This window comes from Rhinoderma darwinii, chromosome 4, assembly GCF_050947455.1.
Source record: "Rhinoderma darwinii isolate aRhiDar2 chromosome 4, aRhiDar2.hap1, whole genome shotgun sequence".
NCBI lineage: Eukaryota > Metazoa > Chordata > Amphibia > Anura > Rhinodermatidae > Rhinoderma > Rhinoderma darwinii.
Genome location: NC_134690.1, coordinates 331400789 through 331629642, shown reverse-complemented (window position 1 = coordinate 331629642; position 228854 = coordinate 331400789). Strand labels below are relative to the sequence as shown.

At 41.8% G+C, this 228854-nt stretch overlaps 1 long non-coding RNA gene across 2 annotated transcripts; it reads left to right on the top strand.

The window, feature by feature from the left end:
* The first annotated feature begins 59032 nt into the window (after positions 1–59032).
* LOC142761247 (uncharacterized) lies at positions 59033–172339 on the top strand. 2 transcript variants are annotated; one of them, XR_012883578.1, is made up of 4 exons: positions 59033–59145; positions 60221–60370; positions 63006–63112; positions 171776–172339. It is a non-coding gene; the product is annotated as an uncharacterized LOC142761247 (long non-coding RNA). The 2 variants fall into 2 exon arrangements; XR_012883579.1 differs by lacking the exon at positions 171776–172339 and adding an exon at positions 170551–170934.
* The last annotated feature ends 56515 nt before the right edge of the window (positions 172340–228854 follow it).

Here is a 228854-nt window from a genome sequence, read left to right as displayed (position 1 = left end):
AAAAGTTACTATAGTAACTGGGGCCTATGTAATATACTAAACCTGTTACTATAGTAACTGACAGTACTTACCCTCCTCGTTCCGATGTGCAGCAAATGTCCTGACGTTACAACGCTGTACGCAGTGCATGACATCACAACGCTATGCGCCGCTCACAACATCCCGACCCTGGATGGAGTCAGGACCTCCGCTGCAGCCGGAGAGGTGGGTAAGTTTAATATCATTGTCTGCTGGAGCTGATAGATCGGAGTCCGACTCCCGGGACCCCCGCCGATCAGCTGTTTTGAAGGGGCCGCAGCGCTCGTACGAGCGCTACTTCCCCTTCGTTTCGGTCACTTGCCCACAATGTGAATCCCCGACACGGACCTGTTGGCGATTCACAGTGAGCAAGTAAGGGAAATGAAGGGGAAGTACGAGCGCTGCACCCCGTTCAAAACAGCCAATTGGCGGGGGTCCCAGGAGTCGGACCCCAACCCATCAGCTATTAATGGCCTATCCTGAGGATAGACCATCAATGTTTAAGGACTGGACAACCCCTTTAAGCCTACTATGTGGTAGGCTTAGATACAGGGCCCATGAGACAGGATCACACAGTGTCTGATCCTGTCTGCTGAGCCCTGTATCTAAGACAACCACATGGTAGGCTTAGATACAGGGCCCATGTGTGATCCTGTCTGATGAGCCCTGTATTTAAGCCTACCACATGGGAGTGGCCCTTCCCATCCTGGTAATGCTAGCCTGCTGCTATGTTGTATCTGGCTGGTTATAAAAAATCGGGGGAGCCCACGTCAGTATTTTAAAAAGAAAAAAATTATTGGAAAGAACGATGTGGGGTTCCCCCATTTTTCATAACCAGCCAGATACAACACAGCTACAGCAGGCTAGCATTACCAGGGTGGGAAGGGCCACTGTTTCTGGCCTTTCCCAGCCTAATAATATTAGCATGCGCCACCCCAGGGCCTGAACATCCCTACAGATGGTCGGGTACTGGGTCCTACCCGGCACTTTCCCACACCCCTGTGGCAGTGGGTACCGGGGTAATAATGGGGGTTAGTGTTAGCCTCTTCACCGGCTAACATTAAGCCCCGCCTTAGTCATGGACGATGTCAATCAGCCAGCGGCCATTACTAAGGAGGTAGTAATAAAGTTTAAAAAAACAATACAACGACATAGAATTTTTTTTTTATTGAAATTAAAAAAAACACAACCATTTTATTGAGAATAAAAAAACACTGTCATCGAAGTAGTCCCCGAATCTGATGTAGTCCAACAACTGAGCCTATAAAAAAATACAAACACACAAAAATAATTAGTAACACATAAAAAAGCAAAACAATTATTATTCTTACCTGTCCCGGTCCAGCGCTGGACCCGCAATGTCAGCGAGCTGGAACCTATATCTAAACACGTCATATGTGATACTGTCTGCTGAGCCACTGTATCTAATCCTATCCATAGCTATGGGGTCGTAGATCTATAGATATGCTGTCTCATATATATTCACACTCACACGTATACATACACATATACAAACATGCACACACTTTTTTGGGGGGGACGTATGTTTTGGGGCTATTTCCCCTGACGTTTTAAGACCTTAGTGACGCTCCTGGCTGCTAGTGCTGCATTGTTGGGTTACTTAGGAGACCCAGTGATGCAGCTGAAAAATGCGGGCCATCGACCAGGAGAACATTGGGGGGGGGGGGCCCAAGAAGAACTTTTGCATCGGGGCCCATGAGCCTTTAGCTACGTCCCTGGTTGTGTGGCACTATCTACAAAGGCGGGAGTGTGGCGCTATCTACAAATGGGGAGTTTAGCAATATCTACAAAGCGGGAAGTGTGGCACTATCTATAAAGGGGGTTTGTGAAACTACATTTATATTGCTGATGATACAAATTGGCACATGTGATAACCCTGTGGACATGTTATATTCAGGTTTTTGCACTTAATGATTAATCATTAATTGGTTATAGAACATGGTCTCAAACTCGGCCGGGTAAGTGGGCCACATATAACATATAGAAAAAATTTGAAGTTGACGGACCACATTACTTCACAAATTTGATACAAAATTATCTTTAATCAATTAGTTATTTGAACTATAATAACAATACTACATTACTATAATAATAATAATAATAATACCGCTATGTTTAAACTTAACGGAAATTTGCCTGGTTTCTCCACGTGCTTATTTTAATATTCCAGTTTTGCCGTTTAAGTGTCCCTAAATGCAGTCCGGCGGCTCAGTTGGCAGACACATGAATGTCAAGATTGGGCAGCCCTCTGTAGATAATGTCACAGTGCCCTCTGTAGATAATGCCACCCCCTAAATAATGCCACAGTGCCATCTGTGGATGCCACCCCCCAAGGTAATGCCACAGTGCCCTCTGTAGATAATGCCACAGTGCCCTCTGTAGATACTGCCACACTGCTCTCTGTACATACTGCCACAGTGACCTCTGTAGATAATGCCACACACAATCCTTGTAGATAGTGCCACACACGCCAATAGATAGCTCCATTGGGGCTCCCTCTAGGAGGGGAATCCCCAGTCAGAACGTTGCCGAAGCATTGACGGAGGATTCCTCTGCTGCTGGAGCCCCTGACGTCACTGTCCATAGACAGATAGATAGACTGTCCTCCTGGACTGGATTGTGATGTCTGGGGCAACCCCAGAGCCGGTGTCCCAGAGCAGAGCAGGCTCTGCTCTGGAACTCTGGAGAAGTCACTGACATCAGTGTCCATATATGGACAGTGATATCAGGGGCTTGCCCAGAGCTGGAGTCCCAGAGCAGAGCCACTTCGAGCACTTTGCCTGGGATTCCAGCTCTGTTCCTGACATCACTGTTCATATATGGACAGAGATGTCAGGAGCAACCCCAGAGCTGGAGTTCCGGGTAGAGCACTAGTAGCGCTCTTCCTGGGTCTCCAGCTCTGCTCCTGACATCACTGTCCAAATATGGACAGTTATGTCAAGGCAACCCCAGAGCCGGAGTTCCAGGCAGAGCGCTACTAGCGCTACTCCAGCTCTGCTCTTGACAACACTGTCCATATGTGAACAGCCCAAACAAGAAGGCTGTTTACTGCACTGATGGGAGAATAAATCCACTTTTCTGACGACATCTGTTTGGAGTGCTACCTCTCCTATGAACTTAGATGTGATCGGCAACAGCTTGATCCTGCGTTTTACATGCGTTGGGGGCCCACTGGGTTGTGGCCCACTCAGATATGTTTTGCCCCGCCCCCCCCCCCCCTGTGCTAAACCCCTAGCTACACCTCTGTGCTGCAGATTTGTTTTTAATTTGCTTCGGAACGTGTGGACTTTAACACGAATTTGGATAGGCAAATCTGTTAGTCTGAATAAAAGGTCATCTCCCAGTCATAAAATAGCTAGGCCTAATGCACATGACCATAGTGATTTTGCGGTCCGCAAACCCCGGATCCGTTGTAGTCCATTTATCTTCAAAAAACCTTCAGTAGTGCAACCTTCAAAAAATGCAGGGATGTCATGAACGATGAGCGAGTCCATGCCACAAATACGGATAGTAAAATTACTTGAGTTTTCGCGGCCCATATTTGCAGTCCCCATATCGGTTCTGTGAACATCACAGTCGTGTGCATGGGGCCTGGCCATATAAATGAACAGTCGTGTGCATTATGCTTTAAGCAAAAAATAAATTTGGTTGAAGCACTCTGATATTCTGGTGGTATCCTTTTCAAGGTGACATAAAAAGCAGACAGCTTGTAGTCATGTTTTGGGTTACGATGCCCCCATTTAAAATATATTGTTACTGCTCTAGGCATTTCATTACCATGAATCTGTGAATTTGTGCAGACACACCATATGTTCTACTGTGCAGTTCAACAGGCCCAGTAGGTAAGGGTGCACACTGCCCCCTTAGGGTATGTTCACACGTGCACGTCTGTTACGGCAGAAATTACGGAGCTGTTTTCAGGCGAAAACAGCTCCTGAATTTCAGACGTAATGGCATGTGCAGGCGTTTTTCGCAGCGTCCATTACGGACGTAATTGGAGCGGTTTTTCTATGGAGTCAATGGAAAACGGCTCCAATTATGTCCCAAGAAGTGATATGCACTTCTCTGATGCGGGCGTCTTTTTTACGCGCCGTCTTTTGACAGCGGCGCGTAAATAAAATGACCGTCTGCACAGTACATCGTAAAACCCATTCAAATGAATGGGCAGATGTTTGCAGACGCTTTCAAGCCGTATTTTTGGGCGTAATTCCAGGCGTAAAACGCCTGAATTACGTCCGTAAATAGTGCGTGTGAACATACCCTAAAGGGTATGTTCACACGCAGTGACCAGAAACGTCTAAAAATACGGAGCTGTTTTCAGGCGAAAACAACTCCTGATTTTCAGAAGTTTTTTTAACAACTCACGTTTTTCGCGGAGTTGTTTACGACCGTTTTTGGAGCTGTTTTTCAATGGAGTCAATGAAAAACGCCTCCAAAAACGTCCCAAGAAGTGTCCTGCACTTCTTTTGATGAGCCGTCATTTTACGCGCTGTATTTTGACAGCAATGCGTAAAATAAAGGCTCGTGGGAACAGAACATCGTAATTCCCATTGAAAGCAATGGGCAGATGTTTGTAGGAGTATTAGGAGCGTTTTTTCAGACGTAATTCGAGGTGTAAAACGCCTGAATTACGTCTGAAACCACTGCGTGTGAACATACCCTAAGGCTATGTTCACACGGAGTATTTTGGGGGAGGAATATCTGCCTCAAAATTCCGTTTGGAACTTTGAGGTAGATTTTCCTCTCCCTGCACGCCGATTTTCGCGGTGATTTTCGCGCCGTTTTTCGCCCGCGGCCATTGAGCGCCGCGGGCATAAAACAGCGCGAAATACGCTTTCTCTGCCTCCCATTGAAGTCAATGGGAGGTCAGAGGCGGAAGCGCCCGAAGATAGGGCATGTCGCTTGTTTTTCCCGCGAGGCAGTTTTACTGCTCGCGGGAAAAAGACGCCGACGCCTCCCATTGAAATCAATGGGAGGCGTTCTCGGGCCGTTCTTGTCGAGTTTTGCGACGCGGTTTCCGCGTCAAAAAACTCGGCAAAATACCCCGTGTGAACATAGCCTAAGGCTGATTTCCCATGTAGCGAAACCGATGCAAAAAATCTGTGTGGAAAATTAGCAGCATTTACAGTAGCAACAAAGTGGATGAGATTTTAACAAATTTCATTTGCACTCTCCAGAAAAAATCTGCTGCAAAAATGTTCATAAATTGACCTGCGGTGTATTTTTTTTTTAATGTCAATATATGCTGCGGAATCATTGCTCTTTTGTTGCGGGTTTTCCCCATTTAATTCATTGAGAGGTAAAACCTACAACAAAAAGCAAATGTTGCGATTTGCAGCAGAAACGCTGTGATTCCGCCGCAAGAATCGCAAATATGAAAAAAACTTTTTAGTTTTTAATTAATGAAAAAAGTCCATATATACGCTGCTGGCGTTTTCATAGTGACACGTAGTTTTTTTTCCCAGGTGTTTTCTATACAACCTGATGACGTTACATCCCATGTGACTGCTGCAACCAATCACAGGCTGTAGTGCTTACATGGACTGCAACGTCATCACAGGATGTTGTAATGCACCTAGAACACAGGGACTCATTGCTATGGTAACGCCCGTGGGTAAATATTGGCTTTTTTTTCAAACTCTAAGAATGTGTTCACACACTTAGCAAAAAATGACAGAAAATACGGAACTGTTTTCAAGGAAAAACAGCTCATGATTTTCAGCTGTTTTTTAATTAACTAGCCTTTTTCATGGCATCTTTTACGCCGTTTTTGGAGCTGTTTTTCTATAGCGTCAATGAAAAACTACTCCAAAAACAGGTCAAGAAGTGACATTCACTTCTTTTTCTCGGGCGTTGTTTTACGCGGCCATTTTTAAAAACAGTAGCGTAAAAATACGCCCCATCGGAACAGAACGCTGTAGATATCTGCCATACAGCCCCCTGTAGATAACGTCTTACAGCCCCCTGTAGATAACGACTTACAGCCCCAAATCCCCCTGTAGATAACGCCATACAGCCCCCCTGTAGATAACGCCATACAGCCCCCCTGTAGATAATGGCATACAGCCCCCCTGTAGATAACGTCTTACAGCCCCAAATCCCCCTGTAGATAACACCATACAGCCCCCCTGTAGATAACGCATATACAGCCCCCCTGTAGATAACGCCATACAGACCCCCCTGTAGATAATGCCATACAGCCCCCCTGTAGATAACGCCATACAGCCCCCCTGTAGATAACGCCATACAGCCCCCCCTGTAGATAACGCCATACAGACACCCCCCTCTAGATAACACCATACAGACCCCCTGTAGATAACGCCATACAGACACCCCCCTATAGATAACACAATAGAGACCCCACCTGTAGATAATGCCATACAGAGTCCCCCTGTAGATAACACAATACAGACCCCCTTGTAGATAACGCCATATAGACCCCCCTGTAGATAACGCCATACAGACCCCCCTGTAGATAGTGCAATACAGACCCCCTGTAGATAACGCCATACAGACCCCCTGTAGATAACGCCATACAGACCCCCTGTAGATAACGCCATACAGAGTCCCCCCCAGTAGATAACGCCATACAGACCCCCCTGTAGATAACGCCATATAGCCCCCCACAAAAAAAAACGGCCTATAGTTTGTCCTACAAAAGACATGCATCCCTTATCCACAGGACAGGGGATACATGTGTGATCGCTGGGACGCCCAGCGATAAGGAGAACGGGGAACCGAAAGTCCCCCGAAGTTCTCCATGACAAACCTCGGACTTCCGGCGTCTGCGCAGTTCAATAAAAATGAAAGGAGCACTGGTCACGCATGCGCATAAGCGCGACCGGTGCACAAGTCATTTCTATGGAGCTGCAGACAGACCCCGTTCTCCTTATCGCTGGGCGTCCCAGCGATCACACATGTATCCCCTGTACTGTGGATAGGGGATGCATGTCTTTTGTAGGAACAACCCCTTCAGTGGCGTCGCACTGTAGCAGCCATAGGACCTGCTAGCAGAGCCTCCGGCCATGGAGGGAGCCGGTGCCGGCGGGTTGCATGCGGGCCCCATAGCAGCCGGTAGGGCTGCTATAGCGGTAGTTATACCAATGCATAGTGTTATACTGGGGTGATACTCCCCCCTATTCTGGAATTGCGAGAAAAAGCTAAATTCCCTGAAGGGGGTGTGGAAACTTCTGGAGAAACTGCCTTTCCAAAAGTTGATTTGTTGACAGAAATGCATGCTATTGATAACAATTTTCCATTCCAGGTCTTAGCTGGAGAGGAGGATGAACCTCCTGCTGATCAAAAAGTACTTGATCTAGAGGTGTCCCGAGATAATTTTGGAACTGCAAAATTGAGAGACACTGTTCTTATAAATGCTCGGCAAGATATTACAATCATAAATCGTTTGTCACAGGAACCGGATGCTGACTTCACCATTTTGCAACGAACAATGATCTCTTGTATAGAGTTACCAGTAAAATCTTTGAACAGCTTCTGGAACCTAAGGCCCCATGCACATGAACGTGCTTTTGCGGCCGCAATTCCCCCGAAAATACACGGGAGCATTTCGGCCCCATTCATTCCTATGGGGCCATGCACATGACCAAGGTTTTCACGGTCCGTGCATGGCCCCGGAGCCCGCACCACAGAAAGAACGGACATGTCTTATTACGGCCGTGTTCTGCGGTCTGGGCTCATTGAAAATAATGGCCGCGGCCATGTGCACAGCCCGCGATTTGCGTGCGGCTCGCAGCTGTCACTCCGTGGCCAGCCGACCCGGAAATCACGGCCGTGCACATGGCTACGGTCGTGTGCATGAGGCCTTAGTCATACAGATGTATGGTATTTGACATGACTCATAATCATGTACTTGGGGAACATTTGGGGACTTACAAAACACAGGAGAGAATTCTCCAGAAGGTTTTTCTGGCCAGGGGTATATAACGAAGTAAAGAAATCCTGTGAGTCGTGAACCCCATGTCAAATAAGTGCCCCAACGTCACACTTTTGGAACTCTTTGGTTCCGCTGTCAATTATTGAGGTACCATTTGAGAGGATTGCTCTAGATTTGGTGGGTCCCATTGTCAAGTAAGTCGGAGGACACCAATATATTTTGGTCATGGTGGCTTGTGCAACTTACTATCCTGAAGCCGTGCCCTTAAAAACACCACCTCTAAAAGTATTGCACAGGAATTGTTTTACATATTTTCTCAGACTGGGATCTCTAAAGAAATCCTCACTGACCAGGGCACCTTCTCTAAGGCAGACAACACCTGTAAAGAGGATGGCAGCACTGTGATAAAGAAGGAACGATCATGGATGAAGGAGTTTCCTTACTAGAAACTCCAAATTAAATCAAGGTAAGGCTGTATTCACACGAGCACATTACGTCCGTAATGGACGGACGTATTTCGGCCGGAAGTCCCGGACTGGACACACTGCAGGGAGCCGGGCTCCTAGCATCATAGTTATGTACGATGCTAGGAGTCCCTGCCTCTCCGTGGAACTACTGTCCCGTACTGAAAACATGATTACAGTACGGGACAGTTGTCTGGCAGCGAGGCAGGGACTCCTAGCATCGTACATAACTATGATGCTAGGAGCCCGGCTCCCTGCAGTGTGTTCGGTCCGGGACTTCCGGCCGAAATACGTCCGTCCATACGTGTGAATCCAGCCTTAGCATTTTGTGGCGTAGTCAAACTCCTCCAATGCATCAAAAGTCCTCTGCCGCATGAAAGGTCCTCTGGCGCATCAAATATGGCACTGAACATGGAAGTATACTCTTGTTTTATGGAATCTTCTTTTATGGATTCTTAATGTCATAAACAGATGTATTTATGACATCTGCACCTTTGTCATTACTACAGGAGTTTATTATCGATGCATACCATTACTGATTCATTCATTCATTATGAAGTCATCCACAGTGTTCTGAGGAAGCCAACTTATCTAGATACCTTAAAGTAACACTTCAGGCAAGGCTGATACAGTGGGGGAAATTGACTAAACAAAATACAGCAGAATTCTGGCATAATGTGTGCCAAAAAAAAGTGCAATGCATGACGTGCACAAAATGTGTTTTAAACTCTTTCTTGCACTTTCATAGACATTTTTGAAAACTGTCTAAAAAAAAGTGATGTGGCTGAAGGAAGTTGTAAAATGCACCAAATATATTAACGGCGCACAAAATATTGGTGTAAAGTATGCCATCCATGAGATGGTTTAAGGAAGAGGAAACTATCTAGCATGCCTAATAAGTTTTGACAAATCATCATATCATTCCGTCTGCACCATTATCATACATTTGGCGCAATTTGTGCAATTTTCACCGTTAAAGTGATGAATTGTACACCACTATTGATAATGATCACCCATCATACTTTGCTAGTTCAGTGCCTGACTTTTCTCTTTTGAATCCCTGTGTCATGCACCGCCTCGTAAGGCCGTGCAATAGCCATAACACATTTGGGCAGATGTACTAAAACTATCTAAGGGTCTGTTCACACAGAGTTTTTTGGAGCTCATTGTGACGCAGAATTGGCATCCGAATCAGAGTCAATAAATGGTTGAAATCGCCCCGCATTGATTACAATGGGAGGCAGAGGCGTTTCTTGGGCAGCTTTTGGACGCTTGTGGGAAAAAAAAGTGGAATGTTTTTTCTTGCCAAGGTTGCTGCCTCTGATCTGCCAATAAAATCAATGAGAGGTAGAAAATACCTGCGGCACTTGTTTCTGAGCGTTTTTCGCTGTGTTTTTTGTCCGCAGTCCTTGCATTATATTCAATGGCCGCAGGCAAAATAAGCAGAAACAATGCAGGCAATTCCTGAAGGAATTTTGAGGCAGATTTTTTCTCCCTACAAAAACACTCTGTGTGAACAGAGCCTAAGTTTTAGATAGTGATAAATTTGGCGCATTTTCTGCCTGGTCTAAGTTTACAAAGTGGTACATGCTGTTTGATAAATTTGGTGCATCCTGCTAGACCTGTTAGACATTTTTCTCTTCTTATACCACCTCTTGGTTGGCTTAGTTTACACCTATATTTTGCCCCCAAATTTTTAACACACTGTTTCACATTTTAAGTCATGTACCTTTCTGCTAGACCATGCCCCGTTTTCCACTAAGTCATACCCCCTTATAGAGCGTGTTGAAAAATGCTAATAAATGTGGCGCACAGAAATTCATTTTGAATCGTAAATCTGCCCCAGCACATCAGTTCTGCATGGAGTGTTTATTTATCCCATTAGTGACCACTGATATGCCTTTTCACGGCGGTCACTAATGGACCTTAGGCTAGGTAGCCGTCTTGTCATGGCTTGCTATTTTATGACCTGCACGGGTGTCCCGAGCAGGCTGGAGAGGATGCTCGGCTGTCTCATGACAGCCGGGCTCCTGCTCTAATAGTTGCGATCAAAGTTTCCTTTGATTGCGACTGTGTAACTGCGGTCAATAGCGACCACGGCATCTAAAGGATTTACAGGGGGAGGGGGCGCCCTCTGTCACCGATCGGCAGTTCGCAAATGCGACCGCGAGACACCAATGGCTTGCTATGGCTGCCGGGGACCTAACAAAGGCTCCCAGGCCTGCCTGGCTATATGCCTATTAGTTCATGCCAGAGGCATGGCCTAATAGATGCCTGTCAGTTTTACTAAGTATACCAAACCATTATATAAGTGATCAAAAGATCGCTTAGTGAAGTCGCTAGTGGGACAAAAAAAGAATTAATTAATGTGAAATAAAAATTAATAAAGGTGCAGAGAAAAAAAACAAAAAAACATTTTTTTCCATAAAAAGTGGTTTTATTTATTAAAAAAAATAAAAATACACATATATGATATAGTTGCGGTAATGACTCAAAAAATAAAGTTCCCTTATGTCCTACAGCAGCTCAATAATGGGGTATTTTTGCCCCTGTGAACTAGTAGGACAGATGGAATTTTTAATTTAATCAAACTAATTAACTAGAGCCCCTCCCTACATAACTAGCGCCTCCTACCATGTGGTTTTTTTCTGTCCTGTGGACTTGGACAAGAGGGGTTTGCACTGCTTGTTTGCATTGCATTACTGTTTTTATTTGTTATGCTAAACTTCCTAAATTCCTGGGAGGTGTTCTTAGGGTGTTTTTACCCTATACAATCTGGGGATTGCTGCTGCTGCAGCCTGCTATTAATGTTTTACCAGTTTTCAAGGTGGAATGGGTCAAAAGAAGAGAATGCCCCATTTTTGTTGAGATCAGGGCAGCCTTTCTTGACAGAGGAAAAAAAAGAATGGTTGGAATCACCAATCTCCTTGGAGGATTTGGAAAAGGCCTTGGCTGCATCTGGAGTTTGGACTCACTCCCATTTGAGATTTATAAAAAATATCGGGAAATCTTGTTGCCGGAACTATTAGTTATATATGAGGAAGTATTTGAGGTTGGTCTTTTACCTGAGTCCATGAAGTAAGCGATGAAAATACTCATTCTAAAAGAGAGAAAGGATCCATTATCTTTGGACGCATATAGACCAATCTCGTTAATGAATACAGATGCTAAGATCTCGGCTACGGTTCTGGCAACAAGGTTAAAAGAAGTAGTGGGTATCTAATCCACAGTGATCAGGTTGTTTTTTTAATGGCTAGATCTACAATAGATAACCTATCCAGACTATACTGGAATATTCAGCTAATGCCGGACAATCCAGGGGAAAAAGTAATATTGTCGCTGGAGGCAGCCAAGGCCTTTGATTCTATTGAGTGGGATTTTATGTGGGATGTGTTGAGGTATATGGGAATAGGTCCAAAATTCTTAAAGTGGATACAATTTTCATATACTGGAACAATGGTAAGGATATCTATGAATGGGACAATATAGGATCCATTTAAGGTTGACAGAGGAACTAGACCTCGCTGTCCCCTATCCCCCTTGCTCTTTGACCTAGTAATTGAGCCATTGGCAAGTTATATAAGAAAAAGCCCAGAAATGGTGGGTTATAGGTATGTAAGGGAGAAAGAGAAAATAGCATTGTTCACGGGCAATGTTTTATTGTTTTTGGGTACACATGATTCCATTGGAATTATCTTTAATTTATTTGATGAATTTGATAGAATTTCAGGTGTGTGTATTAACTGAGGAAAATCTTCTATCTTACCGATTGATGAAAAGGAACATATTCTGTGAGGGCAGTTCAAAAGAATAGCAAAAAAAGATTACTTTGAATATCTGGAGATTAATGTCTCTAGTGATATAAAGGAGTACGAAAAGTTAAATATAGCCCCACACTTGAAATATATAAGAGAGGAGGTTCAGATATGGAAAAAACGGGATATAGGGTTGGCTGCAAAGGTGGCGCTGATTAAATTGATATTATTATACAAAAATGTTATATGTTTTGATGAATAGTCCAATTTGGTTGGCAGAAGCGATATTCAAAACTTTTGATAGTTTGTATTCAGAGTTGGTTTGGAGGGGGAAACGTCCTAGAAACTTTAACAGCTGAGAAAACCGGTCGATAGGGGTGGTTGGCAATTCCAGCAATGAGAGACTATTTGTTAGCTGCGCAAGTTAATAAGATTATTAATACAAAAATTTATAGTGTTTGGGTTAGGGCCCTATGATCTAGATTCCCAATCTGGCAGAATTATAACATGCTTGAAATTATGGAATCTGGAATGGGGAGAAGATACAGGATTGAGTTTCCCTCTTTGTATATGTACACTATGGTGTGGAAAGTAGTAGCTAAGAGACTGGAAGCGGATGGTTGCTATAGTAGCACACCTACAGTATATGGGGGAATACAAATATGGGAGATGATTATTTTATTGATGAGTATACATTTATTTTGTAAGCAGAAGGGAATGTATTAATTAAAACAGATCCTTAACCCCTTAAGGACGCAGCCTAGTTTGGGCCTTAAGGCTCAGAGCCCGTTTTTGAAATCTGACATATTTCACTTTATGTGGTAATAACGTCGGAATGCTTAAACCTATCCAAGCGATTCTGAGATTGTTTTCTCATGACACATTGGGCTTTATGTTAGTGGTAAAATTTGGACGATATATTCAGTGTTTAGTGGTGAAAAATTGCAAAATTTAGAGAAAATGTATAAAAAAATTGAATTTTTCTGAATTTAAATGCATCTGCTTGTAAAACAGATGGTTATACCACCCAAAATAGTTACTAGTTCACATTTCCCATATGTCTACTTTAGATTGGCATTGTTTTTTGAATTTTTTTTTATTTTTCTTGGACATTACAAGGCTTAGAACAGAAACAGCAATTTCTCCGATTTATAAGAAAATTTCAAAAGCCTTTTTTTAAGGTACCTGTTTGTTTCCAAAGTGGCTTTGAGGGTCCTATGTATTAGAAACCCCCATAAAACACCCCATTTTGAAAACTAGACCCCTCAAAGTATTCAAAGGAGCATTTGGAAAGATTATTTAACCCTCACAGGAATTAAAGCAAAGTGGAGGTGAAATTTGCAAATTTCATTTTTCTTGCTGAATTTCAATTGTATTAATTTTTTTTTCTGTAACACAGAAGGTTTTACCAGAGAAACACTACTAAATATGTATTGTCCAGATTCTGCAGTTTTTATAAATGTCCCACATGTGTCTCTAGTGTGCTCGAGGACTAAAACACAAGCCTCAGGGGGGCGTGGCCAGGCACGGATGTGAGCGGTCGCACTGAACCTTAGCTCCGTCTGCTGAACCCTGTATTTCATCCTGTGGAGAAAGTATTTCAGCCAAAATTCCTTACCTGTTGAGAAAGAAGGGTAGGAAACCCACTCGGCACAATATGGGACCCTCCAAGACATCGGGAGCGGTGGAAAAACTGAAAGAGTTCGCCAGGAACTCGGGACAAGATCGCGCCCGGGGGGAGCAGTCCTCGTCGGCACATGTTCAGGAGAGACGGCCTGCTGCACTCGCTGAGGCAGGGGAAGCGGTGCCCCCCGAGTTAACGCTGAAGCAGGTGACAGAGACGCTCCTGGCGGAGATTCTGGAGACACGTACCTCGGTAACAACGAAGGTGGAGGAGGTGAAGGTGGATGTTGGTCTGATGCGGCAGGACCTCCATAATCTGAGAGACTGGGTAACTCAGGTTGAGACAAGGGTTTCGGACCTGGAAGATGTAACGGCAGCAGTACCGCGCACGCTGAGAGACCTGTCGGGGAAAGTGGAGTTGTGGCGCCAAAAAGCAGCTGATCTCGAGAATCGACCTAGAAGAAATAATCTGAGGATAATAGGCCTCCCTGAAAGGTCGGAGGGGCCCAGACCAGATGAATTTGTGGAGAAGTGGCTGAAAGACCTATTTCCGGATACAGTATTTTCAATGGCCTTTGCAGTTGAAAGGGCGCACAGAGTGCCAGCGAAACCACCACCACCCGGGGCGAATCCCAGACCATTGCTGGCGAGATTGCTAAATTGCAAGGACCGAGATTTGGTGCTGCAGGCGGCAAGGCGCAAAGGAGAGATCAGAGTGGAGAACACGACGGTGTCCATTTTCCCGGATTTTTCCCCGGAGCTACAACGACAGAGGGCCTCATACATGCACGTCAAGAGACGACTTCGGGAGCGTCAGATCCCATATTCTATGGCGTACCCTGCGCGACTGAGAGTTGTGGATGGAGAGAGATCCGTGTTTTTCACTGCCCCTGAGGCGGCAGATGAGTGGCTCACCAGACATGGACGATCTTCTCGACGCTGACTTGAGGACCATGTGTTATATGAAGGGGACAGTGAGTTTACATGATTGCAATATGCATTTTATGAGGGGTCCCTATGCAGTGGATGTTTGATCTCGCACACACATGGGTTATATACATGGAAGTGTTCTTGATGTACTGAGTATATGTATGTACTAAACCTTGAAGAAGAGAAGGGGAGAGGGGCAGATATATTGAGGCGGCATAGGAGTAAAATGTTATAGTTTAAATAACTGGATTAATTACCCTGATGTTTATTTAAGTTATAAGGAAGGAAACATGGAATCTTATATGGCTGAAATACAGCTTAACAAAGGGTGAAGCCATTGAAAAGGTACTATTGCTTATCTTGATTCCTCTGTGTTACTAACCTAAGCAGTGGAAACTTCCCCCGTTTTTATGCACTTTGCATTTTTTATGCCTTGTAGGCTTAAGCAGCTCCTGATGAGCTTAATTGTTCAAAGTTATTGGTTTAAGGTTCAAATCGGTTTTGCATGCCTGCTACATGATGACATGGGAACAGGGTCCCATTATCACTGCTCGCTGATTGTGGGGGGATGGTGCCTTCACATAGAGATATGGTATAGAGTGGAATATGGCGACACTTAAATTTATGTCCTGGAATGTGAGGGGGATGGGAACGCCGGGTAAGAGAAATGTGATCTTTTCTATACTACGGAGGCACATGCCACATATTATATGCCTTCAGGAAACGCATCTTACGGCAGATAAGGTGCATATGCTGAGTAAATCTTGGATTCAATGGTGGCGGCATGCTACTAGATCCTCAGCATCACGGGGAGTATCACTGCTAGTACATAGGAATTTACGCTGGGAAGCGTTACATACAAGAATAGATACTGATGGTAGATATGTGCTGGTTCATGCTAATGTAAACTCTGTCCCTTATGTCATAATTGGTATATACAACCCACCACAGGGCTCAATGAGTATACTCAGAGAGGCCATCACATTCGCATCCACTTATCAGGAGGCACGAGTTATACTAATGGGGGACCTGAACCTCACCATAGACCCTCTGTTGGATCGCTTTACTGTTAGGTTGGGCTCCCGGGACCCCACGAGCCCCACTCCGCTAGCATCTATGATAGAGGAGATAGGATGGTTGGATCTATGGAGAGTGAGCCACCCGGGAATAAGGGAATACACGTGCCATACTCCGCAGTTTAACGCTCTGTCTCGCATTGACTACGTGTTGGGATCTCCCGCCATTTTCTCAAGCATGGCTTCTATAGAGCACTTGCCCAGAGGGGTGTCGGATCATAGCCCGATTCTTTTACAGTTACATCAACGGGCAGAGGGAAGGAGGGGAGCTCTTAAGATACACCCATTTTGGTTGCAATTGTTTACGGGAACTGACAGAATACCTGACCAACTAGATGCCTTTTTAGAAGCGCATTCACAAGAACAAAATAGTGCACTGGTGTGGGATACATTAAAAGCGTATTTGAGAGGGTGCTTGAGATCCTCTATTTCCTATGTTAAACGCTCCTCAGCCAGACAAGAAATGGATTTAGCACAACAATGCAGAGGTTTAGAGGATACTTTCGTACGGGACCCATCCCAGGGTAACAGAGAAGCGTGGCTGGCAGCGGGCAGACAATACTTGCTTCTAGTCAAGGAAAAGGCAGCAAGAAGGATATTCTTCTCTAAACAATCCTTTTTTGAGCACGGTAATCAGTCGAGTAAGCTGCTTGCACAAATAGCGAAACAGAATACCATGTCCCCTCCAGTGCTACGTATATCCCAACCAAACCAGGGTACGGCTACTACGCCATTAGACATACTGAATAGATTTGCAGATTTTTATGGGGAACTCTACACTTCGCAGGCACAGTATTCGATGGAGGAATTGAACTCCTATTTAGATAGGGCAAACTTCCCAGGGTTGTCAGAGGAGAATAGAATCAAGTTAGAGGCCCCTTTCTCGGTACAGGAGATAGAAGAATGCTTATCCTCCATGACAAAAGGGAAGGCGTCAGGTCCGGATGGTCTCCCTCTAGAGGTGTATATTAAATATGCAGATACTCTAAATCCCCAGTTATTAACTGTATTTGAGGACGCCTTTCAGAAGGGTGAATTACCAGTCTCGATGAAAGATGCCACTATAGTTGTCATTTTGAAACCAGGAAAAAATTCAGAGGAATGTGAGTCGTACCGCCCGATATCCCTACTCAATGTGGATTATAAAATCCTAACCAAACTTTTAGCTAATAGACTTAGTGGCGCTATCACAGATATTATTCATCCGGACCAATCCGGTTTTATCCCAGGCAAATCAACATCGGATAATATCCGTAGAGCTCAGGTGGTGACCCAGATAGGGTGGTGGGAGCAGCAGGACTGGGCATTGGCCTCGTTGGACGCGGCTAAGGCCTTTGATTCAGTAGAGTGGTCTTATTTGTTTGGGGTCCTTCGCAGATTTGGTTTTGGAGAGAGATTCCTTAAATGGATTAACATCCTATACAAAGATCCGAAAGCATCGGTGTTGGTCAATGGGATTTTGTCTCCCTCCTTTTGTCTCCATAGAGGCACGAGGCAGGGATGCCCCCTGTCCCCTCTTCTGTTTGCAGTGGCCATTGAGCCCCTGGCTATCCGCATCCGTCTAGATGCGGCTTTTCAGGGTATCCGCATAGGACCACGGGAGGATCGGATCGGACTTTATGCCGATGACATGATTTTGTATATGGCTAATCCAAACGCCTCCTTACCAAGAGCAATGACAATACTGGAAGAGTTTGGACGGTTCTCAGGCCTATATATCAATTGGAGTAAGTCATTTCTTATGCCCCTTAGACCCGATAACTGTGGGTGGGATATGGAATTCCAGGGCCTGCAGGTGGTTTCCTGTTTTAAATACTTAGGGGTCTATATAGTTAGGGATAGTGGCGCTTCATATGATCTAAATATATATCCCCTGTTGACATATCTGAGAGATAAATTTGCTGTCTGGAAGGCGCTCCCTATATCGACAGCAGGAAGAATAAATTTAATTAAGATGATAGTGCTGCCCAAAATGTTATACCTCCTAGAACACGCAGACACCCTGGTCCCTAAGCGATTTTTCAACCTGGTAAGCTCCTTATTTTCCTCATTTTTATGGGGGGAGAGTCGCCCCAAGCTTAAACTTAGCACGCTACAACGCCCCAAGGAACAGGCGGGGGCTGCTCTTCCTGACGTGTTCTTGTATTACTTGGCAGGCCAATTAAGATATATTAAGGCATGGGTGGCTGAGGAACCAATGCCTAATGCAGATCTCCACTTGGCCCATTTTCTTAGGATCCCCTCTTTGTGGCCCATACTTGAGCCGCATGGATATAGCCCTAGGCATTCCTTGCCAATAATTAAACTAGCCAGGCAGGTCTGGTCACATGTTAAGAAAGTTCTGGAATGGGAGGACATAGTTGCAGAGCTGCCACTTTGGTCTCATCAGGGTCTTTCTCATTTTAGGGGGATGCAGGATTCTGATTTTTGGATTGAAGTAGGTATAACGCAGGTGCAAAACCTGGTAGATGACGAGGGACATATGATATCAGCCAGAGAGATACAGGATACATTCCGGGTCCCTGAGAGAGATGCATTCCGCTGTGTACAGATTAGGCATGCTTTACAATCCCAGTTCAGGGAAGATCAGAGATCCATTTCTTCACTTCCACTCATTGGTATTCTGAGAACACAGGGACAAGGGGGATGGTATCTGCCCTTTATACTTACCTCCTGTCGCAGAGGGTCGCTCACGCTGAGATGTCGGTTGAGGTTGGATGGAGGGGTCTTATTCCCACACTATCCAGTGAGGACTGGGGGGAGGCCATGGGATCACATCTCTTGGTCTCGCCTGCAGCGAACAATAAATTGACGCAATTGTACATCATACACAGATGTTATATTACCCCCATCAGATTATATCGGATGGGAAGGGCACCTAGCACACGATGTCCTAGATGCTCTCAAGATCAGGCTGGCTTTGATCACATGATGTGGTTATGCCCAGTCATAGCCAATTTCTGGAAAGAAGTGACGCAAATACTGTTCTCAATTATGACCAACCCGATTCCATGTGAACCAGGTCTATGCTTATTGGGGCTGTTGGGAGAGAGGACCCGGACACACTATGAGGGTATCTTCCTGCGAGAAGCCCTGTTCTTAGCCAGAAAAGTGATAGCCATCCGATGGATGGGGGACACTTTTCCGGATACATCACAATGGAAAAGCTTGGTCAATGCCATTCTCCCATATGAAAATATAGTATATAAACATAGAGGATGTCAATATAAATTCTTGAAAATCTGGGGAGAGTGGTGCTCCTCACCTCTTGCCTCCTTCAGCGTGGGCGACCTTAGAGAATCCTTACCACTTCAAGTAGGAGGGATCTGAGATCTATTTGACCAGGTATTTAATGCCCTAGGTGTGAGAATGGAGCTTGGATCTGGTAAATAACTGCGACCTGTATGTCTACAGAATCACAAATAAGTGAGACACTGACCTGCCTGCGTGCAGTGAATATTTGGAGTCTCCTGTGACTCGCCTTCATGTATAAATGTAAATTGCAATCTCTTGTTTCTAATGTGTATTCATGGTATGCAGGAACGTTAATGTTAATGTCATTATTTTGTTTCCATTTGATGATGATTTTTGTATGTACTTTTACAATAAACCGAGTTTAAAAAAAACAAAACACAAGCCTCAGAAGCAAAGAAGGACCTAGTACATTTTGAGGCCTCTTTTTTATTAGAATATATTTTAGGCAGCATGCCAGGTTTGAAGAGGTGTTGAAGTGCCAAAACAGTAGGAATCCCCCAAAAGTGACCCCATTTTGGAAACTACACCCCTCAAGGAATTCATTTATGGTTGTTGTTTCCATTTTGACCCCACAGTTTTTACACAGCACGTATTTGAATTGAGCTGTGAAATTAAAAAAATTAAATTTTTTCCAATAAGATGTCATTTTTCATCAAAATTTCTAATTTTCACAGAGAAGAAAATTTGTTGCCCAATTTCTCCTGAGTGCGGCAATACCCCATTTGTGGCGATAAACTGCCGTTTGGGTCCATGGGAGGCCTCAGAAGGGAAGGAGCGCTGTGTGTTCTTTGGAGTGCAGATTTTGCTGGATTGGTTTTCGGGTGCCATGTCGCATTTGCAGAGCCCCAGAGGTATCAAAGCAATGGAAACCTACAAGAAGTGACCCCATTTTGGAAACTACACCCCTCAAGAAATTCATTTATTGGTAATGTGATCATTTAGACCCCATAGTTTCTTCACAGAATTTATTTGAATTGGGCTGGGAATTAAAAAAAAAAATAATTTCTTCCAATAATATGTAGTTTTAGCTCAAAATTTCTTATTTTCACAAGAAATAAAATACTCCCTTTTGTTGCCCAATTTGTCCTGAGTGCAGCAATACCCCATTTGTGGTGATAAACTGCCGTTTGGGCCCATGAGAGGGCTCAGAAGAAAGTGAGCGCTGTGTGTTCTTTGGAGTGCAGATTTTGCTGGATTGGTTTTCGGGTGCCATGTCGCATTTGCAGAGCCCCAGAGGTATCAAAGCAATGGATACCCACCAGAAATTACCCCATTTTGGAAATACACCCCTCAAGGAATTCATTTTTGGTTAATGTGATCATTTAGACCCCATAGTTTCTTCACAGAATGTATTTGAATTGGGCTGGGAATTAATAAAATAATTATTTCTTCCAATAATATGTAGTTTTAGCTCAAAATTTCTTATTTTCACAAGAAATAAAATACTCCATTTTGTTGCCTAATTTGTCCTGAGTGCAGCCATACCCCATTTGTAGTGATAAACTGCCGTTTGGGCCCATGAGAGGGCTCAGAAGGAAAGGAGCGCTATTTGTTCTTTGGAGTCCAGATTTTGCTGGATTGGTTTTCGGGTGCCATGTCGCATGTGCTGAGCCCCAGAGGTATGAAAGCAATGGAAACCCACCAGAAGTGACCTCATTTTGGAAACTACATCCCTCAAGGAATTCATTTATGGGTGTTGTGACCATTTTGACCCCATAGTTTTTTCACAGAACTTATTTGAATTGGGCTGGGAATTAAAACAAAATAAATATTTTCCAATAATATGTAGTTTTGGCTGAAAATTTCTTATTTTCACAAGAAATAAAATACCCCATTTTGTTGCCCAATTTGTCCTGAGTGTGCCAATACCCCATTTGTGGGGATAAACTGCCGTTTGGGCCCATGGGAGGGCTCAGAAGGAAAGGACCACCATTTGGCCTACTGGGGATTTTCTGGTGCGGTCATGTATACAGAAGCCCCTCATGTACCAGTACAGTTGAAACCCCCGAGAAGTGACCCCGTTTTAAAACTGTACCCCTTAAGACATTCATCTAGAGGTGTAGTGAGCATTTTGACCAGAGACATACACCCCATAAACTGTAATGTGGGTTCTCTCGGGTATGGCGATACCCTACATGTGGCTGTTAACAGCTGCCTGGGCACGCATCAGGGCTCAGCTTTGCGGAGTGCATCAAGGGATGTATGATAAATTTTAAAATACTCTTTCATACAGAGCCTTCATTTTTCGGGACACGTGTCACATTGATATATTGTGTCCTTCCTTATCCCCCTCTTATAGCAGACTTTGCACCTCTTTTGACTATTGCACTTCTTGCCAGTTTTGGAAACTTCTCCTGGAAAGTGTTGCCCTAGTAGGATGCATGTGGCCTTGCTTCCAGAAGTACTGGGTGCCCCCCCCCCCCCTCCTTGGTCCCTAAAAATTAGTTTCTTGATAACCACCTCTTGAAATTCCAGGAAAGTTCCCGTCTGGCTTGCACATCGACGTAGCACGTACGCATTGTACAATGCCATCTGTATGATGTACACGGCGAGCTTCTTATACCACACCGCATGGCGATGTAGGGCTTCAGGACTTGATCTGACAAGTCCACCCCTCACATGTACCTATTGTAGTCCAGGCTGCAGTCTTGTTTGGGGGTCTCTGTACTGGTACCTCGTACAGGTACATGGGTACTGGTGTGGGCATGTATTGTTGTCAATACAAGCATATCTCTCTTGTCTTGTACTTGACACACAATATATTGCTGCTAGATTGTGCCCTGCTCTCACCCCTTCTGAGTGTTTGCCCAAGCAGAGTCTTATGGAGGCCTCTCAGATTTCTTCTAGCAGTGCCGCATGCCGCAGTACTTCTGGAAGCGAGGCACTTGAAGAATGGGACGCTGGTATAAAAATTATCCAGGTAGAGGTGGTAACCCTGGTCCAGCAGTGGGTGCACCAAATCCCGCACAATTTTTGCATTAGCTCCCAGTAAAGGGGGCATTCTGGAGGCTGAATACTGGTGTCCTTTGCTTCATATATCCTAAATTTGCAGGTTTACCCTGATGCACTCTCGCACAGCTTATACATGTTGAAATTTACATTTTTATTTTTTTTGGTCAGAAAATCCTTTTTAGACCATTTTTTTCTATAACACAAAAGGTTTTACCAGAGAAACGCAACTCAATATTTATTGCCCAGATTCTGCGGTTTTGAGAAATATCCCACATGTGGCCCTAGTACGGTAATGGACTGAAGCAACGGCCTCCGAAGCAAAGGAGCACCTAGTGGATTTTGAGGCCGCCTTTTTATTTGTCACCATGTCCAGTTTGAAGAGGGCTTGTGGTGCCGAAACAGTGGAAACCCTCAAAAAGTGACCCCTTGCCTAACCTGATGGCGGAGCTGGGTGAATACTCGAAACTGTCCAGTTTCAAGATCAACTATTCGAAGTCAGAGGCGCTTAACATATCGTTGCCGTAGACTCTTGTGGCCGATCTGTCGGAGTCATTTTCCTTTAAATGAGCTAGGGATTCGCTTAAGTATCTGGGGGTCAGGCTTCCGAGTGCCCTGTCTCTCCTTTATGTGGTGAACTACACTTCACTCCTTCAACGGGTAAAGAGCGATTTGGACTCTTGTACGTCGGATACCTTTACCTGGTTTGGTAGATGTGCTATATTTAAAATGAACATTTTACCATGGATCTTATACGTTTTTCAGGCGCTGCCGATACATATCCCACGCCCCTTCTTTCAGTCTCTGTTGTCCATGCTTCATAAGTTCATATGGGCGGGGAAACCTGCGCGTATTGCCCGATCTATGCTCTTTCGTGCGAAGTGTGAAGGCGGTGTTGGTCTTCCGGATTTTGTGTCTTATCATCAGGCCTCCCACTTGGCACACATTTTGGATTGGTTCAGACACACTGAGAATAAAGAATGAGTGTCCATGGAACAGGTCTTTATGGAAGTTCCTCTGCAGGCCTTACCATGGTTGGGCAATCACGTCCCTCCGACGATTGGGCCCACTCTGGCGACTGCGGCACGGATCTTTCCTCGGAAAGAGATCTCTCCCTCCCCGATGTTCCCGGTTTTGGGCAATCCTGCATTTCCACCGGGGCGGGAAGGAGGTCCCTTCGACCACTGGTTGAAGGCAGGTAAAGGACGGGCGGCCCATTTTTTACAGGATGAGGTGTGGATGAGTAGCACTCAGCTGGAGTCCGTGTCGGATCCGGTCTCTTTTTCTTTTTGGCAGGTTACCCAATTGAGACACTTCCTCGCGTCCTTAGCTGATCCAGCAGCGTACTCGCGAGATAACTCCCCTTTTGAACGCTTATGCACGGGCACGGGCACAATTCGTCACGCATTGTCTAGACTGTATGCTCTTCTGATCTCTCCCTCCACCCTGTCCACACCTTCATACTTGCTTAGTTGGGAACGGGACTTAGGTCTAACATTTACCTTGGAGCATAAGGATCGCCTGTTCCACATGACACATAAATCATCTCTGGCTAGCAGATCTCAAGAGGCAGGGTATAAGATTTTGTCTCGTTGGTATAGGGTGCCTTCCAGATTGCATGTGATGTTACCGGCGGTTTTGCCGTTGTGTTGGAGATGTGGCGACCATGTGGGTACTCTCTTACATATTTTTTGCAACTGCCCCATACTGACAGACTTTTAGTCTGAGGTGTGGCGCATTTCCTCGAAATTTACGGATTTCCCCCTCCCAAGATCACCGGGCCTCTTCCTGCTCCATCTGTGTGAGGTGCCTTTATCTACTTACCGAAGGTCAGTGGTGCGCCATTTAGTGAATGCAGCCAGGGCATGTGTTCCCACGTTGTGGAGACAATCCTGTCCCCCGACTGTGGGAATGTGGTTTGGTAAAATCCAGGAGATCATGAGAATGGAGGACCTCACGGCATCAATGAAAGGCTCCCATGCCGCCTTCCTCAAAACGTGGCGTGAATGGATTCGCTTTCAATCCTCAGAGGAATACAAGACCGTCATGGCTTCTTGAATTTACCCGGTGGGTCCTTCGGGTCAGGTCAGTTCTTTCCCCCCTTTTCTCTCTTTCTTCTGCCTTCTGCCCTCTTTCGTTGCTCTGCAACGATTTACTGCTCTTCCTTATGGGTATATATGCATGGCTGCGGGTTCAGGGTGCATACCAGAGCTTCTCTAGCCTCAATGTTCTCAGCGTTTTTTGTTCTCTTTCTGTGTGATTATGATGCCCCTGTATTACCAATTGTTGGCCTGCGAGCCGATGTTGGTGCAGCTTTGATCTACACCGTAACACAATTGTTCTTATGAAAACGGAAAATAAAAGAATTAAAAAAAAAAAAAAGTGACCCCATTTTGGAAACTAGACACCTTGAGGAATTCATTGTAGTTTTCATTGGGTGCATGCGATTTTTTGATCAGTTTTTATTCTATTTTTAACCCCTTAATGACCGGGCTATTTTGCACGTTAATGACCAAGGATTATTTTTTGTTTTTTCACGGTCGCATTCCAAGAGTCGTAACTCTTTTTTTATTCCGTCGACATAGCCGTATAAGGGCTTGTTTTTTGCGGGACGAGTTGTATTTTGTAATTGTACCATTTTTAGATGCTTATAACATATTGATTAACTTTTATTAACTTTATTTTAGGAGAGAATTGAAAATAAGCAGCTATTCCAGCATTGATTTTCACGTTATAAATTTACGCCGTTTACTATGCAGCGTAAATAACATGTTCAGTTTATTCTATGGGTCCGCACGATTAAGGGGATACCAAATATGTAAAGGTTTTATATGTTTTTCCTACGTTTGCACAATAAAAACCCTTTTAGAAAAAAATTACTTGTTTTTGCATTGCCGCATTCCAAGAGCCGTAACGTTTTTATTTTTCCGTCGATGTGGCCGTATGTGGGCTTGATTTTTGCGGGCCAATGTGTAGTTTTTATTAGTACTATTTTGGGGTACATAGGACTTATAGATTAACTTTTATTTTATTTTTTATGGAGGGAATGGGAGAAAAGAGAGAATTTTGACGTTGTTTTTTGCGTTTTCTTTGGACGCCGTTCATCCGGCGGTTTAATTAATATGTTCATTTTATTGGTCAAGTTGTTACGAACGCGGGGATACCATATATGTGTATGTGTGATTTGTTTTGACCGTTTTACTAAATAAAACCACTTTTTGGGCCAAAAAAGTAGTTTTATTTGACTTTGACTGTAATTATTTTAATTTTTTTTTCACAAACTTTATTTAACTGTTTTACATTTTTTTTTTTAGTCCCACCAGGGGACTTCACTATACAATGTGCCGATCGCATATATAATGCTTTGGTATACTTCGTATACCAAAGCATTATTGCCTGTCAGTGTAAAACTGACAGGCAACCTGTTAGGTCATGCCTCTGGCATCGCCTAACAGGCAGATGCTGAAGGCAGACCTGGGGGTCTTTGTTAGACCCCCGGCTATCATGGAAACCCGACGGCGACCCGCGATTTGTTTGCGGGGGCGCCGATCGGGTGACAGAGGGAGCTCCCCCCTCTGTCAAACACATTAAATGCCGCTGTCACTATTGACAGTGGCATTTAATGGGTTAAACTGCCGGAATCGGCGCGCGCTTCGATTCCGGCAGTTGCAGCAGGAGCCCGGCTGTGTATAACAGCCGTGCTCCTGCCGCTGATCGCGTGGGTACAGTGTCAGTACCCGCGCCATCACAGGACGGATATATCCGTCCTCCTGCGCGAACTAGCAGCTGCTGAGGACGGATATATCCGTCCTTCGGCGTTAAGGAGTTAAGGGGCGTGGTGACTAAAAAACAGCAATTCTACTATAGTTTTTTATTCTATTTTTTTTACAGCGTAAATGACATATTCGCTTTATTCTGCGTGGCGATACGATTACGGCGATACCATATGTTTATAGTTTTTTTTTATGTCTTCTGGCGTTTGCACAATAAAATACTTTTTGTAAAAAATAATTTACTTTTTGTGTTGCCTTATTCTAAGAGCCATAACTTTTTTATTTTTCCATCAAGAAAGCCGTGCGAGGACTTGTTTTTTGCGTAACGAACTGTAGTTTTGATCAGAACCATTTTTAGGTAGATGCGAGTTTTTGATCTCTTTTTATTCCATTTTTATGATTCTGGTACGGTTTATTATTATTTTCTTTTACGGCGTTCACCGCGCGGGATAAATAACAAAATAGTTTTGTAGTTCAGGCCGTTACGGACGTGGCGATACCATTTATGTATAGTTTATTTGTTTGTTTATATATTTTTATTAATAATAAAGGACTGATTAGGGAAAAAGGCGGATTTTTACTTTTATTAATTTTAACCTGTTAACGCCGAAGGACGGATATATCCGTCCTCTGCAGCTGGTACCTTAGGGTTTTGCAAATACAACATGGCACCCAAACCAAGCCAGCAAAATCTGCATGCCAAATAGCGCTCCTGCCTTTCTGAGCCCAGCTGTGTGTCCAAACAGCAATTTCTTACCACATATGGGGTATTGCCGTGCTCGGGAGAAATTGCTTTATAAATGTTGGGGTGCTTTTTCCTCTTTATCCCTTGTGAAAATGAAAAAAACCAACTTTTTAGTGGAAAAAACGCTGATATTCATTTTTACAGACTAATTCCAATAAATTTAGCAAAAGACCAGTGGGGTCTAAATGCTTACTATACCCGTAGATAGATTGCTTAAGGAGAGTAGTTTCCAAAATGGGGTCACTATTTGGGGGTTCCTACTATTTTGGTCCCGCAGGCACTTAGCAAATGTGACATGGCACCCGAAAACCATTCCAGCTAAATTTTAGCTCCAAATGGTTCTCCTTCCCTTTTGACCCCTGCCGTGTGTCCAAGCAGCAATTTATGACCACTTATGGGGTATTGCCATAATTGGGAATAATTGCCTTTCTAATGTTGGGGGCTTTTTCTACTTTATGCCTTGTAAAAATAAAAAATGTCAACATTTTATTAGAAAAAATGTAGATTTTAATTTTCACGGCCTAATTCCACTAAAGTCAGCAAAAAACTTGTAGGGTCAAAATGCTCACTATACCCCTAGGAAAATTCCTTGAGGAGTGTAGTTAACAAAATGGGGTCACTTTTTGGTGGTTTCCACTGTTTTGGTCCCTCCAGGATGTTGCAAACGCGACATGGCATTCCAGCAAAATCTGCGCTCCAAAATCCAAATGATGTTAGTAAATTTCACATCTATATTGCTTTAATTCCTGTGAAACGCCTAAAGGGTTAAGAAACTTTTTGAATGCTGTTTTGAATACCTTGAGGGTGTATTTTTTAAAATGGTGTGATTTATGGGGATTTTCTAATATATAAGACCCTCAAAGCCACTTCAAAACTGAACTGGACCTGTAAAAATCGCCTTTTGAAATTTTCTTGAAAATGTGAGAAATTGTGGCTAAAGTTCTAAGCCTTGTAACGTCCTAAAAAAATAAAAGGATGTTAAAGAAAACGATGCCAATCTAAAGTAGCCATATGGGGGATGTTAACTAGTAAGTATTTTGTGTGGTATTACTATCTGTCTTACAAGCAAATACATTTAAATTAAGAAAAATGCAAATTTTTACAAATTTTCTCAAAATTTTGGTGTTTTTCACAAATAAATACTGAATTTATCGACCATATATTTTTACTAACATCAAGTACAATATGTGTATAGGTTCAGACAGCACCAGATATGTGGAAGGGTGAGGTTTTGCACAGATAGGGGCCCAACCCAAACATAAATATAAAAGAGTATCCGGCACACCAATTTTGAAATAAAGGTATTTTTTATTTTGTTTTTAATGCCAGTGGCAGAGTGCGACGTTTCGGTCTAAGTGACCTTCATCAGGCACTGAGCCGTGCTGGGAAACTGAATAGACGAACGCTAGTGGTGCTGATAGCGGCTGGCCGCTGTATCATGGCGCTTTATTTAAAAATTGGTGTGCCGGATACTCTTTTATATCAAGTACAATATGTCACGATAAAACAATCTCAGAATCGCCTGGCTAGGTGAAAGCATTCCCATGTTATTACCACATAAAGTAACACATGTCAGATTTGAAAAAATTGGCTGCGTCCTGAAGGCCAAAACAGGTTGTGTCCTTAAGGGGTTAATATCATGCTAATAAAGAAAAACTATATTTAAAAAAAAAAATGTTTTAGCTGTTTGTTGCAAAAATGCACCTAATTAAAATTAACATTTTTGAGAAGAAGAGTATGAAGAGATAGCCTCTTCTTATGTTCATGCATGCATTTAGTCTGAACATATTGCTGCACTGCCTCATTGATCACAGCTATCAATTGGTTTTATATTTATTGTTTTCTTGGTATAGATTTGTAATTAATCTATTTCTTAGATGTCTTCAGCAGGTCTGGCGACAGAGATTGGAGGAAGCTCCTCAGCAGAAACAGTTGCCTGCTAGAGAAGGAACAATATACTCTAGACATATTGGAGGATGTCTGCTGTGTAACAAGGGCCTGTGTGCAGCCTCAGCTGTGGGTTTTAAAAGGAAAACAACCTCCAATTGAGAACACAGTACCTGCAGGGATTGTGATATCCCCCTACCTGTAGCTAGGAACTTTTAGGTGCCAAGATTGTCACCCTTGCATCCTTTCTGGTGAATCGTCTCTATGAGTTGATGTACATGGCTATTTTAAACTACTGTGCCTGCCCTTGTCAGATTGCAGAAGCTATACAGCTTAGGGCCTGACAAGCACCTATATGGGAGACTGTTGATTTAAGGACTGTTTAAAGATCCATGATGAGACGGAAGAATTATCATGACCTGCCTAAGTAGAGTCGTGTGTTAGTGAACCTTCCCTTATCTCTTCCTCCCCCTCAACCCCCCCTTTAGAAAAGACACGTGACACCGAGGTTGGATGTGAAATGGCCACAGCAGCCGTTTATTAATTTCACAGTTTTATAAAAACAATTTAAATCCGAAACGTTCGGATAACTAATTAGGAATCCACCAGAGAATTCCTCCTAATAATTCACATGACCCAACATGGGTCAGAATCATAGATAACAATTTAACGTTAACATTAATCCGAGCAGGGGAAGTCCTTGAAGCCATTTTAGATATTCCTTTTTGACACACCCCGAGTTAGCCATCTGCAACCACCACCAACCAATGACCTCCAGCCGTAAACCAGCTCAGAGGCACCGCTCACCTCTGCAGATGGCTCCAACCACCAGAAGACCACTTCAAAGGGATAACACCCGATGAAGTCTTCAACCATGTACCTTTTTTGGGGGACGCATACCCCCGATGCGACCCCCCCACCATTTTGTACTGACTGACCTCAAGGACTCCCCCCGCCACAGCGAAACAGGCCTTGACCACCTTAAGCCTGTGAGTTCCGCCACACCAACACCGCCCTTTCAATTCCCTCTGCTATTGCCAAGCTCCACAGATCAATACCAACCTCGGTCAAATGAACCCCATCACTCCTCCAGTAGTTCCCCTCCCCTGACTCCAAATCCCTGTGCCGCACGCAAATGCCCCCGTTCTTGGCTACAAAACGGGACACCGCACGATTAACTTTAATGCGAGCCTTATTGACTCTTTCCACTGACCTGGCCAGCCGCCAATGTTTCCTTGGGACAATGTCCGACCACACTATCACCAGCCTGGGATAAGAAACCCACAAACACAACATATCGTGTTTAATATCCCGCACCAACTCTCGAAAGGGGCGGACTCCCAAGTCATTTCCACCCACGTGCAATACCAAGACCTCTGGGACCCTATCAAGCCGGGCATATGTCTGGAATTCTGCTAACACCCTGCTCCATGACATACCTCTAAATCCCAGCCAATGCAAAACCGCATCCTGTCGCGGAATGCGCAACTGGAGACCGTCCAGGCGGACGTCCGCCCTCAAAGCCCCCCAATGCACGTAAGAGTGGCCCAGCAACCACACCAAACACGGAGGCGGATCTGAAACGGAAAAGAAAGTTAGATACCACCACACAAACATTTATGTAAGCGCTAACAACAAGACTCATAACAGATGAGGGCGGACATAAGATCTAAATCTGTTGGACTCCCAACGACCGATGCGCCGCACCCCTTCATCATCCAACCCCCAGCGCCCTGCTTCTGTTGCTGCGCCAATCCTGAAGGAATGAGATGAATACGAGCCCGCCGCGACACCGACCGCCGCCAAACATTTCTTAAATACAGCTCCAAATTGAAATCTGGACAAAAACGACCCGTCCTCGTGACGTAGCAATGGCCACTCTGGAGACCCCACATGTGGCTTAAAACCCCGCATGCACGCTACCGGGCACATAGCCGAACCAGGGAGGGCGAACAAAACTATCAGCTTCCCCTTCCCTAATTGGTCAGTTTTTGACCAACGCAACCATACCTCAAGCCGATCTGCATATAGGCTCACCTCCCCCAGTCTCAACCCCCCTGCCTGCTTGGTACTTGGCGACACCAACTCGCCAATTCTAAATGCCCCAAAGAACGCTAAAGAAAAAGCTAACCGAAACAACTCCATCTCTGCCGAAGAACGACAGACCGATGCTAATGAACCGCCCAAAGAGTTAAGCAGAGAAAACGACACAGGCCTTCTACGATCCGCCTCGACCCTACCTCGGCGCAAACGCCTTCAAAGCCTGTCCCACTAAAAATTCCTTAGATACATCCCGAAAGCCTCGCAACTTAAAACCAAACGCCACCGCAGACATGAACCGGTTAACCTTTGCCAATGAAAACCCCGCCTCCCAGGCGTCCCCTAACCAGTACAAAAGTGCTACCAACCTGTCTCTATCCGTGTTGACGTCACCCAACTCTCTTACCCACTCCTCCCACTGCCTCCAACAAGCAGCATAAGCACTCCACGTCGTGCGCGCCAAAGACCTTTCCACCAATCGTTCTACGGGACCGAGACCAGATCCCAAAGATGTTCCGGACAAGCCAAACCGAGACGTTCCGCTCCCGGTGCCAATTGCCGAAACCGGTAACACTGCGAGCGAGAAAGAGCATCAGCGATACAATTCCGTACCCCCGGCACATGCACCGCCACCACCCACGCGTTCAACGACAAGCACACCAACACCAAATGTCGCAACAACTGAACTACCGGAGGAGAGGACGCCGTGATGTTATTAATGGCCAGCACCACCCCCATGTTGTCGCAGTAAAAACGAACCTTCTTATCCCTGAGCCTGTCCCCACAGATGGTCGCCGCAACCACGATGGGGAACAGCTCGAGCAGGGCCAGATTCCGCGTGAGTCCACTGGACACCCAGCTAGCCGGCCATTGACCTGCGCACCACGAACCCCCCCCCCGTAAGCTCCAAAACCGCCCGCCCCAGCTGCATCCGTAAAAATATTTAAATCACTCGTATCCTGCGCTGGAGCCATGCATAGCGAGCGACCGTTATACTGGCCCAAGAAGTCATCCCATACCTGCAGATCAGCCCGATGCTCCTCCTTGAGCCACACAAAATGATGTGGTGCACGCACTCCCGCCGTTGCCGAAGCCAACCGTCTACCAAACACCCTCCCCATTGGCATAATCCGGCAAGCGAAATTCAACTTCCCCAGCAACGACTGAAGCTCACGCAGCGTAATTTTTTTTAACCTACAAGCCCGACGTACCTCCTGACTCAAAGCCCCCAACTTATCCGCAGGAAGCCGACACTCCATTGCCACCGAATCTATCTCAATTCCCAAAAAACAAATCGTCAATACCGGGCCCTCAGTCTTTTCTGGCGCCAAAGGGATCCCAAAATCCCTCGCAACCTTCTGCAGTGCATGAAGCAGATTACCGCAAACCGGCGAACCCCCCGGGCCGACGCACAAGAAATCGTCTAAATAATGTATCAACGAGTCGACCCCGGCTACTCCCTTCGTCACCCACTCCACGAAGCTACTAAATGCCTCGAAGTATGCGCAAGAAAGGGAACACCCCATCGGAAGGCACCGATCCACGTAAAAAGCCCCATTCCAAAAACAACCCAACAGCCGTTGGCTTTCTGGATGAACTGGCAACAACCTGAACGCTGCCTCGATGTCGGTCTTTGCTAGCAGCGCACCTGGACCCACAGCACGAACTAATCCCACCGCCTTATCGAATGAGGTATACACTACGGAGCACAACTCGTGATCAATCCCGTCATTTACCGACGAACCCTTGGGAAACGATAAATGCTGAATCAAACGAAATTTCCGGGGCTTGCGCTTTGGAACAATACCCAATGGGGACACCACTAAATCTTTTATTGGCGGATCAACAAAAGGCCCCGCCATGCGACCCAACGAAACTTCTTTAAACAATTTTTTCCGACACAACCTCGGCATGCAAGTAGGCCGATTTAAGGTTCCTCCGCGTAACCGGGACCTCATAAGGAGGCGGAGGAATAATAAAACCAACACAAAACCCCTCGTAAAGTAACTTGGCCGCCGCCCTATCCGGATACTCATTTAGATAAGGGGCCATCCTTTCCACCCTCACCGGTGACAACCCCTTGACCAGCCGAGGAGGACTGGTTCCCTGACCTCTTTTTTCGCATACATTTTGCCGCCCCGTGGGATGCACCATTACACTCTGAACACACGTGCTTGAACTTGCACGTGGCCCCGAACTTACACTGGCCATCGATAAATTGCCAGCCAAATCCCAACTTTGCCCCGCCGCCTTGTCCGACCTGACTGGACTGGCCCCCCTGGCCGACGCTCCCGGGAAAGGACTGCCTAACCGGAGCCGTAACCCTTAACCAGAGAGCAATATCCTTCTGGTCCCACCGAATCGCCGTCCGAACCGCTTTACGCTGACAGAATTGCTCATCGTACCTTAGCCACGCCTGCCCCCCGTACGCCCTATGAGCCTCTCCAATGGCGTCAAAATAGCAAAACAACGCCGAACAATTTTCCGGCGCCTTTTCTCCTATTACACTGGCTAATATGGCGAACGCCTGCGACCAATTAACGAACGTCTGCGGGATAAGCCTATACCGCCGACGTTCCTCCTCGTCCTTCTTACTCTCGTCCCGCTTGCTCTTATCCAAATTGAAATTAGCAAGCGGCAAGAGAGAAAAAATCTCGACGTATTCGTCCTTCCAGATACGCTCACGCACCTCCGGTTTTAAGTGCGCCCCCAACGGGCCTTCGAAGCAAACATACACCTCCCCACGAGCACGATCATCAATACGCACCCGATCGCCTTCTTTTTGTGCCTCGGTCTGTACCGACACCGCGACCGCCTCCATAGCCGCCATCCTGGGCCGCGCCTGTAACGATCCCACTTCCCTGGGGCCTTCCCAAACTACCTCCGGGGACACCTCCGTAACTACCGGCGCCGCCGCCCTATCTAGACGCCCGACCAGCTCCCGCAAGCAACCCACTAAGTCCGCTAGACCCGCGCTGTCGCGCCCGCCCGCACCACTACCGGCCACCGATGCGACGCTAGCAGCCCCCCCACCGACACCCGACATAAAAATCGCTGGATACGACAAAGATGGAGTTATGCACTCACCGGGCTGCACAGGCGGTGTGTTCCCGACAGCCGGACCATCCTGACCTCGCTGATACACGTCCAGTTCACCTTCCTCCAGCTCCTCTCTTGCAGACGACTGGCCATCCCACCGACATCTCCGAAACGGGGATGATGACGCGCTGACAGATGGGCCGGAACCTGCCGCCCGACCGCCGGGACCCAGACCTCCGACCGGACCTGTTGCCTCGACGTCGCTGCAGGTCTAGGCGTCCGTCTCGACGATCTCGATGAAGCCTGCCCCCCGGCCGGAACATCACCAGGTGGGGCGGCCGTAGCTTGTCCTCCAAATCTTGCATTTGATGGGGGAGGGGTGACAGGGAGCCCGGCCTGCGACTCCCTGATAACCGCCGGACCCCGTCGCGGCTGGGGATTCCTGCCAGGACGCAGGGCCTGGGAAGAGGCGGCCCTCCCAGCTGCCTGGCCTGCAGCGTCCATTGTAGGGCTCCCCCTGCGACGCCGTGTCCGCGGGACCACCTCAGGGCTGAAGCGTTCTGGAGGTCGGGACCGCCGGGAGCGACGGGTGGACCCGGCCTGAGTCACCGTCACCCCTGGCGACGCTCTCTGCCTCCTCTGAGCAGGAGCGGGTGTTGCTGACTCCCCCCCCCCCCGCCGCCATATTACTGCCAAGAAGGGGGCCGGGGGAGGGGAGCCTGTCCCCGACATCAACAGACCTCGTATGCCGAGCCTGACGTGGCGATTCGGCGTCAGGGATCACGATAAGTGCCACCACGGTCTCCTCCAGCCATCCGGGACCGTGGTGCACAGCAGCGGCGCGCAGCCGCGCAAGTATAACGGCCTCGGACATCACACACAGAGCGGGGCAGCGGGGAGCTTGCTCAAGTGTGTGTTACTCCTCCCGCTGCTTCCGGCTCAGTGCCGAAAACAGCGGGAAGCTCCGTAACGGCCCCTAACTCCTCCCTGTCCCTCCTCCACCTCCTCCTAACTCTCCCTCAATACTTAACCCTTTCCCTCCTAGGTCTGTCATGGAGGCTTCCCTCCTAAGCCCTGCAGGCTGCGTCCAGCCTCTTCTTTCTAAGGGTATGTGCACACGATAACTGTAAATTACGGAGCTGTTTTCTGAAAAACAGCCTCTGAATTTGAGGCGTATTTCAGAGCCTTTTCATGTTGAGGCGTATTTTGGAGCGTTTTTTCACACGTAAATGGGTTGGTATCCAAGCCGTTTAAGGCTGTGTTCACACGGAGTTTTTTGCAGGAGGAAAATTCCTCCTGCAAAAACTGCTCCAGACGGTTTTTGCACAGTGGTTTGACAAAAACTCGTCAAAACACTTGTCGAGGCGTTTTTTTCCACTTTCTGATTGATTGAAATGGGGTTTTGGAGGCGGAAACCGCCTCAAGATGGGTCATGACGCTTCTTTTTACCGCGACGCGTTTTTTTTTACTCGCGGTAAAAGAACTCGTCCAACTACCATTGAAATCAATGGGAGGCATTTTCGGGCGGTTTTTGAGGAGTTTTGCGGCGCGGTTTCCACGTCAAAAAACTCTTCAAAATACTCTGTGTGAACAGGGCCTTACAGACGTTTTTACAGACGTTTTTCGAGGCATTAACAGGCGTCATTTGGGGCGTTAAGAGGCGTTTCAAGAACCAGCCCACTAGGGGCTGTCTTTCTGGCCCAGGAGTACAAAAAGCCTGGGCGAAACCTGCAATTTCCCTTTTGGAGATAGCACTAGTTACTGAGGCAATTCTTCATTGGAAATGAGTTCGGACAGTACAGCAGGCCCATCCCAGCAGGAGCAGCATGGACAACATGTGGTGCAAAGGTGCATAAAAGTTCGGCGACGCCACATGGCCGCCCTGATGCAAATCGTCCACAATGTCATTCGACGTAAAAGAATTTGTGAGGTAAGTGGCTACATTTATAGAGTATGTTGTCAATGTTTGTATTTGTTGCCATGATCCTTATAATGGACATTTGCTCCAACTTTATGTTTCACAGGCACATGAACGTGCCCGCGAGTATTGGGTGCACCCCATAAATGTTCTGCGAAATTAAAGGGGTCACATTGGCCACCTTTATCTTAAGATGGTGAGTTTTTGTGTGGATGCTTGAAGCTAATGTACCTTCGTGATATTTCCTCTAGTTTTAATGTGTACTTTAGCAGGTATTGTGGCAATTTCTCCCGCACTGTGTTGCATCTGCCTACAAATGTTGCATCACACAGTGTGTTTTAGTTTCTCCTGTGAAATGTGTAACAAATTAGCGTTAATTTGTTGACTTACAACTGTGTTGATTGTAACCTCTGGTTTTATGTGAGTAACCTAAATTTACACAATGCAACTTTACATTCTGAATACATATTGGCGTTAGAAATTGGGGTTGCATTGTGTTCATTTGGGAAGCATTCATGTATGTATGTTGCACATGCTATGTTTGTCCATGTGGCTTTGTCTCTACAGGTTTCCCCACAAATTTTATGATTTTTGTCGGATGAGAATACCTGCATTTGACGCTTTGGAGGAGATTCTATCGGTCCATCTCAGGAGGCAGGATACGGTTATGCGCATGGCCATTAGTCCTGTGGAGAGGCTGCTGATCACGTTGTGGTGAGTTCGGAATTATTTAAACGCTTTTGTAAAACATTTTCCAGTATGGTGGATGTAAATCTAATGCTAAGTCATTTATGGTTTTCCTATCTGAATGTCCAAGTTATGCTGGTGTTCCATTATGATTACTTGTTCCTAATCCTTGTTTTCTTTTCTTTACAGATTTCTTGCAACAGGGGAGAGTTATTCTTCCCTGCACCTGCAATTCCGGGTTGGGAAATCAACTATTTCTAGAATTGTCAGGTGCACATGCCAGGTGATCTGGCAGTATTTGCAGCCCATCTTGATGCCCAGTCCGACTTGGGAGATTTGGTTGCAGGTGGCAGCAGGCTTTCAATCTGTGGCCAATTTCCCAAATTGCATAGGCGCCGTCGATGGTAAGCACGTACGTGTGCAGCAGCCACCGCGGTCAGGATCACATTACTTCAAATACAAGAAGTATTTTTCTGTGGTCCTGATAGCCGTGGCTGATGCCTCGTACAAGTTTGTTGCTATTGACGTCGGCGCATATGGAAGCACTGGTGACTCCCAGGCGCTACTGACTTCGGTTTTAGGGAAGCAAACCCTGCTAGATCAGGTAACTCTACCTCCACCCCAACCTCTTCCGGGTACCACGCATGCAGTCCCCTTCGTGATGGTATCGGACGAGGCTTTTCCACTGATGCCCAACCTGCTGCGCCCATACCCACGGAGGAGACTAGATGCCCGGAGGAGGGTCTTCAATGAGAGGCTGAGTTGGGCACGACGCTTCGTGGAGTGCACCTTTGGAATCATGGTTAGTAAGTGGAGAGTGTTCACCTGTGCCCTTCAGTTGGATGCCTCCACAGTTGATGGGGTCATTAAAGCTGCCTGTGTTTTCCACAACTATGTTAGGGATCACGAGCGAGGTGAAGTTGAGGTGGAGACACAGACAGCTTTCCGTGACACCCACATCAACTGGGGCTTAGGAAGACCATCCAACCGTGGAGTACAGGTGAGAGATGCCTTCACAGACTACTTCATGAGTCCCGAAGGTGCCGTGCCCCGGCAGGATTCCAGCCACAGTGTTCAGCAGGCGATCCCGGACTAGGCCCAAGTCTAATTTTTGTTTGCCGTATCAAATTGTGGCTATGAAGCCAAATGTACATCCTTCCTCCCTTTGTGTGCACTATGTGTGTTATATACTTTGACATGTCTTGTGTTGGTGTGGAAAAAAAAAGTGTTTTTTCTCGTCACTTTGTACAGTTCGACCACAAACTAAAAATAACATTCACACCCCAAAATGTATGTTTTGTCTCAATTGTTCCTTGGACGTTACTCTCTAGTGTTTCTTCTTGGGTCCCTTTTTTGATAACAAAACACATGTGACATGTTTCATACGGTAAAATAGTTTTACTCTGTACTTCACATAAAGTAAATGCCAAATAAGAAAGGTAACACTTTACCACAGACACCATCTCCTTTTTGAAATGCAGGGATGTTCAGTGTCAATATCAAAAACAGTCTTCAAACACATAGTAACATAACCTCCACCCAGAGAAAAGGACTATCACATGAGGGTAAATCGGGGAGGAGAATCATAGGTTGAGGCAGGGGGAAAAGTTGGGGGGTAACTTTGCTGATAAGCAGTTGTGGTGTATTGGGAGGGTGGGTAAGTGTAGAAGGATTGGGCAAAGTGTGAACCAGCAGAGGAAATGGAAAGGGAGGGCGGGGGGTTTGGGGGCTCGGTCTGGGTGGAGGCATTTTGACATCTTGGGCTGTGGGGCATATGTGAGCGCCCCTCCCCACGGCCTGCGGACCTATTGAGGTTCCCAATTAATTCCACAACCTGGGGCATGTTGACAGCAAACTCGAAGACTGCCACCGCCGCCTGAAAATAGGTGATTACGTCCTGGGCTACTTCGGGTGGCAGCCGACGGCAACGAGAGGCTATGCCATAGCCCAAAAAAATTAAACTCATCGTCGACCCTCCGGATAAAGGACATGGCGTCTGACTCGACCTCGAGTTGCCTGTCCATTGTCTGGAGGGTTCTTCGAGTTCGCTGTCGGGTGGAAGGTGTCCGGGTGGGGGGAGCCGGACATGTTGCGGTTGCCACTCGCAAAGGGGCAGCAGCAGGTGTTTCCAATGTGTCGTCGGACCCCTCTGCTGCTGTGCCCACCCATGAAGGACCAGCCTCATCCTCTGAGTGCCCCTCCGCTTCTCCAGTTGGCTGATGGGAGGTAGATAGAGTGGGTTCCCTCTCCCTCTACTGCTGTTCCTCGTGTTCAGCAGGGTGCCCTTCCATTGGACCTGCTACGTTTCCAGCGAATCTAGGGTAAAGCAAAAAAAAGTATAATGGCTGTTGTGACCGCAACTAACATGTGTATTTGCGTGGAAACTATTTGCCAACAACATATACAAAAATCACAAATTGGACATGAAACACATTCCTTAAACAAACACCAAGGGGAGAAGTACCTGCTAATTCTACTTTGCTAGCATGACAACTTGCATGACGCATGTAGTGGTCCAAGAAATATTGGCAATGCTTAGCAACCCGAAATCCTCCGCTCCTTCATGACACTGCCAGGGTTGTGGTACAATGTAAAAACAGGGGGAACCGGTGTTTTTTGGAATCACGTCAATGCGTAGGTTACAGTGAGCATGCCATTTAGGGGTTTAGGGGGACATGAACATGTATGCTCTCTAAAATGTAGCAACATATCTGGACATCTCCACACACACCCACATTGCATGTTAGGAAGACGCAGTTCCAACGTCCCCATCATGAAGAAACCATAAAATGACAAACAACAGTTGTCTTTATGATTAGAAAGTCCACATTCCAAAATGGGCTGGGATGAATTAACATGACCAAAATTACAACAATATGTATTCTGTAAAGGCATGCCTACAAATGACCAGCAGTAAGGAAATGTACACAAACTTACTGGCGTAGTGCCCTGTTGGGCAGGAGGAACAGCAGCTGCTGATGGTATGGACACTGCGAGCCTTGTGAGGGAGAGGACCCACTCCTCTCAGCCTTGCGAATCTGCCTCTGGAACCGGTCCCGGACACTCTTCCACCGATTCTGAAGGTCTTTTACTGTGAAATAATATAAAAACAAACAGTCAATACCAAAACATGATAGTATACCTTTCTGGAAGTGGCACTTGATTTGGGTATTTGTGTGGAAACACAAATGTGCCTGAAAAACTATACTGCTAAGATGCGTCTGTATGCATGTACATTTTGGTTGCTCCTCAGAGGCGTCCCAGACTGTCATCACTAAAACATTGTTCCGTACATACACACCATATGCCGTTCAAACGCCACAACCTCATTAATGTCTAATAACCTATGTGTAGATATTATGAACACTCACCAATAACCCCCTGCTCGTTGTTTGTGCGAGCCTTCCAGTCCGGGTACAGCGCTCGACAAATTTTCTCCCAGGAATCATGTCGGAGGCCTCTGTTGCTGTACCCGGAAGAGCTTTTGTCCCATATATTGGGTCGCACCTGCACCTTTAAGAAAAAAGCAGAGATAAATTAGCAGAACTATTAGCAAACTAATTGAGTAATCACAAACAAGTGTAAGCAAAGGCCCGTTTTGCCTCCTCAGGTTTTCTTGACTGTACTTACAGAAACCCCAAACACAAACATGCTAAGCTAGTGATTTTGAATCCTTACACCACAAACACTTTAAGAACATGTACCTACTAAGGTTAGTTCGTGTTGTAAAGTGCGTAATGGTATCCGCGAGGGTTGGACATGCAAGGAATGAGCAATTGTGTGGGGTTTACATGATGCTGTGCTCCAAACACAGAACAAACGAATGCACGTCCTCACTTTAAATAATCACAACCAGAGAGTGGACATTTGTGACACACTTTAACACACCATAAAGTAGTCCCAAATATGCAGGCAAAAGTCCATGTACAATTTACATACACAGTTAACAAAAGGCAATACAGGTATAGAGTGTTTAAATACATACAATCACCACATGAAAACACACAGTGTCAGGTTAATAACTGCTGCACATACGCCGTGAACAGTGGCGGATTATCATTAGGGCGGTTCGGGCGGCCGCCCGGGGCCCGAGGCTCCCAGGAGGCCCATAGCCACCCGAACCCCCTCATGCCCAGTGGCGTCGCTAGCACCGGAGGGAGCCCCGGTGCCAGGACTGCACCTGTCATGACTCATGAGACGAGGGGAGCTTCGCTCCTACTTAGCAGCCGTGGTTTCTGCTGCTTTAGAAGCTCCCCCTCCAGCCCCCCTTCCCTGCTCTAAACTTCTCTCCTCCTGTTGCTAGCTGTCGGGACATGGGGGAGGGGAGACTGTCGGCGGGCTTTGTGTCGGGCTGTGAGCAGGAGAAGAGCTGCAGTGAAGACTCACAAATATCCTACATAAAAGGTAAGTGCATGTGTGTTTACAATGTGTACTTTATATGCGTATAATGTGCATACACGTGTGTGTACTTTATATGTGTATAATGTCCATACTTGTGTGTGTCTGTGATGTGTATAATGTGCATACTCGTGTGTGTACTTCATATGTGTATAATGTGCATACTCGTGTGTGTACTTTATATGTGTATAATGTGCATACTCGTGTGTGTACCTTATATGTGTATAATGTGCATACTCGTGTGTGTCTGTGATGTGTATAATGTGCATACTCGTGTGTGTATGTATATAAATATATATATATATATATATATATATATATGTATATATATATATATATAGTGTGTATGTATGTGTGTGTATATATATACATAGTGTGTATGTATGTGTATATATATATATATATATATATATATATATATATATATATATAGTGTGTATGTATGTGTATATATATAGTGTGTGTGTGTGTGTGTATATATAGAGTTCGTGTTTGTATATATAGTGTGTGTGTATGTGTGTATATAGTGTGTGTGTGTGTGTGTGTGTGTGTGTGTGTATATATAGTGTGTGTGTGTATGTATATATATATATATATATATATATTTCTGCAGCAATTCCGCAGAAACTAGCAGAAATTTTGCTGCAGAAAAAAAGCACCAATGCCTGCATTTTTGCTGCAGAAAATGGTGCGTATTTTGCTGCGTTTTTCTCAATGTTGGGAGATGGTGACGTCTCCTCTGAAAAAAATGCAGCAATTCTGTCCACTTTCCGCAGCAGGAATTGAAATGCTGCAGTACGAGAAATACGCACCGCAGGACAAAATGTCTGGTCGGAAATTTTACTCAGCGTGTGGATGAGATTTGGTAAATCTCACTCACTTTGCCACTACTGTATTCTGGGTATTTTCCGGGCGGAAAATACGCAGCAATTCCGTTAAGTGTGGACAAGCCCTAATACAGAAGCAGCAGAGTAGATTAGATGTGAACAATTCTCATCTACACGCTGCGTAAATGATAAGTCGGGGAAAAACAAAGCTCAGAAATTGACCTGCGGTGCGTTTTTTTATTCCGCAGCATGTCAATTGTATTTGCGTAAACGCTGCTTATTTGTTTCGGGTTTTCCCCATTTAATTCAATAGGGAGGTAAAACCCACAACAAATAGCAGATGTTATGTAAAAATGCAATTTAGAAAAAAATAAAATCTTATATTTGCCCAGAGTTCGGTTTCTTCGTCCGGGCCGGCCTCCTGGGATGACGTTTCACCCCATGTGACTGCTGCAGCCAAACACAGGCCAATCACAGGCTGCAGCAGTTATATGGGATAAAATGTCATCCCAGGGCTGCAGTGTAGCGACGCTGTGTAGCACTATATACAAGGGGGGAGCGCTGAGTGGCACTATATATAAGGGGGAGTGCTGTGTGATGCTATCTACAGGGGGTGTGTGTGTGGCTCTATCTACAGGGGGGTGTGTGTGTGGCTCTATCTACAGGGGGGTGTGTGTCGCACGGACCTATGCAAGTCTATGGGGCAGTGCAGAGTGTCCGTGATTTTTGCGCAGCGTGAGTCCGCTGCGTAAAACTCATGACAGGTTCTATATTTCTGCGTTTTTCGCGCATCATGCACCCATTGAAGTCAATGGGTGCGTGAAAATCATGCGCGCCACACGGAAGCACTTCCATGGGACGCGCGTTATTCGCGCAACAACAGTAAAAGAATGAATCTAAACAGAAAAGCACCACATGCTACAAACATCCAAACGGAGTGTCATAATGATGGCGGCTGCGTGAAAAGCACGCAGCCGCGCACCATATGAACATGACACACGGAGCTGTAAAGTGCCTTTTGCGCACGTAAAACACAGCGTTTTTTGCGTGCGCAAAACGCACACGCTCGTGTAAATCCGCCCTTACGGCGCGGCAGGGTGGCGGTGGAGAAGGGGGGCCCAAGTTTGGGTAACAGCCCAGGGCCCATGGTCTTCTTAATTCGCCACTGGCCGTGAGGTGTGAGTGTGCAAAATGGCATCTGTAGATATTGCAAACACCATGCATGCTTCCAAAGCGTAGCAAATATTGGATACATTGCATAGTGGCAGGTAAATTGCAATAACATATGGGAATACACGCACATGTAAGGAACACATTACCTAACATTAATAAAACTGTCTAGACACATGTTTGCTCTGGCATACTGTCTGCAGCTTTACCCAAACCGTTTTAGCCCTAAAAACATGGATACCCAAAAACAAACATCATTTTTGCTTTCATCTGGTCCTTACCTCGCTTATCAGGGCATCCACATCGATGTGCATCCTGTTGTAGGCTCTGGGTGGCATGTTGAACGTCCTGCTTCTTCCTTTTTTAAATACCTTGCTTCAACCATAAACTCGCCTTTCAAAATGGCCGGTTAGGCAACACCCCTTGGGGGAGTGTTGCCCATGTTTCATGCGTATTTCGAGGCGTATTTTGAGGCGTAAACGCCTCAAAATACGCTCCAAATGCGTGTCAAACGCCTGGACACTGTTTTTTCAAACTTCCATTGACTTCAATGGGCTTGCGCTCCGTCAAGTACGCCTGAAGAAGTGCCCTGCACTTCTTTTTACGAGGCGTAATTTTACGTGCCGTAATTGAAGAACGACGCGTAAAATTACGCCTCGTGGGAACAGTACAGCGTAAAACCCATTGAAACTAATGGGCAGATGTTTGCCGACATATTGGAGGCTTTTTTTCAGACGTATTTAGAGGCGTAAAACGCCTCCAATAAGTCTGAAAATAGGTTGTGTGAACCCAGCCTAATGAAAATATTGGAAGTCCCTCCGGTCAAGGGACCAGGATGTTGACCAGGGGGAAGCTCTCGTCTCCACCTCTAGGGGGCCTTGGGCCTTCAAAGTGGATGAAGCTTTGGAAAAAAGATATGGTGGCAGAAGAGTAAATATCCTGAATATGGTCCATGTTTCCTATGGATGAGCTACACTTAAACAGTGAGGTCCTCCTCCAAGATTATATGGCTATTGCCAAGGCTGTCCAGGCTTACTATTGTACCTACTAAGTTCAGGTCAAATCTCCAAGTGTGTGCCTGAAGGGCCTACTCCGCTGAGCAGCGCCAGTGGTGCAATTTATTATGGACCGCAGAAGTGCACAGTAACCTTTGGCACTCCAGCTGTTGTGAAACTACAACTTCCAGCATTTCCTGATAGCCAAGGACTTTATTTTTATTTTTTTAATATAAAATAAAAAAGACCTTATCCTACAGCTAAGCTAAATATGGCAGGCTAGGCTGTAGGTGTCTGCTCTCATCAGATCACAGAAGTTACTCAGCTTGAATCCTCGCAAGTACCAGCGTGGGGGAGCTGGCTTGGAATCTATGCCTAGTTCCATTGACTTCTGGAAATCTCCAAGGCTCACCAAAAATGGATTCTAACAGATCCAAGGTAATAGATGCCGAGTTACATGTGATGATATCATCAATTTGACCCCTGACTACCTGGGTGATACTATCCCAATAGGTAAGACTGCCAGACAGGACTATGGCCCTATCTACCACTGGTAGACACTCTCTGTAGCTTAAACTCTGAGTCACAGATTATGCTTCCAAGTGCAGCCTGTGAGAGTTAAAGTATGAGTTAAAAGACTATTTGGATCCAAGCTGATTAAAAGTATAAAGAGCTTCTCTAACAAGAAGGGATAATCATTACCGTAGTCATTTGAGGTACTTCAACGTGGAAACTTCCTCTGACGTTACAGAAGTCAATACCGAGGCAGACCAAGGTTCCCTAGAAGGGGATTAAGAGGCTCCATAGCCCTTAACAAAGTCAATCAGGATGACCGAGCTGTCTAGGGCTCTGCGCTAAGTCGCAGTTCCCCCTGGAGGCTGTGATTCTGATTCCATTTCTAACACCAGAAGGACTAAACTCTGACACCAGCTCCCTTTCTGTAGGGGGCGCCTCCAATCTGTTTTCTGAAGCTGGCAAAGTATAAACTTTCCTACTGTTGAAGATCATGCAGTACGGCTATTCAATAGATTTTAATTCTATTCCTCTGGAAAGATTTCCGGTACTGCTCCTTTACATCAGGTCATCCTGGATGTCTCCTTTCCACAGTTCCTAGGAAGGAACATCCTAGAGGAGGTCCCTACTTCTGGGAGAGGAACTGGAGTGTATTCTCCTAAGCCTTTGGGCAAATGAAGGAAAGGTACCGACCACCGATTATTCAGGAAGAAGAAAAATCAAATAGCAGACAATCACATCCATGGAAATGAGATTTCATGGCCTCCATGGTCCTGAAAGATGCATACCTTTATATTGCCATTTTTTTCTGCCTCTTCAGAAAATATCTAAGAACAGCTGTGTAAATAAGAGGTAGTGTCAAGCACCCTGCAATTCACAGCTCATCTGTCCAGGATTTCTTCGGCTCATCATACCTTTTCTAAGGTAGTGACCACTATAGCTGCCTGTAAGAACACAGGGAATACCTGTGGTACCATACCTGGACGATTCATCTGATACTCCATCTTCAAACTACTGTCCAGTAATTCCAACGCTGTTTGTTAATAAATTGAGAAAGTCACATAGTTCCAGCAAGTACAAACTTGTTCTTAGGCTTTGTCATAAATTCCCTGGAGATATTCTCTCCCTTCCTCCTGCCTAGCAGGTAAGAATCTTGGCAGAAGAAGGTTTTATGTTCATGTCAGTAGCTGCAAAAGCAGTTCTTTGGGCCTTAGGGCACTTGCGACCCCGCCAGAGAGAGATCCAGTACCTAAGATATGCAACCCGGTGTGGTTGAATAATAGGGGCACCCTGTCATTTCAAACTCATGAATCCGTCAGATGTGGAAACATCTTAGAAACGGGAGGTCCCTGATCCAGGATTTGGATCCTGTTGACTACAGATGCATCTCAACTATGTTGGTGGTACACCTGCAGTGGTATAGAGTCCAGGCCTCAGAGTCCCCTCTAGAGCTCTATGTCCTTGATACTAAAGGAACTCAAAGCCATATTATATACTCTGCAAGTCCAGTGGGAAGCAGTCCGTGTAAAGTCGGACATCATAACATGAGGCAGGGTGGCACCCGATCAGAACCCCTTCTCAGGGAGGTGGGAAAGATCTTGAAATTCTGAAAAATGCTATTTTTAATAAATGATCTCTAAATTTTGCATTTTTTAACTAATAAACACTGAATATATCGTCCAAATTTCACCACTAACATAAAGCCCATTGTCTCACGAGAGAACAATCTCAGAACCGCTTGGATAGGTTTAAGCATTCCGACGTTATTACTACATAAAGTGTAATGTTAGATTTGAAAAATGGGCTCTGAGCCTTAAGGCCAAAACTAGGCTGCGTCCTTAAGGGGTTAAAGAGGCTCTGTCACCACATTATAAGTGCCCTATATCCTACATAAGGAGATGGGCGCTATAATGTAGGTATTCTATAGGTTAAACAAGATGTTGGGGAGGGTGTAATTTCTGGGGTGTGGATGGGGAATTGAGTGCGATGTTTTGAATGTAGAAATTGTGTCATTAGTCAGAAAAAAGTAGATCAAATCTTTAAGTCCTGGGGCAACCAAGTACCTGTGGGCAATCAGAGCTCTATGGGAAATGGTGGCTCCTGTAGGTGAAAGCAACGGATGTGTGTAAATTACTATATTCAATAGAGCGCAGCATCTGATGGGTTTTAATCTGACCGGCAACCTGAAGCCAAATAATGGCGTCCGAGTCTGCCTTGTACGGAGCCTGCGGCGTGTCCTCATAGGCTTGCTGTCAGTGAATAACTAACAGCGCTAATACACTGCACTACGTATGTAGTGCAGTGTATTAGAATAGCGATCGGGGCATGAGGCCCTCATGTCCCCTAGTGGGACAAGTCAAAAAAGTTAAAAAAAGTTAATAAAAATGTCGTAAAACATAAAAAACACAAGTTTCAAGTTAAAAAAAAAAGCTAAACTGCCTTTTTTCCCATAGTAAGTCTTTTATTATGGGAAAAAAAGTTAAAAATTAAAAAAAAACTACAAGGTGGCGTTTGTAACGACCCAAACTACAAAACTTGTATGTAAATTATCCCGCACGGTGAACGGCGTAAAAAAAAAACCATGAAAAACAACGCCAGAATCTTTGTTTTTAGGTCACATCTCCTCCCAAAAAATGCTATAAAAAATGATCAAAAAGTCACATTTACTCCAAAATAGTACCAATAAAAACGACAATCCGTGCCGCAAAAAATAATCCCTGACACAACTTTGTCTACGCAAAAATAAAAAAGTTATGGGTCTTAGAATATGGCGACACAGAAAACAAATTATTTTATAAAAAAGGTGATTTTATTGTGCAAAAGCTGCAATACATAAAAAAAACTATATAAATTTGGTATCGCCGTAATCGTATCGACCCGCAGAATAAAGCTAACTTGTAACTTAGGGTGCACTGTGGATGCAAAAAAAAAAAACAATAAAAAACTATTCCAGAATTGCTTGTTTTTGATCATTTCCTTTACCCAAAAATGAAATAAAAAGTGATCAAAAAGTCGTATGTGTTCTAAAATGGTACCAATAAAATCTACAGCCCGTCTCGCAAAAAACAAGCCCGCACACCGCTCAATCAACTGAAAAATAAAAAAGTAATGGCACTAGTAATACGGTGATGAAAAAACATCTCAATGCGCAGGCCATAGGCGAACATTCCTTCAGTTTCAGGGCCCTAGTATTTAGGAACTAGGAAAGGGAAGGGACATAGCACATCCGCTGGAAGCAAGGGCGCCCGTATTATACCAGCGCAAAACTTTCCCAGCAATATTTCCCAAACTACGAAGGAGAAAAAGTCCCCAAAAGGTGCAGAGTGTTATAAAAGGGGGATAAGAAAGAAAACCGTTTATCAGTGTGACACCGGCCTGCGCATAACGGATCGCTTCACATCGTAACACACACTATTATACCCTCTTATTATGCCCCGATGCACTCCGCACAGATTACATATGCCACCACATTATAAAATAAAATACCAGCAAAACTCAAACAAAACTACCACGCAAAATCCATGCTCAAAATGGCGGTCTTTCCCTTCTTAGCCCTACAGTGTGCCCAAACAGCAATTTATGGCCACAAGTAAGGCATTACCGTACCCGGGAGAACCCGCTTAACAATTTATAAGGGTAAGATTCTCTAGGGGCACAAAATATTGTGCGTTGAATAGGCAGATCAGTGAAAAAATTGCACTTTTCACTTTGCACCATCCACTGCGTATTCATTTCTGAAAAACACCTGTGGAGTCTAAATTCTCACTACACCCCTTGATAAATGCCTTTAGGGGTGTAGTTTCTAAAACGGGGTCACTTTTGTTTGGTACCCCAGTGGTTTTGCAAATGCAACATGGCGTCTGCAAACCATTCCAGCAAAATCTACGCTCCAAAAGATAAATACCGCTCCTTTTCTTCTGAATGCTCCCATATATGTAAACAGCTGATTATAACCACATATGGGGTGTTACCGTACTCGGGAGAAATTTCTTTACAAATGTTGGCGTGCTTTTTCTTCTCTATTCCTTGTAAAAATGAAAAATGTTGATCTAAAACTACATCTTGTTGGAAAAAATTTTTTTTTTTCATTTTCATGGCTTAATTCTAATTAATTCAGCAAAAAACCTTTGGGATCCAAATTTTCACTATACCCCTAGATGATTCCTCAGGGGGTGCAGTTTCCCAAATGTAGTCACTTTTGGGGTGTTTACACTGTATTAGTACTAAAGGGGCTTAGCAAATGTGACATGGCGCCCAGAAACCATTCCAAAATCCAAATGGTGCTTCTTCCATTCTGAGCCCTACCGTGTGTCCAAACAGCCATCTATTACCACATGTGGGGTATTGTTTTACTCGGGAGAAAAAAAATAATGAACTTTGTAAATTTCACCTCTACTTTGCCTTAATTCCTGCGCAATGTCTAAAGGGTTAAGAAACGTTCTAAATGCTGTTTTGAATACTTTGAGGGGTTCAGTTTTTAAAATGGGGTGACTTATTGGGGGTTTTTAATATCTAAGGACCTCAAAGCCACTTCACAACTGAACTGCCCCCTGTAAAAATAGCATTTTTACATTTTCTTGAAAATGTGAGAAATTGCTGCTAAAGTTTTAAGCCTTGTAACCAGGGGTGAACCTAGCCCCTCTGCTGCCTGAGGCGAACTATAAAAAGGCGACACCCCCCCCCCCCCCCCCAATCTATCAGAGTTTTCTCATTACTGGCTTTACACATCAAACACGCAATATATACTTTTTTTTAAAATAGGAAAACATTTGTTGTTTATTTGTAAAGTGCTGTTTAATGTATAGAAAAGATTTAAAGAACTCAATTTACTATATTACTTTAGTATCATAGATCAGCAACGCAGCATTAACACTGAAAATGGTTTAACATCTTCTATGCCCCCTTTTTATTACCTAATTGACTTATGATTTTTAACCAAGTTCAGTAGCCCGGCGTGGACGGCATGATGCAGTGACATCATCGTGCCGGGCAGTTGACGTTATAAGCATGCTCCCGATCTCTTGTAGGCCTCAGGCCTAAACCAGGCTGTGGCCTACAAGAGCAAACGGCGGAGCAGGGGTTTCTATTGTGGCAAATTATTATTTTTTTTACATTTTATATTGCTAACTTTTTTTTGGTGGGTTCCGCTGGACCGTTTGGACTACGTCGTAGATTCATTGAACTACTTCAATGATCTACTTTAAAAAAAAAAAAATTGTGAAAGAGGATTGCATGGGGGATTTTTGATTTCAATAAAAAAAAATTCTTATGTCTGTTTTTTTTAAATACTTTATTATGACCTTAGTAATGGCAGCTGTCTGATTGACAGCGTTCAATTACTAAGGCTGGGGCTTAGCATTAGCCAGTAAAAAGGCTATCACTAACCCCTATTATTACCCCGGTTCCCACTGCCGCCAGGGATACCGGGAAGAGTCGAGTACGATTCAGTACCTGGCCATCTGAAACAACGGTTAGGCCGCAGGCTGGTATTATCAGGCCTTTCCCACCCTGGGGATGCTAGGCTGCAGCTGCTTTATTGTATCTGGCTGGTTATGAAAAATTGGGGAAACCCTCGTCATTTTTTTTAAAAAAATTGAAAAAAACATTACGTGAGATCCCCTCCATTTTTCATAGCCAGCCAGATACAATAAAGCAGCAGCAGCAGCCGAGCATCACCTTATGGCCTTATTACTGGCTAACACTAAGCCCCTTCTTAGTAATGGACGCTCTCAATCAGACAGCAGCCATTACTAAGGCGGTAATGAAGTATTAAAAAACAGAGACATAAAGAAATTTATTTTATTGAAATGACAACTCTTCCACACAATCCACTTTAACCATTTTATTTAAAAAAAAAGAAGAAAAAAAGCTTACATCAGCGAAGTAGTCCACCGAATCTACAACGTAGTCCAAATGGTCCAGCGGAACCTGCAAAACAAAAATTAGCAGTATGAAAAAAAAAAATAAAGTTGGCTGCCCCCACAGACATATGAATAAATAGCTACCTTCGGGAACATATTAAAATAATTACAAAAATTAGGCCCATAAAATAAAACATATCAAATAAAAAAAAAAAAATTATAAGACCTTTCTTTTAAAGAGAACCTTTCACCTCCCCATACATGTACAGCTGAGTGCAGCATGTAATGGGGAGGGCCGCACAAACTCTGGGGCACTTTACATTTTTTTCCTAGCCTCCTTCGTTATTTAGATATCGGTGCTGTAATATTTGGCGCCCGATATTTAAATAACCCCCTGAACTGTCAATGGGGAGGTAATTGGCAAGGGGGCGTGTAACATCGCTGTGACACTGTGCAATCACTACAGACAGTTTCAGAGCAAGAGCTGGACAGAGAGCGCGTGCGCGCGAGCGTGCAGCTCCGCCACCACTAAGGAACAGAAGAAGAGTGTGAATTCTTCTTCTTCTGTTTCATGGCATCGGAGCTGTGCGAGCACGCATGCTCTCACTCTTTAGCTCTCGGCAGACAAGGACGACAAGACTGATCTCTCACCTGAGATCACAGTCTTGTACTTGCCTGCCGAGAGCTGAAGAGTGAGAGCGTGTGCACGCGCACATGCTCTCCTCTCTCCAGCTCTTGCTGTTGACATTGTCCGTAGCTGATTGGACAGTGTGACAGCGATGTTACACGCCCCCTTGCCAATTACCGCCCCATTGGCAGTTCATGGGATTATTTAAATATCGGTGCCAAACATTACGGCACCGATATCTAAGTAAGGAAAGAGGGTAGGAAAAAAAATGTAAAGTGCCCCAGAGTTTGTGCAGCCCTCCCCATTACATGCTGCACTCAAATGCAAATCTGTGGGCAGGTGAAAGATTCTCTTTAAAGTGTAACAACTTTTTTAAAAACTTTTGACATGTCAGAAGTTTTGATCAGTGGGGTCCGAACACTGAGACCCCCCACTAGTCGCTAAAACGAAGCAGCAGAAGTGCTCGGGTGAGCGGTGTGCCGCTTCAATTCTGTTTGGCTTTCCTTGGAGCAGTGTACGGGCTCAATAGAAAGTCTAGGAGTCCGTACACCTCTCACTCGGCTGAAAGTCGATCATAAATGAAGCGGCACAGCGCTCACCCGAGCACTTCTGCTGCTTCGTTTTAGCGATCTGTGGGGGCCTCAGTGCTCGGTCCCCCACCGATGAAAACTTTGGACATGTCACTATGATATATAAAGATATCTATTAATGCGAATGGTGCAAGTTTTAATTACTTTTTATTGAAAATGATTTGTACTTTTTGAGATGCAGCTGCTTTGTATCCTGTATACAGAGCAGCTGTATATAGCGCTGAGACCTGAATGCATTAGGTCGCCTATTACCGATCACATCTAAGTTATGAACTTAGATGTGATTGGTAACAGCTCGATCCTGCAGGACCCGCTGACCTGACGGATACAGGATACAGCGCTACATACATTATATAATATATTTATTTTAATTAGCGGGGGCAGGTTTATGTGGAAGGATTAGGGCCTGTTCACATCAGCGTTGGCTTTCCGTTTCGGGGTTCCATGTGAGGTTTCCGTCATGTGAACCCCGCAACGGAAAGTCAAACTGAAACTACAGCTTCCGTTTCAGTCACCATTGAAATCAATGGTGACGGAAACTTTGATAATGGTTTCCGTTCGTCACCATTCCGGCAGGTTTCCGTTTTTGTGACGGAATCAATAGCGCAGTCGACTGCGCTAATGGTGACGGAAACGGAAGCTGTGGTTTCAGTTTGACTTTCCGTTGCGGGGTTACCTCCGACGGAACCCCAGAACGGAAAGCCAACGCTGATGTGAACAGGCCCTAAGGCTTCTTTCACACTAGCATTAATATACGTTTGCTGCTCTTCCGTCAGAGGAAGAGAGGATCAATACGTTAAACGGAAAGCAACGGCTCCATTAGAATTACCATTGCTTTCAATGGTAATTCTTTTGTATCAGTTGCTTTCCGTTTGTCTCCGTTCGCTAAGTTTCCATTTTTTTTAAAAGAAACAAAAGTGAAGTCTGCAGAACTTTTATTTCCGTTCAAAAGAACGGAAACCTAGCGAACGGAGACAAAAGGAAAGCAACTGATACAAAAGAATTACCATTGAAAGCAATGGTAATTCTAATGGAGCCGTTGCTTTCCGTTTAACGTATCGTTCCTCTCTTCCTCTGACATAAGAGAGGTAAACGTATATTAATGCTAGTGTGAACAAAGCCCAATACAAGTAAGATGTTAATAAATAAAAAATAAAAAAACCCAGCTGGGCTTTGAACCAGCAACCTCCATATGTAAGGCAGACAAGCTAACCACTACACTATAGAAAGCTTCATAGTCAATGCCTGTGAAACTGTACTAGTTGAGGGTTTATTCAACGACAGGCACTATTAGTCTCTCCTGTCTGCTGCGTGTGGGTGGTGACTGGTAAGAGACTCACAGTCAGACTGGCTGCCGCATGCAGTGTGCACTGGGAGTGACTGTGAGGCTCACCAGTCACAGCTCTGCTTGTAGCTTTCCCACGCTAATTAAGCACAGGAAAGCTACAAAGCCAGGAGTATACTGCAAGGGGGGGGGGGGATCTGGGCGTTTTACTGACAGCAGAGGGCTCTATAGGGGGGAATTATCCCCCCACCATAGAGCCCTGACTAGTTACTATACTGAAAGGTTAGTTGGTTAAAACTAGCTAACTGGTTTTACGGAATATTACATGTAGCTTTGCAGGTATTTATTGTAAGAATACTGATTTATCTGATTGTCAAACACATTTTTATACTGATGACAAAGTCTTGTAATTGTTAGAAAAACCCAACACAGATTACAGTTCTATGTGTAGAAAAAGGAGTAACATTGGGACATGAAATAACTTCTACATCCTTGCTCCCAGTAGCAGTTCCCATGCCTCGATGGATATGCGTCTACTGTGATGAATGGAACCCCTCTCAAGTTGACATATGCGTCCATTGTGGTTGTCAGGAAGGAATAAGATAATTAGGGATAGATTTGTGTGGCCAGGAACACCCCACTCTTAGGTAAATGTTTTATAGATGATCTGTGGGAAAGGATCTCAAGGCAAGTTTGATGATCCCACTGTTTATATGGCTACCCGTATAATCCGTGATATACCACAGTTTCGGCTGTAACTCATGATAGGTAGATTCCCCAATCTAATGGCCACTATACTAGTTTAGGAAGGGATAGGAGGATCCAAGTTTTCACCTTCAGAGGATATCGGGTCCCATAGGGATAGAATTTGTTGGATGCTATTAGAGTAATTTGTATAAATTGTATAAAGTATCAAAATAACTACATTATATTGAATTAGATATGTATGAGATATGTATGATATGTTTTAAGATTTCCATTCCCCATCATTTGAATACATGGAATTAAGATGACGTCATCTAGCAATCCAAACTAATAAATAGTTGATGTTTTTGAAAGGATTCTAGGAAGAAAGTCATTACCTTATATAGAAGTATTTTTGAATGCATGCATTTGTATACTTGGCATTGGTTAATGTGTGTTAAGTGAAAGCGTGAACCTATAAATAAAGGCTCCATTCACAGCCATTTTAGATTTCTGTACATCAAACCATTGTATGTGCAATCTCTCCCGATCTGTCATTTTTGTGAATTTAATTGAATCCTGGACAAATTCTGTTATCTAGAAAAGGAACTTAAGATTGATGGAGATCACTCTAACAACTTCCTATATCTTCTGACCACTGACTGTTTTTAACTGGTTCCCGACCGCTGACTGTGTTTTTACGGCCAGCTGTCAGGGTCCTTAAAACGCGCGCCATAGACTTTTTATGGCCCGGGTTTTATCTTGCTGCCCGAGCGATCGGGCAGCTGTAAGTCGGGTCTCTGTCAGTCAGTGACTGCCGGGGACCCTGAGGAGAGGATAGAAGCAGCTTTCCCTGCTTTTGTCTTCTCTAATCACTTGTACACAGCGCTCAATGAACGCTGTGTATTGGAATAGAGGCAGCGGCCGCGCCGCTGTCTCTATTGATCCCGGTGTTTATGTGACTGGTCACATGATTGCCGGGTGCCGTTAGTGGCAGACTACTACTGGGTCTAATTAGACCAATCACAGCTCCATTAGTTACAATAGTTACTATGAGAGGGCTGATTTCCCCTGTAACTAGGGCTACTGTGCAGCCCCAGTTACAGTAGAAAAAGATGGTGTAAAAGAAAGAAAAAAAATATACAAAGTTCCCCAAAGGTCTTTTTTGACCTTTGAGTGACAGACCATAGTAATAAAAAAATAAAAGTAAAGTAAAGTGCAAAAAAATTATAAATAAATAAATACACATAAAATACGTTCCCCCCGCCAATCATTGTCGTAACGCTAGCCTGGACCCAATTATAGACATGTAATATATTCAAATTTACGGTAGACATTAACGATCACAAATAAGAGGTCTATTTTAGGGTAAAACTATGTTATTACCAAAAAAAAAAAAATTGCTGAAATTTAAAAATGCTTATTTTTTACTATTATTTTCAAACTTTAAGCCTAAAAATTCTAAAATAGCAAAAAGGATGTTTATAAAAATGATTAAAAAAGAAACCTGCATTGTCTACGGAAAAAATATTGCAAAAATCACGTCGCTAGCGCAGCAAATAAAAAAGTTATAGCCATTTAACTACCGCGTGCTAAAAATGGCTAAACAGTGTCTGGTCCTGAAGGCTCAAAATAGCCCGGTCCTGAACTGGTTATTGCTTTCATTTGTATAGGGGTGTTATGTTTAACCCCTTCCCCCTGCTGGCATTCTGGGCCCTAATGTCCAAGCCATTTTTTAGATTTTTCCATTGTCACATTCGAAGAGCTGTAACTTTTTTATTTTTGCGTCGGCATAGCTGTATAAGGTCTTGTTTTTTGCGGGACGACTTGCAGTTTTTATTGGTACCATTTGAGAGTAGATGCGACTTTTTGATCACTTTCTATCACGTTTTTTTTAAATCAGGATTAACAGAAAACAGCAATTTTTCCATTGTTTTTTATTTTATTTTTTACGGCGTTCACAGTGCGGGTTAAATAATGTAACATCTTTATAGTCGGGGTCGTTACGGACGCGGCGATACCAAATATGTGTAACTTTTTTGCTTTATTGTAGTTTTTTTTTAATAGTAAAGCAGTTTGTAAGGGGAAAAGCTGGGTTTTTCATTTTTTTTTTTTCACTTTTTTTTTTTATTAACTTTATTAAACTTTTTTTACTTTTTTACTAGTCCCACTAGGGGACTTCCCTATCCTCCGATCGCTATTATAATACACTGCAATACTTTTGTATTGCAGTGTATTACTGCCTGTCCGTTTAAAACGGACAGGCATCTGCTAGGTCATGCCTGCGGCATGATCTAGCAGGCATTCGCTGCAGGCAGACCTGGGGGTCTTTATTAGACCCCCGGCTGCCATAGAAGACACAGACACTCGGCGATTTTATCGCCGGGTGTCAGTGAGATGAGAGGGAGCTCCCTCCCTCTCTCCAAAACCATTCAGATGCGGTGCACGCTATTGTGCACCGCATCTGAAGGGTTAAACAGGTGAGATCGATACTAATATCGATCTCACCCGGCAGAGCAGGGACGCCCCCAGCCCTCAGCTGCTTCTGGCAGCTGAGAGCAGGGAGATTTCACGGCTCCCTGCTCTGTTTACTTTATTCTACAGCAGCGACGTAGTTTGTCGGCGCTCTAGAATAAAGCCCACTAATGACCGCCGTAAAAAGACGTATCGGCGGTCATTAAGGGGTTAATAGGACAAATTTGGATGTGAGAAATATTCTATAGATTATGAGTAATGATGTGGAGGGTGTAATTTCTGGGGGGATGGGAATTGTGGGTTATGTTTTGAATGTAGAAATTGTGCCATTAGACAGAAGAAAGTAGATAAAATCTTTAAGTCCTGGGGGCAACCAAGTACCTGTGGGCAATCAGAGCTCTATGAGAAATGGTGGCTCCTATAGGTGAAAACGACAGACATGTGTATCTTCCTATTTTTCTGACCACTGACTGTTATTATGTTTTTTTAGAGGGCTTCTTTATGAAAGGTTATTAATAGAGGAAGAGATATGTAGCATGAGGAGATCATGGTAAGAGCAGATATTTTGCAATATAGGAAATATGGGAATAAATACTATGTTTGATAGGACAAAATATGGACTAACAAATATTATATCGGCTAAACATGATGTTATAAAGGGTGTAATTTCTGGGGGGGGGTGGATGGGGAATTGTGTGTGTTGTTTTGAATGTAGAAATTGTGTAGGTAGTCAGAAAAAAGTACCGTATTTTTCGGACTATAAGACGCACCTGACCATAAGACGCACCCAGGTTTTAGACAACAGAAAATACGAAAAAAATAATTTGTTAAAAAATTATTTGTTAAAAAATTATTTATTCTATTTTACCACATTCTGAGAGCCAACATTTTTTTTATATTTGTTTCATCGATTGAGCGGTGGGAGTGCTTATTTTTTGCGGGACGAGCTATCGTTTTATTGGCACCATTTTTTGGTGCATACGATTTTTTTGATCACTTTTTTTCTTCATTTCATGTTTTAAGCACTAAGGTGACAAAAAAACTATTTTGATATTTTACATTTTAAAACTCACCGTGCGAGTTAAATAATGGTATATTGTAATAGATCAGACTTTTACGGACACAGCGATACCAAATTATTTTATTTTTTACATTGTGCTTGGGGAAAATGGGAAAAGGTTTTTTTTTTAACTTTTAATATTTATTTATTTTTAAACTCCTGAAAATGTATGTAATATTTTTTTATTTTTTTTACACATTTTATTAGTTCCCCTAGGGGACTTGAACCAGCGGCTACTTGGTTACATGTGGAGTCACTGACACAGTGTACGCTGTTTCCCTAACTCCCATAGTAGTGAATGGCAGTTACGGAAGCAGCGTAGCATGCGAGCTACGCTGTTTCCGTAACTACTGTTCACTTCTATGGGAGTTACGGAAACAGCGTAGCTCAGCGAGTTACGCTGTTTCAGTAACTCCACATGTAATCAAGTGGCCGGAAGAGCACAGAAAGCTAGAACGGGGTTTAGGGGGTCCGGTTCTAGAGATAGGTGCGGGTCCTGCATCTATCTGACATTTATGACATATCCTGTGAATATCCAAAGAAGTAGTAGGACAACAGCACACGTCTTCAAATCATCAAAGTGGTTTTATTGTCAAGACATCCACAAACGACAAGCAACGTTTCGACCCATAGTGAGTGAAGGGTCTTTGTCAAGCCTTGACAAAGACCCTTCACTCACTATGGGTCGAAACGTTGCTTGTCGTTTGTGGATGTCTTGACAATAAAACCACTTTGATGATTTGAAGACGTGTGCTGTTGTCCTACTACTTCTTTGGATATACATCGTGCTGGAGTTGGTTTGCCTGGCTTGACAGCGTGCACCGCACCATACTCGGGACTAGTGCTGCTTCAAAAATCTCCTATATCCTGTGAATATGTCATAAATGTCCTTCATAGAAAAACCCCTATAAATGCTGCGGTCGCTATTGACCACGGCATTTAACTATTTAAAGGGGTTTGCCATAAAACACATGTATCCCCTATCCACAGGATAGGGGCTACATGTGAGATCGCTGGGGGTCTGACCGCTGGGACCCCCAGCAATAAGGAGAACAGGGGAGCGAAAGTCACCCAAAGCACTACATGAGAAGCCTGGACTTCCGGATTCTGTGTCCGGCTTATCTGTTCCGCAGCTCCATAGAGATCAATGGAGAGCCGCTCATGCATGCGCAGAAGAATCAAATTGATCTTTATGAAGCTGCCGGACACAGAACGTGGAAGTCACAGCTTCTCGTGCAGCGGTCTTGGTAACTTTCGATCCCCGTTTTACTTATCGATCACACATGTATCCCCTATCCTGTGGATAGGGAGGATACATGTGTTTTATGGCATAAGCCCTTTAAACTGCCAGGAACAGTGAAATTGCTGTTCCTGGCCGTTATAGCAGCATGTCAAAAGCTGACACCTGCAGTGTATGGAGCGGGCTTAGCGCGTGAGCCCGCTCCATACATCACCCCCCTCCAGATCCATGATGTGCCGACACGTCATGGGTGAAGAAGGGGTTAAGCAAGGAAGCGGTCATGGCGCCCGGCGATGCCGGGTCCCTTGACTGCGGACTTTAAGACGCAGGGACTTTACGGTATATATTGGGGGGGGGGCAAAATATCAAAATATAATTCTTGGGGCTATTGCAGTTTTTGAAATTAAGTAATTTGTTGGGGTTTCTAATATTTACACTGCTCAAGGACACTTCAGACCTGATTTAGGCCCCATGCACACGACCGTAGACTTCGTCCGTAATTTAGGACCCATTCATTTCTATGGCCGATAGAAACCTTCCCATATATTTACGGGAAGGTGTCCGTGCCGTAGAAAGACTCTGCAAAAGATAAGACATGTCCTATTTTTTTCTTTTTACAGACTGTGCTCCCATACATTATATGGGAGCACTGGTGTCTGTCCGTGGCCATCAGCAGCCGGCCGTGTGCATGGGGCATTAGTCTTTAAAAAAAAAAATGGTTTTGGAAATTGTCTTGAAAATGTGAAAATTGCTGCTAAACTTATAGAATTCTAACGTTCTAAAAAAATAAAAGGATATTTAGAAAATGATGCCAACATAAAGTAGACAAATGAGAAATGATAATTATTAAGTATTTTGGTGGTATCATTATCTGTGTTACAAGCAGAGAAATGCAAATTTTCTTCCACATTTTCAATAGATTTTGGTGTTTTTTTAAATAAAATTAGAATGCATCAACAAAAATTTAGCCCTAACATAAAGTACAAACTGTCATGAAAACACAACCCCAGAATCGCTTGGATAAGTAAAAGCATTACAATGTTATTACCACATAAAGGGACACATGTCAGATTTTAAAAATGTGGGCTGTGTCAGAAAGGTAAAAACTGGCTGCGGTGGTTAAGGGTTAAAATTCCAAGCAGTGATCTGATTGGTTGCTGTGGTTGACTATGACATTTATTGCCTCAATGTTTAAGCCACGCCCCTTTTTAATCAGCAGTTCTACTGTCAGTTCCACAGATTGTCCGACATACATCACATGAAGATGACTGCCACTGTCTGTCACAAGGATGAAAACTGTTTGGACTAGCAGATACATGGAGAGCAAAGCGCTGACAATGTGAAGGTAAGGAGGATCAATGTGACTCTGTTGCCCGAGGGCATAGTTGTAAGGCACCTAGCATCTGGAGCACATAACCTACAAGCCCCCCTAGCTCTGCCCCTTCATAGGGGTACAAGGGTACATATAAATTTAATGCCAGCCTTGCTCCCAAATGGTCTGGATCCAATGGGACAGTCAGAGGGACAGTTTAGGTATTTTTTAGAACAGCGCAGCCACTGTTACACTGATTGCCATGGTAGCAGCAGCCATTTTGCTAGAGTCAGTTAGAGGGAGTGAGCATGCAGCTACTAGACATGAATGTAGACAGAGCGCTAATAACAAGGTCAAGTTCACAACATGGAAAATTATTGCCGCCCCTCACCCTAGAAAGAGCTTGGAAATAGTAAAATCTAATGGCCCCCTACATACAACTTGTATAGCTATAAAGTGTAAGTCCTACCAATCAGAATACAGTTTTCCTAGCGCTAGTTTAACATTTAAGGTAGTGATCTGTTTGGTTGCTGCGGTCAATATTGACACTTATTAAGGGAGATTTTTTTAAATTGTCTAAAAGAAAAACTGGACTTGTTGACCATAGCAACCAATCAGAGTTCAATGAAAGCTGCACTATGATTGGTTGCTATGGGCAACAAGAACAGCTTTTCTTTTAGGCCTGGATCACACACATGATTTTGCAGGCAGAAAAAAATCTGCCTCAAAATGTAATTTTCCCGTAGCCATTGAGCGTCGTGGGAAAAAAACACAGTGAAAAACGCTTTTTCCGCCACCTATTAATTTCAATAGACGGTCAAAGGTGGAAGTGCGACAAGAAAGGACATGCCGCTTTATTTTCCCGTGTGAGGCTAAAAGCCACCTCGGAAAGAAAATGCCTCCCATTGAAATCAATGAGAGGCGGTTTTGGACGTTTTTGGCGCTGTTTCCGTGTCAAAATCAGCGCCCAAAAAAACTCTGTGTGAACTGGGCCATAGACAATTTCGATAAATGGGGCCAATTGTATCTAAACATAAGCCCCGCTCACATGTTATATATTAGCAGTTACATCCCATGATATATCATTTCCAACTGACATTTCTTCCAGTCTTTTCCAGAGGAACAGTTTAGGTATTGTTTAGAATAATGGGGCCAGTGTTGCACTGGTTGCCATGGTAGCAGTAGCCATTTTGCAAGAGTCAGAGGAAGTGAACATGCGGCTACTAGACCTAAATGCAGACAGTGCGCTGATAACAGGGTAAGGATCACAATATGGAAAATGAAAGATCTGACAGCGAGAGAGTTTATTTATTTATTTATTTATTTATTTTATTTGAGAAAACAATTACTAAAAATTCAATATGAACTTTCGGAATAAGAATATAAATGTACAGCGGATCATAGAATGATTATTATCCATAAATTATACAGCACCAACATATTATGCAGTGCTGTACATTGTAGGATAGAGAGGTACAAAAACAGACCCCAATGCAAAACATTAGAAGTATAAGGGCATGACCAGACGTGGTGGAATTGCTCTGGAATTCCGCAGCGGACAGTCCGCTGTGGAAATCCGCAGTATACACGTTTCTTTATTGCTTTCCACAGCTTTTTAGTTAGGTTCATTTACACGCTGCGGAGCATAGGCTGCAGTGCGGAATTTGGTGTCCGCAGCATACACTGGCTGTTGCGGACGTGTAGCGGACTTGTTGCGGACTCATTGCGGAATTTCTCCTTTGACTTCAATGGAGAGTCAGAATTCCGCAATGAAGTCCGCAGATGTTATGTCTGCTGCGTAGCGTATTGGTTTTACGAACATGATAGTTCTTCATTCGTGGCTGGACCTATGTATTTCTAGGTCTACAGCCAGACTGAGGAAGTCAATGGGGCTCCCGTAAATTCGGGTGACTACGTCTGTGCACCCGTAATTACGGGAGCGTTGCTGGGCGACGTCAGTAAATAGTCACTGTCCAGGGTGCTCAAAGAGTTAAACGATCGGCAGTAACTGTTTCAGCACCCTGGACAGTGACTTCCGATCACAATATACATCAACCTGTAAAAAAAATAGACGTTCATACTTACCGAGAACTCCCTGCTTCTTCCTCCAGTCCGGCCTCCCGGGATGACGTTTCAGTCCAAGTGACGGCTGCAGCCAATCACAGGCTGCAGCGGTCACATGGACTGCTGCGTCATCCAGGGAGGTCGGGCTGGATGTCAAGAGAGGGACGCGTCACCAAGGCAACGGCCAGGTAAGTAAGAATTTCTTTTACTTTTACTAGGGAAAGTGCTGTCCCAACTCTCTATCCTGCACTGATAGTGAGAAGGGAAATACTTTCACCTCAATACGCAACGGCTTGTCCGCATCAATTTAACCCGTTAGTGACCGGCCCATCGTGTTTCTACGTCGGTCACTAACGGGCCTTATTCCGATGCCATAGACTTTTTACGTCGAGCAGGGAGCTGTCAGATCTCCCTGCTCTCAGCTGCTAGAGGCAGCTGAGGGCTGGGAGCGTCCTTGCTCTGCCGTGTGAGATCGATATTAGTATCGATCTCAAACGTTTAACCCCTCAGATGCGGTGCTCAATAGCGAGCACCGCATCTGAGTGGTTTTGGAGAGAAGGAGAGAGCTCCCTCTCTCCCCCACCGACACCCGGCGATACGATCGCCGAGTATCTGTGTCTCCCATGGCAGCCGGGGGTCTAATAAAGGCCCCCAGGCTGCCTGGGGTGAATGCCTGCTAGATCATGCCGCAGGTATGACCTAGCAGATGCCTGTCCTATTGCAGAATCGCATATTATAGTCCCCTAATGGGACTAGTAAAAAAGTGAAAAAAAAGTTTAATAAAGTTAATTTAAAAAAAAATTTGAAAAAAAAATGAAAAACCCAGCTTTTCCCCTTACAAAATGCTTTACTATTAAAAAAACAAAATAAAGTTAAAAAGTTACACATATTTGGTATCGCCGCGTCCGTAATGACCCCGACTATAAATCTATTACATTATTTAACCCGCACGGTGAACGCCGTAAAAAAAAATAATAAAAAACTATGGAAAAATTGCTGTTTTCTGTGAATACTGACTTTAAAAAAAATTAATAAAAAGTGATCAAAAAGTCGCATCTACTCCAAAATGGTACCAATAAAAACTACAAGTCGTCCCGCAAAAAAAAAGCCCTCATACAACTGCATTGGCGAAAAAATAAAACCGTTACGGCTCTTCAAATATGGAGACGCAAAAACAAATAATTTTGAAAAAAAAGGGTTTTTACTGTGTAAAAGTAGTAAGACATACAAAAACTATACAAATTTGGTATCGTTGCAATAGTAACAACCCGCTGAATAAAGTTATTGTGTTATTTATACCACACGGTAAACGGCGTAGATTTAAGACGCGAAAAAGAGTGGCGAAATTTCAGATTTTTTTCTATTCCCCCCAAAAAAAAGTTAATAAAAGTTGATCAATAAATAATATGTACCTAAAAATGGTGCTATTAAAAAATACAACTTGTCCCGCAAAAAACAAGACCTTATACAGCTGTGTCGACGCAAAAATAAGAAGATTATAGCTCTTGGAATGCGACGATTGAAAAACGTAAAAAATAGCTTGGTCATTAAGGTCCAAAATAGGCTGGTCATTAAGGGGTTAATGCCCATTTTAGGCAGAGCCGCAACAGAATCTGCAACGCAGATTATGTGCGGCATTGATGCGGACAGTGGCGGAAAAAATACGCCACGTCTGGTCATGACCTAAAACAAGAGAAGAGAGCCCTTCCCAAAAGAAGAAAGTTTATCGAAGTTGTGGGTCAGGAGTGGCGGGATTATTATTATTCTCTGAAAAACTAAATGTATATTTTAATAGAGACTTTTTCTCATATTTCTCTTTTGTCTTATAGGACGTCTTACATTTGCTAGAAAATATACAACACTTCAAAGCTACAAAGTATCAGTTGTCACATGGAGCTCTATGGGAGAAGAAATGGCTATAGAAGAGGATGAAGACGTAAGTATCCGACCTCTGTAATCTAGACGTGGGAACGATTGACAAGAAAACCAATTAATATCTAGATTACACACAATATGTCCTAGGAGAATAATTGTAGAATATTTATCGAGTAACAAAAAAAATGGATAATATTTCAGCTGTACTAGAAAAAGCCTCATGGAGGAAAGGGAGGGAATTTATAACAGGGATGGATGTTCAACAAGAGGAGAATGACAGGAAATGTGGGAGCAAATATTATGTGTAATAGAACAAATTCTATAGGTTAAAAGTAATGTTGTAGAGAAAGTGTCATTTCTGGGGGGATAAATGAGGGAATGTGTATAATGTTTTGTATGTGAAAATTGCGTCATTAGTCAGAAAAAAGTACGTCAAGTCCTATGGCAACCAAGTACCTGTGGGCAATCAGAGCTCTATGGGAAATGGTGGCTCCTATAGGTGAAAACCACGGACGTGTGTATCTTCCTATTTTTTCTGACCACTGACTTTTAATAATGTTTACAAACCACGTGTGTATCTTCCTATTTTCTCTGACCACTGACTTTTAATAATGTTTTTATTTGTATAGCAATCTTATGTTTAACCCGTTAGTGACCGCCAATACGCCTTTTAACGGCGGCCACTAACGGGCTTTATTCTGATGCATATGCCTTTTTACGGCACTGCATCAGGATAAAGTAAACAGAGCAGGGAGCGTCAAATCTAGAGGCAGGTGAGGGCTGGGAGCGTCCCTGTTCTGCCGGGTGAGATCGATATTAGTATCGATCTCACCTGTTTAACCCTTCAGATGCGTTGCGCAATAGCGTGCACCGCATCTGAGTGGTTTTGGAGAGAGGGAGGGAGCTCCCTCTCTCCCCACCAACACCCGGCGATAAGATCGCCGAGTGTCTGTGTCTCTAATGGCAGCCGGGGGCCTAATAAAGGCCCCCAGGTCTGCCTGGAGCGAATGCCTGCTAGATCATGCCTCTGGCATGACCTAGCAGATGCTTGCCCGTTTTAAACGGACAGGCAGTAATACACTGCAATACAAAAGTTTTGCAGTGTATTACAATAGCGATCGGAGAATTGCATATTATAGTCCCCTAGTGGGACTAGTAAAAAAGTGAAAAAAAAGTTTAATAAAGTTAATTTAAAAAAAAAATGTGAAAAAAATGAAAAACCCAGCTTTTCCCCATACATAATGCTTTACTATTAAAAATACAAAATAAAGTAAAAAAGTTACACATATTTGGTATCGCCGCGTCCGTAACGACCCCGACTATAAATCTATTACATTATTTAACCCGCACGGTGAACGCCGTAAAAAATGTAATAAAAAACTATGGAAAAATTGCTGTTTTCTGTGAATCCTGACAAAAAAAATTTGATAAAATGAGATCAAAAAGTCGCATCTACTCCAAAATGGTACCAATAAAAACTACAAGTCTTGCCGCAAAAAAAAAGCCCTCATACGACCGCATCGGCGAAAAAATAAAAACGTTACGGCTCTTCAAATATGGAGACACAAAAACAAGTCATTTGGAAAAAAAAACGTTTTTACTGTGTAAAAGTAGTAAAACATACAAAAACTATACAAATTTGGTATCGTTGCAATCGTAACAACCCGCTGAATAAAGTTATTGTGTTATTTATATCACACGGTAAACGCCGTTGATTTAAGACGCGAAAAAGAGTGGCGAATTTTCAGTTTTTTTCTATTCCCCCCCAAAAAAAAGTCAATAAAAGTTAATCAATAAATAATATGTCCCCCAAAATGGTGCTGTTAAAAAGTACAACTTGTCCCGTAAAAAACAAGACCTTATACGGCTATGTCGACGCAAAAATAAAAAGGTTATAGCTCTTGGAATGCGACGATGGAAAAACGTAAAAAATGGCTTGGTCATTAAGGTCTAAAATAGGCTGGTCATTAAGGGGTTAATAGGAAAAATTAGGTTGTGACAAATATTCTATAGGTTATGAGTAATAATGAAGAGGGCCTCATTTCTGGGGGATGGATTGGGAATTGTGGGTTTTGTGTTGAATGTGGTAACTGTGTGTCATTGGTCAGAAAAAAGTCAAAACCTTTAAGTCCTGGGGGCAACCAAGTACCTGTGGGCAATCAGAGCTCTATGGGAAATGTTGGCTCCTATAGGTGAAAACAACGGACAAGTGTATCTTCCTATTTTTTTTGACCACTGACTGTTATTTGTTTTTTTTAGAGGATTTATTCATGAAAGGTTATTAACCCCTTCCCGCATGTACGTGATGGAGATCGTGCGGGCACAGAAGCAGTGCCCGCACTATAGCCGCGGGAGCCCGGCTATGACTGACAGCTAGGCTCCCGCTGCAACTGCCGAGATTGAAGAAACCTTAAATCTCAGCCGTTTAACCCATTAAAAGCCACAGTCAATAGTGACCGCAGCATTTAAAACTATAGACAGAGGGAGGGAGCTCCCTCTGTCACCCATCGGCGGCCCGCAAATGCGATCTCCGGCCGCCAACAGGTTTCCATGGCAGCCGGGTGTCTAACAAAGGCATGGCCTAATAGATTGCCTGTCAATTTTACACTGACAGGCAATAATGCTTTGGTATGTTAAGTATACGAAAGTATTACATCTGTGATCAGTGGGACTTAAAAAAATAATTAAAAACAGTCAAATAAAGTTTTTAACAATATTAAAAAAAAATGTGAACAGTAAAAATAAAATAAAACTATTTTTTCCATAAAAGGTGGTTTTATTTAATAAAAGTGTAAAATCAAACATGAAGAGTACACATATATGGATGGTATTGCTGCGATCGTAACAGCAAAAAGAATAGCGTTAACACATTAATTCAACTGTATAGTAAACGCCGTACAAAAAAAACAGCTAAAAACATCATCAAAATCGCTTTTTTTCGGCATTCCCCCACTAAAAAAATATAATAAAAGTTAATCAATAAGTCCCACGCACCCCAAAATAGTAACACTGAAAACTACACCTTGTCCCACAAAAACCAAGCCCTCATATTGCGATATCAATGGAAAAATAATACAGTTATGGCTCTTGGAATACGGTTATGCAAAAATGTATTATTTTTATTTAGTAGGTTTTTTATTGTGCAAACGTAATAAAACATAAAAAACCTAACATATGTGGTATCGTCGTAATCGTACCAACCCATAAAATAAAGGTAACATGGTATTTATGCCGCATGGTGAACGGCATACATTTCAAATGCGAAAAGCAATGCAGGAATAGCGTTCCTTTCAATTCCGTTCCCCCAAAAAAGTTAATAAAAGTTAATCAATATAATATATGCACCAAAAAAATATGCCATTAAAAAACACAACTCCTCCAACAAAAAACAAGCCCTCATACGCCTATGTTGACGGAAAAATAAAAGAGTTATAACTCTTGGAATGTGAAAATAAAAAAGGGTGCTTGGTCATTAAGGCCAAAATAGGCCTGGTCGTTAAGGGGTTAATAGAGGAAGAGATATGTAGCATGGGGAGTTAATTGTAAGTGTGGATATATTGCAATATAGGAAATATGGGAATAAATATTATGTTTGATAGGACAAAATATGGATTAACAGATATTCTATAGCTTAAACATGATGTTGGGGAGGGTGTCATTTCTGGGTGGGGGGGGGGGTGGATGGGGAATTGTGTGTGATGTTTTGAATGCAGAAATTTTGTCACTGGTCAGAAAAAAGTAGATCAAATCTTTAAGTCCTGTGGACAACCAAGTACCTGTGGGCAATCAGAGCTCTATGGGAAATGGTGGCTCCTATAGGTGAAAACGACGGACGTGAGTATCTTCCTATTTTTTTATGACCACTGACTGTTATTACTTTTTATTATAGTTTTCATTTTTTATGAAAGGTTATTAATAGAGGAAGAGATATGTTTCATGGGGAGATCATTGTGAATGGGAATATTTTGTAATATAGGAAATACGGAATAAATATTTTGTTTGATAGGAAAAAATATGGATTAACATATATTCTATAGGTTAAATTGATTGAAGTTGGTGAGGGCCTCATTTCTGGGGGATGGATGGGGAATTGTGTGTGATAGTTTGAATGTAGAAATTGTTTCATTATTTAGAAAAAAGTAGATCAAATCTTTAAAGGCAATGTGTTGCCAGAAAAACATGTTTTTTTTTTTTAATTAAACATTTAGTGTGTGGGTGATTAAACATTGTTCAAATTTTTTTTATTTTTTTTCACGAGATGGGAAATATTATAAATTAATTCTAATTTATAGTATTTCCCATTTCTGGTCACTAGATGGAGCTATTCCCAAAATTGCAGCATTGCAACATTGGGTGAAAAGCCCTCGCTCTAGTGAGCTCTCAGCATCCCCCCCTCCTTTATCCTGGCTAGTGCCGGGATAAATGAGGGGTTTGAACGGTGTAACCTCCTACACTGTGTGTCGCCATTTTTTGAGCTAACACACAGTGTAGTAGGTTTACATACAGTAGTAAACACACACAAACACGGAACATACATTGAAATCTCTTACCTGCTCCTGCCACCGCGGCTCCCTCCGGCCCGTCCGCTCCGTCTGCTGCCGCTGGTCCAAGTGCACAAGTCCGGAAGCCGCGACCGGAAGTAGTAATATTACTGTCCGGCTGCGACTTCCGGTCCACAGGAAAATGGCGCCGGACGGCGCCAATTTCAAATTGGACTGTGTGGGAGCGGCGCATGCGCAGTTCCCACACAGACGCCGTACACACAAGTGAATGGGACGGGAGCCGTTCGCAGTCCCTATGGGACTGTGGCTGCCGTATTCCATGTCTGTATGTGTCGTTAATTGACACATACAGAAATGGAACAAAAAATGGCAGCCCCCATAGGGAAGAAAAAGTGTAAAAATAAGAAAAAGTAAAACACAAACACACAAATAAATATAAACGTTTTTAATAAAGCACTAACATCTTTAACATATAAAAAAATAATTTGTGATGAAACTGTTCCTTTAAGTCCTGGGGCAACCAAGTATCTGTGGGCAATCAGAGCTCTATGGAAAAAGGTGGCTCCTATAGGTGAAAACAATGGACGTGTGTATCTTCCTATTTTTCCATATTAGAGGAAGAGATATGTTTCATTGGGGGATCATTGTAAATGGGGATATTTTGCAATATAGGAAATATATGAATACATATAATGATTGATAGGACAAAATATAAATTAACAGATAGGTTAAAATGATGTTGGGGAGGGCGTTACACATGATTATGGCCCAATTTGGAGGAGCAGAGATTTTTTTTGGCTTATCAAATAAACCTGTGAAAAATAGTGAAGCTTTAGCAGCCCTATTCAGAGCCTAACAGCTACCTAAAAAGACAGCCATTATAAAAGTCCAGGCATATACAAGGAAACAGTCACCTGAGGTCACAGGTAACATAATGGCAGATGAGGTGGACAGAAGGCTTTAGATTATCTGGGCTGTAACATGCCATAATCAAAAGACTGTTTGGGCCGGTATTTGCATGATCCAGTTGGAGATAGGCGTCAAATTTCACGAAAGGAGAAAATACCACCTGTACCCAAAGGGGAGCAATTCCTAATCTTGGGGATAATTATAATCAAAGTGATCCTTCTATATACAGACAGGAAATATATCATTGCCCCATGGGTAACAAGACTAGTGAACCATGGTGCCTTTTCAATAATTCCCCAAGGTTTGGGGAACTAGCAGATATGATGAAACATCATATGAGTGGCGCCTTTATGCTTCCAAATGATATCTATATATTCTGTGGTCATAATGCCTATCAATGGATACCCATAGGAGTAGAAGGAACCTGTACATTAGCTAGACTCCAGCTACCCACATGGGTATGCGAAAATACTGATTTTCCTTAGAGTAACATACCAAATCATATGTTGTTTAAGAGGGAAGACAACCCAAGTAAGGCTAAATCCCTAGTACATGTTTCCTGGCAAGAAAAGTTAGGCCTATCACTTACACTAGTAGGCACATAATATTGAAAAGCTTGCTGACATATTGCAGAATATGTTTATGATGCTTTAAATATAACTAGCACACTTACCAGTCAGCTTATTTTAGTAACTAATCAGCATGCTTTGGTCCTGGACTATCGGATAACATCCCAAGGCGGTACGTGTCAGATAGTAGGCCCTGCCTGCTGCCATTATATAGAACCCTCTGGACTGTTGCAAGTCAAGTGTGATATCAAGGTGAAGAGGGTTAAGGAAGAGTTCAGGAAAGTTAACTCTCAGGGTGACTGGAATTTGAAATTGCCAGATTGGCTTAGTTGGCTAACAGCTAACTGGTTTAAGGGAATAGGTGCTTGGTTTTACGGAATATTACATGTAGCTTTGCAGGTATTTATTATAAGAATACTGATTTATCTGACTGTCAATCTAATTTTTAGACTGATGACAAAGTCTTGTAATTGTTAGAAAAACCCAACACAGATTAAAGTTCCATGTGTAGAAAAAGGAGTAACATTGGGACATGAAATAACTTCTACATCCTTGCTCCCAGTAGCAGTTCCCATGCCTCGATGGATATGCGTCTACTGTGATGAATGGAACCCCTCTCAAGTTGACATATGCGTCCATTGTGGTTGTCAGGAAGGAATAAGATAATTAGGGATCTGTTTTTTTTTGGCAGGAACACCCCACTCTTAGGTAAATGATTTATAGATGATCTGTGGGAAAGGATCTCAAGGCAAGTTTGATGATCCCACTGTTTATATGGCTACCCGTATAATCCGTGATATACCACAGTTTTGGCTGTAACTCATGATAGGTAGATTCCCCAATCTAATGGCCACTATACTAGTTTAGGAAGGGATAGGAGGATCCAAGTTTTCACCTTCAGAGGATATCGCGTCCCATAGGGATAGAATCGTTGGATGCTATTAGAGTAATTTGTATAAATTGTATAAATTATCAAAAAAACGGCATTATATTCAATTAGATATGTATGAGATATGTATAAGATATGTTTTAAGATTTCCATTCCCTTTCCCCATCATTTGAATACATGGAATTAAGATGACGTCATCTAGCAATCCAAACTAATAAATAGTTGATGTGTTTGATAGGATTCTAGGAAGAAAGTCATTACCTTATATAGAAGTATTTTTGAATGCATGCATTTGTATACATGGCATTGGTTAATGTGTGTTAAGTGAAAGCGTGAACCTATAAATAAAGGCTCCGTTCACAGCCATTTTAGATTTCTGTACATCAAACCATTGTATGTGAAATCTCTGCCGATCTGTCATTTTTGTGAATTTGATTGAATCCTGGACAAATTCTGTTATCAACAAAAGGAACTTAAGGTTGATGGAGATCACTCTAACACTTCCGTTTTCTTCTGTCCACTGACTGTTTTTAATGTTTATATTTGTACAGGGGTGTTATGTTTAATAGGACAAATTAGGATGTGACAAATATTCTATAGATTATGAGTAATGATCTGGATGGTGTCATTTCTGGGGGGATGGGAATTGTGGGCTATGTTTTGAATGTAGAAGCCAGAAGAAAGTAGATCATATCTTTATGTCTTTGGGGCAACCAAGTACCTGTGGGCAATCAGAGCTCTATGGGAAATGGTGGCTGATATAGGTGAAAACGACAGACATGTGTATCTTCCTATTTTTTCTAACCACTGACTGTTTTTAAAGTTTTTATTTGTACAGGGGGTGTTATGTTTAATAGGACAAATTAGGATGAGACAAATATTCTATAGGTTATGAGTAATGATGTGGAGGGTGTAATTTCTGGGGGGATGGATTGGGAATAGTGGGTTATGTTAGGAATGTAGAAATTGTGTCATTAGTCAGAAAAAAGTAGATCAAATCTTTAAGTCCTGGGGGCAACCAAGTACTTGTGCACAATCAGAGTTCTATGGAAAATGGTGGCCCCTATAGGTGAAAACAACGGAATTGAGTATACTCCTATTTTTTCTGACCACTGACTGTTATTATGTTTTTTTAAAGGGCTTCCTTATGAAAGGTTATTAATAGAGGAAGAGATATGTAGCGTTGGGAGATCATTGTAAGTGCGGATATTTTGCAATATAGGAAATATGGGAATAAATACTATGTTTGATAGGACAAAATATGGACTAACAAATATTATATCGGCTAAACATGATGTTATAAAGGGTGTCATTTCTGTGGGGCTTGGATGGGGAATGGTGTGTGTTGTTTTGAATGTAGAAATTGTGTCATTAGTCAGAAAAAAGTACATCAAATCTTTAAGTCTTGGGGAAACCAAGTACCTGTGGGCAATCAGAGCTCTATGGGAAATGGTGGCTCCTATAGGTGAAAGCAACAGATGTGTGTATCTTCCTACTCTTTCTGACCACTGACTGTCTCTAATGTTTTTTTTTGTACAGGGGGTGTTATGTTTCATAGGACAAATTAGGATGAGACAAATATTCTATAGGTTATGTGTAATGATGTGGAGGGTGTAATTTCTGGGGGGATGGATTGGGAATAGTGGGTTATTTTAGGAATTTAGAAATTGTGTCATTAGTCAGAAAAAAGTAGATCAAATCTTTAAGTCCTGGGGGCAAACAGTAGCAGTTCCCATGCCTCGATGGATATGCGTCTACTGTGATGAATGGAACCCCTCTCAAGTTGACATATGCGTCCATTGTGGTTGTCAGGAAGGAATAAGATAATTAGGGATCTGTTTTTTTTTGGCAGGAACACCCCACTCTTAGGTAAATGATTTATAGATGATCTGTGGGATAGGATCTCAAGGCAAGTTTGATGATCCCACTGTTTATATGGCTACACGTATAATCCGTGATATACCACAGTTTCGGCTGTAACTCATGATAGGTAGATTCCCCAATCTAATGGCCACTATACTAGTTTAGGAAGGGATAGGAGGATCCAAGTTTTCACCTTCAGAGGATATCGGGTCCCATAGGGATAGAATCGTTGGATGCTATTAGAGTAATTTGGATAAATTGTATAAATTATCAAAAAAACGGCATTATATTCAATTAGATATGTATGAGATATGTATAAGATATGTTTTAAGATTTCCATTCCCTTTCCCCATCATTTGAATACATGGAATTAAGATGACGTCATCTAGCAATCCAAACTAATAAATAGTTGATGTGTTTGAAAGGATTCTAGGAAGAAAGTCATTACCTTATATAGAAGTATTTTTGAATGCATGCATTTGTATACATGGCATTGGTTAATGTGTGTTAAGTGAAAGCGTGAACCTATAAATAAAGGCTCCGTTCACAGCCATTTTAGATTTCTGTACATCAAACCATTGTATGTGAAATCTCTGCCGATCTGTCATTTTTGTGAATTTGATTGAATCCTGGACAAATTCTGTTATCAACAAAAGGAACTTAAGGTTGATGGAGATCACTCTAACACTTCCGTTTTCTTCTGTCCACTGACTGTTTTTAATGTTTACATTTGTACAGGGGTGTTATGTTTAATAGGACAAATTAGGATGTGACAAATATTCTATAGATTATGAGTAATGATCTGGATGGTGTAATTTCTGGGGGGATGGATTGGGAATAGTGGGTTATGTTAGGAATGTAGAAATTGTGTTATTAGTCAGAAAAAAGTAGATCAAATCTTTAAGTCCTGGGGGCAACCAAGTACTTGTGCACAATCAGAGTTCTATGGAAAATGGTGGCCCCTATAGGTGAAAACAACGGAATTGAGTATACTCCTATTTTTTCTGACCACTGACTGTTATTATGTTTTTTTAAAGGGCTTCCTTATGAAAGGTTATTAATAGAGGAAGAGATATGTAGCGTTGGGAGATCATTGTAAGTGCGGATATTTTGCAATATAGGAAATATGGGAATAAATACTATGTTTGATAGGACAAAATATGGACTAACAAATATTATATCGGCTAAACATGATGTTGTAAAGGGTGTCATTTCTGTGGGGCTTAGATGGGGAATGGTGTGTGTTGTTTTGAATGTAGAAATTGTGTCATTAGTCAGAAAAAAGTACATCAAATCTTTAAGTCTTGGGGAAACCAAGTACCTGTGGGCAATCAGAGCTCTATGGGAAATGGTGGCTCCTATAGGTGAAAGCAACAGATGTGTGTATCTTCCTACTCTTTCTGACCACTGACTGTCTCTAATGTTTTTTTTTGTACAGGGGGTGTTATGTTTCATAGGACAAATTAGGATGAGACAAATATTCTATAGGTTATGTGTAATGATGTGGAGGGTGTAATTTCTGGGGGGATGGATTGGGAATAGTGGGTTATTTTAGGAATTTAGAAATTGTGTCATTAGTCAGAAAAAAGTAGATCAAATCTTTAAGTCCTGGGGGCAACCAGTAGCAGTTCCCATGCCTCGATGGATATGCGTCTACTGTGATGAATGGAACCCCTCTCAAGTTGACATATGCGTCCATTGTGGTTGTCAGGAAGGAATAAGATAATTAGGGATCTGTTTTTTTTTGGCAGGAACACCCCACTCTTAGGTAAATGATTTATAGATGATCTGTGGGATAGGATCTCAAGGCAAGTTTGATGATCCCACTGTTTATATGGCTAGCCGTATAATCCGTGATATACCACAGTTTCGGCTGTAACTCATGATAGGTAGATTCCCCAATCTAATGGCCACTATACTAGTTTAGGAAGGGATAGGAGGATCCAAGTTTTCACCTTCAGAGGATATCGGGTCCCATAGGGCTAGAATCGTTGGATGCTATTAGAGTAATTTGGATAAATTGTATAAATTATCAAAAAAACGGCATTATATTCAATTAGATATGTATGAGATATGTATAAGATATGTTTTAAGATTTCCATTCCCTTTCCCCATCATTTGAATACATGGAATTAAGATGACGTCATCTAGCAATCCAAACTAATAAATAGTTGATGTGTTTGAAAGGATTCTAGGAAGAAAGTCATTACCTTATATAGAAGTATTTTTGAATGCATGCATTTGTATACATGGCATTGGTTAATGTGTGTTAAGTGAAAGCGTGAACCTATAAATAAAGGCTCCGTTCACAGCCATTTTAGATTTCTGTACATCAAACCATTGTATGTGAAATCTCTGCCGATCTGTCATTTTTGTGAATTTGATTGAATCCTGGACAAATTCTGTTATCAACAAAAGGAACTTAAGGTTGATGGAGATCACTCTAACACTTCCGTTTTCTTCTGTCCACTGACTGTTTTTAATGTTTACATTTGTACAGGGGTGTTATGTTTAATAGGACAAATTAGGATGTGACAAATATTCTATAGATTATGAGTAATGATCTGGATGGTGTAATTTCTGGGGGGATGGGAATTGTGGGCTATGTTTTGAATGTAGAAGCCAGAAGAAAGTAGATCATATCTTTATGTCTTTGGGGCAACCAAGTACCTGTGGGCAATCAGAGCTCTATGGGAAATGGTGGCTGATATAGGTGAAAACGACAGACATGTGTATCTTCCTATTTTTTCTAACCACTGACTGTTTTTAAAGTTTTTATTTGTACAGGGGGTGTTATGTTTAATAGGACAAATTAGGATGAGAAAAATATTCTATAGGTTATGAGTAATGATGTGGAGGGTGTAATTTCTGGGGGGATGGATTGGGAATAGTGGGTTATGTTAGGAATGTAGAAATTGTGTCATTAGTCAGAAAAAAGTACATCAAATCTTTAAGTCTTGGGGAAACCAAGTAACTGTGGGCAATCAGAGCTCTATGGGAAATGGTGGCTCCTATAGGTGAAAGCAACAGATGTGTGTATCTTCCTACTCTTTCTGACCACTGACTGTCTCTAATGTTTTTATTTGTACAGGGGGTGTTATGTTTCATAGGACAAATTAGGATGAGACAAATATTCTGTAGGTTATGTGTAATGATGTGGAGGGTGTAATTTCTGGGGAGATGGATTGGGAATAGTGGGTTATCTTATGAATTTAGAAATTGTGTCATTAGTCCGAAAAAAGTAGATCAAATCTTTAAGTCCTGGGGGCAACCAGTAGCAGTTCCCATGCCTCGATGGATATGCGTCTACTGTGATGAATGGAACCCCTCTCAAGTTGACATATGCGTCCATTGTGGTTGTCAGGAAGGAATAAGATAATTAGGGATCTGTTTTTTTTTGGCAGGAACACCCCACTCTTAGGTAAATGATTTATAGATGATCTGTGGGAAAGGATCTCAAGGCAAGTTTGATGATCCCACTGTTTATATGGCTACCCGTATAATCCGTGATATACCACAGTTTCGGCTGTAACTCATGATAGGTAGATTCCCCAATCTAATGGCCACTATACTAGTTTAGGAAGGGATAGGAGGATCCAAGTTTTCACCTTCAGAGGATATCGGGTCCCATAGGGCTAGAATCGTTGGATGCTATTAGAGTAATTTGGATAAATTGTATAAATTATCAAAAAAACGGCATTATATTCAATTAGATATGTATGAGATATGTATAAGATATGTTTTAAGATTTCCATTCCCTTTCCCCATCATTTGAATACATGGAATTAAGATGACGTCATCTAGCAATCCAAACTAATAAATAGTTGATGTGTTTGAAAGGATTCTAGGAAGAAAGTCATTACCTTATATAGAAGTATTTTTGAATGCATGCATTTGTATACATGGCATTGGTTAATGTGTGTTAAGTGAAAGCGTGAACATATAAATAAAGGCTCCGTTCACAGCCATTTTAGATTTCTGTACATCAAACCATTTTATGTGAAATCTCTGCCGATCTGTCATTTTTGTGAATTTTATTGAATCCTGGACAAATTCTGTTATCAACAAAAGGAACTTAAGGTTGATGGAGATCACTCTAACACTTCCGTTTTCTTCTGTCCACTGACTGTTTTTAATGTTTACATTTGTACAGGGGTGTTATGTTTAATAGGACAAATTAGGATGTGACAAATATTCTATAGATTATGAGTAATGATCTGGATGGTGTAATTTCTGGGGGGATGGGAATTGTGGGCTATGTTTTGAATGTAGAAGCCAGAAGAAAGTAGATCATATCTTTATGTCTTTGGGGCAACCAAGTACCTGTGGGCAATCAGAGCTCTATGGGAAATGGTGGCCGATATAGGTGAAAACGACAGACATGTGTATCTTCCTATTTTTTCTAACCACTGACTGTTTTTAAAGTTTTTATTTGTACAGGGGGTGTTATGTTTAATAGGACAAATTAGGATGAGAAAAATATTCTATAGGTTATGAGTAATGATGTGGAGGATGTAATTTCTGGGGGGATGGATTGGGAATAGTGGGTTATGTTAGGAATGTAGAAATTGTGTCATTAGTCAGAAAAAAGTAGATCAAATCTTTAAGTCCTGGGGGCAACCAAGTACTTGTGCACAATCAGAGTTCTATGGAAAATGGTGGCCCCTATAGGTGAAAACAACGGAATTGAGTATACTCCTATTTTTTCTGACCACTGACTGTTATTATGTTTTTTTAAAGGGCTTCCTTATGAAAGGTTATTAATAGAGGAAGAGATATGTAGCGTTGGGAGATCATTGTAAGTGCGGATATTTTGCAATATAGGAAATATGGGAATAAATACTATGTTTGATAGGACAAAATATGGACTAACAAATATTATATCGGCTAAACATGATGTTATAAAGGGTGTCATTTCTGTGGGGCTTGGATGGGGAATGGTGTGTGTTGTTTTGAATGTAGAAATTGTGTCATTAGTCAGAAAAAAGTACATCAAATCTTTAAGTCTTGGGGAAACCAAGTACCTGTGGGCAATCAGAGCTCTATGGGAAATGGTGGCTCCTATAGGTGAAAGCAACAGATGTGTGTATCTTCCTACTCTTTCTGACCACTGACTGTCTCTAATGTTTTTTTTTGTACAGGGGGTGTTATGTTTCATAGGACAAATTAGGATGAGACAAATATTCTATAGGTTATGTGTAATGATGTGGAGGGTGTAATTTCTGGGGGGATGGATTGGGAATAGTGGGTTATTTTAGGAATTTAGAAATTGTGTCATTAGTCAGAAAAAAGTAGATCAAATCTTTAAGTCCTGGGGGCAACCAGTAGCAGTTCCCATGCCTCGATGGATATGCGTCTACTGTGATGAATGGAACCCCTCTCAAGTTGACATATGCGTCCATTGTGGTTGTCAGGAAGGAATAAGATAATTAGGGATCTGTTTTTTTTTGGCAGGAACACCCCACTCTTAGGTAAATGATTTATAGATGATCTGTGGGAAAGGATCTCAAGGCAAGTTTGATGATCCCACTGTTTATATGGCTACACGTATAATCCGTGATATACCACAGTTTCGGCTGTAACTCATGATAGGTAGATTCCCCAATGTAATGGCCACTATACTAGTTTAGGAAGGGATAGGAGGATCCAAGTTTTCACCTTCAGAGGATATCGGGTCCCATAGGGATAGAATCGTTGGATGCTATTAGAGTAATTTGGATAAATTGTATAAATTATCAAAAAAACGACATTATATTCAATTAGATATGTATGAGATATGTATAAGATATGTTTTAAGATTTCCATTCCCTTTCCCCATCATTTGAATACATGGAATTAAGATGACGTCATCTAGCAATCCAAACTAATAAATAGTTGATGTGTTTGAAAGGATTCTAGGAAGAAAGTCATTACCTTATATAGAAGTATTTTTGAATGCATGCATTTGTATACATGGCATTGGTTAATGTGTGTTAAGTGAAAGCGTGAACCTATAAATAAAGGCTCCGTTCACAGCCATTTTAGATTTCTGTACATCAAACCATTGTATGTGAAATCTCTGCCGATCTGTCATTTTTGTGAATTTGATTGAATCCTGGACAAATTCTGTTATCAACAAAAGGAACTTAAGGTTGATGGAGATCACTCTAACACTTCCGTTTTCTTCTGTCCACTGACTGTTTTTAATGTTTACATTTGTACAGGGGTGTTATGTTTAATAGGACAAATTAGGATGTGACAAATATTCTATAGATTATGAGTAATGATGTGGAGGGTGTAATTTCTGGGGGGATGGATTGGGAATAGTGGGTTATGTTAGGAATGTAGAAATTGTGTCATTAGTCAGAAAAAAGTACATCAAATCTTTAAGTCGTGGGGAAACCAAGTACCTGTGGGCAATCAGAGCTCTATGGGAAATGGTGGCTCCTATAGGTGAAAGCAACAGATGTGTGTATCTTCCTACTCTTTCTGACCACTGACTGTCTCTAATGTTTTTATTTCTACAGGGGGTGTTATGTTTCATAGGACAAATTAGGATGAGACAAATATTCTGTAGGTTATGTGTAATGATGTGGAGGGTGTAATTTCTGGGGGGATGGATTGGGAATAGTGGGTTATCTTATGAATTTAGAAATTGTGTCATTAGTCCGAAAAAAGTAGATCAAATCTTTAAGTCCTGGGGGCAACCAGTAGCAGTTCCCATGCCTCGATGGATATGCGTCTACTGTGATGAATGGAACCCCTCTCAAGTTGACATATGCGTCCATTGTGGTTGTCAGGAAGGAATAAGATAATTAGGGATCTGTTTTTTTTTGGCAGGAACACCCCACTCTTAGGTAAATGATTTATAGATGATCTGTGGGAAAGGATCTCAAGGCAAGTTTGATGATCCCACTGTTTATATGGCTACCCGTATAATCCGTGATATACCACAGTTTCGGCTGTAACTCATGATAGGTAGATTCCCCAATCTAATGGCCACTATACTAGTTTAGGAAGGGATAGGAGGATCCAAGTTTTCACCTTCAGAGGATATCGGGTCCCATAGGGCTAGAATCGTTGGATGCTATTAGAGTAATTTGGATAAATTGATAAATTATCAAAAAAACGGCATTATATTCAATTAGATATGTATGAGATATGTATAAGATATGTTTTAAGATTTCCATTCCCTTTCCCCATCATTTGAATACATGGAATTAAGATGACGTCATCTAGCAATCCAAACTAATAAATAGTTGATGTGTTTGAAAGGATTCTAGGAAGAAAGTCATTACCTTATATAGAAGTATTTTTGAATGCATGCATTTGTATACATGGCATTGGTTAATGTGTGTTAAGTGAAAGCGTGAACCTATAAATAAAGGCTCCGTTCACAGCCATTTTAGATTTCTGTACATCAAACCATTGTATGTGAAATCTCTGCCGATCTGTCATTTTTGTGAATTTTATTGAATCCTGGACAAATTCTGTTATCAACAAAAGGAACTTAAGGTTGATGGAGATCACTCTAACACTTCCGTTTTCTTCTGTCCACTGACTGTTTTTAATGTTTACATTTGTACAGGGGTGTTATGTTTAATAGGACAAATTAGGATGTGACAAATATTCTATAGATTGTGAGTAATGATCTGGATGGTGTAATTTCTGGGGGGATGGGAATTGTGGGCTATGTTTTGAATGTAGAAGCCAGAAGAAAGTAGATCATATCTTTATGTCTTTGGGGCAACCAAGTACCTGTGGGCAATCAGAGCTCTATGGAAAATGGTGGCTGATATAGGTGAAAACGACAGACATGTGTATCTTCCTATTTTTTCTAACCACTGACTGTTTTTAAAGTTTTTATTTGTACAGGGGGTGTTATATTTAATAGGACAAATTAGGATGAGAAAAATATTCTATAGGTTATGAGTAATGATGTGGAGGGTGTAATTTCTGGGGGGATGAATTGGGAATAGTAGGTTATGTTAGGAATGTAGAAATTGTGTCATTAGTCAGAAAAAAGTAGATCAAATCTTTAAGTCCTGGGGGCAACCAAGTACTTGTGCACAATCAGAGTTCTATGGAAAATGGTGGCCCCTATAGGTGAAAACAACGGAATTGAGTATACTCCTATTTTTTCTGACCACTGACTGTTATTATGTTTTTTTAAAGGGCTTCCTTATGAAAGGTTATTAATAGAGGAAGAGATATGTAGCGTTGGGAGATCATTGTAAGTGCGGATATTTTGCAATATAGGAAATATGGGAATAAATACTATGTTTGATAGGACAAAATATGGACTAACAAATATTATATCGGCTAAACATGATGTTATAAAGGGTGTCATTTCTGTGGGGCTTGGATGGGGAATGGTGTGTGTTGTTTTGAATGTAGAAATTGTGTCATTAGTCAGAAAAAAGTACATCAAATCTTTAAGTCTTGGGGAAACCAAGTACCTGTGGGCAATCAGAGCTCTATGGGAAATGGTGGCTCCTATAGGTGAAAGCAACAATGTGTGTATCTTCCTACTCTTTCTGACCACTGACTGTCTCTAATGTTTTTTTTTGTACAGGGGGTGTTATGTTTCATAGGACAAATTAGGATGAGACAAATATTCTATAGGTTATGTGTAATGATGTGGAGGGTGTAATTTCTGGGGGGATGGATTGGGAATAGTGGGTTATTTTAGGAATTTAGAAATTGTGTCATTAGTCAGAAAAAAGTAGATCAAATCTTTAAGTCCTGGGGGCAACCAGTAGCAGTTCCCATGCCTCGATGGATATGCGTCTATTGTGATGAATGGAACCCCTCTCAAGTTGACATATGCGTCCATTGTGGTTGTCAGGAAGGAATAAGATAATTAGGGATCTGTTTTTTTTTGGCAGGAACACCCCACTCTTAGGTAAATGATTTATAGATGATCTGTGGGAAAGGATCTCAAGGCAAGTTTGATGATCCCACTGTTTATATGGCTACCCGTATAATCCGTGATATACCACAGTTTCGGCTGTAACTCATGATAGGTAGATTCCCCAATCTAATGGCCACTATACTAGTTTAGGAAGGGATAGGAGGATCCAAGTTTTCACCTTCAGAGGATATCGGGTCCCATAGGGATAGAATCGTTGGATGCTATTAGAGTAATTTGGATAAATTGTATAAATTATCAAAAAAACGGCATTATATTCAATTAGATATGTATGAGATATGTATAAGCTATGTTTTAAGATTTCCATTCCCTTTCCCCATCATTTGAATACATGGAATTAAGATGACGTCATCTAGCAATCCAAACTAATAAATAGTTGATGTGTTTGAAAGGATTCTAGGAAGAAAGTCATTACCTTATATAGAAGTATTTTTGAATGCATGCATTTGTATACATGGCATTGGTTAATGTGTGTTAAGTGAAAGCGTGAACCTATAAATAAAGGCTCCGTTCACAGCCATTTTAGATTTCTGTACATCAAACCATTGTATGTGAAATCTCTGCCGATCTGTCATTTTTGTGAATTTGATTGAATCCTGGACAAATTCTGTTATCAACAAAAGGAACTTAAGGTTGATGGAGATCACTCTAACACTTCCGTTTTCTTCTGTCCACTGACTGTTTTTAATGTTTACATTTGTACAGGGGTGTTATGTTTAATAGGACAAATTAGGATGTGACAAATATTCTATAGATTATGAGTAATGATCTGGATGGTGTAATTTCTGGGGGGATGGGAATTGTGGGCTATGTTTTGAATGTAGAAGCCAGAAGAAAGTAGATCATATCTTTATGTCTTTGGGGCAACCAAGTACCTGTGGGCAATCAGAGCTCTATGGGAAATGGTGGCTGATATAGGTGAAAACGACAGACATGTGTATCTTCCTATTTTTTCTAACCACTGACTGTTTTTAAAGTTTTTATTTGTACAGGGGGTGTTATGTTTAATAGGACAAATTAGGATGGGAAAAATATTCTATAGGTTATGAGTAATGATGTGGAGGGTGTAATTTCTGGGGGGATGGATTGGGAATAGTGGGTTATGTTAGGAATGTAGAAATTGTGTCATTAGTCAGAAAAAAGTACATCAAATCTTTAAGTCTTGGGAAACCAAGTACCTGTGGGCAATCAGAGCTCTATGGGAAATGGTGGCTCCTATAGGTGAAAGCAACAGATGTGTGTATCTTCCTACTCTTTCTGACCACTGACTGTCTCTAATGTTTTTATTTGTACAGGGGGTGTTATGTTTCATAGGACAAATTAGGATGAGACAAATATTCTGTAGGTTATGTGTAATGATGTGGAGGGTGTAATTTCTGGGGGGATGGATTGGGAATAGTGGGTTATCTTATGAATTTAGAAATTGTGTCATTAGTCCGAAAAAAGTAGATCAAATCTTTAAGTCCTGGGGGCAACCAGTAGCAGTTCCCATGCCTCGATGGATATGCGTCTACTGTGATGAATGGAACCCCTCTCAAGTTGACATATGCGTCCATTGTGGTTGTCAGGAAGGAATAAGATATTTAGGGATCTGTTTTTTTTTGGCAGGAACACCCCACTCTTAGGTAAATGATTTATAGATGATCTGTGGGAAAGGATCTCAAGGCAAGTTTGATGATCCCACTGTTTATATGGCTACCCGTATAATCCGTGATATACCACAGTTTCGGCTGTAACTCATGATAGGTAGATTCCCCAATCTAATGGCCACTATACTAGTTTAGGAAGGGATAGGAGGATCCAAGTTTTCACCTTCAGAGGATATCGGGTCCCATAGGGCTAGAATCGTTGGATGCTATTAGAGTAATTTGGATAAATTGTATAAATTATCAAAAAAACGGCATTATATTCAATTAGATATGTATGAGATATGTATAAGATATGTTTTAAGATTTCCATTCCCTTTCCCCATCATTTGAATACATGGAATTAAGATGACGTCATCTAGCAATCCAAACTAATAAATAGTTGATGTGTTTGAAAGGATTCTAGGAAGAAAGTCATTACCTTATATAGAAGTATTTTTGAATGCATGCATTTGTATACATGGCATTGGTTAATGTGTGTTAAGTGAAAGCGTGAACCTATAAATAAAGGCTCCGTTCACAGCCATTTTAGATTTCTGTACATCAAACCATTGTATGTGAAATCTCTGCCGATCTGTCATTTTTGTGAATTTTATTGAATCCTGGACAAATTCTGTTATCAACAAAAGGAACTTAAGGTTGATGGAGATCACTCTAACACTTCCGTTTTCTTCTGTCCACTGACTGTTTTTAATGTTTACATTTGTACATGGGTGTTATGTTTAATAGGACAAATTAGGATGTGACAAATATTCTATAGATTGTGAGTAATGATCTGGATGGTGTAATTTCTGGGGGGATGGGAATTGTGGGCTATGTTTTGAATGTAGAAGCCAGAAGAAAGTAGATCATATCTTTATGTCTTTGGGGCAACCAAGTACCTGTGGGCAATCAGAGCTCTATGGGAAATGGTGGCTGATATAGGTGAAAACGACAGACATGTGTATCTTCCTATTTTTTCTAACCACTGACTGTTTTTAAAGTTTTTATTTGTACAGGGGTGTTATGTTTAATAGGACAAATTAGGATGAGAAAAATATTCTATAGGTTATGAGTAATGATGTGGAGGGTGTAATTTCTGGGGGGATGGATTGGGAATAGTGGGTTATGTTACGAATGTAGAAATTGTGTCATTAGTCAGAAAAAAGTAGATCAAATCTTTAAGTCCTGGGGGCAACCAAGTACTTGTGCACAATCAGAGTTCTATGGAAAATGGTGGCCCCTATAGGTGAAAACAACGGAATTGAGTATACTCCTATTTTTTCTGACCACTGACTGTTATTATGTTTTTTTAAAGGGCTTCCTTATGAAAGGTTATTAATAGAGGAAGAGATATGTAGCGTTGGGAGATCATTGTAAGTGCGGATATTTTGCAATATAGGAAATATGGGAATAAATACTATGTTTGATAGGACAAAATATGGACTAACAAATATTATATCGGCTAAACATGATGTTATAAAGGGTGTCATTTCTGTGGGGCTTGGATGGGGAATGGTGTGTGTTGTTTTGAATGTAGAAATTGTGTCATTAGTCAGAAAAAAGTACATCAAATCTTTAAGTCTTGGGGAAACCAAGTACCTGTGGGCAATCAGAGCTCTATGGGAAATGGTGGCTCCTATAGGTGAAAGCAACAGATGTGTGTATCTTCCTACTCTTTCTGACCACTGACTGTCTCTAATGTTTTTTTTTGTACAGGGGGTGTTATGTTTCATAGGACAAATTAGGATGAGACAAATATTCTATAGGTTATGTGTAATGATGTGGAGGGTGTAATTTCTGGGGGGATGGATTGGGAATAGTGGGTTATTTTAGGAATTTAGAAATTGTGTCATTAGTCAGAAAAAAGTAGATCAAATCTTTAAGTCCTGGGGGCAACCAGTAGCAGTTCCCATGCCTCGATGGATATGCGTCTATTGTGATGAATGGAACCCCTCTCAAGTTGACATATGCGTCCATTGTGGTTGTCAGGAAGGAATAAGATAATTAGGGATCTGTTTTTTTTTGGCAGGAACACCCCACTCTTAGGTAAATGATTTATAGATGATCTGTGGGAAAGGATCTCAAGGCAAGTTTGATGATCCCACTGTTTATATGGCTACCCGTATAATCCGTGATATACCACAGTTTCGGCTGTAACTCATGATAGGTAGATTCCCCAATCTAATGGCCACTATACTAGTTTAGGAAGGGATAGGAGGATCCAAGTTTTCACCTTCAGAGGATATCGGGTCCCATAGGGATAGAATCGTTGGATGCTATTAGAGTAATTTGGATAAATTGTATAAATTATCAAAAAAACGGCATTATATTCAATTAGATATGTATGAGATATGTATAAGATATGTTTTAAGATTTCCATTCCCTTTCCCCATCATTTGAATACATGGAATTAAGATGACGTCATCTAGCAATCCAAACTAATAAATAGTTGATGTGTTTGAAAGGATTCTAGGAAGAAAGTCATTACCTTATATAGAAGTATTTTTGAATGCATGCATTTGTATACATGGCATTGGTTAATGTGTGTTAAGTGAAAGCGTGAACCTATAAATAAAGGCTCCGTTCACAGCCATTTTAGATTTCTGTACATCAAACCATTGTATGTGAAATCTCTGCCGATCTGTCATTTTTGTGAATTTGATTGAATCCTTGACAAATTCTGTTATCAACAAAAGGAACTTAAGGTTGATGGAGATCACTCTAACACTTCCGTTTTCTTCTGTCCACTGACTGTTTTTAATGTTTACATTTGTACAGGGGTGTTATGTTTAATAGGACAAATTAGGATGTGACAAATATTCTATAGATTATGAGTAATGATCTGGATGGTGTAATTTCTGGGGGGATGGGAATTGTGGGCTATGTTTTGAATGTAGAAGCCAGAAGAAAGTAGATCATATCTTTATGTCTTTGGGGCAACCAAGTACCTGTGGGCAATCAGAGCTCTATGGGAAATGGTGGCTGATATAGGTGAAAACGACAGACATGTGTATCTTCCTATTTTTTCTAACCACTGACTGTTTTTAAAGTTTTTATTTGTACAGGGGGTGTTATGTTTAATAGGACAAATTAGGATGAGAAAAATATTCTATAGGTTATGAGTAATGATGTGGAGGGTGTAATTTCTGGGGGGATGGATTGGGAATAGTGGGTTATGTTAGGAATGTAGAAATTGTGTCATTAGTCAGAAAAAAGTACATCAAATCTTTAAGTCTTGGGGAAACCAAGTACCTGTGGGCAATCAGAGCTCTATGGGAAATGGTGGCTCCTATAGGTGAAAGCAACAGATGTGTGTATCTTCCTACTCTTTCTGACCACTGACTGTCTCTAATGTTTTTATTTGTACAGGGGGTGTTATGTTTCATAGGACAAATTAGGATGAGACAAATATTCTGTAGGTTATGTGTAATGATGTGGAGGGTGTAATTTCTGGGGGGATGGATTGGGAATAGTGGGTTATCTTATGAATTTAGAAATTGTGTCATTAGTCTGAAAAAAGTAGATCAAATCTTTAAGTCCTGGGGGCAACCAGTAGCAGTTCCCATGCCTCGATGGATATGCGTCTACTGTGATGAATGGAACCCCTCTCAAGTTGACATATGCGTCCATTGTGGTTGTCAGGAAGGAATAAGATAATTAGGGATCTGTTTTTTTTTGGCAGGAACACCCCACTCTTAGGTAAATGATTTATAGATGATCTGTGGGAAAGGATCTCAAGGCAAGTTTGATGATCCCACTGTTTATATGGCTACCCGTATAATCCGTGATATACCACAGTTTCGGCTGTAACTCATGATAGGTAGATTCCCCAATCTAATGGCCACTATACTAGTTTAGGAAGGGATAGGAGGATCCAAGTTTTCACCTTCAGAGGATATCGGGTCCCATAGGGCTAGAATCGTTGGATGCTATTAGAGTAATTTGGATAAATTGTATAAATTATCAAAAAAACGGCATTATATTCAATTAGATATGTATGAGATATGTATAAGATATGTTTTAAGATTTCCATTCCCTTTCCCCATCATTTGAATACATGGAATTAAGATGACGTCATCTAGCAATACAAACTAATAAATAGTTGATGTGTTTGAAAGGATTCTAGGAAGAAAGTCATTACCTTATATAGAAGTATTTTTGAATGCATGCATTTGTATACATGGCATTGGTTAATGTGTGTTAAGTGAAAGCGTGAACCTATAAATAAAGGCTCCGTTCACAGCCATTTTAGATTTCTGTACATCAAACCATTGTATGTGAAATCTCTGCCGATCTGTCATTTTTGTGAATTTTATTGAATCCTGGACAAATTCTGTTATCAACAAAAGGAACTTAAGGTTGATGGAGATCACTCTAACACTTCCGTTTTCTTCTGTCCACTGACTGTTTTTAATGTTTACATTTGTACAGGGGTGTTATGTTTAATAGGACAAATTAGGATGTGACAAATATTCTATAGATTGTGAGTAATGATCTGGATGGTGTAATTTCTGGGGGGATGGGAATTGTGGGCTATGTTTTGAATGTAGAAGCCAGAAGAAAGTAGATCATATCTTTATGTCTTTGGGGCAACCAAGTACCTGTGGGCAATCAGAGCTCTATGGGAAATGGTGGCTTATATAGGTGAAAACGACAGACATGTGTATCTTCCTATTTTTTCTAACCACTGACTGTTTTTAAAGTTTTTATTTGTACAGGGGGTGTTATGTTTAATAGGACAAATTAGGATGAGAAAAATATTCTATAGGTTATGAGTAATGATGTGGAGGGTGTAATTTCTGGGGGGATGGATTGGGAATAGTGGGTTATGTTAGGAATGTAGAAATTGTGTCATTAGTCAGAAAAAAGTAGATCAAATCTTTAAGTCCTGGGGGCAACCAAGTACTTGTGCACAATCAGAGTTCTATGGAAAATGGTGGCCCCTATAGGTGAAAACAACGGAATTGAGTATACTCCTATTTTTTCTGACCACTGACTGTTATTATGTTTTTTTAAAGGGCTTCCTTATGAAAGGTTATTAATAGAGGAAGAGATATGTAGCGTTGGGAGATCATTGTAAGTGCGGATATTTTGCAATATAGGAAATATGGGAATAAATACTATGTTTGATAGGACAAAATATGGACTAACAAATATTATATCGGCTAAACATGATGTTATAAAGGGTGTCATTTCTGTGGGGCTTGGATGGGGAATGGTGTGTGTTGTTTTGAATGTAGAAATTGTGTCATTAGTCAGAAAAAAGTACATCAAATCTTTAAGTCTTGGGGAAACCAAGTACCTGTGGGCAATCAGAGCTCTATGGGAAATGGTGGCTCCTATAGGTGAAAGCAACAGATGTGTGTATCTTCCTACTCTTTCTGACCACTGACTGTCTCTAATGTTTTTTTTTGTACAGGGGGTGTTATGTTTCATAGGACAAATTAGGATGAGACAAATATTCTATAGGTTATGTGTAATGATGTGGAGGGTGTAATTTCTGGGGGGATGGATTGGGAATAGTGGGTTATTTTAGGAATTTAGAAATTGTGTCATTAGTCAGAAAAAAGTAGATCAAATCTTTAAGTCCTGGGGGCAACCAGTAGCAGTTCCCATGCCTCGATGGATGTGCGTCTATTGTGATGAATGGAACCCCTCTCAAGTTGACATATGCGTCCATTGTGGTTGTCAGGAAGGAATAAGATAATTAGGGATCTGTTTTTTTTTTGGCAGGAACACCCCACTCTTAGGTAAATGATTTATAGATGATCTGTGGGAAAGGATCTCAAGGCAAGTTTGATGATCCCACTGTTTATATGGCTAGCCGTATAATCCGTGATATACCACAGTTTCGGCTGTAACTCATGATAGGTAGATTCCCCAATCTAATGGCCACTATACTAGTTTAGGAAGGGATAGGAGGATCCATGTTTTCACCTTCAGAGGATATCGGGTCCCATAGGGCTAGAATCGTTGGATGCTATTAGAGTAATTTGGATAAATTGTATAAATTATCAAAAAAACTGCATTATATTCAATTAGATATGTATGAGATATGTATAAGATATGTTTTAAGATTTCCATTCCCTTTCCCCATCATTTGAATACATGGAATTAAGATGACGTCATCTAGCAATCCAAACTAATAAATAGTTGATGTGTTTGAAAGGATTCTAGGAAGAAAGTCATTACCTTATATAGAAGTATTTTTGAATGCATGCATTTGTATACATGGCATTGGTTAATGTGTGTTAAGTGAAAACGTGAACCTATAAATAAAGGCTCCGTTCACAGCCATTTTAGATTTCTGTACATCAAACCATTGTATGTGAAATCTCTGCCGATCTGTCATTTTTGTGAATTTTATTGAATCCTGGACAAATTCTGTTATCAACAAAAGGAACTTAAGGTTGATGGAGATCACTCTAACACTTCCGTTTTCTTCTGTCCACTGACTGTTTTTAATGTTTACATTTGTACAGGGGTGTTATGTTTAATAGGACAAATTAGGATGTGACAAATATTCTATAGATTGTGAGTAATGATCTGGATGGTGTAATTTCTGGGGGGATGGGAATTGTGGGCTATGTTTTGAATGTAGAAGCCAGAAGAAAGTAGATCATATCTTTATGTCTTTGGGGCAACCAAGTACCTGTGGGCAATCAGAGCTCTATGGGAAATGGTGGCTGATATAGGTGAAAACGACAGACATGTGTATCTTCCTATTTTTTCTAACCACTGACTGTTTTTAAAGTTTTTATTTGTACAGGGGGTGTTATGTTTAATAGGACAAATTAGGATGAGAAAAATATTCTATAGGTTATGAGTAATGATGTGGAGGGTGTAATTTCTGGGGGGATGGATTGGGAATAGTGGGTTATGTTAGGAATGTAGAAATTGTGTCATTAGTCAGAAAAAAGTAGATCAAATCTTTAAGTCCTGGGGGCAACCAAGTACTTGTGCACAATCAGAGTTCTATGGAAAATGGTGGCCCCTATAGGTGAAAACAACGGAATTGAGTATACTCCTATTTTTTCTGACCACTGACTGCTATTATGTTTTTTTAAAGGGCTTCCTTATGAAAGGTTATTAATAGAGGAAGAGATATGTAGCGTTGGGAGATCATTGTAAGTGCGGATATTTTGCAATATAGGAAATATGGGAATAAATACTATGTTTGATAGGACAAAATATGGACTAACAAATATTATATCGGCTAAACATGATGTTATAAAGGGTGTCATTTCTGTGGGGCTTGGATGGGGAATGGTGTGTGTTGTTTTGAATGTAGAAATTGTGTCATTAGTCAGAAAAAAGTACATCAAATCTTTAAGTCTTGGGGAAACCAAGTACCTGTGGGCAATCAGAGCTCTATGGGAAATGGTGGCTCCTATAGGTGAAAGCAACAGATGTGTGTATCTTCCTACTCTTTCTGACCACTGACTGTCTCTAATGTTTTTATTTGTACAGGGGGTGTTATGTTTCATAGGACAAATTAGGATGAGACAAATATTCTGTAGGTTATGTGTAATGATGTGGAGGGTGTAATTTCTGGGGGGATGGATTGGGAATAGTGGGTTATCTTATGAATTTAGAAATTGTGTCATTAGTCAGAAAAAAGTAGATCAAATCTTTAAGTCCTGGGGGCAACCAGTAGCAGTTCCCATGCCTCGATGGATATGCGTCTACTGTGATGAATGGAACCCCTCTCAAGTTGACATATGCGTCCATTGTGGTTGTCAGGAAGGAATAAGATAATTAGGGATCTGTTTTTTTTTGGCAGGAACACCCCACTCTTAGGTAAATTATTTATTGATGATCTGTGGGAAAGGATCTCAAGGCAAGTTTGATGATCCCACTGTTTATATGGCTACCCGTATAATCCGTGATATACCACAGTTTCGGCTGTAACTCATGATAGGTAGATTCCCCAATCTAATGGCCACTATACTAGTTTAGGAAGGGATAGAAGGATCCAAGTTTTCACCTTCAGAGGATATCGGGTCCCATAGGGCTAGAATCGTTGGATGCTATTAGAGTAATTTGGATAAATTGTATAAATTATCAAAAAAACGGCATTATATTCAATTAGATATGTATGAGATATGTATAAGATATGTTTTAAGATTTCCATTCCCTTTCCCCATCATTTGAATACATGGAATTAAGATGACGTCATCTAGCAATCCAAACTAATAAATAGTTGATGTGTTTGAAAGGATTCTAGGAAGAAAGTCATTACCTTATATAGAAGTATTTTTGAATGCATGCATTTGTATACATGGCATTGGTTAATGTGTGTTAAGTGAAAGCGTGAACCTATAAATAAAGGCTCCGTTCACAGCCATTTTAGATTTCTGTACATCAAACCATTGTATGTGAAATCTCTGCCGATCTGTCATTTTTGTGAATTTGATTGAATCCTGGACAAATTCTGTTATCAACAAAAGGAACTTAAGGTTGATGGAGATCACTCTAACACTTCCGTTTTCTTCTGTCCACTGACTGTTTTTAATGTTTACATTTGTACAGAGGTGTTATGTTTAATAGGACAAATTAGGATGTGACAAATATTCTATAGATTGTGAGTAATGATCTGGATGGTGTAATTTCTGGGGGGATGGGAATTGTGGGCTATGTTTTGAATGTAGAAGCCAGAAGAAAGTAGATCATATCTTTATGTCTTTGGGGCAACCAAGTACCTGTGGGCAATCAGAGCTCTATGGGAAATGGTGGCTGATATAGGTGAAAACGACAGACATGTGTATCTTCCTATTTTTTCTAACCACTGACTGTTTTTAAAGTTTTTATTTGTACAGGGGGTGTTATGTTTAATAGGACAAATTAGGATGAGAAAAATATTCTATAGGTTATGAGTAATGATGTGGAGGGTGTAATTTCTGGGGGGATGGATTGGGAATAGTGGGTTATGTTAGGAATGTAGAAATTGTGTCATTAGTCAGAAAAAAGTAGATCAAATCTTTAAGTCCTGGGGGCAACCAAGTACTTGTGCACAATCAGAGTTCTATGGAAAATGGTGGCCCCTATAGGTGAAAACAACGGAATTGAGTATACTCCTATTTTTTCTGACCACTGACTGTTATTATGTTTTTTTAAAGGGCTTCCTTATGAAAGGTTATTAATAGAGGAAGAGATATGTAGCGTTGGGAGATCATTGTAAGTGCGGATATTTTGCAATATAGGAAATATGGGAATAAATACTATGTTTGATAGGACAAAATATGGACTAACAAATATTATATCGGCTAAACATGATGTTATAAAGGGTGTCATTTCTGTGGGGCTTGGATGGGGAATGGTGTGTGTTGTTTTGAATGTAGAAATTGTGTCATTAGTCAGAAAAAAGTACATCAAATCTTTAAGTCTTGGGGAAACCAAGTACCTGTGGGCAATCAGAGCTCTATGGGAAATGGTGGCTCCTATAGGTGAAAGCAACAGATGTGTGTATCTTCCTACTCTTTCTGACCACTGACTGTCTCTAATGTTTTTATTTGTACAGGGGGTGTTATGTTTCATAGGACAAATTAGGATGAGACAAATATTCTATAGGTTATGTGTAATGATGTGGAGGGTGTAATTTCTGGGGGGATGGATTGGGAATAGTGGGTTATGTTAGGAATTTAGAAATTGTGTCATTAGTCAGAAAAAAGTAGATCAAATCTTTAAGTCCTGGGGGCAACCAGTAGCAGTTCCCATGCCTCGATGGATATGCGTCTACTGTGATGAATGGAACCCCTCTCAAGTTGACATATGCGTCCATTGTGGTTGTCAGGAAGGAATAAGATAATTAGGGATCTGTTTTTTTTTGGCAGGAACACCCCACTCTTAGGTAAATGATTTATAGATGATCTGTGGGAAAGGATCTCAAGGCAAGTTTGATGATCCCACTGTTTATATGGCTACCCGTATAATCCGTGATATACCACAGTTTCGGCTGTAACTCATGATAGGTAGATTCCCCAATCTAATGGCCACTATACTAGTTTAGGAAGGGATAGGAGGATCCAAGTTTTCACCTTCAGAGGATATCGGGTCCCATAGGGCTAGAATCGTTGGATGCTATTAGAGTAATTTGGATAAATTGTATAAATTATCAAAAAAACGGCATTATATTCAATTAGATATGTATGAGATATGTATAAGATATGTTTTAAGATTTCCATTCCCTTTCCCCATCATTTGAATACATGGAATTAAGATGACGTCATCTAGCAATCCAAACTAATAAATAGTTGATGTGTTTGAAAGGATTCTAGGAAGAAAGTCATTACCTTATATAGAAGTATTTTTGAATGCATGCATTTGTATACATGGCATTGGTTAATGTGTGTTAAGTGAAAACGTGAACCTATAAATAAAGGCTCTGTTCACAGCCATTTTAGATTTCTGTACATCAAACCATTGTATGTGAAATCTCTGCCGATCTGTCATTTTTGTGAATTTGATTGAATCCTGGACAAATTCTGTTATCAACAAAAGGAACTTAAGGTTGATGGAGATCACTCTAACACTTCCGTTTTCTTCTGTCCACTGACTGTTTTTAATGTTTACATTTGTACAGAGGTGTTATGTTTAATAGGACAAATTAGGATGTGACAAATATTCTATAGATTGTGAGTAATGATCTGGATGGTGTAATTTCTGGGGGGATGGGAATTGTGGGCTATGTTTTGAATGTAGAAGCCAGAAGAAAGTAGATCATATCTTTATGTCTTTGGGGCAACCAAGTACCTGTGGGCAATCAGAGCTCTATGGGAAATGGTGGCTGATATAGGTGAAAACGACAGACATGTGTATCTTCCTATTTTTTCTAACCACTGACTGTTTTTAAAGTTTTTATTTGTACAGGGGGTGTTATGTTTAATAGGACAAATTAGGATGAGAAAAATATTCTATAGGTTATGAGTAATGATGTGGAGGGTGTAATTTCTGGGGGGGATGGATTGGGAATAGTGGGTTATGTTAGGAATGTAGAAATTGTGTCATTAGTCAGAAAAAAGTAGATCATATCTTTAAGTCCTGGGGGCAACCAAGTACTTGTGCACAATCAGAGTTCTATGGAAAATGGTGGCCCCTATAGGTGAAAACAACGGAATTGAGTATACTCCTATTTTTTCTGACCACTGACTGTTATTATGTTTTTTTAAAGGGCTTCCTTATGAAAGGTTATTAATAGAGGAAGAGATATGTAGCGTTGGGAGATCATTGTAAGTGCGGATATTTTGCAATATAGGAAATATGGGAATAAATACTATGTTTGATAGGACAAAATATGGACTAACAAATATTATATCGGCTAAACATGATGTTATAAAGGGTGTCATTTCTGTGGGGCTTGGATGGGGAATGGTGTGTGTTGTTTTGAATGTAGAAATTGTGTCATTAGTCAGAAAAAAGTACATCAAATCTTTAAGTCTTGGGGAAACCAAGTACCTGTGGGCAATCAGAGCTCTATGGGAAATGGTGGCTGCTATAGGTGAAAGCAACAGATGTGTGTATCTTCCTACTCTTTCTGACCACTGACTGTCTCTAATGTTTTTATTTGTACAGGGGGTGTTATGTTTCATAGGACAAATTAGGATGAGACAAATATTCTATAGGTTATGTGTAATGATGTGGAGGGTGTAATTTCTGGGGGGATGGATTGGGAATAGTGGGTTATCTTAGGAATTTAGAAATTGTGTCATTAGTCCGAAAAAAGTAGATCAAATCTTTAAGTCCTGGTGGCAACCAGTAGCAGTTCCCATGCCTCGATGGATATGCGTCTACTGTGATGAATGGAACCCCTCTCAAGTTGACATATGCGTCCATTGTGGTTGTCAGGAAGGAATAAGATAATTAGGGATCTGTTTTTTTTTGGCAGGAACACCCCACTCTTAGGTAAATGATTTATAGATGATCTGTGGGAAAGGATCTCAAGGCAAGTTTGATGATCCCACTGTTTATATGGCTAGCCGTATAATCCGTGATATACCACAGTTTCGGCTGTAACTCATGATAGGTAGATTCCCCAATCTAATGGCCACTATACTAGTTTAGGAAGGGATAGGAGGATCCAAGTTTTCACCTTCAGAGGATATCGGGTCCCATAGGGATAGAATCGTTAGATGCTATTAGAGTAATTTGGATAAATTGTATAAATTATCAAAAAAACGGCATTATATTCAATTAGATATGTATGAGATATGTATAAGATATGTTTTAAGATTTCCATTCCCTTTCCCCATCATTTGAATACATGGAATTAAGATGACGTCATCTAGCAATCCAAACTAATAAATAGTTGATGTGTTTGAAAGGATTCTAGGAAGAAAGTCATTACCTTATATAGAAGTATTTTTGAATGCATGCATTTGTATACATGGCATTGGTTAATGTGTGTTAAGTGAAAGCGTGAACCTATAAATAAAGGCTCCGTTCACAGCCATTTTAGATTTCTGTACATCAAACCATTGTATGTGAAATCTCTGCCGATCTGTCATTTTTGTGAATTTGATTGAATCCTGGACAAATTCTGTTATCAACAAAAGGAACTTAAGGTTGATGGAGATCACTCTAACACTTCCGTTTTCTTCTGTCCACTGACTGTTTTTAATGTTTACATTTGTACAGGGGTGTTAGGACAAATTAGGATGTGACAAATATTCTATAGATTGTGAGTAATGATCTGGATGGTGTAATTTCTTGGGGGATGGGAATTGTGGGCTATGTTTTGAATGTAGAAGACAGAAGAAAGTAGATCATATCTTTATGTCTTTGGGGCAACCAAGTACCTGTGGGCAATCAGAGCTCTATGGGAAATGGTGGCTGATATAGGTGAAAACGACAGACATGTGTATCTTCCTATTTTTTCTAACCACTGACTGTTTTTAAAGTTTTTATTTGTACAGGGGGTGTTATGTTTAATAGGACAAATTAGGATGAGAAAAATATTCTATAGGTTATGAGTAATGATGTGGAGGGTGTAATTTCTGGGGGGATGGATTGGGAATAGTGGGTTATGTTAGGAATGTAGAAATTGTGTCATTAGTCAGAAAAAAGTAGATCAAATCTTTAAGTCCTGGGGGCAACCAAGTACTTGTGCACAATCAGAGTTCTATGGAAAATGGTGGCCCCTATAGGTGAAAACAACGGAATTGAGTATACTCCTATTTTTTCTGACCACTGACTGTTATTATGTTTTTTTAAAGGGCTTCCTTATGAAAGGTTATTAATAGAGGAAGAGATATGTAGCGTTGGGAGATCATTGTAAGTGCGGATATTTTGCAATATAGGAAATATGGGAATAAATACTATGTTTGATAGGACAAAATATGGACTAACAAATATTATATCGGCTAAACATGATGTTATAAAGGGTGTCATTTCTGTGGGGCTTGGATGGGGAATGGTGTGTGTTGTTTTGAATGTAGAAATTGTGTCATTAGTCAGAAAAAAGTACATCAAATCTTTAAGTCTTGGGGAAACCAAGTAACTGTTAGGGATCTGCCAGGTACTTCATCTAGCTATACTCCTGGGATTAATCAATCCACACCTGAGGCCAGACCTGTTCGACTGACACCATCTCCTACCAACCAGGGTGGCAGGCTCAGGAGTGGGAGAGCCTATCGCGGCCTGGTCTCTCGGAGTTAGCTCCGCCCCCTGCCCTTTATTACCTGCCCTGTGCTCTCCCTCAGTGCTTGTAATTCTTTTGGATTCCTGGCCCCACTGCTGCTTGCTCCAGCCTGCTTCTGCCGTGCTTCTGCCTTGCTGCAGTTCTGCTTGACCTGCTTTGCTTGCCCTGGCTTGCTTCTGTCTCCGTGCCCGCTCGGGTGTACTCACTTCGTCCTGGTCCTGACTGTTCGTTCGCCGCCCCGTTTCCTCGTGGCGTTCCGTGGCTACTGCCCCTTCCCTTGCGTGTTCCCTGTTTGTCTTCCTGTGCACTTAGCCAGCGTAGGGACCGCCGCCCAGTTGTACCTCGTCGCCTAGGGCGGGTCGTTGCAAGTAGGCAGGGACAGGGCGGTGGGTAGATTAGGGCTCACTTTCCCTTCACCTCCTTCCTGCCATTACATAATTACAAGCCTTTACCTAGTCTACCATTTCTCCTACGCTGACGCTATCATGGACCCCCTTGAGACCCTGACCCAGCAGATGCAGGGCCTCTCTCTACAGGTCCAGGCCCTGGCCCAAAGGGTCAATCAGGGTGACGGTGCTTTAGTAGTACCCCTCACCTCACCTCTAGAACCCGACCTCAAGTTACCTGACCGGTTTTCAGGGGACCGTAAGACGTTTCTCTCCTTCCGGGAGAGTTGCAGACTGTATTTCCGCCTAAAGCCCCACTCCTCAGGTTCCGAGAACCAGCGGGTGGGTATCATCATATCCCGACTCCAGGAAGGGCCCCAAGAGTGGGCCTTCTCCTTGGCTCCTGACGCCCCTGAACTTTCCTCTGTTGATCGTTTTTTCTCTGCCCTCGGACTCATTTACGACGAGACTGACAGGACTGCTTTAGCCGAGAGTCAGCTGGTGACCTTACGTCAGGGTAGGAGACCGGTTGAGGAATACTGTTCTGATTTTAGGAAGTGGTGCGTAGCTTCTCAGTGGAACGATCCGGCCCTAAGGTGCCAGTTTAGGTTAGGATTATCTGACGCCCTGAAGGATCTGCTGGTTAGCTACCCCTCGCCTGACTCCCTTGACCAGGTTATGGCCCTAGCAGTACGACTTGACCGACGTCTCAGGGAACGTCAGCTAGAACGCTTCAGTGTGCTCCCCTCTGACTTTTCTGTAATTTCGGGTTTAACCCAAGGTTCTCCTCCGTCTCCCCTGGTTGTTCCAATAATCCTGAGGTAGAGGAGGTTGATCGGGAACTGTGCACTGTCTGGGCCCAGGTTCAGAAGAACCTAGAGGCGTCCCAGAGCGCACAAAAGATTCAGGCGGATAGTAGACGTTCTGCTAACCCCCGGTTTGTCGTCGGGGATTTGGTCTGGTTGTCGTCCAGGAACTTGCGCCTTAAGGTCCCGTCCAGGAAGTTTGCTCCCCGATTTATTGGACCTTATAAGATCATTGAAGTCCTCAACCCTGTATCCTTCCGTCTGGAGCTCCCCCCATCCTTTCGCATACATGACGTCTTCCATGCCTCCCTCCTTAAACGCTGCTCCCCATCCTGGTCCCCCTCGAGGATACCTCCTGTTCCCGTTCTCACCCCTGAGGGGGTGGAATTCGAGGTGGCCAAGATTATGGACAGTAGGATGGTCCAGGGCTCCCTCCAGTACCTGGTCCATTGGAGAGGATACGGGCCGGAGGAGAGGACTTGGGTACCTGCCCGTGATGTTCACGCTGGGGTATTGATTAGGAGGTTCCACCTCCTCTTCCCCACTAAACCGGGTCCCCTTAGTAAGGGTCCGGTGGCCCCTCATAAAAGGGGGAGTACTGTTAGGGATCTGCCAGGTACTTCATCTAGCTATACTCCTGGGATTAATCAATCCACACCTGAGGCCAGACCTGTTCAACTGACACCATCTCCTACCAACCAGGGTGGCAGGCTCAGGAGTGGGAGAGCCTATCGCGGCCTGGTCTCTCGGAGTTAGCTCCGCCCCCTGCCCTTTATTACCTGCCCTGTGCTCTCCCTCAGTGCTTGTAATTCTTTTGGATTCCTGGCCCCACTGCTGCTTGCTCCAGCCTGCTTCTGCCGTGCTTCTGCCTTGCTGCAGTTCTGCTTGACCTGCTTTGCTTGCCCTGGCTTGCTTCTGTCTCCGTGCCCGCTCGGGTGTACTCACTTCGTCCTGGTCCTGACTGTTCGTTCGCCGCCCCGTTTCCTCGTGGCGTTCCGTGGCTACTGCCCCTTCCCTTGCGTGTTCCCTGTTTGTCTTCCTGTGCACTTAGCCAGCGTAGGGACCGCCGCCCAGTTGTACCTCGTCGCCTAGGGCGGGTCGTTGCAAGTAGGCAGGGACAGGGCGGTGGGTAGATTAGGGCTCACTTTCCCTTCACCTCCTTCCTGCCATTACAGTACCTGTGGGCAATCAGAGCTCTATGGGAAATGGTGGCTGCTATAGGTGAAAGCAACAGATGTGTGTATCTTCCTACTCTTTCTGACCACTGACTGTCTCTAATGTTTTTATTTGTACAGGGGGTGTTATGTTTCATAGGACAAATTAGGATGAGACAAATATTCTATAGGTTATGTGTAATGATGTGGAGGGTGTAATTTCTGGGGGGATGGATTTGGAATAGTGGGTTATCTTAGGAATTTAGAAATTGTGTCATTAGTCCGAAAAAAGTAGATCAAATCTTTAAGTCCTGGGGGCAACCAGTAGCAGTTCCCATGCCTCGATGGATATGCGTCTACTGTGATGAATGGAACCCCTCTCAAGTTGACATATGCGTCCATTGTGGTTGTCAGGAAGGAATAAGATAATTAGGGATCTGTTTTTTTTTGGCAGGAACACCCCACTCTTAGGTAAATGATTTATAGATGATCTGTGGGAAAGGATCTCAAGGCAAGTTTGATGATCCCACTGTTTATATGGCTAGCCGTATAATCCGTGATATACCACAGTTTCGGCTGTAACTCATGATAGGTAGATTCCCCAATCTAATGGCCACTATACTAGTTTAGGAAGGGATAGGAGGATCCAAGTTTTCACCTTCAGAGGATATCGGGTCCCATAGGGATAGAATCGTTAGATGCTATTAGAGTAATTTGGATAAATTGTATAAATTATCAAAAAAACGGCATTATATTCAATTAGATATGTATGAGATATGTATAAGATATGTTTTAAGATTTCCATTCCCTTTCCCCATCATTTGAATACATGGAATTAAGATGACGTCATCTAGCAATCCAAACTAATAAATAGTTGATGTGTTTGAAAGGATTCTAGGAAGAAAGTCATTACCTTATATAGAAGTATTTTTGAATGCATGCATTTGTATACATGGCATTGGTTAATGTGTGTTAAGTGAAAGCGTGAACCTATAAATAAAGGCTCCGTTCACAGCCATTTTAGATTTCTGTACATCAAACCATTGTATGTGAAATCTCTGCCGATCTGTCATTTTTGTGAATTTGATTGAATCCTGGACAAATTCTGTTATCAACAAAAGGAACTTAAGGTTGATGGAGATCACTCTAACACTTCCGTTTTCTTCTGTCCACTGACTGTTTTTAATGTTTACATTTGTACAGGGGTGTTAGGACAAATTAGGATGTGACAAATATTCTATAGATTGTGAGTAATGATCTGGATGGTGTAATTTCTGGGGGGATGGGAATTGTGGGCTATGTTTTGAATGTAGAAGACAGAAGAAAGTAGATCATATCTTTATGTCTTTGGGGCAACCAAGTACCTGTGGGCAATCAGAGCTCTATGGGAAATGGTGGCTGATATAGGTGAAAACGACAGACATGTGTATCTTCCTATTTTTTCTAACCACTGACTGTTTTTAAAGTTTTTATTTGTACAGGGGGTGTTATGTTTAATAGGACAAATTAGGATGAGAAAAATATTCTATAGGTTATGAGTAATGATGTGGAGGGTGTAATTTCTGGGGGGATGGATTGGGAATAGTGGGTTATGTTAGGAATGTAGAAATTGTGTCATTAGTCAGAAAAAAGTAGATCAAATCTTTAAGTCCTGGGGGCAACCAAGTACTTGTGCACAATCAGAGTTCTATGGAAAATGGTGGCCCCTATAGGTGAAAACAACGGAATTGAGTATACTCCTATTTTTTCTGACCACTGACTGTTATTATGTTTTTTTAAAGGGCTTCCTTATGAAAGGTTATTAATAGAGGAAGAGATATGTAGCGTTGGGAGATCATTGTAAGTGCGGATATTTTGCAATATAGGAAATATGGGAATAAATACTATGTTTGATAGGACAAAATATGGACTAACAAATATTATATCGGCTAAACATGATGTTATAAAGGGTGTCATTTCTGTGGGGCTTGGATGGGGAATGGTGTGTGTTGTTTTGAATGTAGAAATTGTGTCATTAGTCAGAAAAAAGTACATCAAATCTTTAAGTCTTGGGGAAACCAAGTACCTGTGGGCAATCAGAGCTCTATGGGAAATGGTGGCTCCTATAGGTGAAAGCAACAGATGTGTGTATCTTCCTACTCTTTCTGACCACTGACTGTCTCTAATGTTTTTATTTGTACAGGGGGTGTTATGTTTCATAGGACAAATTAGGATGAGACAAATATTCTATAGGTTATGTGTAATGATGTGGAGGGTGTAATTTCTGGGGGGATGGATTGGGAATAGTGGGTTATGTTAGGAATTTAGAAATTGTGTCATTAGTCAGAAAAAAGTAGATCAAATCTTTAAGTCCTGGGGGCAACCAGTAGCAGTTCCCATGCCTCGATGGATATGCGTCTACTGTGATGAATGGAACCCCTCTCAAGTTGACATATGCGTCCATTGTGGTTGTCAGGAAGGAATAAGATAATTAGGGATCTGTTTTTTTTTGGCAGGAACACCCCACTCTTAGGTAAATGATTTATAGATGATCTTTGGGAAAGGATCTCAAGGCAAGTTTGATGATCCCACTGTTTATATGGCTACCCGTATAATCCGTGATATACCACAGTTTCGGCTGTAACTCATGATAGGTAGATTCCCCAATCTAATGGCCACTATACTAGTTTAGGAAGGGATAGGAGGATCCAAGTTTTCACCTTCAGAGGATATCGGGTCCCATAGGGCTAGAATCGTTGGATGCTATTAGAGTAATTTGGATAAATTGTATAAATTATCAAAAAAACGGCATTATATTCAATTAGATATGTATGAGATATGTATAAGATATGTTTTAAGATTTCCATTCCCTTTCCCCATCATTTGAATACATGGAATTAAGATGACGTCATCTAGCAATCCAAACTAATAAATAGTTGATGTGTTTGAAAGGATTCTAGGAAGAAAGTCATTACCTTATATAGAAGTATTTTTGAATGCATGCATTTGTATACATGGCATTGGTTAATGTGTGTTAAGTGAAAACGTGAACCTATAAATAAAGGCTCCGTTCACAGCCATTTTAGATTTCTGTACATCAAACCATTGTATGTGAAATCTCTGCCGATCTGTCATTTTTGTGAATTTGATTGAATCCTGGACAAATTCTGTTATCAACAAAAGGAACTTAAGGTTGATGGAGATCACTCTAACACTTCCGTTTTCTTCTGTCCACTGACTGTTTTTAATGTTTACATTTGTACAGAGGTGTTATGTTTAATAGGACAAATTAGGATGTGACAAATATTCTATAGATTGTGAGTAATGATCTGGATGGTGTAATTTCTGGGGGGATGGGAATTGTGGGCTATGTTTTGAATGTAGAAGCCAGAAGAAAGTAGATCATATCTTTATGTCTTTGGGGCAACCAAGTACCTGTGGGCAATCAGAGCTCTATGGGAAATGGTGGCTGATATAGGTGAAAACGACAGACATGTGTATCTTCCTATTTTTTCTAACCACTGACTGTTTTTAAAGTTTTTATTTGTACAGGGGGTGTTATGTTTAATAGGACAAATTAGGATGAGAAAAATATTCTATAGGTTATGAGTAATGATGTGGAGGGTGTAATTTCTGGGGGGATGGATTGGGAATAGTGGGTTATGTTAGGAATGTAGAAATTGTGTCATTAGTCAGAAAAAAGTAGATCAAATCTTTAAGTCCTGGGGGCAACCAAGTACTTGTGCACAATCAGAGTTCTATGGAAAATGGTGGCCCCTATAGGTGAAAACAACGGAATTGAGTATACTCCTATTTTTTCTGACCACTGACTGTTATTATGTTTTTTTAAAGGGCTTCCTTATGAAAGGTTATTAATAGAGGAAGAGATATGTAGCGTTGGGAGATCATTGTAAGTGCGGATATTTTGCAATATAGGAAATATGGGAATAAATACTATGTTTGATAGGACAAAATATGGACTAACAAATATTATATCGGCTAAACATGATGTTATAAAGGGTGTCATTTCTGTGGGGCTTGGATGGGGAATGGTGTGTGTTGTTTTGAATGTAGAAATTGTGTCATTAGTCAGAAAAAAGTACATCAAATCTTTAAGTCTTGGGGAAACCATGTACCTGTGGGCAATCAGAGCTCTATGGGAAATGGTGGCTCCTATAGGTGAAAGCAACAGATGTGTGTATCTTCCTACTCTTTCTGACCACTGACTGTCTCTAATGTTTTTATTTGTACAGGGGGTGTTATGTTTCATAGGACAAATTAGGATGAGACAAATATTCTATAGGTTATGTGTAATGATGTGGAGGGTGTAATTTCTGGGGGGATGGATTGGGAATAGTGGGTTATGTTAGGAATTTAGAAATTGTGTCATTAGTCAGAAAAAAGTAGATCAAATCTTTAAGTCCTGGGGGCAACCAGTAGCAGTTCCCATGCCTCGATGGATATGCGTCTACTGTGATGAATGGAACCCCTCTCAAGTTGACATATGCGTCCATTGTGGTTGTCAGGAAGGAATAAGATAATTAGGGATCTGTTTTTTTTTGGCAGGAACACCCCACTCTTAGGTAAATGATTTATAGATGATCTGTGGGAAAGGATCTCAAGGCAAGTTTGATGATCCCACTGTTTATATGGCTACCCGTATAATCCGTGATATACCACAGTTTCGGCTGTAACTCATGATAGGTAGATTCCCCAATCTAATGGCCACTATACTAGTTTAGGAAGGGATAGGAGGATCCAAGTTTTCACCTTCAGAGGATATCGGGTCCCATAGGGCTAGAATCGTTGGATGCTATTAGAGTAATTTGGATAAATTGTATAAATTATCAAAAAAACGGCATTATATTCAATTAGATATGTATGAGATATGTATAAGATATGTTTTAAGATTTCCATTCCCTTTCCCCATCATTTGAATACATGGAATTAAGATGACGTCATCTAGCAATCCAAACTAATAAATAGTTGATGTGTTTGAAAGGATTCTAGGAAGAAAGTCATTACCTTATATAGAAGTATTTTTTAATGCATGCATTTGTATACATGGCATTGGTTAATGTGTGTTAAGTGAAAGCGTGAACCTATAAATAAAGGCTCCGTTCAGAGCCATTTTAGATTTCTGTACATCAAACCATTGTATGTGAAATCTCTGCCGATCTGTCATTTTTGTGAATTTGATTGAATCCTGGACAAATTCTGTTATCAACAAAAGGAACTTAAGGTTGATGGAGAACACTCTAACACTTCCGTTTTCTTCTGTCCACTCACTGTTTTTAATGTTTACATTTGTACAGGGGTGTTATGTTTAATAGGACAAATTAGGATGTGACAAATATTCTATAGATTGTGAGTAATGATCTGGATGGTGTAATTTCTGGGGGGATGGGAATTGTGGGCTATGTTTTGAATGTAGAAGCCAGAAGAAAGTAGATCATATCTTTATGTCTTTGGGGCAGCCAAGTACCTGTGGGCAATCAGAGCTCTATGGGAAATGGTGGCTGATATAGGTGAAAACGACAGACATGTGTATCTTCCTATTTTTTCTAACCACTGACTGTTTTTAAAGTTTTTATTTGTACAGGGGGTGTTATGTTTAATAGGACAAATTAGGATGAGAAAAATATTCTATAGGTTATGAGTAATGATGTGGAGGGTGTAATTTCTGGGGGGATGGATTGGGAATAGTGGGTTATGTTAGGAATGTAGAAATTGTGTCATTAGTCAGAAAAAAGTAGATCATATCTTTAAGTCCTGGGGGCAACCAAGTACTTGTGCACAATCAGAGTTCTATGGAAAATGGTGGCCCCTATAGGTGAAAACAACGGAATTGAGTATACTCCTATTTTTTCTGACCACTGACTGTTATTATGTTTTTTTAAAGGGCTTCCTTATGAAAGGTTATTAATAGAGGAAGAGATATGTAGCGTTGGGAGATCATTGTAAGTGCGGATATTTTGCAATATAGGAAATATGGGAATAAATACTATGTTTGATAGGACAAAATATGGACTAACAAATATTATATCGGCTAAACATGATGTTATAAAGGGTGTCATTTCTGTGGGGCTTGGATGGGGAATGGTGTGTGTTGTTTTGAATGTAGAAATTGTGTCATTAGTCAGAAAAAAGTACATCAAATCTTTAAGTCTTGGGGAAACCAAGTACCTGTGGGCAATCAGAGCTCTATGGGAAATGGTGGCTGCTATAGGTGAAAGCAACAGATGTGTGTATCTTCCTACTCTTTCTGACCACTGACTGTCTCTAATGTTTTTATTTGTACAGGGGGTGTTATGTTTCATAGGACAAATTAGGATGAGACAAATATTCTATAGGTTATGTGTAATGATGTGGAGGGTGTAATTTCTGGGGGGATGGATTGGGAATAGTGGGTTATCTTAGGAATTTAGAAATTGTGTCATTAGTCCGAAAAAAGTAGATCAAATCTTTAAGTCCTGGGGGCAACCAGTAGCAGTTCCCATGCCTCGATGGATATGCGTCTACTGTGATGAATGGAACTCCTCTCAAGTTGACATATGCGTCCATTGTGGTTGTCAGGAAGGAATAAGATAATTAGGGATCTGTTTTTTTTTGGCAGGAACACCCCACTCTTAGGTAAATGATTTATAGATGATCTGTGGGAAAGGATCTCAAGGCAAGTTTGATGATCCCACTGTTTATATGGCTAGCCGTATAATCCGTGATATACCACAGTTTCGGCTGTAACTCATGATAGGTAGATTCCCCAATCTAATGGCCACTATACTAGTTTAGGAAGGGATAGGAGGATCCAAGTTTTCACCTTCAGAGGATATCGGGTCCCATAGGGATAGAATCGTTAGATGCTATTAGAGTAATTTGGATAAATTGTATAAATTATCAAAAAAACGGCATTATATTCAATTAGATATGTATGAGATATGTATAAGATATGTTTTAAGATTTCCATTCCCTTTCCCCATCATTTGAATACATGGAATTAAGATGACGTCATCTAGCAATCCAAACTAATAAATAGTTGATGTGTTTGAAAGGATTCTAGGAAGAAAGTCATTACCTTATATAGAAGTATTTTTGAATGCATGCATTTGTATACATGGCATTGGTTAATGTGTGTTAAGTGAAAGCGTGAACCTATAAATAAAGGCTCCGTTCACAGCCATTTTAGATTTCTGTACATCAAACCATTGTATGTGAAATCTCTGCCGATCTGTCATTTTTGTGAATTTGATTGAATCCTGGACAAATTCTGTTATCAACAAAAGGAACTTAAGGTTGATGGAGAACACTCTAACACTTCCGTTTTCTTCTGTCCACTCACTGTTTTTAATGTTTACATTTGTACAGGGGTGTTATGTTTAATAGGACAAATTAGGATGTGACAAATATTCTATAGATTGTGAGTAATGATCTGGATGGTGTAATTTCTGGGGGGATGGGAATTGTGGGCTATGTTTTGAATGTAGAAGCCAGAAGAAAGTAGATCATATCTTTAAGTCTTTGGGGCAACCAAGTACCTGTGGGCAATCAGAGCTCTATGGGAAATGGTGGCTGATATAGGTGAAAACGACAGACATGTGTATCTTCCTATTTTTTCTAACCACTGACTGTTTTTAAAGTTTTTATTTGTACAGGGGGTGTTATGTTTAATAGGACAAATTAGGATGAGAAAAATATTCTATAGGTTATGAGTAATGATGTGGAGGGTGTAATTTCTGGGGGGATGGATTGGGAATAGTGGGTTATGTTAGGAATGTAGAAATTGTGTCATTAGTCAGAAAAAAGTAGATCATATCTTTAAGTCCTGGGGGCAACCAAGTACTTGTGCACAATCAGAGTTCTATGGAAAATGGTGGCCCCTATAGGTGAAAACAACGGAATTGAGTATACTCCTATTTTTTCTGACCACTGACTGTTATTATGTTTTTTTAAAGGGCTTCCTTATGAAAGGTTATTAATAGAGGAAGAGATATGTAGCGTTGGGAGATCATTGTAAGTGCGGATATTTTGCAATATAGGAAATATGGGAATAAATACTATGTTTGATAGGACAAAATATGGACTAACAAATATTATATCGGCTAAACATGATGTTATAAAGGGTGTCATTTCTGTGGGGCTTGGATGGGGAATGGTGTGTGTTGTTTTGAATGTAGAAATTGTGTCATTAGTCAGAAAAAAGTACATCAAATCTTTAAGTCTTGGGGAAACCAAGTACCTGTGGGCAATCAGAGCTCTATGGGAAATGGTGGCTGCTATAGGTGAAAGCAACAGATGTGTGTATCTTCCTACTCTTTCTGACCACTGACTGTCTCTAATGTTTTTATTTGTACAGGGGGTGTTATGTTTCATAGGACAAATTAGGATGAGACAAATATTCTATAGGTTATGTGTAATGATGTGGAGGGTGTAATTTCTGGGGGGATGGATTGGGAATAGTGGGTTATCTTAGGAATTTAGAAATTGTGTCATTAGTCCGAAAAAAGTAGATCAAATCTTTAACTCCTGGGGGCAACCAGTAGCAGTTCCCATGCCTCGATGGATATGCGTCTACTGTGATGAATGGAACTCCTCTCAAGTTGACATATGCGTCCATTGTGGTTGTCAGGAAGGAATAAGATAATTAGGGATCTGTTTTTTTTTGGCAGGAACACCCCACTCTTAGGTAAATGATTTATAGATGATCTGTGGGAAAGGATCTCAAGGCAAGTTTGATGAGCCCACTGTTTATATGGCTAGCCGTATAATCCGTGATATACCACAGTTTCGGCTGTAACTCATGATAGGTAGATTCCCCAATCTAATGGCCACTATACTAGTTTAGGAAGGGATAGGAGGATCCAAGTTTTCACCTTCAGAGGATATCGGGTCCCATAGGGATAGAATCGTTAGATGCTATTAGAGTAATTTGGATAAATTGTATAAATTATCAAAAAAACGGCATTATATTCAATTAGATATGTATGAGATATGTATAAGATATGTTTTAAGATTTCCATTCCCTTTCCCCATCATTTGAATACATGGAATTAAGATGACGTCATCTAGCAATCCAAACTAATAAATAGTTGATGTGTTTGAAAGGATTCTAGGAAGAAAGTCATTACCTTATATAGAAGTATTTTTGAATGCATGCATTTGTATACATGGCATTGGTTAATGTGTGTTAAGTGAAAGCGTGAACCTATAAATAAAGGCTCCGTTCACAGCCATTTTAGATTTCTGTACATCAAACCATTGTATGTGAAATCTCTGCCGATCTGTCATTTTTGTGAATTTGATTGAATCCTGGACAAATTCTGTTATCAACAAAAGGAACTTAAGGTTGATGGAGATCACTCTAACACTTCCGTTTTCTTCTGTCCACTCACTGTTTTTAATGTTTACATTTGTACAGGGGTGTTATGTTTAATAGGACAAATTAGGATGTGACAAATATTCTATAGATTGTGAGTAATGATCTGGATGGTGTAATTTCTGGGGGGATGGGAATTGTGGGCTATGTTTTGAATGTAGAAGCCAGAAGAAAGTAGATCATATCTTTATGTCTTTGGGGCAACCAAGTACCTGTGGGCAATCAGAGCTCTATGGGAAATGGTGGCTGATATAGGTGAAAACGACAGACATGTGTATCTTCCTATTTTTTCTAACCACTGACTGTTTTTAAAGTTTTTATTTGTACAGGGGGTGTTATGTTTAATAGGACAAATTAGGATGAGAAAAATATTCTATAGGTTATGAGTAATGATGTGGAGGGTGTAATTTCTGGGGGGATGGATTGGGAATAGTGGGTTATGTTAGGAATGTAGAAATTGTGTCATTAGTCAGAAAAAAGTAGATCATATCTTTAAGTCCTGGGGGCAACCAAGTACTTGTGCACAATCAGAGTTCTATGGAAAATGGTGGCCCCTATAGGTGAAAACAACGGAATTGAGTATACTCCTATTTTTTCTGACCACTGACTGTTATTATGTTTTTTTAAAGGGCTTCCTTATGAAAGGTTATTAATAGAGGAAGAGATATGTAGCGTTGGGAGATCATTGTAAGTGCGGATATTTTGCAATATAGGAAATATGGGAATAAATACTATGTTTGATAGGACAAAATATGGACTAACAAATATTATATCGGCTAAACATGATGTTATAAAGGGTGTCATTTCTGTGGGGCTTGGATGGGGAATGGTGTGTGTTGTTTTGAATGTAGAAATTGTGTCATTAGTCAGAAAAAAGTACATCAAATCTTTAAGTCTTGGGGAAACCAAGTACCTGTGGGCAATCAGAGCTCTATGGGAAATGGTGGCTGCTATAGGTGAAAGCAACAGATGTGTGTATCTTCCTACTCTTTCTGACCACTGACTGTCTCTAATGTTTTTATTTGTACAGGGGGTGTTATGTTTCATAGGACAAATTAGGATGAGACAAATATTCTATAGGTTATGTGTAATGATGTGGAGGGTGTAATTTCTGGGGGGATGGATTGGGAATAGTGGGTTATCTTAGGAATTTAGAAATTGTGTCATTAGTCCGAAAAAAGTAGATCAAATCTTTAAGTCCTGGGGGCAACCAGTAGCAGTTCCCATGCCTCGATGGATATGCGTCTACTGTGATGAATGGAACCCCTCTCAAGTTGACATATGCATCCATTGTGGTTGTCAGGAAGGAATAAGATAATTAGGGATCTGTTTTTTTTTGGCAGGAACACCCCACTCTTAGGTAAATGATTTATAGATGATCTGTGGGAAAGGATCTCAAGGCAAGTTTGATGATCCCACTGTTTATATGGCTAGCCGTATAATCCGTGATATACCACAGTTTCGGCTGTAACTCATGATAGGTAGATTCCCCAATCTAATGGCCACTATACTAGTTTAGGAAGGGATAGGAGGATCCAAGTTTTCACCTTCAGAGGATATCGGGTCCCATAGGGATAGAATCGTTAGATGCTATTAGAGTAATTTGGATAAATTGTATAAATTATCAAAAAAACGGCATTATATTCAATTAGATATGTATGAGATATGTATAAGATATGTTTTAAGATTTCCATTCCCTTTCCCCATCATTTGAATACATGGAATTAAGATGACGTCATCTAGCAATCCAAACTAATAAATAGTTGATGTGTTTGAAAGGATTCTAGGAAGAAAGTCATTACCTTATATAGAAGTATTTTTGAATGCATGCATTTGTATACATGGCATTGGTTAATGTGTGTTAAGTGAAAGCGTGAACCTATAAATAAAGGCTCCGTTCACAGCCATTTTAGATTTCTGTACATCAAACCATTGTATGTGAAATCTCTGCCGATCTGTCATTTTTGTGAATTTGATTGAATCCTGGACAAATTCTGTTATCAACAAAAGGAACTTAAGGTTGATGGAGATCACTCTAACACTTCCGTTTTCTTCTGTCCACTGACTGTTTTTAATGTTTACATTTGTACAGGGGTGTTAGGACAAATTAGGATGTGACAAATATTCTATAGATTGTGAGTAATGATCTGGATGGTGTAATTTCTGGGGGGATGGGAATTGTGGGCTATGTTTTGAATGTAGAAGACAGAAGAAAGTAGATCATATCTTTATGTCTTTGGGGCAACCAAGTACCTGTGGGCAATCAGAGCTCTATGGGAAATGGTGGCTGATATAGGTGAAAACGACAGACATGTGTATCTTCCTATTTTTTCTAACCACTGACTGTTTTTAAAGTTTTTATTTGTACAGGGGGTGTTATGTTTAATAGGACAAATTAGGATGAGAAAAATATTCTATAGGTTATGAGTAATGATGTGGAGGGTGTAATTTCTGGGGGGATGGATTGGGAATAGTGGGTTATGTTAGGAATGTAGAAATTGTGTCATTAGTCAGAAAAAAGTAGATCAAATCTTTAAGTCCTGGGGGCAACCAAGTACTTGTGCACAATCAGAGTTCTATGGAAAATGGTGGCCCCTATAGGTGAAAACAACGGAATTGAGTATACTCCTATTTTTTCTGACCACTGACTGTTATTATGTTTTTTTAAAGGGCTTCCTTATGAAAGGTTATTAATAGAGGAAGAGATATGTAGCGTTGGGAGATCATTGTAAGTGCGGATATTTTGCAATATAGGAAATATGGGAATAAATACTATGTTTGATAGGACAAAATATGGACTAACAAATATTATATCGGCTAAACATGATGTTATAAAGGGTGTAATTTCTGTGGGGCTTGGATGGGGAATGGTGTGTGTTGTTTTGAATGTAGAAATTGTGTCATTAGTCAGAAAAAAGTACATCAAATCTTTAAGTCTTGGGGAAACCAAGTAACTGTTAGGGATCTGCCAGGTACTTCATCTAGCTATACTCCTGGGATTAATCAATCCACACCTGAGGCCAGACCTGTTCGACTGACACCATCTCCTACCAACCAGGGTGGCAGGCTCAGGAGTGGGAGAGCCTATCGCGGCCTGGTCTCTCGGAGTTAGCTCCGCCCCCTGCCCTTTATTACCTGCCCTGTGCTCTCCCTCAGTGCTTGTAATTCTTTTGGATTCCTGGCCCCACTGCTGCTTGCTCCAGCCTGCTTCTGCCGTGCTTCTGCCTTGCTGCAGTTCTGCTTGACCTGCTTTGCTTGCCCTGGCTTGCTTCTGTCTCCGTGCCCGCTCGGGTGTACTCACTTCGTCCTGGTCCTGACTGTTCGTTCGCCGCCCCGTTTCCTCGTGGCGTTCCGTGGCTACTGCCCCTTCCCTTGCGTGTTCCCTGTTTGTCTTCCTGTGCACTTAGCCAGCGTAGGGACCGCCGCCCAGTTGTACCTCGTCGCCTAGGGCGGGTCGTTGCAAGTAGGCAGGGACAGGGCGGTGGGTAGATTAGGGCTCACTTTCCCTTCACCTCCTTCCTGCCATTACATAATTACAAGCCTTTACCTAGTCTACCATTTCTCCTACGCTGACGCTATCATGGACCCCCTTGAGACCCTGACCCAGCAGATGCAGGGCCTCTCCCTACAGGTCCAGGCCCTGGCCCAAAGGGTCAATCAGGGTGACGCTGCTTTAGTAGTACCCCTCACCTCACCTCTAGAACCCGACCTCAAGTTACCTGACCGGTTTTCAGGGGACCGTAAGACGTTTCTCTCCTTCCGGGAGAGTTGCAGACTGTATTTCCGCCTAAAGCCCCACTCCTCAGGTTCCGAGAACCAGCGGGTGGGTATCATCATATCCCGACTCCAGGAAGGGCCCCAAGAGTGGGCCTTCTCCTTGGCTCCTGACGCCCCTGAACTTTCCTCTGTTGATCGTTTTTTCTCTGCCCTCGGACTCATTTACGACGAGACTGACAGGACTGCTTTAGCCGAGAGTCAGCTGGTGACCTTACGTCAGGGTAGGAGACCGGTTGAGGAATACTGTTCTGATTTTAGGAAGTGGTGCGTAGCTTCTCAGTGGAACGATCCGGCCCTAAGGTGCCAGTTTAGGTTAGGATTATCTGACGCCCTGAAGGATCTGCTGGTTAGCTACCCCTCGCCTGACTCCCTTGACCAGGTTATGGCCCTAGCAGTACGACTTGACCGACGTCTCAGGGAACGTCAGCTAGAACGCTTCAGTGTGCTCCCCTCTGACTTTTCTGTAATTTCGGGTTTAACCCAAGGTTCTCCTCCGTCTCCCCTGGTTGTTCCAATAATCCTGAGGTAGAGGAGGTTCATCGGGAACTGTGCACTGTCTGGGCCCAGGTTCAGAAGAACCTAGAGGCGTCCCAGAGCGCACAAAAGATTCAGGCGGATAGTAGACGTTCTGCTAACCCCCGGTTTGTCGTCGGGGATTTGGTCTGGTTGTCGTCCAGGAACTTGCGCCTTAAGGTCCCGTCCAGGAAGTTTGCTCCCCGATTTATTGGACCTTATAAGATCATTGAAGTCCTCAACCCTGTATCCTTCCGTCTGGAGCTCCCCCCATCCTTTCGCATACATGACGTCTTCCATGCCTCCCTCCTTAAACGCTGCTCCCCATCCTGGTCCCCCTCGAGGATACCTCCTGTTCCCGTTCTCACCCCTGAGGGGGTGGAATTCGAGGTGGCCAAGATTATGGACAGTAGGATGGTCCAGGGCTCCCTCCAGTACCTGGTCCATTGGAGAGGATACGGGCCGGAGGAGAGGACTTGGGTACCTGCCCGTGATGTTCACGCTGGGGTATTGATTAGGAGGTTCCACCTCCTCTTCCCCACTAAACCGGGTCCCCTTAGTAAGGGTCCGGTGGCCCCTCATAAAAGGGGGAGTACTGTTAGGGATCTGCCAGGTACTTCATCTAGCTATACTCCTGGGATTAATCAATCCACACCTGAGGCCAGACCTGTTCGACTGACACCATCTCCTACCAACCAGGGTGGCAGGCTCAGGAGTGGGAGAGCCTATCGCGGCCTGGTCTCTCGGAGTTAGCTCCGCCCCCTGCCCTTTATTACCTGCCCTGTGCTCTCCCTCAGTGCTTGTAATTCTTTTGGATTCCTGGCCCCACTGCTGCTTGCTCCAGCCTGCTTCTGCCGTGCTTCTGCCTTGCTGCAGTTCTGCTTGACCTGCTTTGCTTGCCCTGGCTTGCTTCTGTCTCCGTGCCCGCTCGGGTGTACTCACTTCGTCCTGGTCCTGACTGTTCGTTCGCCGCCCCGTTTCCTCGTGGCGTTCCGTGGCTACTGCCCCTTCCCTTGCGTGTTCCCTGTTTGTCTTCCTGTGCACTTAGCCAGCGTAGGGACCGCCGCCCAGTTGTACCTCGTCGCCTAGGGCGGGTCGTTGCAAGTAGGCAGGGACAGGGCGGTGGGTAGATTAGGGCTCACTTTCCCTTCACCTCCTTCCTGCCATTACAGTACCTGTGGGCAATCAGAGCTCTATGGGAAATGGTGGCTGCTATAGGTGAAAGCAACAGATGTGTGTATCTTCCTACTCTTTCTGACCACTGACTGTCTCTAATGTTTTTATTTGTACAGGGGGTGTTATGTTTCATAGGACAAATTAGGATGAGACAAATATTCTATAGGTTATGTGTAATGATGTGGAGGGTGTAATTTCTGGGGGGATGGATTTGGAATAGTGGGTTATCTTAGGAATTTAGAAATTGTGTCATTAGTCCGAAAAAAGTAGATCAAATCTTTAAGTCCTGGGGGCAACCAGTAGCAGTTCCCATGCCTCGATGGATATGCGTCTACTGTGATGAATGGAACCCCTCTCAAGTTGACATATGCGTCCATTGTGGTTGTCAGGAAGGAATAAGATAATTAGGGATCTGTTTTTTTTTGGCAGGAACACCCCACTCTTAGGTAAATGATTTATAGATGATCTGTGGGAAAGGATCTCAAGGCAAGTTTGATGATCCCACTGTTTATATGGCTAGCCGTATAATCCGTGATATACCACAGTTTCGGCTGTAACTCATGATAGGTAGATTCCCCAATCTAATGGCCACTATACTAGTTTAGGAAGGGATAGGAGGATCCAAGTTTTCACCTTCAGAGGATATCGGGTCCCATAGGGATAGAATCGTTAGATGCTATTAGAGTAATTTGGATAAATTGTATAAATTATCAAAAAAACGGCATTATATTCAATTAGATATGTATGAGATATGTATAAGATATGTTTTAAGATTTCCATTCCCTTTCCCCATCATTTGAATACATGGAATTAAGATGACGTCATCTAGCAATCCAAACTAATAAATAGTTGATGTGTTTGAAAGGATTCTAGGAAGAAAGTCATTACCTTATATAGAAGTATTTTTGAATGCATGTATTTGTATACATGGCATTGGTTAATGTGTGTTAAGTGAAAGCGTGAACCTATAAATAAAGGCTCCGTTCACAGCCATTTTAGATTTCTGTACATCAAACCATTGTATGTGAAATCTCTGCCGATCTGTCATTTTTGTGAATTTGATTGAATCCTGGACAAATTCTGTTATCAACAAAAGAAACTTAAGGTTGATGGAGATCACTCTAACACTTCCGTTTTCTTCTGTCCACTGACTGTTTTTAATGTTTACATTTGTACAGGGGTGTTAGGACAAATTAGGATGTGACAAATATTCTATAGATTGTGAGTAATGATCTGGATGGTGTAATTTCTGGGGGGATGGGAATTGTGGGCTATGTTTTGAATGTAGAAGACAGAAGAAAGTAGATCATATCTTTATGTCTTTGGGGCAACCAAGTACCTGTGAGCAATCAGAGCTCTATGGGAAATGGTGGCTGATATAGGTGAAAACGACAGACATATGTATCTTCCTATTTTTTCTAACCACTGACTGTTTTTAAAGTTTTTATTTGTACAGGGGGTGTTATGTTTAATAGGACAAATTAGGATGAGAAAAATATTCTATAGGTTATGAGTAATGATGTGGAGGGTGTAATTTCTGGGGGGATGGATTGGGAATAGTGGGTTATGTTAGGAATGTAGAAATTGTGTCATTAGTCAGAAAAAAGTAGATCAAATCTTTAAGTCCTGGGGGCAACCAAGTACTTGTGCACAATCAGAGTTCTATGGAAAATGGTGGCCCCTATAGGTGAAAACAACGGAATTGAGTATACTCCTATTTTTTCTGACCACTGACTGTTATTATGTTTTTTTAAAGGGCTTCCTTATGAAAGGTTATTAATAGAGGAAGAGATATGTAGCGTTGGGAGATCATTGTAAGTGCGGATATTTTGCAATATAGGAAATATGGGAATAAATACTATGTTTGATAGGACAAAATATGGACTAACAAATATTATATCGGCTAAACATGATGTTATAAAGGGTGTCATTTCTGTGGGGCTTGGATGGGGAATGGTGTGTGTTGTTTTGAATGTAGAAATTGTGTCATTAGTCAGAAAAAAGTACATCAAATCTTTAAGTCTTGGGGAAACCAAGTACCTGTGGGCAATCAGAGCTCTATGGGAAATGGTGGCTGCTATAGGTGAAAGCAACAGATGTGTGTATCTTCCTACTCTTTCTGACCACTGACTGTCTCTAATGTTTTTATTTGTACAGGGGGTGTTATGTTTCATTGGACAAATTAGGATGAGACAAATATTCTATAGGTTATGTGTAATGATGTGGAGGGTGTAATTTCTGGGGGGATGGATTTGGAATAGTGGGTTATCTTCGGAATTTAGAAATTGTGTCATTAGTCCGAAAAAAGTAGATCAAATCTTTAAGTCCTGGGGGCAACCAGTAGCAGTTCCCATGCCTCGATGGATATACGTCTACTGTGATGAATGGAACCCCTCTCAAGTTGACATATGCGTCCATTGTGGTTGTCAGGAAGGAATAAGATAATTAGGGATCTGTTTTTTTTTGGCAGGAACACCCCACTCTTAGGTAAATGATTTATAGATGATCTGTGGGAAAGGATCTCAAGGCAAGTTTGATGATCCCACTGTTTATATGGCTAGCCGTATAATCCGTGATATACCACAGTTTCGGCTGTAACTCATGATAGGTAGATTCCCCAATCTAATGGCCACTATACTAGTTTAGGAAGGGATAGGAGGATCCAAGTTTTCACCTTCAGAGGATATCGGGTCCCATAGGGCTAGAATCGTTGGATGCTATTAGAGTATTTTGGATAAATTGTATAAATTATCAAAAAAACAGCATTATATTCAATTAGATATGTATGAGATATGTATAAGATATGTTTTAAGATTTCCATTCCCTTTCCCCATCATTTGAATACATGGAATTAAGATGACGTCATCTAGCAATCCAAACTAATAAATAGTTGATGTGTTTGAAAGGATTCTAGGAAGAAAGTCATTACCTTATATAGAAATATTTTTGAATGCATGCATTTGTATACATGGCATTGGTTAATGTGTGTTAAGTGAAAGCGTGAACCTATAAATAAAGGCTCCGTTCACAGCCATTTTAGATTTCTGTACATCAAACCATTGTATGTGAAATCTCTGCCGATCTGTCATTTTTGTGAATTTGATTGAATCCTGGGCAAATTCTGTTATCAACAAAAGGAACTTAAGGTCGATGGAGATCACTCTAACACTTCCGTTTTCTTCTGTCCACTGACTGTTTTTAATGTTTACATTTGTACAGGGGTGTTATGTTTAATAGGACAAATTAGGATGTGACAAATATTCTATAGTTTATGAGTAATGATCTGGATGGTGTAATTTCTGGGGGGATTGGAATTGTGGGCTATGTTTTGAATGTAGATGCCAGAAGAAAGTAGATCATATCTTTATGTCTTTGGGGCAACCAAGTACCTGTGGGCAATCAGAGCTCTATGGGAAATGGTGGCTGATATAGGTGAAAACGACAGATATGTGTATCTTCCTATTTTTTCTAACCACTTACTGTTTTTAAAGTTTTTATTTGTACAGGGGGTGTTATGTTTAATAGGACAAATTAGGATGAGAAAAATATTCTATAGGTTATGAGTAATGATGTGGAGGGTGTAATTTCTGGGGGGATGGATTGGGAATAGTGGGTTATGTTAGGAATGTAGAAATTGTGTCATTAGTCAGAAAAAAGTAGATCAAATCTTTAAGTCCTGGGGGCAACCAAGTACTTGTGCACAATCAGAGTTCTATGGAAAATGGTGGCCCCTATAGGTGAAAACAACGGAATTGAGTATACTCCTATTTTTTCTGACCACTGACTGTTATTATGTTTTTTTAAAGGGCTTCCTTATGAAAGGTTATTAATAGAGGAAGAGATATGTAGCGTTGGGAGATCATTGTAAGTGCGGATATTTTGCAATATAGGAAATATGGGATTAAATACTATGTTTGATAGGACAAAATATGGACTAACAAATATTATATCGGCTAAACATGATGTTATAAAGGGTGTCATTTCTGTGGGGCTTGGATGGGGAATGGTGTGTGTTGTTTTGAATGTAGAAATTGTGTCATTAGTCAGAAAAAAGTACATCAAATCTTTAAGACTTGGGGAAACCAAGTACCTGTGGGCAATCAGAGCTCTATGGGAAATGGTGGCTCCTATAGGTGAAAGCAACAGATGTGTGTATCTTCCTACTCTTTCTGACCACTGACTGTCTCTAATGTTTTTTATTTGTACAGGGGGTGTTATGTTTCATAGGACAAATTAGGATGAGACAAATATTCTATAGGTTATGTGTAATGATGTGGAGGGTGTAATTTCTGGGGGGATGGATTGGGAATAGTGGGTTATCTTAGGAATTTAGAAATTGTGTCATTAGTCAGAAAAAAGTAGATCAAATCTTTAAGTCCTGGGGGCAACCAGTAGCAGTTCCCATGCCTCGATGGATATGCGTCTACTGTGATGAATGGAACCCCTCTCAAGTTGACACATGCGTCCATTGTGGTTGTCAGGAAGGAATAAGATAATTAGGGATCTGTTTTTTTTTGGCAGGAACACCCCACTCTTAGGTAAATGATTTATAGATGATCTGTGGGAAAGGATCTCAAGGCAAGTTTGATGATCCCACTGTTTATATGGCTACCCGTATAATCCGTGATATGCCACAGTTTCGGCTGTAACTCATGATAGGTAGATTCCCCAATCTAATGGCCACTATACTAGTTTAGGAAGGGATAGGAGGATCCAAGTTTTCACCTTCAGAGGATATCGGGTCCCATAGGGATAGAATCGTTGGATGCTATTAGAGTAATTTGGATAAATTGTATAAATTATCAAAAAAACTGCATTATATTCAATTAGATATGTATGAGATATGTATAAGATATGTTTTAAGATTTCCATTCCCTTTCCCCATCATTTGAATACATGGAATTAAGATGACGTCATCTAGCAATCCAAACTAATAAATATTTGATGTGTTTGAAAGGATTCTAGGAAGAAAGTCATTACCTTATATAGAAGTATTTTTGAATGCATGCATTTGTATACATGGCATTGGTTAATGTGTGTTAAGTGAAAGCGTGAACCTATAAATAAAGGCTCCGTTCACAGCCATTTTAGATTTCTGTACATCAAACCATTGTATGTGAAATCTCTGCCGATCTGTCATTTTTGTGAATTTGATTGAATCCTGGACAAATTCTGTTATCAACAAAAGGAACTTAAGGTTGATGGAGATCACTCTAACACTTCCGTTTTCTTCTGTCCACTGACTGTTTTTAATGTTTACATTTGTACAGGGGTGTTATGTTTAATAGGACAAATTAGGATGTGACAAATATTCTATAGATTGTGAGTAATGATCTGGATGGTGTAATTTCTGGGGGGATGGGAATTGTGGGCTATGTTTTGAATGTGGAAGCCAGAAGAAAGTAGTCATATCTTTATGTCTTTGGGGCAACCAAGTACCTGTGGGCAATCAGAGCTCTATGGGAAATGGTGGCTGATATAGGTGAAAACGACAGATATGTGTATCTTCCTATTTTTTCTAACCACTGACTGTTTTTAAAGTTTTTATTTGTACAGGGGGTGTTATGTTTAATAGGACAAATTAGGATGAGAAAAATATTCTATAGGTTATGAGTAATGATGTGGAGGGTGTAATTTCTGGGGGGATGGATTGGGAATAGTGGGTTATGTTAGGAATGTAGAAATTGTGTCATTAGTCAGAAAAAAGTAGATCAAATCTTTAAGTCCTGGGGGCAACCAAGTACTTGTGCACAATCAGAGTTCTATGGAAAATGGTGGCCCCTATAGGTGAAAACAACGGAATTGAGTATACTCCTATTTTTTCTGACCACTGACTGTTATTATGTTTTTTTAAAGGGCTTCCTTATGAAAGGTTATTAATAGAGGAAGAGATATGTAGCGTTGGGAGATCATTGTAAGTGCGGATATTTTGCAATATAGGAAATATGGGATTAAATACTATGTTTGATAGGACAAAATATGGACTAACAAATATTATATCGACTAAGCATGATGTTATAAAGGGTGTCATTTCTGTGGGGCTTGGATGGGGAATGGTGTGTGTTGTTTTGAATGTAGAAATTGTGTCATTAGTCAGAAAAAAGTACATCAAATCTTTAAGACTTGGGGAAACCAAGTACCTGTGGGCAATCAGAGCTCTATGGGAAATGGTGGCTCCTATAGGTGAAAGCAACAGATGTGTGTATCTTCCTACTCTTTCTGACCACTGACTGTCTCTAATGTTTTTATTTGTACAGGGGGTGTTATGTTTCATAGGACAAATTAGGATGAGACAAATATTCTATAGGTTATGTGTAATGATGTGGAGGGTGTAATTTCTGGGGGGATGGATTGGGAATAGTGGGTTATCTTAGGAATTTAGAAATTGTGTCATTAGTCAGAAAAAAGTAGATCAAATCTTTAAGTCCTGGGGGCAACCAGTAGCAGTTCCCATGCCTCGATGGATATGCGTCTACTGTGATGAATGGAACCCCTCTCAAGTTGACACATGCGTCCATTGTGGTTGTCAGGAAGGAATAAGATAATTAGGGATCTGTTTTTTTTTGGCAGGAACACCCCACTCTTAGGTAAATGATTTATAGATGATCTGTGGGAAAGGATCTCAAGGCAAGTTTGATGATCCCACTGTTTATATGGCTACCCGTATAATCCGTGATATACCACAGTTTCGGCTGTAACTCATGATAGGTAGATTCCCCAATCTAATGGCCACTATACTAGTTTAGGAAGGGATAGGAGGATCCAAGTTTTCACCTTCAGAGGATATCGGGTCCCATAGGGATAGAATCGTTGGATGCTATTAGAGTAATTTGGATAAATTGTATAAATTATCAAAAAAACTGCATTATATTCAATTAGATATGTATGAGATATGTATAAGATATGTTTTAAGATTTCCATTCCCTTTCCCCATCATTTGAATACATGGAATTAAGATGACGTCATCTAGCAATCCAAACTAATAAATATTTGATGTGTTTGAAAGGATTCTAGGAAGAAAGTCATTACCTTATATAGAAGTATTTTTGAATGCATGCATTTGTATACATGGCATTGGTTAATGTGTGTTAAGTGAAAGCGTGAACCTATAAATAAAGGCTCCGTTCACAGCCATTTTAGATTTCTGTACATCAAACCATTGTATGTGAAATCTCTGCCGATCTGTCATTTTTGTGAATTTGATTAAATCCTGGACAAATTCTGTTATCAACAAAAGGAACTTAACCCCTTAAGGACGCAGCCTTGTTTGGGCCTTAAGGCTCAGAGCCCATTTTTCAAATCTGACATATTTCACTTTATATGGTAATAATGTCGGAATGCTTAAACCTATCCAAAGCGATTCCGAGATTGTTTTCTCGTGACACTTTGGGCTTCATGTTCGTGGTAAAATTTGGTCGATATATTCAGTCTTTATTTGAGAAAAATTGCAAAATTTAGAGAAAATTTAGAAAAAATAGCATTTTTCAGAATTTAAATGCATCTGCTTGAAAAACAGACGGTTATACCACCCAAAATAGTTACTAGTTCACATTTCCCATATGTCTACTTTAGATTGGCATCGTTTTTTGAACATTAATTTACTTTTCTTGGACGTTACAAGGCTTAGAACATAAACAGCAATGTCTCATATTTTTAAGAAAATTTCAAAAGCCTTTTTTTTAAGGTACCTGTTCAGTTCTGAAGTGGCTTTGAGGGGCCTATGTATTAGAAAATCCCATAAAGCACCCCATTTTAAAAACTAGACCCCTCAATGTATTCAAAACAGCATTTAGAAAGTTTTTTAACCCTTCAGGCATTTCACAGGAATTAAAGCAAAGTGGAGGTGAAATTTGCAAATTTCGTTTTTCTTTCTGAATTTCAATATTATTCTACTTTTTTTCTGTAACAAAGAAGGTTTAATCCAGAGAAACACAACTAAATATGTATTATCCAGATTCTTCCGTTTTTAGAAATGTCCCACATGTGGCTCTAGTGGGCTCGTGGACTAAAACACAAGCCCCAGAAGCAAAGGAGCACCTAGTGCATTTTGGTGGTGCTTTTTTATTAGCATATATTTTAGGCAGTATGCCAGGTTTGGAGAGGTGTTGAGGTGCCAAAACAGTAGGAATCCCCCAAAACTGACCCCATTTTGGAAACTGCACCCCTCAAGGAATTAATTTATGGTTATTGTTACCATTTTGACCCCGTAGTTTTTTCACAGCGCGTATTTGAATTGGGCTGTGAAATTAAAAGAATGACAATTTTTCCAATAAGATGTCATTTTTGATCAGAATTTCTTATTTTCACAGGGAACAAAATGCCCCATTTTGTTGCCCAATTTGTCCTGAGTGCGGCAATACCCCATTTGTGGTGATAAACTGCTGTTTGGGCCCATGGGAGGCCTCAGAAGGAAAGGAGCGCTATGTGTTCTTAGGAGTCCAGATTTTGCTGGATTGGTTTTCGGGTGCCATGTCGCATTTGCAGAGCCTCAGAGGTATCAAAGCAATGGAAACCCACCAAAAGTGACCCCATTTTGGAAACAAAACCCCTCAAGGAATTTATTTATGGGTGTTGTGACCATTTAGACCTCACAGTTTTTTTCACAGAACTTATTTGAATTGGGCTGTGAATTTAAAAAAAACAACTTTTTTCCAATAAGAGGTAGTTTTGGCTCAAAATTTCTTATTTTCACAAGGAATAAAATACCGCATTTTGTTGCCCAATTTGTCCTGAGTGCGGCAATACCCCATTTGTGGTGATAAACTGCAGTTTGGGCCCATGGGAGGCCTCAGAAGGAAAGGAGCGCTATGTGTTCTTTGGAGCCCAGATTTTGCTGGATTGGTTTTCGGGTGCCATGTCGCATTTGCAGAGCCCCAAAGGTATCAAAGCAATGGAAACCCACCAGAAGTCACCCCATTTTGGAAACTACACCCCTCAAAGAATTTATTTATGGGTGTTGTGACCATTTAGACCCCACAGTTTTTTCACAGAATTTATTTGAATTGGGCTGTGAATTAAAAAAAAATTTATTTTTTCCAATAAGAAGTAGTTTTGGCTCAAAATTTCTTATTTTCACAAGGGGTAAAATACCGCATTTTGTTGCCCAATTTGTCCTGAGTGTGGCAATACCCTATTTGTGGTGATAAACTGCCGTTTGGGCCCATGGGAGGGCTCAGAAGGAAAGGACCACCATGTGGCCTACTGGGAATTTTCTGGTGCTAAGTCGTGTGTGCAGAAGCCCCTGAGGTATCAGTACAGTTGAAACCCCTGAGAAGTGACCCCGTTTTAAAAATGACACCCCTTAAGGAATTCATCTAGAGGTGTAGTGAGCATTTTGACCCCACAGGTATTGTGTAAAAGATAATGCGCAGCAGATGGTGCAGAGTGAGATTTGCAATTTTCTATATATATGCCATGTCAGTGTCCGATATATTGTGCCCAGCATGTGCCACCGGAGACATACACCCCATAAACTGTAATGTGGGCTCTCCCGGGTACGGCAATACCCTACATGTGGCTGTTATTAGCTGCCTGGGCACACGGCAGGGCTCAGAAGGAAAGGACCACCATTTGGCCTACTGGAGCTTTTCTGGTGCTAAGTCTTGTACGCAGAAGCCCCTAAGGTACCAGTACAGTTGAAACCCCCAAGAAGTGACCCTGTTTTAAAATCTACACCCCTTAAGGCATTCATCTAGAGGTGTAGTGAGCATTTTGACCCCACAGGTATTGTGTAAAAGATAATGTGCAGCAGTTGGTGCAGAGTGAAATTTGCAATTTTCTATACATATATGCCAATTCAGTGTCCGATATATTGTGCCCAGCATGTGCCACCGGAGATATACACCTCATAAACTGTAATGTTGGCTCTCCCGGGTACGGCAATACCCTACATGTGGCTGTTATCAGCTGCCTGGGCACACAGCAGGGCTCAGAGGGGAAAGATGAGGAGGGGTAAGCTGTGCGAAGTGGATCAGAGCGAGTAAAACTGGGGTAAATTAAAAATAAAGGGATGGATGATAAATTTTAAAACACTCTTTCATACAGAGCTCTGGTTTTTCGGGACATGCGTCACATTGATACATTGTGTCCTTCCTTATCCCCCTCTTATAGCAGACTCTGCACCTCTTTTGACTTTTTCCCTTCTTGCCAGTTTGGGGAACTTCTCCTAAAAAGTGTTGCCCTGGTACAATGCCTGTGGCCCCGCTTCCAGAAGTACTGTAAGGCTTCAGGACTTGATCTGACAAGTCCACCCCTCCCATGTACCTATTGTAGTCCAGGATGCAGTCTAGTTTGGGGGTCCCTGTACTGGTACCTCGTACAGGTACATGGGTACTGGTGTGGCATCTCCCTGGTCTTGTACTTGACACACAATATGTTGCTGCTAGATTGTGCCCTGCTCTCACCCCTTCTGAGTGTTTGCCCAAGCAGAGTCTTAGGGAGGCCTCTCAGATTTCTTCTAGCAGTGCCGCATGCCGCAGGACTTCTGGAAGCGAGGCAGTTGAAGAGTGGGACGCTGGTATAAAAATTATCCAGGTAGAGGCGGTAACCCTGGTCCAGCAGTGGGTGCACCAAATCCCACACAATTTTTGTATTAACTCCCAGTAAGGGGGGGCATTCTGGGGGCTGAGTACTGGTGTCCTTCCCTTTATATATCCTAAATCTGTAGGTATACCCTGATGCACTCTCGCACAGCTTATACATCTTCACTCCATACCTTGCCCTCTTACCCGGCAGGTACTCGCGGAATTGAAGCCTCCCTTTCAAATGTACCAGGGATTTATCTATAGAAATACACTTCTCGGGGGTGAATGCTTGGGGAAAACCGGGCACTGAAACGGTCTAATAGGGGTCTCCATTTATACAAACGGTCAAAACTGGGGTCATCTCGGGGTGGGCACGGCTCATTATCAGTATAATGTAAGAAGCGAAGCATTGCCTCATTTTTATTTTATTTTTTAGTTTCCAGCTCAGTTCTGAAGTTGCTTTGAGGGGCCCATATATTAGAAAAGTTTATTAACCCTTTAGGTGTATCACAGGAATTTAGAGCAAAGTAGAGGTGACATTTAATTAATTGAATTTAATTTATTAGGCACCATGTCCGGTTTGAAGAGGTCTTGTGGTGCTAAAACAGTGGAAACCCCCCAAAAGTGACCCCTTTTTGGAAACTAGAGACCTTGAGGAATCCATTGTAGTTTTCTTGGGGCGCATGCGACTTTTTGATCAGTTTTTATTCTAATTTTAGGTGGCGTGGTGACTAAAAAAACAGCAATTTTACTATTGTTTTTTATTCAATTTTTTTTACAGCATTCACCGTGCGCTATAAATGACATATTCACTTTATTCTGCGGGGCGATACGATTACGGCGATACCATATGTTTATAGTTTTATTTTATGTCTTATGGCGTTTGCACAATAAAATACATTTTGTAAAATATAATTTATTTTTTGTGTTACCTTATTCTAAGAGCCATAACTGTTTGATCTCTTTTTATTCCATTTTTTGGGAGGTGAAGTGACCAAACAATTGTGATTGTGGTACGGTTTATTATTATTTTCTCTTACGGCGTTCACTGCACGGGATAAATAACGACATCGTTTTGTAGTTCAGGACGTTACGGACGCGGCGATACCAATTATGTATAGTTTATTTGTTTATTTATATATTTTTATTAATAATAAAGAACTGATAAGGGAAAAAGGGGGACTTTTACTTTTATTACTTTTAAATCTTTTATTTTCTTATTTTTACACAACTTTTTTTTACTTTTTTACACTTTTTTTACTTTGTCCCACTAGGGGACATGAGGGGACATGAGTGCAGTGTATTAGAGCTGTCAGCTGTTCGCTGACAGCAAGCATAGTGGGTCCTCATTTTGTCGGACCCACTAGGCTTCCGTCGATGGCGTAGCCAGAGTCCATTGTTAGGATTCTGGTTGCCATTGTAGCCATCACGGCCCGCTATCGTGTAGCAGGCCGGCGATGGCAGCTTAACCCCCTAAGAAGCCGCGATCGCTATTGAACGCGGCTTCTAAGGGGTTAATCGGCGGGGACCACCGCGATCGGTCCCTGCACACTAAGCTGTGATAGCCTGCTGTCGGAAACAGCAGGTATCACAGCTCAAACACGCGCCGGGATTAAATGGCGCCGTGTTTACTCAGGTCAGTACTATTACTGACCTGAGCACGAACGATGTACTTAGCGCGACGTAATAGTACTGACCTGAGCGCGAAGGGGTTAAGGTTGATGGAGATCACTCTAACACTTCCGTTTTCTTCTGTCCACTGACTGTTTTTAATGTTTACATTTGTACAGGGGTGTTATGTTTAATAGGACAAATTAGGATGTGACAAATATTCTATAGATTATGAGTAATGATCTGGATGGTGTAATTTCTGGGGGGATGGGAATTGTGGGCTATGTTTTGAATGTAGAAGCCAGAAGAAAGTAGATCATATCTTTATGTCTTTGGGGCAACCAAGTACCTGTGGGCAATCAGAGCTCTATGGGAAATGGTGGCTGATATAGGTGAAAACGACAGACATGTGTATCTTCCTATTTTTTTCTAACCACTGACTGTTTTTAAAGTTTTTATTTGTACAGGGGTTGTTATGTTTAATAGGACAAATTAGGATGGGAAAAATATTCTATAAGTTATGAGTAATGATGTGGAGGGTGTAATTTCTGGGGGGATGGATTGGGAATAGTGGGTTATGTTAGGAATGTAGAAATTGTGTCATTAGTCAGAAAAAAGTAGATCAAATCTTTAAGTCCTGGGGGCAACCAAGTACTTGTGCACAATCAGAGTTCTATGGGAAATGGTGGCTCCTATAGGTGAAAACAACGGAATTGAGTATACTCCTATTTTTTCTGACCACTGACTCTTCTTATTTGTTTGTTTTTTTAGATTTTATTTTATGAAAGGTTAATAATAGAGGAAGAGATATGTAGCATGGGGAGTTCATTGTAAAAGGGAATATTTTGTTATATAGGAAATATGGAAATAAATATTATGTTTGATAGGACAAAATATAAATTCACAGATATTTCATAGGTTAAACATGATGTTGGGGAGGGCGGAATTTCTGGGGGATGGATGAGGTATTGAGTGAGATGTTTTGAATGTAGAATTGTGTCATTGGTCAGAAAAATATAGATCAAATCTTTATGTCCTGGGGGCAACCAAGTACCTGTGGGCAATCAGAGCTCTATGGGAAATGCTGGCTTCTATAGATGAAAACGACAGATGTGTGTATCTTCCTATTTTTCTGACCACTGACAGTGTTTAATGTTTTTATTTCTATAGGACAAATTAGGATGTGACAAATATTCTATAGGTTATGAGTAATAATGTGGAGGGTGTCATTTCTGGGGGGATGGATGAGGAATTGAGTGTAATTTTTAAAAATGTAGAAATTGTGTCACTCAGAAAAAAGTAGATCAAATCTTTAAGTCCTGAGCGCAACCAAGTACCTGTGGGCAATCAGCGCTATATGGAAAATGGTGGCTGCTATAGGTGAAAACGGCGAAAGTGTGTATTAGAGTATGGTTTTTTTTAAATGAAAGGTTATTAATAGAGGAAGAGATATGTAGCATGGGGATATCATTGTAAGTGCGTATATTTTTCAATATAGGAAATATGGGAATAAATACTATGTTTGATATCACAAAACAAATATTCTATAGGTTAAACATGATGTTGCGGAGGGTGTCATTTGTGGTGGGATGGATGGGGAATTGTATGTGATGTTTTGAATGTGGAAATTGTGTCATTAGTCAGAAAAAAGTAGATCAAATCTTTAAGTCCTGGGGGGAACCAAGTACCTGTGGGCAATTAGAGCTCTATGGGAAATGGAGGCCCCTATAGGTGAAAACGACAGACGTGTGTATCTTCCTATTTTTTCTGACCACTGACTGTTTTTAATGTTTTTATTTGTACAGGGGGTGTTATGTTTAATAGGACAAATTAGGATGTGTCAAATATTCTATAGGTTATGAGTAATGATATGGGGGTGTAATTTCTGGGGGGATGGATTGGGAATAGTGGGTTATGTTAGGAATGTAGAAATTGTGTCATTAATCAGAAATAAAAGTAGATAAAATCTTTAAGTCCTGAGGGCAACGAAGTACCTGTGCACATTTAGAGCTCTATGGGAAAAGGTGGCTCCTATAGGTGAAAAAGATGGACATGTGTATTTTCCTATTTTTTATGACCACTGATTGTTATTATGGTTTTTTTTTAGTTTGTTTTTTATGACAGGAAATTAATAGAGGAAGAGATATGTAGCATGGGGAGTATATTATAAGTGCGGATATTTAGCAATATAGGAAATGTAGGAATAAATACTATGTTTAATATGACAAAATATGGATTAACAAATATTCTATAGGTTGAACATGATGTTGCGGATGGTGTCGTTTCTAGTGGTATGGATGGGGAATTGTATGTGATGTTTTGAGTGTAAAAATTGTGTCATTAGTCAAAAAAAAGTACATCAAATCTTTAAGTCCTGAGGGCAACCAAGTACCTGTGGGTAATCAGAGCTATATGGAAAATGGTGGCTCCTGTAGGTGAAAACATTGGTCGTATGTATCTTCCTAGTTTTTTCTGACCACTGACTGTTATTAGGTGTTTTTTTTGGAGTGTTTTTTTTTATAAAAGTTTATTAACAGAGAAAGAGATAATTAGCATGGGGAAATATTTGTAAATGGGAATATTTTGTATTATAGGAAATATAAGAATACATATTATGATTAATAGGACAAATAAGACAGATGCTATAAGTTAAAATGATATTGGGGAGGGCGTTGCACATGATTATAGCCCAATTTGGAAGAGCAGAGATTTTGTTGGCTTATCAGGTAAAGCTGTGAAAAACAGTGAAGATTTAGCAGCCCTATTCAGAGCCTAACAGCTACCTAAAAAGGCAGCCATTATAAAAGTCCAGGCGCACACAATGAAACAGTCACCTGAGGTCGTAGGTAACCGAATGGCAGATGAGGTTGCCAGAAGGCTTCAGATTATCTAGATTGTAACATGCCATAATCAAAAGACTGTTTGGGCCGGTATGTGCATGATCCAGTTGGAGATGGGCGTCAAATTTCACGAAAGCAGAAAATACCACCTGTACCCAAAGGGGAGCTATTCCTAATCTTGGGGATAATTATAATCAAAGTGATCCTTCTATATACAGACAGGAAATATATCATTGCCCCATGGGTAACAAGACTAGTGAACCATGGTGCCTTTTCAATAATTCCCTAAGGTTTGGGGAACTAGCAGATATGATGAAACATCATATGAGAGGCGCCTATATGCTTCCAAATGATATCTATATATTCTGTGGTCATAATGCCTATCAATGGATACCCATAGGAGCAGAAGGAACCTGTACATTAGCTAGACTCCAGCTACCCACATGGCTATGCGAAAAATACTGATTTTCCTTAGAGTAACATACCAAATCATATGTTGTTTAAGAGGGAAGCCAACCCAGGTAAGGCTAAATCCCTAGTACATGTTTCCTGGCAAGAAAAGTTAGGCCTATCACTTACACTAGTAGGCACATAATATTCAAAAGCTTGCTGACATATTGCAGAATATGTTTATGATGCTTTAAATATAACTAGCACACTTACCAGTCAGCTTATCTTAGTAACTAATCAGCATGCTTTGGTCCTGGAATATCGGATAACATCCCTAGGCGGTACGTGTCAGATAGTAGGCCCTGCCTGCTGCCATTATATAGAACCCTCTGGACTGTTGCAAGTCTAGTGTGATATCAGGGCGAAGAGGGTTAAGGAAGAGTTCAGGAAAGTTAACTCTCAGGGTGACTGGAATTTCAAATTGCCAGATTGGCTTAGTTGGCTAACAGCTATATGGTTTAAGGGAATAGGTGCTTTGTTTTACGGAATATTACATGTAGCTTTGCAGGTATTTATTATAAGAATACTGATTTACCTGACTGTCAATCTAATTTTTAGGGCATGACCACACATGGCGGAATTCCTCCGCAACTGTCCGCATCAATGCCGCACCTAATCCGGGTTGCGGATTACGGCTGCGGATCTGCACAAAATGTGCAGAAAATTGATGCGGACTAGCTGCTGCGGACTGCGGGAAAAGTGCTTCCCTTCTCCCTATCAGTGCAGGATAGAGAGAAGGGACAGCACTTTCCCTAGTGAAAGTAAAAGAAATTCATACTTACCGCCCGTTGTCTTTATGACGCGTCCCTCCTTCGGCATCCAGCCCGACCTCCCTGGATGACGCGCCAGTCCATGTGACCGCTGCAGCCTGTGCTTGGCCTGTGATTGGCTGCAGCCGTCACTTACACTGAAACGTCATCCTGGGAGGCCGGACTGGAGACAGAAACAGGGAGTTCTCGGTAAGTACGAACTTCATTTTTTTTTACAGATACATGTATATTGGGATCGGTAGTCACTGTCCCGGGTGCAGAAACAGTTACTGCCGATCGCTTAACTCTTTCAGCACCCTGGACAGTGACTATTTACTGACGTCTCCTAGCAACGCTCCCGTCATTACGGAAGCCCCATTGACTTCCTCAGTCTGGCTGTAGACCTAGAAATACATAGGTCTAGCCAGAATGAAGGAATGTCAAGTTAAAAAAGCAAGACGCATCCGCAGCACACATGACATGTGCATGACAGCTGCGGACTTCATTGCGGAACTTTGAATCTCCATTGAAGTCAATGGAGAAATTCCGCCATGAGTCCGCCACTGCTCCGCAACAGACAGAGCATGCTGCGGACACCAAATTCCGCTCCGCAGCCTATGCTCCGCAGCGGAATTGTACGCATCGTGTAAACGAACACTGCTAAATTAAAGTGAAAGTCAATGGAGAAACGGCTCCGCTGCGGATTAACGCTGCGGAGTGTCCGCAGCGGAATTTAAGTGAAATTCCGCCATGTGTGAACCCGCCCTTATACTGATGACGAAGTCTTGTAATTGTTAGAAAAACCCAACACAGATTAAAGTTCCATGTGTAGAAAAAGGAGTAACATTGGGACATGAAATAACTTCTACATCCTTGCTTCCAGTAGCAGTTCCCATGCCTCGATGGATATGCGTCTATTGTGATGAATGGAACCCCTCTCAAGTTGACATATGCGTCCATTGTGGTTGTCAGGAAGGAATAAGATAATTAGGGATCTGTTTTTTTTTGGCAGGAACACCCCACTCTTAGGTAAATGATTTATAGATGATCTGTGGGAAAGGATCTCAAGGCAAGTTTGATGATCCCACTGTTTATATGGCTACCCGTATAATCCGTGATATACCACAGTTTCGGCTGTAACTCATGATAGGTAGATTCCCCAATCTAATGGCCACTATACTAGTTTAGGAAGGGATAGGAGGGTCCAAGTTTTCACCTTCAGAGGATATTGGGTCCCATAGGGATAGAATCGTTGGATGCTATTAGAGTAATTTGTATAAATTGTATAAATTATCAAAAAAACGGCATTATATTCAATTACATATGTATGAGATAAGTATAAGATATGTTTTAAGATTTCCATTCCCTTTCCCCATCATTTGAATACATGGAATTAAGATGACGTCATCTAGCAATCCAAACTAATAAATAGTTGATGTGTTTGAAAGGATTCTAGGAAGAAAGTCATTACCTTATATAGAAGTATTTTTGAATGCATGCATTTGTATACATGGCATTGGTTAATGTGTGTTAAGTGAAAGCGTGAACCTATAAATAAAGGCTCCGTTCACAGCCATTTTAGATTTCTGTACATCAAACCATTGTATGTGAAATCTCTGCCGATCTGTCATTTTTGTGAATTTGATTGAATCCTGGAGAAATTCTGTTATCAAAAAAAGGAACTTAAGGTTGATGGAGATCACTCTAAGGCTATGTTCACACGGAGTATTTTGGGGGAGGAATATCTGCCTCAAAGCTCCAAACGGAATTTTGAGGCAGATATTCCTCCCCCAAAATACTCCGTGTGAATAGCAATTATCGCGCCGTTTTTCGCCCGCGGCCATTGAGCGCCGCGGGCAGAAAACACGCTTTCTACTGCCTCCCATTGAAGTCAATGGGAGGTCGGAGGCGGAAGCGCCCGAAGATAGGGCATGTCGCTTCTTTTTCCCGCGAGGCAGTTTTACTGCTCGCGGGAAAAAGACGCCGACGCCTCCCATTGAAATCAATGGGAGGCGTTCTCGGGCCGTTTCTGCCGAGTTTTGCGACGCGGTTTCCGCGTCAAAAAACTCGGCAAAAGACCCCGTGTGAACATAGCCTAACACTTCCGTTTTCTTCTGACCACTGACTGTTTTTAATGTTTATATTTGTACAGGGGTGTTATGTTTAATAGGACAAATTAGGATGTGACAAATATTCTATAGATTGTGAGTAATGATCTGGATGGTGTAATTTCTGGGGGGATGGGAATTGTGGGCTATGTTTTGAATGTAGAAGCCAGAAGAAAGTAGATCATATCTTTATGTCTTTGGGGCAACCAAGTACCTGTGGGCAATCAGAGCTCTATGGGAAATGGTGGCTGATATAGGTGAAAACGACAGATATGTGTATCTTCCTATTTTTTCTAACCACTGACTGTTTTTAAAGTTTTTATTTGTACAGGGGGTGTTATGTTTAATAGGACAAATTAGGATGAGAAAAATATTCTATAGGTTATGAGTAATGATGTGGAGGGTGTAATTTCTGGGGGGATGGATTGGGAATAGTGGGTTATGTTAGGAATGTAGAAATTGTGTCATTAGTCAGAAAAAAGTAGATCAAATCTTTAAGTCCTGGGGGCAACCGAGTACTTGTGCACAATCAGAGCTCTATGGGAAATGGTGGCTCCTATAGGTGAAAAAAACGGAATTGAGTATACTCCTATTTTTTCTGACTCTTCTTATTTGTTTGTTTTTTTAGATTTTATTTTATGAAAGGTTAATAATAGGGGAAGAGATATGTAGCATGGTGAGTTCATTGTAAAAGGGAATATTTTGTTATATAGGAAATATGGAAATAAATATTATGTTTGATAGGACAAAATATAAATTCACAGATATTCCATAGGTTAAACATGATGTTGGGGAGGGCGGAATTTTATTGAGAATTTTTTTTTAAGATTGATGGAGATCACTCTAACCCTTCCTTTTTCTTCTGACCACAAAATGTTTTTAATGTTTACATTTGTATAGGGTGTTATGTTTATTAGGACAAATTAGGATGGGACAAATATTCTATAGCTTATGAGTAATGATCTGGAGGTTGTAAATTCTGAGGGGATGGGAATTGTGGGTTATGTTTTGAATGCAGAAATTGTGCCATTAGCCAGAAGAAAGTAGATCAAATCTTTATGTCTTTGGGGCAACCAAGTACCTGTGGGCAATCAGAGTTCTATGGGAAATGGTGGCTCCTATAGGTGAAAGCAACAGATGTGTGTATCTTCCTACTTTTTCTGGCCACCGACTGTCTCTAATGTTTTTATTTGTACAGGGGGTGTTATGTTTAATAGGACAAATTAGGATGAGACAAATATTCTATAGGTTATGAGTAATGATGTGGAGGGTGTAATATCTGGGGGGATGGATTGGGAATAGTGGGCTATGTTAGGAGTATAGAAATTGTGTCATTAGTCAGAAAAAAGTAGATCAAATCTTTAAGTCCTGGGGGCAACCGAGTACTTGTGCACAATCAGAGCTCTATGAGAAATGGTGGCTCCTATAGGTGAAAACAACGGAATTGAGTATACTCCTATTTTTTCTGACCACTGACTCTTCTTATTTGTTTTTTTTTTAGCGTTTATTTTATGAAAGGTTAATAATAGAGGAAGAGATATGTAGCATGGGGGGTTCTTTGTAAAAGGGAATATTTTGTTATTCAGGAAATATGGAAAATAAATATTATGTTTGATAGGACAAAATATAAATTCACAGATATTCTATAGGCTAAGCATGACGTTGGGGAGGTCGGAATTTCTGGGGGATGGATGAGGTATTGAGTGTGATGTTTTAAATGTAGAAATTGTGTCATTAGTCAGAAAAAAGTAAATCAAATCTTTAAATCCTGGGGGCAATCAAGTACTTGTGCACAATCAGAGCTCTATGGGAAATGGTGGCGCCTATAGGTGAAAACAACGGAATTGAGTATACTCCTATTTTTTCTGACCACTGACTGTTATGTTTTTTTAGAGGGCTTCTTTATGAAAGGTTATTAATAGAGGAAGAGATATGTAGCGTTGGGAGATCATTGTAAGTGCAGATATTTTGCAATATAGGAAATATGGGAATAAATACTATGTTTGATAGGACAAAATATGGACTAACAAATATTATATCAGCTAAACATGATGTTGTAAAGGGTGTAATTTCTGGGGGGTGGATGGGGAATGGTGTTTGTTGTTTTGAATGTAGAAATTGTGTCATTAGTCAGAAAAAAGTAGATCAAATCTTTAAGACTTGGGGAAACCAAGTACCTGTGGGCAATCAGAGCTCTATGGGAAATGGTGGCTCCTATAGGTGAAAGCAACAGATGTGTGTATCTTCCTACTCTTTCTGACCACTGACTGTCTCTAATGTTTTTATTTGTACAGGGGGTGTTATGTTTCATAGGACAAATTAGGATGAGACAAATATTCTATAGATTATGTGTAATAATGATGTGGAGGGTGTAATTTCTGGGGGGATGGATTGGGAATAGTGGGTTATGTTAGGAATTTAGAAATTGTGTCATTAGTCAGAAAAAAGTAGATCAAATCTTTAAGTCCTGGGGGCAACCAAGTACTTGTGCACAATCAGAGTTCTATGGAAATGGTGGCCCCTATAGGTGAAAACAACGGAATTGAGTATACTCCTATTTTTTCTGACCACTGACTGTTATTATGTTTTTTTAAAGGGCTTCCTTATGAAAGGTTATTAATAGAGGAAGAGATATGTAGCGTTGGGAGATCATTGTAAGTGCGGATTTTTTGCAATATAGGAAATATGGGAATAAATTACTATGTTTGATAGGACAAAATATGGACTAACAAATATTATATCGGCTAAACATGATGTTATAAAGGGTGTCATTTCTGTGGGGCTTGGATGGGGAATGGTGTGTGTTGTTTTGAATGTAGAAATTGTGTCATTAGTCAGAAAAAAGTAGATCAAATCTTTAAGTCCTGGGGCAACCAAGTACTTGTGCACAATCAGCGTTCTATGGAAAATGGTGGCCCCTATAGGTGAAAACAACGGAATTGAGTATACTCCTATTTTTTCTGACCACTGACTGTTATGTTTTTTTAGAGGGCTTCCTTATGAAAGGTTATTAACCCCTTCCCGACATTTGCCGTACATGTACGTCATGGAAAGTACTGACTTCCCGCATCTTGCCGTACATGTACGCCAAATGTTTGGGACCGGCTCAGAAGCTGAGCCGGTCCCATCATCACCGGATCTCAGCTGTATCTTACAGCTGACATCCGGCTGTAACGGCGGGGACCGAAATTAGCTTCGATCCCCGCCATTAACCCCTTAAGTGCAGCGCTCAAACGCGATCGCTGCACTTAAGGTGTTTGCAGCTCATCGGAACCCCAGTAATGAAATTGCCGGGGTTCCGGTGGCTGCAATGGCAACCGGAGGCCTAATACTGGCCTCCCGGTCTGCCTAGCACCGAAGCCGGTCAAGATCCGCCCGGCGGCGGAGCCTGATCGGCTTCCGTAGCTGTCGGCAAGATGGCGCCGGGTCAGGAGCTGATCCGGCGTCATCAGCGGTGGAAGTCAGCTGTACTGTACAGCTGACATCCACCTGTAACGGCAGGAACCGGAGCTAGCTCCGATCCCTGCCATTAACCCCTTCGATGCAGCAATCGAAATTGATTGCTGCATCGTAGCGGTTACTAGCAGATCGCCAGCCCTGACAGGCAATCGGGACTGGCGACTGCTGTTATGGCAACAGGAGACACAATGGTCTCCTGCTCTGCCATTACGGAAGCCGATTTAGGCCCCGCCGGGAGGCGAAGCCTAATCGGCTTGCTGTCAGTGAACGACTGACAGATCTAATACATTGCACTACATAGGTAGTGCAATGTATTAGAAAAAAAAAAATCTGACCGTTGGAACTTCAAGTCCCCTAGTGGGACTTGAGAAAAAGTGTAAAAAAAGTATAAAAAAGTGTAAAAAAAAGTGCAAATAATAAAAGTTTGAAAACAATAAAAGTTTCAAGTAATCAAATAAAACACAATCCCCCTTTTACTCTTATCAAGTCCTTTATTATTGAAAAATAATAATAAACCATATGTATTTGGTATCGCCACGACCGTATGACCGGAGGTATCAAAATATTATATTATTTATTGCACGCGGTGAACAGCGTAAAAAAAACCGTAAAAAACGTTACCAGAGTTTCTGTTTTTTGGTCACTTTGCCCTACAAATATTAGAATAAAAAGTGATCAAAAAGTCGCACGTATCCAAAAATGGTACCTATAAAAACTATAGCTCGTCCCGCAAAAAACAAGCCCTCATACAACTCCGTCGACAAAAAAATTAAAAAGTTATGGTTCTCACAACTTGGCGACAGAAAAAATACATTCTTTTTACAAAAGTAATTTTATTGTGCAAAAAGTTGTAAAACATGAAAAAGTTCTATAAATTAGGTATCGCCGGAATCGTACTGACCCGCAGAATAAAGTTAACATGTAGTTTATAACGCATGGTGAACGCTGTATAAAAAAAAAAACGAAAAAAGCTGTGCCAGAATTGCATTTTTTTGTTTACCTGGCATCCCAAAAAATAGGATAAAAGGTGATCAAAAAGTCGCATGTACCCCAAAATGGTACCAATAATAACTACAGCTCGTCCCGCAACAAACCAGCCCTCATACCGCTACGTCTATGAAAAATAAAATTAGTTATGGCTCCAATAAGTCAGGAAATAAAAAAATATGCAGTTGTGCCCGAGGGGAACATTTCTTCTGTTTGAAGAGGCGATTTTTCAAGGACCTAAAATTAGGGAACCAGGAAAGGGAGGGCCCAAACATATCCGCTGGAAGCAACGGTGCCCGTATTATACCAGGACAACACTTCCTAGCAAAATTCCCCAAACTACAAAGGCGCGGAGTGTGGACCAAAAGGGGGATAAGAAATGACACCATTTATCAGTGCGACACCAGCCTGTGCAGAAAGGATTGCCTCACAGCGTAACACACATCTATGGATTATTTTATTGTTTTTTTTTACCCCGTTATTATACCACCTGACTATGCCCCTTATATACTCCGCCCGGCTTACATATGCCCTACATTATAAACGGAAACACCAGTAAGACTCCAAACAAAACTACTACCAAGCAAAATCCACGCTCCAAAAGCCAAATGGCATTTCCTCCCATCTGAACCCTACAGCATGCCCAAACAGCAGTTTCCTTCCACATATATGGCATCGTCATACCCGGGAGAACCCTTTTAGCAATTTTTGGGGTGTGTGTCTCCAGTGGCATAAGCTGGGCACGACATATTTGCCACTTAATGGCATATCTAGGGAAAAATATAAATTTTTAATTTGCACCATCCACAGCGCATTCATTTATGGAAAAGATCTGTGGGGTGAAAATGCTCACTACACCCCTTAATAAATGCCTTGAGGGGTGCAGTTTCCATAGTGGGGTCACTTCCCAGGGGTTTATTTTTATTATTTCACATCTGAGCCTCTGCAGTTGTGAACCAATACTTTGTAAATCGCCAAATTAGGCCTCAATTTTACATGGTACCCTTTCACTCCTGAGCCTGGTCGACTGTCCAGGCAAGAGATTAGGGCCACATGTAGTGTGTTTCTAAAACCAGGAAACCCAGCATAATAATTAGAGAGCTGTCTCGTTATGGTGGCACAAGCTGGGCACCACATATTGTCCACATATCTGTGGAAAAAATCCCATTTTCACTCTGCAACATCGAGTTCACACTAATTTCTACAAAACACCTGCAGGGTTAACATGCTCACTACACCCGTAGGTAAAAGCATTGAGGGGTGTAGTTTCCAAAATGGGGTCACTTCTGGGGGGTTTCCACTGTTTTGGGCCCACAGGCGCCCAGAAACCAATCCAGAAACATCTGCACTCCAAATAGCGGTCCTTCCCTTCTGAGCCCTGCCGTGTGCCCAAACAGCAGTTTACGACCACATATGGGGTATTGCCGTACTCGGTAGAAATTGCTTTACAAATGTTGGGTTCTTTTTTTCCTTTATTTGTTGCGAAAATGAAAAAATTTGCGCTAAAGCTACGTCTTATTGAAGAAAAAGGATTGTTTTTATTTTCACTGCCCAATTCTAATAAATTCTATGAAACATCTGTGGGGTCAAAATGCTCACTACGCCCCTAGATGAATTCCTCAAGAGGTGTAGTTTCCTAAATGGTGTCACTTTTTGGGCGTTTTCATTGTTTTTTCCCCTCAGGGGCTTTGCAAATGTGACATGGCCGCCGCAAACCATTCCTGCTCAATGTGATCTCCAAAAGCCAAATAGCGCTCTTTCCCTTCTAAGCCAAGCCGTGTCTCCAAACAGCCGTTTATTACCACATGTGGGGCATTGTTTTACTCGGGAGAAATTGCTTTACAAATTTTGTGGTGCTTTTTCTCCTTCAGTCCTTGTGGAAATGAGTAAAAATAAGCTAAACCTACATTTTCTTTGAAAAAATGTTGATTTTTATTTTCAGGGCCTACTTCCAATAATTTCTGCAAAAAACCTGTGGGGTCAAAGAGCTCACTATACCCCTAGATAATTTCCTCAATGGGTGTAGTCTCCAAAATGGGGTCACTTGTGGGGGGTTTCCACTGTTTTATCCCCTCAGGGACTTCGTAAATGTGACCTGGCCTCCGCAAACCATTCCTGCTAAACTTGAGCTCCAAAAGCCAAATAGCGCTCTTTCCCTTCTCAGCCCTGCCGTGTCTCCAAACAACCGTTTATTACCACATGTGGGGCATTGTTTTACTCGGGAGAGATTGGTTTACAAATTTTACGGTGCTTTTTCTCCTTCAGTCCTTGTGGAAATGAGAAAAAATTAGCTAAACCTACATTTTCTTTGAAAAAATTTAGATTGTCATTTTCAGGGCCTATTTCCAATAATTTATGCAAAAAAACTGTTGGGTCAAAACGCTCACTATACCCCTAGATAATTTCCTCAATGGGCGTAGTTTCCGAAATGGGGTCACTTGTGGGGGGTTTCCACTGTTTTGTCCCCTCAGGGGCTTTGTAAATGTGACATGGCCTCCACAAACCATTCCTGCTAAACTTGAGCTCCAAAAGCCAAATAGCGCTCTTTCCCTTCTCAGCCTCGCCGTGTCTCCAAACAACCGGTTATTACCACATGTGGGGTATTGTTTTACTCGGGAGAAATTGCTTTACAAATTTTACGGTGCTTTTTCTCCTTTAGTCTTTGTGAAAATGAGAAAAAAAATCGCTAAACCTACATTTTCTTTGAAGAAATGTTGATTTTAATTTTCACGGCCTACTTCTAATAATTTCTGTAAAAAAGCTGTGCGGTCAAAATGCTCACTACACCCCTAGATAATTTCCTTGAGGTGTGTAGTTTCCCAGATGGGGTCACTTTTGGGGGATTTTGACTGTTTTGGCACCGCAAGAGCCCTTCAAACCTGACATGGTGCCTAAAATTTATTCTAACAAAAATAAGGCCCCAAAATCCACTAGGTGCTCCTTTGCTTCTGAGGCCGGTGCTTCAGTCCAGTAGCACGCTACGGCCACATGTGGGATATTTCCTAAAACTGCAGAAACTGGGCAACAAATATTGAGTTGCATTTCTCTGGTAAAACCTTCTGTGTTATAAAAAAAATTGTACTAAAAATTTATTTCTGCAAAAAAATATGAAATTTGTAAAATTCACCTCTACATTGCTTTAATTCCTGTGACATGTGTAAAGGGTTAAGACATTTTCTAAATGCTGTTTTGAATACTTTGAGGGGTGAAGTTTTTAAAATGGGGTGACTTTTTGGGGGTTTCTAATATATAAGGCCCTCAAAGCCACTTCACAACTGAACTGGCCCCTGAAAAAATGGCCTTTTGAAATTTTCTTGAAAATGTGAGAAATTGCTGCTAAAGTTCTAAGCCTTGTGAGGTCATAGAAAAATAAAAGGATGTTCAAAAAACGATGCCAATCTAAAGTAGACATATGGGTGATGTTAATTAGAAACAATTTTGGGTGGTATAACTGCCTGTCTTACAAGCAGATACATTTAAATTGAGAAAAATGCTAATTTTTGCAATTTTTCGCTAAATTTTGGTGTTTTTCACAATTAAATACTGAACATATCGAGCAAATTTTGCCAGTAACATAAAGTCCAATGTGTCACGAGAAAACAATCTCAGAATCGCTTGGATAGGTGAAAGCATTCCGGAGTTATTACCACATAAAGTGACACATGTCAGATTTGAAAAATGAGGCTCGGTCAGGAAGGTCAAAAGTGGCTAAAGAGGGAAGGGGTTAATAGAGGAAGAGATATGTAGCGTTGGGAGATCATTGTAAGTGCAGATATTTTGCAATATAGGAAACATGGGAATAACTACTATGTTTGATGGACTAACAAATATTATATCAGCTAAACATCATGTTGTAAAGGGTGTCATTTCTGGGGGTGGATGGGGAATGGTGTGTGTTGTTTTGAATGTAGAAATTGTGTCATTAGTCAGAAAAAAGTAGATCAAATCTTTAAGTCCTGGGGCAACCAAGTACCTGTGGGCAATCAGAGCTCTATGGGAAATGGTGGCTCCTATAGGTGAAAGCAACAGATGTGTGTATCTTTCTACTTTTTCTGACCACTGACTCTCTCTAATGTTTTTATTTGTACAGGGGGTGTTATGTTTAATAGGACAAATTAGGATGAGACAAATATTCTATAGGTTATGAGTAATGATGTGGAGGGTGTAATATCTGGGGGGATGGATTGGGAATAGTGGGCTATGTTAGGAGTATAGAAATTGTGTCATTAGTCAGAAAAAAGTAGATCAAATCTTTAAGTCCTGGGGGCAACCAAGTACTTGTGCACAATCAGAGCTCTATGAGAAATGGTGGCTCCTATAGGTGAAAACAACGGAAATGAGTATACTCCTATTTTTTCTGACCACTGACTCTTCTTATTTGTTTTTTTTTTAGAGTTTATTTTATGAAAGGTTAATAATAGAGGAAGAGATATGTAGCATGGGGAGTTCATTGTAAAAGGGAATATTTTGTTCTATAGGAAATATGGAAAATAAATATTATGTTTGATAGGACAAAATATAAATTCACAGATATTCTATAGGTTAAGCATGATGTTGGGGAGGGCGGAATTTCTGGGGGATGGATGAGGTATTGAGTGTGATGTTTTAAATGTAGAAATTGTGTCATTAGTCAGAAAAAAGTAGATCAAATCTTTAAGTCCTGGGGCAACCAAGTACCTGTGGGCAATCAGAGCTCTATGGGAAATGGTGGCTCCTGTAGGTGAAAGCAACGGATGTGTGTAAATTACTTTTTTTTCTGACCACTGACTGTTTTTAATGTTTTTATTTGTACAGGGGGTGTTATGTTTCATAGGACAAATTAGGATGAGACAAATATTCTATAGATTATGTGTAATAATGATGTGGAGGGTGTAATTTCTGGGGGGATGGATTGGGAATAGTGGGTTATGTTAGGAATTTAGAAATTGTGTCATTAGTCAGAAAAAAGTAGATCAAAACTTTAAGTCCTGGGGGCAACCAAGTACTTGTGCACTATCAGAGCTCTATGAGAAATGGTGGCTCCTATAGGTGAAAACAACGGAAATGAGTATACTCCTATTTTTTCTGACCACTGACTCTTCTTATTTGTTTTTTTTTTTAGAGTTTATTTTATGAAAGGTTAATAATAGAGGAAGAGATATGTAGCATGGGGAGTTCATTGTAAAAGGGAATATTTTGTTCTATAGGAAATATGGAAAATAAATATTATGTTTGATAGGACAAAATATAAATTCACAGATATTCTATAGGTTAAGCATGATGTTGGGGATGGCGGAATTTCTGGGGGATGGATGAGGTATTGAGTGTGATGTTTTAAATGTAGAAATTGTGTCATTAGTCAGAAAAAAGTAAATCAAATCTTTAAGTCCTGGGGGCAATCAAGTAATTGTGCACAATCAGAGCTCTATGGGAAATAGTAGCGCCTATAGGTGAAAACAACGGAATTGAGTATACTCCTATTTTTTCTGACCACTGACTGTTATGTTTTTTGAGGGCTTCTTTATGAAAGGTTATTAATAGAGGAAGAGATATGTAGCGTTGGGAGATCATTGTAAGTGCAGATATTTTGCAATATAGGAAATATGGGAATAAATACTATGTTTGATAGGACAAAATATGGACTAACAAATATTATATCGGCTAAACATGATGTTGTAAAGGGTGTATTTTCTGGTGGGTGGATGGGGAATGGTGTGTGTTGTTTTGAATGTAGAAATTGTGTCATTAGTCAGAAAAAAGTAGATCAAATCTTTAAGTCCTGGGGCAACCAAGTACCTGTGGGCAATCAGAGCTCTATGGGAAATGGTGGCTCCTGTAGGTGAAAGCAACGGATGTGTGTAAATTACTATTTTTTCTGACCACTGACTGTTTTTAATGTTTTTATTTTTACAGGGGGTGTTATGTTTCATAGGACAAATTAGGATGAGACAAATATTCTATAGATTATGTGTAATAATGATGTGGAGGGTGTAATTTCTGGGGGGATGGATTGGGAATAGTGGGTTATGTTAGGAATTTAGAAATTGTGTCATTAGTCAGAAAAAAGTAGATCAAATCTTTAAGTCCTGGGGCAACCAAGTACTTGTGCACAATCAGAGTTCTATGGAAAATGGTGGCCCCTATAGGTGAAAACAACGGAATTGAGTATACTCCTATTTCTTCTGACCACTGACTGTTATTATGTTTTTTTAAAGGGCTTCCTTATGAAAGGTTATTAATAGAGGAAGAGATATGTAGCGTTGGGAGATCATTGTAAGTGCAGATATTTTGCAATATAGGAAACATGGGAATAACTACTATGTTTGATAGGACAAAATATGGACTAACAAATATTATATCAGCTAAACATGATGTTGTAAAGGGTATAATTTCTGGGGGGCTTGGATGGGGAATGGTGTGTGTTGTTTTGAATGTAGAAATTGTGTCATTAGTCAGAAAAAAGTAGATCAAATCTTTAAGTCCTGGGGCAACCAAGTACCTGTGGGCAATCAGAGCTCTATGGGAAATGGTGGCTCCTATAGGTGAAAGCAACAGATGTGTGTATCTTTCTACTTTTTCTGACCACTGACTGTCTCTAATGTTTTTATTTGTACAGGGGGTGTTATGTTTAATAGGACAAATTAGGATGAGACAAATATTCTATAGGTTATGAGTAATGATGTGGAGGGTGTAATATCTGGGGGGATGGATTGGGAATAGTGGGCTATGTTAGGAGTATAGAAATTGTGTCATTAGTAAGAAAAAAGTAGATCGAATCTTTAAGTCCTGGGGCAACTTAGTACCTGTGGGCAATCAGAGCTCTATGGGAAATAGTGGCTCCTATAGGTGAAAGCAAGAGATGTGTGTATCTTTCTACTTTTTCTGACCACTGACTGTCTCTAATGTTTTTATTTGTACAGGGGGTGTTATGTTTAATAGGACAAATTAGGATGAGACAAATATTCTATAGGTTATGAGTAATGATGTGGAGGGTGTAATATCTGGGGGGATGGATTGGGAATAGTGGGCTATGTTAGGAGTATAGAAATTGTGTCATTAGTCAGAAAAAAGTAGATCAAATCTTTAAGTCCTGGGGGCAACCAAGTACTTGTGCACAATCAGAGCTCTATGAGAAATGGTGGCTCCTATAGGTGAAAACAACGGAAATGAGTATACTCCTATTTTTTCTGACCACTGACTCTTCTTATTTGTTTTTCTTTTAGAGTTTATTTTATGAAAGGTTAATAATAGAGGAAGAGATATGTAGCATGGGGAGTTCATTGTAAAAGGGAATATTTTGTTATATAGGAAATATGGAAAATAAATATTATGTTTGATAGGACAAAATATTAATTCACAGATATTCTATAGGTTAAGCATGATGTTGGGGAGGGCGGAATTTCTGGGGGATGGATGAGGTATTGAGTGTGATGTTTTAAATGTAGAAATTGTGTCATTAGTCAGAAAAAAGTAGATCAAATCTTTAAGTCCTGGGGGCAATCAAGTACTTGTGCACAATCAGAGCTCTATGGGAAATGGTGACTCCTATAGGTGAAAACAACGAAATTGAGCATACTCCTATTTTTTCTGACCAGTGACTGTTATGTTTTTTTAGAGGGCTTCTTTATGAAAGGTTATTAATAGAGGAAGAGATATGTAGCGTTGGGAGATCATTTTTGTAAGTGCAGATATTTTGCAATATAGGAAACATGGGAATAACTACTATGTTTGATAGAACAAAATATGGACTAACAAATATTATATCAGCTAAACATGATGTTGTAAAGGGTGTAATTTCTGAGGGGTGGATGGGGAATGGTTTGTGTTGTTTTGAATGTAGATATTGTGTCATTAGTCAGAAAAAAGTAGATCAAATCTTTAAGTCTTGGGGAAACCAAGTACCTGTGGGCAATCAGAGCTCTATGGGAAATGGTGGCTCCTATAGGTGAAAGCAACAGATGTGTGTATCTTCCTACTCTTTCTGACCACTGACTGTCTCTAATGTTTTTATTTGTACAGGGGGTGTTATGTTTCATAGGACAAATTAGGATGAGACAAATATTCTATAGGTTATGTGTAATGATGTGGAGGGTGTAATTTCTGGGGGGATGGATTGGGAATAGTGGGTTATGTTAGGAATTTAGAAATTGTGTCATTAGTCAGAAAAAAGTAGATCAAATCTTTAAGTCCTGGGGGCAACCAGTAGCAGTTCCCATGCCTCGATGGATATGCGTCTACTGTGATGAATGGAACCCCTCTCAAGTTGACATATGCATCCATTGTGGTTGTCAGGAAGGAATAAGATAATTAGGGATCTGTTTTTTTTTGGCAGGAACACCCCACTCTTAGATAAATGATTAATAGATCATCTGTGGGAAAGGATCTCAAGGCAAGTTTGGTGATCCCACTGTTTATATGGCTACCCGTATAATCCGTGATATACCACAGTTTCGGCTGTAACTCATGATAGGTAGATTCCCCAATCTAATGGCCACTATACTAGTTTAGGAAGGGATAGGAGGATCCAAGTTTTCACCTTCAGAGGATATCGGGTCCCATAGGGATAGAATCGTTGGATGCTATTAGAGTAATTTGGATAAATTGTATAAATTATCAAAAAAACGGCATTATATTCAATTAGATATGTATGAGATATGTATAAGATATGTTTTAAGATTTCCATTCCCTTTCCCCATCATTTGAATACATGGAATTAAGATGACGTCATCTAGCAATCCAAACTAATAAATATTTGATGTGTTTGAAAGGATTCTAGGAAGAAAGTCATTACCTTATATAGAAGTATTTTTGAATGCATGCATTTGTATACATGGCATTGGTTAATGTGTGTTAAGTGAAAGCGTGAACCTATAAATAAAGGCTCCGTTCACAGCCATTTTAGATTTCTGTACATCAAACCATTGTATGTGAAATCTCTGCCGATCTGTCATTTTTGTGAATTTGATTGAATCCTGGACAAATTCTGTTATCAACAAAAGGAACTTAAGGTTGATGGAGATCACTCTAACACTTCCGTTTTCTTCTGTCCACTGACTGTTTTTAATGTTTACATTTGTACAGGGGTGTTATGTTTAATAGGACAAATTAGGATGTGACAAATATTCTATAGATTGTGAGTAATGATCTGGATGGTGTAATTTCTGGGGGGATGGGAATTGTGGGCTATGTTTTGAATGTGGAAGCCAGAAGAAAGTAGATCATATCTTTATGTCTTTGGGGCAACCAAGTACCTGTGGGCAATCAGAGCTCTATGGGAAATGGTGGCTGATATAGGTGAAAACGACAGATATGTGTATCTTCCTATTTTTTCTAACCACTGACTGTTTTTAAAGTTTTTATTTGTACAGGGGGTGTTATGTTTAATAGGACAAATTAGGATGAGAAAAATATTCTATAGGTTATGAGTAATGATGTGGAGGGTGTAATTTCTGGGGGGATGGATTGGGAATAGTGGGTTATGTTAGGAATGTAGAAATTGTGTCATTAGTCAGAAAAAAGTAGATCAAATCTTTAAGTCCTGGGGGCAACCAAGTACTTGTGCACAATCAGAGTTCTATGGAAAATGGTGGCCCCTATAGGTGAAAACAACGGAATTAAGTATACTCCTATTTTTTCTGACCACTGACTGTTATTATGTTTTTTTAAAGGGCTTCCTTATGAAAGGTTATTAATAGAGGAAGAGATATGTAGCGTTGGGAGATCATTGTATGTGCGGATATTTTGCAATATAGGAAATATGGGATTAAATAATATGTTTGATAGGACAAAATATGGACTAACAAATATTATATCGGCTAAACATGATGTTATAAAGGGTGTCATTTCTGTGGGGCTTGGATGGGGAATGGTGTGTGTTGTTTTGAATGCAGAAATTGTGTCATTAGTCAGAAAAAAGTACATCAAATCTTTAAGACTTGGGGAAACCAAGTACCTGTGGGCAATCAGAGCTCTATGGGAAATGGTGGCTCCTATAGGTGAAAGCAACAGATGTGTGTATCTTCCTACTCTTTCTGACCACTGACTGTCTCTAATGTTTTTATTTGTACAGGGGGTGTTATGTTTCATAGGACAAATTAGGATGAGACAAATATTCTATAGGTTATGTGTAATGATGTGGAGGGTGTAATTTCTGGGGGGATGGATTGGGAATAGTGGGTTATCTTAGGAATTTAGAAATTGTGTCATTAGTCAGAAAAAAGTAGATCAAATCTTTAAGTCCTGGGGGCAACCAGTAGCAGTTCCCATGCCTCGATGGATATGCGTCTACTGTGATGAATGGAACCCCTCTCAAGTTGACACATGCGTCCATTGTGGTTGTCAGGAAGGAATAAGATAATTAGGGATCTGTTTTTTTTGGGCAGGAACACCCCACTCTTAGGTAAATGATTTATAGATGATCTGTGGGAAAGGATCTCAAGGCAAGTTTGATGATCCCACTGTTTATATGGCTACCCGTATAATCCGTGATATGCCACAGTTTCGGCTGTAACTCATGATAGGTAGATTCCCCAATCTAATGGCCACTATACTAGTTTAGGAAGGGATAGGAGGATCCAAGTTTTCACCTTCAGAGGATATCGGGTCCCATAGGGATAGAATCGTTGGATGCTATTAGAGTAATTTGGATAAATTGTATAAATTATCAAAAAAACTGCATTATATTCAATTAGATATGTATGAGATATGTATAAGATATGTTTTAAGATTTCCATTCCCTTTCCCCATCATTTGAATACATGGAATTAAGATGACGTCATCTAGCAATCCAAACTAATAAATATTTTATGTGTTTGAAAGGATTCTAGGAAGAAAGTCATTACCATATATAGAAGTATTTTTGAATGCATGCATTTGTATACATGGCATTGGTTAATGTGTGTTAAGTGAAAGCGTGAACCTATAAATAAAGGCTCCGTTCACAGCCATTTTAGATTTCAGTACATCAAACCATTGTATGTGAAATCTCTGCCGATCTGTCATTTTTGTGAATTTGATTGAATCCTGGACAAATTCTGTTATCAACAAAAGGAACTTAAGGTTGATGGAGATCACTCTAACACTTCCGTTTTCTTCTGTCCACTGACTGTTTTTAATGTTTACATTTGTACAGGGGTGTTACGTTTAATAGGACAAATTAGGATGTGACAAATATTCTATAGATTGTGAGTAATGATCTGGATGGTGTAATTTCTGGGGGGATGGGAATTGTGGGCTATGTTTTGAATGTGGAAGCCAGAAGAAAGTAGATCATATCTTTATGTCTTTGGGGCAACCAAGTACCTGTGGGCAATCAGAGCTCTATGGGAAATGGTGGCTGATATAGGTGAAAACGACAGATATGTGTATCTTCCTATTTTTTCTAACCACTGACTGTTTTTAAAGTTTTTATTTGTACAGGGGGTGTTATGTTTAATAGGACAAATTAGGATGAGAAAAATATTCTATAGGTTATGAGTAATGATGTGGATGGTGTAATTTCTGGGGGGATGGATTGGGAATAGTGGGTTATGTTAGGAATGTAGAAATTGTGTCATTAGTCAGAAAAAAGTAGATCAAATCTTTAAGTCCTGGGGGCAACCAAGTACTTGTGCACAATCAGAGTTCTATGGAAAATGGTGGCCCCTATAGGTGAAAACAACGGAATTGAGTATACTCCTATTTTTTCTGACCACTGACTGTTATTATGTTTTTTTAAAGGGCTTCCTTATGAAAGGTTATTAATAGAGGAAGAGATATGTAGCGTTGGGAGATCATTGTAAGTGCAGATATTTTGCAATATAGGAAATATGGGAATAAATACTATGTTTGATAGGACAAAATATGGACTAACAAATATTATATCGGCTAAACATGATGTTATAAAGGGTGTCATTTCTGTGGGGCTTGGATGGGGAATGGTGTGTGTTGTTTTGAATGTAGAAATTGTGTCATTAGTCAGACAAAAGTACATCAAATCTTTAAGTCTTGGGGAAACCAAGTACCTGTGGGCAATCAGAGCTCTATGGGAAAGGGTGGCTCCTATAGGTGAAAGCAACAGATGTGTGTATCTTCCTACTCTTTCTGACCACTGACTGTCTCTAATGTTTTTATTTGTACAGGGGGTGTTATGTTTCATAGGACAAATTAGGATGAGACAAATATTCTATAGGTTATGTGTAATGATGTGGAGGGTGTAATTTCTGGGGGGATGGATTGGGAATAGTGGGTTATGTTAGGAATTTAGAAATTGTGTCATTAGTCAGAAAAAAGTAGATCAAACCTTTAAGTCCTGGGGGCAACCAGTAGCAGTTCCCATACCTCAATGGATATACGTCTACTGTGATGAATGGAACCCCTCTCAAGTTGACATATGCGTCCATTGTGGTTGTCAGGAAGGAATAAGATAATTAGGGATCTGTTTTTTTTTGGCAGGAACACCCCACTCTTAGGTAAATGATTTATAGATGATCTGTGGGAAAGGATCTCAAGGCAAGTTTGATGATCCCACTGTTTATATGGCTACCCGTATAATCCGTGATATACCACAGTTTCGGCTGTAACTCATGATAGGTAGATTCCCCAATCTAATGGCCACTATACTAGTTTAGGAAGGGATAGGAGGATCCAAGTTTTCACCTTCAGAGGATATCGGGTCCCATAGGGCTAGAATCGTTGGATGCTATTAGAGTAATTTGGATAAATTGTATAAATTATAAAAAAACGGCATTATATTTAATTAGATATGTATGAGATATGTATAAGATATGTTTTAAGATTTCCATTCCCTTTCCCCATCATTTGAATACATGGAATTAAGATGACGTCATCTAGCAATCCAAACTAATAAATAGTTGATGTGTTTGAAAGGATTCTAGGAAGAAAGTCATTACCTTATATAGAAGTATTTTTGAATGCATGCATTTGTATACATGGCATTGGTTAATGTGTGTTAAGTGAAAGCGTGAACCTATAAATAAAGGCTCCGTTCACAGCCATTTTAGATTTCTGTACATCAAACCATTGTATGTGAAATCTCTGCCGATCTGTCATTTTTGTGAATTTGATTAAATCCTGGACAAATTCTGTTATCAACAAAAGGAACTTAACCCCTTAAGGACGCAGCCTTGTTTGGGCCTTAAGGCTCAGAGCCCATTTTTCAAATCTGACATATTTCACTTTATGTGGTAATAATGTCGGAATGCTTAAACCTATCCAAAGCGATTCCGAGATTGTTTTCTCGTGACACTTTGGGCTTCATGTTCGTGGTAAAATTTGGTCGATATATTCAGTCTTTATTTGAGAAAAATTGCAAAATTTAGAGAAAATTTAGAAAAAATAGCATTTTTCAGAATTTAAATGCATCTGCTTGAAAAACAGACGGTTATACCACCCAAAATAGTTACTAGTTCACATTTCCCATATGTCTACTTTAGATTGGCATCGTTTTTTGAACATTAATTTACTTTTCTTGGACGTTACAAGGCTTAGAACATAAACAGCAATGTCTCATATTTTTAAGAAAATTTCAAAAGCCTTTTTTTTAAGGTACCTGTTCAGTTCTGAAGTGGCTTTGAGGGGCCTATGTATTAGAAAATCCCATAAAGCACCCCATTTTAAAAACTAGACCCCTCAATGTATTCAAAACAGCATTTAGAAAGTTTTTTAACCCTTCAGGCATTTCACAGGAATTAAAGCAAAGTGGAGGTGAAATTTGCAAATTTCGTTTTTCTTTCTGAATTTCAATATTATTCTATTTTTTTTCTGTAACAAAGAAGGTTTTACCAGAGAAACACAACTAAATATGTATTATCCAGATTCTTCCGTTTTTAGAAATGTCCCACATGTGGCTCTAGTGCGCTCGTGGACTAAAACACAAGCCCCAGAAGCAAAGGAGCACCTAGTGCATTTTGGTGGTGCTTTTTTATTAGCATATATTTTAGGCAGCATGCCAGGTTTGGAGAGGTGTTGAGGTGCCAAAACAGTAGGAATCCCCCAAAACTGACCCCATTTTGGAAACTGCACCCCTCAAGGAATTAATTTATGGTTATTGTTACCATTTTGACCCCGTAGTTTTTTCACAGCGCGTATTTGAATTGGGCTGTGAAATTAAAAGAATGACAATTTTTCCAATAAGATGTCATTTTTGATCAGAATTTCTTATTTTCACAGGGAACAAAATGCCCCATTTTGTTGCCCAATTTGTCCTGAGTGCGGCAATACCCCATTTGTGGTGATAAACTGCTGTTTGGGCCCATGGGAGGCCTCAGAAGGAAAGGAGCGCTATGTGTTCTTAGGAGTCCAGATTTTGCTGGATTGGTTTTCGGGTGCCATGTCGCATTTGCAGAGCCTCAGAGGTATCAAAGCAATGGAAACCCACCAAAAGTGACCCCATTTTGGAAACAAAACCCCTCAAGGAATTTATTTATGGGTGTTGTGACCATTTAGACCTCACAGTTTTTTCACAGAACTTATTTGAATTGGGCTGTGAATTTAAAAAAAACAACTTTTTTCCAATAAGAGGTAGTTTTGGCTCAAAATTTCTTATTTTCACAAGGAATAAAATACCGCATTTTGTTGCCCAATTTGTCCTGAGTGCGGCAATACCCCATTTGTGGTGATAAACTGCAGTTTGGGCCCATGGGAGGCCTCAGAAGGAAAGGAGCGCTATGTGTTCTTTGGAGCCCAGATTTTGCTGGATTGGTTTTCGGGTGCCATGTCGCATTTGCAGAGCCCCAAAGGTATCAAAGCAATGGAAACCCACCAGAAGTCACCCCATTTTGGAAACTACACCCCTCAAAGAATTTATTTATGGGTTGTTGTGACCATTTAGACCCCACAGTTTTTTCACAGAATTTATTTGAATTGGGCTGTGAATTAAAAAAAAATTTATTTTTTCCAATAAGAAGTAGTTTTGGCTCAAAATTTCTTATTTTCACAAGGGGTAAAATACCGCATTTTGTTGCCCAATTTGTCCTGAGTGTGGCAATACCCTATTTGTGGTGATAAACTGCCGTTTGGGCCCATGGGAGGGCTCAGAAGGAAAGGACCACCATGTGGCCTACTGGGAATTTTCTGGTGCTAAGTCGTGTGTGCAGAAGCCCCTGAGGTATCAGTACAGTTGAAACCCCCGAGAAGTGACCCCGTTTTAAAAATGACACCCCTTAAGGAATTCATCTAGAGGTGTAGTGAGCATTTTGACCCCACAGGTATTGTGTAAAAGATAATGCGCAGCAGATGGTGCAGAGTGAGATTTGCAATTTTCTATATATATGCCATGTCAGTGTCCGATATATTGTGCCCAGCATGTGCCACCGGAGACATACACCCCATAAACTGTAATGTGGGCTCTCCCGGGTACGGCAATACCCTACATGTGGCTGTTATTAGCTGCCTGGGCACACGGCAGGGCTCAGAAGGAAAGGACCACCATTTGGCCTACTGGAGCTTTTCTGGTGCTAAGTCTTGTACGCAGAAGCCCCTAAGGTACCAGTACAGTTGAAACCCCCAAGAAGTGACCCTGTTTTAAAATCTACACCCCTTAAGGCATTCATCTAGAGGTGTAGTGAGCATTTTGACCCCACAGGTATTGTGTAAAAGATAATGTGCAGCAGTTGGTGCAGAGTGAAATTTGCAATTTTCTATACATATATGCCAATTCAGTGTCCGATATATTGTGCCCAGCATGTGCCACCGGAGATATACACCTCATAAACTGTAATGTTGGCTCTCCCGGGTACGGCAATACCCTACATGTGGCTGTTATCAGCTGCCTGGGCACACAGCAGGGCTCAGAGGGGAAAGATGAGGAGGGGTAAGCTGTGCGAAGTGGATCAGAGCGAGTAAAACTGGGGTAAATTAAAAATAAAGGGATGGATGATAAATTTTAAAACACTCTTTCATACAGAGCTCTGGTTTTTCGGGACATGCGTCACATTGATACATTGTGTCCTTCCTTATCCCCCTCTTATAGCAGACTCTGCACCTCTTTTGACTTTTTCCCTTCTTGCCAGTTTGGGGAACTTCTCCTAAAAAGTGTTGCCCTGGTACAATGCCTGTGGCCCCGCTTCCAGAAGTACTGTAAGGCTTCAGGACTTGATCTGACAAGTCCACCCCTCCCATGTACCTATTGTAGTCCAGGATGCAGTCTAGTTTGGGGGTCCCTGTACTGGTACCTCGTACAGGTACATGGGTACTGGTGTGGCATCTCCCTGGTCTTGTACTTGACACACAATATGTTGCTGCTAGATTGTGCCCTGCTCTCACCCCTTCTGAGTGTTTGCCCAAGCAGAGTCTTAGGGAGGCCTCTCAGATTTCTTCTAGCAGTGCCGCATGCCGCAGGACTTCTGGAAGCGAGGCAGTTGAAGAGTGGGACGCTGGTATAAAAATTATCCAGGTAGAGGCGGTAACCCTGGTCCAGCAGTGGGTGCACCAAATCCCACACAATTTTTGTATTAACTCCCAGTAAGGGGGGGCATTCTGGGGGCTGAGTACTGGTGTCCTTCCCTTTATATATCCTAAATCTGTAGGTATACCCTGATGCACTCTCGCACAGCTTATACATCTTCACTCCATACCTTGCCCTCTTACCCGGCAGGTACTCGCGGAATTGAAGCCTCCCTTTCAAATGTACCAGGGATTTATCTATAGAAATACACTTCTCGGGGGTGAATGCTTGGGGAAAACCGGGCACTGAAACGGTCTAATAGGGGTCTCCATTTATACAAACGGTCAAAACTGGGGTCATCTCGGGGTGGGCACGGCTCATTATCAGTATAATGTAAGAAGCGAAGCATTGCCTCATTTTTATTTTATTTTTTAGTTTCCAGCTCAGTTCTGAAGTTGCTTTGAGGGGCCCATATATTAGAAAAGTTTATTAACCCTTTAGGTGTATCACAGGAATTTAGAGCAAAGTAGAGGTGACATTTAATTAATTGAATTTAATTTATTAGGCACCATGTCCGGTTTGAAGAGGTCTTGTGGTGCTAAAACAGTGGAAACCCCCCAAAAGTGACCCCTTTTTGGAAACTAGAGACCTTGAGGAATCCATTGTAGTTTTCTTGGGGCGCATGCGACTTTTTGATCAGTTTTTATTCTAATTTTAGGTGGCGTGGTGACTAAAAAAACAGCAATTTTACTATTGTTTTTTATTCAATTTTTTTTACAGCATTCACCGTGCGCTATAAATGACATATTCACTTTATTCTGCGGGGCGATACGATTACGGCGATACCATATGTTTATAGTTTTATTTTATGTCTTATGGCGTTTGCACAATAAAATACATTTTGTAAAATATAATTTATTTTTTGTGTTACCTTATTCTAAGAGCCATAACTGTTTGATCTCTTTTTATTCCATTTTTTGGGAGGTGAAGTGACCAAACAATTGTGATTGTGGTACGGTTTATTATTATTTTCTCTTACGGCGTTCACTGCACGGGATAAATAACGACATCGTTTTGTAGTTCAGGACGTTACGGACGCGGCGATACCAATTATGTATAGTTTATTTGTTTATTTATATATTTTTATTAATAATAAAGAACTGATAAGGGAAAAAGGGGGACTTTTACTTTTATTACTTTTAAATCTTTTATTTTCTTATTTTTACACAACTTTTTTTTACTTTTTTACACTTTTTTTACTTTGTCCCACTAGGGGACATGAGGGGACATGAGTGCAGTGTATTAGAGCTGTCAGCTGTTCGCTGACAGCAAGCATAGTGGGTCCTCATTTTGTCGGACCCACTAGGCTTCCGTCGATGGCGTAGCCAGAGTCCATTGTTAGGATTCTGGTTGCCATTGTAGCCATCACGGCCCGCTATCGTGTAGCAGGCCGGCGATGGCAGCTTAACCCCCTAAGAAGCCGCGATCGCTATTGAACGCGGCTTCTAAGGGGTTAATCGGCGGGGACCACCGCGATCGGTCCCTGCACACTAAGCTGTGATAGCCTGCTGTCAGAAACAGCAGGTATCACAGCTCAAACACGCGCCGGGATTAAATGGCGCCGTGTTTACTCAGGTCAGTACTATTACTGACCTGAGCACGAACGATGTACTTAGCGCGACGTAATAGTACTGACCTGAGCGCGAAGGGGTTAAGGTTGATGGAGATCACTCTAACACTTCCGTTTTCTTCTGTCCACTGACTGTTTTTAATGTTTACATTTGTACAGGGGTGTTATGTTTAATAGGACAAATTAGGATGTGACAAATATTCTATAGATTATGAGTAATGATCTGGATGGTGTAATTTCTGGGGGGATGGGAATTGTGGGCTATGTTTTGAATGTAGAAGCCAGAAGAAAGTAGATCATATCTTTATGTCTTTGGGGCAACCAAGTACCTGTGGGCAATCAGAGCTCTATGGGAAATGGTGGCTGATATAGGTGAAAACGACAGACATGTGTATCTTCCTATTTTTTTCTAACCACTGACTGTTTTTAAAGTTTTTATTTGTACAGGGGTTGTTATGTTTAATAGGACAAATTAGGATGGGAAAAATATTCTATAAGTTATGAGTAATGATGTGGAGGGTGTAATTTCTGGGGGGATGGATTGGGAATAGTGGGTTATGTTAGGAATGTAGAAATTGTGTCATTAGTCAGAAAAAAGTAGATCAAATCTTTAAGTCCTGGGGGCAACCAAGTACTTGTGCACAATCAGAGTTCTATGGGAAATGGTGGCTCCTATAGGTGAAAACAACGGAATTGAGTATACTCCTATTTTTTCTGACCACTGACTCTTCTTATTTGTTTGTTTTTTTAGATTTTATTTTATGAAAGGTTAATAATAGAGGAAGAGATATGTAGCATGGGGAGTTCATTGTAAAAGGGAATATTTTGTTATATAGGAAATATGGAAATAAATATTATGTTTGATAGGACAAAATATAAATTCACAGATATTTCATAGGTTAAACATGATGTTGGGGAGGGCGGAATTTCTGGGGGATGGATGAGGTATTGAGTGAGATGTTTTGAATGTAGAATTGTGTCATTGGTCAGAAAAATATAGATCAAATCTTTATGTCCTGGGGGCAACCAAGTACCTGTGGGCAATCAGAGCTCTATGGGAAATGCTGGCTTCTATAGATGAAAACGACAGATGTGTGTATCTTCCTATTTTTCTGACCACTGACAGTGTTTAATGTTTTTATTTCTATAGGACAAATTAGGATGTGACAAATATTCTATAGGTTATGAGTAATAATGTGGAGGGTGTCATTTCTGGGGGGATGGATGAGGAATTGAGTGTAATTTTTAAAAATGTAGAAATTGTGTCACTCAGAAAAAAGTAGATCAAATCTTTAAGTCCTGAGCGCAACCAAGTACCTGTGGGCAATCAGCGCTATATGGAAAATGGTGGCTGCTATAGGTGAAAACGGCGAAAGTGTGTATTAGAGTATGGTTTTTTTTAAATGAAAGGTTATTAATAGAGGAAGAGATATGTAGCATGGGGATATCATTGTAAGTGCGTATATTTTTCAATATAGGAAATATGGGAATAAATACTATGTTTGATATCACAAAACAAATATTCTATAGGTTAAACATGATGTTGCGGAGGGTGTCATTTGTGGTGGGATGGATGGGGAATTGTATGTGATGTTTTGAATGTGGAAATTGTGTCATTAGTCAGAAAAAAGTAGATCAAATCTTTAAGTCCTGGGGGGAACCAAGTACCTGTGGGCAATTAGAGCTCTATGGGAAATGGAGGCCCCTATAGGTGAAAACGACAGACGTGTGTATCTTCCTATTTTTTCTGACCACTGACTGTTTTTAATGTTTTTATTTGTACAGGGGGTGTTATGTTTAATAGGACAAATTAGGATGTGTCAAATATTCTATAGGTTATGAGTAATGATATGGGGGTGTAATTTCTGGGGGGATGGATTGGGAATAGTGGGTTATGTTAGGAATGTAGAAATTGTGTCATTAATCAGAAATAAAAGTAGATAAAATCTTTAAGTCCTGAGGGCAACGAAGTACCTGTGCACATTTAGAGCTCTATGGGAAAAGGTGGCTCCTATAGGTGAAAAAGATGGACATGTGTATTTTCCTATTTTTTATGACCACTGATTGTTATTATGGTTTTTTTTTAGTTTGTTTTTTATGACAGGAAATTAATAGAGGAAGAGATATGTAGCATGGGGAGTATATTATAAGTGCGGATATTTAGCAATATAGGAAATGTAGGAATAAATACTATGTTTAATATGACAAAATATGGATTAACAAATATTCTATAGGTTGAACATGATGTTGCGGATGGTGTCGTTTCTAGTGGTATGGATGGGGAATTGTATGTGATGTTTTGAGTGTAAAAATTGTGTCATTAGTCAAAAAAAAGTACATCAAATCTTTAAGTCCTGAGGGCAACCAAGTACCTGTGGGTAATCAGAGCTATATGGAAAATGGTGGCTCCTGTAGGTGAAAACATTGGTCGTATGTATCTTCCTAGTTTTTTCTGACCACTGACTGTTATTAGGTGTTTTTTTTGGAGTGTTTTTTTTATAAAAGTTTATTAACAGAGAAAGAGATAATTAGCATGGGGAAATATTTGTAAATGGGAATATTTTGTATTATAGGAAATATAAGAATACATATTATGATTAATAGGACAAATAAGACAGATGCTATAAGTTAAAATGATATTGGGGAGGGCGTTGCACATGATTATAGCCCAATTTGGAAGAGCAGAGATTTTGTTGGCTTATCAGGTAAAGCTGTGAAAAACAGTGAAGATTTAGCAGCCCTATTCAGAGCCTAACAGCTACCTAAAAAGGCAGCCATTATAAAAGTACAGGCGCACACAATGAAACAGTCACCTGAGGTCGTAGGTAACCGAATGGCAGATGAGGTTGCCAGAAGGCTTCAGATTATCTAGATTGTAACATGCCATAATCAAAAGACTGTTTGGGCCGGTATGTGCATGATCCAGTTGGAGATGGGCGTCAAATTTCACGAAAGCAGAAAATACCACCTGTACCCAAAGGGGAGCTATTCCTAATCTTGGGGATAATTATAATCAAAGTGATCCTTCTATATACAGACAGGAAATATATCATTGCCCCATGGGTAACAAGACTAGTGAACCATGGTGCCTTTTCAATAATTCCCTAAGGTTTGGGGAACTAGCAGATATGATGAAACATCATATGAGTGGCGCCTATATGCTTCCAAATGATATCTATATATTCTGTGGTCATAATGCCTATCAATGGATACCCATAGGAGCAGAAGGAACCTGTACATTAGCTAGACTCCAGCTACCCACATGGGTATGCGAAAATACTGATTTTCCTTAGAGTAACATACCAAATCATATGTTGTTTAAGAGGGAAGCCAACCCAGGTAAGGCTAAATCCCTAGTACATGTTTCCTGGCAAGAAAAGTTAGGCCTATCACTTACACTAGTAGGCACATAATATTCAAAAGCTTGCTGACATACTGCAGAATATGTTTATGATGCTTTAAATATAACTAGCACACTTACCAGTCAGCTTATCTTAGTAACTAATCAGCATGCTTTGGTCCTGGAATATCGGATAACATCCCTAGGCGGTACGTGTCAGATAGTAGGCCCTGCCTGCTGCCATTATATAGAACCCTCTGGACTGTTGCAAGTCTAGTGTGATATCAGGGCGAAGAGGGTTAAGGAAGAGTTCAGGAAAGTTAACTCTCAGGGTGACTGGAATTTCAAATTGCCAGATTGGCTTAGTTGGCTAACAGCTAACTGGTTTAAGGGAATAGGTGCTTGGTTTTACGGAATATTACATGTAGCTTTGCAGGTATTTATTATAAGAATACTGATTTACCTGACTGTCAATCTAATTTTTATACTGATGACGAAGTCTTGTAATTGTTAGAAAAACCCAACACAGATTAAAGTTCCATGTGTAGAAAAAGGAGTAACATTGGGACATGAAATAACTTCTATATCCTTGCTCCCAGTAGCAGTTCTCATGCCTCGATGGATATGCGTCTACTGTGATGAATGGAACCCCTCTCAAGTTGACATATGCGTCCATTGTGGTTGTCAGGAAGGAATAAGATTATAAGGGATCTGTTTTTTTTTGGCAGGAACACCCCACTCTTAGCTAAATGATTTATAGATGATCTGTGGGAAAGGATCTCAAGGCAAGTTTGATGATCCCACTGTTTATATGGCTACCCGTATAATCCGTGATATACCACAGTTTCGGCTGTAACTCATGATAGGTAGATTCCCCAATCTAATGGCCACTATACTAGTTTAGGAAGGGATAGGAGGGTCCAAGTTTTCACCTTCAGAGGATATTGGGTCCCATAGGGATAGAATCGTTGGATGCTATTAGAGTAATTTGTATAAATTGTATAAATTATCAAAAAAACGGCATTATATTCAATTACATATGTATGAGATAAGTATAAGATATGTTTTAAGATTTCCATTCCCTTTCCCCATCATTTGAATACATGGAATTAAGATGACGTCATCTAGCAATCCAAACTAATAAATATTTGATGTGTTTGAAAGGATTCTAGGAAGAAAGTCATTACCTTATATAGAAGTATTTTTGAATGCATGCATTTGTATACATGGCATTGGTTAATGTGTGTTAAGTGAAAGCGTGAACCTATAAATAAAGGCTCCGTTCACAGCCATTTTAGATTTCTGTACATCAAACCATTGTATGTGAAATCTCTGCCGATCTGTCATTTTTGTGAATTTGATTGAATCCTGGACAAATTCTGTTATCAACAAAAGGAACTTAAGGTTGATGGAGATCACTCTAACACTTCCGTTTTCTTCTGACCACTGACTGTTTTTAATGTTTATATTTGTACAGGGGTGTTATGTTTAATAGGACAAATTAGGATGTGACAAATATTCTATAGATTGTGAGTAATGATCTGGATGGTGTAATTTCTGGGGGGATGGGAATTGTGGGCTATGTTTTGAATGTAGAAGCCAGAAGAAAGTAGATCATATCTTTATGTCTTTGGGGCAACCAAGTACCTGTGGGCAATCAGAGCTCTATGGGAAATGGTGGCTGATATAGGTGAAAACGACAGATATGTGTATCTTCCTATTTTTTCTAACCACTGACTGTTTTTAAAGTTTTTATTTGTACAGGGGGTGTTATGTTTAATAGGACAAATTAGGATGAGAAAAATATTCTATAGGTTATGAGTAATGATGTGGAGGGTGTAATTTCTGGGGGGATGGATTGGGAATAGTGGGTTATGTTAGGAAAGTAGAAATTGTGTCATTAGTCAGAAAAAAGTAGATCAAATCTTTAAGTCCTGGGGGCAACCGAGTACTTGTGCACAATCAGAGCTCTATGGGAAATGGTGGCTCCTATAGGTGAAAAAAACGGAATTGAGTATACTCCTATTTTTTCTGACTCTTCTTATTTGTTTGTTTTTTTAGATTTTATTTTATGAAAGGTTAATAATAGAGTAAGAGATATGTAGCATGGTGAGTTCATTGTAAAAGGTAATATTTTGTTATATAGGAAATATGGAAATAAATATTATGTTTGATAGGACAAAATATAAATTCACAGATATTCCATAGGTTAAACATGATGTTGGGGAGGGCGGAATTTTATTGAGAATTTTTTTTTAAGATTGATGGAGATCACTCTAACCCTTCCTTTTTCTTCTGACCACAAAATGTTTTTAATGTTTACATTTGTATAGGGTGTTATGTTTATTAGGACAAATTAGGATGGGACAAATATTCTATAGCTTATGAGTAATGATCTGGAGGTTGTAAATTCTGAGGGGATGGGAATTGTGGGTTATGTTTTGAATGCAGAAATTGTGCCATTAGCCAGAAGAAAGTAGATCAAATCTTTATGTCTTTGGGGCAACCAAGTACCTGTGGGCAATCAGAGTTCTATGGGAAATGGTGGCTCCTATAGGTGAAAGCAACAGATGTGTGTATCTTCCTACTTTTTCTGGCCACCGACTGTTTTTAAAGTTTTTATTTGTACAGGGGGTGTTATGTTTAATAGGACAAATTAGGATGAGACAAATATTCTATAGGTTATGAGTAATGATGTGGAGGGTGTAATATCTGGGGGGATGGATTGGGAATAGTGGGCTATGTTAGGAGTATAGAAATTGTGTCATTAGTCAGAAAAAAGTAGATCAAATCTTTAAGTCCTGGGGGCAACCGAGTACTTGTGCACAATCAGAGCTCTATGAGAAATGGTGGCTCCTATAGGTGAAAACAACGGAATTGAGTATACTCCTATTTTTTCTGACCACTGACTCTTCTTATTTGTTTTTTTTTTAGCGTTTATTTTATGAAAGGTTAATAATAGAGGAAGAGATATGTAGCATGGGGAGTTCTTTGTAAAAGGGAATATTTTGTTATTCAGGAAATATGGAAAATAAATATTATGTTTGATAGCACAAAATATAAATTCACAGATATTCTATAGGCTAAGCATGACGTTGGGGAGGTCGGAATTTCTGGGGGATGGATGAGGTATTGAGTGTGATGTTTTAAATGTAGAAATTGTGTCATTAGTCAGAAAAAAGTAAATCAAATCTTTAAATCCTGGGGGCAATCAAGTACTTGTGCACAATCAGAGCTCTATGGGAAATGGTGGCGCCTATAGGTGAAAACAACGGAATTGAGTATACTCCTATTTTTTCTGACCACTGACTGTTATGTTTTTTTAGAGGGCTTCTTTATGAAAGGTTATTAATAGAGGAAGAGATATGTAGCGTTGGGAGATCATTGTAAGTGCAGATATTTTGCAATATAGGAAACATGGGAATAACTACTATGTTTGATAGGACAAAATATGGACTAACAAATATTATATCAGCTAAACATGATGTTGTAAAGGGTATAATTTCTGGGGGGCTTGGATGGGGAATGGTGTGTGTTGTTTTGAATGTAGAAATTGTGTCATTAGTCAGAAAAAAGTAGATCAAATCTTTAAGTCCTGGGGCAACCAAGTACCTGTGGGCAATCAGAGCTCTATGGGAAATGGTGGCTCCTGTAGGTGAAAGCAACGGATGTGTGTAAATTACTATTTTTTCTGACCACTGACTGTTTTTAATGTTTTTATTTTTACAGGGGGTGTTATGTTTCATAGGACAAATTAGGATGAGACAAATATTCTATAGGTTATGTGTAATAATGATGTGGAGGGTGTAATTTCTGGGGGGATGGATTGGGAATAGTGGGTTATGTTAGGAATTTAGAAATTGTGTCATTAGTCAGAAAAAAGTAGATCAAATCTTTAAGTCCTGGGGCAACCAAGTACTTGTGCACAATCAGAGTTCTATGGAAAATGGTGGCCCCTATAGGTGAAAACAACGGAATTGAGTATACTCCTATTTTTTCTGACCACTGACTGTTATGTTTTTTTAGAGGGCTTCCTTATGAAAGGTTATTAATAGAGGAAGAGATATGTAGCGTTGGGAGATCATTGTAAGTGCAGATATTTTGCAATATAGGAAACATGGGAATAACTACTATGTTTGATAGGACAAAATATGGACTAACAAATATTATATCAGCTAAACATGATGTTGTAAAGGGTATAATTTCTGGGGGGCTTGGATGGGGAATGGTGTGTGTTGTTTTGAATGTAGAAATTGTGTCATTAGTCAGAAAAAAGTAGATCAAATCTTTAAGTCCTGGGGCAACCAAGTACCTGTGGGCAATCAGAGCTCTATGGGAAATGGTGGCTCCTATAGGTGAAAGCAACAGATGTGTGTATCTTTCTACTTTTTCTGACCACTGACTGTCTCTAATGTTTTTATTTGTACAGGGGGTGTTATGTTTAATAGGACAAATTAGGATGAGACAAATATTCTATAGGTTATGAGTAATGATGTGTAGGGTGTAATATCTGGGGGGATGGATTGGGAATAGTGGGCTATGTTAGGAGTATAGAAATTGTGTCATTAGTAAGAAAAAAGTAGATCAAATCTTTAAGTCCTGGGGCAACCAAGTACCTGTGGGCAATCAGAGCTCTATGGGAAATAGTGGCTCCTATAGGTGAAAGCAAGAGATGTGTGTATCTTTCTACTTTTTCTGACCACTGACTGTCTCTAATGTTTTTATTTGTACAGGGGGTGTTATGTTTAATAGGACAAATTAGGATGAGACAAATATTCTATAGGTTATGAGTAATGATGTGGAGGGTGTAATATCTGGGGGGATGGATTGGGAATAGTGGGCTATGTTAGGAGCATAGAAATTGTGTCATTAGTCAGAAAAAAGTAGATCAAATCTTTAAGTCCTGGGGGCAACCAAGTACTTGTGCACAATCAGAGCTCTATGAGAAATGGTGGCTCCTATAGGTGAAAACAACGGAAATGAGTATACTCCTATTTTTTCTGACCACTGACTCTTCTTATTTGTTTTTCTTTTAGAGTTTATTTTATGAAAGGTTAATAATAGAGGAAGAGATATGTAGCATGGGGAGTTCATTGTAAAAGGGAATATTTTGTTATATAGGAAATATGGAAAATAAATATTATGTTTGATAGGACAAAATATTAATTCACAGATATTCTATAGGTTAAGCATGATGTTGGGGAGGGCGGAATTTCTGGGGGATGGATGAGGTATTGAGTGTGATGTTTTAAATGTAGAAATTGTGTCATTAGTCAGAAAAAAGTAGATCAAATCTTTAAGTCCTGGGGGCAATCAAGTACTTGTGCACAATCAGAGCTCTATGGGAAATGGTGACTCCTATAGGTGAAAACAACGAAATTGAGCATACTCCTATTTTTTCTGACCAGTGACTGTTATGTTTTTTTAGAGGGCTTCTTTATGAAAGGTTATTAATAGAGGAAGAGATATGTAGCGTTGGGAGATCATTTTTGTAAGTGCAGATATTTTGCAATATAGGAAACATGGGAATAACTACTATGTTTGATAGAACAAAATATGGACTAACAAATATTATATCAGCTAAACATGATGTTGTAAAGGGTGTAATTTCTGAGGGGTGGATGGGGAATGGTTTGTGTTGTTTTGAATGTAGATATTGTGTCATTAGTCAGAAAAAAGTAGATCAAATCTTTAAGTCCTGGGGCAACCAAGTACCTGTGGGCAATCAGAGCTCTATGGGAAATGGTGGCTCCTGTAGGTGAAAGCAACGGATGTGTGTAAATTACTATTTTTTCTGACCACTGACTGTTTTTAATGTTTTTATTTGTACAGGGGGTGTTATGTTTCATAGGACAAATTAGGATGAGACAAATATTCTATAGATTATGTGTAATAATGATGTGGAGGGTGTAATTTCTGGGGGGATCGATTGGGAATAGTGGGTTATGTTAGGAATTTAGAAATTGTGTCATTAGTCAGAAAAAAGTAGATCAAATATTTAAGTCCTGGGGCAACCAAGTACTTGTGCACAATCAGAGTTCTATGGAAAATGGTGGCCCCTATAGGTGAAAACAACGGAATTGAGTATACTCCTATTTTTTCTGACCACTGACTGTTATTATGTTTTTTTAAAGGGCTTCCTTATGAAAGGTTATTAATAGAGGAAGAGATATGTAGCGTTGGGAGATCATTGTAAGTGCGGATATTTTGCAATATAGGAAATATGGGAATAAATACTATGTTTGATAGGACAAAATATGGACTAACAAATATTATATCGGCTAAACATGATGTTATAAAGGGTGTCATTTCTGTGGGGCTTAGATGGGGAATGGTGTGTGTTGTTTTGAATGTAGAAATTGTGTCATTAGTCAGAAAAAAGTAGATCAAATCTTTAAGTCCTGGGGCAACCATGTACCTGTGGGCAATCAGAGCTCTATGGGAAATGGTGGCTCCTTTAGGTAAGCAACAGATGTGTGTATCTTCCTACTTTTTCTGAACACTGACTGTCTTTATTGTTTTTATTTGTACAGGAGGTGTTATGTTTAATAGGACAAATTAGGATGCGACAAATATTCTATAGGTTATGAGTAATGATGTGGAGTGTGTAATTTCTGGGGGGATGGATTGGGAATAGTGGGTTATGTTAGGAATTTAGAAATTGTGTCATTGGTCAGAAAAATGTAGATCAAATCTTTATGTCCTGCGGCAACCAAGTACCTGTGGGCAATCAGAGCTCTATGGGAAATGTTGGCTTCTATAGGTGAAAACGACGGATGTGTGTATCTTCCTATTTTTCTGACCACTGACTGTTTTTAAAGTTTTTATTTGTACAGGGGGTGTAATGTTTAATAGGACAAATTAAGATGTGACAAATATTCTATAGGTTATGAGTAATGATGTGGAGGGTGTCATTTCTGGTGGAATGAATGGAGAATTGAGTGTGATGTTTTAAATGTAGAAATTGTGTCAGTCAGAAAAAAGTAGATCAAATCTTTAAGTCCTGGGGCAATCAGGTGAAAACGGCAATCGTGTGTATCTTCCTATTTTTTCTGACCACTGACACTCATTAGGTGTTTTTTTTTTAATAAAAGGTTATTAATAGAGGAAGAGATAATTACCATGGGGAGATCATTGTAAATGGGGATATTTTGTATTATAGGAAATATAAGAATACATATTATGATTTATAGGACAAATATAAATTAACAGATATTCTATAGGTTAAAATAATGTTGGTGAGGGTATTGCACATGATTATGGCCCAATTTGGAGGAGCAGAGATTTTGTTGGCTTATCAGGTAAACCTGTGAAAAACAGTGAAGATTTAGCAGCCCTATTCAGAGCCTAAAAGCTACCTAAAAAGGCAGCCATTATAAAAGTCCAGGCGCACACAATGAAACAGTCACCTGAGGTCGGTGGTAACCGAATGGCAGATGAGGTTGCCAGAAGGCTTCAGATTATCTAGATTGTAACATGCCATAATCAAAAGACTGTTTGGGCCGGTATGTGCCTGATCCAGTTGGAGATGGGCGTCAAATTTCACGAAAGGAGAAAATACCACCTGTACCCAAAGGGGAGCTATTCCTAATCTTGGAGATAATTATAATCAAAGTGATCCTTCTATATACAGACAGGAAAGATATCATTGCCCCATGGGTAACAAGGCTAGTGAACCATGGTGCCTTTCAATAATTCCCTAAGGTTTGGGGAACTAGCAGATATGATGAAACATCATATGAGTGGCGCCTTTATGTTTCCAAATGATATCTATATATTCTGTGGTCAAATTGCTTATAAATGGATACCCATAGGAGCAGAAGGAACCTGTACATTAGCTAGACTCCAGCTACCCACATGGTTATGCGAAAATAATGATTTTCCTTACAGTAACATACCAAATCATATGTTGTTAAAGAGGGAAGCCAACCCAAGTAAGGCTAAGTCCCTAGTACATGTTTCCTGGCAAGAAAAGTTAGGCCTATCACTTACACTAGTAGGCACATAATATTGAAAATCTTGCTGACATATTACAAAATATGTTTATGATGCTTTAAATATAACTAGCACACTTATAGGTGAAAACGACAGACATATGTATCTTCCTATTTTTTCTGACCACTGACTGTTTTTAATGTTTTTATTTGTACAGGGGGTGTTATGTTTAATAGGACAAATAAGGATGAGACAAATATTCTATAGGTTATGAGTAATGATGTGGAGGGTGTAATTTCTGGGGGGATGGATTGGAAAATGGTAGCTCCTGTAGGTGAAAACGTTGGTCGTATGTATCTTCCTATTTTTTCTGACCACTGACAGTTTGAAAGGTTATTAATAGAGGAAGAGATATGTAGCATGGGGATATCATTGTAAGTGCGTATATTTTTCAATATAGGAAATATGGGAATAAATACTATGTTTGATATCACAAAAGATGGATTAACAAATATTCTATAGGTTAAACATGATTTTGCGGAGGGTGTCATTTCTGGTGGGATAGATGAGGAATTGTATGTGATATTTTGAATGTGGAAATTGTGTCATTAGTCAGAAAAAAGTAGATCAAATCTTTACGTCCTGGGGGAATCAAGTACCTGTGGGCAATTAGAGCTCTATGGGAAATTGTGGCTCCTATAGGTGAAAACGACGGACGTGTGTATCTTCCTATTTTTTCTGACCACTGACACTTAGTGAAACATTAGCAAACCTATTCAGAGCCTAACAGCTACCTAAAAAGGCAGCCATTATAAAAGTCCAGGCGCACACAATGAAACAGTCACCTGAGGTCGTAGGTAACCGAATGGCAGATGAGGTGGCCAGAAGGCTTCAGACTATCTAGGCTGTAACATGCCATATTCAAAAAAATGTTTGGGCCGGTATGTGCATGATCCAGTTGGAGATGTGCGTTAAATTTCACGAAAGGAGAAAATACCACCTATACCCAAAAGGGAGCTATTCCTAATCTTGGGGATAATTATAATCAAAGTGATCTTTCTATATACAGACAGGAAAGATACCATTGCCCCATGGGTAACAAGACTAGTGAACCATGGTGCCTTTTCCATAATTCCCTAAGGTTTGGGGAACTGGCAGATTTGATGATACATCATATAAGTGGCATCTATATGCTTCCAAATTATATCTATGTATTATGTGGTCATATTGCCTATAAATGGATACCTATGGGAGCAAAACGAACCTGTACAATTGCTAGACTCCAGCTTCCCACATGGGTATGCGAAAATAATGATTTTCCTTACAGTGACATACCAAATCATATGTTGTTTATGAGGGAAGCCAACCCAAGTAAGGCTAAATCCCTAGTACATGTTTCCTGGCAAGAAAAGTTAGGCCTATCACTTACACTAGTAGGCACATAATATTGAAAAGCTTGCTGACATATTGCAGAATATGTTTATGATGCTTTAAATATAACTAGCACACTTACCAGTCAGCTTATCTTAGTAACTAATCAGCATGCTTTGGTCCTGGACTATCGGATAACATCCCAAGGCGGTACGTGTCAGATAGTAGGCCCTGCCTGCTGCCATTATATAGAACCCTCTGGACTGTTGCAAGTCAAATGTGATATCAAGGCGAAGAGGGTTAAGGAAGAGTTCAAGAAAGTTAACTCTCAGGGTGACTGGAATTTCATATTGCCCTATTGGCTTAGTTGGCTAACAGCTAACTGGTTTAAGGGAATAGGTGCTTGGTTTTACGGAATATTACATGTAGCTTTGCAGCTATTTATTATAAGAATACCGATTTATCTTATTGTCAAACAAATTTTTATACTGATGACGAAGTCTTGTAATTGTTAGAAAAACCCAACACAGATTAAAGTTCCATGTGTAGAAAAAGGAGTAACATTGGGACATAAAATAACTTCTACATCCTTTCTCCCAGTAGCAGTTCTCATGCCTCGATGGATATGCGTCTACTGTGATGGATAGATCCCCTCTCAAGTTGACATATGTGTCCATTGTGGTGTTGTGAGGAAGGAATCAGATCATTAGGGATAAATTTGTGTGGCCAGGAACACTCTTCTCTTAGGTAAATGATTTATAGATGATCTGTGGGAAAGGATCTCAAGGCAAGTTTGACGATCCCACTGTTTATATGGCTACCCGTATAATCCGTGATATACCACAGTTTAGACTATAACTCATGATAGGTAGATTCCCCAACTTAATGGCCACTATACTAGTTTAGGAAGGGATAGGAGGATCCAAGTTTTCACCTTCAGAGAATATCGGGTCCCATAGGGATAGAGTAGTTGGATGCAGTAAATTATTAAAATGATTTGTATAAATTGTTTAAATGATCAAAATAACTGCATTATATTCAATTAGATATGTATGAGATATGTATAAAAAAATGTTTGAACATTTCCATTCCCTTTCCCCATCATTTGAATACATGGAATTAAGATGACGTCATCTAGCAATCAAAACTAATAAATAGTTGATGTGTTTGAAAGGATTCTAGGAAGGAAGTCATTACCTTATATAGAAGTATTTTTGAATGCATGCATTTGTATACATGGCATTGGTTAATGTGTGTTAAGTGAAAGCGTGAACCTATAAATAAAGGATCCGTTCACAGCCATTTCAGATTTCTGTACATCAAACCATTGTATGTGAAATCTCTCTCGATCTGTCATTTTTGTGAATTTGAATTAATCCTGGACAAATTCTATTATCTAGAAAAGATCACTCTAACACTTCCTATTTTTTCTGACCACTGACTGTCTCTAATGTTTTTATTTGTACAGGGGGTGTTATGTTTAATAGGACAAATTAGGATGTGACAAATATTCTATAGGTTATGAGTAATGATGTGGAGGGTGTAATTTCTGGGAGGATGGATTGGGAATTGTGGGCTATGTTTTGAATGTAGAAATTGTGTCATTAGCCAGAAGATAAGTAGATCAAATCTTTAAGTCCTGGGGGCATCCAAGTACCTGTGGGCAATCAGAGCTATATGGAAAATGGTTGCTCCTATAGGTAAAAACGACGGACATGTGTATCTTCCTATTTTTTCTGACCACTGACTGTTATTATGGTTTTTTTTAGAGGTTTTTTCGTTATGAAAGGTTATTTATTAATAGAGGAAGAGATATGTAGCATGGGGAGATCATTGTAAGTGCGGATATTTCGCAATATGGGAAATATGGGAATAAGTACTATGTTTGATATGACAAAATATGGATTAACAATTATTCAATAGGTTAAACATGATGTTGGGGAGGGTGTCATTTGTGGTGGGATGGATGGGGAATTGTATGTAATGTTTTGAATGTTGAAATTGTGTCATTAGTCAGAAAAAGTAGTTCAAACTGGCGGCAACCAAGTACATATGACAAAATATGGTTTAACAAATATTCTATAGGTTAAACATGATGTTTCGGAGGGTGTCATTTCTGGTGGGATGGATGGGGAATTATATGTGATGTTTTGAATGTAGAAATTGTGTCATTACTCAGAAAAAAGTAGATCAAATCTTTAAGTCCTGGGGGGAACCAAGTACCTGTGGGCAATCAGAGCTCTATGGGAAATGGCGGCTCCTATATGTGAAAACGACGGACGTGAGTATCTTCCTATTTTTTCTGACCACTGACTGTTTTTAATGTTTTTATTTGTACAGGGGTGTTATGTTTAATAGGACAAATTAGGATGAGACAAATATTCTATAGATTATGAATAATGATGTGGAGGGTGTAATTTCTGGTGGAATGGATTGGGAATCGTGGGTTATGTTTTGAATGTAGAAATTGTTTCATTAGTCAGAAAAAAGTAGATCAAATTTTTAAGTTCTGGGCAACCAAGTACCTGTGGGCAATCAGAGCTCTATGGGAAATGGTGGCTCCTGTAGGTGAAAAAGATGGACATGTGTATCTTCCTATTTTTTATGACCACTGATTGTTATTATGGGTTTTTTTTAGTTTGTTTTTTTTATGACAGGAAATTAATAGAGAAAGAGATATGTAGCATGGGGAGTACATTGTAAGTGCGGATATTTAGCAATATAGGAAATGTAGGAATAAATACTATGTTTAATATGACAAAATATTCTATAGGTTGAACATGTTGTTGCGGATGGTGTCGTTTCTAGTGGTATGGATGGGGAATTGTATGTGATGTTTTGAGTGTAAAAATTGTGTCATTAGTCAAAAAAAAGTACATCAAATCTTTAAGTCCTGAGGGCAACCAAGTACCTGTGGGTAATCAGAGCTATATGGAAAATGGTGGCTCCTGTAGGTGAAAACGTTGGTCGTTTGTTATCTTCCTATTTTTTCTGACCACTGACTGTTAATAGGTGTTTATTTAGAGGTTTTTTTTTAATGAAAGGTTATTAAAGGAGAAAGAGATATGTAGCATGGGGAGATCATTGTAAGTGCGGATATTTAGCAATATAGGAAATATGAGAATAAATATTATGTTTGCATAAATATTATGGAAATTGTGTCATTAGTCAGAAAAAGTAAATTAAATCTTTAAGTCCTGGGGCAACCAAGTACCTGTGGGCAATCAGAGCTCTATGTGAAATTGTGGATCCTATAGGTGAAAACGACGGACATGTGTATCTTCCTATTTTTCTGACCACTAACTGTTAATAGTTGTATTTTTGAGAGTCTATTTTATGAAAGGTTATTAATAGAGGAAGAGATATTTACAATATAGGAAATATGGGAATAAATATTATGTTTGATATGACAAAATATGGAATAACAGTGTTATAATGTTGTTGGGGAGGGTGTCATTTTTGGGGGGATGGATGGGAAATTGTGTGTGATGTTTTGAATGTGAAAATTGTGTCATTAGAAAAAAGTCGACCAAATCTTTACGTCCTGCGGGTAACCGAGTACCTGTCGAAAAACAGAGCACTATGGGAAATGGTGACCCCTATAGGTGAAAACGACGGTTGTGTGTATCTGCTTATTTTTTCTGACCACTGACTCTTATTATTATTATTATATATTGTTTTTTATATGTATGTTTTCTTTAATAAGAGATTCTTAATGGATAGTGTCATTTCTGTCAGTGAATGGGGAATTGTGTGTAAGCTTAAAATTTGGGAATTGCATCTTTGGTCAGAAAACATAGGTTAAATTTTTTAAGCCTAGGGGACGAAAAAGTACCTGCAAATATAGTTTTACAATGAAGTGTGCTCCTATAAAGTAAAACAATAGCCTTGTTTTTCTGCTAATGTCCTCTGACAACAGATTGCTATTGTCTTTTATTTAAGTGATGTTGTCCATGTTTTAATCTTGTGTTTGTCTCTAAAAACATCTTATTTTGTTACGCTGTTATGTTTATATGATTATGTATGTTTGAACAATATTTTTTGTATCTCTTTTTTTGCGAGCTCTTCCTACGTATGATAGAAGCTGCCACTTGAATCATCTGTTGTTTCAATGAGAGCTGTCATTTGAATTTGAGAGGAGGATAGCGTGGAACAGATTTAAATTCGGATAGTCAAGCAACTGAATGTAAATTCAGAAGTATTCGCCGTGTCAAGTTTGCAACCCTTCATAAATACTTTTAGCCAGAGTCGCTATAAAAATATTCCTCAACATGTGCTGTCTACTGGAATAAAGATGATCATAATTTTAAATCTAGAAATGCATATGGCTTACTCTTGTATAACTGGTTAGTATTGCCTTTATTGGCATTAATTGCTATGGTACAATCTTCATATTTTGTAAGTACAATAAAGAGGGGTATAATCGAGCCAAAAAAACAGAACGGAAGACTCTCTTACATCCGATCGGTATAAAAAAGAAAGATCAGACGGATAACAAAATTAGATTTATCTCCACTTTTAACAACCAGTGGCAAACAATGAGATCAATTTTAGAAAAACATTGGCCGATTTTGCATACAGAACCTGCTATCTCTAGGGCTCTACAAAGTAATCCCCAGATGACGGCCAGAAGAAATAGAAACCTGAGAGACATACTTGTTAAAAGTCACTACGTACCCTTACAACTCAACCCCTTTTCCTCACGAGGCCCGATTCAAGGTTGCTACCCTTGTGGTAAGTGTGTGGCATGCGCCAACATAATAAGGACAAATTCCTTCACTTCTGTCAAAAACGGACGCCAATTCAATATCCTGCATTATATATCATGCAGCACGACCCATGTTGTGTATTACGCAACATGTGGCTGCTCTAAAGTATACATTGGCCTTACTTCCAGACAACTCAGGATTCGTGTTCGTGAGCATGTGAGGGATATCCAGGCTGCAGAACAAATCAGTGACGTGTCATTATTAAAGACGATACCTAAACACTTTAAACTACATCATAGATGCGATCCTAAAACGTTTCTGGTGCGAGGTATTGACACGGTACATTGTGGTGTCAGAGGGGGTAATGCGATTAAAATCCTTGCACAAAAAGAGTGCAGATGGATTATTACCCTCGGTACTATGACCCCATCTGGTCTAAATGAATATTTGAGCTTTTCTCCCTTTTTATAGAATATTCCCATTCACTGTAATCTTTTGCGTTTTTTAGGCGATTTTATGCGTTAGTATATACCTGATCCACCTGGAAAATGTTACTAACCTTTTGTTCCCACCTCTAGATTTAGATCCGGTCGTAGTTCTATTATGAGGACCTTCTCGTGTTTGATGACCACGATCCATACTGGAACAATTTGAAACATGACTATTCAACTGATGAACAACAGTTACCTGAATATGAAATGAATAATATGTCCCAACATTATATTTCTACTATATTGTAAAGTAGGATGGTTGGGATGTTATCTATTTTTTGAAATTCCCCCCTTTCTGAGACCCTTGGTAAATTTTGGTGTATATATAATTTTATCTACAAATATTCTTATGATTATATATTTTACACGGTTCAGCACTTTCTCACTGCACTTACCAGTATAATTTGTGTACTGTTCTAACATATATTTTATCATCACAAGTTATTAATAGATTTCCTATGGATTGATTTCATCTTTTTTGTGCATCTTTGTTCACCACTTTTTATTTCCCCTCTCCCCCCCTTTCCCCCCCCCTTCCCCCCCCCTTCTTTACCTTTTCTTTCTTTCTTTCCTCTTTTCCCTTCTTTCCCCTCCCCCTTGTTTCTTTACCCACTTTTGATATTCTGATATTGATATTTTTATATCCGAGCATTAGTCTCGGTCTTATTTTGTAATTGTATATTATAAATATTTATTATTTATATATATTCTTCACTATTTATATCATTTGTTCTTCTTTTATGCAATTGCATACACTTATTGAGTCTTTGTTAGTACTCTCTTCTTTTTAAAGTATATGTATATCATCCAATGATTACCTTGATGTCTATAGTCAATCCCTTGATTGTGCCGCTTCAGGTCCATCTCGGGGGTCTTTTCTGGGGACGGGTGCCATTCATCTAAAGATAGATCTGCCTACTCAAACACTGACCACATTTTGGGGTTGCGCATGAGCAGGGCTGCTGGACGCGCGACTCGGTCCCCTCTCCTCTATACGCCCCTCTGCGTTTGCGCGATCTCCATGGAGACGCGTCTTTGGAGACGCGCACGCGCAGTTGGGGCGTGACGACTGGTGACCGAGTTCTCGTGGTCCATGCAATAATCCCGCGCATGCGCCGTGGACCTCTGATGTGGACTGACACCCGGAACTTCTCTTCTTTCTTCTGCGATCCGGGCCGTGGGACAATATAAAAGGGTGGACAGGATATAGTTTAGTTCAGACCCCCTGAGGAAGCTGGTACAGCGAAACGCGCGTTGGGGTGGCCTTTCACTGTCTGTGGATCACGATCTTACGTTTTTTCAACCATGGGTGAGTGTATACTTCCTAGCTCTATCCGGTGATTCCGGAGTAGTAGCCATGCATATGGTATATACTTTGCACATTGAGTGCAGCTATTACTATAAGTCCTTGGACTTTTTTAGATTGAATGGCACTTTGTTCCAGTAACAGGGATTTCCTCATACGGCATACTTATCTTTGACATAGACTTTATGTTGTCTTTTTTCCCTTTAATATCAGCAGTGCTGGTTAAATTGTTAACGGTGCATTTGAGCAATATATACCTGCATGCTCTCGTGTCATTCATTGTTTATTATACAAATGTACCCATGGTCGTATATACTCTCCAAATGTGACCCACAGGCATATCTCTTCTTTTTAGAAACCTCGCCATGTTTTTTATTAAAATCATTTATGTCAATTATATCTAATAAAATTGTATTTTGTACTTTATATATAGCTTATGACTCTTTCTTTCTCATATATATGCTATGCTATCAGTGAGTTTGCTATTTTATGACACTGTGGGGGTACTGTATACCAATGTGGTTTGTACCCAACCAGCTACCTGTCCCTGTGAGACATCTGTTTATAATTATAAATAAATACTTTTAGCCAGAGTCGCTATAAAAATATTCCTCAACATGTGCTGTCTACTGGAATAAAGATGATCATAATTTTAAATCTAGAAATACATATGGCTTACTCTTGTATAACTGGTTAGTATTGCCTTTATTGGCATTAATTGCTATGGTACAATCTTCATATTTTGTAAGTACAATAAAGAAGAAGAAGTGGGGTTTGGTATTTTTAATCTGGTCTTTTTTTCCGTGGTTCTTTACCTGAAGGTTGCACCAAATTCAGAGATGGGATTTTCTGAAAGGATTATGACTTCCAAGGAATTTCGTTCACTGTGGGCAGTCGTAGCTATGAGTGTGAGGAGAACAAGTGCCTTTGAGAAGGACGCCAAGACGGAGCAATGGAGCACTGTGTACTAAGTGTGGAGGAGACCCTGGATATACTAGTCCTTCTCAATGAATTATAATATAATCAAAAAGTTAATTTATTTCAGTAATTCAATTCAAAAAGTGAAACTCATATATTATATAGATTTATTACACACAGAGTGATCTTTTTCCAGCAATTTTTTTATTTTAATGTTGAAGGTTATGGCTAACAGTTAGGGTATGTTCACACAGCTTATTTTCTGAAGTTTTTCGGGCCGTAAATGGCCGAAAAACAGCAGAGAGATCGGAAGCAGAACGCCTCCAAACATCCGCCCATTGATTTCAATGGGAAATACAGCGTTCTGTTCCGACGAGGCGTATTTTTACGCTACTGTTTTTAAAAATGGCCGCGTAAAAAAACGCCCACGAAAAAGAAGTGCTTGTCACTTTTTGAGCCGTTTTTAGAGCCGTTTTTCACTGACTCTATAGAAAAACAGCTCCAAAAACGTCCGTAAAAAACGCAGCAAAAAACGCGAGTTGCTAAAAAAAGTCTGAAAATCAGGAGCTGTTTTCCCCTGAAAACAGCGCCGTATTTTCAGATGTTTTTTTACTAAACGTGTGCACATACCCTTAATGAAAACCTAAAATGTAGTGTCTCAGAAAATTAGAATATTATATAAGCCCAATTTAAAAATGATTTTAATACCGAAATGTTGGCCTACTGAAAAGTATGTACAGTATATGCACTCAATACTTGGTCGGGGCTCCTTTTACATTAATTACTGCATCAATGCAGCGTGGCATGGAGGCGATCAGCCTGTGGCACTGCTGAGGTGTTATGGAAGCCCAGATTGCTTTGATAGCGGCCTTACGCTCGTCTGCATTGTTGGCAGTGTTCCCTAGAAGGTGCTCCTTCCACGATCCGCCCGCTCACTAAACTTTAAAGCCTGCGCACTGTCACGAGCGGCGGGCGGATGCAGTGGCGTCGCTAGTACCGGAGGGGGCTCTGGTGCTAGCGACAGCCACATTCACATGTATGTGCGACCAACACCAGCAGATGACATAGCTCCCCAAACCTTCAGTGACTGTGGAAACTTAACACTGGACCAGAAGCAACTTGGATTGATGCCTCTCCACTCTTCCTCCAGACTCTGGGGCCTTGAATTCCAAAAGAAACGCAAAATTTACTTTCCTCTGATAACAGGACTTTAGACCACGGAGCAACAGTATCTACCAGGAAATTTTAGAGCACTTCATGCTTCCCTCTGCTGACATCTCTTATGGAGATGCTGATTTCATTTTCCAGCAGGACTTGGCACGTGCACACACTGCCAAAAATACCAATACTTGGTTTAATAACCACAGTTTCACTGTGCTTGATTGGCCAGCAAACTCGCCCGACCTAAACCCATAGAGAATTTATGGGGTATCGTCAAGAGGAAGATGAGAGACACCAGACGCAACAATGCAGACGAGCTGAAGGCCGTTATCAAAGCAACCTGGGCTTCCATAACACCTCAACAGTGCAACAGGCTGATCGCCTCCATGCCACGCCGCATTGATGCAGTAATTCATGCAAAAGGAGCCCCGACCAAGTATTGAGTGCATATACTGTGCATAGTTTTCAGTAGGCCAACATTTCGGTCTTAAAAATAATTTTTTGAAATTGGGCTTATATAATATTCAAATTTTCTGAGACACAAAATTTTTGGTTTTCATGAACTGTTAGCCATAATCATCAACATTAAAAGAAAAAAAAATGCTGGAAATAGATCACTCTGTGTGTTATGAATCTATATAATATATGAGTTTCACTTTTTTAATTGAATTACTGAAATAAATTAACTTTTTGATGATATTCTAATTAATTGAGAAGGACTAGTATATGACTAGGATCTAATGCAGGGGCTGTTCCAAGTTGCCCGGATATCCACCTGTGACTAGGACTGGAAGGCCCTTACATACTAGTGGTGTCATTAGCACTGAGCATTGGCCTGATGGCCCGGGTGACTGCCACATTCATTTGTATCTGTGTCCTCAGGAAGCAGATACAATAAAATACTATGGCAGAGCTGGGAGCTCCCTGCTCTGCCATTTACTAGGCTACAGGCCACGTTAGTCCTGCAACCTATAAGACAATGGTAGAGGATACCTGTGAATGCTGGCTAGATGAAGTTACTGACGGTCTTCGCAAGGCTCCCGTCTCAGTGCCTCATAGGCTGTGGAGCTCCTTTCTGCACGGAACGGGGCTAGGTGGATATACATTTTTTTATTTGTTTTGGGGGCACCCAGGCACTATCTACAGCGGGACTGTGTGGCACTATCTATATAGGGGGGGTGTGGCACTATCTACAAGGGTGGGCTGTTTGGTGCTATCAACAAGGGGGCTGTGGCTGACACTATCTACAAGGCGCTGTGTGGCACTCTCTACAGGGATTTGTGCAGTCGTGTAACTATAGGGGTCGCAGCAGTCGCAATTCCGACCGGGCCCCGAAGCCAGAAGAGCCCGCGGCCCCCCGCACCGTATTAATAAAAAGTTACTATAGTAACTGGGGCCTATGTAATATACTAAACCTGTTACTATAGTAACTGACAGTACTTACCCTCCTCGTTCCGATGCGCAGCAAATGTCCTGACGTTACAACGCTGTACGCAGTGCATGACATCACAACGCTATGCGCCGCTCACAACATCCCGACCCTGGATGGAGTCAGGACCTCCGCTGCAGCCGGAGAGGTGGGTAAGTTTAATATCATTGTCTGCTGGAGCTGATAGATCGGAGTCCGACTCCCGGGACCCCCGCCGATCAGCTGTTTTGAAGGGGCCGCAGCGCTCGTACGAGCGCTACTTCCCCTTCGTTTCGGTCACTTGCCCACAATGTGAATCCCCGACACGGACCTGTTGGCGATTCACAGTGAGCAAGTAAGGGAAATGAAGGGGAAGTACGAGCGCTGCACCCCGTTCAAAACAGCCAATTGGCGGGGGTCCCAGGAGTCGGACCCCAACCCATCAGCTATTAATGGCCTATCCTGAGGATAGACCATCAATGTTTAAGGACTGGACAACCCCTTTAAGCCTACTATGTGGTAGGCTTAGATACAGGGCCCATGAGACAGGATCACACAGTGTCTGATCCTGTCTGCTGAGCCCTGTATCTAAGACAACCACATGGTAGGCTTAGATACAGGGCCCATGTGTGATCCTGTCTGATGAGCCCTGTATTTAAGCCTACCACATGGGAGTGGCCCTTCCCATCCTGGTAATGCTAGCCTGCTGCTATGTTGTATCTGGCTGGTTATAAAAAATCGGGGGAGCCCACGTCAGTATTTTAAAAAGAAAAAAATTATTGGAAAGAACGATGTGGGGTTCCCCCATTTTTCATAACCAGCCAGATACAACACAGCTACAGCAGGCTAGCATTACCAGGGTGGGAAGGGCCACTGTTTCTGGCCTTTCCCAGCCTAATAATATTAGCATGCGCCACCCCAGGGCCTGAACATCCCTACAGATGGTCGGGTACTGGGTCCTACCCGGCACTTTCCCACACCCCTGTGGCGGTGGGTACCGGGGTAATAATGGGGGTTAGTGTTAGCCTCTTCACCGGCTAACATTAAGCCCCGCCTTAGTCATGGACGATGTCAATCAGACAGCGGCCATTACTAAGGAGGTAGTAATAAAGTTTAAAAAACAATACAACGACATAGAATTTTTTTTTTATTGAAATTAAAAAAAACACAACCATTTTATTGAGAATAAAAAAACACTGTCATCGAAGTAGTCCCCGAATCTGATGTAGTCCAACAACTGAGCCTATAAAAAAATACAAACACACAAAAATAATTAGTAACACATAAAAAAGCAAAACAATTATTATTCTTACCTGTCCCGGTCCAGCGCTGGACCCGCAATATCAGCGAGCTGGAACCTATATCTAAACACATCATATGTGATACTGTCTGCTGAGCCACTGTATCTAATCCTATCCATAGCTATGGGGTCGTAGATCTATAGATATGCTGTCTCATATATATTCACACTCACACGTATACATACACATATACAAACATGCACACACTTTTTTGGGGGGGACGTATGTTTTGGGGCTATTTCCCCTGACGTTTTAAGACCTTAGTGACGCTCCTGGCTGCTAGTGCTGCATTGTTGGGTTACTTAGGAGACCCAGTGATGCAGCTGAAAGATGCGGGCCATCGACCAGGAGAACATTGGGGGGGGGGGCCAAGAAGAACTTTTGCATCGGGCCCATGAGCCTTTAGCTACGTCCCTGGTTGTGTGGCACTATCTACAAAGGCGGGAGTGTGGCGCTATCTACAAATGGGGAGTTTAGCAATATCTACAAAGCGGGAAGTGTGGCACTATCTATAAAGGGGGTTTGTGAAACTACATTTATATTGCTGATGATACAAATTGGCACATGTGATAACCCTGTGGACATGTTATATTCAGGTTTTTGCACTTAATGATTAATCATTAATTGGTTATAGAACATGGTCTCAAACTCGGCTGGGTAAGTGGGCCACATATAACATATAGAAAAAATTTGAAGTTGACGGACCACATTACTTCACAAATTTGATACAAAATTATCTTTAATCAATTAGTTATTTGAACTATAATAACAATACTACATTACTATAATAATAATAATAATAATAATAATACCGCTATGTTTAAACTTCTTAAACTTCTCCACGTGCTTATTTTAATATTCCAGTTTTGCCGTTTAAGTGTCCCTAAATGCAGTCCGGCGGCTCAGTTGGCAGACACATGAATGTCAAGATTGGGCAGCCCTCTGTAGATAATGTCACAGTGCCCTCTGTAGATAATGCCACCCCCTAAATAATGCCACAGTGCCATCTGTGGATGCCACCCCCCAAGGTAATGCCACAGTGCCCTCTGTAGATAATGCCACAGTGCCCTCTGTAGATACTGCCACACTGCTCTCTGTATATACTGCCACAGTGACCTCTGTAGATAATGCCACACACAATCCTTGTAGATAGTGCCACACACGCCAATAGATAGCTCCATTGGGGCTCCCTCTAGGAGGGGAATCCCCAGTCAGAACGTTGCCGAAGCATTGACGGAGAATTCCTCTGCTGCTGGAGCCCCTGACGTCACTGTCCATAGACAGATAGATAGACTGTCCTCCTGGACTGGATTGTGATGTCTGGGGCAACCCCAGAGCCGGTGTCCCAGAGCAGAGCAGGCTCTGCTCTGGAACTCTGGAGAAGTCACTGACATCAGTGTCCATATATGGACAGTGATATCAGGGGCTTGCCCAGAGCTGGAGTCCCAGAGCAGAGCCACTTCGAGCACTTTGCCTGGGATTCCAGCTCTGTTCCTGACATCACTGTTCATATATGGACAGAGATGTCAGGAGCAACCCCAGAGCTGGAGTTCCGGGTAGAGCACTAGTAGCGCTCTTCCTGGGTCTCCAGCTCTGCTCCTGACATCACTGTCCAAATATGGACAGTTATGTCAGGGCAACCCCAGAGCCGGAGTTCCAGGCAGAGCGCTACTAGCGCTACTCCAGCTCTGCTCTTGACAACACTGTCCATATGTGAACAGCCCAAACAAGAAGGCTGTTTACTGCACTGATGGGAGAATAAATCCACTTTTCTGACGACATCTGTTTTTTAGTGCTACCTCTCCTATGAACTTAGATGTGATCGGCAACAGCTTGAACCTGCGTTTTACATGCGTTGGGGGCCCACTGGGTTGTGGCCCACTCAGATATGTTTTGCCCCGCCCCCCCCCCCCCCCTGTGCTAAACCCCTAGCTACACCTCTGTGCTGCAGATTTGTTTTTAATTTGCTTCGGAACGTGTGGACTTTAACACGAATTTGGATAGGCAAATCTGTTAGTCTGAATAAAAGGTCTATTGACATCTCCCAGTCATAAAATAGCTAGGCCTAATGCACATGACCATAGTGATTTTGCGGTCCGCAAACCCCGGATCCGTTGTAGTCCATTTATCTTCAAAAAACCTTCAGTAGTGCAACCTTCAAAAAATGCAGGGATGTCATGAACGATGAGCGAGTCCATGCCACAAATACGGATAGTAAAATTACTTGAGTTTTCGCGGCCCATATTTGCAGTCCCCATATCGGTTCTGTGAACATCACGGTCGTGTGCATGGGGCCTGGCCATATAAATGAACAGTCGTGTGCATTATGCTTTAAGCAAAAAATAAATTTGGTTGAAGCACTCTGATATTCTGGTGGTATCCTTTTCAAGGTGACATAAAAAGCAGACAGCTTGTAGTCATGTTTTGGGTTACGATGCCCCCATTTAAAATATATTGTTACTGCTCTAGGCATTTCATTACCATGAATCTGTGAATTTGTGCAGACACACCATATGTTCTACTGTGCAGTTCAACAGGCCCAGTAGGTAAGGGTGCACACTGCCCCCTTAGGGTATGTTCACACGTGCACGTCTGTTACGGCAGAAATTACGGAGCTGTTTTCAGGCGAAAACAGCTCCTGAATTTCAGACGTAATGGCATGTGCAGGCGTTTTTCGCAGCGTCCATTACGGACGTAATTGGAGCGGTTTTTCTATGGAGTCAATGGAAAACGGCTCCAATTATGTCCCAAGAAGTGATATGCACTTCTCTGATGCGGGCGTCTTTTTTACGCGCCGTCTTTTGACAGCGGCGCGTAAATAAAATGACCGTCTGCACAGTACATCGTAAAACCCATTCAAATGAATGGGCAGATGTTTGCAGACGCTTTCAAGCCGTATTTTTGGGCGTAATTCCAGGCGTAAAACGCCTGAATTACGTCCGTAAATAGTGCGTGTGAACATACCCTAAAGGGTATGTTCACACGCAGTGACCAGAAACGTCTAAAAATACGGAGCTGTTTTCAGGCGAAAACAACTCCTGATTTTCAGAAGTTTTTTTAACAACTCACGTTTTTGGAGCTGTTTTTCAATGGAGTCAATGAAAAACGCCTCCAAAAACGTCCCAAGAAGTGTCCTGCACTTCTTTTGATGAGCCGTCATTTTACGCGCTGTATTTTGACAGCAATGCGTAAAATAAAGGCTCGTGGGAACAGAACATCGTAATTCCCATTGAAAGCAATGGGCAGATGTTTGTAGGAGTATTAGGAGCGTTTTTTCAGACGTAATTCGAGGTGTAAAACGCCTGAATTACGTCTGAAACCACTGCGTGTGAACATACCCTAAGGCTATGTTCACACGGAGTATTTTGGGGGAGGAATATCTGCCTCAAAATTCCGTTTGGAACTTTGAGGTAGATTTTCCTCTCCCTGCACGCCGATTTTCGCGGTGATTTTCGCGCCGTTTTTCGCCCGCGGCCATTGAGCGCCGCGGGCATAAAACAGCGCGAAATACGCTTTCTCTGCCTCCCATTGAAGTCAATGTGAGGTCAGAGGCGGAAGCGCCCGAAGATAGGGCATGTCGCTTGTTTTTCCCGCGAGGCAGTTTTACTGCTCGCGGGAAAAAGACGCCGACGCCTCCCATTGAAATCAATGGGAGGCGTTCTCGGGCCATTCTTGCCGAGTTTTGCGATGCGGTTTCCGCGTCAAAAAACTCGGCAAAATACCCCGTGTGAACATAGCCTAAGGCTGATTTCCCATGTAGTGAAACCGATGCAAAAAATCTGTGTGGAAAATTAGCAGCATTTACAGTAGCAACAAAGTGGATGAGATTTTAACAAATTTCATTTGCACTCTCCAGAAAAAATCTGCTGCAAAAATGTTCATAAATTGACCTGCGGTGTATTTTTTTTTTAATGTCAATATATGCTGCGGAATCATTGCTCTTTTGTTGCGGGTTTTCCCCATTTAATTCATTGAGAGGTAAAACCTACAACAAAAAGCAAATGTTGCGATTTGCAGCAGAAACGCTGTGATTCCGCCGCAAGAATCGCAAATATGAAAAAAACTTTTTAGTTTTTAATTAATGAAAAAAGTCCATATATACGCTGCTGGCGTTTTCATAGTGACACGTAGTTTTTTTTCCCAGGTGTTTTCTATACAACCTGATGACGTTACATCCCATGTGACTGCTGCAACCAATCACAGGCTGTAGTGCTTACATGGACTGCAACGTCATCACAGGATGTTGTAATGCACCTAGAACACAGGGACTCATTGCTATGGTAACGCCCGTGGGTAAATATTGGCTTTTTTTTCAAACTCTAAGAATGTGTTCACACACTTAGCAAAAAATGACTGAAAATACGGAACTGTTTTCAAGGAAAAACAGCTCATGATTTTCAGCTGTTTTTTAATTAACTAGCCTTTTTCATGGCATCTTTTACGCCGTTTTTGGAGCTGTTTTTCTATAGCGTCAATGAAAAACGACTCCAAAAACAGGTCAAGAAGTGACATTCACTTCTTTTTCTCGGGCGTTGTTTTACGCGGCCATTTTTAAAAACAGTAGCGTAAAAATACGCCCCATCGGAACAGAACGCTGTAGATATCTGCCATACAGCCCCCTGTAGATAACGTCTTACAGCCCCCTGTAGATAACGACTTACAGCCCCAAATCCCCCTGTAGATAACGCCATACAGCCCCCCTGTAGATAACGCCATACAGCCCCCTGTAGATAATGGCATACAGCCCCCCTGTAGATAACGTCTTACAGCCCCAAATCCCCCTGTAGATAACGCCATACAGCCCCCCTGTAGATAACGCATATACAGCCCCCCTGTAGATAACGCCATACAGACCCCCCTGTAGATAATGCCATACAGCCCCCCTGTAGATAACGCCATACAGCCCCCCTGTAGATAACGCCATACAGCCCCCCCTGTAGATAACGCCATACAGACACCCCCTCTAGATAACACCATACAGACCCCCTGTAGATAACGCCATACAGACACCCCCTATAGATAACACAATAGAGACCCCACCTGTAGATAATGCCATACAGAGTCCCCCTGTAGATAACACAATACAGACCCCCTTGTAGATAACGCCATATAGACCCCCCTGTAGATAACGCCATACAGACCCCCCTGTAGATAGTGCAATACAGACCCCCTGTAGATAACGCCATACAGACCCCCTGTAGATAAAGCCATACAGACCCCCTGTAGATAACGCCATACAGAGTCCCCCCCAGTAGATAACGCCATACAGACCCCCCTGTAGATAACGCCATATAGCCCCCCACAAAAAAAAACGGCCTATAGTTTGTCCTACAAAAGACATGCATCCCTTATCCACAGGACAGGGGATACATGTGTGATCGCTGGGACGCCCAGCGATAAGGAGAACGGGGAACCGAAAGTCCCCCGAAGTTCTCCATGACAAACCTCGGACTTCCGGCGTCTGCGCAGTTCAATAAAAATGAAAGGAGCACTGGTCACGCATGCGCATAAGCGCGACCGGTGCACAAGTCATTTCTATGGAGCTGCAGACAGACCCCGTTCTCCTTATCGCTGGGCGTCCCAGCGATCACACATGTATCCCCTGTACTGTGGATAGGGGATGCATGTCTTTTGTAGGAACAACCCCTTCAGTGGCGTCGCACTGTAGCAGCCATAGGACCTGCTAGCGGAGCCTCCGGCCATGGAGGGAGCCCGTGCCGGCGGGTTGCATGCGGGCCCCATAGCAGCCGGTAGGGCTGCTATAGCGGTAGTTATACCAATGCATAGTGTTATACTGGGGTGATACTCCCCCCTATTCTGGAATTGCGAGAAAAAGCTAAATTCCCTGAAGGGGGTGTGGAAACTTCTGGAGAAACTGCCTTTCCAAAAGTTGATTTGTTGACAGAAATGCATGCTATTGATAACAATTTTCCATTCCAGGTCTTAGCTGGAGAGGAGGATGAACCTCCTGCTGATCAAAAAGTACTTGATCTAGAGGTGTCCCGAGATAATTTTGGAACTGCAAAATTGAGAGACACTGTTCTTATAAATGCTCGGCAAGATATTACAATCATAAATCGTTTGTCACAGGAACCGGATGCTGACTTCACCATTTTGCAACGAACAATGATCTCTTGTATAGAGTTACCAGTAAAATCTTTGAACAGCTTCTGGAACCTAAGGCCCCATGCACATGAACGTGCTTTTGCGGCCGCAATTCCCCCGAAAATACACGGGAGCATTTCGGCCCCATTCATTCCTATGGGGCCATGCACATGACCAAGGTTTTCACGGTCCGTGCATGGCCCCGGAGCCAACACCACAGAAAGAACGGACATGTCTTATTACGGCCGTGTTCTGCGGTCTGGGCTCATTGAAAATAATGGCCGCGGCCATGTGCACAGCCCGCGATTTGCGTGCGGCTCGCGGCTGTCACTCCGTGGCCAGCCGACCCGGAAATCACGGCCATGCACATGGCTACGGTCGTGTGTATGAGGCCTTAGTCATACAGATGTATGGTATTTGACATGACTCATAATCATGTACTTGGGGAACATTTGGGGACTTACAAAACACAGGAGAGAATTCTCCAGAAGGTTTTTCTGGCCAGGGGTATATAACGAAGTAAAGAAATCCTGTGAGTCGTGAACCCCATGTCAAATAAGTGCCCCAACGTCACACTTTTGGAACTCTTTGGTTCCGCTGTCAATTATTGAGGTACCATTTGAGAGGATTGCTCTAGATTTGGTGGGTCCCATTGTCAAGTAAGTCGGAGGACACCAATATATTTTGGTCATGGTGGCTTGTGCAACTTACTATCCTGAAGCCATGCCCTTAAAAAACACCACCTCTAAAAGTATTGCACAGGAATTGTTTTACATATTTTCTCAGACTGGGATCTCTAAAGAAATCCTCACTGACCAGGGCACCTTCTCTAAGGCAGACAACACCTGTAAAGAGGATGGCAGCACTGTGATAAAGAAGGAACGATCATGGATGAAGGAGTTTCCTTACTAGAAACTCCAAATTAAATCAAGGTAAGGCTGTATTCACACGAGCACATTACGTCCGTAATGGACGGACGTATTTCGTCCGGAAGTCCCGGACTGGACACACTGCAGGGAGCCGGGCTCCTAGCATCATAGTTATGTACGATGCTAGGAGTCCCTGCCTCTCCGTGGAACTACTGTCCCGTACTGAAAACATGATTACAGTACGGGACAGTTGTCTGGCAGCGAGGCAGGGACTCCTAGCATCGTACATAACTATGATGCTAGGAGCCCGGCTCCCTGCAGTGTGTTCGGTCCGGGACTTCCGGACGAAATACGTCCGTCCATACGTGTGAATCCAGCCTTAGCATTTTGTGGCGTAGTCAAACTCCTCCAATGCATCAAAAGTCCTCTGCCGCATGAAAGGTCCTCTGGCGCATCAAATATGGCACTGAACATGGAAGTATACTCTTGTTTTATGGAATCTTCTTTTATGGATTCTTAATGTCATAAACAGATGTATTTATGACATCTGCACCTTTGTCATTACTACAGGAGTTTATTATCGATGCATACCATTACTGATTCATTCATTCATTATGAAGTCATCCACAGTGTTCTGAGGAAGCCAACTTATCTAGATACCTTAAAGTAACACTTCAGGCAAGGCTGATACAGTGGGGGAAATTGACTAAACAAAATACAACAGAATTCTGGCATAATGTGTGCCAAAAAAAAGTGCAATGCATGACGTGCACAAAATGTGTTTTAAACTCTTTCTTGCACTTTCCTAGACATTTTTGAAAACTGTCTAAAAAAAAGTGATGTGGCTGAAGGAAGTTGTAAAATGCACCAAATATATTAACGGCGCACAAAATATTGGTGTAAAGTATGCCATCCATGAGATGGTTTAAGGAAGAGGAAACTATCTAGCATGCCTAATAAGTTTTGACAAATCATCATATCATTCCGTCTGCACCATTATCATACATTTGGCGCAATTTGTGCAATTTTCACCGTTAAAGTGATGAATTGTACACCACTATTGATAATGATCACCCATCATACTTTGCTAGTTCAGTGCCTGACTTTTCTCTTTTGAATCCCTGTGTCATGCACCGCCTCGTAAGGCCGTGCAATAGCCATAACACATTTGGGCAGATGTACTAAAACTATCTAAGGGTCTGTTCACACAGAGTTTTTTGGAGCTCATTGTGACGCAGAATTGGCATCCGAATCAGAGTCAATAAATGGTTGAAATCGCCCCGCATTGATTACAAAGGGAGGCAGAGGCGTTTCTTGGGCAGCTTTTGGACGCTTGTGGGAAAAAAAAGTGGAATGTTTTTTCTTGCCAAGGTTGCTGCCTCTGATCTGCCAATAAAATCAATGAGAGGTAGAAAATACCTGCGGCACTTGTTTCTGAGCGTTTTTCGCTGTGTTTTTTGTCCGCAGTCCTTGCATTATATTCAATGGCCGCAGGCAAAATAAGCAGAAACAATGCAGGCAATTCCTGAAGGAATTTTGAGGCAGATTTTTTCTCCCTACAAAAACACTCTGTGTGAACAGAGCCTAAGTTTTAGATAGTGATAAATTTGGCGCATTTTCTGCCTGGTCTAAGTTTACAAAGTGGTACATGCTGTTTGATAAATTTGGTGCATCCTGCTAGACCTGTTAGACATTTTTCTCTTCTTATACCACCTCTTGGTTGGCTTAGTTTACACCTATATTTTGCCCCCAAATTTTTAACACACTGTTTCACATTTTAAGTCATGTACCTTTCTGCTAGACCATGCCCCTTTTCCACTAAGTCATACCCCCTTATAGAGCGTGTTGAAAAATGCTAATAAATGTGGCGCACAGAAATTCATTTTGAATCGTAAATCTGCCCCAGCACATCAGTTCTGCATGGAGTGTTTATTTATCCCATTAGTGACCACTGATATGCCTTTTCACGGCGGTCACTAATGGACCTTAGGCTAGGTAGCCGTCTTGTCATGGCTTGCTATTTTATGACCTGCACGGGTGTCCCGAGCAGGCTGGAGAGGATGCTCGGCTGTCTCATGACAGCCGGGCTCCTGCTCTAATAGTTGCGATCAAAGTTTCCTTTGATTGCGACTGTGTAACTGCGGTCAATAGCGACCACGGCATCGAAAGGATTTACAGGGGGAGGGGGCGCCCTCTGTCACCGATCGGCAGTTCGCAAATGCGACCGCGAGACACCAATGGGTTGCTATGGCTGCCGGGGACCTAACAAAGGCTCCCAGGCCTGCCTGGCTATATGCCTATTAGTTCATGCCAGAGGCATGGCCTAATAGATGCCTGTCAGTTTTACTAAGTATACCAAACCATTATATAAGTGATCAAAAGATCGCTTAGTGAAGTCGCTAGTGGGACAAAAAAAGAATTAATTAATGTGAAATAAAAATGAATAAAGGTGCAGAGAAAAAAAACAAAAAAACATTTTTTTCCATAAAAAGTGGTTTTATTTATTAAAAAAAATAAAAATACACATATATGATATAGTTGCGGTAATGACTCAAAAAATAAAGTTCCCTTATGTCCTACAGCAGCTCAATAATGGGGTATTTTTGCCCCTGTGAACCAGTAGGTCAGATGGAATTTTTAATTTAATCAAACTAATTAACTAGAGCCCCTCCCTACATAACTAGCGCCTCCTACCATGTTGTTTTTTTCTGTCCTGTGGACTTGGACAAGAGGGGTTTGCACTGCTTGTTTGCATTGCATTACTGTTTTTATTTGTTATGCTAAACTTCCTAAATTCCTGGGAGGTGTTCTTAGGGTGTTTTTATCCTATACAATCTGGGGATTGCTGCTGCTGCAGCCTGCTATTAATGTTTTACCAGTTTTCAAGGTGGAATGGGTCAAAAGAAGAGAATGCCCCATTTTTGTTGAGATCAGGGCAGCCTTTCTTGACAGAGGAAAAAAAAGAATGGTTGGAATCACCAATCTCCTTGGAGGATTTGGAAAAGGCCTTGGCTGCATCTGGAGTTTGGACTCACTCCCATTTGAGATTTATAAAAAATATCGGGAAATCTTGTTGCCGGAACTATTAGTTATATATGAGGAAGTATTTGAGGTTGGTCTTTTACCTGAGTCCATGAAGTAAGCGATGAAAATACTCATTCTAAAAGAGAGAAAGGATCCATTATCTTTGGACGCATATAGACCAATCTCGTTAATGAATACAGATGCTAAGATCTCGGCTACGGTTCTGGCAACAAGGTTAAAAGAAGTAGTGGGTATCTAATCCACAGTGATCAGGTTGTTTTTTTAATGGCTAGATCTACAATAGATAACCTATCCAGACTATACTGGAATATTCAGCTAATGCCGGACAATCCAGGGGAAAAAGTAATATTGTCGCTGGAGGCAGCCAAGGCCTTTGATTCTATTGAGTGGGATTTTATGTGGGATGTGTTGAGGTATATGGGAATAGGTCCAAAATTCTTAAAGTGGATACAATTTTCATATACTGGAACAATGGTAAGGATATCTATGAATGGGGCAATATAGGATCCATTTAAGGTTGACAGAGGAACTAGACCTCGCTGTCCCCTATCCCCCTTGCTCTTTGACCTAGTAATTGAGCCATTGGCAAGTTATATAAGAAAAAGCCCAGAAATGGTGGGTTATAGGTATGTAAGGGAGAAAGAGAAAATAGCATTGTTCACGGGCAATGTTTTATTGTTTTTGGGTACACATGATTCCATTGGAATTATCTTTAATTTATTTGATGAATTTGATAGAATTTCAGGTGTGTGTATTAACTGGGGAAAATCTTCTATCTTACCGATTGATGAAAAGGAACATATTCTGTGAGGGCAGTTCAAAAGAATAGCAAAAAAAGATTACTTTGAATATCTGGAGATTAATGTCTCTAGTGATATAAAGGAGTACGAAAAGTTAAATATAGCCCCACACTTGAAATATATAAGAGAGGAGGTTCAGATATGGAAAAAACGGGATATAGGGTTGGCTGCAAAGGTGGCGCTGATTAAATTGATATTATTATACAAAAATGTTATATGTTTTGATGAATAGTCCAATTTGGTTGGCAGAAGCGATATTCAAAACTTTTGATAGTTTGTATTCAGAGTTGGTTTGGAGGGGGAAACGTCCTAGAAACTTTAACAGCTGAGAAAACCGGTCGATAGGGGTGGTTGGCAATTCCAGCAATGAGAGACTATTTGTTAGCTGCGCAAGTTAATAAGATTATTAATACAAAAATTTATAGTGTTTGGGTTAGGGCCCTATGATCTAGATTCCCAATCTGGCAGAATTATAACATGCTTGAAATTATGGAATCTGGAATGGGGAGAAGATACAGGATTGAGTTTCCCTCTTTGTATATGTACACTATGGTGTGGAAAGTAGTAGCTAAGAGACTGGAAGCGGATGGTTGCTATAGTAGCACACCTACAGTATATGGGGGAATACAAATATGGGAGATGATTATTTTATTGATGAGTATACATTTATTTTGTAAGCAGAAGGGAATGTATTAATTAAAACAGATCCTTAACCCCTTAAGGACGCAGCCTAGATTGGGCCTTAAGGCTCAGAGCCCGTTTTTGAAATCTGACATATTTCACTTTATGTGGTAATAACGTCGGAATGCTTAAACCTATCCAAGCGATTCTGAGATTGTTTTCTCATGACACATTGGGCTTTATGTTAGTGGTAAAATTTGGACGATATATTCAGTGTTTAGTGGTGAAAAATTGCAAAATTTAGAGAAAATGTATAAAAAAATTGCATTTTTCTGAATTTAAATGCATCTGCTTGTAAAACAGATGGTTATACCACCCAAAATAGTTACTAGTTCACATTTCCCATATGTCTACTTTAGATTGGCATTGTTTTTTGAATTTTTTTTTATTTTTCTTGGACATTACAAGGCTTAGAACATAAACAGCAATTTCTCCGATTTATAAGAAAATTTCAAAAGCCTTTTTTTAAGGTACCTGTTTGTTTCCAAAGTGGCTTTGAGGGTCCTATGTATTAGAAACCCCCATAAAACACCCCATTTTGAAAACTAGACCCCTCAAAGTATTCAAAGGAGCATTTGGAAAGATTATTTAACCCTCACAGGAATTAAAGCAAAGTGGAGGTGAAATTTGCAAATTTCATTTTTCTTGCTGAATTTCAATTGTATTAATTTTTTTTTCTGTAACACAGAAGGTTTTACCAGAGAAACACTACTAAATATGTATTGTCCAGATTCTGCAGTTTTTATAAATGTCCCACATGTGTCTCTAGTGTGCTCGAGGACTAAAACACAAGCCTCAGGGGGGCGTGGCCAGGCACGGATGTGAGCGGTCGCACTGAACCTTAGCTCCGTGTGCTGAACCCTGTATTTCATCCTGTGGAGAAAGTATTTCAGCCAAAATTCCTTATCTGTTGAGAAAGAAGGGTAGGAAACCCACTCGGCACAATATGGGACCCTCCAAGACATCGGGAGCGGTGGAAAAACTGAAAGAGTTCGCCAGGAACTCGGGACAAGATCGCGCCCGGGGGGAGCAGTCCTCGTCGGCACATGTTCAGGAGAGACGGCCTGCTGCACTCGCTGAGGCAGGGGAAGCGGTGCCCCCCGAGTTAACGCTGAAGCAGGTGACGGAGACGCTCCTGGCGGCGATTCTGGAGACACGTACCTCGGTAACAATGAAGGTGGAGGAGGTGAAGGTGGATGTCGGTCTGATGCGGCAGGACCTCCATAATCTGAGAGACCGGGTAACTCAGGTTGAGACAAGGGTTTCGGACCTGGAAGATGTAACGGCAGCAGTACCGCGCACGCTGAGAGACCTGTCGGGGAAAGTGGAGTTGTGGCGCCAAAAAGCAGATGATCTCGAGAATCGACCTAGAAGAAATAATCTGAGGATAATAGGCCTCCCTGAAAGGTCGGAGGGGCCCAGACCAGATGAATTTGTGGAGAAGTGGCTGAAAGACCTATTTCCGGATACAGTATTTTCAATGGCCTTTGCAGTTGAAAGGGCGCACAGAGTGCCAGCGAAACAACCACCACCCGGGGCGAATCCCAGACCATTGCTGGCGAGATTGCTAAATTGCAAGGACCGAGATTTGGTGCTGCAGGCGGCAAGACGCAAAGGAGAGATCAGAGTGGAGAACACGACGGTGTCCATTTTCCCGGATTTTTCCCCGGAGCTACAACGACAGAGGGCCTCGTACATGCACGTCAAGAGACGACTTCGGGAGCGTCAGATCCCATATTCTATGGCGTACCCTGCGCGACTGAGAGTTGTGGATGGAGAGAGATCCGTGTTTTTCACTGCCCCTGAGGCGGCAGATGAGTGGCTCACCAGACATGGACGATCTCCTCGACGCTGACTTGAGGACCATGTGTTATATGAAGGGGACAGTGAGTTTACATGATTGCAATATGCATTTTATGAGGGGTCCCTATGCAGTGGATGTTTGATCTCGCACACACATGGGTTATATACATGGAAGTGTTCTTGATGTACTGAGTATATGTATGTACTAAACCTTGAAGAAGAGAAGGGGAGAGGGGCAGATATATTGAGGCGGCATAGGAGTAAAATGTTATAGTTTAAATAACTGTATTAATTACCCTCATGTTTATTTAAGTTATAAGGAAGGAAACATGGAATCTTATATGGCTGAAATACATCTTAACAAAGGGTGAAGCCATTGAAAAGGTACTATTGCTTATCTTGATTCCTCTGTGTTACTAACCTAAGCAGTGGAAACTTCCCCCGTTTTTATGCACTTTGCATTTTTTATGCCTTGTAGGCTTAAAGAGGCTCTGTCACCAGATTTTGCAACCCCTATCTGCTATTGCAGCAGATAGGCGCTGCAATGTAGATTACAGTAACGTTTTTATTTTAAAAAAACGAGCATTTTTGGCCAAGTTATGACCGTTTTTGTAGTTATGCAAATGAGGCTTGCAAAAGTCCAAGTGGGTGTGTTTAAAAGTAAAAGTCCAAGTGGGCGTGTATTATGTGCGTACATCGGGGCGTTTTTAATACTTTTACTAGCTGGGCGCTCTGATGAGAAGTATCATCCTCTTCTCTTCAGAACGCCCAGCTTCTGCCAGTGCAGATCTGTGACGTCACTCACAGGTCCTGCATCGTGACGGCACCAGAGGCTACAGTTGATTCTGCAGCAGCATCAGCGTTTGCAGGTAAGATCGACTTACCTGCAAACGCTGATGCTGCTGCAGAATCGACTGTAGCCTCTGGTGCCGATGTGGCCGTCACGATGCAGGACCTGTGAGTGACGTCACAGATCTGCACTGTCAGAAGCTGGGCGTTCTGAAGAGAAGAGGATGTTACTTCTCTTCAGAGCGCCCAGCTAGTGAAAGTATTAAAAACGCCCCGATGTACGCACATAATACACGCCCACTTGGACTTTTACTTTTAAACACACCCACTTGGACTTTTGCCAGCCTCATTTGCATAACCACAAAAACGGTCATAACTTGGCCAAAAATGCTCGTTTTTTTAAAATAAAAACGTTACTGTAATCTACATTGCAGCGCCTATCTGCTGCAATAGCAGATAGGGAGACAGAACCGATAAAAACACAGGGACATATACAGAAACACCGACAAAGGCCATACTTACAAATGGACACAGCCAGGCCAGAAATGCTGATGAAAGGGCGAGCAGGTGCTTTAAATAATAATAGCCACTCCCACTAGTCTTGAGGGGAGTGGTGTGTGGTGCATGGGATGTGTAGTAAGAAATAATAAATGAATAGTGTGTGTGCAAGTGTAATACTATAAGTGAAATATAGGGGGCAGTAATAAATGAAGTGCATAAAATAGAAATAAATGGATAATGGGGTGCAAGTGAGTGAAACATGGAGGGATAGTGTGTACGTCATGAGGCACAACGTGTATAGCCAGGTAAAAGCCTATTTGTGACGCCTTGATAATTCATAGAGCGGGCTACCCTGCTTGCTATGCCAAACAACAACACACCAGATAGCAGATAGGGGTTGCAAAATCTGGTGACAGAGCCTCTTTAAGCAGCTCCTGATGAGCTTAATTGTTCAAAGTTATTGGTTTAAGGTTCAAATCGGTTTTGCATGCCTGCTACATGATGACATGGGAACAGGGTCCCATTATCATTGCTCGCTGATTGTGGGGGGATGGTGCCTTCCCATAGAGATATGGTATAGAGTGGAATATGGCGACACTTAAATTTATGTCCTGGAATGTGAGGGGGATGGGAACGCCGGGTAAGAGAAATGTGATCTTTTCTATACTACGGAGGCACATGCCACATATTATATGCCTTCAGGAAACGCATCTTACGGCAGATAAGGTGCATATGCTGAGTAAATCTTGGATTCAATGGGGGCGGCATGCTACTAGATCCTCAGCATCACGGGGAGTATCACTGCTAGTACATAGGAATTTACGCTGGGAAGCGTTACATACAAGAATAGATACTGATGGTAGATATGTGCTGGTTCATGCTAATGTAAACTCTGTCCCTTATGTCATAATTGGTATATACAACCCACCACAGGGCTCAATGAGTATACTCAGAGAGGCCATCACATTCGCATCCACTTATCAGGAGGCACGAGTTATACTAATGGGGGACCTGAACCTCACCATAGACCCTCTGTTGGATCGCTTTACTGTTAGGTTGGGCCCCCGGGACCCCACGATAGGATGGTTGGATCTATGGAGAGTGAGCCACCCGGGAATAAGGGAATACACGTGCCATACTCCGCAGTTTAACGCTCTGTCTCGCATTGACTACGTGTCGGGATCTCTCGCCATTTTCTCAAGCATGGCTTCTATAGAGCACTTGCCCAGAGGGGTGTCGGATCATAGCCCGATTCTTTTACAGTTACATCAACGGGCAGAGGGAAGGAGGGGAGCTCTTAAGATACACCCATTTTGGTTGCAATTGTTTACGGGAACTGACAGAATACCTGACCAACTAGATGTCTTTTTAGAAGCGCATTCACAAGAACAAAATAGTGCACTGGTGTGGGATACATTAAAAGCGTATTTGAGAGGGTGCTTGAGATCCTCTATTTCCTATGTTAAACGCTCCTCAGCCAGACAAGAAATGGATTTAGCACAACAATGCAGAGGTTTAGAGGATACTTTCGTACGGGACCCATCCCAGGGTAACAGAGAAGCGTGGCTGGCAGCGGGCAGACAATACTTGCTTCTAGTCAAGGAAAAGGCAGCAAGAAGGATATTCTTCTCTAAACAATCCTTTTTTGAGCACGGTAATCAGTCGAGTAAGCTGCTTGCACAAATAGCGAAACAGAATACCATGTCCCCTCCAGTGCTACGTATATCCCAACCAAACCAGGGTACGGCTACTACGCCATTAGACATACTGAATAGATTTGCAGATTTTTATGGGGAACTCTACACTTCGCAGGCACAGTATTCGATGGAGGAATTGAACTCCTATTTAGATAGGGCAAACTTCCCAGGGTTGTCAGAGGAGAATAGAATCAAGTTAGAGGCCCCTTTCTCGGTACAGGAGATAGAAGAATGCTTATCCTCCATGACAAAAGGGAAGGCGTCAGGTCCGGATGGTCTCCCTCTAGAGGTGTATATTAAATATGCAGATACTCTAAATCCCCAGTTATTAACTGTATTTGAGGACGCCTTTCAGAAGGGTGAATTACCAGTCTCGATGAAAGATGCCACTATAGTTGTCATTTTGAAACCAGGAAAAAATTCAGAGGAATGTGAGTCGTACCGCCCGATATCCCTACTCAATGTGGATTATAAAATCCTAACCAAACTTTTAGCTAATAGACTTAGTGGCGCTATCACAGATATTATTCATCCGGACCAATCCGGTTTTATCCCAGGCAAATCAACATCGGATAATATCCGTAGAGCTCAGGTGGTGACCCAGATAGGGTGGTGGGAGCAGCAGGACTGGGCATTGGCCTCGTTGGACGCGGCTAAGGCCTTTGATTCAGTAGAGTGGTCTTATTTGTTTGGGGTCCTTCGCAGATTTGGTTTTGGAGAGAGATTCCTTAAATGGATTAACATCCTATACAAAGATCCGAAAGCATTGGTGTTGGTCAATGGGATTTTGTCTCCCTCCTTTTGTCTCCATAGAGGCACGAGGCAGGGATGCCCCCTGTCCCCTCTTCTGTTTGCAGTGGCCATTGAGCCCCTGGCTATCCGCATCCGTCTAGATGCGGCTTTTCAGGGTATCCGCATAGGACCACGGGAGGATCGGATCGGACTTTATGCAGATGACATGATTTTGTATATGGCTAATCCAAACGCCTCCTTACCAAGAGCAATGACAATACTGGAAGAGTTTGGACGGTTCTCAGGCCTATATATCAATTGGAGTAAGTCATTTCTTATGCCCCTTAGACCCGATAACTGTGGGTGGGATATGGAATTCCAGGGCCTGCAGGTGGTTTCCTGTTTTAAATACTTAGGGGTCTATATAGTTAGGGATAGTGGCGCTTCATATGATCTAAATATATATCCCCTGTTGACATATCTGAGAGATAAATTTGCTGTCTGGAAGGCGCTCCCTATATCGACAGCAGGAAGAATAAATTTAATTAAGATGATAGTGCTGCCCAAAATGTTATACCTCCTAGAACACGCGGACACCCTGGTCCCTAAGCGATTTTTCAACCTGGTAAGCTCCTTATTTTCCTCATTTTTATGGGGGGAGAGTCGCCCCAAGCTTAAACTTAGCACGCTACAACGCCCCAAGGAACAGGCGGGGGCTGCTCTTCCTGACGTGTTCTTGTATTACTTGGCAGGCCAATTAAGATATATTAAGGCATGGGTGGCTGAGGAACCAATGCCTAATGCAGATCTCCACTTGGCCCATTTTCTTAGGATCCCCTCTTTGTGGCCCATACTTGAGCCGCATGGATATAGCCCTAGGCATTCCTTGCCAATAATTAAACTAGCCAGGCAGGTCTGGTCACATGTTAAGAAAGTTCTGGAATGGGAGGACATAGTTGCAGAGCTGCCACTTTGGTCTCATCAGGGTCTTTCTCATTTTAGGGGGATGCAGGATTCTGATTTTTGGATTGAAGTAGGTATAACGCAGGTGCAAAACCTGGTAGATGACGAGGGACATATGATATCAGCCAGAGAGATACAGGATACATTCCGGGTCCCTGAGAGAGATGCATTCCGCTGTGTACAGATTAGGCATGCTTTACAATCCCAGTTCAGGGAAGATCAGAGATCCATTTCTTCACTTCCACTCATTGGTATTCTGAGAACACAGGGACAAGGGGGATGGTATCTGCCCTTTATACTTACCTCCTGTCGCAGAGGGTCGCTCACGCTGAGATGTCGGTTGAGGTTGGATGGAGGGGTCTTATTCCCACACTATCCAGTGAGGACTGGGGGGAGGCCATGGGATCACATCTCTTGGTCTCGCCTGCAGCGAACAATAAATTGACGCAATTGTACATCATACACAGATGTTATATTACCCCCATCAGATTATATCGGATGGGAAGGGCACCTAGCACACGATGTCCTAGATGCTCTCAAGATCAGGCTGGCTTTGATCACATGATGTGGTTATGCCCAGTCATAGCCAATTTCTGGAAAGAAGTGACGCAAATACTGTCCTCAATTATGACCAACCCGATTCCATGTGAACCAGGTCTATGCTTATTGGGGCTGTTGGGAGAGAGGACCCCGACACACTATGAGGGTATCTTCCTGCGAGAAGCCCTGTTCTTAGCCAGAAAAGCGATAGCCATCCGATGGATGGGGGACACTTTTCCGGATACATCACAATGGAAAAGCTTGGTCAATGCCATTCTCCCATATGAAAATATAGTATATAAACATAGAGGATGTCAATATAAATTCTTGAAAATCTGGGGAGAGTGGTGCTCCTCACCTCTTGCCTCCTTCAGCGTGGGCGACCTTAGAGAATCCTTACCACTTCAAGTAGGAGGGATCTGAGATCTATTTGACCAGGTATTTAATGCCCTAGGTGTGAGAATGGAGCTTGGATCTGGTAAATAACTGCGACCTGTATGTCTACAGAATCACAAATAAGTGAGACACTGACCTGCCTGCGTGCAGTGAATATTTGGAGTCTCCTGTGACTCGCCTTCATGTATAAATGTAAATTGCAATCTCTTGTTTCTAATGTGTATTCATGGTATGCAGGAACGTTAATGTTAATGTCATTATTTTGTTTCCATTTGATGATGATTTTTGTATGTACTTTTACAATAAACCGAGTTTAAAAAAAAAAAAACACAAGCCTCAGAAGCAAAGAAGGACCTAGTACATTTTGAGGCCTCTTTTTTATTAGAATATATTTTAGGCAGCATGCCAGGTTTGAAGAGGTGTTGAAGTGCCAAAACAGTAGGAATCCCCCAAAAGTGACCCCATTTTGGAAACTACACCCCTCAAGGAATTCATTTATGGTTGTTGTTTCCATTTTGACCCCACAGTTTTTACACAGCACGTATTTGAATTGAGCTGTGAAATTAAAAAAATTAAATTTTTTCCAATAAGATGTCATTTTTCATCAAAATTTCTAATTTTCACAGAGAAGAAAATTTGTTGCCCAATTTCTCCTGAGTGCGGCAATACCCCATTTGTGGCGATAAACTGCCGTTTGGGTCCATGGGAGGCCTCAGAAGGGAAGGAGCGCTGTGTGTTCTTTGGAGTGCAGATTTTGCTGGATTGGTTTTCGGGTGCCATGTCGCATTTGCAGAGCCCCAGAGGTATCAAAGCAATGGAAACCTACAAGAAGTGACCCCATTTTGGAAACTACACCCCTCAAGGAATTCATTTATTGGTAATGTGATCATTTAGACCCCATAGTTTCTTCACAGAATTTATTTGAATTGGGCTGGGAATTAAAAAAAATAATAATTTCTTCCAATAATATGTAGTTTTAGCTCAAAATTTCTTATTTTCACAAGAAATAAAATACTCCCTTTTGTTGCCCAATTTGTCCTGAGTGCAGCAATACCCCATTTGTGGTGATAAACTGCCGTTTGGGCCCATGAGAGGGCTCAGAAGAAAGTGAGCGCTGTGTGTTCTTTGGAGTGCAGATTTTGCTGGATTGGTTTTCGGGTGCCATGTCGCATTTGCAGAGCCCCAGAGGTATCAAAGCAATGGATACCCACCAGAAATTACCCCATTTTGGAAATACACCCCTCAAGGAATTCATTTTTGGTTAATGTGATCATTTAGACCCCATAGTTTCTTCACAGAATGTATTTGAATTGGGCTGGGAATTAATAAAATAATTATTTCTTCCAATAATATGTAGTTTTAGCTCAAAATTTCTTATTTTCACAAGAAATAAAATACTCCATTTTGTTGCCTAATTTGTCCTGAGTGCAGCCATACCCCATTTGTAGTGATAAACTGCCGTTTGGGCCCATGAGAGGGCTCAGAAGGAAAGGAGCGCTATTTGTTCTTTGGAGTCCAGATTTTGCTGGATTGGTTTTCGGGTGCCATGTCGCATGTGCTGAGCCCCAGAGGTATGAAAGCAATGGAAACCCACCAGAAGTGACCTCATTTTGGAAACTACATCCCTCAAGGAATTCATTTATGGGTGTTGTGACCATTTTGACCCCATAGTTTTTTCACAGAACTTATTTGAATTGGGCTGGGAATTAAAACAAAATAAATATTTTCCAATAATATGTAGTTTTGGCTGAAAATTTCTTATTTTCACAAGAAATAAAATACCCCATTTTGTTGCCCAATTTGTCCTGAGTGTGCCAATACCCCATTTGTGGGGATAAACTGCCGTTTGGGCCCATGGGAGGGCTCAGAAGGAAAGGACCACCATTTGGCCTACTGGGGATTTTCTGGTGCGGTCATGTATACAGAAGCCCCTCATGTACCAGTACAGTTGAAACCCCCGAGAAGTGACCCCGTTTTAAAACTGTACCCCTTAAGACATTCATCTAGAGGTGTAGTGAGCATTTTGACCAGAGACATACACCCCATAAACTGTAATGTGGGTTCTCTCGGGTATGGCGATACCCTACATGTGGCTGTTAACAGCTGCCTGGGCACGCATCAGGGCTCAGCTTTGCGGAGTGCATCAAGGGATGTATGATAAATTTTAAAATACTCTTTCATACAGAGCCTTCATTTTTCGGGACACGTGTCACATTGATATATTGTGTCCTTCCTTATCCCCCTCTTATAGCAGACTTTGCACCTCTTTTGACTATTGCACTTCTTGCCAGTTTTGGGAACTTCTCCTGGAAAGTGTTGCCCTAGTAGGATGCATGTGGCCTTGCTTCCAGAAGTACTGGGTGCCCCCCCCCCCTCCTTGGTCCCTAAAAATTAGTTTCTTGATAACCACCTCTTGAAATTCCAGGAAAGTTCCCGTCTGGCTTGCACATCGACGTAGCACGTACGCATTGTACAATGCCATCTGTATGATGTACACGGCGAGCTTCTTATACCACACCGCATGGCGATGTAGGGCTTCAGGACTTGATCTGACAAGTCCACCCCTCACATGTACCTATTGTAGTCCAGGCTGCAGTCTTGTTTGGGGGTCTCTGTACTGGTACCTCGTACAGGTACATGGGTACTGGTGTGGGCATGTATTGTTGTCAATACAAGCATATCTCTCTTGTCTTGTACTTGACACACAATATATTGCTGCTAGATTGTGCCCTGCTCTCACCCCTTCTGAGTGTTTGCCCAAGCAGAGTCTTATGGAGGCCTCTCAGATTTCTTCTAGCAGTGCCGCATGCCGCAGTACTTCTGGAAGCGAGGCACTTGAAGAATGGGACGCTGGTATAAAAATTATCCAGGTAGAGGTGGTAACCCTGGTCCAGCAGTGGGTGCACCAAATCCCGCACAATTTTTGCATTAGCTCCCAGTAAAGGGGGCATTCTGGAGGCTGAATACTGGTGTCCTTTGCTTCATATATCCTAAATTTGCAGGTTTACTCTGATGCACTCTCGCACAGATTATACATGTTGAAATTTACATTTTTATTTTTTTTGGTCAGAAAATCCTTTTTAGACCATTTTTTTCTATAACACAAAAGGTTTTACCAGAGAAACGCAACTCAATATTTATTGCCCAGATTCTGCAGTTTTGAGAAATATCCCACATGTGGCCCTAGTACGGTAATGGACTGAAGCAACGGCCTCCGAAGCAAAGGAGCACCTAGTGGATTTTGAGGCCGCCTTTTTATTTGTCACCATGTCCAGTTTGAAGAGGGCTTGTGGTGCCGAAACAGTGGAAACCCTCAAAAAGTGACCCCTTGCCTAACCTGATGGCGGAGCTGGGTGAATACTCGAAACTGTCCAGTTTCAAGATCAACTATTCGAAGTCAGAGGCGCTTAACATATCGTTGCCGTAGACTCTTGTGGCCGATCTGTCGGAGTCATTTTCCTTTAAATGAGCTAGGGATTCGCTTAAGTATCTGGGGGTCAGGCTTCCGAGTGCCCTGTCTCTCCTTTATGTGGTGAACTACACTTCACTCCTTCAACGGGTAAAGAGCGATTTGGACTCTTGTACGTCGGATACCTTTACCTGGTTTGGTAGATGTGCTATATTTAAAATGAACATTTTACCATGGATCTTATACGTTTTTCAGGCGCTGCCGATACATATCCCACGCCCCTTCTTTCAGTCTCTGTTGTTCATGCTTCATAAGTTCATATGGGCGGGGAAACCTGCGCGTATTGCCCGATCTATGCTCTTTCGTGCGAAGTGTGAAGGCGGTGTTGGTCTTCCGGATTTTGTGTCTTATCATCAGGCCTCCCACTTGGCACAAATTTTGGATTGGTTCAGACACACTGAGAATAAAGAATGGGTGTCCATGGAACAGGTCTTTATGGAAGTTCCTCTGCAGGCCTTACCATGGTTGGGCAATCACGTCCCTCCGACGATTGGGCCCACTCTGGCGACTGCGGCACGGATCTTTCCTCGGAAAGAGATCTCTCCCTCCCCGATGTTCCCGGTTTTGGGCAATCCTGCATTTCCACCGGGGCGGGAAGGAGGTCCCTTCGACCACTGGTTGAAGGCAGGTAAAGGACGGGCGGCCCATTTTTTACAGGATGAGGTGTGGATGAGTAGCACTCAGCTGGAGTCCGTGTCGGATCCGGTCTCTTTTTCTTTTTGGCAGGTTACCCAATTGAGACACTTCCTCGCGTCCTTAGCTGATCCAGCAGCGTACTCGCGAGATAACTCCCCTTTTGAACGCTTATGCACGGGCACGGGCACAATTCGTCACGCATTGTCTAGACTCTATGCTCTTCTGATCTCTCCCTCCACCCTGTCCACACCTTCATACTTGCTTAGTTGGGAACGGGACTTAGGTCTAACATTTACCTTGGAGCATAAGGATCGCCTGTTCCACATGACACATAAATCATCTCTGGCTAGCAGATCTCAAGAGGCAGGGTATAAGATTTTGTCTCGTTGGTATAGGGTGCCTTCCAGATTGCATGTGATGTTACCGGCGGTTTTGCCGTTGTGTTGGAGATGTGGCGACCATGTGGGTACTCTCTTACATATTTTTTGCAACTGCCCCATACTGACAGACTTTTAGTCTGAGGTGTGGCGCATTTCCTCGAAATTTACGGATTTCCCCCTCCCAAGATCACCGGGCCTCTTCCTGCTCCATCTGTGTGAGGTGCCTTTATCTACTTACCGAAGGTCAGTGGTGCGCCATTTAGTGAATGCAGCCAGGGCATGTGTTCCCACGTTGTGGAGACAATCCTGTCCCCCGACTGTGGGAATGTGGTTTGGTAAAATCCAGGAGATCATGAGAATGGAGGACCTCACGGCATCAATGAAAGGCTCCCATGCCGCCTTCCTCAAAACGTGGCGTGAATGGATTCGCTTTCAATCCTCAGAGGAATACAAGACCGTCATGGCTTCTTGAATTTACCCGGTGGGTCCTTCGGGTCAGGTCAGTTCTTTCCCCCCTTTTCTCTCTTTCTTCTGCCTTCTGCCCTCTTTCGTTGCTCTGCAACGATTTACTGCTCTTCCTTATGGGTATATATGCATGGCTGCGGGTTCAGTGTGCATACCAGAGCTTCTCTAGCCTCAATGTTCTCAGCGTTTTTTGTTCTCTTTCTCTGTGATTATGATGCCACTGTATTACCAATTGTTGGCCTGCGAGCCGATGTTGGTGCAGCTTTGATCTACACCGTAACACAATTGTTCTTATGAAAACGGAAAATAAAAGAATTAAAAAAAAAAAAAAGTGACCCAGTTTTGGAAACTAGACACCTTGAGGAATTCATTGTAGTTTTCATTGGGTGCATGCGATTTTTTGATCAGTTTTTATTCTATTTTTAACCCCTTAATGACCGGGCTATTTTGCACGTTAATGACCAAGGATTATTTTTTGTTTTTTCACGGTCGCATTCCAAGAGTCGTAACTCTTTTTTTATTCCGTCGACATAGCCGTATAAGGGCTTGTTTTTTGCGGGACGAGTTGTATTTTGTAATTGTACCATTTTTAGATGCTTATAAAATATTGATTAACTTTTATTAACTTTATTTTAGGAGAGAATTGAAAATAAGCAGCTATTCCAGCATTGATTTTCACGTTATAAATTTACGCCGTTTACTATGCAGCGTAAATAACATGTTCAGTTTATTCTATGGGTCGGCACGATTAAGGGGATACCAAATATGTAAAGGTTTTATATGTTTTTCCTACGTTTGCACAATAAAAACCCTTTTAGAAAAAAATTACTTGTTTTTGCATTGCCGCATTCCAAGAGCCGTAACGTTTTTATTTTTCCGTCGATGTGGCCGTATGTGGGCTTGATTTTTGCGGGCCAATGTGTAGTTTTTATTAGTACTATTTTGGGGTACATAGGACTTATAGATTAACTTTTATTTTATTTTTTATGGAGGGAATGGGAGAAAAGAGAGAATTTTGACGTTGTTTTTTGCGTTTTCTTTGGACGCCGTTCATCCGGCGGTTTAATTAATATGTTCATTTTATTGGTCAAGTTGTTACGAACGCGGGGATACCATATATGTGTATGTGTGATTTGTTTTGACCGTTTTACTAAATAAAACCACTTTTTGGGCCAAAAAAGTAGTTTTATTTGACTTTGACTGTAATTATTTTAATTTTTTTTTCACAAACTTTATTTAACTGTTTTACATTTTTTTTTTTAGTCCCACCAGGGGACTTCACTACACGATGTGCCGATCGCATATATAATGCTTTGGTATACTTCGTATACCAAAGCATTATTGCCTGTCAGTGTAAAACTGACAGGCAACCTGTTAGGTCATGCCTCTGGCATCGCCTAACAGGCAGATGCTGAAGGCAGACCTGGGGGTCTTTGTTAGACCCCCGGCTGTCATGGAAACCCGACGGCGACCCGCGATTTGTTTGCGGGGGCGCCGATCGGGTGACAGAGGGAGCTCCCCCCTCTGTCAAACACATTAAATGCCGCTGTCACTATTGACAGCGGCATTTAATGGGTTAAACTGCCGGAATCGGCGCGCGCTTCGATTCCGGCAGTTGCAGCAGGAGCCCGGCTGTGTATAACAGCCGTGCTCCTGCCGCTGATCGCGTGGGTACAGTGTCAGTACCCGCGCCATCACAGGACGGATATATCCGTCCTCCTGCGCGAACTAGCAGCTGCTGAGGACGGATATATCCGTCCTTCGGCGTTAAGGAGTTAAGGGGCGTGGTGACTAAAAAACAGCAATTCTACTATAGTTTTTTATTCTATTTTTTTTACAGCGTAAATGACATATTCGCTTTATTCTGCGTGGCGATACGATTACGGCGATACCATATGTTTATAGTTTTTTTTTATGTCTTCTGGCGTTTGCACAATAAAATACTTTTTGTAAAAAATAATTTACTTTTTGTGTTGCCTTATTCTAAGAGCCATAACTTTTTTATTTTTCCATCAAGAAAGCCGTGCGAGGACTTGTTTTTTGCGTAACGAACTGTAGTTTTGATCAGAACCATTTTTAGGTAGATGCGAGTTTTTGATCTCTTTTTATTCCATTTTTGGGAGGTGAAGTGACCAAACAATTATGATTCTGGTACGATTTATTATTATTTTCTTTTACGGCGTTCACCGCGCGGGATAAATAACAAAATAGTTTTGTAGTTCAGGCCGTTACGGACGTGGCGATACCATTTATGTATAGTTTATTTGTTTGTTTATATATTTTTATTAATAATAAAGGACTGATTAGGGAAAAAGGCGGATTTTTACTTTTATTAATTTTAACCTGTTAACGCCGAAGGACGGATATATCCGTCCTCTGCAGCTGGTACCTTAGGGTTTTGCAAATACAACATCGCACCCAAACCAAGCCAGCAAAATCTGCATGCCAAATAGCGCTCCTGCCTTTCTGAGCCCAGCTGTGTGTCCAAACAGCAATTTCTTACCACATATGGGGTATTGCCGTGCTCGGGAGAAATTGCTTTATAAATGTTGGGGTGCTTTTTCCTCTTTATCCCTTGTGAAAATGAAAAAAAACAACTTTTTAGTGGAAAAAACGCTGATATTCATTTTTACAGACTAATTCCAATAAATTTAGCAAAAGACCAGTGGGGTCTAAATGCTTACTATACCCGTAGATAGATTGCTTAAGGAGTGTAGTTTCCAAAATGGGGTCACTATTTGGGGGTTCCTACTATTTTGGTCCCGCAGGCACTTAGCAAATGTGACATGGCACCCGAAAACCATTCCAGCTAAATTTTAGCTCCAAATGGTTCTGCTTCCCTTTTGACCCCTGCCGTGTGTCCAAGCAGCAATTTATGACCACTTATGGGGTATTGCCATAATTGGGAATAATTGCCTTTCTAATTTTGGGGGCTTTTTCTACTTTATGCCTTGTAAAAATAAAAAATTTCAACATTTTATTAGAAAAAATGTAGATTTAAATTTTCACGGCCTAATTCCACTAAAGTCAGCAAAAAACTTGTAGGGTCAAAATGCTCACTATACCCCTCGATAAATTCCTTGAGGAGTGTAGTTAACAAAATGGGGTCACTTTTTGGTGGTTTCCACTGTTTTGGTACCTCCAGGATGTTGCAAACGCGACATGGCATCGAAAATCATTCGAGCAAAATCTGTGCTCCAAAATACAAATGCCGCTGTTTCCCTTCTGAGCCCTGCCGTGGGTCCATACAGCAGTTTATTACCACATATGAGGTATTCCCATAGTCGGGAGAAGTTGCTTTATAAATTTTGTGGTTCTTTTTCTCCTTTATTCCTAGTAAAAATTAAACATGTCTACGTTTTTTACGAAAAATGGTGGATTTTCATATTCATGGCCGAATTCCACAAAATTCTGCAAAAAACCTGTGGGGTCAAAATGCTAACTATACCCCTAGGAAAATTCCTTGAGGGGTGTAGTTTCCAAAATGGGGTAACTTTTTGGGGGTTTCCACTGTTTTGGTCCCTCCAGGATGTTGCAAACGCGACATGGCATTCCAGCAAAATCTGCGCTCCAAAATCCAAATGATGTTAGTAAATTTCACATCTATATTGCTTTAATTCCTGTGAAACGCCTAAAGGGTTAAGAAACTTTTTGAATGCTGTTTTGAATACCTTGAGGGTGTATTTTTTAAAATGGTGTGATTTTTGGGGATTTTCTAATATATAAGACCCTCAAAGCCACTTCAAAACTGAACTGGACGTGTAAAAATCGCCTTTTGAAATTTTCTTGAAAATGTGAGAAATTGTGGCTAAAGTTCTAAGCCTTGTAACGTCCTAAAAAAAATAAAAGGATGTTAAAGAAAACGATGCCAATCTAAAGTAGCCATATGGGGGATGTTAACTAGTAAGTATTTTGTGTGGTATTACTATCTGTCTTACAAGCAAATACATTTAAATTAAGAAAAATGCTAATTTTTAAAAATTTTCTCAAAATTTTGGTGTTTTTCACAAATAAATACTGAATTTATCGACCATATATTTTTACTAACATCAAGTACAATATGTGTATAGGTTCAGACAGCACCAGATATGTGGAAGGGTGAGGTTTTGCACAGATAGGGGCCCAACCCAAACATAAATATAAAAGAGTATCCGGCACACCAATTTTGAAATAAAGGTATTTTTTATTTTGTTTTTAATGCCAGTGGCAGAGTGCGACGTTTCGGTCTAAGTGACCTTCATCAGGCACTGAGCCGTGCTGGGAAACTGAATAGACGAACGCTAGTGGTGCTGATAGCGGCTGGCCGCTGTATCATGGCGCTTTATTTAAAAATTGGTGTGCCGGATACTCTTTTATATCAAGTACAATATGTCACGATAAAACAATCTCAGAATCGCCTGGCTAGGTGAAAGCATTCCCATGTTATTACCACATAAAGTAACACATGTCAGATTTGAAAAAATTGGCTGCGTCCTGAAGGCCAAAACAGGTTGTGTCCTTAAGGGGTTAATATCATGCTAATAAAGAAAAACTATATTTAAAAAAAAAATGTTTTAGCTGTTTGTTGCAAAAATGCACCTAATTAAAATTAAAATTAACATTTTTGAGAAGAAGAGTATGAAGAGGAAGCCTCTTCTTATGTTCATGCATGCATTTAGTCTGAACATATTGCTGCACTGCCTCATTGATCACAGCTATCAATTGGTTTTATATTTATTGTTTTCTTGGTATAGATTTGTAATTAATCTATTTCTTAGATGTCTTCAGCAGGTCTGGCGACAGAGATTGGAGGAAGCTCCTCAGCAGAAACAGTTGCCTGCTAGAGAAGGAACAATATACTCTAGACATATTGGAGGATGTCTGCTGTGTAACAAGGGCCTGTGTGCAGCCTCAGCTGTGGGTTTTAAAAGGAAAACAACCTCCAATTGAGAGCACAGTACCTGCAGGGATTGTGATATCCCCCTACCTGTAGCTAGGAACTTTTAGGTGCCAAGATTGTCACCCTTGCATCCTTTCTGGTGAATCGTCTCTATGAGTTGATGTACATGGCTATTTTAAACTACTGTGCCTGCCCTTGTCAGATTGCAGAAGCTATACAGCTTAGGGCCTGACAAGCACCTATATGGGAGACTGTTGATTTAAGGACTGTTTAAAGATCCATGATGAGAAGGAAGAATTATCATGACCTGCCTAAGTAGAGTCGTGTGTTAGTGAACCTTCCCTTATCTCTTCCTCCCCCTCAACCCCCCCTTTAGAAAAGACACGTGACACCGAGGTTGGATGTGAAATGGCCACAGCAGCCGTTTATTAATTTCACAGTTTTATAAAAACAATTTAAATCCGAAACGTTCGGATAACTAATTAGGAATCCACCAGAGAATTCCTCCTAATAATTCACATGACCCAACATGGGTCAGAATCATAGATAACAATTTAACGTTAACATTAATCCGAGCAGGGGAAGTCCTTGAAGCCATTTTAGATATTCCTTTTTGACACACCCCGAGTTAGCCATCTGCAACCACCACCAACCAATGACCTCCAGCCGTAAACCAGCTCAGAGGCACCGCTCACCTCTGCAGATGGCTCCAACCACCAGAAGACCACTTCAAAGGGATAACACCCGATGAAGCCTTCAAGTGATATACCTTCCACCAGAAGACCACTTCAAAGGGATAACACCCGATGAAGTCTTCAACCATGTACCTTTTTTGGGGGACGCATACCCCCGATGCGACCCCCCCACCATTTTGTACTGACTGACCTCAAGGACTCCCCCCGCCACAGCGAAACAGGCCTTGACCACCTTAAGCCTGTGAGTTCCGCCACACCAACACCGCCCTTTCAATTCCCTCTGCTATTGCCAAGCTCCACAGATCAATACCAACCTCGGTCAAATGAACCCCATCACTCCTCCAGTAGTTCCCCTCCCCTGACTCCAAATCCCTGTGCCGCACGCAAATGCCCCCGTTCTTGGCTACAAAACGGGACACCGCACGATTAACTTTAATGCGAGCCTTATTGACTCTTTCCACTGACCTGGCCAGCCGCCAATGTTTCCTTGGGACAATGTCCGACCACACTATCACCAGCCTGGGATAAGAAACCCACAAACACAACATATCGTGTTTAATATCCCGCACCAACTCTCGAAAGGGGCGGACTCCCAAGTCATTTCCACCCACGTGCAATACCAAGACCTCTGGGACCCTATCAAGCCGGGCATATGTCTGGAATTCTGCTAACACCCTGCTCCATGACATACCTCTAAATCCCAGCCAATGCAAAACCGCATCCTGTCGCGGAATGCGCAACTGGAGACCGTCCGGGCGGACGTCCGCCCTCAAAGCCCCCCAATGCACGTAAGAGTGGCCCAGCAACCACACCAAACACGGAGGCGGATCTGAAACGGAAAAGAAAGTTAGATACCACCACACAAACATTTATGTAAGCGCTAACAACAAGACTCATAACAGATGAGGGCGGACATAAGATCTAAATCTGTTGGACTCCCAACGACCGATGCGCCGCACCCCTTCATCATCCAACCCCCAGCGCCCTGCTTCTGTTGCTGCGCCAATCCTGAAGGAATGAGATGAATACGAGCCCGCCGCGACACCGACCGCCGCCAAACATTTCTTAAATACAGCTCCAAATTGAAATCTGGACAAAAACGACCCGTCCTCGTGACGTAGCAATGGCCACTCTGGAGACCCCACATGTGGCTTAAAACCCCGCATGCACGCTACCGGGCACATAGCCGAACCAGGGAGCGCGAACAAAACTATCAGCTTCCCCTTCCCTAATTGGTCAGTTTTTGACCAACGCAACCATACCTCAAGCCGATCTGCATATAGGCTCACCTCCCCCAGTCTCAACCCCCCTGCCTGCTTGGTACTTGGCGACACCAACTCGCCAATTCTAAATGCCCCAAAGAACGCTAAAGAAAAAGCTAACCGAAACAACTCCATCTCTGCCGAAGAACGACAGACCGATGCTAATGAACCGCCCAAAGAGTTAAGCAGAGAAAACGACACAGGCCTTCTACGATCCGCCTCGACCCTACCTCGGCGCAAACCCCTTCAAAGCCTGTCCCACTAAAAATTCCTTAGATACATCCCGAAAGCCTCGCAACTTAAAACCAAACGCCACCGCAGACATGAACCGGTTAACGTTTGCCTCTCTTACCCACTCCTCCCACTGCCTCCAACAAGCAGCATAAGCACTCCACGTCGTGCGCGCCAAAGACCTTTCCACCAATCGTTCTACGGGACCGAGACCAGATCCCAAAGATGTTCCGGACAAGCCAAACCGAGACGTTCCGCTCCCGGTGCCAATTGCCGAAACCGGTAACACTGCGAGCGAGAAAGAGCATCAGCGATACAATTCCGTACCCCCGGCACATGCACCGCCACCACCCACGCGTTCAACGACAAGCACACCAACACCAAATGTCGCAACAACTGAACTACCGGAGGAGAGGACGCCGTGATGTTATTAATGGCCAGCACCACCCCCATGTTGTCGCAGTAAAAACGAACCTTCTTATCCCTGAGCCTGTCCCCACAGATGGTCGCCGCAACCACGATGGGGAACAGCTCGAGCAGGGCCAGATTCCGCGTGAGTCCACTGGACACCCAGCTAGCCGGCCATTGACCTGCGCACCACGAACCCCCCCCCCGTAAGCTCCAAAACCGCCCGCCCCAGCTGCATCCGTAAAAATATTTAAATCACTCGTATCCTGCGCTGGAGCCATGCATAGCGAGCGACCGTTATACTGGCCCAAGAAGTCATCCCATACCTGCAGATCAGCCCGATGCTCCTCCTTGAGCCACACAAAATGATGTGGTGCACGCACTCCCGCCGTTGCCGAAGCCAACCGTCTACCAAACACCCTCCCCATTGGCATAATCCGGCAAGCGAAATTCAACTTCCCCAGCAACGACTGAAGCTCACGCAGCGTAATTTTTTTTAACCTACAAGCCCGACGTACCTCCTGACTCAAAGCCCCCAACTTATCCGCAGGAAGCCGACACTCCATTGCCACCGAATCTATCTCAATTCCCAAAAAACAAATCGTCAATACCGGGCCCTCAGTCTTTTCTGGCGCCAAAGGGATCCCAAAATCCCTCGCAACCTTCTGCAGTGCATGAAGCAGATTACCGCAAACCGGCGTACCCCCCGGGCCGACGCACAAGAAATCGTCTAAATAATGTATCAACGAGTCGACCCCGGCTACTCCCTTCGTCACCCACTCCACGAAGCTACTAAATGCCTCGAAGTATGCGCAAGAAAGGGAACACCCCATCGGAAGGCACCGATCCACGTAAAAAGCCCCATTCCAAAAACAACCCAACAGCCGTTGGCTTTCTGGATGAACTGGCAACAACCTGAACGCTGCCTCGATGTCGGTCTTTGCTAGCAGCGCACCTGGACCCACAGCACGAACTAACCCCACCGCCTTATCGAATGAGGTATACACTACGGAGCACAACTCGTGATCAATCCCGTCATTTACCGACGAACCCTTGGGAAACGATAAATGCTGAATCAAACGAAATTTCCGGGGCTTGCGCTTTGGAACAATACCCAATGGGGACACCACTAAATCTTTTATTGGCGGATCAACAAAAGGCCCCGCCATGCGACCCAACGAAACTTCTTTAAACAATTTTTCCGACACGACCTCGGCATGCAAGTAGGCCGATTTAAGGTTCCTCCGCGTAACCGGGACCTCATAAGGAGGCGGAGGAATAATAAAACCAACACAAAACCCCTCGTAAAGTAACTTGGCCGCCGCCCTATCCGGATACTCATTTAGATAAGGGGCCATCCTTTCCACCCTCACCGGTGACAACCCCTTGACCAGCCGAGGAGGACTGGTTCCCTGACCTCTTTTTTCGCATACATTTTGCCGCCCCGTGGGATGCACCATTACACTCTGAACACACGTGCTTGAACTTGCACGTGGCCCCGAACTTACACTGGCCATCGATAAATTGCCAGCCGAATCCCAACTTTGCCCCGCCGCCTTGTCCGACCTGACTGGACTGGCCCCCCTGGCCGACGCTCCCGGGAAAGGACTGCCTAACCGGAGCCGTAACCCTTAACCAGAGAGCAATATCCTTCTGGTCCCACCGAATCGCCGGCCGAACCGACAGAATTGCTCATCGTACCTTAGCCACGCCTGCCCCCCGTACGCCCTATGAGCCTCCCCAATGGCGTCAAAATAGCAAAACAACGCCGAACAATTTTCCGGCGCCTTTTCTCCTATTACACTGGCTAATATGGCGAACGCCTGCGACCAATTAACGAACGTCTGCGGGATAAGCCTATACCGCCGACGTTCCTCCTCGTCCTTCTTACTCTCGTCCCGCTTGCTCTTATCCAAATTGAAATTAGCAAGCGGCAAGAGAGAAAAAATCTCGAAGTATTTGTCCTTCCAGATACGCTCACGCACCTCCGGTTTTAAGTGCGCCCCCAACGGGCCTTCGAAGCAAACATACACCTCCCCACGAGCACGATCATCAATACGCACCCGATCGCCTTCTTTTTGTGCCTCGGTCTGTACCGACACCGCGACCGCCTCCATAGCCGCCATCCTGGGCCGCGCCTGTAACGATCCCACTTCCCTGGGGCCTTCCCAAACTACCGCCGGGGACACCTCCGTAACTACCGGCACCGCCGCCCTATCTAGACGCCCGACCAGCTCCCGCAAGCAACCCACTAAGTCCGCTAGACCCGCGCTGTCGCGCCCGCCCGCACCACTACCGGCCACCGATGCGACGCTAGCAGCCCCCCCACCGACACCCGACATAAAAATCGCTGGATACGACAAAGATGGAGTTATGCACTCACCGGGCTGCACAGGCGGTTTGTTCCCGACAGCCGGACCATCCTGACCTCGCTGATACACGTCCAGTTCACCTTCCTCCAGCTCCTCTCTCGCAGATGACTGGCCATCCCACCGACATCTCCGAAACGGGGATGATGACGCGCTGACAGATGGGCCGGCAACCTGCCGCCCGACCGCCGGGACCCAGACCTCCGACCGGACCTGTTGCCTCGACGTCGCTGCAGGTCTAGGCGTCCGTCTCGACGATCTCGATGAAGCCTGCCCCCCGGCCGGAACATCACCAGGTGGGGCGGCCGTAGCTTGTCCTCCAAATCTTGCATTTGATGGGGGAGGGGTGACAGGGAGCCCGGCCTGCGACTCCCTGATAACCGCCGGACCCCGTCGCGGCTGGGGATTCCTGCCAGGACGCAGGGCCTGGGAAGAGGCGGCCCTCCCAGCTGCCTGGCCTGCAGCGTCCATTGTAGGGCTCCCCCTGCGACGCCGTGTCCGCGGGACCACCTCAGGGCTGAAGCGTTCTGGAGGTCGGGACCGCCGGGAGCGACGGGTGGACCCGGCCTGAGTCACCGTCACCCCTGGCGACGCTCTCTGCCTCCTCTGAGCAGGAGCGGGTGTTGCTGACTCCCCCCCCCCGCCGCCATATTACTGCCAAGAAGGGGGCCGGGGGAGGGGAGCCTGTCCCCGACATCAACAGACCTCGTATGCCGAGCCTGACGTGGCGATTCGGCGTCAGGGATCACGATAAGTGCCACCACGGTCTCCTACAGCCATCCGGGACCGTGGTGCACAGCAGCGGCGCGCAGCCGCGCAAGTATAACGGCCTCGGACATCACACACAGAGCGGGGCAGCGGGGAGCTTGCTCAAGTGTGTGTTACTCCTCCCGCTGCTTACGGCTCAGTGCCGAAAACAGCGGGAAGCTCCGTAACGGCCCCTAACTCCTCCCTGTCCCTCCTCCACCTCCTCCTAACTCTCCCTCAATACTTAACCCTTTCCCTCCTAGGTCTGTCATGGAGGCTTCCCTCCTAAGCCCTGCAGGCTGCGTCCAGCCTCTTCTTTCTAAGGGTATGTGCACACGATAACTGTAAATTACGGAGCTGTTTTCTGAAAAACAGCCTCTGAATTTGAGGCGTATTTCAGAGCCTTTTCATGTTGAGGCGTATTTTGGAGCGTTTTTTCACATGTAAATGGGTTGGTATCCAAGCCGTTTAAGGCTGTGTTCACACGGAGTTTTTTGCAGGAGGAAAATTCCTCCTGCAAAAACTGCTCCAGACGGTTTTTGCACAGTGGTTTGACAAAAACTCGTCAAAACACTTGTCGAGGCGTTTTTTTCCACTTTCTGATTGATTGAAATGGGGTTTTGGAGGCGGAAACCGCCTCAAGATGGGTCATGACGCTTCTTTTTACCGCGACGCGTTTTTTTTACTCGCGGTAAAAGAACTCGTCCAACTACCATTGAAATCAATGGGAGGCATTTTCGGGCGGTTTTTGAGGAGTTTTGCGGCGCGGTTTCCACGTCAAAAAACTCTTCAAAATACTCTGTGTGAACAGGGCCTTACAGACGTTTTTACAGACGTTTTTCGAGGCATTAACAGGCGTCATTTGGGGCGTTAAGAGGCGTTTCAAGAACCAGCCCACTAGGGGCTGTCTTTCTGGCCCAGGAGTACAAAAAGCCTGGGCGAAACCTGCAATTTCCCTTTTGGAGATAGCACTAGTTACTGAGGCAATTCTTCATTGGAAATGAGTTCGGACAGTACAGCAGGCCCATCCCAGCAGGAGCAGCATGGACAACATGTGGTGCAAAGGTGCATAAAAGTTCGGCGACGCCACATGGCCGCCCTGATGCAAATCGTCCACAATGTCATTCGACGTAAAAGAATTTGTGAGGTAAGTGGCTACATTTATAGAGTATGTTGTCAATGTTTGTATTTGTTGCCATGATCCTTATAATGGACATTTGCTCCAACTTTATGTTTCACAGGCACATGAACGTGCCCGCGAGTATTGGGTGCACCCCATAAATGTTCTGCGAAATTAAAGGGGTCACATTGGCCACCTTTATCTTAAGATGGTGAGTTTTTGTGTGGATGCTTGAAGCTAATGTACCTTCGTGATATTTCCTCTAGTTTTAATGTGTACTTTAGCAGGTATTGTGGCAATTTCTCCCGCACTGTGTTGCATCTGCCTACAAATGTTGCATCACACAGTGTGTTTTAGTTTCTCCTGTGAAATGTGTAACAAATTAGCGTTAATTTGTTGACTTACAACTGTGTTGATTGTAACCTCTGGTTTTATGTGAGTAACCTAAATTTACACAATGCAACTTTACATTCTGAATACATATTGGCGTTAGAAATTGGGGTTGCATTGTGTTCATTTGGGAAGCATTCATGTATGTATGTTGCACATGCTATGTTTGTCCATGTGGCTTTGTCTCTACAGGTTTCCCCACAAATTTTATGATTTTTGTCGGATGACAATACCTGCATTTGACGCTTTGGAGGAGATTCTATCGGTCCATCTCAGGAGGCAGGATACGGTTATGCGCATGGCCATTAGTCCTGTGGAGAGGCTGCTGATCACGTTGTGGTGAGTTCGGAATTATTTAAACGCTTTTGTAAAACATTTTCCAGTATGGTGGATGTAAATCTAATGCTAAGTCATTTATGGTTTTCCTATCTGAATGTCCAAGTTATGCTGGTGTTCCATTATGATTACTTGTTCCTAATCCTTGTTTTCTTTTCTTTACAGATTTCTTGCAACAGGGGAGAGTTATTCTTCCCTGCACCTGCAATTCCGGGTTGGGAAATCAACTATTTCTAGAATTGTCAGGTGCACATGCCAGGTGATCTGGCAGTATTTGCAGCCCATCTTGATGCCCAGTCCGACTTGGGAGATTTGGTTGCAGGTGGCAGCAGGCTTTCAATCTGTGGCCAATTTCCCAAATTGCATAGGCGCCGTCGATGGTAAGCACGTACGTGTGCAGCAGCCACCGCGGTCAGGATCACATTACTTCAACTACAAGAAGTATTTTTCTGTGGTCCTGATAGCCGTGGCTGATGCCTCGTACAAGTTTGTTGCTATTGACGTCGGCGCATATGGAAGCACTGGTGACTCCCAGGCGCTACTGACTTCGGTTTTAGGGAAGCAAACCCTGCTAGATCAGGTAACTCTACCTCCACCCCAACCTCTTCCGGGTACCACGCATGCAGTCCCCTTCGTGATGGTATCGGACGAGGCTTTTCCACTGATGCCCAACCTGCTGCGCCCATACCCACGGAGGAGACTAGATGCCCGGAGGAGGGTCTTCAATGAGAGGCTGAGTTGGGCACGACGCTTCGTGGAGTGCACCTTTGGAATCATGGTTAGTAAGTGGAGAGTGTTCACCTGTGCCCTTCAGTTGGATGCCTCCACAGTTGATGGGGTCATTAAAGCTGCCTGTGTTTTCCACAACTATGTTAGGGATCACGAGCGAGGTGAAGTTGAGGTGGAGACACAGACAGCTTTCCGTGACACCCACATCAACTGGGGCTTAGGAAGACCATCCAACCGTGGAGTACAGGTGAGAGATGCCTTCACAGACTACTTCATGAGTCCCGAAGGTGCCGTGCCCCGGCAGGATTCCAGCCACAGTGTTCAGCAGCCGATCCCGGACTAGGCCCAAGTCTAATTTTTGTTTGCCGTATCAAATTGTGGCTATGAAGCCAAATGTACATCCTTCCTCCCTTTGTGTGCACTATGTGTGTTATATACTTTGACATGTCTTGTGTTGGTGTGGAAAAAAAAAGTGTTTTTTCTCGTCACTTTGTACAGTTCGACCACAAACTAAAAATAACATTCACACCCCAAAATGTATGTTTTGTCTCAATTGTTCCTTGGACGTTACTCTCTAGTGTTTCTTCTTGGGTCCCTTTTTTGATAACAAAACACATGTGACATGTTTCATACGGTAAAATAGTTTTACTCTGTACTTCACATAAAGTAAATGCCAAATAAGAAAGGTAACACTTTACCACAGACACCATCTCCTTTTTGAAATGCAGGGATGTTCAGTGTCAATATCAAAAACAGTCTTCAAACACATAGTAACATAACCTCCACCCAGAGAAAAGGACTATCACATGAGGGTAAATCGGGGAGGAGAATCATAGGTTGAGGCAGGGGGAAAAGTTGGGGGGTAACTTTGCTGATAAGCAGTTGTGGTGTATTGGGAGGGTGGGTAAGTGTAGAAGGATTGGGCAAAGTGTGAACCAGCAGAGGAAATGGAAAGGGAGGGCGGGGGGTTTGGGGGCTCGGTCTGGGTGGAGGCATTTTGCCATCTTGGGCTGTGGGGCATATGTGAGCGCCCCTCCCCACGGCCTGCGGACCTATTGAGGTTCCCAATTAATTCCACAACCTGGGGCATGTTGACAGCAAACTCGAAGACTGCCACCGCCGCCTGAAAATAGGTGATTACGTCCTGGGCTACTTCGGGTGGCAGCCGACGGCAACGAGAGGCTATGCCATAGCCCAAAAAAATCAAACTCATCGTCGACCCTCCGGATAAAGGACATGGCGTCTGACTCGACCTCGAGTTGCCTGTCCATTGTCTGGAGGGTTCTTCGAGTTCGCTGTCGGGTGGAAGGTGTCCGGGTGGGGGGAGCCGGACATGTTGCGGTTGCCACTCGCAAAGGGGCAGCAGCAGGTGTTTCCAATGTGTCGTCGGACCCCTCTGCTGCTGTGCCCACCCATGAAGGACCAGCCTCATCCTCTGAGTGCCCCTCCGCTTCTCCAGTTGGCTGATGGGAGGTAGATAGAGTGGGTTCCCTCTCCCTCTACTGCTGTTCCTCGTGTTCAGCAGGGTGCCCTTCCATTGGACCTGCTACGTTTCCAGCGGATCTAGGGTAAAGCAAAAAAAAGTATAATGGCTGTTGTGACCGCAACTAACATGTGTATTTGCGTGGGAACTATTTGCCAACAACATATACAAAAATCACAAATTGGACATGAAACACATTCCTTAAACAAACACCAAGGGGAGAAGTACCTGCTAATTCTACTTTGCTAGCATGACAACTTGCATGACGCATGTAGTGGTCCAAGAAATATTGGCAATGCTTAGCAACCCGAAATCCTCCGCTCCTTCATGACACTGCCAGGGTTGTGGTACAATGTAAAAACAGGGGGAACCGGTGTTTTTTGGAATCACGTCAATGCGTAGGTTACAGTGAGCATGCCATTTAGGGGTTTAGGGGGACATGAACATGTATGCTCTCTAAAATGTAGCAACATATCTGGACATCTCCACACACACCCACATTGCATGTTAGGAAGACGCAGTTCCAACGTCCCCATCATGAAGAAACCATAAAATGACAAACAACAGTTGTCTTTATGATTAGAAAGTCCACATTCCAAAATGGGCTGGGATGAATTAACATGACCAAAATTACAACAATATGTATTCTGTAAAGGCATGCCTACAAATGACCAGCATGCCTTGTTAGTGAATTGTCAGCCCTTCCTAAGGAAATGTACACAAACTTACTGGCGTAGTGCCCTGTTGGGCAGGAGGAACAGCAGCTGCTGATGGTATGGACACTGCGAGCCTTGTGAGGGAGAGGACCCACTCCTCTCAGCCTTGCGAATCTGCCTCTGGAACCGGTCCCGGACACTCTTCCACCGATTCTGAAGGTCTTTTACTGTGAAATAATATAAAAACAAACAGTCAATACCAAAACATGATAGTATACCTTTCTGGAAGTGGCACTTGATTTGGGTATTTGTGTGGAAACACAAATGTGCCTGAAAAACTATACTGCTAAGATGCGTCTGTATGCATGTACATTTTGGTTGCTCCTCAGAGGCGTCCCAGACTGTCATCACTAAAACATTGTTCCGTACATACACACCATATGCCGTTCAAACGCCACAACCTCATTAATGTCTAATAACCTATGTGTAGATATTATGAACACTCACCAATAACCCCCTGCTCGTTGTTTGTGCGAGCCTTCCAGTCCGGGTACAGCGCTCGACAAATTTTCTCCCAGGAATCATGTCGGAGGCCTCTGTTGCTGTACCCGGAAGAGCTTTTGTCCCATATATTGGGTCGCACCTGCACCTTTAAGAAAAAAGCAGAGATAAATTAGCAGAACTATTAGCAAACTAATTGAGTAATCACAAACAAGTGTAAGCAAAGGCCCGTTTTGCCTCCTCAGGTTTTCTTGACTGTACTTACAGAAACCCCAAACACAAACATGCTAAGCTAGTGATTTTGAATCCTTACACCACAAACACTTTAAGAACATGTACCTACTAAGGTTAGTTCGTGTTGTAAAGTGCGTAATGGTATCCGCGAGGGTTGGACATGCAAGGAATGAGCAATTGTGTGGGGTTTACATGATGCTGTGCTCCAAACACAGAACAAACGAATGCACGTCCTCACTTTAAATAATCACAACCAGAGAGTGGACATTTGTGACACACTTTAACACACCATAAAGTAGTCCCAAATATGCAGGCAAAAGTCCATGTACAATTTACATACACAGTTAACAAAAGGCAATACAGGTATAGAGTGTTTAAATACATACAATCACCACATGAAAACACACAGTGTCAGGTTAATAACTGCTGCACATACGCCGTGAACAGTGGCGGATTATCATTAGGGCGGTTCGGGCGGCCGCCCGGGGCTCCCAGGAGGCCCATAGCCACCCGAACCCCCTCATGCCCAGTGGCGTCGCTAGCACCGGAGGGAGCCCCGGTGCCAGGACTGCACCTGTCATGACTCATGAGACGAGGGGAGCTTCGCTCCTACTTAGCAGCCGTGGTTTCTGCTGCTTTAGAAGCTCCCCCTCCAGCCCCCCTTCCCTGCTCTAAACTTCTCTCCTCCTGTTGCTAGCTGTCGGGACATGGGGGAGGGGAGACTGTCGGCGGGCTTTGTGTCGGGCTGTGAGCAGGAGAAGAGCTGCAGTGAAGACTCACAAATATCCTACATAAAAGGTAAGTGCATGTGTGTTTACAATGTGTACTTTATATGCGCATAATGTGCATACACGTGTGTGTACTTTATATGTGTATAATGTCCATACTTGTGTGTGTCTGTGATGTGTATAATGTGCATACTCGTGTGTGTACTTCATATGTGTATAATGTGCATACTCGTGTGTGTACTTTATATGTGTATAATGTGCATACTCGTGTGTGTACCTTATATGTGTATAATGTGCATACTCGTGTGTGTCTGTGATGTGTATAATGTGCATACTCGTGTGTGTATGTATATAAATATATATATATATATATATATATATATATATAGTGTGTATGTATGTGTGTGTATATATATACATAGTGTGTATGTATGTGTATATATATATATATATATATATATATAGTGTGTATGTATGTGTATATATATAGTGTGTGTGTGTGTGTATATATATAGAGTTCGTGTTTGTATATATAGTGTGTGTGTATGTGTGTATATAGTGTGTGTGTGTGTGTGTGTGTGTGTGTGTGTGTGTGTGTATATATAGTGTGTGTGTGTATGTATATATATATATATATATATATATATATATTTCTGCAGCAATTCCGCAGAAACTAGCAGAAATTTTGCTGCAGAAAAAAAGCACCAATGCCTGCATTTTTGCTGCAGAAAATGGTGCGTATTTTGCTGCGTTTTTCTCAATGTTGGGAGATGGTGACGTCTCCTCTGAAAAAAATGCAGCAATTCTGTCCACTTTCCGCAGCAGGAATTGAAATGCTGCAGTACGAGAAATACGCACCGCAGGACAAAATGTCTGGTCGGAAATTTTACTCAGCGTCTGGATGAGATTTGGTAAATCTCACTCACTTTGCCACTACTGTATTCTGGGTATTTTCCGGGCGGAAAATACGCAGCAATTCCGTTAAGTGTGGACAAGCCCTAATACAGAAGCAGCAGAGTAGATTAGATGTGAACAATTCTCATCTACACGCTGCGTAAATGATAAGTCGGGGAAAAACAAAGCTCAGAAATTGACCTGCGGTGCGTTTTTTTATTCCGCAGCATGTCAATTGTATTTGCGTAAACGCTGCTTATTTGTTTCGGGTTTTCCCCATTTAATTCAATAGGGAGGTAAAACCCGCAACAAATAGCAGATGTTATGTAAAAATGCAATTTAGAAAAAAATAAAATCTTATATTTGCCCAGAGTTCGGTTTCTTCGTCCGGGCCGGCCTCCTGGGATGACGTTTCACCCCATGTGACTGCTGCAGCCAAACACAGGCCAATCACAGGCTGCAGCAGTTATATGGGATAAAATGTCATCCCAGGGCTGCAGTGTAGCGACGCTGTGTAGCACTATATACAAGGGGGGAGCGCTGAGTGGCACTATATATAAGGGGGAGTGCTGTGTGATGCTATCTACAGGGGGTGTGTGTGTGGCTCTATCTACAGGGGGTGTGTGTGTGGCTCTATCTACAGGGGGGTGTGTGTCGCACGGACCTATGCAAGTCTATGGGGCAGTGCAGAGTGTCCGTGATTTTTGCGCAGCGTGAGTCCGCTGCGTAAAACTCATGACAGGTTCTATATTTCTGCGTTTTTCGCGCATCATGCACCCATTGAAGTCAATGGGTGCGTGAAAATCATGCGCGCCACACGGAAGCACTTCCATGGGACGCGCGTTATTCGCGCAACAACAGTAAAAGAATGAATCTAAACAGAAAAGCACCACATGCTACAAACATCCAAACGGAGTGTCATAATGATGGCGGCTGCGTGAAAAGCACGCAGCCGCGCACCATATGAACATGACACACGGAGCTGTAAAGTGCCTTTTGCGCACGTAAAACACAGCGTTTTTTGCGTGCGCAAAACGCACACGCTCGTGTAAATCCGCCCTTACGGCGCGGCAGGGTGGCGGTGGAGAAGGGGGGCCCAAGTTTGGGTAACAGCCCAGGGCCCATGGTCTTCTTAATTCGCCACTGGCCGTGAGGTGTGAGTGTGCAAAATGGCATCTGTAGATATTGCAAACACCATGCATGCTTCCAAAGCGTAGCAAATATTGGATACATTGCATAGTGGCAGGTAAATTGCAATAACATATGGGAATACACGCACATGTAAGGAACACATTACCTAACATTAATAAAACTGTCTAGACACATGTTTGCTCTGGCATACTGTCTGCAGCTTTACCCAAACCGTTTTAGCCCTAAAAACATGGATACCCAAAAACAAACATCATTTTTGCTTTCATCTGGTCCTTACCTCGCTTATCAGGGCATCCACATCGATGTGCATCCTGTTGTAGGCTCTGGGTGGCATGTTGAACGTCCTGCTTCTTCCTTTTTTAAATACCTTGCTTCAACCATAAACTCGCCTTTCAAAATGGCCGGTTAGGCAACACCCCTTGGGGGAGTGTTGCCCATGTTTCATGCGTATTTCGAGGCGTATTTTGAGGCGTAAACGCCTCAAAATACGCTCCAAATGCGTGTCAAACGCCTGGACACTGTTTTTTCAAACTTCCATTGACTTCAATGGGCTTGCGCTCCGTCAAGTACGCCTGAAGAAGTGCCCTGCACTTCTTTTTACGAGGCGTAATTTTACGTGCCGTAATTGAAGAACGACGCATAAAATTACGCCTCGTGGGAACAGTACAGCGTAAAACCCATTGAAACTAATGGGCAGATGTTTGCCGACGTATTGGAGGCTTTTTTTCAGACGTATTTAGAGGCGTAAAACGCCTCCAATAAGTCTGAAAATAGGTTGTGTGAACCCAGCCTAATGAAAATATTGGAAGTCCCTCCGGTCAAGGGACCAGGATGTTGACCAGGGGGAAGCTCTCGTCTCCACCTCTAGGGGGCCTTGGGCCTTCAAAGTGGATGAAGCTTTGGAAAAAAGATATGGTGGCAGAAGAGTAAATATCCTGAATATGGTCCATGTTTCCTATGGATGAGCTACACTTAAACAGTGAGGTCCTCCTCCAAGATTATATGGCTATTGCCAAGGCTGTCCAGGCTTACTATTGTACCTACTAAGTTCAGGTCAAATCTCCAAGTGTGTGCCTGAAGGGCCTACTCCGCTGAGCAGCGCCAGTGGTGCAATTTATTATGGACCGCAGAAGTGCACAGTAACCTTTGGCACTCCAGCTGTTGTGAAACTACAACTTCCAGCATTTCCTGATAGCCAAGGACTTTATTTTTATTTTTTTAATATAAAATAAAAAAGACCTTATCCTACAGCTAAGCTAAATATGGCAGGCTAGGCTGTAGGTGTCTGCTCTCATCAGATCACAGAAGTTACTCAGCTTGAATCCTCGCAAGTACCAGCGTGGGGGACCTGGCTTGGAATCTATGCCTAGTTCCATTGACTTCTGGAAATCTCCAAGGCTCACCAAAAATGGATTCTAACAGATCCAAGGTAATAGATGCCGAGTTACATGTGATGATATCATCAATTTGACCCCTGACTACCTGGGTGATACTATCCCAATAGGTAAGACTGCCAGACAGGACTATGGCCCTATCTACCACTGGTAGACACTCTCTGTAGCTTAAACTCTGAGTCACAGATTATGCTTCCAAGTGCAGCCTGTGAGAGTTAAAGTATGAGTTAAAAGACTATTTGGATCCAAGCTGATTAAAAGTATAAAGAGCTTCTCTAACAAGAAGGGATAATCATTACCGTAGTCATTTGAGGTACTTCAACGTGGAAACTTCCTCTGACATTACAGAAGTCAATACCGAGGCAGACCAAGGTTCCCTAGAAGGGGATTAAGAGGCTCCATAGCCCTTAACAAAGTCAATCAGGATGACCGAGCTGTCTAGGGCTCTGCGCTAAGTCGCAGTTCCCCCTGGAGGCTGTGATTCTGATTCCATTTCTAACACCAGAAGGACTAAACTCTGACACCAGCTCCCTTTCTGTAGGGGGCGCCTCCAATCTGTTTTCTGAAGCTGGCAAAGTATAAACTTTCCTACTGTTGAAGATCATGCAGTACGGCTATTCAATAGATTTTAATTCTATTCCTCTGGAAAGATTTCCGGTACTGCTCCTTTACATCAGGTCATCCTGGATGTCTCCTTTCCACAGTTCCTAGAAAGGAACATCCTAGAGGAGGTCCCTACTTCTGGGAGAGGAACTGGAGTGTATTCTCCTAAGCCTTTGGGCAAATGAAGGAAAGGTACCGACCACCGATTATTCAGGAAGAAGAAAAATCAAATAGCAGACAATCACATCCATGGAAATGAGATTTCATGGCCTCCATGGTCCTGAAAGATGCATACCTTTATATTGCCATTTTTTTCTGCCTCTTCAGAAAATATCTAAGAACAGCTGTGTAAATAAGAGGTAGTGTCAAGCACCCTGCAATTCACAGCTCATCTGTCCAGGATTTCTTCGGCTCATCATACCTTTTCTAAGGTAGTGACCACTATAGCTGCCTGTAAGAACACAGGGAATACCTGTGGTACCATACCTGGACGATTCATCTGATACTCCATCTTCAAACTACTGTCCAGTAATTCCAACGCTGTTTGTTAATAAATTGAGAAAGTCACATAGTTCCAGCAAGTACAAACTTGTTCTTAGGCTTTGTCATAAATTCCCTGGAGATATTCTCTCCCTTCCTCCTGCCTAGCAGGTAAGAATCTTGGCAGAAGAAGGTTTTATGTTCATGTCAGTAGCTGCAAAAGCAGTTCTTTGGGCCTTAGGGCACTTGCGACCCCGCCAGAGAGAGATCCAGTACCTAAGATATGCAACCCGGTGTGGTTGAATAATAGGGGCACCCTGTCATTTCAAACTCATGAATCCGTCAGATGTGGAAACATCTTAGAAACGGGAGGTCCCTGATCCAGGATTTGGATCCTGTTGACTACAGATGCATCTCAACTATGTTGGTGGTACACCTGCAGTGGTATAGAGTCCAGGCCTCAGAGTCCCCTCTAGAGCTCTATGTCCTTGATACTAAAGGAACTCAAAGCCATATTATATACTCTGCAAGTCCAGTGGGAAGCAGTCCGTGTAAAGTCGGACATCATAACATGAGGCAGGGTGGCACCCGATCAGAACCCCTTCTCAGGGAGGTGGGAAAGATCTTGAAATTCTGAAAAATGCTATTTTTAATAAATGATCTCTAAATTTTGCATTTTTTAACTAATAAACACTGAATATATCGTCCAAATTTCACCACTAACATAAAGCCCATTGTCTCACGAGAGAACAATCTCAGAACCGCTTGGATAGGTTTAAGCATTCCGACGTTATTACTACATAAAGTGTAATGTTAGATTTGAAAAATGGGCTCTGAGCCTTAAGGCCAAAACTAGGCTGCGTCCTTAAGGGGTTAAAGAGGCTCTGTCACCACATTATAAGTGCCCTATATCCTACATAAGGAGATGGGCGCTATAATGTAGGTATTCTATAGGTTAAACAAGATGTTGGGGAGGGTGTAATTTCTGGGGTGTGGATGGGGAATTGAGTGCGATGTTTTGAATGTAGAAATTGTGTCATTAGTCAGAAAAAAGTAGATCAAATCTTTAAGTCCTGGGGCAACCAAGTACCTGTGGGCAATCAGAGCTCTATGGGAAATGGTGGCTCCTGTAGGTGAAAGCAACGGATGTGTGTAAATTACTATATTCAATAGAGCGCAGCATCTGATGGGTTTTAATCTGACCGGCAACCTGAAGCCAAATAATGGCGTCCGAGTCTGCCTTGTACGGAGCCTGCGGCGTGTCCTCATAGGCTTGCTGTCAGTGAATAACTAACAGCGCTAATACACTGCACTACGTATGTAGTGCAGTGTATTAGAATAGCGATCGGGGCATGAGGCCCTCATGTCCCCTAGTGGGACAAGTCAAAAAAGTTAAAAAAAGTTAATAAAAATGTCGTAAAACATAAAAAACACAAGTTTCAAGTTAAAAAAAAAAGCTAAACTGCCTTTTTTCCCATAGTAAGTCTTTTATTATGGGAAAAAAAGTAAAAAATTAAAAAAAAACTACAAGGTGGCGTTTGTAACGACCCAAACTACAAAACTTGTATGTAAATTATCCCGCACGGTGAACGGCGTAAAAAAAAACCATGAAAAACAACGCCAGAATCTTTGTTTTTAGGTCACATCTCCTCCCAAAAAATGCTATAAAAAATGATCAAAAAGTCACATTTACTCCAAAATAGTACCAATAAAAACGACAATCCGTGCCGCAAAAAATAATCCCTGACACAACTTTGTCCACGCAAAAATAAAAAAGTTATGGGTCTTAGAATATGGCGACACAGAAAACAAATGATTTTATAAAAAAGGTGATTTTATTGTGCAAAAGCTGCAATACATAAAAAAAACTATATAAATTTGGTATCGCCGTAATCGTATCGACCCGCAGAATAAAGCTAACATGTAACTTAGGGTGCACTGTGGATGCAAAAAAAACAAACAATAAAAAACTATTCCAGAATTGCTTGTTTTTGATCATTTCCTTTACCAAAAAATGAAATAAAAAGTGATCAAAAAGTCGTATGTGTTCTAAAATGGTACCAATAAAATCTACAGCCCGTCTCGCAAAAAACAAGCCTGCACACCGCTCAATCAACTGAAAAATAAAAAAGTAATGGCACTAGTAATACGGTGATGAAAAAACATCTCAATGCGCAGGCCATAGGCGAACATTCCTTCAGTTTCAGGGCCCTAGTATTTAGGAACTAGGAAAGGGAAGGGACATAGCACATCCGCTGGAAGCAAGGGCGCCCGTATTATACCAGCGCAAAACTTTCCCAGCAATATTTCCCAAACTACGAAGGAGAAAAAGTCCCCAAAAGGTGCAGAGTGTTATAAAAGGGGGATAAGAAAGAAAACCGTTTATCAGTGTGACACCGGCCTGCGCATAACGGATTGCTTCACATCGTAACACACACTATTATACCCTCTTATTATGCCCCGATGCACTCCGCACAGATTACATATGCCACCACATTATAAAATAAAATACCAGCAAAACTCAAACAAAACTACCACGCAAAATCCATGCTCAAAATGGCGGTCTTTCCCTTCTTAGCCCTACAGTGTGCCCAAACAGCAATTTATGGCCACAAGTAAGGCATTACCGTACCCGGGAGAACCCGCTTAACAATTTATAAGGGTAAGATTCTCTAGGGGCACAAAATATTGTGCGTTGAATAGGCAGATCAGTGAAAAAATTGCACTTTTCACTTTGCACCATCCACTGCGTATTCATTTCTGAAAAACACCTGTGGAGTCTAAATTCTCACTACACCCCTTGATAAATGCCTTTAGGGGTGTAGTTTCTAAAACGGGGTCACTTTTGTCTGGTACCCCAGTGGTTTTGCAAATGCAACATGGCGTCTGCAAACCATTCCAGCAAAATCTACGCTCCAAAAGATAAATACCGCTCCTTTTCTTCTGAATGCTCCCATATATGTAAACAGCTGATTATAACCACATATGGGGTGTTACCGTACTCGGGAGAAATTTCTTTACAAATGTTGGCGTGCTTTTTCTTCTCTATTCCTTGTAAAAATGAAAAATGTTGATCTAAAACTACATCTTGTTGGAAAAAATTTTTTTTTTTCATTTTCATGGCTTAATTCTAATTAATTCAGCAAAAAACCTTTGGGATCCAAATTTTCACTATACCCCTAGATGATTCCTCAGGGGGTGCAGTTTCCCAAATGTAGTCACTTTTGGGGTGTTTACACTGTATTAGTACTAAAGGGGCTTAGCAAATGTGACATGGCGCCCAGAAACCATTCCAAAATCCAAATGGTGCTTCTTCCATTCTGAGCCCTACCGTGTGTCCAAACAGCCATCTATTACCACATGTGGGGTATTGTTTTACTCGGGAGAAAAAAAATAATGAACTTTGTAAATTTCACCTCTACTTTGCCTTAATTCCTGCGCAATGTCTAAAGGGTTAAGAAACGTTCTAAATGCTGTTTTGAATACTTTGAGGGGTTCAGTTTTTAAAATGGGGTGACTTATTGGGGGTTTTTAATATCTAAGGACCTCAAAGCCACTTCACAACTGAACTGCCCCCTGTAAAAATAGCATTTTTACATTTTCTTGAAAATGTGAGAAATTGCTGCTAAAGTTTTAAGCCTTGTAACCAGGGGTGAACCTAGCCCCTCTGCTGCCTGAGGCGAACTATAAAAAGGCGACACCCCCCCCCCCCCAATCTATCAGAGTTTTCTCATTACTGGCTTTACACATCAAACACGCAATATATACTTTTTTTTAAAATAGGAAAACATTTGTTGTTTATTTGTAAAGTGCTGTTTAATGTATAGAAAAGATTTAAAGAACTCAATTTACTATATTACTTTAGTATCATAGATCAGCAACGCAGCATTAACACTGAAAATGGTTTAACATCTTCTATGCCCCCTTTTTATTACCTAATTGACTTATGATTTTTAACCAAGTTCAGTAGCCCGGCGTGGACGGCATGATGCAGTGACATCATCGTGCCGGGCAGTTGACGTTATCAGCATGCTACCGATCTCTTGTAGGCCTCAGGCATAAACCAGGCTGTGGCCTACAAGAGCAAACGGCGGAGCAGGGGTTTCTATTGTGGCAAATTATTATTTTTTTTACATTTTATATTGCTAACTTTTTTTTGGTGGGTTCCGCTGGACCGTTTGGACTACGTCGTAGATTCATTGAACTACTTCAATGATCTACTTTAAAAAAAAAAAAATTGTGAAAGAGGATTGCATGGGGGAGTGTTGATTTCAATAAAAAAAAATTCTTATGTCTGTTTTTTTTAAATACTTTATTATGACCTTAGTAATGGCAGCTGTCTGATTGACAGCGTTCAATTACTAAGGCTGGGGCTTAGCATTAGCCAGTAAAAAGGCTATCACTAACCCCTATTATTACCCCGGTTCCCACTGCCGCCAGGGATACCGGGAAGAGTCGAGTACGATTCAGTACCTGGCCATCTGAAACAACGGTTAGGCCGCAGGCTGGTATTATCAGGCCTTTCCCACCCTGGGGATGCTAGGCTGCAGCTGCTTTATTGTATCTGGCTGGTTATGAAAAATTGGGGAAACCCTCGTCATTTTTTAAAAAAAAATTGAAAAAAAAATTACGTGAGATCCCCTCCATTTTTCATAGCCAGCCAGATACAATAAAGCAGCAGCAGCAGCCGAGCATCACCTTATGGCCTTATTACTGGCTAACACTAAGCCCCTTCTTAGTAATGGACGCTCTCAATCAGACAGCAGCCATTACTAAGGCGGTAATGAAGTATTAAAAAACAGAGACATAAAGAAATTTATTTTATTGAAATGACAACTCTTCCACACAATCCACTTTAACCATTTTATTTAAAAAAAAAGAAGAAAAAAAGCTTACATCAGCGAAGTAGTCCACCGAATCTACAACGTAGTCCAAATGGTCCAGCGGAACCTGCAAAACAAAAATTAGCAGTATGAAAAAAAAAAATAAAGTTGGCTGCCCCCACAGACATATGAATAAATAGCTACCTTCGGGAACATATTAAAATAATTACAAAAATTAGGCCCATAAAATAAAACATATCAAATAAAAAAAAAATAATTATAAGACCTTTCTTTTAAAGAGAACCTTTCACCTCCCCATACATGTACAGCTGAGTGCAGCATGTAATGGGGAGGGCCGCACAAACTCTGGGGCACTTTACATTTTTTTCCTAGCCTCCTTCGTTATTTAGATATCGGTGCTGTAATATTTGGCGCCCGATATTTAAATAACCCCCTGAACTGTCAATGGGGAGGTAATTGGCAAGGGGGCGTGTAACATCGCTGTGACACTGTGCAATCACTACAGACAGTTTCAGAGCAAGAGCTGGACAGAGAGCGCGTGCGCGCGAGCGTGCAGCTCCGCCACCACTAAGGAACAGAAGAAGAGTGTGAATTCTTCTTCTTCTGTTTCATGGCATCGGAGCTGTGCGAGCACGCATGCTCTCACTCTTTAGCTCTCGGCAGACAAGGACGACAAGACTGATCTCTCACCTGAGATCACAGTCTTGTACTTGCCTGCCGAGAGCTGAAGAGTGAGAGCGTGTGCACGCGCACATGCTCTCCTCTCTCCAGCTCTTGCTGTTGACATTGTCCGTAGCTGATTGGACAGTGTGACAGCGATGTTACACGCCCCCTTGCCAATTACCGCCCCATTGGCAGTTCATGGGATTATTTAAATATCGGTGCCAAACATTACGGCACCGATATCTAAGTAAGGAAAGAGGGTAGGAAAAAAAATGTAAAGTGCCCCAGAGTTTGTGCAGCCCTCCCCATTACATGCTGCACTCAAATGCAAATCTGTGGGCAGGTGAAAGATTCTCTTTAAAGTGTAACAACTTTTTTAAAAACTTTTGACATGTCAGAAGTT